This window comes from Echeneis naucrates, chromosome 4, assembly GCF_900963305.1.
Source record: "Echeneis naucrates chromosome 4, fEcheNa1.1, whole genome shotgun sequence".
Taxonomy (NCBI): Eukaryota; Metazoa; Chordata; class Actinopteri; order Carangiformes; family Echeneidae; genus Echeneis; species Echeneis naucrates.
This window is the reverse complement of record NC_042514.1, coordinates 19,996,956-20,268,705: the sequence shown is the minus strand read 5'-3', so window position 1 is coordinate 20,268,705 and position 271,750 is coordinate 19,996,956. Positions and strand designations below refer to the sequence as shown.

The window sequence follows — 271,750 nt, the reverse complement described above, 5'->3', positions numbered from 1 at the left end:
AACAATGGTAACACAATAACCCATTCTCCACCAGCTGAAAAACCACTAAGAACTGCAAATCCTGCTTTTGTTGGCAGTGGAAAAGGCTACAATTAGCTTTCGGATTCTTTATTGGCACCGGCTCCTGTCCAAACACAGCACCTCCCCAGCACAGAGCTGTTACACCAGAAACACAATGGCTACACTAAACAAAAGAGTTAGCAGTAGGCATACATTTTTAAAAACATACAATCACTTTGAAATGTGTCACACAGAGGAGCCGACACTTTTACAGGAGCACCAGATTGCATGGCAATCACAGCTAATTCTTCCTCCACTGAGTTTACCTGTTTTGTTAATATGTGTATGGACAATACTACTTGTCATTGTGTACATTAGTCCATGCAGAAAAACACTTTTTTTTTTTTTTTTGTGTTATCACCTGTGTTTAAAAGCTCCATGTGCACTCGCTAATTATTTAGTGGGTAATAACTGTATGTGTGAAATCGCATTCACAGCTTGGGTGCAGCAGTGAGTTAGATGACGTGTTCAGGGGTGGGGCTAGCCTGTATGGTGTAGGAAGGCTCCAGAAAAACGCAAACAGTGCTCTGTGCTCTAAATGTTATTCCTGCATATGTCGTGGAAAGACAAATGAAGGTCCTCAATAACACTGATGTGATCGTGCAGTAAATCAGACAGTTTTACAGGTGACCAGTCACACACACAGTTGGAGGGGATGACAACTTCTACACCCTTTCCAATGAGATGTAGGATGTTCCGTTTTTTTCAAGTCACTTCACTTAAGCTTTTTCAACCATAACATCTTCCAAGTATGGGAACAATTCAATCAAACCTCATTCAACGCAATTATACCACAGATGCAATTTTTTTTTCTGGTTGCTGTGACTTAGCCATGAGTGGAAAACATGTTGCACCCTTTCCACTGCAAAGAGGTGGTCGGTACGTTTATCCAGTCAAGACGTCAGCAAACTAGGCCAACTTTGCAACCCAGCTCTTTCCTTCCATATCCTCCCACCAGTGGGGAATTTATTTAGCTGAATAAAAGGAGAACTCCCTTCTGAAAATCACATAGGCAGGTGACGAACTTGCCTCAGGACAACCAGCTGATCTCTGAATGTAGCAGCAGCTGTTGAAATTGAGCGCCCATCACAGTGCCGAGACGAGTATCCATTAGATTTCATTAGGTTTACAATTTTCACATCCTCATCCAGGAACTCTCACAAGTCCTTTGGCATCTTCTTGGCCACCAAGGCCTAACAGTGGCAGTGGCAGCCACCTGCATCTGTTTCACAGAACCACTGTGGTGACTTATCATTGCTCTTGTGCCAGTAAAGCACAGTAAACTAAACATATCACAACAGCGCCCCCCTCCATATTTCTACCCCAAATTAAGTTATTCAGAGCCTTGGCAATTTCGCCTGCTGTAGTATGTCTGGCAGAGAATCACAAAACAAAAACCCCTCCTGGACTTTGAGTTCTTCAATACAGCACATATATGCCCGCTGAGCACAGTTAGTAATTCGACTGATCCAGCTGGATGGAGAAGAAACGGCTGTTTTGTACATCATCCAGTACCTGCTCCTTCACATCAGATGCCCTGAGTTGCGGTGCTGGATGGTATTGTCAGACATACAGATGGCACTTAGCTTGGCAGTGGCATTTTTTCGTATCATTGTCAGACATATCTTTAGCAGCAGGGAGGAACAAGGTCTCACCGATGTGGTGGGGTTTACTTGCCTTTGCAATTAGTAATGCCACGCGATGGGACGTTTTGGTCTGCCCATGTCACTTCAGGGGTGGCAGCTGCAGCTTGTGTCCTCATTAGAACACCAGGTTCCCATTTAGCTGCTGGGCATAAAGGTGGCAGCATGTTACAAATTGACCTCTCTTCTGCTGCTTTACCGTCGGTTTTCCTATCGCCTGTTGTACTGAAGGTATGTAGCAGTTAATATGCTATTTCTCATCCATGGAATTGTTTTAGCTTGTTTTCTTGTCTGTAAGTCTACTTCAGACGGTGCTGTCAGTTTCACCAAATCATAACAGAATTACGTTGAAGCACCTTAAATAGAGCAGGTCTAGACCAAACTCTTTATGGAGTTGTTACAGAGACCCAACAAATTCCTCCATGAGCAAACACACGGACTAAACTTCTCTCAACAGGTCGATACTTCAGACAGAACCAGGCTCAGGGAGGGCAGATATCTGCCTTGACTGGTTGGGTTGAGAGAAAAGTAGAGGGAGAGAGAGAAAAAAAGAAGTACAGAGAATCAAATACAAACGCAAGCATTAATGCCAAGTAACAATAAATGTACACTGGTAGATGTTAGCAGTAAGTAGCAGTAAGAAAAACTAGGGATTTACTCTGAGACTCTGGGAGCCACAGATAGACCTCCATCCAGAGAGGGAAGTGACCTCCTGGGACAGTAAGGAACTATGAGATATGATGGAGCTTGGTCATTAAGAGCTTTATATGTTAACAGAAGGATTTTAAAATCTATTCTGAATTTCACTGGGAGCCAGTGAAGAGAATTGAGCACAGGAGGAATGTGATCTGTTTTTCTAGTTCCTGTTAATACTCGTGCAGCAGCGTTTTGAATCAACTGAAGCCTTTTCAGAGACATAATAGCAATGATAGCAATGAATTACAGTATGTACTACTTTTTCTGCATCCTCTTGAGACAGGATGCTTCTGATTTTTTTCACTGTTGAGTAGGTGAAGGAAGGAAAGACTTGTTTCACGTGAGGACAAAGGAAAAGTCCTGATCAAAAATAACTCCAAGATTCCAAACAGTGGAACTGCAGGCCAAGGTAATGGTGTTCAGAGTGTTTAAATGATCGGATAATGCTTCTCTAAGGTGCTTAGAGCCAAAACCGAAGGTTTTGTCTTAGTTCATCAAGGCCTTTATCTCTGAAAGACAGTCGGAAGACAGACTAGCTGATTAGTTTCATTCAGCTTCATAGACAACCATAACTGAGTACCATCTATATAACAGTAAAAATGAATGCTGTGTTTCCTGATAATATTGCTTAAGGGAAGCATATATAGGGTGGGTCCAAATATAGAACCTTGAGGAACTAAAGTGTGTGAGGAAGAGCCATTCTTAACATGAACAAACTGATATCTGTCTGATAAATCTGATTTAAACCATATTAATGCTGTTCATTTAATCCCAATTAAATCTTCCAGTCTTTGTAATAAAATATTATGGTCTGTGGTGTCTGTGGGGGGGTTTACTTGTTTTCTGTTTAATTATCTGTCCAGAATTCCTCAACTGAGTTTGTATGAGTTGAATTGTGTGTGTGTATGAGATTCTGTTCAGACAAACACAGTAGAAAAAACAACAACAACAACAAAAAAAGTAAAATAAACTTTCTTTTTTTTTTTTTTTTCCCAAAACAGTGTTTCTGAGACTGTCCAAGTGCAGTATGGGGCCTGCACAAGGAACCACTCTGTCATCTTGTTTATTCTTGTAAGGTATGAATGGTTCAAACTGGAATGACAAGCTACCAGGAAAACATAAGCTGGCAATTGTTAGTTATATTGTTTATTGTTTATTTATTGCTGTAGTTTTATTGTTTGTCCAGTTTGAAGTTTGATGGCGTGTAATACCACAAACTTGTGGCAAACTCAAATAAGCACCGACAACCAGTCTGGAAAAGTGTTTGCAGACAAAGAAGAGAAATAAGGTGGGAGGAACGGGGGGGTGCTTAACACCTTCCTTCCTTCCTGTGACTAGGAAAACACCTGCAGTTTCTAAAAATGTCTTCGTAAGATAATATATTTACAACAATGCTTTGCAACAATGCTTTACACAGCAGACTTTCAATTAAACTCCAACACCTGCTTTCCTCAGAAATCCTCTAATGAGTGAGCTGTTGTGGGTTGCATTAGGGGAGGATGTAAAGGGAAATACAGGCGTGCAATCAGAGACTTTGTGGACTGGTGTCACCATGACTACCTGATGCTGAACGTCAACAAGATCAAAGAAATCATTATTGATTCCAGGAGGCACTAGGCACTAGGCACTGGCCGAGGAAACCCCAGCAGAGGCAAGTCGTCCATGCCCTAGAAATAGTCCCCACCCCTAAAAAGGAGTGAAGAAGGGGCCAACTATTGGACACCAACCAGCGTTGGACCCATGACAATGACCACCAGGGCACAGTGCCACAACGGACCATAAAACTCAAGGAAATGTAGCCGAGGCCCCAGTGCCGCCAGCCCCACAAGGGGGAGGGGAGGCCTCCTGAACCCACCCTGGTCTGTCCCCCAGGGAGTGGTGCATTAAAATCTTTCACATGATGTTTGTTATGTGCCTAAATGCACCCGTGAGTAACTATGCACAGCAAAGCATGTGGTGAGTGAAGGATGGAATGAGTGCAATTTAAGAGGCGAGGAAAATCAGGGCCTGGTCCCCCAGCCAGCACCACTCTTTTGGTTATGACCCATTACATATGACCAAAGGTGGGTTTAAGAATGAAGACTGACCGGTACGTAGACAGCCTTGCCTTCTGGCTCACCACGCTTTTCATAACAACAGTGCAATGCAGCATCGCACCAGCTCCTCGGATTCTCCGGTCAATCTAACATTGCGGTGTTGTTAACCATGGCCTCAGATTTAGTCAGAGGTGACAAGTGAAGAAGTACAAATACTTCATTACTTTATGTAAGTAGATTTTTCAGGTATCCCTTACTCCCTACATTTATACACAAAAATATGTACTTTCTACTCCTTACATTGTAAAAACAGGCTCGTTGCTTTTTTTTTTTTTTTAACCAGCACAGACGACGACACAATGTAAAAGGCACAAGTAAAAGACATGATGAACTAGAGAGGGAAAGAGGGAGGGAGAAGAAGTGGGGCTGCAGGTAACCGCAGGAAGAAGTCTAGTGAGTGAGGAGACGGTAGAGAGAGAACCGAGAAAAAATGTATTGCATTTCATTAAAATATTTATTTTTACTTTTTACTTTTACTTTGAAAGTACTATTTAGAGCCTGTACTTTCTTACTTTTATTTGAATAAAGGAGTTGAATCAGTACTTCTACTTTTAGCGGAGTATTTTTTTATATATGTATCTGTACTTCTACTTAAGTACAGAATATGAGTACTTTTACCACCTCTGGATTTAGAGGTGTTGATCCCCATCCCTGCCACTTCACACTCAGCTGTGAACAAATCCAGTGAGCGTTGTAGATTTTAGACCGATGGTGCCAACAGGTCCACATCATCCGCAAAAAGGAACAATGTGATTCTCTGGCTAGCAATCGGCAACTCTTCCTCAATACGGCTGCACCTAAAAATCCTGTTCATGAATATCACAACATAGTTGAGATCAAGGTACAGCCCTGGCACCCACAAGATTCAAGTCAGACTCACTGCAGAGTATCCAGACACAGCTCTCGCTGTGCTTCCGCTGAACTGTCTGGATTGGATGGCTGTCAAAAGTGACCCTCTCACTCTATACTCACACAGCACCTCCTACAGAACATCCCTGTGGACTCGGTTATACGCCTTCTCCATATCCACAACACATATACGGACTGGGATCCCTATAAGAGTAAAGAACTGGTCCGTTGTTCCATGCCCAGGATGGAATCCCCATGGTTCCTCTTCAATCTGGGGTTCAACAATTGGCCGTCTTTTCCATTACCTTAAAGTAAACTTTTCCTGGGAGGCTGAGTATGTGTTGGCATACTATGATATTCTTATCTCAGGTTCAAAATGCACCACCTTTTCAATGAATACATTTGAGAAGTTGAACTCATTTTGGGTCTTGGCTTGTCATTGAGGGGTGATGGTGGGTCCTGAAGCTCGACATGTTGAGAACCGCTGAAATAGATGATCCATTAATGTGCCTTTCTCAGTCATTGGTGGTTTTACATGCTGTAAATACCGTTAAAAATATGCAGAGTTGATGCTTTAAAAATGTCAGAATTTAATCGTGTTTCTTTCAGGGACAAGCCAATCAAGTAATTTACCTAGATTTTTTTTTTTTTTAAATGTCATGGGATACGATGCTGATAAATGACTATTAATATTATGTATTTAACCCAATTATAATCCAAGCATTCCAAATTGAAGGGTGGCACCAAATTGTTTACACTATACAAGTCAGCGCCACCATGTTGGAGTCCTTGCAGTGCACTGAACTATGTGGAGAGAGATGAGTGGTGCTGAACCAGGCTTCATCCGGAGACAACAGAGGGTTGCATGATTGCAGATGGCTGGCCCAGCTCCAGCCCGACACACGACTACGTAACATAGGTTGAGCTCCCATCTCTCTCAATGTCTGAAAGGATACAGCCAGCAAGACCACGCTAAAGTCTTACAAGCATCTTTTATTTACCTCGAGTGTAAGCGTGAGCCAAAACAACAAACAAAATCATCAAAAAACACAGGCACCTTACCTTAGAAAAACAGGACAAAACAAGAATAGAAATTTAAAAAGGTTTCTCAACCCTACCGCTGCTGTAACCAGTCAGACACAAGTTTCAACAATTTCACAAAGCAAGACAATAGCTACACACAGGAAGCCGGCTGTGCTGCAGTGAGAAGGGTGGAGAGGCCATGTAAAGGACCCAAGAGCACAACTCCAACAGAGGGATTTCCAAAAGTCAGGTTTAATAAACAGGTTACGTACACGGGAAAGCAGTCAGCGAAGGCAGAGGTACAAAAGGAGTACAGCAGGGGCAAAGTCCAAGGGTACGTCAGTAAACACTAGAGGGGAATCACGAGGAAAAAATGCTGGAACGCTTGCAAGAAAAATACAAAGACAAACTGGCAGAGAGGGTAGGGATCACAGAGACTAAATACACAAAGGGAGTATGGGTAATGAGGCACAGGTGGGGGGAAATCAGGGGATGATGAGGACAGGGCGGGGCAACACGTAACACCCACAACCAGAAATTCAAGTCTGACGTCTTGATTGTCACTAAATTCATGCAGTTGTGGGACATAGAGTAATGTTTGGCATGTTAAGAGACACTGAACACCCATATTCTCATTTAGATTGGATAATACTTGGACCCCATTGGGGACATTTGAATGCCACAGCAGCACAAGGCAAGAGAAAAGCTGGCAAATTAAATAGGACGCAGAGGACAGGCGACAAAAACCAGACACGACAATCAGATAAAAACAGCTACCAGAACAAAGTGATACATTTATTATTCATTGTTTGAGATTATTATTTTGTTTGCTAATAAGCTGATCATTTACAATCACAACAGTAACTTCTTAGTAAGTGAATGTATGGTTACCAGTGTTGGGCAAGTTACATCCAAAATATAATAAATTCTGTATTATTAATTACTGTCATTTGTCAAGTCAGTAGTTACATTACAATATTACTGTCTACAAATTATAATCGTAATTTGTATTTACTTTTTGGACTTTTGGATAAATAAATGTAAATTGTTATTATTCTTCTTATTATTATTAATAATAATAATACATTCAGTGGAGGGTGATGCAATATAATGACTTTGTAGGCCCCTGAAGCTACTAACAACTTAATATTGGCACAGTAAATGCTCTTGGGAATACAACAGGCAACAGTGACAGTCACAATATGAAAGCAGACAAAGGATCAAAGTCTGCAAGTTATGATAGAGATGCTGCAAATATTACAAAGTCTAGGCTTATTGACATGAAACCCACTATAATGTAGCCCATAGCCTGAACATGACAAGACAAGAACGGTCCGGGTGGTTCTTTAATGTATTTTACTGTCACATTATTGTCCTTCTCTCTGAGGAACTGGAAATAATGGGAATGTATGTCCATCGCGAAAACGTGGAATCGGTCGTGTCTGTTGTCATTTCTCTGCTTTAGCAGCAAAAATCAGCACCGGAAATAGCTCTTACTTGCGGCATTCTTCTCCGGTTGTCGGGACGTGTTGGTGAATTAAAAAAAATATATATATTACTGAATATTACTCTTCTATTACATCGCTTTGACAGCTCCCACTATCCCGGTTATTAAGATTAGATGGGCACGAGGCAGCAGCCAATCAGGTGCGAGTTCCAATTGTTTTCGACCAATCATAAGCGATTACTCCAGAGTCACAGTGACGTCCAACTCCCTCACCCCTTCGACGTCACCGTGACGTCTACCTGCCTCCCCCGGGGAGTATAAATAGCAGCTGTGAGCTGTCTCCTCTTCACAGACGTCCTGAGACTCTGGTGGAGCTCAGAGTCACTGACGGTGCCTTTCGGTAAGGGGCGCTGTCGGTGGGGGCCTCTGTGTCAACTTGGACATCTGAGGCTCGTCCTGAAAAGCCTCCCAGAAGAGGACAAGTACAGGAGGACTGCTGTTCTCCTGTATTTGGACGAATCTGGGAGGCTAACCGGACCAGGCGCCTGGCTGAGCTGTTGTTTTTTTATTTAGGGCTCAGTTTAGCAAAATTATTTAATTTAAATGTAATTACATTATTATTAAAATTTGTTTGTAATCTGCCTCTCTCTCTCTCTCTCTCTGTGTGTGTGTCTCTCCCCCCCCCCCCTCTCTTCTCCCCTTCTCCCCCCCCACCCTCTCTTCTCCCCTCCCCCCCCCCCCTTCCCCCTTTTTCCCTCTCCCTCTCTCTCTCTCCTCCCCCCCCCCCCCCCTTCTCCCCTTCTCCCCCCCCTTCCCCCTTTTCCCCCCCTCCCTCTCTCTCTCTCCTTCCCCCTTCCCCTCTTTCTCCCCCCCCACCTCTCCCTCTCTCCACCCCCCCCCTCTTATAGCTCAATCAATCAAAAAAAAAGGTAGAAGCATATTTAGATGAGTAAGGTTTTGTGAAAAACAAAAGATTTTACTCTTTCAATACAAAAAAAAGGGAATGAAGTACATTTGCAGGCTCCCAATCCACCACCAGACTTTTGAGTTACTCAAAATATAGCAAATGGTATTCGCAGGATAAAGTGCAATGAAATGGAGACGTGGCATTTTAGAAGAGCATCGCTCAGCAGGCTTTGAAGCCACACTGCAGGTTCTGGTAGTTTGTGGTATCCAGCACATGAAGCCTGCACTGTATCATCCAGCTACTAATGGGCTTGCTGAAAGATTTGTACGGACCATGAAGAATCTCTCACTTAGTCTCAAAGCAGTCACTCAACAGGCGGCTCAACGCTTTCTTGTTATCATACAGAAACACACCTTAATGCTTCCTCCCAGGTCTCTCCTGCCACGGCTAAGCTCCAGAAGAACTGAGGAAAATAATGCATTTGGAAAACACACAAAAAAAAAAAATTTTCAACATCATTTGCAGACATTTTGGCAAATAATGTTTATTTTCCAAAATAAAATGTTACAACTTCCATGTTTCACTTCCACTTTGAAACATTTTGAACCTGTCCAGAACAACAACATAAACATTTATTAACCAAACCATTGACAAGGTTAACAAAAAAAAAAAAAAAAAAAAAAAAAAAGAAAGTTTCTGACAAAACTGTTAGGAAAGTCCTTTAATTATAACGATATCAAATCAGTTGCATTCTGCACAACTGAAAAATAAAATTTACATGAAAATGTATTAATTACTAAAATTCTGTTACTGGATTTTCTAAAAGTATATCATATTATAAATATATTTTATCAGCTGTTTAGATCAATTTCTCCATTTGGTTTCGGCCTTCGGACTGGGCTGGATTGCAGGAGGCACAAACTACCATGCCACAAGGGAAAGAAACAGGACACCACTGTTTCACGGGTGGAATGGAGACACAGCTTGACCTGGACAATTGAATCAGACAGCATTAATATCAATATATATCTTACTATTGCACTGAATATTACAATGTTAACTGATAAATTATGCACATTTATCAATATAAATACTCCATGACCTCAGATATTTGTGGTTGAAAAAAAAAACAAAAAAACAAAAAAAAAACTGTTGATTTATCAGTTTTTTTGACCAGGACATGTCCTTTGTCCCTCACATAAAACAAGTCAGTAGGGCAGCTTTCTTACACCTGAGAAACATTAGGAAAATCAGAAACACCCTCTCTCAGGATGATGCAGAAAAACTAGTCCATGCATTAGTAACTTCTAGGCTGGATTACTGTAAGTCATTACTATCTAGATGTCCAAACAAATCAAAACAAACAAAGGCCTTCAGTTGATTCAGAACGCTGCTGCATGAATATTAACAGGAACTAGAAAAGGAGATCACATTCCTCCTGTTTTAGCTGTTCTTCATTGGCTGCCAGTAAAATACAGAGTGGAACTTAAAATCCTTCTGTTAACATATAAAGCTCTTAATGGCCAAGCTCCATCATATCTCATAGTTCCTTACTGTCCTAGTAGGTGACTCTGCTGTCTAGATGGAGGTTTACTTCTGGTTCCTAGAGTCGCCAAGAGTAAATCTGGAGGCAGATTTTTCAGTTATCAGGCTCCTCTTCTATGGAACCAACTTCCAGTATCGGTCCGGGGGGCGGAATCTTTAGCAATTTTCATGATCAGGCTTAAAACTTTTCTGTATGACAGAGCTTATAGTTAAAGAGTTAAAGTCCATCTACCGTTTAGCTGTGCTGCTGTAGGCCTAGGCTGCGGTGGTGGCAATAACCATGATTCTTAGAAATCCCCATTTCTCCCAGCTCTAAGCACGTGTACTGCATTCACTAACCATGTTTTCCCGAAGTCTGTCTTTCCCAGCTCCTAAGCTCAGGCGATTCTTTGTTTCTGCTAACATAACTTAGTGCTTACCAATGACCTCTCACTTTCCACCTCTCCTGCTCTGTGTTTCATGTTCAGGTTGCTTCTCTACTTCCTTTAGTGATATCGGTAAAGGACAAAAATGCAGTTGTTTAGAGATATGGAGGTGAGATTTAGTGAACTAGCCAGTCCCCAGTTGTTGGTGTGGGCTGACCTAGAGCAGCTCAGAGAGTTACTTCTCCCCCCGACATTCTCAAGCAGCCAGGATCTGGTCACAGCAGCAGCCCCCGGTTCATGTTTCTAACCAAGTCGCCCCACTCAGCGACACACCTGTTGAGAAGCTGACTGTAGTTATTGGCAATTCTAGTCAGTGTTGCTAGATAAGCCTGACAGTTTCCAGTCAAATCACAACTTCAAACCCACATGATTTCATAAAAACCAGCCTAAATCTTAACCTTGCCAGAAATGATGGAAATCCATAACATAACAGGAAACACGTCAGTGGCCTACAAACCTTTAATAGAGTCAGACCACCAAATCTACAGGGCAGCCACAAGAAATGAAATAAGAGCCACAGAAAACACCAATCAAGCCTGTTCATAAACTATTAGATTATGTACCATCGAAGGCTCAGAGAGGTGATGGCTGAGGTCGTTCATGTGGACCAGAGTTACTGTGTGCCCGGCGAGCTCATAAGTGATAATGTCACTTTAATCTGGCATGTTTTGGAGCGCTCCAGCTCATTGGATGTGGATCCTGGTCTTATTTCCATAGACCAGGAGAAGGCTTTTGAGTGGGTGGCAGACGCTCGGTGTTTTTGGGTTCAGCCCAGGTTTCATAGCCGGGATTCAGGTGCTGTACCATGTTGCAAGCATGCTGAAACCCGGTGGTCTGGCTGCACCTTTACCGGTCCAAAGGGGGTTGCAGCAGGGGTGTCCTCTGTCAGGGATGCTGTACTCCCTGGCCATAGAGCCCCTGCTACACAGGCTGAGGGAGGGGCTGGGGGGAGTGGTCTTCCCTGGATGTCCCGCAGCAGTAAAGCTGTCAGTGTACGCTGACGACGCAAGAGGGGTTTTAAACACACAGACAGAGGGACATTTGTGTTTTAGAGGAGAACGTGGCACTTTTTAAATAAACTGTCTTCAGCCAGAGTGAAGCTGTGACAGTAAAGAAAGACTCTAAATGAGTTGGTCTTACGGGGGGGGTGTTGGAGGACGGGAGGGTTAAAGCAGGTTAAAGTGCTGGTGTGGCTGTACCATGTCCCAACGACCCCCCCCCCCCCCCCCCATCCCCCAGTGTCTGTCCCTGGTGGGGGTCAAATTTCAGGCAGTCGGTTGGAGCTGAGCCTCAGTGAGGCCAGAGGTAAAGTCCTGTCAGTGCTGATGGTGGAGTGACTGAACAGGAAGAAGCTGCAGAGAGCTGACTCCCTCTGGAGAGCTCACCTGGGCCTAAATGAGGAGGTCCGGCCTGAGTGGAGGAGCCTCTACAAACCTCCACTCACCAAAAAGGTGGCCAACCTTCAGTGGCAGTGACTTCTGCATGGGATCCTGGCAGTCAACGCCTTCATCTCCAGCCTCAACCCGTCAGTGTCCCTTCTGTGGTACTGTAGAAACGGTCTTCCACTGTTTCTCCCAGTGTCCTCGGCTCGGCCCTCTGTTCTCACTGCTGGACAAACTGCTCAGGAAAGGAGAAAAGGTGTTCCCACTCCAGACCAAAAAACAAGAGCCAGATGATCAAATTTATCCTGAGACAGTCAAAAATGACTGTCTCCAGGAAGAAGAAGGTTGAGGACAAGGTGGACATTGACTTGGTCCTCCTGTTCAGCAGGATGGTGAAAGCTAGAGTGCTGATTGATTTTAAATATTACAGAGAAATGCAAGACCTGGACCAGTTCGACCCAACCGGTCGAGGCAGATGGCCTCCTCCTCCCCCGAGCCTGGTTCTGCCTCTTATAGGAAGTGCTCGCTCGTGGGGGCATCTTTAAATCATTTTATAATGAAATAACAAAACTCAATACTGTACATTGCCGTAGTGTAGGGCTGTTGCTATTGAATATTTTAGTAGGCAAGTATTCTACTGAAAATTCCATCGATTAATCAGCTAAAGCATTTGTTTCATTTTTCACAATTGCTAACTTTTTTGAAACTACCTTTTCCTCAAAACTGAACACAAAACCTTCTTTTCAAACTACATTCTCAAATCCCTTGAATCCAATTACAAAACTGAATAAGCACCTCAAAACACTTAACTGTGCTCAAAACTAACTAATGGTCCCATCATCATTCACAAAGCAGTTAAAAGTAAAAGCCTGCAGTAGTGATTTTCTTTTTCCAATTGCTTAAGCACAACTTTGAATAGAGGGCCCAGTTTGTCCCAGATGACAAGGTATTGCATCTATTGCATTTGGTTCACTGATGTTGTGCAATTGATCTAGAAATGTCACAATGTGAGGTGTGTTGTAAGGGCACATATGAGGGAGGAGGACCCAATTCTGTGTAATGGCAGTGCTAAGGGTGATGTTACCCCCACGCTGCCCCAGGACATCGATTATAGTCCTGATATTTCTGCCTCTCCCTGCTTTACTGAGGCTGAACCCTGCCTCGTCAATGTGGATGAACTCGTGGGATTTCATCAGCATTCATTTGTGAAACTCTAATACAGTGAAAGACAAGATTGCGTAGTTCAGCATGGCTCTAACACACAGTTAAGTTAGGTTAGTGAACAATACATACCTCCACATACTCATGCCGCAGCTGTTTGACCTTCTCTGAATTCCGTTCAAAAGGTGCTCCATAGAGTTGTTTTATTTGAAGTTGACTCTTTCTTTCCAGGAGTGCCAGTGTTGATAGAGACCCAATGAACACTTTTGAAACTGGCATTGTCACCAATGATGTGGACTTGAACTTCTGAGCCTTATTGTATTATTGGACAGAACCATGTTTGATTGCTCTGTCTTGCTCTGGTGTGAAGATAGGCCCCCTTCCTCCTTGTCGCTCTGACCCCTGAATCCTATGTGGAAAGAAATACATGTAACCTGTTGTAAAATGTCACAGGAACCAGCATCAACAGTGCTGATATGGTACATACTAAGTAGCTCATTAAGTTTGTAGTTGTAAAAGGTCCTGATCACAGATGTATATCTGCTGAGATTTGGCTGAACAGTCCAGCCTCCCTCAGTGTCAGTCCGTGGTTCACCACATGGTCAGCTAATGTTGCCTGAAGTTCATTTGACAAATTCAGTCCTCTCCTTCTTAGAGCCTGTATTCCTGCTTCAGGTCTTCGTCTTCCTCTTCCTCTTCCACTACCTCCTCCTCCTCCTCCTCCTCCTCCTCCTCCTCCTCCTCCTCCTCCTCTCAGTCTCACTCTTCTTCATCTTACTCATTACATTTTGGTTGATGACAGGTGAACTCACCTGCTGCCTTTTTATAATCCTCTAACCTGATTGGTCTGTCTACAATTAAGCAGTCATGTGTTTGCACACCTGATGATTGTGTTGAACCAATTGGCTAATGGGCGTGCTCATTTGAAAGTCAAAGCTTTGGAATTTGCAAGGAAGTGACATCATGATATACATCTTTGCAAAATGTGTGAACGAGATTAGTCTCCATGACAACTGCAGTTGCTCCAATGATCGTAGTTTGGACTACAATTTCAACTGGGTTCATTTTTGAGGTCAGAAAGCAGTAGCTATAACTACTGTGGTCAACACCGGCTCTTACCCACAATGCCCCTGACCCGTGACGTCACGGTCACACACGTCATATCTCCGAACTGTCAGTCCGGACAGTGCCGCTCTTTTCTGCAGCTCCCACTATCCCGGTTATTAAGATTAGATGGGCACGAGGCAGCAGCCAATCAGGTGCGAGTTCCAATTGTTTTCGACCAATCATAAGCGATTACTCCAGAGTCACAGTGACGTCCAACTCCCTCACCCCTTCGACGTCACCGTGACGTCTACCTGCCTCCCCCGGGGAGTATAAATAGCAGCTGTGAGCTGTCTCCTCTTCACAGACGTCCTGAGACTCTGGTGGAGCTCAGAGTCACTGACGGTGCCTTTCGGTAAGGGGCGCTGTCGGTGGGGGCCTCTGTGTCAACTTGGACATCTGAGGCTCGTCCTGAAAAGCCTCCCAGAAGAGGACAAGTACAGGAGGACTGCTGTTCTCCTGTATTTGGACGAATCTGGGAGGCGAACCGGACCAGGCGCCTGGCTGAGCTGTTGTTTTTTTATTTAGGGCTCAGTTTAGCAAAATTATTTAATTTAAATGTAATTACATTATTATTAAAATTTGTTTGTAATCTGCCTTTCTCTCTCTCTCTCTCTCTCTGTGTGTGTCTCTCCCCCCCCCCCTCTCCCTCTCTCCTCCCCCCCCCCCCTCTTCTCCCCTTTTCCCCCCCTCCCTCTCTCTCTCTCCTTCCCCCCTCCCCCCCCCCCTCTCTTCTCCCCTTCTCCCCCCCCCTTCCCCCTTTTTCCCTCTCCCTCTCTCCTTCCCCCCCCCCCCCCCCCTTCTCCCCTTCTCCCCCCCCCTTCCCCCTTTTCCCCCCCTCCCTCTTTCTCCCCCCCACCTCTCCCTCTCTCCACCCCCCCCCCCTCTTATAGCTCAATCAATCAAAAAAAAAGGTAGCATATTTAGATGAGTAAGGTTTTGTGAAAAACAAAAGATTTTACTCTTTCAATACAAAAAAAAAGGGAATGAAGTACATTTGCAGGCTCCCAATCCACCACCAGACTTTTGAGTTACTCAAAATATAGCAAATGGTATTCGCAGGATAAAGTGCAATGACATGGAGACGTGGCATTTTAGAAGAGCATCGCTCAGCAGGCTTTGAAGCCACACTGCAGGTTCTGGTAGTTTGTGGTATCCAGCACATGAAGCCTGCACTGTATCATCCAGCTACTAATGGGCTTGCTGAAAGATTTGTACGGACCATGAAGAAGCTCTCAGTCTCAAAGCAGTCACTCAACAGGAGGCTCAATGCTTTCTTGTTATCATACAGAAACACACCTTAATGCTTCCTCCCAGGTCTCTCCTGCCACGGCTACGCTCCAGAAGAACTGAGGAAAACATCATTTGCAGACATTTTGGCAAATAATGTTTATTTTCCAAAATAAAATGTTACAACTTCCATGTTTCACTTCCAATTTGAAACATTTTGAACCTGTCCAGAACAACAAACCATTTTACAAATCTCAGACATCTTGATGGCTGAGAAAATGATACATACACTGTTTTTTTATTAACCAAACCATTCACAAGTTTAACATAAAAAAAAACAAACAAACAATGAAAGTGTTTGACAAAACTGTTAGGAAAGTCCTTTAATTATAACAATATCAAATCAGTTGCATTCTGCACAACTGAAAAATAAAATTGACATGAAAATGTATTAATTACTAAAATGATAAACACTGACAGGCCTGTGTATAACTCCTGTATGTGTGTGTAACTCCTTGCAGAAAAATAATTCTGTTATTGGATTTTCTAAAAGTATATCATATTATAAATATATTTTATCAGCTGTTTAGATCAATTTCTCCATTTGGTTTCGGCCTTCGGACTGGGCTGGATTGCAGGAGGCACAAACTACCATGCCACAAGGGAAAGAAACAGGACACCACTGTTTCACGGGTGGAATGGAGACACAGCTTGACCTGGACAATTGAATCAGACAGCATTAATATCAATATAGATCTTACTATTGCACTGAATATTACAATGTTAACTGATAAATTATGCACATTTATCAATATAAATACTCCATGACCTCAGATATTTGTGGTTGAAAAAAAAAACAAAAAAACAAAAAAAAAACTGTTGATTTATCAGTTTATTTGACCAGGACATGTCCTTTGTCCCTCACATAAAACAAGTCAGTAGGGCAGCTTTCTTACACCTGAGAAACATTAGGAAAATCAGAAACACCCTCTCTCAGGATGATGCAGAAAAACTAGTCCATGCATTAGTAACTTCTAGGCTGGATTACTGTAACTCATTACTATCTAGATGTCCAAACAAATCAAAACAAACAAAGGCCTTCAGTTGATTCAGAACGCTGCTGCATGAATATTAACAGGAACTAGAAAAGGAGATCACATTCCTCCTGTTTTAGCTGCTCTTCATTGGCTGCCAGTAAAATTCAGAAAATAATTCAAAATCCTTCTCCTAATGTACAAAGAGCTTACTGTCCCAGGAGGTCAGCTCGCTCTCCGGTTCCGGTTACTCTATGTGTGAAGTGCCTTGATGTAACTGTAATGTTTTGGCGATATATGAATAAATTTAATTCAATATGTGGGCATGTGAGAGAGATTAACATACATATTGGTAATAATACCAACAACTGACTAGTGACAAGTTTGAGTAAATTTTTCTCCCCCCAAAAAAACCCAGAGAAAGAAAGTTATTTAAATATATATAAATAAAGAGTTATTTAAATATATATAAATAAATATGAACATATATTTATGTTCAGCCAATAGCCTGTATTTAACTCACATTAGGTTACAATAATACTAATATTAATGATGGGAAATATGGAAGAATGTCAAAATTTGCTACTAGTCGTACTTGAACATATCTGCTATCTAATCCTTGAGCTATTCTGTCTTGCTGTTTTCATTTACACTGGACAAATAGAAGCTACTGCAATGAGAGCAGTACATTAGGTCAAAAAGATCGGGAACAGGTCTGATTATGTGCTGGAGAAGACAAGCTTTTGTTTATGTTCATTACTTTTGTTCCACAATTTTAACTTGTGCTCATTAATTTACCCTGAAGAAAAAAAAAAAAAAAAAAAATCTGTATCTGTATATACCATGAGTACAGTTCTGCACTTGACCAAGGCCAGGGATGTGGAAGCTCAGGGTCCTCAGGATTGGAGGTGGCGTGGTCAACAAGGGGGCAGCAGCCTCTTCACAGGTTGGACAGCAGGAGCCAGAGTCAGCGTTGGATGGAGTTTGTGCAGGAGTTGTGCTCAATGGCTGAAAACAGAGTAACGTTTTTCATGATAAAAAATCTACCAACTCTTTTAACTGTTTTACAAAAACCATAAATATTAAGTTATTTTGCATTCAAATTCCAAAAGCTAAATACGAAAGAGGCCTAGTCACTTTAAGTTCACTTTTATCTTGATCTGGGTGGATGGAAGTGTGACTTTTAGCTTTGTTAGGAGACTAATTGGTCAGGGCACAGCTAAGTGAACTATATTTGAGTTTCCTCATTTAGCAGAGAACTGTAGGGGTTAACCTGCTTATCCTAAACAAGACAGCATTGTATAGTTTGTGCTTTTCTGATTTTGTCAAGGTAAGATTTTCGATGACAAAAAGCAATACGAATCAACAATATAAATTACCATAAGCTAAAGTGAATTCCACAAGTCAAAACAAACATTAATAATTCAGAATGAATCCTGTACAGGGAAATCTCCAATCAAGCATCAAAAACAGTTTAATTTGCTTATTGACATTGTGTAAACACTGACAGTAGGTGTTGAGTAAATCTGAAAACATTGTGGGTGTGTGAAGTTTTTGCAAATATGCCAAATTAATTAAAAAGTAATGATAGCATGTCTAAGGGTTGGAATCAGAGTTAGGTAGTTGTACCTGAATGCAGGAGCTGACCTCATAGTCCTCAATACTCTCCAGGGCAGGCAGCTCTATCTCTTCAGCCTAAAAGACCAAGAAACTCAGTGTGTCACATTTACATAACACAGATTTCACAAACCAATATGACTGTAAAGTGGGTGTAAGTTGAATGTAAATTAACACAACAATAAATTTACATTTAGTAAATCCTGCAATTAATAGTGCACCAGTTATTATTTTCCAGAGATGTTAATTCATTGCACTACAGAGTTATGACTGTGTTAACTGTGACTGGATGTGTATCATGAAATCGTATTAAGTTATTTTATATTGGAGTCAGGCTGCCTCCACCTAATTACCTACCATCAGATACAAATATCTTAGGAAAAGCAAGCACTTTTTAACACTACTAAATTGCCTTTTCAATTAAGGGACTGAATTTAATTTTTAATAAATTTTGAATATTAATAATTAGTATAATTATTAATATTCAAAATTTAATTGGCTTATTATGGGACACTGGCACAGAAATACCAATTAGATGTACACAAACTATGGCAAGCTACACATTAAAAGCTAAGATAACTGCTTGATATTTTTCTCCTCTCCAAAACTGCTGATTTGTGAGAGCAATGTTTAAATGTGCTGTCAAGTTTTCTCATTCTCAGTTTGACATGCACCAGATGTGGTTCCACCTTCAATTCAGCCTCTTGTTGACAAAGTAAATTCCTCTCACCAAAGCATTATTACAAAGAGGCATTAAAGAATGCACTTTACCACTCCATTCCATCTGGGATCTTTTGATCTGTAATCACAGAACGGCTTAATTATTATTATTATAATAAACATGAGATAATTCATTCATAGCAATAAAGTCAGGTCAGCTTCTTTCCGGGAAATTACAAATTTTCCTCCATTCACACAAACCGTAGCATACATATACACACACACACACACATACAAGGTGCACAACTCAGATTGCATGGAAAATCCTGCCACCAATGCTCTGACTGTTTATGTTGATGTTCTCGTTTCTGTACAACCGCATCTCCCCCATGTTGGTAGTGTTGCTGCTGGTGCTTTGTACCCCCCGTCTTCCCTATCCTATTTCTGTTCTCTCCATCCTCTCCTGAGCCTCAGCTCAGTAGCTTTACCATCAAACCAGTACCATTGCCAATAAAGTTAAAGGGTGACAGGAGGAGTGAAACAGTTTCAGCACAACAAGCCACCAGGAACATTCATACTGCCTGTCCCAGCTGATAAGCAGAACAGGTTACAAATAATAATAATAATAATAATAATAATAATAATAAATCTTGCATTCTCATGCACAAATGATGTCTGTGATCTGAAAATTGTGAATTTGTTTGGAAGTTTTCTGAAAAACTTCAAAACCCCTCACTACGCCCGCTCCTGTGACTCCAATCTATACATTGTGACAAACCAGGAAGAGCAGACCCAGCCCAGGACATTAATCACCAAATTGAGGGACGCAAAAAAGGGAGTGTTCTATCCAGTTCAGGTGCTGCAGCCACTTGGCACATGGCAGTAATCACACCTGCAGTCCGTCACATAATTAAGTGAGACACTTGCCCAGCTCCACAGCAGCATGGTCAGGTAGTTGTGAGAAGTGGTACAAGCCAGTACCAGTGCTGTCTCCAACCCAAAGGCTGGTCAGAGGATCCAGTGTTAAGTAAGGTTGAAGCCAACAGGCCAGATGGGATGAACCCTGTGTTGCAGTTTACCCCAAACCCCTTCCCCTGAACCTTTATTAAAGAAAAAACACAAAGTGGCATGCGTGGTGGTTGTTTATCTATGTCTGTTTCTGTGTGTTGGCCCTGTGATGGACTGGCGACCCCTGGCAAACCCCACCCTCAGCCAATGTGAGCTAGAATTGGCTGTAGCACCCCCCCGTAACCCAGAAATAGATATGCGGTAGAAAATGAATGAATGGATGTTTTGTTTGGCTGTTAAAAATTTGAACACGGTACAACAGCAGCTAGGAGAGAGAAAAGTGTGCGTGTTGAGCTTGTTAAGGATCGGACACTTTTTCATATCCACAATTGGCTACCATCAGACCACAAGTGAATCGCCATTTCATGCATTCACTATTCCCCAAGACACCAGATAATTGGTGGTGGTAAGGCACCACAAAGTATTTCCCAAGCCGTATCAAAATATGAATCAATTTTGTTATGTAGCGTATGTGTAGAGTATGTGCAGAGCTGTGCGCTTGCACTGCATAGTTTCACAGAGACATGGACTTGGCAAGTATGAATTGTTTTAAGGCTCTCTAGTGTGTTGCAGGACTACCTTCAATCTGGCTGACAACTGTTTTGGAGAGTTTTCTGGTTGAAGACAAGAGGCAATCTCCTTTCCTAATTTTGGCAGGTCAACCTTTCCCTCCCCAAGGTAGAGACTCACTGGATTAACCTGGACACACAGCTGAAGAAATTGTACAGTCTCAATAAATGGGGCTATGACACAAACTAAATGAAAAATATTAATGGACAGAAGTATTACTATTGATCTTTACAATGTGAATATGGAACATACACCTATCAGACATAACATTATGAAAAGTGAAGTGAAACACTGATTATCTCTTCATCATGGCACCTGTTAGTGGGTGGGATATATTAGCAGCAACAAAACATTTTGTCCTCAAAGCTGAGATGGAAGCAGGAGAAATGGGCAAGTGTAAGGACTTGAGCAAGTTTGAACAGAGCCAAACTGTGATGGCTAGATGACTGAGTGAGTGCAAAACTGCAAAATCTCCAAAGCTGCAGCTCTTGTTGGGTGTTCCCAGTATGCAGTGGTCAGTACCTGTCAAAAGTAGGTCTAAGGAAGAAACAGTGGGGAACCTGCAACAGGGTCAGGGGCGGCCATGGCTCATTGATGCTTGCACACATTTCTATAGATTTTAATCCAATTGAGCATATTTGGGATGTGCTGGACCAACAAGTCCAATCAATGGAGGCCCCACCTCACAACTAAGTGGACTTAAAGGATCTGATGCTAACGTCTATATACCAGAAACCACAGCACCCCTTCTGGGGTCTTGGGGAGTCCATGCCTTTTTACAGCCAAAGGGGGACCAACAGAATATTAGGCAGGTGGTCATAATGTTATGCCTGATTTGTGCATCTCTTTGTGTCTATAGTAGTACATTACTGAAACCCTGATGATTGATGCTGGCTGGAATATCAGAAGCAAATTTGAAAAAAGACAACAGTCAAACTAAGATTTATCAAGGTCACAATATAAAGAAAGCTAGCTTGTGTGTGGTGCTCACAGATGTATTGGCTTCAGGACTGTGGGGTACACCATGTCCCTGATTCAGCAGGACAGCATGGATGTAGATGTCATCATCAGTGTGTGTGTCGCACAGGTAGAGTTGCAGCACATCTCCAGTGTAACATTCCAGAGCTCCCACCAATGTGAAAGCTGAGCACAGTCTCTGGAAAGAAGCTGTGGCCACAGAGGTCCAGCTTCCCTGTGAGAGATGAATGGTCACAGCTCTGAGAATAAGCTTTTAATGATTCAAAGCTTTAAGAAAGACTAAAATTGCATGGAACTTTAAGTTGTTCAATCAACGCAAGAAGCACTTTCACATGCAACTAATTCGAAAAATATACCCCAATGACAATTGTTTATTACTTTTATCTATTTCTTAAGAAATATAATTGATCGTTAAGAGGCATGATTTGTCCATCTTCATTAAACCCCTAGCTCAAATCACACAATGTAATTGTTTGATTAGTTTTTAATTGTTGTATATTGAGCACTTACAAAAGCTGTGATGGCAAATTACTTTTCACTGACGCATATGCTGATGAACAAAAGTAAAATTACAAATGGCCATAACATAGAGGTTATTTATCGACATTAGAAACCTGAGGATTATAGGAAGAAAAAAAAAAGACTGTGGAAACAAAATGAAGAGTTAATGAAAGAGATAGATAAAGGTAAAAGAACATGAAGTGATGAATAATGTATGGGAGCTAGTGTGTGTCTTGCATAGCAGGCACCAGGAGGACTTAAAAATTTATACAATCATTTATATAAATAAAATGAAATAAAAATCATATTATAGTGTGTCCAATATTTTCTTTTTTGCCATATGCTCTAAAAGTTTTATAAAAGCAGTTCACTCAGTCTGTGATATACATGATATACTGTAATAAGCATATACCCGACTGCCAAGAGCAATTGTTTCATGTTTATATTAATAATCAAGCAATTGTTTGTTTCAAAAGGCAACATTAAAATGGTTTTAGTTCAACTCTGACCTGTCTGAAGTACTAAAACAATGTAGAAGGTGGATACAGCTGATTCATTTCAGTTTTATCAAGACACCAAATGGTTCACATGAAGGTTCACATTTGAATGCAAAATTATATCAGTTATCATACTCACAGTGTTTGGTTTAATTCCAGCAAGTGATGATGGAACAGCTTGTGCTGGAAGAACTGAATAACATGACCTGTGAAACAGAGAGATGTACAGTACGCAAAAAAAAAATATACACAATTATTGGTAGGACTTGAAAATAACAATGGTATTAATTGACTGTTTCAATGTTTGCAATTCCCCTACTTCAAGAACTTGAGGTTGGAGCTCTGCACAATAGTCATATCACCAAAGTCAACATAGTATACTTCAACTTCAGTGGGACTGATGATTTGATGGATCACCACTCGGTAGAACCACATTCCTTTAGGCGACACGCAGCAGACCTGCCCCCGTCGAACAAACTGCTCAGGAAGGCGGTAGCGTGCTGATACATCAGGACAGGTGTAACATCGTCTGTCGTGAAAAAGAAAAAGGGATGTGTGAAAAAATAAGTGAAATTAGATTTTTTTTTTTTTTTTTTTTTTACATTCAACAAGACCTGCTTTAATTTATCACATTCTATGAAATTGGTTTTGATATGTCATTTATTTTCTTTAAGACTAGTAAGAGTTCAATGTTGGGCATTTTACTCAGCTTGTTTAGTTACTGTTTATTTACTATCTTCACAAAAAGCTGTAAATCAGAAACTTGAGGAGGAACTATTTTGGGTAAATACATTTCAAAGATGCACGTGAATTAGGCTATCATTCTTTACCCAAGCTAAATGGTGCATTAAGGTTCACATATTGAGCAACCCTACTTTTGAAAATATAGAGGGATTTTAATGACAGTGACAGTGGGCTGTGCATTATAAGATGGCAAACACTGAAGGGGATTTTGCATTGTATTATTGATGAGACTGTCAAGTCTCAAAAAGGAGCCTCAGAAATACACCTGTTGCGACAAAAAAAGGGAAACTGCCGCAAACGTGTCCACCACCTCATTTCAATCATCATTTCATCCATAGCTTGTGCCTCCTTGCTCTCGCTGAAACGGATGTAGAAATGCCCTGGGGACACCACCTTTTCCACCATTACTTCTACCAGCTTGCGAGTACCATGGCGTGTTGGTGGTCTGAGATGCTCATTCTGCAGGGCATCCAGGGGCACAAGAGGGCTGTTATGCACTTGAATGGCTGGGTAAACGTCTGCCACCCCCTAGAGACATTTATAGAGGACACAGCAATTTTATATTTCATATTACACTACAGAACAAAGTAATATAAATTATAAATACTTGAGAAGTGCAATATGAGTTTTATAACCTGTATACACAGACAAAAGCCATGATGTACATTTTACACTGACCATTAATTTCCAGTGCACTTAAAATGCAGGGGGCCTGTTTCTTAAGTGCATTGTACTGTACATATTATGCATTGTATTATTGATTAGATTATTCAGTTACAAAACCACTATCCTTATCTACCACTTAATCTTAATCATTTCATCCATAGCTCGTATACAGACAGAGCACATTTAGGCCTTGCCCACGGCAGAGAGGAAAACAATCAATAGCTCTCCATTGACTTTGTATTGTGTGAAGGTGTGAAGGTGCCGTGTTAGTAGCCTGTTACAAAACCCTGAACAGAAAAACATTAGCCTTTAAGATGAGAGAAGGGGATTCAGGCAGTAAGACGTGAGAGGCACATATGACCACATCACTATTGTTTTAATATCAATGTACTGGCTGCTATCATATTAAGGTATTAAGATTGTACTGATTACTTTTAAAGTTCTCCAAGGCATCTTGCCCCATATTTTCAAGCTCCCAAATCTCTACAAATAACGTGCACACCTTTAGCTTGTTGGGCAAATGTTTTCCTGTTGTTAAGGCTCAGCTTAAACCTAAAAGGAAAAACTAAAATCAAAGGCAATCCAGCTGAGGAAATCAGTTTGACAGAATCTCTGATCTCCTCTGAGTTGCTTTTCAAGTTGCACTTTTATCAGTGTTTCCTGCTTATCCTGTCTGTACTTTGTGTTTTATTTCTCTTAAACTGAGCCTGTAAAACGATTGATGTTATTTTATTACTTCCTCTATTTATCATTTTGTCTTACCATTTCACAGGTTTTGAAGTTGGAAGTGTTCTTCTCAATCTTATCATCTGCTGTAATATCACTGTCTGCTCTACGTTTGCCTTCCCATGGAGACACTCCACAGCTTAAGTAGTAACTCCTAGATGGCAACTTCACCCCACTGCCAAAGCTACCAGTTTCCTTTGAGTCTACAAAATAAAAACAATAAATTCCATGGTTGATTATACATCACTGCTGTAACAAAATATAATATCTTTTGATATTAGAAACCACAACTCTAAGGTACGTATCAGCATAGAACATCATCATGCATTTCTGACGACAACTTAAGATAGGTCCATCAGAGCATGAAAATGTGGCTATATGAACTAAATATGTTGCATTACATCAATAACAGCTGACAAGCTTTCCAATGTGGTCATACACCCACCTAACTGTGCATTGCAACTACCTTGCATGTCCATGACAATTAAGTGCTGCCCATGGTCACCCTGTTCAGGTTTCAGGTGGAAGGTGTCACTCATGGCATCAACAAGTTCAGTGACACTAACAAAGCCACTCTGAGACAGTGGCAGGTCCTCACCAAAAAGCTTCTGAAGAGCAAAAAACATAGATGAGCTTCTCAATAATATCACCATTCATTTTTTCAAATCAGTACAGTGCTCTGCCTTTTACAATCATGGATCTGGATTTTAAACTCTGTCATACTATTAAGGTGAGCACTCCACTCAATCACTCTACATGTGTTTTTGTTTTTTTACCTTAAACTCAGCAGGTAGATCATGCACCAATAATTCACCACTGTTCTGAGCTACAACCTGCAGAATTATGAACATTGAAGTCCTTCATTATCAGACATTACACAATGAGTCACCAAAATGATTTTCATTTTCTTTGTTTTTCCATTCAGGAAGAAGACAAGTGCAAAACTTAGTTTGAATTCCAAAATATTGTCAAGTTCAAGTTCACACTTTCCTGTTTAAAAAAAACATCACTTCAATGTGAATTGATGAGAGAAATGTAGTTTGAACACGCCAAAATTAATCAGAGAGCCGCTGCAACACATCTTAAAATGACAATGATCACCCTTTGGTTTGGGAAAATAAGTCTTCCTTACAGTGAGCTACTACAATTTAGACATATGTGATGCAGTAAGCCAGATATTTCTGCTTAATTGTGGCAATTCATGTGATGAAAGCATTGCATGCTAGAGACTTTTCATTTGCAATTAATAACACCAGTTTGAACTGTGAGGAAGTCTGACCTCTCGCAATTTGTCCTTCAGCTCCTGACTAACTGTGCCAGCTACTCCATTCTCCAGGATTTTCTGCCGGAGGTCCTCTTTCAGCTGGTGTAGAATTTAAGTAGCAAAGAAAATCATACTTAAATTCAAGACTGAAGATAAATTCTTGACACTTCAACCAATAACTGAATCCATTCAGAATTTTTTGTTACCTTTCTGCTATTTTATCCGTCTTGTTTTTAGCAGTCTATTCACATCTGAAGTACTGTTACTGTGTTTCTTCATTTTAAAGGGCAAACCTTGGAGGACAAACCTTGTTGACCCGTGTCTGAAAGAGTTGACCTTCCTGGCAGACCTCACTGGTGGTTGCTGTTTCTTTTCTAATCGAGCCCGAGGTAGTCTCAGTAGAGGTCTGTTGCAGATGACTCTGCTTCACTGGGCCTTTAGCTGACAAGTAAATAAGCATTTGGTATTATGAGGAACTACTTCTGTAAACACATTAAAATGAAAAAAAAAACAACAAAAAACCGAAACACCATGGCCTGATAACCTTTTGTTGCCAGTGATACAAATGATGATCATCTAAGAGGGTTATCAGTGTTTTTTATTTTTTTGCTGTTGTAGCAGCTGTTTTATATATATTTATATATCCAAAACGATTTTGTCCCTTTTCCCAGTGTAAGGTTTCATATCTACGATTTCGAATGTGACCAAGTTTCTGCCCTGAAATAACATAAAATCACAGATCAATGCAGTTCTTTCTCCACTGCATGTGTGCTCTGCAAATGCGCATGTTGACATCATTCCTTGCAATGGTGGGAGGGAAAACAAGACCACACAACACATGGTAATTCTCTCAGCTCTGATGCTAGTGTATTAACCACAGGTGAGTGGTAAAGGAATCGGTGTCTAGAAGCATTAGCTCTGATAGGATGAACAAGCAATTTAGATAAAAAATGCCTGTTGATAGACAGTGACCTAATGTTTGGGTAACGCACCTGTAGCTAATGTGATCTGAGTTGTGATGTCTGGCACTTTGGAGGCTGTCTTGTCAGTTCTAGGCAATTCTGGTTTTATAGGTCCAGTCTTCCGAGATAAACCAGGTGATTGGAAGGGCAAGTGATCCCTCAGGACCAGAACTGAGCCGAGCCTTCCTTGGTGGACGTAGATCATGTCAGCCGCTGCCTCCAGCATCTCTATAGCAGAATAAAAGCCATAGTTGTGGACACGCAGAGGGTGGCCGAAGCAGCGCTGGAAACTGGTCTGTAGCTCAGATAACTTGAGAGGACCCTGAAACGGGAGACACATTATTACATATATAATAGAGCAACATCACTTTGGTAACAATTGGGGGGAAAAAAATTACATTGCCGACTCCCTGGCCTCCCAGCCTCTGTGTGGTTTCAATATGTTTGAATACTGCATAGCAAAACTGATAAACAATCTAAACACCACATGGGTTTAAAAAATAAAACTTCTTCAAGGGGTCTCTTATTTTGTCCAAGTCCGTCTTGTTTGAAGGAAAAAAAGGTTGGCTTTGACAAAGGTATTCTACTTTTTGATCAAAACACTCAAGCTTATTATGGAGAATGCTTGGATTTTGGTGAGAAACAACAAATGACGAGGTCATACCTTGGAGAGAAGGAGGCGGAGCTGTGTTCTGAGCTGGGCTGTGAGAGCTGGAGGAGCACATCCTCTTCTAGGAAGAACCACAGAGGGAGAAGGATGGTAGTATCGGGGAGAGAAGTATCTGACACCATCCCGTTTGAACCGCTTGTCAGCCTTTGGTGAGCGCTGCTTGGCTACCAGTTCCTCAATACTTCGGGTGGACTCATTGCTGACAGCTAGAAAGGAGGGAGCACAAAATATTAAAAGCTGTTCATATAAATGAAAGGCAAAATAATGAGGACCTATGAATCAAACACTACGAGGCTTTAGGCAAATTGAATGTAAGGCAATGAAAGCGTATTCAGCTATAAATACACACTGAAATGAATAACATGACTCTACCCTTAAAGAACGGACTACCATCTGCTCTGAAGTTGAGGGACATCACATCAGACATCTCCTTCACCATGTCCATGATGTTTCTGAAGCCTAGGGGTTTCAGGGGAATGGGATGTCCCAACATCGCAGCATAGTCTTTTCTTAGCTGATCAGGATCCAGCCCCATCTTGGCCGAAGTGAGCAAAGAGCGAATGTCTTTCTTCAGCTTCGACATAATCTCTTCCTGATTCATCTTGCCTGCTAACATGCGTAGAAAAAAGAAGGTGGGCGAAACGGATGGAAACATTTTGTACATCCTGAGCTCTGTCAGGTGGTGCTGTGGTGTGAGCACCAGAGAATCACACAATATGCCCAAAACAACATAACAAAATTGGACTGATTTGACTCTTGTTACTAGAATATATTGAATCGCACTATTATTTTTCAAATGGAGTCCTCCCTTAAAAATAGGTTCAAGATGTCCTCTTAGTTTTAAATATTAACTGCAATTTCACATATCATTTCAGCATTGGTCCGAGAGACCTCCTTAAATAAACACTACTGTGCCACAAACTGGTATAACAGATAGGAATAAAGCGTTAAAAGAAAAAATAACAAGGTAACAAGGTAGGACTAAAAAAAATGAAGGAACTTGTACTGCGCACAGGCCGTCAAATGCATATGGCGGACAGGTGACTGAGCAGTGGTTACCGTTAGCTTCCACATTTAGGACCCAAACCTGTGCGGGCTGGGCGCGCAGTCCAGGCCGGGAAGAGCCGGCTGTCACACGGCTCAGAGCCCCGTGAGCACCCGGTTACCGGGAGTCCTTGGTATCCGTCTGACCTGCTGTTAGCACACTGCTAAGACAAGCTACACATGGACGACAACTCAAAATGGCCTTGCTTAAAATCAATTAAAAAAAGAAGACGTTATTTCAGTTAGATGACTAGCTCGGTGAAAATAAAGACATGAACATATAATAAAACAATATATGAGTGACCTGTGTGTGCTGTGAAATAAAGCCCTACCGGACGGCGCCGTTGTACGACCCGAGCAGAGCCACGTCAGGGAGGAAGTGGTCCCTGCAGAGGGACGGAGCGTTTTATCTGCTGTCTGTTTAGAAAAGGCCGGCCATGACAGTTTACTCAGCGACTGGGTAAGTGGCCTTAGGCTCTTCATCCCCAGTGTATTTCTATTTTCTTAGATCTACATGGAAGCGCATAGCGGTTCTGAACATGTGTGAAGTATAGAGGTAATCTCTCTATACCCCAAATGAGCTAAACAACATTTAATTTAATAAATGAATCCGGTGAAATATATGCTGTATGGGCAGGTGCATAAAGCCACACATTCCTCATATCCTTTTTTAATTTGACTGTGCAAACTGCCCTCGCTAATCCCACTGTTCCTGAAGTGTAGCAGGCACTGGAAAAGGTAAACATGTAGAGACATGGATCTTTATGAAAACATATTCTCTTGACTAAGTGGCCATTCTCATGTTTACAGGATGAAAGGCATACACTGTAGGGAAATAGCAAAAGCTGAGAGAAAACCTTGTTGCATTTCATTACATTACCCATTAATAATGAATAAATGTCAGGAAAAACAGCCTCCACAAAACTGAGACCCAGGGCCGGCTCTCAGCTTAGACGGCTATGTTGCCGTTATTATTATCATTACCATCAACATTTTATTATTATCATTGTTAATGAATGTTGCAGTTCAACCTCATACTGATTAGAGCAAATGCAGGTCTTAGTCAGTGAAATGAAGTTTATTTTGACGGTCCCTGCATCTCTCACCCAGGACATTTTGGTGCCACCCACCATCCATCGTGCCTCCAACATGAGCTTAAAACTAGCTTTGTATGATTTTATTATTCAAAGAATTTGGTCGAAATTGAAATAAAGAAATGATTCTGAACTTAAGACTTTTGTCTAGCTGGTGTCTTCAAAGTGGGATATTTTGTTTTCAGTACCAGCTAAATGATGAACCTTTGTGGCATCAGTCCAAACACTGCAAAGGTCAAAGAATATGAGTTTAACTCTGTCCTAATTTAAAATTGCTCAGCAAGAGCCACATAGGTAGATGACTTCACTTTTCAGGGAATAAGGGTTAAATTGGCACATTTTTATTGTTAAACACTGGTGTTTTATGTTAGTAGGTTAACTGTGCTGGTTACTGCGGAAAGTAAGGCAGAGGGAGAAATGATGGCAGAATGAAGTGAGGGCTCAATGTGGCCATCAGCCTGAATTGTATGCTGCCGCCACATTGGATATAGCAAACCGGAGAGATCGGGGAAGATGCCTCATTCATGTGCTGCTTGGAGATGTTACAATTGTTTTACAGTCAAAACCGGATCCCATGGGATTACATTTGACAGGTATTACCTTTCACTGGTCTTTATAACATCATTTCAAGAAGAGAATTTGCCTACTTTGTTAATAACATTATGAATTCCTTTGCGTAATACTGTGAATTTCTAGAGTGAAACCAACCTCCAAACAGCAAAGCTATCAATCCTATTCAACTATTGCCACAAACTAACTACTCTGATTACTGTTGCTCACATAGCTAACTTTTCTCATACTACATAAGTTTCTGACAGATACTGCTGAAAAAGCAGTGAGACAAAGCTCTCAGAAGGGGTTTGAAGGGTTTTGGCCCGTAATCCATGCTCGGCAATGAGCATATCAGACTTTGGTGGGACAGGCCAGACAGTCAGGATCAGAGATGGAGCTATTCCTTCTGTCTTCTGTTTTCCAGCTCATTTCCCAAGGCTGGGTTTATCACTAAATTGGAAGCATTAGATACGTCTTTTCCACACTATGGAGCATTTTTTCTTTTTCGCTGTATGACGTAATCAATGATGTATTTTGTATTACACTGAGAGATAATTTCAATATTTTATCTTTCACGTTAGCCTGTTGCTGCCACGACATCTGAGACTTCAAAGAAGGCCCAAGAGAGTCTGTCACAGCTCGTCCAACAGCCCATACCCCCTGCCTGTGCCCAATGTTGTGAGTACTGAGTACTAGCTATATCCCATTAAATGGAAAAGTGTGTCCAAACTTTTGACCAGCATGTATATGTTCTTTAATGTGATTGTTTTTAAATGTTCTGCAATACCCACCTCCCCAAATCAGCCCAGGTAGAACACTGCCAACTGAGCGCACGGTTTTGCTTGAGGTTTCTTCGGTTAAAGGGGAGTACTACCTTGCCACTGTCACTGAGTGCTTGGTCATGTGGGAATGTTGTGTGTGTTTAAATCAAATGAAAGCGTATGGTCTAGACCTGCTCTGTGTGAATACCAGCCAGCAAATTGCGGTATCTTATTTTGATTTGCACACTTTGTTCAATTTTTGTCGTAGTAATTGCCACTGGTGGTTAAATTCACTGGACATAAAACCGATTCATCAAAATTAGTTAAATGTAAATGTTGGTGCTTTTTATTCCCACAGATGTCACATCAACATGTCATATATCATAGTAATGGTGTTTCATAAATTGGTAGCTGCAAACACTCATAAAAAACCCCACATATGTCGGCTTGATGATTATGTTTATACTAAACATATAAGGAGCAGTTAACATTTATAATCATGAGAGAAAATTGCATATGTTATCTCCCAAATATATTTGTGTGTGTGTGAATCGGAGGCATTCACTTGTAACAATTTGTACAAAGACGCTTTATAAAGTTCAGTCCATTTATTTGAATTAGTTCTCTGGGCGGATCTGCCACATCCAGTATGATGGATGTGCTGATGTATCGCAGCGCTGGGCCAACCTGCTCAGTGATGCTTCTATGTATGCATGTCTATGCTTTAGCCCAGTGGTTCTCAACCTTTTTTCAGTGAAGTGCCCCCATAAATAATTTTTTCAGCTCGGGTACTTAGGGGGTGATTTTCACTCTCATGAAACAACCCTGCAATTTCAACAGACAAGGACAACTTCCTGATATTGGAAATATCAAAGATTGCATGGCCATGTTGGTCAAAAACCATTTTAGTGTTTTGCTGTTTATATTCGTGTACAGTACACAATTTTACAACCGGCACCATAATATATGAGAGGATATTGTGGTTTTGTTAGACTTTTTTCCAAGAGAGAACACACAATAAATAAGACCTTCAAGGGATTTGAAAAACAGTTTACTCGAAATAATTTGGACAAGTCCCACACATATAGAGTCATAACACTGTGTAATTAGATGTCTCATCAGCATTTCTTGGTCCTTTTGATGCTGCTTCTTGCTTTGGCCTCAGCAGCAGGGGGTGTTACTGCTGGTGGGGGAGGTAGTGGTGTTTCCTTCCATCTGCAACACAGAGAGATGCTGCTGCTATAATTTAACACTGTGCCTTACTGTCTCTTCTTCCTAGTTAAGACATTAATGATTATTGATCATAACTATGATAGTTTAATCACTGACTTCACTCCTGTTGGGTTCCAAAATGGGCTGCCACTGCAATTGTCTCTGTAGGTCCTGAATTTTCTCCAAAGCTGCCTGCAGGGCCTCTTCGGCTTTCAGGGCTCGCTGCTCAGCACTCTGGACCCGCAGCTCAGAATCACTGTCAAGCACATGGAGAGAGATCTGGATGTCTTTTACAAATTCAAACATTAATAGAGATCCCTTCACTATTACTGAGCATTAAAAAGAAAATTGGCATATGTGGGAACATTCCACAAGGTTATTTCCATTGTGACTGATGGTGACAGATGAATTTTGCTCCTGCAGAAAAAGAAATGGGAAACATTTCTTTAAATAAAAAAAATATATAAATTCCTGGCAAAAAAACAAATACCATGTAAATGTACAAAGAAAATAATCTAAACACAGCACACTCATTGATATTGTCACCATCTTTTTTCCAGTCATAGTTTGCAAGTTTGTAAATATTTTATCTTGTACATCAAAAATTGACCTGGATAATCCAGTTGCACAATTTTTAAAATTTGAACTGTTCCATACAACAAATATAAAGCAACTTACTGCAGTTCCTGCTGTAGTATTTCTATGGTAGTCAGATCATTAAAAGCTTCCTGTGCTTTATCTGTTGCTGGAGACGCAACCAGTTCATTAGTCTGAGGGACAGACAGAGACATGCAGATGCTCACAGGGACAGACAGACTCATTGGTTCCACACAGAAAGAAGGGCGCGTGAATGAAGATGTGTGATTTAATTGTCTGACCCCATTAAAATGGAAACTGCTCTCATCTAGATTTCTTTGTGTAATGTTTCCATCATAGCAGATTAGTTTCATCACTGGCGTCTGGCAAAGCATTAGTTCCCCCTGCAGCAAAAATACAACAACATAGCTGATGCAAAGAAGAGGTGAGACCAGTTACATCACAGCATGAAATTTAAATGTCTAAGAACATTTCATTTGCTAATATCTCACAACTTCAGCTGTGTCCTGTGAACTCACAAGTCACAGAAACTCATTATTTGGTCAGCATGATGTTTATTCATAGGCTTGGACAATAGCTTACTGCATCATCATTACAAAATATTCATTCTAACTTGGAGTACAGCTTGCTTCACTTCTATAGCAAGGATGCAATTTCTCTTCCTTCAACCTTCCACTGACAAGAAAATGTTTGCTTTGATTTGTGTAGAAGAATGTATTCACATTGAACCATGTTCCAATAAAAGATATTATTAGTGTGCTGTTGAACTTTTCAACACCTTTGGTGTTAAAAATGACTCACATCTTTCAGTTCTTCCCGAGCCTCATATTTGACTTCTGTGACCCCACTGTCTGTAGTCTCTGTTGGAATCTCTTCACTAACCTAAACACACACACACACAAAGTCATTTCCACTCTGAAACTGCTGTGATAATTAAACAATTGCAGTCTGCCTCATCTGATGATCTTATTACTGTATCTCAACTTTTGAATGGTAGTGTAAATGTAAACACTAATTAAAATTAATGCAAGTTGAATTCTCACAAGAGTCTCAGTGCTGCCTGATTGAGAAACTGGCACATTACTCCTGCAAGTGGTGGCAGGCTGGCTGACAGGCAGTTTCACAGGACCACCTTTCAGCCCTGTGAGAAGGACTGTACAATTCTCCTTCCAATTAATGCATTCCCTCTGTGAACACACACATAAATAAACATGGAACTTAGCTTGGTATTTATATATCTTAACCCCAGAGAAATGTTGCAATTACTGTTCATGTATGAATAAAATAACTATTTTAATCTCTCACATAGAGGCACTGAAAAGCGCGTGAAAAGGCAAGTTTTTTTCATCTGTATAAACAAACCCTAACAGATCCTGATTTTCATACATTTATAAAGAGTTTGGTCGAGACCTGCTCTATATGTAAAGTGCCTTGATGTCACTTTGTTATGATTTGGCGCTATAGAAATAAATCTGATTTGATTTGGCATGTTTTTGTTTTATCGGGATTTCAGCCACAAGAAGATGGATCCCAAGTGGCAGCCTTTTGTGACAGGAATTTGTTAACTGTGGTAACCATGCCCCTGATTTGGAAAAAAAAAACAAAACAGCAACCAAACAAAACTCAATTATATATTTATAGAATTTATTTTTTATTAATCTTATTACATGATTTATTTCATTCAGGACTTATGTCATGGTTGTGTTTATTTGTTCATTTCTTTATGAACATATAAGAAAGGCATTACGTTTATAACGAATTAAAACCATGGCCCTAATGCATACCTTGCTTTATCAACATCATAATTTCAAAAGTTGTTTTGATGAAGGCATTATGGTATGCTTTCATGGCGGCTCAATGTCTCCTATAGGTCTGAGTTATTTCCAGTGTATGTGTTTCTGCGCTCATTCATTTGCTCTACCTCTGCTGTAACTGAAATGAGTCATCTAGCCCACTCACCTACCTGCCCTTCAACCAACCTTTTGTAATCTTTTGTAATTCTACCTGGGTCTAGGTGTTGATTCCAGCACAATAGCTAATATAGAAGAACCAGACTGATAAATAAAATCATCTAGGTAATGCTGTAAAAATGAACATTGTGGTAAAAGAGGTCAAAAAGAGGAGGAGCTGACATCACTGTTCAGGGGCCAGTCCAGTTTATGGTCTTGGTGTGCATCTGGGTATTTGTACATGTGCACTGCTTTTATGTCCTTTACTCATTGTGTGGTTTGAAGGATGGGCACAGGCCTCCAAAGGTTGATGACTATTCCTTTGCTCTTGGAGGTGTTCAGAAGGAAGCAGTTCTTGTAAAATCCCTGTACTACTCTGCTCTTTTCTCGTCCTTGGTCATCTTGTCAGATAATCCTCAATTTGCAGGGGTTCCACCACTATGGAAATCAGTAATGTGATCCTTTGCCCTTTTGATGATGGCCTTGTGCATGTATATTATGATAAATCTTTGATGCCTGAATCTATTTATAATTGTTTAAAAAGTTCTATTATTATTCTATTTGTGTTTTTTTTTTCAAGCAGATGCAAAATTAACTGTAGATTGTTAATTTGACTATAGCACATACAATAAATATAAATTTAGCTATGATGCAAATTAGCAAGAACAGACAATAATGGTAAAGAATAGTATGAAAATACATCTCAGGTATGTAGACTTGTTTTTAGACTGTTTTTATCGATGCCAACACTATAATAATCTAATCTCAAACAGAGCTTTTCACTTTTAACACTTTTAAACTTTAACTTTGGATGCATTCTGAATTTGAAGCAGTTGGTGGATTAATTCTAAAATGTATTTGGTTTATGAATTTTTTGTAGGTTGATGCCAGAAACAGAATCCACAACACACGATGCATATAACTTGTGAAGTCTATGTAAAGGCTTCCAAAGGTTTGAGTTTGAGACGATTTTGCGGTTTAAGGTGAGTTTGTGGTTTGAGGTAAATTTGCAACCATCAAACCATCAAAGAGATAAAAGGATGATGTTCGTACCTGGACAGCAAAACCTTTCTTGAAGCACCACTTCTGGTGCCTGGGGTTAGGGTCATTCTTCACCAATATTTTGCCCTCTAATTCAGCTCTCAGGATGAGATGTCCCTTTACAGCATTTTTGACAAGCTGGCCACTTGACTGCCTGAATTCCGGCCTGGTCTTTTACCAGCCTCCAAACAAGAGAGATGATCTTTGGTGGCAGCATCCAGGAAATCCAAGCTACTTTTTGAATGAATTAATGGCTTTCGGAAGCAGTTTCTTGACTGTGGTTTTGTTTTTCACACAAAGGCCAAGTTACCTATTCTTAAAGAGTGAATTGATAGCACCGCACTTTTTATTTATCAGGGAAGTGGCTTTGATCAAACCTCTTCATTCCCTCTTTCAGTTTGGTGACTGTGGCTACCATGCATTTGTCTCTTAAGTCAGCTGTATACTGTCTGTCCAGGCTTCTTATAGGTTATTCTGTGAGCAGTGGGTTTCTCTCTCCTGCTACTTGGAAAGAAACTGCGTCCGTTCATCTACTCTTACAAATTGCGGTGCCGCAGGACTTGGAAGGTTTTATTTTCATCCTGGCCTAGGAGAGAAGCTCTTATAGTCTCTCGAGCAGCCAGTATGTACATGCTGCTTTTTGCAGTAGACTTGTGATGACATCCCTGATGCATTGTAGGGGAAGTAACCTTTGTCTTGGGGTGACGCACTCTCCTCTAGCCATCGTCTTCATGCAAATCAAGATCACCTCTAAGGTGGCTGTGAACACGTTGGGTGAGGTGGAACATCATTTAGATATCTGTTTGCCTAACTGCTACCAGCTGGTAGTCTTGCAAAGAATGACACATCTTCACATTAGCATAGTATCTCTCAGTGATGTTTCTAACAAATGCCTGTTCATTGAAGAAGTCCAGGGCAAAGCTTATCAATTGATGTGGAACAGATACATAGGCCTTCTCCAAATCCAGCCATACCAGATGGTGGTCCTTCTTGTCTCTCCTGGCAGAGTGGAGCTGGTCCCAGATGAGTGTTGCATGTTCTGTGCAATCTGAAAACCCAGGGGGTCGTACCTTCTGGCCGCTGTTGTTAATGAAGTTATTTTGTAGAAGGTATCTTTCCCTCTACATTAAAGTAAGCATGCATGTACTCAGGAGTTAATTGAACTGACCTAGATAAACTGTTCTGGATCAACAAACTCAGTTTCACATCTCAGGGTTCAGCGCCAGATTCATAGTGCTCATAATCTTTGGGTGCACCTACCCCTGTTTATATAGGACTAAAAGTGTTTTCTATTTTCTCCATGCACTAAACATATAATACATATTATGTGAGTTTAAGTAAGATTGCTGTTCCGTCGCTTGACTGGAAATTACTTTTTAGATCAAAATCAAACAAAAAAAATACTCATAAAAAAAAAACTTGCCTTTTACAGCTTCAGTACTTCTAAATGAAAAAAAAAAACATTCAGTACTGGCTAGAGTTTTTTTTGTTATTCTTTGTGAGATCGTTTACCTGCAGTTTTCTCCACTCGTTCATCTCATTTTTATTCTCCACTTGATGTTGGTCCTTTATAATCTGGCCTTCCGGTATTAGCCTGTAAAAGCTAAGTCAAAGCAAACATTTCCTTATAAGTAAATCCTCCTATGTTGATCTCTTCCTACTCAGATATCTTGTGTCAACGCTGCCTCTAATCTTCAACTGAATATTTATTATAAGTCATTTAATTTCTGTCTAGATAGTAGACATTGTCGCTATAAAATATTCAAATCAGTGCTGGAGCAAGTTTACTTAAAATCTACTTATATAAGTTACTTTGGTTGACAGAATCTGCTTTGCTTTAATTTGTAATGTAGGTAACAACTTCAGGTACCTGACAATGTATCTGGAAAAGCAGTCTAGCTTCTCAGCAAGTATCTTGGCATCCTCATCTAGTGTCTGCCACGGGATGTTTGTTTCTGGTTCTTGGATATGGTCCTCACTGTGGTCAGGTACCATGAGGAGCAACAGGTCCAATATCCACTGGGTCTGAGCCATGTGAATAGAATTGACCTGGTAGGGTGAAAATTTTCAGCGTTTTGTGACAAAACATCAATAGTTTGATGTTGAAATACTGAAAAAAAAAAAAAAAAACTATCCAAAGACGTCTGAAATATCAGTCGCCTCTTGCTAGACAGACTTTGTAGATTTACGATAGGGAATGAAAGCACAGCTGCGTTATTTGAGCTGCTCAAACATAAGCAGTATGAAAACAACAGTAAAAATCATCACACTGCAAGATACTGTCGGCATTAGTAACTGAATTAATGTAAGGAAAGATGAACAACAGGTGAGTTAAACAAACAGAAGCATGAAAGAAGGCAGTGGTGGCTATGAGAGTTGCTGAAACAGCATCTTGTGAAGGCTTTTGGTCATACAGTGGAAATGACCATATGTCATTACAGCATCACATTTCATGGTTTAAATCTTCCAACTGTAAGCACTGACAGTTTGAATGAATGCGGTCGGTTCTCACCTCCTTGTTAAGTCTGTGATTCTCGCCATCAATTAAGTTGGACAGGCTTGTTATGAAATCCTGCACTTTGTCTAACACCTTCTCTGTTTCAGTGCTATTTAAATAAACACACAACAGAAAACTTTAGACCAATAATATCAAACAGCATTAATTTAAGTCGAACTGCCATTTTTTTTTTTTTTTCAATCTGCTCATTAATAGAAATGTATTTCAATCGCATTTTGCTTCAAGTAATTAATATATCTTGACAAACCCTTAGAGGGTGCCTCTAGAGCATACATGTCAAACAAAAGGCCTGTGGGCCACATCTAGCCTGGGATACAATTCATGGCCTGTAGAAGAATTTCATATGTTTAATGTTTATTGACATTGCCGCTAAACCTTTTTGTCTTTTTTTTGGAGCTGATGTGGCTGTAATCAAAGAATACAACAAGAATACACAGGCAAACCGGAGTTCCTCGTGGAAACTCACACAAGCGCAGGGATACAGCACTAGCTACTGTGCCATCGTGCTGCCAGAACAAAATATTTGTACATTTATTTTTTTTATTTAAAAAATATGGTATTATATTAATGTAAAAAAATTGCTAGTTTTAGTTTGTTCAGTAAATCTTCATCCCGTTTGGACTGCAACCTAAGGTGTGCTTTGAGGTTTTGGCCTTTTGTGGGATTGGGCTTGACACCTCTGCTCTAGAGGAACTATAAATAGGGGGGACCAGGTATGGTTGTGACACCACCATTTCCATAAATCAGGGAGGAGATTGGATTTATATGATCATTTCAGTGTTTACCCACTTCATCCCAGATCTCACATTGTGCTTTTCAAAGCTGGAAACAGGTGCACATAAATTTTATTGAGAAAAAAATGATTTTGAAGTAAGTATTTTTTTTTTTATAAAAAATATTTGTTTTTGTACTTACACAATTGCAGATGAAGTCTTGTGATTTACTGTAGATCAAACTGTTGCTTCTCAGTGCAATTGTGATGTATTTTCCCCCTGCTAATTTCAAAGCACTATGCTAATACAGTTAGCTAAACAACAGCTGATAGGGGTGTAATATACATTTTAAAGGTCTTACAACCATCCATTAACCTGAAAAGACTTTCTGGATTTTAATCATTTTACAGCGTTCCTAGACAGGGGAAAAGAAAGACTGAGGGAGGTGTGCCTGCTGATTTAAAAAAAAAAAAAAAAAAAAGCATCCTGGATTGTTCATTTTTTTTCAATACAGCCATTTCGAAGAATATTCGTATATTTGTAGTCTTTGTTTTTGATTCCTTTATCTAACGATTACAACCCTCCCCAGCATGTGTTACAACCCACCCCAGTTGTGGACTAGGTTGTAATAAAGGAGCACTATGTTTTTGACATTAACACATGAGGTCTCTGATATTCTTGCAGGGTTTTGAATTAGTGCCATTTGTAGTAAACAAATGCTGGTATTTTGTGTGAAAGTTTGAGAGCGGTAGCTCTCAGAATTCAGTAACAGGTTACAGGCGCCGAAGCAAAAAGTAGTGCAACCATACCCGGTCTCCCCTACTCTAAGGATATTATCAAATCCAAATGAAAAGGCATTTATCAACAAAAATGTTGATGAATGCAGTATTTGTCTTCAAATGAAATTAAACTTTTTAATTCATTTTGAGATAGATTACTGTATACATTTTTAAATGTATATATTATTGAGTTTTAACTTAATAATATAATTGTGTGTATTTAGGATAACTAGTAACGTTACTAAAGCTAAAACATACTATATTTTGAGCTTGGTTTTGTCCCTTTGGTTCTCTTTCTGAGTTGTGGAGATATTCTGTAAGGCTTCATTAGCCAAACTCTGCCAATTGTGAAGTCCCCTCTCTAGTTTCAGCCAGTCAGAGGCAGCCATCGTGTCTGGCTGGCAAATCACTGCATTGAGTTTGGAGATCCAGGACTCTATGAAGCCGAGCAGGGACCTGATCTGTCTGTGAACCTCTGAAACAGCAACATTTATATCCAGATATTACACAGTCTCCAACAATGGAAACAATTAAAAACATCAGGAAGACAAGAGATGGGTTGATGTATTAAGTTCTTCTTAATATACTATGAACACGTAATTTCTCAAATTATTATATCTCTCTTGGCCCTCACCACTCTCCTCACTGACTTGTGTCTCCAGCTGTTTGAGGAGCTCAGATAATAGCATCCTCAGGTGGCTTCCAGGGAACTCCCCTTCTGTACAAGAATGTCTTTTGAACAGCTGAAGGCTCTTATCCAGCCAGCTTTCCTGGACGAGCTCAAGCTCACCCAACGTCTGCTGCCAGCAAAACAGTGTCTCTCCTTGGTAGTGCTCACACTGGTGGGCCAACATCTGTTAAGAAATAGAAGCTGCTGGTGACTGATTGCACTTTAAATACTAGGAAAAAACAAACAAATGGCAATGACATTAAGTGGTGAGAAATACGTATAAGATAAAATCAATAACCACAATGAAACACATACACAAACACATACACACACAGAGGAAGTAAATGTAGTATCTTACATTTGACCACTGCTTTAAATCAGCATGAATGTTTTCCAATAACAGTTTTTCAATTTTGGGGTCAGGACACCTTCAAAGAAAAAGCATAATTGACTAAATATATACACAAGCCATCCCCTCTTCAACAAATTGCAAGTACTTTCTGGAATTTAGATTTGAATATATTATATTTTATTATTTATATATTATATTATAATATATTAAGATCTGAATCAAAATCTCCAAGTCCAAAATGAGGTTCTCACAACAATCAATATAACTGAATTACGGTTTTCTTTGACTCCTCATGCTTTTCATTTTTGAATACTTTTAGGAGTATTCTTAGATATCTCTGCTTGTCCTTACTTGCTCTGCGTGCAACAGGAGGGCAGCCACTTGGTGATACCTTGGTGGATGGTATCAAACACTTCATACTGTGTATACTCTGTTCTTTTCATCTGAGACATGAAAGCAGTCAGCTTCTCTTTCCAGCAGTCAGCAAGTTCCATAATCATATTCAAGTCTTCTGTGTCCTACATCAGAATGATCACTGTCATATTCAGGGTCTAATTGAACAAAGGAGAATACTTGTATTTTATAGGAACTGCATTGTTACCTTTGAAGTGAGATAGACAATGAAGTGCTCTGCAGTCTTGGACCAGCTCTGCTGATGTGCATGCAGCTGACCGACCAGCTGCAACTTCTTCACATGGATCACCTGGCCATTACAGAAAAACATACTGTTCTTTTTGGGATCAACAGTTATTGTTTTTATTAAAGTAGACATGTGATCCTTACACCCAAAAACTATAGCAATGACAAAATATTATCAGCCATTAGCAAGCTGTGAAATCTTATTGATAAATGTATTGGGATAGCTTTTGCAGAGCTGTGGTCTTCACCTTAAGGCTATATCTATTGATATTATTAGACTATTGGAAGGTTTTTATTATTTCTTTTTTTTATTCCTCCTAATTCCACATTCAAAGTCAATAAATCATCTATTTTTCTCTGAATAACTTTAAGTCACATTTTGTTTACACATTAAATGATTCCAACTAGAAACACAAATTACATCATGACTCACACCTTGAGGGCGAGGCAGAAAGTGAACTGGCTCCAGCAGTCTTTCTCCTCAATAAGCTGAACCAGCTGACCCTCAAGGCGACTTCTCTGGAGCTCATATAGCTCATGGTAACCCTGGACCACACTGAGACGAGCATGGATAATGTGAGAGGGAACACTTTGTTTTATAAAGCGGGCAGCTCAAATCAAATCAAAGCACTCACAACAGTTACCTGCAGTTTGTGCAGGTGGCCAGAAACACCTACTTTTTTTGTGGTTGTCTTTTGCCATACTTTGTTTTATAAAAGCTGTTGTTCACAGACCACCCCTTTTCTGTGATATAATAACCACATTCAAAAGCCTGTGTTAAGCAATTTTTTTATTACTTATTTACTAAATTGAGGCTAGGTTGCGTCAAAATATATTTTTAAAAATGGCTTTTTGCTTTTTGTCATTATATTTATTTGAATGTAAACTGTATTTCTCATTATCTGTACAAAAATCTGAAATTTCTTACACTTAAAGTGTATAAAATAAGTAGTTAGCTAGATGTATAATCTCAATTTGGCACTTTGATGAACTGAATGAGCTCTAGTTGCTCTTAATCTTAGGAGGAACTGACTCTGAGTTTGTATGTGCTTGATCAAGCGCCTCTGCCAGCTGCCAATGAGCATGTTGCGTGTGCTTTGAAGCAATCACATCATGCTCTCTGATCTTGGACAGTTCCCTAAAAAACAAAAGACAGGCATAAACACAAATACACATAAACCCAGAAATAAACACACATAGGTTTAACATACTTGCACATTGTAATAGTGCTATTATTTCCATTTCTTGTATTCATTATTTCTTCTTACAATAAAGGTCATTCCATTAACACCTTTCAGTGATTAACAGCAAACAGTAAATCCATTCTTCATGACCCAGCTGCCTGACCCTGAACTACATACATGCTAAATTTCTGGATGGATGTTTTGATGCGGTAGATTTCCTCAGTAAGCTGACGGTCAAGAGCCCGCTGTGCCACTGCCTCCGTGTGCAGGGCCTTCAGAAAGTGGGGTATTCGCTCTAGTAGTGACTGGTAGCGCTGTCTGGATAAACAAACATAAGAGTTGATGGGAAAGAGGATCTGTAGGTTGTTAAATGAAGATATTCTCTAAAAATGCTAAATTAGAACTGACTTGAAGTACAAAAATCTAATCAAGTTCCAAGTTCGTGCTGTATACAGATCCAAATCAGTTCTTATTTACATATTTTCATGATCTGTCTTTAAAGCTAATAAAGATCTTGAAACTTGTTGTACAAAAGGAGTTTGACTATTTAGGTCCTCTTATGTGATGATGGTAACCTGAGTTTGGCAAGCAGCTGTCCCCTCTCAGCACAGCCCACGCTGACTTGCCTGATGAGTTCATGGAAAACAATGTTGTAGATGTTCTGCTCAGCCTGCACCAGCTTCAGCAGACCCTCCATCTGAAAAACATTTCACTGCACTCTTTCTAAAATATACAAATGGCTATATTTTAAGAAAATTGACATATATAAAAATGCTATTGGAAGGGGAATGATACCAGCAAAAAGTACAAACATACACTCTATAGTATATACGGTACACTGTGCTTTTTAATGAGGGGAGAAGTAAGTCACACAAATATACAAATCTGTATAAACGTAACACAATAGCCTGATGATGCATGGAGGAAAACATTATTCCTGCTTGGTCAGGGACTACCACAAAGACCATTGTTTACTTTTTATGATTAGATGTTAATCTTTGATTTTGCAAGTGCCTGTAACCCTGTAGGACATTGTGGAAGATACTGTTAATCCATCCATCTTCTACCACTTTTCTGTTTCTGGGTCATGGGGGAATGCTGGAGCCAATCCCAGCCAACATTCTGGGTGAGGGCGGGATACACCCTGGACAGGTCACCAGTCCATCACAGTGCCAACACACAGAGACAGACAAAGATGAACAACCACTCACGCTCGCATTCACACCTACAGTCAATTTAGAGTCACCAGTTAACCTACAGTAGACATGTATGTCTTTGGATTGTGGGAGGAAACCGGAGTACCCAGAGGAAACCCACGCAGGCACGGGGAGAACATGCAAAGTCCACAAAGAAAGGCCCCAGACTGGGAACCATATCCACGACCTTCTTATAGTGAGGCGACAGCACTAACCACTACACCGCCATTCTGCCCAGATAATGTTAATCTTAATACAAAATATAAAATGTGCATTTAGAATATAAACATCTTGTTTACAGTTTGTCAAATTTGTTTCAGATTCAGATAATAATCCAAAATCCGTATCAGAAAATCTGAATCTGCATTAAAGAGATAAACAGATATTTCCAACATAGAAATTAGATCAGTCACGCAAAAAGTATATATATAAATTCAGTAATGCTTGAAAACAATAAATAAATACAGTTTTACACAAGAACGAAAGATGTGTAGTATTGTTTGGCCTTGCCAGTACAATGTGATCTGATCAGTGTCATTCTATTCTTCACGGTTTTCCCGCAATTTTAGATTTAAAAGTTCCTCAGTTTTCAGAAGCTTTTGCATTCTGCTTATCTGTCTGCCTACCTGGGAGAGCTGAGTCAGCTCCTCATTCCGCTGATCCACGCCGGCCTTTTCTAGCATGTCGTCCAACATTTTCATAAGATAGACCACTTCAAGTCTGCCACTGGGCCTCCTGAAAACACGACATACACATTGTTCTGTGTAACCATGTTTTTATGGGTTTGCATTGGCAATATTAATCCATTATCTTGCACAACACTTTACATATCCAAAAGTACCAGTTCCATTACTCCGTTGTAATAACTTGTACCATTACTAATTCAATCAAACAATCTTCTAGTGAAGACTACTCAGTTGAGGTTCATCTGTAAATTAGATGAATTCATTTACTTCCACTCACATTGAAGGAAAAACCCGCAACTTCTTTTCATCATCCTGTAGATAAACTGTGAATGCACTGAGGAAAAAAGCATGATATGTTGATAGACAAACTAAGATCCAATTTACCAATAAGATGAATGAGGGTGTACAATTAATGAAGTGAATGATCATAATAAAGGAAACTCACTCCTCATAGAGCTCAAGGTTCCGCAACCCTTTGTTTTTCACAATGTGATATTTTTCAGGGATCAAACTTTCTGAGATATTCAAGCTCTGAAAGACAAGGCAACTTGAACTATCACATTACACAGTGCAGCCTACGTTTATAGTGGGAAACATAGGCAATTAATACAAACAAAAACGCTGTACTATTAAGTAAACTGCCTTACTAAGATAACTGTAAATCCTATTATCACACGGAAAAAAATTTTCAACAGCCTTGAAATATATCCAATTTTTTTTACTCAATGAAAGTGCAAAAGCGACTGGTCAGTGCTAAAAGCACTATGTTCATAGTTAGACTGATTTCAAAGTAGAAGCATATTTTAACACCATCAGGTAATCATTTATATTTTTCTTTTGTGTTTTAGGGAGCCTGGCCAATGAAGAATCATGATTGTTGTGCTGAAATGTGTGACATTTAGTTGGTTTTGGTCTATTATAAAGTGCTGCTTTTGATATTGTGTTACAGCATGAAAAAAGAACACTATAAAGTTAATGAACTCAATACTTTCTCCGGCAATTGTGTCATAAAGGCATGAATGCTTGGTTGGAGCAGCTTACCTGTGTGCTGCATATTCCACTTCTGAGAGTCAGTGGTGGGAGGGGTGTTGTCTGCTGGGTTACCATAGCATCACAGAGGAATGAAATATCCCTGTGTAGACACCATTCCAACAAAAATCCACCAACCAAACAAGAGCACACCAACACACCACTATTTCCTTACTAACTCCACAATGAAAAATGTTCCTGAGTGCTTCAGTCTAGAATAACTACCAACTTAGTGTGACTTTACTAGATATTTAGTTATGAAAGCAAAAAATTTGACCCTAACAGATTTTTTATTAACCCTGGCCTACAATATTGTCCAGATTAAGTAATCTGTATTCTGTAATCACTGGTTGGGTTCCACACTAAAATATTAGGAGACACTGGAGTTGTAACAACGCTGTTTATGTTGTGTTTTTGTGTCTTGTTTTCCCAGCTGACCTGCCTGCTCCATTTAGAGACGTCGGCTGTTCCAAAAAGTATTTGTATTTCAGCCGTCCAAGTCGGTGACGCCACACTGCATCAGGGCGCCTGATCGCACAGCTCTTTGAAAAGATAGCCGTATTAGGAGCTGTGGTATGGAATGCTTTCATGGATGTAAAAGAGGGCTTTGAATGTACCTTGCAGTTCCGATGGTGTACAGTGTGCCCCAGGGTGCTCCTGTTGCAGACAGCCGAATTAAGGCCGGCCAGCTGTTCGTCTGGGATGGTCTGGTTGTTAACACCAGGGGGTCTGCCTGTGAGGAAAATAAAATCAACTTCACACACCAACTATTAAGAAGGATCAGCCCAGAACCGAAGAAGCCTTTTGGATCAGAGGCGAAACGTCTTCAAACAAGAAGTCCAGTTGCTTCCCTCTGAACAGTCCAAGACCAGGATCAGTATGTTTCAGTCTGTATTATACGGAATGGTGGAGGGAAAGTGAGACTTTACTCTTAATTTCCGTCAAGAATGTTTTGCTACACTCGCTACAAATGATTTCTATGAATATACCGATCTTCATTTATGAGTAACATAACAGTGCCGGTGTGAAAGTAACATCAGTGAGCTTTTTGTCCATTTTGCAGCCTCCCCGCTGACTGTAACTTCACCTCCATTGTCCGCTGCCTGCTCCGTCTTCGATGAACTTGGCGCTGAACCGGCTCTCATTGTCGCAGACATCCTGGGATTATGTTTGTAAGTATGTTACACTAAAAGTGAATTTTCAAATTTCCAAATGTCAAAGTGGTCATGAGAGGTTAAACTAACTGTATTTGGCTAAGGAGAAAAGAGTTTCCCTTTGCCTCAGGCTCCGACTTCCTGGTCGCGTTGCCACGGAAACGCCTTAACTATACCTGAGCAACCTATGTTGACCTTTTTGTGGCCGTAAGAATTAAACTCTTAATGTTTCATGCGAACAAAAAGCAACCGATCAAAGTAATAACAGGCCGTTATCTGCCTCTTCGTTTTTAAGCAAACATTTTCTGGCACACTCATTGTTACTCATTTGATTGCTTAACACCTGTCAGGGTTTGGAATTAATTCTGTCCTGTCCATGTAACTTCCTGTTTTATTTTGTAGTCCTGGTTCCTTCGTGTTCCCTATTACTTTACTTCCTGGTTGTGTCCCATGTTGATTGCCTTCTCTGCCCTAATGTGGATCACCTGTGTCTTGTCTAGCACTGTGTTTAAGTCCTGTTTTCAGTCTGATCCTTGTTGCTTGCCCATGCCCTGTTGTTTTGTGCATGTTTTCTCGTTCAGTTTATGTTGTAGATTTAGTTCAGATAAGTCTTTTTCGTCACCTACCTGGTTTCTTACTCCTGCAATTGGGTCCTCACCCTGCAACACGCTCGCACCGCGTTTTTGGCGTGACAACACCATTTTGGATTATTTGCCTGCACAATTTTCGTTTGTGATAGATGGTAAGTCAATGCTGATTCTATTCCGTGGCTTTTTCTACAAACAACTTAGAATCAAATCCTTCCACTGAAGTCTTTTCAAAGCATTTCCTTTGAATTGATAGCTACTCAAAGCAGTCTATAAATAATGACAACCAATTTTGAAAATAAAAAAAAGAAAACCATGTAACTTGAGTGAGGTTGATATGAAGAAATGTGTACATAATATATATCATTTTAAATAAAAAAACGTCTTGGACACAGAAGTCGTACACAGATGGAGAGTTGTTTGTTTTCTTGATTGTTATCTAATTAATATGGAGTGCATGTGTCAGTGCTGTTTTTATTCCATTTTCAATATTTAATTTAAAATCATTTTGCAAGCTTTTTTTTTGTTCAACATTGATAATATTCAGAGCAGCATATACGTATGAGTTTATATTGGCCACAATGTGCTGAAAGAGCTTACATTTCAACCAGCCCATGCTTGGTACTGAGTGAGTAGAGAAATAAGCGCCAATTGTTCCCACATGTGCCAATTTCAGGTATTCAAATATGACCAACCAAACAAAGACCCTTAAAAGTGATTTGCAAATGAAGGCCAGTGTGTGGCCTGCTGGAGCTAATTAATAACAGTCGTAGTTTTAAACTCTTAATCAATTGCAAATGCATGACATTCATATGCAAGTCAGCCTGATTAGGCTTGAATTATGATTACTGGAGTTATTAATGGAATATTTGTTTATATAATTGTGGGCATATCCTCCTGAGATCCAGGAGGGAAAGTTTCATTTTGACTTTTTGGTGATAAATTAAGTGGGGGGGGGGGTGGTAAAGAAGACTTGGGGGGGAAAATAAAGTAAACTTAACTTTATTAAAGTTTAAAACACATGCATTGCAGTGGACAGCAGGGCATCATTGATGTCACACATAAAACATTCAAACATGCAGAGAGGAAATGTCTGCACAACTGTGTTAGAGGAATCAAGCAAAAACTAGCATCCACTACAGAAATTAATTGCTGGGTCTGAAGAAAATACTTGTGGCCCCCATTTTCATATTAACGCTCTATTGCACCCATGGTGATGATTAAATGTTAGCTCTGTCCGGGATGTATATCTTCCAGTGTCAACTGGGAGTGGGACTAGTTTACTAGCTTGTTTTGCTGCTGGACTAAATCAATTTGACAAGTAGCAGCTTTTTAACAGGCAGACTGAAAATGCTGGGTACCAATATGCAGAATCCACAGGGATGGCTACTCATGCTTCTGTGTGCCAGGCCTCCTGGAGGAACACTGTCAGATTGATGTGAATGAGTTTGTTTCACAGCCCTGTTGGAACAGAACCAGCTGTGTGGACATCTCCTGTCTCTGTCCTCTTGGGTGTTCTGGTGAATGGGAAGAACTGTGTGTCTTCTAAGGAGCAAAACATTTCATATTCCAAAAAAGGAGATGACTTTGTTTCAAGATTCTTGGGGGATTTAAACTTAAGAAAACTGCATTGCTTTCATGTTTACATATATCATGTGATGCAGTTGTTGGATGATCTGTCCAAACGTCCATGTCAGTCTGTCCCCCTAACTTAATGGAAGGATGAATAATTTTTCATGCTACTTTAAAATCTTTATAGTACTTATTTAATTCTCTCTACTCCCTCACTCCGCTTTCTGGTGAATGGTAAACAGTACTATAGGACAGATGTCTCAAATTCAGATGATCTGGGGGACCCTGCTGCCTCTATTATCTCTTTTGCATTGTCTGCCTCAGAGTGGCAAACATCTGCATAACCTTACAATGAGATGAAACAGCAGTCAACACATGACCACAGGGAAAAAAAAAACTGCTTTTTTTTTTTGCCCTTTGTGCTCATTCTGCTCCCTGACAATGGCCAATTGGGAGGTGCAAATTGACAAGTGTCAATCACAGCCATATCTCACTGTTGGCCATAATTGCATTAGTGTCTTCACTTGTACCTGCCTGTTTGGTTTCCAAGGACACTGGTGTAAAATCCGCATTGATGAATGCAAAGAGGAACAATTCCAAAATGGGGCTCTGTATATAGAATCACGATAATAATCTTGTTGTGTGATTGTCAGCTACAGCTGTGATTGCTCCCACACAGCCTTAACAGGCATCCACTGTGATGACCCAGCCCCTCTGAAACCTGCTTCAACATCGCCATCTGTGAGGATGAGCTGGGTCACTACACCTGTGATTCTATGCCAGCAAGAAGCTTTGTTGCACTTTTATCAGGGGTGATTGTCTATTTCTAAGATACTTTATATTTTTATATTTATATATATATTTTATATATATATATTTTTATATTTTATATTTTTTTAAAGTCCATTTGAAATTCCTGTTTCCACCTTTCAGGTTTGAGTAATATTAGTGTGAGACAGACATTGGTGAGCACAGCAGCAGCCCCTGCATGTATGGAGGCTGCTGTATTGAGTCGTGGCAGGCTCTGTGTGGAAGTGAGCCTCTACTCCCTGAATACTAAGACCAACGTCATGCTGCATTCACAGTTCCCCTCAAAGAACACACGATAAACTATTCTGATTAACCACCCTGAATTAATTATTCACAGGTCTCTAATGGTGATTATATGCCAGCAGATAGTTTTTAGTACCTTTTTTTTAAAAAAAAAAAAAAAAAAAAAAAAATCAACAATCAAAGGTGTGTGTGTATATATGAATGTGACAGTATTAGTATTCAAAGGTCTGAGCAGTGGGGTGAGAGAGTTCTACCTGGAGTGGCAGCAGCATGAGAGAATGATTCTGGTGTAAATGTCTTGCTACTTAGAAATGAAGACCTTTTTGTTGACTTGAGAAAATCTGTTACACATTACATGCATGGTTCTTAACACAATCAACTCTGCCTCTTGATGACGTGAAAGCATCATCAAAAGATGCCCGCAAGCACCAGGAGAACATGCAAACACATAAGGGCCAAAAGGCCAAGGAATCAAACCCACAACCTTTTTGCTGTGAGGCAACAATGCTAACCAGTATACCGCCAGACCCAGGTACAGAGAACCAATCACAGGTAGCTGAAAACTGGCTATACTTGATGATGAAAATGATATCAGTTGCTGATTCCTACCAACATGGGTCAGATGAGTAGAGTTCCAAGAACATCACTGTAACTAAACAGTTACTGTCCAGAGCTGGTGTAGGCAGTGTAACCCCATAGTTTTAGTAAACTCACCAAGTCAGGTATGAGACTTTCAGAATTTATGGTGCAGATAACAAATATTGAACACTTGTATTCTCTTGGATTGCCCAACTGTTATTGACAAAAACAAACTTTCATCACACTATTAAAGTTTTTATGACGCAACTATACATAGCAGCTTTTATGTGACATCTGAATGAACTGTTGTCTTCATCTTGTCACGTAATGCTTGTGTGGGAAGGCTGCTGGACAATTGACTCAGTCAGTTGTAAATTGAGTAACTAGAGAAGATTATCTACAGGTAGTTTAATCAGTGTTACTTATAATGATGGTTATTAATTCAGTGTTCTGAATCCAACTGAAACATTATTGGTAATAATAATTAATGGCATATAAACAGAAGTAGTGAAAAATTATACTACTGGCATGAGACTTAATCTAGCTGAGAAGATAAGACTGTGAGCTGTTGTCTAAAAATTGATTCCCTACCAGTTACAGGGGCACTGACTCAGTAAGTTGGCCAAATAGCATTAGCCTAATCCCCAGGATCTAGCTTTGTTGGTCTTCTGATTGGAGCTATTCAGCCCTGCGTGGTTGTCGAGACAGTGACAAGGAGAGCAACTCCACTGGAATGGCTGTAATGGACACAGACTAATATGGTGCAGTTTAAAACATTTGAGGCTGCTCTGGGGGAAAAAGTGATGGCATGATGTGGACACCTGCATCATGGATTTGGGGGATTTTCTTGCTTGGAACAGGTAATATCAAAACATGTGTTTGAATAACAAGATACAATATTGGATAAGATGAATCTATTTGTTTTATTATGCCATACAACCAATGCTAAATGATCAATAATTTCTAGTTGAGCAAAGTGCAGCTGAGACAGCACCTAGATTTTTACATTGTACTTTATTCGTTGCTTAGTAGGAAAAAAGGTTATCTCAACATATTGCTTTAGGGTTTAAATACAATACAGTAAAAACAAAAATAATACATGGAAACTTAAAGTTGTATTCCTATTATGTAATACCAGCTGACCTGAAGTGAACGCAGCGGAACCTCACTAATTGTATTTGTCAGATGGTACTAACATGACATGTTTATCAGTAAATTAGTTCACACTATTTCAAAGACCCAAAAAAGTTAAGGATAAGTGGAATTGCTGGGTTGGCAAAATATAGATCCGATTATTTTGGATTAAAATGATCAAATCAAAATTAATAAAATCAGATTTTTGATTTTTTTAATTTGACCTTAATTTACCCGGGGGGGTCATTTGAGAACCAATTCTCATTGAGAAACAGCCAAATTGTGGTACAGATTTTTGGTTAAGTTAATATGATTATTCTCACTTTTATGGATATTGAGTCAAAACAAACCAACCCATATTACATAATTTACATCAGCAATCGTCTGTTTTCTTTTACTTTTTGTGTCTTCCTTTTGCCAGATGAAACACAAACTGAAGGGTATTAATGTCTTTTTTTTGTCCTGACAGGTTCCTTCTGTCAGCAGGTGATAAACCAGTGTAATTCCAGTCCCTGTCAGAATGGGGGAAGGTGTGAGAACCGTGTTGGAAGCTACATTTGCCACTGCCTCAAAGGGAATCAAGATGGCATTCTTTATGGAGGCCTAAACTGTGACGTCAGGCTTGAGGGCTGTGAGGGGCATGAATGCCAGAACCAAGGTTCCTGCTCTCCTTTCCTGTCGGATGGGACTCATGGTTACACCTGCTCCTGCACAGCTGGTTACACTGGACCCCTCTGCACAACCCCCACCACATTCTCCTTCGAACGCAGAGGCTACCTGATGCTTGAGAGTCCCTTGGTTAATGTTGAATTCTCTTGCAATATCATCCTTGGCTTTAAGACAGTCCTATCCAGAGCGTTATTGTTCCAGCGGAACAATAGGGGCTTGATATTGCGCCTGGAGTTAGAGGGAGGTCATCTTCGACTCATACTGAGGACAGAGGTTTTTACTGATGCTGAAACAGAGAGTCCTATTCAGGTGTTGGAGCTTCAACACAATGTCACAGATGGAGAGTGGCATACTGTAGAGGCTATGTTTGGAAACTGGGTGCTCAGTCTGAAACTCCTAGATGACACTTGCAGTAGTGGGAACCACTCATGCCACAAGATGGCCCCAGTCCAAGGAACCCTGAACAGGCTTGTGTCACATCCTCAAAACACATTTATCGGAGGAGTGCTTCAGGGATCAGATGGCCCCAGTGAGTCCCCTGCACTTCCAGCTTTTATTGGCTGCATGAGAGATGTGTTTGTAGACTGGGAACTCATTGTCCCTGAGGAATGGCTCAAAGACTCTGCTGTTAATGTGTCCCCTGGATGCAGCTACGGCGACCACTGTCAGGATTTGCCTTGCCAAAATGGAGGACAGTGTGTCAGCCTGTGGCAGAACTACCAGTGCTGGTGTCCAAGACCTTATGAGGGGCACCATTGTGAGGAAGGTATGTCTGCAGCAATGAAATAATGATGACAATGACGACAAGTCAATTTACATCAAATTTCTTAAGAGGATGGAAAAAAACCAAAATAAAACAATTCCCTTTCTAATGTGCGAGAGAAGACAAGGGAGAAAAAAATGAGGCCAATCAAAAGCCACTGTAAAGTACAGAGGCAGCGATCCTATTACCTGAGCCAGTGGATTAAGGATGCAAGGAATTCTATTTTGGAAAAAGCCGGAAGAACAAGAACAGAAATTTGCACCATTCAGTAAGCTCAGGAAAAACTTAATCAACATCTTAGAAAATGAATGATGAAATAAACAAGGTTTGCATTCCTAAATAGAATTTCCTCCCAAATGATTAATCAGTTCGAGTTTGTTAGTGAGGATATCAATAGACTCTTGAGTCTATCAAAGCAGATGGCTGAGCATCAGTGTATGATGTGTGTGCACATTAACCTACCAAATGCACACACTTGCAGCTATAGCTAAAAGATCAGTTGTGGCCTATTTAGGAATACAGAGCACCCATATACATCCATACATAAGAAAATAAATAAATGAAAAACGCAGAAGTGACTTACAACAAAGATCAGAGTATATGAGGGCTGGTTGACTAGTTAGATTTCTTTCTTCCTTGTCGGTTCTTGGCACCTCAGCGTAAACAGTTTAAATGTCTTCTTGCCCAGTGGATTATAATTTTGCAAAAAAACTAAATCCATAATAACATTGTTTTAAATGGTAATATTCAAATTTATATGCTTACCGGTTATGAGAAGAATCCCTCATTTTATAACAAAACAAAGTACGTAGTATTAAAAAGCAAGCAACATAAAAGCTCAAAAAAAACCAAACTGCAAGTAAATTATATATATTCTTGATAAACTGCTTAAACCAATTTAAATAAAACACATGGTGGACAAAATGCTAAGTTTTCCAACTCGCTTTTTTGCTGTCTGGTCTAAACCACCCTTTTCCCCTTTTGCAGAACCTGTGACTGCACGCTTTGGGAATGATGATTCTCATAGTTTTGCCACGTTCACAGTCACTGATGATCCGGGTCCCAACCTCTCCATCTCTCTATACCTGCGTACACGGAGGCACAATGGACTCCTCTTGGTGCTTGCCAGGAATAGCAGCCAGTATCTGCAAATGTGGCTAGAGGGTGGGAGGGTGACAGTTCAGCTCAATAGCTTTGAGAGTCTGAAGGCAGAGAGTCAAATTGATGATGGGGAAGTCCACTTTGTGAGCGTAGAGATGTTGGAGAATCATATGGCACTGTACATAGACGCTCAGAAAAAGGGTGACGTGGAGATCAGAACAGTCAGTGTCCATGCAGGAGATACTGTGTATGTGGGGGGTATGTTGGAGATGAGTTCAGCGGTTAGTGGATATTTTAAAGGCTGTATCCAGGACCTGAGGATCAATGATAATAGGCTGCAATTCTTTGGGTTGGACACCTCAGTGAGAACTTATCCTTTGGAGTTCATGGAAAACGTGACCACTGGGTGCTCAGGGGACAATGCCTGTAGTGTAAGTAAAACACTTGGTTACAAAGCCTTTCATTACTCTTTGTTGGTCTATTATTTTCAGCCTATCACTTCTGGTGGTGAATTTCTTGAGTGAAAAAGTAGTTCCATCTAAACAGTTAAAAATCATGCCATGGCCATATGACGTATGATTATATGTTACATTTTATGGAAGTAGTCCCTGTATTCTCATCCTCAGAGTAACCCATGTCTCAATGGGGGGATGTGTTACTCAAAGTGGGAAGACTTTACCTGCACCTGCCCCCCCAGCACAACAGGACAACACTGTGAAGAGGTCAGGTGGTGTGAGCTGTCCCCTTGTCCCACAGGTTCAGAGTGCAGGATGCTGAACAAAGGATATGAATGTAAGTTTTCTGCAAATGTAAATTTAAGTGAAGTATATTCACATATACATTTGGATATGTGGGTCTACGCATGTATGTAAATGTGTGTTTTTTCCTTGTTTATAGACTTGATCTTTCTGTCTTAGTTGGCACTTGATTATAAATTGAACTCAATGTGCCCACACAGTAAACTAAATGCGTTCCATAATCCAGGTCTGGCCTGAGGCCAGTTTATCCCTTTTTGCTGGGATTAGTGATGAGTTACCATGTCACTGATCTGGCCTGTAAACCACCTTATGTTCAGTGATTATCTCACTGAAAAGCAAATACGTGCTCCTTTTTGGTATTTCTAACAAATGACTTCGAGGAGTTTCCATAAGAACTCCAACGCTATCAAATAGGAAACTGTCATGCAGCAGAAATGTCTGCTAGCTTTTGAAATTTTTTAAAACTAAAGTCTTAATAATCTTGTTCTAAAATAAAATATGCAGCAACTGGATTTAGCTGTAGACTGTTCACCTCCCATCTCAGCAGTTTCTTCAGTTCTGACTGACTGATGGAGTAACCTAGGTATTTAGTCTTGTGGGACCGTTAACAAGGCATTTGATACCACATGGTTTGGTGGTGCAGTTATGACTACAGACTAAGTCACACCTGAACCCAAAAGCAAATTAAAAACCAGGAAGCAGATTGTGAACAAAAGAGTCTTTACTGAGATGCTGTGGTGCAGCGTTCGAGCAGGGGAATCCAGAAAGAGAATAGGGTTGTTCTGGTTCTGGTTGTTCTGCATCTGGCAGCAGCACCAGCACAGAAAAACCGGCAACTGCCAAAAAAGGCACATCCAGACCAAGTTTCAAGAAGCGGGAACATACCTCACTGACTGAATATAAGATGGGCACCCAGGTTATCAGCCAAATGTGAGCAGATAATCTGACAAAGAGGGCAGAAGAACCAGGATCTCCATACTGGAGTTGATGAGGTGGACGAGGAACAGAGGGATATTCCACCGAGCAGGATTAAGGAAGAGCTGCGTTTATTTTGATTTGTTTGGCTTTACGAAGGGAGAGTTCAATTCCATCAACGAGCTTTATGTGACCTGCCGTTGAGTAACCATGGTAACTCATGCTGGTCCGGGGCAGGCAAACTGTCAAGTTTAGTTTGGCCTTGTGTCAAATAATGTCTGACAGGCAGGAAAAAAGATTCTGCTGGGTGATTCTCCACACTTTAAAAGCTTTAAAATTCATGTTACACAATTCTGTTGTTTTTTTTTTGTAAATTAAATTAATTAATAAAACATATATAAATATCCCGACTTGGACATCAAATGGATCTCCAGGGGCTTAACATGAAACCAACCGCAAAGATCTATAGAAACAAAACGAAACCACCTGCCTTTCCAGATGAATATCTGTTCAGTAGGCCTAGCATACCTTAGCTCTGTATTCTCCCTGAACCAAACCTCAGTAAAACAACATGACGGAGCCCAGCTGCCCTCTGTGCAATCTGGGGCTCTTCTTCTGTGAGATATTTTTTCTTCGGTGTGGGAGATGCTGAGGTTCTTGCTAAGGCAACTGTATGCAGGGGGAAAAGGAGAGTTGGCTTTGTCCCCATCAAAAGCCCTTGATGTGATGGGGCCATGAAACTGCAAACAGAGGACAGAGTTTCAGCTTCGACTTCAAAGAGGCAATCTGGCTGTCAGGGAACAAGGCTCTGCAGTCTATAGTGGACAGAAGATATGTGCAAGTTGTGCAGTTTCACTGCATCTGTTTCATATTGTGTATTGTAGTTTTTTATATTACTCTATATTCCTCTATTATATTACTTTTCTTCTTCCATTAAGCTGTTTTACTAACTTAAAATTTTTCTATGAATGAACATTTACATTACAGACTGAGTGACTATATCATCAGCTGTCTGATCTATTTGTATCTATTTGTATGTGTGGAAGTGACTGGAGTCAGGAACCAGAAGGCACACAGAGAGGCAGCGGGAGACGTAAACGTAAAGTAAATGCAAGGGAAGGGGAAAAGGCTGGGAAAACCTGGGACAGTGACAGTGACAACCTGTCTTCCTGACCCAAAAACAAAACCAAGTGGTATCAACGGCCTTGTTAATCATGGTTCTAACCCAATACCCAGGGTCTGAAGAAGCCTCTTGGATGAGATATGAAACATCTTCAGTGGCCTTTTTCTGGGATGACTACAACCATTCCCTGATTTAGTAATCTTGTGCTAAACTGTAGAGTCAAAGGGTGCAACAAAATGTGCACACAACTATACATTGTCCATATTTTGTCTTCATCTCCTAGGCTACTCCAGTGCAACGTTCCTGAAGGAGAGCACTGTACTGTCATATCAGGGAAATGGCCACATATCCCGCAATCTAACTAACCTATCCTTTAACCTGCGCACAAGGCAGAACAATGCAGCTATTCTACAGGCACAAAAGGACTCAGCATTCATTACAGTCTCTATCCAGGATGGTGTTCTGTTCATAGAGCTACAGAGCCACACCTTACAGGACATTGAGGCGGAGAGAGAGGAGGGTGTGTCGACAGTAAGCCTCAGCAGCCAGAGGAGTGTTAATGATGGTGAGTGGCACAGTGTCCATGTCTTCATGGTGGCACCATGGTCACAAACCTCCCAGTGGATGTTGGTTGTGGATGAAGAGATAGAGGAAGCCAGCACCTCCAGGAGCCTGGGTGGCAACATGGACTTCCTCAGACACGGGGTGGACATCTTTTTAGGGGGCCTGGCCCCAGATGCCAGCAGCTCCCTGGCTGGATGTCTGGGCACCGTAGAGCTGGGTGGCATTGCCCTTCCTTACTTGAGGTCTTCTGATGTGAGCCTCCCACGTCTGCAGGACGAACAGTTCATCCAGATGACACTGGAGCCACCACTCCTTGGCTGCACTGGGGCGCCTGTATGTGAGCCCAAACCCTGCTTGAATGGAGGGGAGTGCCAGGATCTCTTCAACACCTACAACTGCAGCTGTGCTGAGGGATGGTCTGGGAGACATTGTGACTTCTACACCAACACCTGTGCTTCCAGTCCGTGTGTCCATGGCAACTGTAGTGTGAACGGGCTGACTTATGAGTGTACCTGTGAACTTGGCTATGCAGGTGTGGACTGTGAGGAGGAGGTAGATATGTGTGAAAACCACTTGTGTGCACATGGAGGCACCTGTCTGCATGGGCCAGACAGGTATGCCTGCCTCTGCCCTGAGAACTACACCGGACCCCTCTGCAAGTAAGTTCAAGTTGAAGTAAAAGACAGGACACAGGAATTAAATAAAAAGGCCGAGAATAGTAACTTTGCACTGAATACAACAGGCTTGTGGAAGCTATGAATGAGCAGCAGAAGAATACACGTTTTATGTTGTGGCTTTAGGGTTTTGTTTTTTGTTTTTTTTCAGTTTTCAAAGCCTAGTTAGTTAGTAAACACACAATTCTCATACAAATGCTCCAAAATTTCCCAGACAAGGGACCACAGCACAACACAAAGCATATCCTTTATTGTAAATGTATCTACATCCCAGCTTCTGTTCAGCATTTGAACCACACCTGCAGAGGCAGTCTCAGAAGTTGCATTTCTATTCTAGTGTCAGCCTGAAAAGGCATCAGTCTTCTGTGGTCTCTACACAAAGCTCTCTGGTTCAGCACCAGTTTCTTTCCCCTATCATCTACCATTTGCCTCGGAGAACCAGCTGGGGAATGCCTCCAACCATTTATCCTGTAAACACACAGCCCCTTCCACTTTGCACTTCTTGCACAAGGAAAACCTTTGCAAGTGTCACGCTCAGCAAGCCACCAGACAAGCTCCATGTTTTCCTTTACTGGGAGCATCTAAGCTGTAAAGTTTTTATCAAAATGACTTCTTTTTGTTTGTCTCTCTTGTTTGTGTCTCTTTCTACCCATATCTTGCCATCTATTGCTCTCCAGTGAACGCATTGAAGAAATTCCATGGTACATTGTTGTCAGAAAAGTGTAAGTTGTTTGTTCGCTATTTGCTTCCTGTTAGATATTGTCTCTCAAATGTCAAGTTGTCTCTTTTTTTTTTTTCTTTTTTTTTTGTTCAACAACATAGAACAAAATCCCAAGCAAAGTTAATTTTAACATCACCTGCAACAATGTTTGTTTTAGTATGTCAGTTTAGCTCAATTGATTCTTAGCACCTAAATTAAAACTTCACCCACTAAAATTGTACACATTTCAAAATGGAGTACAAGAAGCTTGTATTTTGTTACGTTTGAGGGATGAATTTTAAATTGTCTTCAGATGCATAAAACTTGGAGCAAAACCACTGTGCTTCAGGCAAGAACAAGGCTGAAGAGGCCAAAGATAAATGATTGGCTTTTTCATTCATGTAGATGTGATATGAATGGTTTCATGATGCTTTTAATACTATTATCCTGGACACCCCGAAAACTCGGGACGTGGGAAGGTGTACATTACAACTCCAGAGAGGCATTTTTTTTTTTTTATAGTTTTTTTGGGTTCTGTAAAGATGTCAAACTCTATTGCACAGGAATCCAGTAAAATCAACAACTCCAATAACTGTATACCCAGAAATAAACACAAAAATGTAACTTGCATTCCCACTCTCACAAATTTTTTTTTAGCAGACGGCCCAAACTGCCTGTTTCTGTATGTGGTGATCACACCAGAAACTACACCTGCTTCAACGGGGGCAACTGCACTGATAAAGAGCTATCCTGTGACTGTCCCCCCGGATTCATTGGACATCGGTAGGAATAAGAAACACATAATTATTATTATAAAGATAAGAGGCTCTAAAATAGACTGAGATATGAAGATACAATTTGCAACACATGTGATTTGCATATAAATCATTTGTTTTGTGAGCGTTCAGGCAAAGAACTGAAGCTGCTTCTGGTTTGGCATTAAAAGTCACACCTGTCGCATGTAGCATAAATAAATAATACAGATATTTCAGTGTGAATGCAGCATTTAGCACTCATTTGTCTTTTAAAACTATTTGTATTGTATCACTTTATCAAGATAATGTGATGTGTCAAAAGATTGTAGTGACTTCATAGAAAGTACAATTTTCACAATTCTACTTTCTAAATTACTTAATTAATTACTTATCTGTTGATATGTCGATGCATTGAACTCTTAATGGTGCTCCAGCTCTCTCCGCCCCAACCTCCTCCATTTCTGCTGTAAGTTTATGAATATTGACTGATCTATAATAAGATCAGTTTTTAATGTATGGCGTGTGTTTGAGGTTCAGGGTTAGGTTTTAATCATGTCTTTGCCGCCTAGGTAGTCACCATGTTTCCGACTGAACTGTGATTTGTGTCTGTAGGTGTGAACAGGAGGTGGATGAGTGCAAGTCCAACCCTTGTCTGAATGGAGGCTACTGCCACAACCTCATCAACAAGTTTGTCTGCGTGTGTGACATGAGCTATGCCGGAGACATATGCCAGACAGATGTAAGCGACATTTACTTTTATGTGGCAGTCCTCCTGTGGCAGAACCTCTTCCAGCTGCTTTCCTACCTTATCCTCAGGCTGGACGATGAGCCAGAGGTGGAGTGGGGAGGAAACGACTGAGTGTAAGTGTGTGTGTGTGTGTGTGTGTGTTTGTGTCGACAATATGGGTGCAGATGAGGATCTGAAGCTTTATCACTGCATTTGTATTGTGATTTATTTTTGGAAAAGCCCTGTAGATTTCCATAGAACATATTAGGGTTTTCTTTAGTTTTGTGTTGGGTTAACGGTACCACAGAGCTGTTTCTGTGCCTTAAAATGACATTTGGTAATCAGAAGCACCTTATCATATTCATTATTTAGGTTGTTTAATTTAAGCACTTATATAAATAGCTGTAAATTAATTTGGCATTCATGTCATCTAAAATCCACACAGACAACGCAACAGCTCTGACAAACAAAAAAATTATGTATTAATTAAACTTGTAGATGTTTATGTTCATGTATTTTGACAAATTGATTGATAAAATATTTCTGTCAGCACAAAACTGCAGGGTTTCATTTGTGGTCTCAATGGAAGGATAATCTACATTCAGCTATGCTCCTTTTTGATGAAATGGGTAACATAAAATATGCATTATTTATGTTTCTCATTGAGGACATCATGACAGTCTCATCCTGACTGAATTTTGGAAGCTCCATACAGATTAATATGTGAAGCATAACTGTTACAAAAGCCCCTTAAGGAGCTATGAAGCAACGAAACGTTGCTTTGTTTTTGATGTGCATTCAGAGCAGTGTGGTGTCTGAGTGAGTGAGTGAGTGACTGCTGTTCGTTGTTTTATACCAAATAAGACATTTCTGCCTTGAAACCTTCCCGTGTGAGGCAAAGATATTTTAAGCTCAAATTCTCTGCAGCTCTGCTTGAACAGTACTCCATGGTAGACTTTCATGTGTTCTTGTCTGTCTCTCTCAGTATTGTTGTGCTCACACTGCGCTGAATGATCCATGTATGATACATCTGACTTCTATCTTTGTCATTCCTCCGTCATATTCTGTCCCCATATCTTGTTTCATAAACCCCTAAAATCTGTCTCTGTTCTTGTCAAATAAAACAATGTATATGTTTCAACTTAGTTTTTTTTTTTTTCCCTAATTTTCTCTTCGATAACACTATATTAGTAATTCCTGTTGTTTTCAACTTGGTATAACGTTTGAAGTTTTTTTTTTTTTTCACCAATCGTTTGATTGATATTCTGACTTTGTATCAGCATATGTGTTTAATAAAGTACGCATGACGAAGTTGGTGGGCAAAAAATATAGACATGATCTCTCTTAACAAGGTGTGTTGTGAGTTTATCCCAGAATAGAATGCAACGCATTTATGAGGGTTCATCTGAAGAAAATACAAGCCGTCAACAGGCTGAAATATTGAAAAGAAGCTAAAATCTTCTTTTTGACATAAAATTCACAGATTGTATTCCCCAAATTTTCTGCTTTCCCTGTGGGCTGCAATGAAGTGGACAAGATTTGCAAAGTAGAAGCCTTTAACCTTGTTGAAACTTAACTACATTTTCTCAGAAGACTAAGACTATAGATTTTGACTCCCCATCATTTCCAGGTGAAGTTTGATTAGGAAGGAATCTTTCAATGACCAATATGAGCAAGATGTTCTTTCTCATCTGAGTTTAATATGGAGGCAGATCAGCTTGCACAGAGCCTTTGATGCCCAACGCTGCAAATGCTGTTGTGGCTGAATGGGATCAAATGCAAATATATATTCTGTTTAATGTACATATGTAACATTTTGGTACCAGGTATACATATTTTCAGTCACTTATTAAGTATGTGATGGCACTTCTCTCCTGTCTGAGCGTGTCCTTTACAGGTACAGTTGGCTGAAATGCTGAGGAGAGAAGGAGCAAAAAAGAGTGAGAGGGAGAAAGAGAAGTGCTCTGCCAGCAAACACGACAGTGTTTGCTGCTGAAGTGCAATTTCAGCAGCAGCGAACTGGTGACATTCACTGGAGTTCGGTCTGCTTCACAGAAAGATATGAGAGCAGCTTATCTGGCAGGCACACACATAGACATACACACTTGGTGTGTTGAAAGTGCTGACAGTATCTGTGAATGTGTGTGTGCGCGTGCGTGCATGTGTGTGTGTATTTAGCTGCTCTGTTGTGACTTCAAGGTGGCCTTGCCATGTACCTTAGAGACTGGTTAGTTAGACATCTCTGTATCTGTGTGTGTGTCTGTCAGTGACTGATGGTTGGTCCTGGCTGCAGGCTGCTCTGGCTCGCTTGTGTCACACTTGCTCTGACAGGCAAGTGTGCTGTGTTGACAGGTAAGCACTTTCCAGTATTTCCAGCAGTCAACAAAGAATCTGTAGCAAGGAAAATAAAGCATCCACCAAGTTATTTTTTGTCCGGAGATATGAGTGGTTGTTTTTTATTTGAATTATGTTTCCATGCAGTTTTCTCAGTATAAATTTGACAGATTTCTGAGATGATTGTAATTGTTTTGTATAATTTGGCAGGCTCTGTAAAAAACTTTAGTTATGACAATACAGTGAATCTGAATTTCAATTGCTATGAGGTAGTACAACAGTTGTGCTATTTGTGATCTTTTATGATGATCACACCAATATCGACTTCTGATGTAAGTCCATCTGCTGCTCAATCTCCTACTTCTAGTTAATGGATAACAAAAATCACATACGCTTTACAATTAAAGCTTTGATCAATCTTGATTTATTAGATTTGAATAGCAAGGGCATAACGTTTGTGTTTGAACATTTGTTTTCCTGCTTGCTGTTTGCCTGTTTATTTGTTTTGTTTTTTGGGGTTTTTTTTTGCCTGTGTGTCAAGACCAAAGGAGCAAAATTATTACTTACAAGTCACAAGAATACCTGCTGCTTTTCTTCCTGTCCCTCCTGCTTTAAATGAATTGTGTACATGTGTTCGTGTGTTTGTGTGTGAGCCTTCTATCACATTTTTTCTGGCAGTGTTTGTGTTGAGGGTTGGCAGCATCTTTCCTGCATGTATGGGTGGCTGCTGTTTTGATGCCGTGCCTCATTTGCTGGGTGATGGTGGCAGTGGCAGGCCTGGCGCTCACTGCAGCCAAATGGTGTAAGAGGCAGCAATCGGATGGAGGTTTCAGTCCACAGCAAGTTGAGTCTTGTGCGTGCAGCTAACCTACTGAGCTGGGAAACACAACCATCAGCACTTTGGCAGCACATTTTCCTGTTTTAGTGTAAAACAATCAGGTGAGGACAAGTATGTGTGAGTGATTAACAGAAAACGCGTGACACACAAAAAAACTAAACAATGTGTGTGTAAATCTTTAAACCAACGCATTCATTTGATATCTTGGAAGCATCTGTTTCTCTTTCCCACCTTCGTGCGGCTGACCTCTGAGAGTTTGAGCTCTGACCTCTCACTGTCCATCAGTCTGACAGCTGTTGTCCTGCAGCTCATTCTCTCCTGTCTTGTTAGAGCGATGGTGGCACAAAACCACTGGCCCCACCCAGCAGGAGGAGAGCCCCACCACACACCGCCTATGGAGAGGCTGACACTGTCTGTTGGAACCATTTATATGCAGGATTAAATTTCATTTTTTTGCCAATTAGAAGCTTATACCAGAACATCTGGTATCAGATATATAACCTGCTTGGAGTGGACTGAATATCTCTATGTGATGTGGTTTTTCATATGAGAGTACCAATATCCTAAATCCTTACATTATATTATATATAATATTGTAGTCAGCTGAAGTTAACCGACTGCTTCCAGTAATGACAATCCTCATCTTATAAAGGAAACCTACTGCTGTCTGTCTTGTCTGGGGTAGCAAATATGTCAAACCAAGAGACTGCAGGCCAAAAAAACAGATCAGTCTAAGCTACACTAACAATCAAACTACAATTGCTGTGAGAGGTAAGTCTGATTTTAAATAAGTTAAAAATGTCCTGAATGTTTTGTTACAAAAGAAATCCACCCTTAATTCAGCTACCTGGTGACTGTAACTGTAAATATGTGTAACATGCTATGTGTACTGCGTACACACAGCGGCCGGTAGGAGTGAAAAAGTGTTTGTCCCACCTTCATATAATGATAGCTATGCTCATTGGTCTGGAGTTTTGGGGCCCCCCAAGGCACATTTGCGCCTTGTCTTGTTGGTAATCTACTTTTGCAGCAAGTACACAGTAAACCACATCAAGTTTTTTGTCAATACATTCCTAAACAGTATCATTTATTTTTAGTTTCCAGTGCATACAATATGCGCAGTTGTACTACATTACTAATCAATACCAAACTGAACTGACCATAGTTGTTTAAGCAAATTGTTCTTTATGCAGTGAAAACATGCAAATATTCACTGAATCAGAAAATCTGTGGATGGTGTAAGGAGGAGTTAATCAACACGTTACCCAAGTTTAGTTTAGAAGCTGTTATTTTACTCCATTGTTTGTAGGTAAAAACACATCATCTATCATTCACCACTCACTCCAAATTTGCAATTTTAGGACACAATAGATTTTACTGAGAGCTTAGTTTACACAAGCTTGCAGACATTGAGATTCATATCCCCTGAAAATAATTTCTTTGTTGCTGTACAATATGAATGTCAACACAACCAGAACTATTGTTAGATTTACAGCAGCTCTCTTGTTAAAAAAAGAAAGACAAAAGCAAGGCAAATGACATTTAATTCTAAATTACCCAATGCAAGGCTGAAATGTGTTAACACTCAGAATTTTTCATTTGATAGAACTGCTAACAGATGGACTAATAATTAAAACCAAAAGAAGAGAGAAAAAAAATCTATAAAACTAAACAAAATCATATCACACAACACACACAGCTAAATACATGCAAATAGAATAGTAAGCATTGTATCGGGTTTAAGCAAGCAGCAGTCTGCTTATTAAAACGTATCAGATGCTTCTGAACATGAAGGGCTACATGAGATATTTTGTTAATATTTTCTCTGTACTTTATTTTCCCCAAAATCAAACCTAAAACATTAAAATATTAGGTATATTTTTTTTACAACATGCATTCATATATTATCCATGTAAAATATACTCAATCCAGAAAAAATACACATCTATTTAGTTGAAAATAATCTTTAATTAATATGAAATCAACTAGAGAAACTTCTCAGAAAAATGTATTTAAATAGTAGTAAATTTGTCATTTAAATACAGTTAGCTCAGAATAAGTGAAAATGGCTGCAGACTACACTAATCGTCCAACCAAATAAATTAACTGAAATTTACAAAAAGAAAGATAACCCAGAGAAATTCAGAGATCCTTTCTTAAATACAGACAGGAAGGTTCCCGGTGACCACCACAGCAATGGAAATCACCGAGCAATTCCTTTCTACGGCTTTATTTGTACCGTGCTGTGATTATACTGGATGGTACTCTTCCTGTATAAGGCACACCATACATTCTGTCTTTATCACAAAAAGATACACATTTGCTCACAGTTACAGAAACTCTTATTATTTTAACTAATTTCATTGTGATTCATTTCTAAGTAGAATTGTGCAATGTAATAGGGAAAAACTGACCTTTCTGATCGTTTTAAATATTTGCATAGGTGTTAGCAGTGAAAACTTTTTTTTTTTTTTTTTTTTCCTTTCGGGAGTATATTTGAATTGATTCTTAGGCTTTCAGAAACATGCCAAACACTTTATGAGGAAATCGTTAACGCAGAGCGGAACTCAAAAAGTGGAGAAATGGCAGCCATTAAACTGCCACACAGATAGGCGTCTGACATAAATCATGAGAACAACCAACCATAAATGTAATAATTCTGACACAAGCACATGAAAAAAAAGGTTTTCTTTCTTTTCATCTCTGGATTTGTGGTGACACAGAGAATGATGTGAACATACTCTGATACAATCCATAGTGTTTCTCTCCACAGGAGAGTCTGTAATAGAAATACTTTTGACTTTGTACACATTACATCCATGAAGCTACGCTCTCAGTTGAACGGTATTTCTTCATTACAGTACAAACACCAAGAAAGTACATTACAGTGTTAGACTCTAAACTAGAAGGGAGAGATTGGAGTTCTTCATGTGAGACAGACAGCAGATAAGAAGCTGATAAGTCTGGTGCAAGATAATATTCTCAAATCTAGTATTTACTCCTGTTTATTTTTATTGTGCTTCCTTTTTGAGACTCCAAATGGAAACTATAAACCCAGTATTAGTGAGCCATTAAAAAAAAAAAAGGGCTTGGGACTTACAACTGGGTAGGGAGGTCTGGTGGAAAAGAGACATAATTATGCATTCGTTGGTTCTGGTTTTTCCAGTGATTTGTAAATAACAGCTGAAATGTAGAGCTGAAGTGATATCTTAAACACATCACTCCAGCCCTCCAGCCCAGTGGATGTGCTGAAAATCAGGAGACACAGCATGAGGGGCAGAGTGATGACAAAGATGAAAAAGAGAAAGATGAGACGAGGGACACAGTGTTTCGTTTTGTTTTTTCAGATAATCTGTTAGAACTTTTGAGTGTGTTTGCATCTGGCCAGAGTGTCCTGAGGAACCCAGGGAGAGAGGAGAAAGTGAGGTTCTTATGTGCACATCAAGAATGCAATTCAATACAGCAGCTTAAAGCATGTCATATATTAACTGTTCTATTCATCCAGATAAATACTGTGCCGCTTACGTAATACTAACTGCTGCATTAAAAAGCTGACATTATTTGATTACAAAGTACCTATTGTGGTATCTGTAGATTAAGACAGCAGAGTTTCATAAACAAATCACGTGTCCGTTTAAGGCCTGGTGATAAAAACATGGCATCAAACAGGGTATAGTTAGTTTCAAAGCCCTGAGTGGACTTTTTCTCTTGAAAATCCTGCTTCTCTTTGTTGTTCTTGTTGAAATCATTCTAGTACCAGCTAGTAATAACTAAATATTATTTGTTAATCTACAAGTGCAAATTCATTCGATCATGTGAAATGTTTGGAGCACTGAGCAGATGACTGACTGATGTGTTCTTCACTCTGAAGAAGCACTGTCTAGATTTTCCAATCTACACTTGCTCCATTACCAGTTAGCCACTTCAATTTGCCCCAAAATATGTTTCAGTCACCGTTCTTTGTTGTGATAATGTTGCCAACTGTAAAATTAAAATAACACAAAAATATATAATTCAGAAACTCAAACATTGAAAAAGTCCTTCTTACTGCTGGGATAACAAAAAATTCACAAGGAATGCCACTGTCCTAGTTGACAGAAAGTTTCTCATATGTTTGGTTTCTCATCTCGTGTAGGATGTGTTAATTCTGTAGCGGAATTTTGCCTGATGTTCATCCACAAAACAAGTTGAATTTTTCCAGAATGTCACAGAGGAGACCTTGTGTTGGGAATATTTCACTTTGCTTCAAGAAAAAGATATTGGGGATTGTTGAAAATAAAATAAATAAAAATACTTCTGTTGGAAATTGGCTATAAGAGCACACTAAACAACACAAAACACAGAGAATACTGCAGCACATCTTATTTCTTGCCACAGTGTGACTTCCTGTATGACATCAGATTTGTTTGTGGCTTTTCTTGATGGCCTACTGCTGATGAAAAACGTCTGAACCAATTATGTTCTCCTAATCTGCAGCTACTTATGATTTGAAGAAATGAATGGCATATTTCATAAGAACCCTTTGGTATCCTTAGGACTCATCTGCAGCTTTGCCCTGGACCTGGTGGTGGCTGTTGCTGCTGGTGCTGTGGACCTGTGACATCTCCAGGCTGGTGTGGAGGACAGAACTGAGGCAACACATAGACTCAATCTCCTCAAGGAGGCCTTGAGTCTGCATCACAGCTGCCCCCGAGCCTTCAGCCTGACTGAGACACAAGCCCACCCCCAGCAACCCTTCTTTAGACACCTCTGACTGTCTGTGCTTCAACAGGCTTCCCTGGAACTCCTGCTGCTGCTTGCTACTCTGCCTTTGCAGGGCCTTTTCCTGGTACTGCCTCACTGTCTCCTTGGACAGCACTTTCCGTCTCAAGATGCCGGTGGAGGAAGTCTGGCTGTGGGTCTGGGGAGGCTCTGTGCTGGTTTGGGGATCTGAGATGGTCCGTGATCGACCAGCTGGGACAGGAGAACACCCTGGTTGGGCTCTTGTTACTGAAGAACTGTGGCTGGTAGAGAGAGTGGGAGATGGCAGCATTGATGCACGTTTGGGTGAGTGAGAAGAGCGGTGCCCTCGTCCTGAATGACAATGGACTGGGTCAACGTGGGGCTGAGCAGGACGCGGCAGAGACTTTGACACATCAGCAGCCTGGTCTGGAGGTGTAGCATTGATGACTGGCACAGGAGGAATTTCTGCAGGTTTCCTGGACACCTTCAGACTGCTTTTATTGGGCTGTCTGCGTGGGGACGGTGGGAGGTGTTTGCCGTGGACTGCACTGTCATCTTGGCCCATATTCCAGCTTCCCTGATCCCCACCTCCAGTCACACCCTTACTTCGACTAGCATTCTCATTTGCAGATTTAGGCTCAGTGGAAAGTGTTGGTTTGGGCTGCAACAGAAGAATCAAGGAAATAGATATAGAAAGAGACTCTTATGTAAAAAAAAAAACAAACAAACAAAAAAAAAACCTACTCTTTCGGGGTGAAAACACTATTTTTGGGAAGGTGGAATAGGAATAACAAACACTAACAAAATTATTTCAATAACAAAGGCTTTGGTATTCACATGTTTATTTCTCCTGCAGTATAGAGCCCACAGTCAGAAGGCTGGCTCTCCATTAGAGGTCACGGGTCTTAGAGTAGGACAATGACCCCAAACATACGTCAAAAAACACTAAGTGGTGGAGAGTCCTGAAATGGCAGCAGTTCAGCTCCAGCAAAACAGAAGTCGGAAGGAGGCACACTTAAAACCTGAAAGGAGCTTGAGACGTGAGAAAGTAATTCATGATTACAGGAACTCATTTTTAGAACTATAATTTTATCATTTTAGGATCAGCTACCGCATATTAGTTGAAGGCGCCAATAATTTGTCCAGTCCGTTTTTGGAGCTTTGTGTGGAATAAGATCAAATTTGACTTTTGTCACACTAATTTTTTTTTTTTGTGTTACTTCAATGCAAATAAAATGAATAAAAATGTGAATACCAGAGCATTTGTAATTGAATTTATTTCTAGGAGAAATGGTGCTTTAGCTGACAGCAGTGTAAGGGTGCCAGTATTTTTGTTTCATGAGAATTCTCTCTAAGTAATTATCTCCCCTTTCAATTCTTATGTGATCTTCCTGGCTTGCATACCGGGACTTTGTAGTCTAAATCATCCATGGACCTGAAGAAGTCCAGGCTCTTGGCAGCACTGAGTTTTCCTTGCTCCAGCGTCGTGGTGTTCAGGGAGTCCAGTATTTCCTCCAGCAGATTCATCTGGCCTGAGTGGGAAGAGTCTATTTCAAGCTCCAGCGAGTAGGAATCGTCACTGTCTTCAATGTAGGAATTAACATCCCCACTGTCCTCTGAGGAGATTCTGTGTTTAGAGGAGACATAACAGAAAAACAGCCGCAAATTATTTTACATTTAGAGAAAATCAACTCTTAATCTCTGATGGAAAATTGAATGTATACGAAAGTGTTGATTTTTTTTTTCAGGTTCATTGAGAATTAATTAGCCATTGCTCTGTGATATCCAGGATAACAGTAGTTGTAGTGCATAACTGGCATTTCTGTCAACTTTGACTCAATTCTATACGTCCACTTGGGGGCAGTGTTATCACAAGTAAAAAAGATTCAATGTGCCTGAAAAAGCTTTGACGTTTCTCTTGATAAATTAGTCTGTCAAGCACTTGGAGTTCACCTCTATGTACATCTGACATGCATTTTTTAATAATGGGAAATGGAATAAGTGACAAAATATAAACATAATAGATGGAAAACTCACTTGCTTGCACTGTCCAGCTCATCATCATCAAGTCCATAGCCAAGATCTTGAGGGCCCATGCTCATGGGAGATTTGCTGAAGTTATGCTGTAATGAGAATAAGACAGCAAGTGTATGGAGATAGACAAAAAGACAAATAAAATAATAAAAGTGAGCTGAGGGAGAGTCTCAGCTCAAAGATAAAAGATGAAGCCAAGCAGAAATTGGTGTTTTGCTAAAGTACTGGCTTTCTGGGACTGAAAAAAAAAAAAATATACAGGTCTGCGTTTGGAAGGTCCCAATAAGTCAGGAACACTTACTCATTTTAACGAGCATCAACCCTGAGGGCTGAGACAAAATTTGCCAGTTGAATCTAGGATTAAAAATCTTTAACACCCTTAAGTGTTTTATCAAACGCAACAGGAAATGTGAACTTCAATCTACTTACTTAGATGCAAACAACAGCATGGATGATTTGTGATTGTGTTTGTCACTGTTGTGTCTTGAATGATCTGTGTTTACTGGAGTTGTGTAAAACAGTTTAATAAGCCACCTGTGTACTGTGTTTAGTGGGTTAAAGAAAAGACAGAAGCTTTACAGAGCAGGGCAGGACTCTCCCCACGGGAGCCCAATTCTGCCTCAGGCCTCTTATTAACATGCCTTCCACTGCGACACACATGTTCCTCCCTCACTGCGTGTGCCTGTTTCCCTATGTTGATACTATCTTTCACTTTATAATGCAAACTCTTTACTCTTTCAGCCAATTTACTTTGTATGTGAAATTAATTTGCAGGTCACTGAAATCTGTGTGTGGGCTTTGTCATCTTGTCTTTTTTTTTTTTTTTTTTTAAACTCAACTCTGTGAGTTTCTCTGGAAGGTGCTTTACAATCTTGTGAGAATAACCAAGTGAGTGGACCGCAGGGGTGTTTAAGAGGAAGGGATAGTAGTGTTTGTGCTTGGATTCTGGTTTGGGTCACAGGAAAACCAGAGGAAGAAGAAAGAAAAAAGAGGCAAAAAATAACCAAAAGAATAAAAGAGGAAGGCAAGGAGTCAAAAAAGGAAGGAAGGAAATATAGAGGCAGGAAAAGAATCCTCAGAGTTTCACAGAATGATGGCAACGGTGGGTGTGGGCCTCAGTATTGGAACCGTGAACCAAGCTGGTCTTGATTAGTTGACACAGTGCCAGCCAGACAGGCGGAATGTAACGTGTGGCTGGCCTGGCCTCATTTAAGGCCTGCATTCGGCCAGGGAAGACACACACACACACACACACACACACTTTTTCTCGCATATGCACATACATTACCAAAAAAAAAAAAAGAGTGCCATTTTCTCCATAAAAGTCAGCAGAGGAGATGTGTGCAGTAGCCATTTAAACCTCTCAGCCATCAGGCTAAACATGAACACATGTGGTGGCACTGCTGATTGGCCAAGCTGCTCCCCTTCCATGGTAGCTTGGAGCTATAATGAAAGAGATTTCAGAGCGGCTCAGGCCTGGGATCCCTAAACAGCCTTAAATGGATTCCTGTGTTGGGGCAGTAAAAGCCCATATGCCAGACAACCGAAATGGGCTGGCAGCACAGAGATGCACCTGTGAGATACTTGGGGAGGTGGAGCTTTGGGCAGAAATACTTACAAACACACAAATTCACACTCTATTTCGTTATAGTTGTGTAGTATTTTAGTCTGTTCATTTGTGAAACAGGGCTGCGTGGTGGAAAGTGGAGTCTCTCTATGGATTTAAGAGTGTATTAAAGCAAGGTGAGCCTAAACATAAGCAGAAACAGGTCATGATGCCTGGTCCTCTGATCTCAGTCAGAGCTCTGGTGCCGTATCTGTGAGAGAAAGTTCCACAGGGAATAATAAATTGATGATACCTGACTTCACGGCTTTATTAATTTGTCATTTCCTCTCTTCATTGTGACTATTTAGTGCAGCAGTTCAGATTAAACTATTTATAACAGCTAAGTGTTTTATGATTCAAACTCCAACTTTAGCTCAGGATATTGTTTATATCCTTTTTGTTTCTCAAAATTTTGTGTTCATTTTCCTGGATATGTGAGTGAGAACACACTTTTGTCACTTAAACATTATATTGCTGCTCCTCAAGAGCTGTCAAAACCAAACAGTTCAACCTCAGATCTAAAATTAAATGCACTGGATGTGACTGTAAAAATCAACAATAACAAGTAAGAGACTTTCAAATGTAGACATTGATAATGAGATATCTGCAACTATAGCAAATGGGCTCTGTGTTAAAGTTTTGACAGCTCTGTACCTCCCAGGTCAGGTCAGGACAGTGGAAAGCATGAACAGGTTATCATACTTCACTTTCATTTGCTTTTCGGTGTTAGCTATAAGGTGAAAGTGAAAAAGTGATTCTTCTTCCATAGTTCTCCATCTCCCATTTACTCCCTCCATGACTCAGTTAGTCAAAGATGTCCCTTTCCACCATCAGTGAGACTGCACAGGACACAGAGAGTGCAAGAGTCAGAGGGAGATATACTGGCTGAACAGGTAGCATGAAAAACATGCCACGCCGCCTTTTGTTAGGATAACAAATCCACAAATGAGGACAGATTTGTTACTATGAAAAAATTAAGCTTTACTTTAACGCACTTATACCCTGAGCCTTCAATAAGCAAAGGCATTAAGGGGTTTTGAAACAAATCTAGTAACAAATGGCATTTAATTCCTATGCTTATGAGGGGAAAAGTAGTCATCATCATCATTTTTAGTAGCACTTGAAGAAACAAACTTTCCCTTCCTATTCCCTTCCTTCCCTGCATGACTGGTTATGTGGAACTACTATGTCTCTCATTGACAGGGCCAAGTGCTAGTGGACTTTAATCACCAGTCTTGCATTATACATTTCATATGGTATTTCTGACTGGGCACTGATCTCACAGCTTGGCAATGTACGTAAAGAAATGAGGGTAAAATGCAAACAAACCTTGGAGGAGGCAGGGGATTTGCAGAAGTATGGCCAAGTCTGTGTGTGCCTACTAAGAGTTGCTTTGGGCGGTGGTGGGGGGGCACTGGTTTTCTGCCCAACTGGCTGTTACTGAAGGCCCACATCCTTTGCATTTAAAATACGTATCAGAATGTGTATTATGCTCATTCTCCTTTCGAGTGTACTTCACTCCTCCAGTAAAATAGGTGGTGTCTTTCTGTGCCAGGGTCGACTGCAGTTCCTTAATCAGGCCAGCAGATGGCACTTTGGTTACAGGAAGAAATCTGCTTGGTCTCTGAAGGAGTAAACAGGCAAAAATGGAGACTGCATATAAACACCCTCCAAACAACCATGTAAACACATAGACACAAACGTGAATACAGACCCAGAACTTTAAGTTTACTGGGTCCATCCTAACTATTATTTTTATGCATGTTAACCCAACAATAGTTATCCAAGGAATATATGGACTATTATCCATTTTAGAATTACATTAAATTATAACAAATGAGCATTGTATGCATTACAATCTACAATACGTCAATATACTGTGAAATACTTAACAATTTGAAACAAAATACACAAGCAATATCTGCAAAGTAAATCAAGTTAAGAGTGTTTAAAAGTACGTATTAGTACGAGCACTTTTGAAGTATGTTATACATGATGGACCCTCGTGGGGAAATCTTCCCTGAAGAAATTTAGACACTATGTACACATGTGTATGGTGCACATATGTGTCCTCTGGTCTTCGCACATGAACTGCCTCCTACTGATGAAGAGCACAGATATTCATCCATGCATTCACAACCCCAAACCCACACATGCAGCATGTGCACACTAAAGTATCCATGTGACACTGAGCCTTTTAACTCGAACGCCGTAAGACATACACACACGCGCACACAAATATACAGAATCTTACATGCAGAATCTCATACAGACAATCGTTTCTGTTTGTTGTATCAGATAACAAGTAAGCAGTCCTCCTGAGTCTTGTTTTGTCAAACAAAAAGAATATTCCTCCATTCTTAAGCAACAAGCTCACCAAACACTACAAATCACCCTCAATGCCAGATATGGTGGCTGAAATATTCACGCATATGACAGCAGCATGCTCACTTTGTTACATGTGGTGATCAAATAGAATTTGAATTTCATGGCTGATTATTTTAGCTATGATTAATTAAAGGAGCATTTCCAGGATCATTCATTTAATTTCAAGGACAGAGGTCTTTCCTCAAAATGATCAATTAAAGCTTCTGATGAGAACATATTTGTGAATTTATCCGTCTATTGAGGGGCCATTTATTTGGTCAAAGTTATTAAGATGCAAAGCACAGGGAGGTGGTGTTACAAAAAACAATGCCGAGGAATAGGTCTTCTTTAGCCTGATGCATGTCATGCTTGAAATACTAGTACTACAAAAGATGTGAATTCACAGTTTCCTTTCAGTATGTTTCACATCATAGCAGGACTGCTGCTACAATGTGGTCTTTTTTTTCTGATTTTAGGAGATTAGGTTTTTGAGACTGAAAAATAAGAGCTGTTATATTCATGCAGAGATATTATTATATTAGTGGATTATATGGGTAGACACAGGACCTTGGTTTGTGTACAGAGGGGGACTGTGAGGGCAAAGACTAAAGGAGAAGACCATCTATGGGGTTACAAGGATGAAGGCATTTTTTCCCTGTTACTTAACTTTTATTTAAACAGGTTAGTCCCACTGAGATCAATTTATTGTGCAGGGAACACCTGGTCAAGACAGTTGTGTATAGAAAAACAGTATTAAGATTTCATAGATAGCAAGCTCAGGGAAAAAAAACAAACAAATAAAGGTAACAGAGGATACAAGTAAGAACAATATTTATTTGTTTTTTTGTACTATTTTTTGGACTGTAATTGAAATATAAATTTGGTGTGCTATTTAGTCATTTAAACACAGCGAGCAAAGTACAGCAATGTCAGATGGAAATGCACAAAAAAGTGCAGTTTTTTCGGTTGCTGTTTGTTCTTTGAAATAAACATTTCCCTGTTGGACCGAGCACACTCCTTTTTTTCTATGAGTTTCCTTGTCATGTCAGTTTTGACATTATAACTAATGTGCTTTAATTTGCGTAATAATGACAAAAAAACAAGCAAACGCAACTATCCTGAAGTACAACAAAACACCAAAAATTTCCGATCATTTGTTTTGGAACAAATGTTTTGAAGAGTTTCTATCTGTCAGGGGTTACTGCACACTGACAGGACATAAATTATCAAGGCATTCTTGGCTTCTCCATTTTCAGTCCTGTTGTAAGAAAAGAATCTGGGGTTGCTAAACTTAATAAAACAAAACAAGAGAGTTTGTGAGGGGTTTTACTCTATTCAGGTTGTGATAATATACTGAATTAACCTATTGTGGATTAAGAAGTATAACCAGTTGTGAAACATAAACAGGAAAAAAAGGGATGATTACTGTATTAGGCCAAGGATAATTTAATGGCATATATATCAACACAAACACACAATACCAGTGCTGCGGGACATACTATTCCATGTCCTGCATGTCCCTGCTCCATTGATCCCAGGGGACCCGTTACTGTGGCAATGAACAGACCTCAGTGGCATGGACAGGTGTGTCAGTGTGTGTATATCCTGAATATAGTCCACATGTGTTTGCGGGCGCGTGCACACATCAACTGCATGTTAACTTTCAATCTGCGCGTGTGCGTGAGTGCTCCCCCATCTTAGTGTGTGCACTAGCTGGGGGCAGGGTGTCCAAGGAGGCCTTTAGAAAAGCCCTAATTGCCGTTCCTCTCCACTCCCTGGCCGTCACACCTTCCTCTGCGCTAAGGCTTTCCAGCCTCATCACACACACAGGAAACACAACGCTAATTAGAGACAGCACAACCTCTCCTAATCACACTCTTACACAACTGTGACTAAAATGTCATTGTGTGTATGTAGGCATGTTTTTTTGTATTTTTTAGAAGAATTGGGAGCCCATTTGTCAGTTTCTTCATTCAGCGAAAAAAATACAGAGAAGCTCCAGCTGGGGTTATAGAGGTATAGCTATCCGAAGTCGTAACACTTCTGATAAATTTATTGATGAATGTGTATTTTGTAAGCATGCAAAAACTTGCTCATCATATGCCATCTCTGCAAACAACAAAGATGAAGAAAATATGCAGTTATCGTGCACAAGCCAATTCTTCAGAGGGATATACTGACCAGCAGATGGTTGCTTTTAATGTCTCTGTGCTGTTCAGAGGAAATACTGAATTGCATTATGTGTGCCTTGTTGCCCCACAACATGAAGGTCTTTGGTTCGATTCCTGGGCCTGGGTCCTTTCTGTGTGGAGTGTGCATGTTCTTCTGCCTGTGTGGGTTTCCGCCTCATCGTATTATGGTTAACTGGTGACTCTAAATTGTCTGTAGGTCTGAGTGTGAGTGTGATTGGTTGTTGGTCTCTGTCTGTCTCTGTGTGTTGGCCCTGTGATGGACTGGTGACCTGTCCAGGGTGACCCCACCTTCACCCAGAGTGAGCTGGGATTGGCTCCAGCACCCCCTGCGACCCGGAAATGAACAAACTACAGTACTTTGAACAGTTGGTAGAAAAGGCAGTGAGTGTGCAGAATATAAGCAAAAAAAAAAAAAAAAAAGAGTTGGAGAGCGATAAGTGAAGGACTGCATCCATTTGTGCTGAATGAAAAATGTAGCTTGATAGGTCAGTGTAAATGTAGTTAATGCATTTACTGTTGTGGGTCTCTGAATTGGTGCCTGTGTGTGTGAGTGTATATCATACCAGCCTCATCTTCTGCAGTCTCCTTGGAGACAGGCTCTTGGTGCTGGTGGGAGACCCTGCACAAATTGTCATCCCCTCTTCTTCTTCTTCCTGAGAGAAAGAAGATTGCAAATTTAAACAGAACAAAGGTAAAACCTCTGTTAGTGTGGGCAATCCAAAAAAGGGACATTAAGTGCACTATCCTGTAAGCATATTAGTGGATTATATATATGCAGAATACATTTGTGGTTTGATTTTTACTATTTATGTCTTTAGTGAGATCTGAGCTTGGGTCAGAGACAGCAGTGAAATATTGAGATGAGGAGAGCATTGTGAGTATTCATCTTTCAAGGATATTTTAACAATTTATGGAATATTGACACCTTTATAACAGGTTACGATAGCCACCTCTAATCAGTTTAATCGCCTACGTTTGTTCTTTGGGATCTTTGTGTAGGCATCTGCAGCTGAAAGAAACACAATTTGAACAATGTTCTGCAGATCATTTCTAATCCTAGAAAACATCTAGGAATGAATTTGTCTTGTGGCTCCACGGTGCATCTGCGTGTTTGTGTGTGCATGTGCATTGCAGAACACTCTGCACTCCACTTGTTCACCATCACTGCCCTCTCTCCTCCATTTCCCACTGACAAATCAAACTGCTATTGCCTTATCAAATCCATCAGGTTTATAGAAACATACACCTCGTTACATTAGCTTTGAGGAAATCACAGGCTCACTGATGAAATATGCACACAATAAAAAAGAAAGAGGGGCTGACACTAGGCTGACATGACAGGCCATAGCCAGAGGGGCTCTGGTTAAAAAAGTACAGCTTGAACAAAGCACCGAGCAGGATTCAACAGTCATTAAAGGTTCCTGCGTCAGAATCACACTTTCCATGCAAAACAGCATTCCTGTCTGCCTCCATGAGGAGGTTGTGTGTCTATCTGTGTGTGTGTCAGAACACAATTATGGGTATATGTGTGTATGCATGCATATGTGTCAGAAAGGTGTGAAGGTCTGTGCAGCTCACCTTTGCTTTAAGTCTACCCTTAATGTCCCGAATGCCCCTCTTGGCATGACGTTTGGCCTAAGCCGAAAAACAACACACAAATACACACGTCCATTAACTGAACAGAAAATATTTCTTTAACATTCTGTTCTGATTTCATGTAGTATCAAGTAATGTTTTGATCCTGTGGCGAAAGCATAGAGACAAACATTGGATAAGAAATCCTGACACTCAAGTATAAATATGTTTAATATTATATATAAGCAATAATGTGTCTCTTGTTCAGCATTGGCATGTTTATGCTTACCAGACACTGCGTAATTAACAATTCTCCTGCTCTTTGAAGAAGTCAAAATTTTTGTGAACTTGTGAATGACACATTTTACGTTAATTTTAGATATTCATACAGAAGGGTTCATTTTCCCTAAAGAGCCCACAAAATGACAAGAAAGGCCTATTACAAAGGATTTCTATGGACCTGAGAATTCAGTTGCATGTTCATACAGAATTGTACAAAACACTGATGTGGCTGCCTGTTGAGCATGTACCTTCGTCACAGCTGTGTTGAAAAATGCTCCTCCTCTCTGTAAGATGCACAGACAATTATTTGTCAAACACATGAAGAGACCGTGAATCACTTGCCACCTACTGTATATGCACACATTCTGATCGATTATAATAAGGTATTTAATATCTAACTTTAATGTATCAATACGTGCACACAGAAAGGCCTGAGTGACACCAACCAAATCTGTTAGTAAACTTTTGGCTTTTTTTTTAAGGAGTTTTTCCTCATTTATGAACATGGTTCCTCTGCATAACAATTAATTGTTCTCTGTCAGATTTTCTATTTGATTTTTGTAATAATGTGTACAGTAAATTTACCAATATCATGATTTACATTAATATAATCAGCTTGTCAATGGATGTTACTCAGAGCAATTTTCAATGTGAAGAAACCAAAACTCCCTTCACAGCTTTGAACAGTGATGTAATATTAGAAAAATGTGGTGGCATCAGGCAGAGCATCATATTGCTGAGCCGTGATTTTTATTATTATTTTTTCTTATGCTTTTATTTCGAAGAAGCATAAGATGGCAGTAGAAGGGGCTGTGCTTGATTGATTTCTGATTTGAGTTTTGCAGACTGACATGGGATCCATTTCTGTTTGCCTGTCCTCTTTTCTCCTAGTTGCTGCATGTCTCCTTTAGTGTCCGACTCTCTTTCTGTCGATTTGGTCTTTGGTGTAAGCACAAAGCATGGGCTAAACGGCTAAGTAGAGTAATTGGCAGACAGTGTTTCAGAAGTTGGTGGAAGTAGAGTAGGAGAGGGGCTGAGGGGCTAAGGTGAAGGCCCTTCTTACAGATCCCTGTCAGTCAGGAAATGTGAACTTTAACAAACCTTTCAAGAGCACTCTAGAGGACTAATTCAGCCTTAGCTGAAGGCATTGGGGGAGAGGGAGGGTGAGAGAGAGATACTCAGTCAGTAAGAGAATGAGAGGGAGAGATGGAAGGTGGGGTGGGGAGGTGTTGTGACAGATATGAAGAGAGAAATAAACAGGAAGGAGGGGAGGAAAGGGACAGAGACGGAGCAATCTATGTTCTTGGGTCGGTTCAGCAGAGTAACGCCAGTGTTTGCAGCCAGATCAACATGTCATGTTGGAGGACGTCTTGTCACATCAAATCACTTCTGTCTCCCTCTCCGTCTGTCCTGCTACACGCGCTGCTTCACACACCAAACCGTACTCAAGCTGAATCTGTACATTCAGACAGCCCCTTCATTCCAAAGCCATCACCAGGACTTCAAATGTAGTCGTGTCAATCACACTTTCAATTAAGTACAGCTCAGGAATAAAACGGGTGAAACATAAAAAAGCCAAAGATAAAAGCATTTAGGTGAGACATGCAAAACATTCTGCAAATACCTTTACTGTGTGCATCCATTGCTGATAAGATCTTGAATTACCTGAAGGGATGTACAAAATAAGAAATATGAATTACCATTTTGCACAGTATGAATGCTGTGAAGCAAAGATAACTAACTATGGCCATTACACTGTGACACATGACTGAATGGCATTTCTTTTTTATTGTTGTATAACTCAGATCTGCAGTCTTCGGATCAAAACCACCTAATTTGTCTTAGCACCCCTTGTTTCATACTCACAATTCAGATGGTTCATGAACAGTTTGCACACACAATAATGCACATCCCTGCCGCCTGAATTCTTTTGTCAATCTTTTTTTGCCGCAGAATTCCATCATCCAGTCAGTTTGATTAAAGATTTTTTTGAACAAAACAACCACATGAGTGAAGCAACACTGATAAACTACAAGAAACAAAACAACAAATCAAAGACAACCAAACAAATTTTGTTTTCCTTGAAGTAGGTGTGTGTGTGCGCGGGCGTGCAGGCGTGTGCAGTATAGTACGTGTCTGTGTATCAGGATGTGGCGAGGGCGGATCATAAGGCCAGAGGAGAGAGAGGAGAGAGATTAGAATCAAAGAGAACAGAAGGTAAGAGAGATGGAGAAAAAGAAGAAGCGAGGAAGCAAAAGGAGGTAAAGGGAAAAAAAGAACAGTGCAGTGGTGGTGGGGGCCATCTCCAGATGGAGCGCCAGGGTGAGACCAAGACTGGGCAGACAGTAGACCTTTAGAATGTTGCCAGGCCATTTCAGCACACAGTAACCTTTAGAAAAGACCCAAACTCCTACGAGCAGGGTCCATCCAATTCATAAGAGCATTATTGTGTTGGGTTGGGGGGATAACTGTTAAATAGGCCCCCAGAGATCAAGAAGAATCTGTCCCAGTCAGGGTCCCTGAGCCCCCGGAGTCACCTGAGCCCAACATAAGAGGGCCCCACCGTCCATAGGGTTCTTTATTAGTGACTTGGTAGGGATAAGTAAATTCTAAAATAAATAAAAATAAATAAAGTTGGTTTAACAAATATAAGGTAAGCAATGAGTGTCTTCATCTCTATGTTGTGTATGCTTACTGTTATTAAGTATAAATAAGTCTCAGATTCATATCAATAACAGTAACAATAGCAATGATAATAATGATAATCAGAAAATGTATAGGAGTAAGAATTATGATGATCAAGCTAAAGAAAATAAAACACAGAGAACTTAAATAAATAAATAAATAAAGAAAAAATGAATTAATATTCCCTAGTAGTAGCCAGTAAATTAAATTGAGGAAGATACAATAATGATGGTAACAATAGTAATAATAGTAGCAATTAAAATAACAAAGCTCAGCAAATTATTACCAAAAGAAAAAGGGGGGAAAAAAAAAAACAACAACAACTGACTTGAGTTAAACTGAAAATGTAATCAGTTTATTCTGGGAGGAGGAGTGCATTTGAGCTGAGAGCAGCTAAGTATAGTAATAATCACTTAATGCTGTTCTTCAAAGGTCAATAAAGTTCACTGGTGCATTTGTATTTAGACCACATGTGGTCACGTGTGCATAACACGTTTTAAGCCTTCAGTCATGATGGAAACAGCAAAGATTTAAAGACAAGAAAAGTTTTCTGTGTGACATTTTAAAGAAACGCACATAAGACGAGAGAATCATGTGTAATCATAATTTAGGATTTATAACTTCTAATTTAACTGATGTGAGAGAGAGAGTTTGATTTTATTTAGCGAGTGGGAGTATTTTCAAAGTTTGTTCTTTCGTGTGCAGTTTTATACCTTCTTCTAGTCAAAGATTTTTGTCTATCGCATAAAATATGGCAAATAAATATAATGTAACTAATTGAGAGACAGGTCCAGCAGTACTCACTCCCACAGAAGCCCCCTTCTGTGATCTCCTCTTCAAACACGTCGGTGAACCCGCGGCCTGTGTTCAATTTGGCCAGCCGTCCATCGATGAACTACAACCATAAATTACAAAGCACTTATTAAAGAAGGGAGGAGGGGGGAGAATGTGGACACACTTAAACAGACACACATCCGCATACACACAGATTCAAACACTCCAGCCGCAGTGGGGTGTTATTAATCCTAACTGACGGAAACTACATCCTAAGATTAGGTGGGTTGCAGGTAATAGGGATTTGGTAATGTGGAGCAGATGAGGGATTAGGGTAGCAGACTGCCTACTGCACGCTGTCTCAGACATGAGGAAGTTTAATTTCCTCCCTTTGTAATATGGAGGGCATAAAACCAGGACAGCTAGACATTTCATGAGAACAGTCACAAATGCTCATAAATATCTTATGCTGCTACAAGCAAACATGCACACAAACATTGCAAACATTTGTGATTAACGTAATTCACAACAATGTCAAAATACAATAAATAAAGAATAGAAGTAAAGTAAATGAGTTTTTAATGGCCGTGACCCAATAAAATCAACAAGCTGCAACAACAAAATGATATCAATATTACTCGCAAAAACATCAAAGGGTTTTTTTTTCTGACTTTTTGGCCCATTATAAGAGCTCTGAATTCTTTACAGGTTCTATGAGCTGTTATTTTTCTCCAAAAGATAATATCACATAACATTTGGCTTAATACAGATCATGAATACAATTTTTGAATTTCATCAAAACTATTAGAGTATGAAATGCCTGACTGTTTTATATTATTCATTTATTGATCTTGAACCAGTTCTACTGGGTCGTGGGAGTTGCTGGAGCCAATCCCAGCTCAGTCATTGGGTGGGGGTGGGGTACACCCTGGACAGGTGACCAGTCCATCACAGGGCCAACACGCACCACTCACACTTTGTGGTGGGAGGAAACTGGAGTCTCCGGAGCAAACCCACACATCCACGGGGGGAACATACGAGCTCCACACACAAAGGCCTCAGTCCCGGGAATCAAACCTATGACCTTCTTGTTGTGGGGCAACAGTGCTGACCACTATGCCGCTGTCATACTCCTGTTTTATATGAAATAAATTAAATTACTGTGACCCATAAGAAGGTGTTAGTTTACTGTTTCATCACATGATAATAACAATACCAGTCATAATAAATTTATTGAAATCCTTGCATCGATTTTCTACTGTAAAATACAAACAGCTGGAGTAAAAGGCACTCTACTATAACTTAATCTGTTAGTTCATTGTGCCTTTATTCTAAACTTTACTTAAAACTTAGATGTGTCCGATTAATCTGTTCAGGGCTTATTTGTGTAAAGGGTTACAACTAACAATCAGCGCGTGTGTCATTTGGATTTAAATCTGTAATATTTTTTGACTGAGGACTATGTTACTTAACTTAATTTTCACCACCTACCTTTCAAACATTCTTTTGTGCTCCAAAAAAGAAGAAGAAAGGAAAAATCTATTCTTTTGAATACAAATACTTGACAGCAAATATTACTTATTTTTAACAGTAGCATTCTCACATCCACCTCCATGTCAAACATGTTACAACAGCGCAGGGTGTTCTGTGTGTACGTCCCCAGAGACTGCCTGTTAACCACCACCAGCCACCAGCTCCTCTGGTCAGAAGAGCTGGAAACTCATTATTAGATCATTTTAATGAGAGGTGAGACTGCAGGTTCTGACCACTGCTCGACTACTTGTCTGGCCCAATTAGTGCAGATAATCAACCCAAATCATCAGCCGCCCCCCTCCTCCCCTTCTCCCCCCACGCACCCCAGCCAGAATACCTGCCTCACTGTGGGCCTTAATTAGGCATTACTCAACAATAGCAGACTGGAATCACCACACTCACACACAACCACACACAACCACAATTTTCTCATGCACAAATGCACATACAAGTATAAAATGTGAAGGGGCTCTAAATTTCTTTGTTTACAGGGTCATAAACCATAAAAAATGATGAACAGAAAGAACTTTCAGTAAAGGACCAAGTCAGGGCCTTCTTCATGCAAACAGCACAGTGGAAAACTGAATAAATCCTCATTGTTGATTTGAAAAAAAATTTTTTTCCATAAAACTCAATTACTTTTGCTTTTCTTAATTTACCAAAGAAACTCAAGTCACACTCAAGTCACACCAAAGCATGCTGTGCTTATTTAGGCATACCAAATTTCACACTTGGAGACAAATCCTTCTCCACACTCTGTCTACATGTCATCTTGTTTCCTGTTGCTGGTGTAGTTGAAAACAGCAAAGAGGGAGAGTTATCCCATCTGGCTACCAGAATGCTGACTCACTGACAGGTCACTCACAGTGATCTAGATTTATCTAAATTATGGAATTGTGGTGCCTGAAGTTTAGATAAAGACACTACAGGCATTAATTTAGAGAGATATACAGAGAGAACCTTCAGGAACAGTAATTCTTTGTAATCTTGGTCATGATTACTTGATTTAAGATCACAAACTGTAGGTGCATGCTTTTGAGGGAAAATCTTGATTCTTATAGTCTCTGCACATCACAGAGACAGAACAGATATTCTGGTATATCAGAGGTATTTGGTCCAAAGAAAGGAAGTCTAGAGAGCTACGGACCGTATTGGTGGTTGACATGCTGTGATACAGTACATGTAATGCAAGCATGAAAAAGATGATTCTCTGATTCTTTATAAAGAACATACAATCAGTTCCAAATAATCTTCTTAGGAGTCTATGATCATGCCGGTGTGATCACATCCCGTGATGTCTTCAAAGCAGTACCAAGAAAAAACTAGAGCACGACTGTCAACATGGGCATGTTAAACATTTTTATTAAGGCAAATCTGAAGTATTAAAAAAGGCCAAATAGGCTCAGAACTCTAAGGGTTAAAGAACAAACCTTCTCCCTTTCTTGAGAGAGAAAACTGTTGCTTCTACTGAGGAGGTTTTCTGGGGGACCGTGTATGTCAACAGTGATTTGTAGTATTACAGTACATCTACATTGATATGATTAACCTTGTTGTGATTGTTTCCAGCTCTCTTTAACTGCATGCATTCTTGTGAACTCGTGTACCAAATTATTTGGTGTTGCTCATTTCTGTCTTCCTGAGAGTGACTTGGCAATCGCATTCTTATTTACCAAGAACAAAATATGATTATTGAAATATATGAGGCCCTCTGCAGACTCAGGTTAAACAACGCAAAGTGTATTTCTGTGTTAGGCTTGTGTGTGTGTGTAGGAGCTGAGGATGGTTGAGAGGAAACAGCTTAATGTCAACAGCTTTCCCTCCACATTTTTGTGGCTGATCTGTCATGGGCTTGTGGAGCAAACAGAAAACACAACACCTGGCAGCAAAAATGTTTTAGAGCAACAAATTTTGACCATTGTGACCAACTATACATATGCATATACATTTATTTCAGGAATTTCATACCATAAATTAATTTGTGAATATTTTTTTTTTATTATATAGAGGGGGTGTTCCCCCCCAAAAAAGTAAGTCATTGGCTATCATAGTAAGAACTTTAATTTCATGTGACAGCACAGTGGTCTTTCAGTCCGAACCATTGAACTTATAGTGTTTCTCATCAGCACAATGAATTTTCAGCAACAGAGATATAGCATAAACGGTCTACTTTGTCAAACAACCATGTAAATAACTGACTAGTATAAAGACAAAGTTCATACCACCAGCTACCATTTTAACATTCGCAATCCAACATTACTGAATTTTTTCATGTAACAAATCACATACGTTCATTTCTTTCAGTATGCAGCACTAAAAGTATTATAACAACATTTATACCGGAGGCCAACAGGTGAAAAAGGAGGAGGTGTACTGTAATGTAAAACATCTCTAGTCCCAGAGCATACATTTTTTTTTACCAAAATGTATTTGTGCATGGTTTAGTTTTGTTTGTGTGTTTGTAAATGGATATGGGTCATGGCCAGAGCAGTGCTTGTGTGGACCGGTGGCTTCACTCACTTATATCAAAAAGAGGAGTGAAGGAGATAAGCTCAGCCCATCCCCCGTACCGGAGGAGGAGGACAGAGGAGCCAGTTTCCCAATGCTACTGCTGAGACAGGAGCCAACCGGGAGGAGGCTTTGAACTGATGCTTGCTATCTGCTCAGCCTGGAAAAATTATAGATGGGGCACAGAGGCTAGAGAAACAAACGGCTGATTGAGGCTCGCAGTACAGTAACTCTTAAGGGTAAATTACAGCACCACTGGGGTTGGAGAGCATAAAGAAAAATTCATGGGGCGAGAAACAGAGGTGTCTCTTCACTCAGCTGTGGCACAGCTGAAGTGAACATATTGAGTATGCATGATACATAACATCATTTTAAGGAAGAGTCATGCACGCACACATGCACGCACCAATTCATTCATTCATTCACTCACTCAATTATTAAAACCGTGATGCAGTTTTCCAAAGTAAAAACGCTTAAATAAATAAGAGCTTATCATATATCAGACTTATCACATATTTCTTTGCATATAAGAGAAGAAAGACCAACATTAAGAGACAAGACAGACATTAATATGAGTGTTGACAGATAACCACAGTGGCAACAGTAGCAGTAACAGTGATAGTTTCTTTGGGCCAATACATAATATATGCCATTAATAACGGAATATAATAGCAGACTTTTCTCTTCTCCTTTTCTCCTTGCTTTGAACAACGGAACTGTAGAGATGCTAAATACAAACTTGATCCATAGCGCTGTGAGGAACATTTCAGCCATAGAAATGGGGGCTTTTACTGAGCACAAATCATCCTTTTTGTATTTATGCTTGCCTATAGCTTTCAGAATAGAGCTGTGCATGTATGTCAATTTGAAACTGATAGCAGATGTTAATAGAATTATGATAACTAAATTATTACATGTAATGTAGTATATATCCTGAGAAGTCAAATTTCTAATGGCCGGATCAATTTTATTGGTTACAGGTGGAAAATAAGTGATTTATACGCACTGACTTACATGGGCAGACACACAGACAGATGTTTGTACCTGTTTGAAGAGCTGCAAGTTGACAGCCATGGACAGGAAGCTCCTCATGGTGCTGGAGCGATGGTTCACAAAGCTCTCCTCACAGAATGTGATTGGCTCCCCCTGAAGAGTACATGCAGACATTATCAGACACAGATTTAATAAACAATTATTTTTAATTAATTTAGCCTTGTCTTTGTATCACTCTGTTTTTCATCATGTTTACTTGGTTCAGAAACACACCACATGAAGGAAGGCAGATGTGTTTGCTGTCTTCAAAGACAAGCGTCTAAACTTAAAAATGGAGTTCAAAATTCTTTTTTATTTATCGCACTTATACACTCACGCCATGTCCTATTGCGCTACGTACCCCAAAAAGTCCTCTGTAACAAAGAACTATTTCAACTGATTTCTTCATTAGGAAGGCTAAGTGGGCCTGAAACAGAGAGTGAGTCTAAATAGGAGACAGGAAGGAAAGAGGAAGGAAGGGAAAGGAGGAAAAAGAGTCTTAGTTGAAGAAAAAAAACTAAAAACACTCCCTCATAAAACACTTCCTCCAGCAGAATGCACATAATCTCACGTAGACCAGAAGACTGTGTCCCAGTAAACTCCCCGGTACTCCACACATTATCACATTATTACTATTTCTTACATCATGTCTGCTGGCCTGTGAGCTATAGGCACAGTGGATGACAACAGAACCACTTCAGGCCAATCACATACAGCCCCACAGTCATTTCCAATTCATGTTTTCTCATTATTATCATAATTCTCACATATTTCAATTTTGCTTTAGTTCTTCGCCTGTGAAACAATGCACTTTGTCTGTTCCACACTTAAAGCACAGTGTGGTACATAAAAGCAACAATGGAGGCTAACCCATTTTCAGGCATACACTAGTGGCCTAAATTACATCACAGTAATACTGCTCCACTTACATCACTAAATGTTTTCAAGGCGTATTGTCGCGAAAAAAAAAAAAAAAAAAAAAAATAGGTTTAAGGTAGTTATAAATTTATAAACAGCTTAGCAGCTTCCATATTGCTACTACAGCTTCAGCCCATTCTTCATTCTGAGAATAGCAACAATCAAATGAAATGAAATTTATTTCAATCATGCCAAACTATAACAGAGTTACTTCACTTTACATACAGAGCAGGTGTTGACTGTAGAGAAAGAGAGCAGGAGGGATAGTGAGGAAACGGGAGCAGGAGGAGAGAGAATACAATAAAGTGCAAGCAAAAACATCCAGATCTAAAGAGGATTAATGACTGCTTCCCCTAAATGCACATTAGCAGTAAGTAAAAATTTAAAGGAGAAATGCTAATAGAAATCACTTAAAATGCCTGTTGACAGAAAGAGGAAGAGCGCGAGGGAGCTGCTCAGTGCATCCCCCTGCAGCCTAGGCCTATGGCTGCATAGAAAGTACAGGGAGAGTCCAGCCCCTGAACATTCCTGCCTACCATTTCCTGCTTACCATTACCATTTCAGAGAAACTGACACAGGAGAACTGTTATCTCTTTTTCTGGTTCCTGTTCTTATCTTGTATCTTCCTTGTCAATTTAAAGACTGGTTCTGTGTGCACATAAAAACAAAACTGCGGGTCCTACAGGCCTGCACCAAATCACTTGGGCTTAAGCATCGTCAATCATTTTATCTATTTTGACAGGGTTACTTGGGATGAGAGAGACTATGAAGAATCTATTTTCTCAACTATTTCTAACCCAAAAAATCTACTTCAAAATTTTTTACAGCAATAGCATGGAGCTGAGGGCGTAACTGCTTGTGAAGAGATTCATATACACCTGCGACTTGCCATAATTCTGAAACATTCAAAGATTTCAGGCCCTGTGATGGACTGGTGACCAGTCCAGGGCCCTGGCCTGGAACGTTGGCTGGGATTGGCTCCAGGCTCCGGAAATGGAAAAGCAGTAGAAGATGGATTGATGGATGAGGAGTTCATGTTTTGCATGTGCAAAATATTTACACATGAGCCTAACTTCTTAACTTTCCCCAAAGGCTACTGTCATCAGTGTTCATGTGCTCATGTGCGCATGTGATGAACTTCACCCATACATCCAGCTTTCAATTTAATTTTTTTCATGTCACACACTTGACCATCTCCTACCATGTTGCTGTAGCTAAGTACAGACCTGCATGTTTCCCTAATGTAGCAATCTGCTATCTGTTTTGGGAAAGATGTATATTTGAAATTGTCCATTTCATTATTAACACCCACTCTGATTGAGACTAAGCTCAGGTTTTCATACCTGGATGATACAGACTGGTTATTTACTAGTTAAGTAGAACTTCAGCTAATTTTCCCTTAAATAGGCAGTCAACACACAGCCATGAAATATACAAACCCATCTGTTTTACTAAGCTTCATCAATGGTGGTCAAAATGAATGTGAATTAATATTTCAGGTTCTCCTGCCAGACATGTGGTGTGCTGGTTAGGTAAAAAACAAATGGGGGAGCATCAAAGTGAACTGAAATTGATGACCTGAGAAATACAGTTGTAATCAGCTGATTGCTTTTTAACGCATTATCATTTTCCAGTATTATTTCATTTACAACTCAGCAAGACTCCCACGAAGCATCCCCACCCCTCCTTCTGTTGAGGCATATGGGCCTGTGAACCATAGCGCACGGCTCAGCTCAGAACAATCACCAGCAGAGTGAAATTTCACATATATGGGAACACAGGGAGAATCATCAGTGTCTTCATGAACACAGATGTGCAGTTTGTGCGTGTTTGTGTGCGCATGTATGTAAACCCCACATCTTTTAGATCCCATCTAAAGAAAATACTGTGTGAGCGTGAGTGAACTGAGAATTTACTGCATGTTGTGTTCACACAGAAATAAACACAACCTAAGACTCAGTACTTGTGTCAGATGGGAGGTGGTTTCTTCGTTTGCTGTCTGTATACTGAAAAAAGAGAGACAGCATCAATAATATAGCATCTTGACTCCGGTAGTCCACAAAGTCCAATTAATCTCAAAGTCAAAGGAACAAAGGGCCTGCTATTCGACAAACAGGACATGCTGTACTTTGCTTTGCCCTGACTTGATAAGCAGAAAAGAAATCTTGGAAGAAGGGGGGAGTAAAACACCAAAGGTGCCTACCTAAAAGGGATCATCAAAGGGAACGTCCCAACTCTTTTCAGTTCCTCTGTTTCGGAAAGGCCCACCTTTGCTCTGCTCTATTCCTAAAATCAAACCTTTTACCTTCAGCCTTAACTGACCCAGTCTAACTAGATTTAAGGGAAATTTGGCTCATTCTAGCCAAATTGAACTTGCGGCAATGTACTGTACATTCTGAAGTAAGGATTGATGTCTGTGAATGCTTGTTAGCAAACACATTGTAATTGTTAATGTTAACAGAAATTGTTGCTATTTAACGTAACACACTTCACATTTCGATTTGGTGCAATATTTCCTTTTTCTGGTGTACACAATTGCTGCTGTACTGCTGTCTAATTATATGTATATCTCTAATGCACAATATTTCCCTACTTTCCATCTTTAATGTACTGTACATATTTCACTTCTGTCCTGAATTTTCTGTCAGGGGCACCTGCGACACAAACAATTTCCCCCCAGGGATCAATAAAGTAGTTCTGATTCTGATTCAGTGCTCTAGGCATAAGTAAGAAAATGTATATTTTCACACTGGCATGGCAGTGGAAATCAAAGTAATGAGTGGGTAAAAAAATTGACATTCAAAACCAAATCCAACCACATTCATGCAGACTAATAGAGGAGAGCAAAAAAAAATTTTTTCGTTTGTAAACTGCCCCTTAAAATAAGGTTAGCCGAAACACTGTGCCTCAGTCTGGGTTTGATGGTGAACAAGTAAAATTCCCTAAATGAACGTATGGGCCTGAATATGACAAAGTGTTGCTATTACTCAAGATCATCACAGTAATTAATGGTGTAGAATCCTTACAGGTTTATATCTGAGGGCATCTCGGTAGGATCCAAACAGAGCAGCCTGTGCTCTCAAGAAGGCCCTTGCTACACCATCTCCTGTTGCTGTTGACTGCTTCTTCAGCTTGCTCTTCAGAGAGGACACCTGGTGAAAACATAAAGAGACATTGTGGGATTAAAAAAGAGAAAATAGGTATATGAAAGCAGGGGAGTGGGGGGTAAAAGTTAAATTATCACCTCTGAAATTGGTGGAGGAAACAGCGAGCCCATGTTGGGTGTGAAGTATCACATTTACAGGTCATCTCAAAAAATGAAGGCAAGAAAAGAAGGGGAAAGGCTTCAGCCTTTCCTTCGAGCATATCTCTTGAGCTGCTTGGAGCACCTGCTGCTTTGCTAATTGAGCAAAGGATGGGGAGCATTGAGAGGGAGGGGACAGTGGAGTGGAAATGGAAATCACCCTCTCTCTCCATGCTGCCAACCCCGCTTTTCTACCAAGCACCTCCTCACTTTCTCCCTCTATCTGTAACTCCCCACAGCTTTCTCTCCAGTCCTCTGGTTTTCCTCTGCACTGTAGACTCTCCTGGATTGTCTGTAGAAAGGGACACTTGACATAAAATGTCTTTAATTATGTCCCTCTCTTTCTCAGCTGTATGTCCTGAACTCCAGGCGAGAGTGGAGAAGCAATAGGCCCAAGCTTGTTTTAGGTTGGCAAAAGATTCACCCTGGCCACCGGGCTCTGGGGAGTCTGGGAAGGGAGTTGTCAAGAGGCTTTCCGCACCTGCTCAGCAGCAGTCTGACTGCTGTGGCAGTGTGAGGAAGAGGCAGAATTAGCGTGGGACTGACACACTCTGTGTGGGCCGTGCCAGTTTTGCACAAATGCATGACTGTGTTGCTCAGGAGGTTGAAATGACTATAATTCTGTTTGCTCTGGGTTGTTAGCAGTCGTACAGGTTTGAATGATGAATGTTACACGAAAAACCTCTGAGTGTAACCTGAAAAACTTACCTCTGTTTTGCTGTAAATTCTGTTCTGTAGAATATATAAATGATCTTATTGCGAAATCTCACTGCATAGTCATAAAGTAATTTTCAGGATTGCTCATGGGCATAACAACACTAAATTTTCCACACACCTATTTCACATTTTCACATGCAGCAAAAACCGATTGCAGAGGAGAAACTATCAAAATAACATGAACAGGTGGAATTACCAGTCTGCCTATTAGTTTTCACCCTGCACTGCACATTTCACCAGCTCAATCACATTTTAATAGTGTAACATTCAGTGTTGTGTCCTCTGATTATTCTGTGCACAGCTCTTCTGCTATTTTTTGTCATTTAAGTGTTCATTCTGCCTTCTCTGTCCACCTCTGTAAAGCCACATAGAACATTTATCACATTTATCAGTATTATTACTGTCCATCCCGTCATTGAGTCAAGGAATCAATGGAAAACAGAGGTTGAGTCTATGCATAAATGGGCCCAGTCCCTCTGCAATGTGATAGGATTTTTTGATCATGTGTATTTCAATCAGGAGGGGGGGGCAAATGCCATGCTGTGAAGTTGCAGCATTAGAAGGCTATCACACTCCGGCAACTGCAATTAGCAACTGCAATTATTTGGAAAACTTAAGGGAGGAGAGGCAGGGTGTTAGCACAGCTTATACAAAGGACAGGCAAAGAAAAACAGAGAGGCAGAGACTGAAAGAAAGTGACACAGAAAGAGTGGCAGTCTTAAACTGGGACAAAGACAAAATAATCAGAGTCAATTCCTCTCCCCTGAGCTTTCCCACTCTCCACAAGGTCCCCATGCTGCCATTGCAAATGCTCCTAGGCAACAAATAGAAAGTTTATCATGGTTAAATTAACAAGTGTCATATCCATATTCAGTCATTGGGCTAAATGCTTTTATGTTTATGTAAAGCCCTTTCTAGAATTAATATTTCATGTTTATGTGCATTTTCACAGATTTTTTTTTATCCTTGTAAATCATTAAACTGTCTTTTTCAAGGGGAGAATCAAAGTGAACACAATGTCAGTCTAAGAGGGGGAGGCATACCCCAAAGACTGTCAGACAGGATAGCGGAGTTTACTCTGCACACAGAGTTCTGTACAGCAGCTTTGAACGGGTGAGAGCTCTGCAGTGGCAAACACTTTTTAATGAGGTGGGGGACACAATTACTTGTGTTTTGCTTTCAAACGTTGGAGAAAAATGGGTGATAAAGTGATAGTTCGAAGTTTCACATGTACTCATGAGTAAAATTAAGTAGCATAAAGTGTATTCTTCTTTTCACATTTGGTAATCAATTAATTTGTCACGCATAGCAAATATAGTTGCAGTGCCGACAAGCATTTTGCTAGTAGAGAGGTAAAGCACACTCATCTCTGTTTAAAAAAAAAAAAAAAGGTTAATGTTAAGTGATTGGATTTTAAATATGGCGCCTACACCACGATCATCAGGTATGCCTCCACCGTAATAGCTCTGTCAAACTAATTAACTTGTACAGTTTGAGTGAAGCTAACGAGTTGCGTACAGGCATCAGAGGAAGGCCAAGCTCTACAGGTGATAACCCTATTTGGCAGTGACATTTTTTAGTGTAAAGTCACAGTGGCGGTGATGAGATCAAAGGCAGAAAGTCCCCCATTGGGTCCAATTAGAACTATAGCATTGTACAGAGAAAGGGTGGAAGGAGGAGAGGAGTGGGTGGTTGGGGGAGAGGGAGAGGAAAAATGTTGAGTTATGATATTCATAATCTATGCAGAGAGGCCTTTCCAGTACAGGTCTTCTCCCCATAGCTGTGATCTTTTCAATTTACATCAAGGGAAGATGGTCGAGGATGAAAGCAGGGCATCTAAGGCGCACAGCCCACAGAGGGCAGACATGGGGCCTCATTAAGGCCCCGTCCAGCCAGTCCCAAATAGGTTTTGAAGTGCGTCACATAAAGAGCATGGGGTCAAAGGTCAGACATAGAACAGATCTCCATTTAACTCTCCAGCTGGAGATGGTAATTAGCAGGTGCAATGATGATCCCTGCCTGACGCAAAGGGATGATGCCACTGTAGGTGACACCAGGCATCTGTGTGAATGTGTGAGTATCTGTGCATGTGTGTTCATGCACAGTGCCTTGATGCATTGGTACATTCTCTGACATCTGTCTGGGAACCCAGCGATTACTCATTTTGAGAATACAAAGGTACTGTATACATTTTACAGTTAATTTATACCAACACATGCTTTGGCAGAAAAAGAAAAGAAACCATTTTACATTGTGATGGTGAGGTTGGAAAAAAAACAAAAAAACTAAACATACACACTTCAAGTTTAACTGCTTCTACTTCGTCATAAAGCCCAGCCTGTTAAAATGTCATGCTGTACACGAGCAACATATTTCAATAAACAACAGACAGACCACACAACAAATAAAGCCAGGTCATTGATATTAGTTATAAGCTGAAAAAATTAAACATGCCAAAATAGATAGACTAATAGATTTTCTATTAAGGACAAAATGTACGCACAAGCTATGGGTGTATATTTAGAAATTTCCATTACATTTTTGAGCACAAGAGCATGAAAACCCCTCCCAAATAACAAACCTGACACTTGTCTGTTGTTAAAAAACAATAAAATAAAGAAATAAATAAAGAGTTGGGTTCACTCCCCCCCAAAAAAGAAGAATGTTTTGTTTAAGATTCTGTCCAGGGAAAGAACACCATGGGGACACAATTAAAGAACTACAAAGAAAAAAATAGTTATGAAAATCTCCCACTTTCTTTTGATCTGCTCCAGTCTGAACTGTACACACACACACACACACACACACACACACACACAAACACACACACACTGAACAAAGACAGTGAGCCAGTATATATTCTCACATGCACATACACTATCCACATGTAAATAATGAATATGTAATTTGGAAACTCAATTCATCCATTGAATTTAAAGTAAAAATCAAGATATTTTGTTATTTGTTTTTAAATAAACTTAAAAAAAAGTAATTATATGATGAAACTGTACAATTATAAACTATACTCAGTTTATTTAGCTTATGTAGTTGTGTCACCAATTTCTTGTAACTAACCACAACTAACTAACAAACTCGATAATATCACAATTTAAAGCATGAGGTAGGTTTTTAAAAACAACTTCACTGAATATTAAATTAACAAATTCATGGAATGAAATAAATATGTAAAAATAAAATAAAATAAAGTAAAATAAAAAAGCCCTACAGTTTATAGTGTAGTGTAGTGTCGTGTTCATTGTAATATACAATACATTTATTGGGCAAAGTGAAAAAAGAGCGAGAGAGCGAAGGGGAGAAATATAATACGTGTGTGTGCCTTAATAGGGCTATCTCATTGCCATGAGATTCTCCCCAGTGTGAGGTTACTTTGTCAAGCTGACCTCTTATAGCAGCTGAATTTTGCATACATAATTAACTACAGCTAAATGTCATCTCAAATTTCAATAACTAACACAGTGGGTGATGCTGCTCTCTCTTTTTATCTTCTAATCAGGAGTGAATTGCCAGCAGAACGACTATGTGAAAATGAAGTGCAGCTTTTAAACACCACATGAGTAAATGAAATGCTGCAGTGTGTGCACACATTTCAGCACCATTTTAAACCATTATAACTTCTCAAACAATATTTCACATAGACAGAGCTTGACATTTGCAGTTGGTAAACGGTTCGCTCAAAATAGTCACAAAATTTCCTTGGAGCATGTTCTTATAGGCTGCAGCACTGTGTCTGTTTCTGGTAAAGTATAGTATGTAACCGAGGTGGAGCAACACCATTCTCAGCACTGAGCTGCCATGTAGTTAGGCTTTGCTGTATGTGGCTCCGCTATACTTGGAAGACACCAGTGAAATGAAACACTCTTGGCTGCACTGAAACCAAAAAATGGGGGAATCTAGTGGACAAAACAAAACCTGTGAGTAGCAAAAGTTTACCCTTGTACTAGATCTGAGTTTTATTGGTGTACGTTCCTGGCCGAGAGCGTGTAGGTGTTTCAGTGTCTGTCTGTTCATCTTCGTATGTGAGTGTTGCTGCCGTCTACTGCACTCTGCTGTAGATGATGATGAAGATGTTGTTTTCTGGAAGTGTCAGAAACTCAACACCAAATTAAAGCCACGATGTTTGATTAAGTGTGCCAGGTGATCTCAGGAGAGGCACACAGACACAACCTCAACCCCCTCATTCATTTGTAAACCTCCAAATGCAGTCTTGAAATACAGGAAGTTGGAGTGTATGCTGTAAATTCCCACCTTGATTGGGAATACAAATGATCAAATGTGTGAAGGCTTGGAATGTATGGGTACGTAGTGTCAGCAAAGTAGCGAGAGGCAGAGAGGAGGAGAATAGAAGGAATTAGGCTGTGATCTGAAAGGGAGCATCTGAAAATAAAGATGTAAGCTGCATTGTAGCACCTCACCTTGAATATGGTGCACAGAAAGAATAATACATGAAAATCTTCTGTCATCTGATTCAGTCACACACTGTTTGTTTTTTAGAATTAACAGACTCCTAATTTGCTATTCTTGGATACTTTTAATGAATAGAACAGTAAACAGCTCCACCAACCAAAAGCCAATTATAACTTTATCAGCAGAATCTCTGTGCGGAGGAAACGTGGCTCTCGGAAAAAGAAACAAAAGGACCTTGATCTTCAAGGGAAAAACTACAGTCTTTTTTTTTTTTATTGACAATTTTTCTTCAGTGTTGTTGTCAACAAATTGATTTCACTGACACAAGTACTGTTTGAGATTAATGTGATTTATTAATGGGTAAAAAGTATTCAAACTTTTAAGCCAAACTTAAGCAATTTTAAAATATACTGTCACACTAAAAATGCACAAAATGCTTAAAAAAGATATTTCTCAGAAAATATTACAAAGTTATCTAAAATAAACTCGAAGCAGTAAAGTTACTTGATTGAGTTTATTGTCTATAAAAAGGTACCAAAATACAGGTTGAATTTTGAAAATGTTTGGCCTGATATTTAATAGTTACAACTACGTAACTACTAAAACACGATAAAGGATGGTGGGCAAGTATTAAAAAAACAAACTCAGACCAAAAGCACAATTAACAAATAGCTAGTGATTTACGTGACATTACAATTTGCAATGTAACAATTTAAACTATTTTGATCTGTTACCAATTATTCTCTTATTCAGACCTTTCCTTTTTTTTCTTTTTTCTTTTTTTGACTAAACGGAACCGCTACTGGCATGGTAGCATTTGTAATAGTCAATAAATCTGAAATATTATGTGTGAAATTGTGGGAAAAGACCATTAAGGGGCGGGCACTAGTGGAGCCGGTGTAGGGGTCCTGCCTGAAAGAGGGCGGTTAATTCAGGACAACTGTGAACTCTGAACCTGCTAAAAGCATGGCCACTGGTCAGCCAAGCAAGGTAATAGAGTCCACATGTGCTCACAGTCTGCACTGCCATAATTAGATGTATCTCTTCAGCTCTGCTTAAATCAACATTAGGGGAATTTCTTTTCCATCAAAGACTTGAAATGGACAAAAAAAAAATGCATGTCGCCTTTAAGATTTTAAACATTACATAAGGTACATATTCATACAAATTGATGCTGTGCTTTTAAAGTGAGAATATTCATTACTTCATAAGTCTCAGGGCCTCTGTTTCACTCTGAATACAGCTTGAGTGTTAAGTAGCCAGTGTTACAGTGAGAATGAGAGAAAAAAAGAGTGGTTTTAATAGCTCAGAATCAACACCCACCCTGCAGTTCAATATTAATCAAGATTTCAGGCCTTTCTCTGACAAACTGCACAATGCCTCAAACATGTCTGTGTGTGTAAACACAAACATCAAATGCCATGTGGCATGTCCTCATCACTAACAAGCAATCTAACAAGAGACCTGAAATTCCACTCAATTAGTACCTGCTCCCATCCTTGTTAATCTACTAGCCCCGGTGAAACATCAGAGGAGACGGGGGAAAATGAATAGGGAAAAAAGAGAAAAAAAAAAAAAAATACAATTTGTTACAATAAATGTATTAATGTCAGTGAAGCTTCCATTTCAGGTTGTTTAATTTGACATGATATACATGTTATGTTCTGTCATTAGTCAGGAAAAGGGTGAGTAGGGGATCAAAGCAAAAGGGCTCTGAGCCTGCCACTTCATTTATCATACGGTGAAGAGACAAAGGCTTTTCTCTCTGCTTCTGTCGCTTTTCAAAAGTCCTGAATTCTTTTTATCATAAACTCAGTCTGCAATTTCATTTAGTAGTTAGGTCCCTGAATGCAGAAAATCCTGCAGATAGGCAAAGAAGCCAGAAAAGCAAATATTGGGTGCAAGAGGCATCCAGGCAATAAGTACTCAGAGAGAAAGACGAGAATGCAGACAGGTGTCGTGAAACTTAAACAGCCAGACAGACGATTAAGGAGGCGCAGAAAGAGGATGAAATATAATCTCGTGATATAAAATGTATTAAAAAAAATAAAATAAGAAAAATCACATGATTGCAGGTAAGCATCCACACATACCAGTAGTTGTGGAAGATTGAGCAGTGTTAACTCAGCTCTGGAGTCTGCTGGGCAGTGGATTGAATTATTTACTGCTATTTAGGCAGGAGCTTGGTAGTTGGTTTATTAATACGGTTATCAGCGTGGGTAATCGTGTATCCACAGCCTCAGTGGGGCTTCAGTATCTCACAGAGGGGCTTTAATACACAAACTTCCAGGAAACAGCTAAACAAACAGATTCATTCTTTGACCAAAAAGCGAGGAGAGTAGGAAGTGCGTTGCTCTGAATGTTTGTGTGTTTATGTATATGAATGTGGGTAAATGTGGAAGTGACCCCGATGCCGTGGTGATGCTTTCTCTAGCACTGACCGGTGTCAGTGTTCCATTAATTAAAAAGATGATGCGCTGGCAGGTGGCTTCACGGCCCACACTGGTAATTGGCCCCCTTCTTACCACTCTCCCCCTAGAAAATCACCGATCTCTGCCTTTTCTTTTCTTTTCTCTGCCTAGATTCCTCCTCCTATGTCTTGTCCTCAGAAATGTGCCAGTGGGCAGGCTAAAATCTAAGACTTTGTGAAATAATGATTAGAATGGATGGAGATGAAGGGAAAGGAGCTGTATGTTTTCCCACAAGCCTCTGATGGTTGGGGGATGCTGGTCGCCTTCAAGCATCATGCAACGCAACGGGACTTTACTTTAGACAGCCATAATACAAGGAGCCAATACAGCAGTCATTAATGATGTGGGGAGCTGACAAAGCTGTACTTTGACAAGTTTTTGTACGCGCATGCATTTGTCTATGGTTTTTCTGCAGACATTAAAGTGCAGTTGCAAATGGGCATGATTGTGAGGATGTGAGTTTGAGAGACCTTGGAGGCCAAGAGAATCTTTCTCATGTGTGACGACAAAATAAAAATATAAAAGCTGACAAGCTCTGAAATTTAAGGTTGTGTGTGTGTGTCTGTATGTGTCTTACCACGTCACTGGGCAGGTTTTGTAGGTCATCAAAGGGACTCTCTATGGTATTATTATCCACATTCAGAATTATGACATCCTCCAGTGATCGACTACGTGCTCTCTAAAAAAAAAAAAAAAAAAAAAAAAAGTTATCCGCAACAGTATAAATATTAGACTGTAAATATTAGAAACTAACATATCAAATGATGCAGAAGTTTATATTCAATAAAAATTACATTTATGTTGCAGAATATATTAAATCCTAACACAACTTTTCTGCTTTGTTGCACTTCGCAATGAACTTTTTTCACTCAATTTTATCAGTTAATTGTTGTTGTTTATAAAATACTTGGGTAAATTTTATCAAGTGTACAATCGATTGAGGACATCAAGTCAGCATTTTAAACCATTTTAAACAACATGAAGGCACATGAAAACACAGTAGTTACATTTAAAATTACAATGTTTGCACAGTCCTTCATGACAATGCAAAATGGTGTGTCAGGCAAAAAAAAAAATAAATAAATAAATAAATTGATCATCTTTACTGTAACAGACAGACTCACACAATGACACAGAGAGATCATTTGGATCGCACAAACATTTTCTATTGCACCAAACTCTCATATATCAGCAGCATAGTGATGCTGTTCTGTACAATGTGCATCCTGATGGCGACAAATCCAACAATTATTTCAGTGGGGTGCAGAATGCAGGCAGGTGCCGGGGGGGTGGGATAGAAAGAGGGGGACCAGGGGGAGGAGGGAGGAGGGGCAGCATAGTGTGTGAATTTCTAGTTTGTCACTTTTGTGACAGCCTGTGCAGTGGAGGCTCACATGCTGATCTGGACTAATTATGTAGTGGTGGAAACAGGGTCTGTCACGGATGCAGAGTGTGATAAATACTGCCACTGCTGCAACTGTCAGACAAATATCACACACATACATACGCACACTCACATGCACACGCACACAAACACACACAAAAGCAACATATGCATTTGCACACGCACAAACACTTACTAACACTTACACACAAGTGCAAATATCTGCTTGCAACAGCACCAGTGGTGATCCCCCACCCAGCACACAGTTTAACAATGAAGTAGAAAAGCTCTTTGTTTGCAGGTACTTTTCCTGTCTTTCTCTTTGTCTTTTAATTTAAGATTACTTATGCTCATGAGAAGAAGATGGACATGCAGAAAAAACATGATATGAGGTTTTTTTTTATTTAATATGTTGGTGTCAAAAAGTGACCTAAGAAATTTCAAATATTTCACATTAAAATATTGGGGATGTTTCACCGTTCCAGGTCTAATCTTTCCTAAAGGTAAATAGAAATACAACAAGAACAACAACAAAATGGATCAGAAATACTATCTGAATAAAATTAAGAATGATCAATTTGATTATTTTTTAATAATTTTCACTCTTGATAGCTCAAACATAAACCAGTTGGAAGCAACACATAGAATATAATTATGCACTGTAAATATGTGATGATGTGCATATACACACACTCACATTTATATGCATATACATCACCACAGGTTAACTAACATACCTCTAGGAGACTGAGATGAACTCCGACAAAGTATGGCATGGGGGCACTGTGGATGGAGAGAGGAAAACAAAGCAGAAGCAATATTAATATCAGATGCTATCAGAAGCTACACTAGCACAGGCCATTTCACACACGAAGAGTCCTTCATCAACAGATAAGTCGGCATAAATGTAGCAAATTAATGTAGCCTTTCACATTTATTAAATTAAAGCTTCTTAAGTGTGACATTTCCCAACTTGACAACATGACCTGACTCTCCAAACATTTTGATTGTTCGAAGATGTTACAGACCAAAGTATTTATTTAATTAATTAATTAATTTAAGTTAAAGGACTCGAGATACATATATATATATATATATATATATATATATATATATATATATATATATATATATATATATATATATATAAACAATTTAAAAGTAGAGTATATTTTATCATTGCTGGATCTTAGTTGGGAATGTTTTTGCATAACAACAGATGCAAAGTTACAAAACCATATATTTTATTTCAGCTGCACATGTTGTAACTGAAAAACACACTTACAACATAACTGACTCCATATTCTACTTGAACCAAATTACAAGATTTGTAGGTCATGACATTAAAGAAAAAAGTACACTGAATAACGTGACAACTACTTATATTGTAATAAAAAGAGTATAATCAATGAGGGTTTTCCTATGATAAGATTGTAGATACAGAAAAAACAGCATTTTTATTTATCTTCACTCTGTGAGCTGGCGGTAAGGAAAGGCTTAATCAATGCAATAATAAAACCATTTAATGATGAGGTTTAAAGTGGCAGCGATAATCAAATAAAAGTCAATATATTCTTGGCCAGAATGACTCAGAAGCCAAAGGCTTGTAATCAACTTAAAGCAGCCGCAAACCAAACAGCAGCGTTGTAGCTCAACAGCGTAGTCACTGTCCTGTTCAACGAAGAGTTACAGATATACATTTATAGTATAGAATGGGCGGAAACATAAAGTCAGACATACATACACACGCACACACACACACACACACGCATGCATGCATGCACACAGAGCATGCAATATTATTTAGTTATCTGATCAGTGCTTGGAGAACACCCCTGTAGCTAAATAAAATAACGATGAGCCTGCACAGCGTTTGCAAATCACATTTTACTGTCAGTGATGAATCGTGTGCTCCTGGTGATGAGGCCCAGTACTGTACAAGTAGCACTGATTCAACAAAAAAAGGTCATTTTACATAAACTGAATTGCGTACTCTGCATTTTGTTTAAACATGTCTGAAGTTGACCTGAACACACATGGGTTGGTAGATGAACTGTTACTTCTGCTCTCCATTCACTCTCAATCAATTGAATTACATTTTAAAGGATTTGTGTTGGATAGGTGGTAATGAACCCCTCAGAGGGCTACGATGATGAGAGTGTGAATCTAGCTCTGACATGAAATATAGAGTTAGGTGCTCTGAGCTGTTCATTATGTTGAAGAGAAGGCACACCACGAGAGAAATCGTGAGAACTCCAACAACGGTTGATAGAATGTGTGAACATGTGCATCTGCAATTTTACATCAAAGTTTTTACAATAAGCCTTGGTGCATGACCAGCACGCATGGCGTGGCATGCGTTTAAGTGTTGGTACAAAGTGCCAGGAAAAAAGTGTCTTGATGTAATTTTGTTATGATTTGGCGCTGTATAAATAATTTGATTTGATTTAAAAAGGGAGGTGCACATGTTATGATTACACCATTGGTTTTGATCGTGGTATTGTGGTTGTGTGTTGGTTTATGGGTGCATGTCTGTATGTATGTGTATTTTTCAGTGGTGGTCAGTCCTACCAGCAATAGTCCAGAAGATGCGGGGGCAGAACAGGGATGAAGATGTGCTGCCAGTACATCGGGAAGAGCAAAGCAGCTGCACCGTGGACACATGCAGTCAACTACATAAAGAAAAGACAGAACGACAAAGTCAACACAACTTTCCAGATCACACAAACACTAAGACAAAAAGACCATTGTGTACGCAATGTTTGATTAATGTCTCACTTTAAGAACTGCACCAAAGAAATAAATACAGCCAACCTGTGCAAATAAAATAAACCGTTCAGATTTAATAGAATATCACTCTTTCTTGTTTCATTTGTATTTCCACAACATATTGAAAAAGGATTCTACTCTGCCAAGGTCCGTACACCTCCATTTTCCATGCATGCAATACCCTGTTAATAGCCAGTTTTTAATAAATGCATGCATCTGTGATACCTTTTACTCATGTATTGACATAGTTTGACTTCATTAGGTTATCACTGACATATTGCAAACCATTATTTCCTGTATGGTGTGTCACCGTCGCAATAATATTAATGCAGGTGCAATATGAAATAGAAAATCAGTGTAGATAATTACAGATTCGTGCCTCTTGCCGAACTGTGGTGCTGCCAGCACAAAACCAAGAAAGGGGACCCAAACAGTGAGCACAAAAATCAGAAGCACAACAATTAATATTAAAGGAAATAAGGAAAATTTGGAATAACTGACCTTTTTTCTAAACATATAATGAGACGCAATCATATGAAGATGATCAGATGGCATTCCCTTTCAGAGCACTCTTTTCACCAGCTTTAGACAGCATTATAAAGTTAAAGTCATTGTCTCACTGTGTCTGAAAGAAAGCATCCCATTCTTGACATCCCATATCATGAAAACCCAGCTATAGTAATGACCTGCAACACACACAAACACAAATGCCAGCGTGCACGCGTACGCACACACAAGCCAGGCTTTAGCTCATCCCCCAGATTAAAATAACATGATTAAATATGGAAAGAGAACAGAGGTCTGAGGGCCTCCTGCGGGACTTCATTAGGGCAAATTGCCAAAGAATGAAACATGAGTTAGGCAAGAGAGACTGCGGGCTAGGCCAATACCGCCGGGACCCCGGAGCAGCAGCCGCTGTTATACCGCTGCCGCTTCATAGTCATTGTGTGAAACAGACACACTATCTCACACACAAGCAGAACTACCGGGAGACCGCCTGCTCACTGACACACAGTGTCACAATTGACCAGCCAAAAAGGGGGCAGACTTGGCAGCTGAAGCCACTGCTGCCAGAGAATTAGAAAGAGGGCCCAGCCCTTTGCCATTCACCCAAACATCAAGCCTGGACATCTGAGGGGCTCACAGCAAAAAGTGTATTTGTGCTTGTCAGTGTCAATGTGCCTCCCTCCCTGCATGAAGAAATTAAGGTGTTTTTTTTTTTTTTTTGGTCTTCATGCAATCTCTCATACACCCAGTGCCACAATAGGTAGGACTTCAACATTTAATTGGTGTTTTGCTCTGCGTATCTGCATATGCATATTTAGAATGCCTGCCATCTTCAAATAAAACACAACAATGCCACGTTCCTGTCAGGATTAATTCCCTGGCAAACAGTTTGTGTGTATTGTTAATTCTGAAAATAAATCAATGCTATCAATGTGTGAAAGTGAAGCACTCTGTGCTACGATCAAAACCAACATACCCTTCTCCCTTATCCAAAGCAACCACAGTAACAGGCCATTAAATTTTGATAAAGACAGGTCAACAATCCAGCTATGGAGGACATACACAAATGCATCCACGTGTCACAAGTGTGTACGCACGCCAGTGTGCACACACATACACAGTGGAGAGCTGACAGGCGAGTGCATTCCCCCTCTGGGAGCACGAGATGAGCTCCAGCCATTCCCTGGTACCAGGAGGTAATGGTACAGAACACCTCGCTAACCAACTCCAATTATCTCCACCAGGCCTCAAGGTGAGTCCCCCAACTGGTATGATTTACTTTCAGGTTGAAAGGGAAAACGGGAGTCTCTCTCCTCTCTGCTTCTCCTCTCCTCAGGCTGGGTGGCTGGCTTTGGGGAGTTGGCTGAGAAGGGAGGGGGGATAGTGAAACTGAGATAATGATTTACGAAGCAAATCTAGATTCCTGTTTTCTTTTATTTCCTATTTCCAAAGCAATGATGGTAGCAGTGCACTGAGATAAGGTAACTTGGAAGGAACTGTAGAGGAATAGTTCACATATTTGCTTTTCTAATAAAGCTTTATACAAACCCCTATGCCCTTGTTAATGCTTTAGAATGAAAGAGGAAAAAGTTAAAGTAAAATAAATTGGAAAAAAGAAAAATTTTACTTCTATTTTTCCTTTTTTTCCCATTTAGAGGGGGGCTTCACATAAGACTGGGTCATGAGAGGCTAAGGCTGATAAAATATTTGCCAGGCTGATAAATAATAGATGAGTGGAGCCAAATGGCTTACACGCTCCACAAAAGACCTGGGTGCTTAATATTCCATTCAATGAAGAATCACAGATACAGTCCCCAAGAACAAATACAGGATTAGGTGCTGTGTCCAGTCCTCAGGGACCAGGCCTCTGCCTGGTAATGAGGGGCTGCCTGCCTCTCACACTGTGCGCGTGTGTGAGGGTGTGTGTTACCCCTTCCTGTGAGAGAAGGTAACCAATTATACAGCCACAGCTTGCTTCAAAAAACAGTCAAGGTCTTTGGTTCTGTGCTGTATCTGAGACAGAGTGTGTCCATACTAACACTGGTTTTCCCAGATCCATTCAATGTCACGAAAAAGAGATAGAAAGTAAAAAAAAAAAAAAAAAAAAAAAAAGGGGGGGGGGGGGGGGGGGAGAGATTTAAAGAGATGAAGAGAAGGTGACAGTGGGCAAAGGGGGAATAAAGTAAACAGACAAAAAATTGAATTTTAACTTTAGATTAGAAGGTCACACATAGATTTTCTCAGTAACATGCTCTGGGTGTGGCTCGCTTGCTTTATTTCACTTCCAGATTATATGTTAAAATTGTGAGTGCTAGATGTGCTTGACGTCAAAAAGGCATGCGTTAACAATTAGTATAAGGAAAAAATCTATCCATACGAAAAATGACAGCAAGTGTGTATTGTTGGGTCTCAAAGTGTACATTATCATTAAAGTTTGGTTTAACATTTTCAGCTTTGAGCATTGTATTGTATAAAAATAATTTCATGTTATCAAGTGTAAAAAAATTTTTAAGTATACACACTGTAGTATTTGCACTGGGAATATGTACCACACAATGAAAAGATGCAAAAAATATCCACTTTGAATTGTTGAGAACTTTTTTTTGTGTGTGTGTGTGTAATTACAATATATGGGCAGCTACCACATTCACAACAGTCTTCAAATTCAGACGGTGTTAAATCAGTGATGTTTCCTTAAAAATTTAGACCCAACAGAGATACTGCAACTCTAGGCTCTGTATACTGTTACTAAGCATTCATACTAAGAGTCCCATTCCCATCCACAGCTTTCCTCTTTACCTGAGCAACTGGACATTTTGAGGTGTAATAAACGGAAAAGCCAGAAACCACTTTCACATATCTTATGTGCACTTTACTTCTATGTTTATATTGTATATATTTCTCATATTCTGTATATTTTCCTAAACACATTCTTATTACAATGTCTTTTTTTTTTTTTTGTATTGATAGTGGTGATGGTCTAATCTCATTGTGTTGATGTATAATGACAATAAAGGCATTCTATTCTATTCTATGAAAAGCAAATGGTGGCCTTTCATCCAGTTTGAGAGTACCAACACATTATTTCTCTCTTTGGGTCTTCTTGGATGAGGAGATGAATCAATGAATGTTGAATCACTATATAAATATAGTGTGAGGTAAATATCTGCTGCTTCAGGCAACAGAATTGACTTTGACAAGAGAAATTGTATTAACATAGCTGCTCTTGACCTCCACACACCAGCCTTAAACACTCACTTCCTGTTCGCCAGAACCATCCTAACATTCTCTCCCTACAGAATCTCTCAATTCATGTTGTACCATCCCAGTTGCATGCCAAATCTTGATTTCTTATTCTGTTTTGTGATTTTCTCCTCTCCTCCTGCTGTCCTTCTGTCCATTGCCACCTCTCCCTTGTTTCTCCTGGTTGTTTATCTCTGTGTTGGCCTATCTCCCTCTACACCCCTCAACTGAGTAAGTCACCAATTACCTGTGCTCTGCTTTTCCCTCTGTTGACAAACGCTGATGTCAGGCTGGCACAACGCAGGTGTGCCATAAACAAGTAGGTGGCACAGTCAGAGAAAGAAAGGGGGCACGCAGGACAACGCAGGTAACAGCTAACACCAGGCCTCCCACACATGCACAGTCAGTGACTCTCAGAGAAAGACATACAACATAAGGTATAAACACCTGGGAGTGAGGAAAACACACAAACAGATGCATGCATGCAAAAAACACCCACACCATACACAGCCATGGTGGCACAAAACAAACATTAAGTCAGACACATGGCATGGTGCTAAGACAAGTCTATTGAGAGGAACGAAGGGGGAGAGGAGGGATACTGTCCCAATGTTCTGCTGATGCCCAACAACAGTAAGACCCATTAATACACCTACAGTGAGGCGGTAAAATCAGGGAGAAAGAGGTTCAGAGAAGTGTGAATGAGAGACACATGGACAGAAAATAATATGTCAGTGAGCAGGAATAACTAAGACAGAGAGAAATAGAGCGTCAGAGTCGGGGAAAGAGAGAAGAGCAACAACAGAGAAAAGGCAGGAAACAGAGAGACAGCTGGCACTCTGGGGCATGGTGGATGGATAGCTCCTTGTTAGCATAGGCCTGACAGGCTGATGAGAGGAGTGCTGTCAGCTGATGCTGGGGCCTAGCTGTGTGCGTCTGTGCAAAAGGCAGGGCCGAGACTGGGCTCGAGAGCTGGGAGGCCGCAGCAGATGAAAGACATGAAGAGTGGTGGGGGTCCTCCCAACTGACTAGTTAGAGGAAGGGCCGATGCAGCCCTATTATACGGCCCTGTGACAAGGATGCATGCTCGGCTGGCTCCCACCCCTGCGCCACCGCCAACTGGCCTTTTAAAACAGTGGTACTATTCACCTCTGGTCACGAAACAGAAATAAGTCAACTGACGTATTGTTGTAAGATCATGATTTATTCTTTTGCTGTTGGCTGCTTGCAAGACACGCTGGCCATGTACCGACAGACTGACACGGTGGGTTCAGTGGGGGCTTTAACTCAGGCAGTACCTTGAGCAAGCAGAATAAATGCAGTATATCTATGTGTGTGTGTGTGTGTGTGTTTTTTTGCTCATGCTCTCTCTGCTCTTTCCATTCCCTGTTTCTCTCTGCTTGGCTGAGAGGCTGGACAGGCGGAGGTGGTGAAAAGCAGCTGGATGGTACTAATGATGTTACTAACAATACCCTATCTCATAAGATCCTCTGTGGCAAGCAAACTATAGAAATACTACCTGTCTATCCAGTGACTTTTAACATTCGCACAAACATTCGGAAAAACTCTCACATTAATAATATAGTTCTCATGCTTTAAGATATTTGATCACAACACAGTGGGCCAGATAATGAGCTGTGCGTATTTGAGTTAAGTATTGATACAAAGCTGGCTTCAAGAATTATGGCATCCATTTCCACTTGAACTAAGGGGTCATATTAACCAACAGTGAAAATAACACATCACAGGAGCAGTAGTAGCAGTAGGTCTGCTAGTAATCCCAGGAGAGATTGTGAAAATTCCTTTGTACTAAAGCACCTAACATATGATGCTACCAAACCAAAACAACTCTCCCTGTGGAAGATAGGTGTACAGACAGATGAGTGGATGAAGGATTGAAGATAAAAGAGTTATAGAGGAAAAAGTCAGATGTGGAAGCTCTAAAAATTTCACATTAGCATATATATTTTTTTTAACTGAAAATGAGAAGCAAAACACCTTCACCCTGAGTCAGGCAGTTTACATGAAGTAACCCTTGTGTCATAGCACAGTGTACAGCTTTTACCTGACGTGGAGGGGCTGCTGCTTTGTGTTTAGGGGAGACGGGTGAGGCCATCTTTACAGTTCATGCTGATTATAGCTCCTATGGGATACCTTGGTACAGTGTCCCACAGAACCTATTACCACCACAAGCCCCTGACTTTACTGTCTTCTGCAGGCTTGTAGGCACAGAGGCAGGGCTGGCTACACTGCAGATACAGATAGTCCTTGAATGACATCACTTCACTCTTTCCTCTTATCTGTCATAAACATTTGGCTCTGCCCCATAAGTCTCATAGATAACAGGGAGGAGAATGGAAGGAGGGACAGACGAAGGAAAAGAGACGTCCTCCTTCCTACAGACAAAAAAGTTTTGTCTTTAAATTTGACTTTAAATTATTCGACACAAAATAACAGATAACTTATTGTTGTTGTTATTATTATGATTCTAAATATGGCAGTCAAACAACAAGAATATTTGATCTCATTGATCACGTTAGTTGTGCACTGTATCAATTACGATTACTGACCATTCCAAAATGTGAACAAAAAAAATTCACATTTTCTCAGTATACTGCTGGAATAGAAAGATAAATGACAAGAGGTGGATATTTCTATTTAACTTTTGTTTTTGATTTCTCAAACATCCTAATGTAGAGCCATTGCTTTGATTTTAGTATGTATAGGATGGATGGATTAACAAAATTTCTCAGTGGTTTTTAGGGCTGTATTAACAATCTGAAGCAGTTCTTCATAGGAATCACAGAGCATAACTTTATGAACTTGACTTTTAGTTTTATTTCAAAATAAAATAAGTATAATAATATAATAATAAGGTCTGATGGAACACAGCGTCTACTTCAGATATAACTTGCCCTAAATATGAAATATAAAATAAGCAACTGATTACTTTTGACTTGTCACATAATGCCTTAATTGCAGCCTTTTAATTGATTTAATTGATCGCGATTAACACGATAACGCTGACAGCCCTAACAATAAACTTCATGTAGAGAGCACTTTTCCAAGAACTACTGCAGAGTGTTTCACAAGAAATAAAAACAAAAATTTTAAACAAGAAGTAATTATAACTGATGACAAGCTATACAAGAGTGGGAAAAAAATAAATAGAACAGGTTTAAAGAGCCCTAAAAACTGTAAGTAACCTCAGCATGGTGAACACTTTTAGAAGCATGTGAAGATAGGGAGCAGCGCCACCCCCCTCAGCTAGACAGTTCCAAAGGATGGGGGCCCTGACAGAAAATGCTTGGTGTTCCTTGGTCCTGAGCCAAGACCATGGAAAGGTCAGCTGAACCAGGAGCATCAGGTGTCAGGAGTGGTAGATATATACTTGGGTGCCCAGAGTGGGCCTTTAAAGTTATCAATATAATCCAAAGATTAAGTTTAAAATTCACCAGCCAGTGAAGAGAAGCTAAAATTGGAGAAATGTGGTTGCTGGTTTTTTTTTTTGTGTGTGTGGTGCTAGTGGTTGTTTCAGGGGCAGCACAGCTGCGATGTTTCCCCACAATAAGAAGATCACGGTTCAGTTCCCAGGCCTGGGGCCTTTCTGTGCAGAGTTTGCATGTTCTCCCCGTGGCTGTGTGGGTTTCCTCCCACCATCCAAAGACATCATGTTTGGGTTAACTGGTGACTCTAAATTGTCTGTAGGTCTGAGTGTGAGTGTGAGTGGTTGTTGGTCTCTGTCTGTCTCTGTGTGTTGGCCCTGTGATGGACTGGTGACCTGTCCAGGGTGACCCCACCCTCACCCAGAGTGAGCTGGGAGTGGCTCCAGCACCCCCCACGAACCAAAAACAGATAAGCAGTAGAAGATGAATGAATGAATGGTTGGTTCAGACTGCTGCATTCTGCACAAGGAGTAATTCATGTAGACCTTGTTGGCTCAAACGTATATAAAAAGAGTTACAACAGTGCAAATGGATGGAGATAAAAGTATGTATGACAATCTCTAGATCGCCATAAATAAAATTGGACTAATCTTAGAGTCCAGTGAGCTGCAGCAAACACGGCTGGACAAATGTGTAACAAGCTGGTTCAGGCTAATGTGGCTGTCAGAAATGACATCAAGATGTAAAATTGTAAAATATTACCAAGCCTTAGTGCAGATTTAACAACTGTCCAATGCCTAAATAGGAGTTGAGTTCATTATTTTGTACCATAGCAATGCTGCTATGGATTTGATGCCAGGCCAGAATATGGAAAAGAATCAAGCTCACTCACTCTCAATAATTTATCTATACACTTTTTGTTGAAGTTCTATACCAAAAAATAATCAGTTATTTCGTGGCTGTAAATGAGTAAAAGTTTCTAGTTTTTTCAGATGCATTTAACATGGGAAACTAAAAAAAAAAAGCATTTTACTTTATGGTCGAAAGCTTCATCTTAACTTGAATGAAATCCTTCTGAAATTGGCAAACAAATTTACCTACAACATTCTGACATGACTCATCCTCCAAGCAACCGGGTTGTTTTAATAGTTTACTGACCAGTTTTTTTCTTGTATCTGCTGAACTTCTAACTGATTGTAGTGCAGGTAATGGGTTGGACAGAGTTGACTTACAGTGCTAAGCTTGCTTGAAGTAATGATGATGCGCCGTTCATGCAGCATACTGGCATAGAGCTGGAGCATGTTGTTGACGTCCACAGCCACAAAGTATTCTGTCAGGTTCCTCTAGACATGGAGACAGAAGGAGATATAGCATACTGCTTGCAGTAAAATGTCAATGCAACAGACGGTGAGAGTGCCACAGTGTGCCATAACAACAGACATGAAATACTAGCTAAAAATTGACTTGGACTTCCAATTCTGCACATATTGTTTTGTGGTTTTTAAAAATATTAATAATAATAAGCACAAAAAAATGTATAAAATGTTATGCTGAGTGATTTTCTGTTTTCATATGGTGTCACATGCTGCTAAACTTTGTATGAAGACTAAAGACATAATATGAGCTATGAAACCTTGGGAAGACTTGGGAGGACTGATATGAGTTACGATTTGAATACTCAACAAAGAACATGTGTTCATTTTGAATCCTCTAATACCCAAGGTGATCACTGAACTTTTACAAGATTTACAAGAACCAGAGGAGATAAAACTGAAACAAGAGAATGATGCAATAATTTCAAAAGATGAAAGTGTATCTGATTAAAAATGATTAGAGGCAGAGATTTTTAGAGGAGAGGGATCTCTCTTTGTCTCCTTCTGCCTCTTTTGCTTTCTTTTTCCATGAAAACTTACACTCTCAGGAATAGTTGGCAGTCCATTGATATCCGGGGCGATGAAGTAGGAGTGCTGCAAAAACACAAACATGTGGGTGAAAGAAGAAGGAAGGTCACAAGTGAAGTGTACCACTCTCACTGAAGAGAATGAGGGGAAGAGGGGCGGGGGGTTCGCTTTGTTCTATGATTTATAGTTCATCTTCAACTCTGTCTATATGAATTGCTGAGCTGGTGTCTGAACTGTGGCAATGCTTTTATCAGGCTTACAGAACAGAGAAAGCTCAATAGCAGCTCAGTTCCCCACAGACACAGACTGGGGTGATGTCTCAGGTGGAAAACTGGAGTCTTTATTGAAGCATTAAAAAGGCTTGTGGAGCACCAAGACACAGAAAAAAGCATACATGCCCATGTGCGCATGTGTATATCCACACAGACACACACCCATGCACGCACAGATTGTTTAAAGGATCACAGGGCTGCCTGTCTCACTTTGGGAGAGCAGGGCAGGTTCAGTGTTCAGATCAAAGAGGCCTGAGAGAGGTGCTGTTTGGAGACAGGTAGACAAACCACTAACTGAAACACACTATCATCTCTCTCTGTCTCTCTCTCTCTCTCTCTCTCTCTCTCTCACACACACACACCTTGAGTACACTTGTGTTTCTCTGCACCTTCAGTAAACCATCTGTTGCAGTCCTTCAGTTAAATCCACCAATCTCTCAAATTACATACATGATGTTTAAAATAAAACACTAAAATGATGATTGACGAGTGACTCCAACAATACTGACTGATTTGTCATAATTAGAATAATCTCAGGCTTACACATAGTCAGTGTTTGTTCTAATATGGAGAATGAAATTAATTTGTGGTCCCCCTGGAACAACATCCAACCCCTGAGAGTTGGTTGTTAAAAGAACATTGCACTGTATTTAAAATGCTAAATACCAAATTCTTTCTATCAACAGAAGACAACTTGACAGTCACAGATAATAACACAAACAACAGTGATTAAGACACAAATTTTAGGAGGGCATTCAAAACCACCAACCAACTGAAAGGATCACCACCAAGAAAAAATTAGGTCTCTGTTTAGAGAGACAAGCGACCAGAAGAGAAGAGAGAAAGCCAATAAATCAAAAATGGGAAAAAAAAACTATATCATTGTAATATCGTAAAATCTGGTTTTATGCAACATGATACAAACTCAGACAAATTGATTTTGTTCAATGTCATTTTGAACAGATGGTTTAACCTTAAGCTATGGCAGTATTTGGAGTCAACAATTTCTAGTAACTACAATATTAAAACGTGTATCACTAGATACAGTGCTGCTGATCTGATGGGTATTTTTTGGGTGTTTGACAGTGAATTGCCCTTAATTTTTTTTATTTATTCAATACAGACAAATTTCTAACTACCCACTAATCATTGCATTACTAACAGAATAATGCTAATTAGTCTTAAGTGAGATAAATACGTACGAGAGAAAAGCATAATAAACTAATAATAACAAAGAAATAAAAACAAGTACTTTCTGTCCGTTGTTGACTTCATAATCTTTAATGTAGGCCTACAACAAACTAACCTCCAATATCTGAATGCACGTGTGTTCTGTGTGAAAAATGTGAAAAGAAATCATATCCCCACACGAGGACCAATGTCTGTAAATGAATGAAGCTTGGGAGATTAACATTCAGCCGAAAAAAAAAGAAAAACTAAAATTGAACCAACCTTTAAATTTTGTTTTTCCAGCCATAAGATATCCATTCACGAGCAGATAATATGCCACCGCCTACACACCTTTTATGGTTGGTGAATTTAAGGAAATGTTTAATGATCTGTTGATCTGTATCACACTTTATGCATATTTTATACAAATGTGAAAGTCTGTCTCCTTTATTCCATCAGCCAACAAGTTGTTTTATAAAACCACCAGGTTTTTGTGCCCTAGTGTAATGTGCAGCTGGAAAAGTATTACTTAATATGAGTAATACTTAATGTCTTTAGTTTTCTTATTTTGATAATTTTTCAATTTCTGTACCATGGGTTAAGTGCTTTGCTATGAAATTTCCTTTATCGGGTATATTGCTGACTTTAGTTATATACTGGAGCGGAGAGAGTGAGGTAGATCAGTTAGTATTACAGCTCATTTTTTACTGTGAAACAACCCCTTCTACTGCACAAATAGTCAAAGAATTTATTACATATGTAAAACAACATGAAATACTAGACAGCTAGACAGCTAATGGATCCTTCAGGGACTCTGCATGGTTTTTATAGTACACAAATACAGAGTAAACAAATTGTGTGAACAGCACATGCTGAAAATCCTTTCTTAATAGTCGCCTTGGCCAAAATAATATTTGTAAACTCACTGAGAAAAAGACGATTAATTGGATAGTCTAAACTAAATAATCCACCAACAAATAAATTATTCTAAGAGACAAGGAGCTTTAGGAAATACACTGAGGATGAGGACAGTCCTCTAATTCCAATAGGACCACTAACTGTTTGAACCTCATCCTAACACCCCGGTAAAGTATACCACACCACATAAATCTCCCAGTATGTCTGTCTTTCTTCTTGCTAAATAATGTTTCCTTATCTGTTGGTCTTAATGTCATTGTGATAATTACAAGAACTGCTTCCATTGGCTGTTTGCTTGCTTATCTGCCTTTTTGTCCTCTTATCCTTCAATCACACGTTTATATAAAACAGTGAAAGTGGGTTAAGTGGAAAGACATCAAGGAGATTCTTTAAGTACAATAGTGCTTGCTTTAAACATAAAGAGAGCGGGGGAAAAAAACTTTTGATATTCAGAGAGAGAATATAGCACCACAGAATGGCATTAATCATTTACAAAGTTTGATTGTTTTCCAGAAGAGAAGAAACATACACCAAGGCCCAGGATAGTTTGTTTTTGTTATATTTAAAAAGATAGCACAGCTTATTTGGCCAAATTGGAGAGCCGTGTCTCCCATGCGATTAGTACAGCAGCAGTTTCATATTTCACAGCAGCCTCTTTCCCTCCTCCCAAATCCGCTGTTCATTCATTCCCCTCCACTCACCAGCTCCTTGCTTTGCCGATCTTGCAGTACTTGCCCAGTGGCAATATACAACTGCTCATTCTTGCACAATAAGAGAGGGAGAGAGAGCAAAACAGGGTTCACGCATGAAAGAGGACAATGATCCTTCTTCTTGGCTGCCATGATGAAACAAAAACCACTCTTTTAGGGAATAATTCTGCTTCATCAATTAAATATCAAACTAGTGGCTTCTACAGAAAAGACATGGAGCTATCACCTCTGTTCTCAGGGGCTTCTTTTCAAATGAACCTTAACGATTCAGATGGAAAGGTTTAAAGGTTTTGTTCACATAAAGAGCTGATTAAAAAAAAAAAAAAAACCTGACACAAAAAAGATCAATTACAAGGAATCTTAATTGGTCATGTTAACCTTCATACAGACATATTGATTACGTTTTATTAGTTTTGTTATGTTGTATATTCATCTGTACAGTGACAGAAAGCAATGTCAACCCAGAGCTGCTTGTTTAGGTGGTTCAAAAGAAGGAGCCCTGGCTCTTAATGACAGGGGGTAACACTGAAACTCTTTTGATCACAATACAGTGTGGAATCTGTTGACAACGCAACGTATTAGTGAACTACTACTATTTATATATTGGACAACTTTGCAATAACAAAAACTGTTGAAGAGTAGACTATGCTGTTTTCAGCTCATACATAAAAATGTCAGCTAGCATAAACATGGACTGACTTTGAGGGTCCTAGGATCATTAAGCCATCTCAGTTTTTGATAAGTAGGAGACAGGTGCTGTTGTGTTGTTGTGATAGGAACCTTCAAGTTTAAACATGTCCAGCTCAACACCAAAAAAAAAAAAAAAAAAAAAAAAAAAAAAACTGGTAGTGCCACTTGTAGTTTCCAAACAGAGTGTCAGTCGTGGGCCCTCTCTGTCTCTTTGTTCCTGAGTATATCTTCACCTCTTCCTGCTCAACACTTTCTGTCTGCTCTACTGCTCTCTCATTTATCTCTTCTGTCTCAACCTGATTCCTATGTTGATATCTTCCTGTTTTTCCCTGCATGCCCTATTTTCCTTTTTGTCTGTTTTCATGCCATCTTTGTCTCCTCCTCTCTTCTTTGTGTCAATTTCATTTTAGCTCCCCTTCAATTGTTATCGCCCCTTTTTTCTCTTTCAACTGTTTTTGGTTTAACTTTTAACTACAAAATGTCATCTTCTTCTCTACAATCTCTGTCTTGATTTAACACACTGCTGGAATAAATTCCATGGCTCTCTCGCCATCTTTCTGAGTCTACCCTAACTTGTCTTGTATTTGATAGTGGGGGAAATATAAGATATATACCTACCACACTCAAGCTGACCGGTGTGAAGGGCATTGGCACAGGCAGCTCATAGAGAGAATTCAGCATGTCATTCAAGTCATTTTCCTGGGAAAGAGAACCACATAACAAAAGAAGGAAAAACAAAAAAAAAACAAAAAAGCATTGAACACGTGAATTTCATTTACTTTTGCTGTTGATGCCATGAGTTATGTGTCAATCTTAGCAACAGTGGTGGGTCAGGCACTGCTTCAGACCAGAGGGCAATCCTGCAGCGAGGCCGAAGGGCTTCAAAACATCCGACTGACATATGTTTAACAAGCAATGCTGAGGTTAAAAGACGGCTGAGCATAGGGTTGCAGATGCTTATTATCCAGCAGTGTTGATTTACGGCCGAGAGCGGGCTGTCAGTAATTAAGCAGGGGGTCTGCGCTCTAAAGACAGGGGCTTTAAGAAGCCGTCAGAGAGTTAGCTTGACCACAGAACAGGCCCTGAGATTATTCTTCCAGTATTTATGAGCTCCATGACAAGAACGTTATTTACACACTCAGGCCACTAGCTGGAAAACGGAGAGGGTCAAAACTTTGTAACTGTATTTTAACGAAACTACTGAGAACACAGAGGTTGGGGCACTGTTTGCTTTAACTTATTCTTCAGTTGCCGTCTCAGAGAAGTTTGTTTTGGTTTTAGTTACGAGCTGTTGCTTGTTTGAGGAAATGTGCATGTTTGTGTGTGTGTGTGTGTGCGCATGTGTAAGTCAGAGACAAAAAGAAACTCAGGCGTAATGGGCAGCAATATACAGTAAACAGAAGGAGGAGGGTGGGAAAGAGGGGTGTAAGGGTGTGTGCAAACGAACAGTCTCCTGTCATGAGAGGCTCAATGCTCACACGCATGGTCAGCAACACGGCCTGGGGAAACAGTTCATTTACCCTTCGCCTTAAACCCTCATCGCTCTTCTGTCTTCCCTCGTCTGTCAACATCTCCCTCTCGCCTGGAACGGACAGCGGGGTAAATAGAAACCAAATCATGCACACTAACATTTCAGTCACCCAGGATTTCTAGCAATCTTTCTTTCTTTCTCCTCCTCACTTTTTCCCCACGCACAAACTGTCATCTTTTGATTTTCTTATCTTTTTATTCAAATATACTATTGAATTCCTCTCCATCACATGAGATGCATGCATGTTTATGTAATTGTCTGCTTTAGCAAGACTCTCAGTCCTGATCATGGCTTTCTAAGGTGTCTGAGGGAAGCAGTGACTACATGACAATTCAAAACAGTCCCAAAGCTCTCTGCTTCTCTCCCCTTGTTTTCTTCCCACCTCCTTCTTATTCTCTTTTCCCATAAATATGGGAACATCACCTACATCCTCTGCGCTGGATGCTGCACTTCTTCCCAGTTTGTTGCATATTTTACATTTCCCCTCCCTTTGCTTGTACAATGCAGCGAATAGTCAGGGGAAAAGACTTTTGTGAAATGTGAATATTTGTGTGTGTGTGTGTGTGTGTGTTTTTCCTTAACGATTTGTTTGCCAGTAAATCATCAGGAATAACTTCCAGTGTCAGATCAGTGTTTGGTCTGTGAAATGTCAACATTGCTTCTGCTAACAACAGAAACCAAGTCAAGCCCAAGACGGTGAACAAAACTTGCACACAAAAGACAACATGCAGCATGCAGAGGAAGAACAGAATAGAGGAAAATAATTTACACAGTACAGTTTCAAATATACAAAACTGTCTGCTTGTTTCTCAGTCAAGTCACACTATCATGTCTTACCATCACATTTCTGTACGAGTAAAGCACTTTGAAATGGGACATAAGGAATTATGGTCAAAAAATATGAGTACCTGTTGTTTTGTTAGGTAGTCTGCCAGGGTATTTAGCAGTTTGTAGTAGATCTCAAACCATGGCAGATAACTGGAGGAGAAAGAGGAAAAAGATATGCATTAAAACCACACAAGCAAAAATAAAATTATTGTATACAAACAACAAATAGGATGTGCTGAAGTTGTGTACATCAAAGAGGCTCCAGTCCCTCTGAATGGAGACTCAGTGAGGATAACAAATGCAAAACAGAAAAGATTTTCTGTCTCACAATTTTTTTGTCAAAATTAGCAATTTTTCTAAGCTGGACAGCACAAAAAGCATGGATGCATGTACTGACTAATGCTTCACACATCAAATGTATACAAAGCATCGAAAAATGTATTGTGCTCCCAGCTACAGCTGCTCGTAGCAAACTCAAAGCACACTCATTGTTACAATGTAACAAAAAGGAAATGCAATCTAGGCCTTATTCTGGCATTCTTCGTAACCAGGGTTCTCCCCATGCTATGAATGTTTTTCACATCTGCAGCCGATAGGAAGAAAGGAAAGAAGAAAAAGCTTACAATATGGGGAAAAAAAGACAACAAATGTACACATACACTTCCTTTATCCATAGATTTCTTGTGATGGGAAGGGATGCTACCATTTGCAAGCATGCTACTTCCAGATGAACAAGCTTAACAAAAATGCAGCCCAAGATGCCGACTGCCTCTCCCCTTTCTCCTCCTTCTCTTCATGTCCTTCCCTGTGCTTCTTTGTATGCCATTCACATCTTAAAAAAAATCTTTGTAATTAATGTAAAATAAATAAATTAATGAATTAAAAATAATTTATACTGCAGTGTTTATACTCAAGCTAATCACCAAGTACATACACCATAAGCTAAAAGCATCTGTAGCATGTTTGGGTTTTTTGTTTTGTTTTTTTTAATGAAGTTGACATATTCTTGGCCAAGTCAACTTGCTTTACTGGTGGAGGATGGCCAACATTTCCTTTTGGCATAAAAGCTGTGAGGGTTCATTTCACTTAATGTTATGTAATCAAATAATAAAAACATGGTGTCATATCAAGGTACTGAATTTTTGCTTTTTTACTTTCGTTTTGGTTTTAAAGATGCAGGTTTCAAAATTGAATGAATAATTATTCATTGAGATTTCTTAGCATTGCAATGAAATAAACAAGCTCCCATTCATTTTTCAACTTGACTTGAGGCATGGATTGAAAAATCAATCAATCAAAATTTGATTTACTCTTACTTACTGAATTTTGTGAATATTTGTTGATGTCAGTCAGTGAACAGTCTCATAAGTCATTTAATCAATAATTTCATGGAAATTAAAAACTCTGACAAGCAGCTACCGCTAAATCTGCATTTCCATGATTATATAATAACACATCTGTAAGAGCAAAGGCTTTGAATGCGCGAGTTTATGGGCCAAAGAAGTCCTGCTAGGGCAGTTAGCAGGAGACCGAGGAGTTTCCAGGGCATGGGTCACTGGCTGCTCTGTAGACTGGAATTAACAGACAACAAGAAAACAATAAAGTGAACCTAATGCAAATTTTCATATTGCTAAAGCCGCAAGGGGCCAAATACAGGGAGGGTTCCAGAGAAGTGCAGCCAAGCGCACCAACCGGAGAGGTTGAGTGACCATTAGTCTGAAACAATCAGCCTCTTAACATGCCAATATTTTGACAGCTACATGACGATTTGCCGCAATCAGGTCACACTCGCAGGAGAAACTAAGTCAATTCACATGCTGACTGGGTATCAACCTGAAGACCTATTTCTGCCACATAAAGAAAAATGCATCACAAACATGCACATGGGGTCAGTTTACATTTAACCATTATGCAAAATGTTCAGTCGGATAGACGGGTAGAACAACCTCCTGTGTGCCCCATATTTAAAAAGCTAGGCTTGTGGACATGAATCCTTCTTTTTTTCCTTTATAGTTGAAGGGGATATAAACTCTGGGTATCAGAGCAGTTGCCAGACCTCACAATTCTCACAGTCATTACACTGTACAGTAATTCTTTTTCTTTAGAGGAAAAAAACATCATCACTGGTAGAGGGAAGAAACCCAAAATTATCACTATTCCTCTGACAACTTCAATACTACAGTATACTGTGGGTTTGCATGGTTAAAAAATAAATAAATAAATAAAAAATGTAATGGAATTATTATCAGTTAAAGATGTATTGCTTTGTTATACTTATACCAGCCTTTGCACTGCTCTTTCTGTTGATGCAAAGTTAAAGTTTGGAAAGCTTAGAGAGATACTTCTACTCATCACAGTTCATTGCTCAGATCTGTTTGTGCTTTGCAAATCCTCTGATTGCGAGAGGCATCCATCACTGGAGTACTCAGTGCGTGGGGGCCCCGTAATCTCTCTTGCCATTTTAAACACACGTCTTCTCGAAGTGCCATGTATTCAAAGAATGAACCAGTTAATCTACGGCCCACTCACAGCCAGTCTTGCTCTCACCATCATTGGCTCAGACCACCTGCAACAGCAACACCAGAGTCGTATTTAACTAAAGACTACCTAAGACTAATTATGCCATTTCAAAATTTGCTTCTAAAATCTTTCTATATATCAACAATGAAAGTCTAGACTGAAATGATACAAACCATCCACATCATTTCCAAATGTTACAGACATACTAAAAAATGTTCAGCCATTTTTGTCACCAAAAAGTACCAGTGTTATGTTTATTTGTACTCCTGAGATAAGTCTTGACTTTAGTTTGAAGGCATAAGAATCTCTCTAATCTTACAGTTTATGGATGGCTTAGTGGAAGATTTCATGACGCCTTTACTTTTTTGGTCAAGGGTTAAGTACAAGGAAGGAAGTGTTCTCCAGCAACCTAATAAGTGACCACTCGCTAGAACTATTCAGCTATCAAATAAAAAAAAAAGGAGATAAATTTTTTACCTCTGAATTACCTAAACCCTTTCAAGTGCAAAAGACAAATAGAAAGGGAATGACTGTATAAAAAGAAAAAAGAAAAAGTTAGAATTTGTGCTCATGTTTGTCTGTGTGTGTGTGTGTGTGTGTGCGTGCTTTTAGCAATGAGATTTTAAAGGCTGCGCACATAAAACTGTCCTTCTCATTAAGACACTTCCTCCAATAAGGAGAGGTGAAAATTTTATGGTGCCAGCACTTTAAAAATCAGAAAAATGCAAACCGTTTTAATCACTTTTATCTTTCGTCCAGATAAAATTATTGTAAACTTGTGGGCCTGGGCCTTCGTTTTTTTAAACTTTAAAATGGAGAAGCTGTAACCAGTAATTCTTTAAGATAAACATGAATGTAATCAGTTTTTTTAAATGTTGCCTTTACTCTATGGTAACTATTTATGAAACAGAAGCAATCTGCTGTAATTTCTTTAATACTGGTCCTCATGAGTAATACAGTGTACTTAAGGCACATTAAATAATTATAAAGTATGAAAATAAACTTTTGCTCAAGAATTTGGAGCACACTTAATTTTACACATTTCTCACAGTTCTATAATGAGGTATCTAAAATGTTCACTCGCATTTCCCCTACATGGTTTTAATTTTTAAGGTAAGAAAAGAGCAAAAATCTAAAAAAAAAAAAACATAATCAATTTCAAATAAAAAAAATTCTATATGTATTTCATTATAAATGAAGTAAGCCATGCAAACTACTCTGAATGCATAATGAATTTTATACATCATATGTCAAATGAATTAGCATGTCTAACTCAGCAAGAGGGACAGGGGAGCCTCTGCTAATTGGCAGCAAAGCTTCATGCATAATTATGGGCCAAGCGTCTTTGCTGTCGCTCCATGGCAGTAGCCGAATAACGAGGAGAAAAGAGAGAGAGGGAGGGAGAGAGAGAGAGGGAAGGAGAGAGAAAGATAGAGAAAAGAAACACAAAGGCCACGGAAGCTGGCCGGGAATGGTGGGTGGTGGGAAGGAGGGACACTGTTCTTCGCAGCAGCTCATCAGGACAACGACAAACCCACCGCTGTCCATCAAAAGCTACACACACCTAACACACCCAACACACACACACACACACACACACGCGCGTGTGTGTGCACAAAGGGGCCACTTAAAAGAGTGCCACTTTACACTAAAAGGAAGAAAAGGCTTGGCGTTCCTTTTTCAGTTTTCTGTTTGTAAAACAGAAAGTACGATCTTTAAACATGATTTGATTTTGTACGTTTTACTCAGTTTAGTCTCAAGTACATTGCCGCTTTTTTGTAATGGTAAGGAAATTGCATCTGTAAAAACATTGTGTCAACATACATTACCTAGGAACTGAATGTTAATAGTTTTTGGTGGAGAGTAATTATGAGAAGAAAATGCAATTTTCCTTGGTTTTGGTATCCTCATTTATAAATCGTGTGATATGATAAATCCACCTATAAAATATCAAAAACAGCTAAACTTTTGGATAATTATAGGCACATCACTAACATATTTGTGTGGGCAGATGAGAATACAAACGTGTTATTCTGGCATAGTGCAGTTCAGTGTGAAGAGTGAGAATGAATGAAAATGTCTCAAAAACCTGTTTTCACTTTTAAGATCTGGTAAATTAATTTTCTTCAACACACTGGAGAAACAAATTCAGGTATAAAAAAAATAAAAACATCTTCACTCTCACAGACAATCGTACTTGATTTGAAAATGGCCATGACAGGCCAAGTCTGGCTATTTGAGTGACTAAATACAGACCTTTTGAAGTCCTGTTTCAAGTATTGCCTTGATTCTGATTCACAAAAAATTTTGACTTGACAAATGCTTGAATTTATATACAGTAGCTTTTAGGGCATCAAGTGCTCTCTGTTTAATAATTGCTGGATTTATGGACACAAAATATTTGTGTCTATGAATCTTGGATATTTGGAAGTAAAAAAAATATTATATACAAAAAGTGACAATCCCAAAAATTATGCAAAATAAATAAAATGCCCAAATATCAAAAATAATAAAAAGGATTAAGCATGTGTGTGTATGTGTTCTACCTGAGTAAACATATGCAGACCCGGCAGCCTTGAGTCAGTCGACAGAAACCAAACCTCTGTTTGCTTTCAATGTCTGTCAGCACAAAGGTGAAATTCTGTCCCACCTGACTCTGGGAAACACTGAAACAAGACACAAGGAACACACTTACAATTTATCAAATCACAGAAACGTTTACATGTAGGTAAGAGAGTTCAGTTAGAAAAACTTAAATACAATATCTCATAACACAGTTTAGGCTTACTTGATTACAAATTATTATTATTTTTTTCTTTTTTTCTTTTTTTTTTTTGAGTCAAGTCTCACCATCAGCTAAAATTCCAGACGAGGTCCAAATCTGATGTCACATATTTCCAGTATGGCTGCTTGAAAAACTATTAAAAAAAAGCTTTTCTAATCCTAAGGCAAATTTCAGAAGAGCTCAGTACCTGTCTATAACACTGGATGGCAGCAGCTCGGTTTCACTAGAACATCCTACACCTCTCCCTTTCCACCCTTCCACTCTGTCTTTAAAATGGGAATTTTAACATGTCATTTTCCATGCTGAAAAGAAGAGCCTGGTACTTTTCAGAGAGCGGGTGGCCAGACTAGACCTCCATAGCGTAGAAAGAAACTGACTTTTTTCCCTTAATTCTTTCAAACACATGACTTGATATGTCATGCTACTGTGCATCATATTACATGTGTGCTGGCCACTGATGACCTCATGATTATAAGTCGTGTTCTCATCATCACAGCTTTTCCATTTTGGGGGATTATTTTCTTAAAACAGCGTTGCATATTTTATATTAAAAAAAAGAAAGAACAAAAAAAAAAACAAAAAAAAAAAAAAACAAGAAGGAACAGGAAGATTGCAGGAATATTTTGTTAATATGTATTGGCTGACAGTCAGTAAATGGCCATGCAACACTATCAAAGAGAGATGGTATCTTCTTGCCATTTACTTTTTAAATGTATGCCTCTGTAAGTGGAAGGAAAGAGTACACGATGTATTCATACATGTGCATGTGTTCATGAATGTGTGTACTTTGTGAAGGATTTAAATTGAGCTGCAGTGCTAAAAAAACGCAAAATGGGAGAGTGGGAGAGGAATCATACCTTTCCACGTCAAAGGGGAAGCAGAACTTTGGTATCATCTGAAGGACCTCCTGAGAAACCAGAACAGACACACACATGGAGAAGAACGCATCACAAGTACAACAGTAACTGTGTCTTTCTCTTGAGAGTATGCTATCAACAGGCTGAACAAAATGAGGATGAATGTTAAACAGTGCTGATACCAATCTGAGTCTTCACATTCCGAACACTGCAGCCTTAATGCACTTAATACTAATGAATGGGCAATATAAACTACTGAATTTGTTGAAACACAATGGAAAGTGTCTTTTTCAAGGATGGGAAGGGATTCTCTAACCACCATTGAAATAATTAACAGTTAATAAGTTCCTCAATTATCTGGTGCCATAAGAAGACAAAAACATGAAGGGAAAAAGAAAGAAAGACAGAAAAAGAGAGGAGACAAGACCAAGGCTATGGTGGCAGATTGGAGTGACAATGGGCTAAGCAGCTCTGAGGGGTTAAGAGCTAGGAATGGGGGTTGGAGGGGTTGGGGGACAAGCCTTCAGGGCTTTACCTCCCAACACCTCCCTTGTGGGTTGGGGGGGGGTGTGGGGATTGTGAGGGTCTGCATGCTCTTGAAGTGAGGTGGGAGGGGAGGAGAGGGGAGGTGGGCACCTTTCCACCAGCGGCATATGGATTTAGACAGGGAGCAGGAACAGAGCGGAGCACCATATGGGTGAGCCACTCCAGACCAGCCACACAGCCATCGAACACCATATCCCTGCACTGTCTGTCGCTCTGTCTCCTCATCTCTCTGGCTGCTAACCTGCTCTGGAATAGGCGCCAGGCACCAGGTCTTTCTGCTACCTCTCTCTCAGTCATGGCCAGACTCTGCCAAACTCACAGCCTAATCCCAGTGACTGGGTGGCTGTGGCCTCTCTTGCTGTCTCTCTTTCTTCCTCTTTCATTTGACTGCCAGACTTGGCTTCTGACTATGTATGTCTATGTTGAGAGTGATGCTGCTGCTCAACTCTGCCTATCTCTCTCTCTCTCTCCTTTTCTCCCTCAGAGAATGATCTGGACGACAGGTTGGGTGTCTGTTTCTGTTGCTGCATACTGTTGCTGAAATCTTGCCATGGAGAGAAGTCAATGATTGTCCATGCACAACCCCCCCCCCCCCCCCCCCCCCCCACAGTCTCAAAACTTTCTGATACCCCAACACAACATAACCATTGCAACAGACAAGTAAGCAACTGCAACAATGAGGGGAAGCGAGTGTTTGTATGTATGGTTGGTGTGTGTGTGTGCCATATGAGTTTGTGCATTTCAGTGTATGATGTATGTGAGTGTCTGCCTGCTTCAAGTGATTTGTGAATTCAGTGTGAGAGTGGTTAAGCATGAACATTTCTATGCTTGTATGTGGGTGGCTGACTTGACTTGGCTATATGTGTACATGTTCCTACATATGGAGTGTATGGGAGGGGCCTGAGGAGAATTGGGGTAAGTGGAAAATAGTTTTTACGTAAGAGGATTGCTGATAAAACTGAGAATTCAACAAAGACGGAGGCTTCAGTGGCAGAGGTGGTCTCTGTCTCCGCTCCATGTGTGTATGCGGGTGTGACTGTGTCTTGGCATGTGCGTCAGTCAAGCTATCACACACACATCGGAGCTGGCATCACTGCATACATGCATTTGCTACTATTATTAACCACTATCTACATTCACCAATATGTTCCAGAGACCTCCCTGGTGCACAGCGTATGGCACACAAACCCAAACAGACACACACATGCACATACGCAGACATCTGCTTTCCCTACAAATAAAAACATTTTCACTGCCAGATTTGAAAGTTGTCACAGCCCCATCCACATCAGGTATCCGTATTTGAGGGACAATTGAGGGCTTCAGAGATTCTGGCACACAAGGCAGTAGTAACAAGGCAGTAATAAATAAATATTATGTGTACTATGTATATGTGTGTGTGTGTGTGTGTGTGTGTCTATATATATATATATATATATATATATATATATATATATATATATATATATATATATATAGACACACACACACACATATATATATATATAGAGATGTGTGTGTATCTCTATGTGTCTCTGTGACGTGTGTGTGTGTGTGTTTGTATACACACATTCTACATACTTTAAGTGCATGTGCTGGGGATTTACTGATGGTGTTCAATATATAGACATGTTAAATAAACTGTCTTTAGCTGTGAAAGAGACTGAGTTGAGGGCTGAACCTTGTCAGACAGATCCACAGGCTGAAATTTCCAGTTATTCCCTATCATCTCAATCTCTTTGTTTACTGTGCATTATTTTTCTATTGTATCGACAGGTTTTTAATCTACAGAATTCCAAAATGGAAATTCTTTGCTATCCTCAGTTTGTTTATCACACAGTATCTATATTACTGGCAACTGTTTCAATCTCTCCATGCCTGGGTCCTTTACCACGGCGGTGCCTAAACAGGAATGGCCCAGTGGAGGTGTTCTTCTACAGTTTCTTAATACAGCAAGGACCCCACCACCACTACCACACACACAACAGGGGGGATGTCTCACTCCCTAACACACACGCGCGTGCACACACACACACTCCAACACACACCCTGCTTGCCATTTTCCCAAGACAAAAGAAAAAGATGCAGTTAATATATTTTCAGCTTTGCACTGGGGTAGAGGGTGTAAAGAAATCTGCTGTGAGGTTGGGCTTGGCAGACAATGGCGTATGTGCTGTTTATCCTGAGTGGAGACAGGGGTATCACTCAGTGAGAAAGAATGCTCTGGGTTCTCCCAATGGACGACCCTGCTATCAGTGCACCACACCACTACAACAGCACACAGCAGCCCCATTCAGCTTTACACCGTGCCCGAGCAGAACAACACCATACAGCAGGGAGGAGCAACAACTCTGATGCAAAGAGTGACACCTAAACTTCACTTATATTCCCATTATACCCTAATTATTTTTCAGTTCATTTCATTTTCAACCACTTATCCATCAGTGCCAAATGGGGGGTGCAGTACCCAGTCCCAGGGGGCAACTCAGACGAGGACGAGGTACACCCCGGACAGGTTGCCAGTCCATCGCAGAGGCGACATACACAGCAAAAACCATTTACACTCACACTCACGCCTGTTTGCCTACTGACAATTTACAGTCACCAATCAGCCTAGACATGCACGTCTTTGGACCGAAAGCAGGAAACCAGAGTACCCAGAGGAAACCCACACAGGCACAGAGTGAGCATGAAAACGCCACACAGAAAAGCCCCAGGCCCAGAGCCGAGAGTTGTACCCATGACCTTTTTGCAGAGAGCAATAGCACTAACCCTCAATCAGCCATGCCGCCTTACCCTGATTATTTTAGATGTAACCGTAGTGGGTTGTTATTTATGACTGAGCCGCACAGCTAACACTGATGGGATATGTCATGTGACAGTACCATGTGGGCTCTGCTTAACCGTTTCTAACACAAGCTCTTTTCTTGGCCACTCACCATCACTAAAAATGGGAAAACCAGCTGGAAATACTATATAAAAATAGCAGAATGAACAATTCGAAAGGTAAGCATTATAAATGGATCAAAAACTGAAGTCAGCATTAGCCATGGTCTCTATAATTTTGTTTGGAAATGTCACGAGCGTAATTCGGTTCACCCATTCATGCAAACACGAGAAACAGAGGAGAGCGGTGGAAAAAACAGTGATGAAAGGTAGGAAGAAATGAGAATGAAGGGCAAAAAGGTGAAGATGATAAAATATAGGAGGAAAAAACCAAGAGAAATGGATTGGAAAAAAGGGACAGGGAAACTGGAAATAAACGAAAGATGGAGAAGTATGGACAGAACTGCAGAAGGAGGGGAGAGCGAGGGAGGGACCAGAGAGGAGAGAAGCAGCACAATTCGTGCCCCTCTCCCCATGCAGTGAGGACGCCTCCCTGGGGGGACTCAGACCTTAAGCCCCTGCCCTGCTTTATATTCCCCTGACTACTGCAGCCAGATCAATCTCACTAGCTACCCAGTGTAACTCAGCCTTGTTCTGTGAAGCCAGCCCCCCAAAGTCTTCTATATAGGATACAGTTTTAGAGAGCTGGAGGCTGGTCTCTGGTAAATTTGTAAATGCAGTAGTATAACATTATGAGAAGCAGACTTTGAAAGGATTATATCAGGGTTGTTGCGTGTGTTAGCCAATTACTAAAATTCATATGTATTTTACATTACTGTCAGCTGTCAAAGTGCGCTGAATGCCCTTTTCACTGTACAGTCCATCATAGAGACACAATCTCTGCTTTTATTTTTTATTTTGTTTGACAAAGTTAATTTATTATTTCCTGGTCATGCAATTATAATTGAAGACATATTTGAAAAGCCTGTGCTGCATTACCACACAAATAAAACATAATTCAAAATAACTCAGGCAAGATGTTCACTGCAATGAATTACCACACTCAAGTTGAGTCTGCAAGTCAATTTTTTATACCTAATGGAAATGAATAGAAATCAATTAAAGCTGTGAGGTAGTAAAATATGTTCACCTAAAATAGCACAGTATGCTGCACATCTGTCCATCTCTATGGAAATCCAACTGTGAACTACACTCAGCTCTAGAGTATGGAGACAGAATATTTTCTGGTGTCAAAACAATTTAATTACTAAGACTAAAATGAACCAACAATCACGTGGTAACTTGTTTTTACTTTTGCTGTGTAACTGGCAAAATTATTCAAATAAAAAAAAAAAAAGAGAGAATGTGTTATCAGGTAAGTCACCCTGCTAGATAAACAAACAAGGATAAAACAAGGATCATGCCACATGGTCTAAATAATTACTGTACTCATGAAGCAAGGACTCTACGGAAATCGTGATTCTCTACCCCTGAGTAACTATAGCACCCAGTTGGACACCAACAGATTTGGTTTTAAGAATGAAGAGTCATTCACCTACTTGTCACACAAACATGAAATAGCCCAGATGGTTCACACTCACAATTCCTAACCTCTTAGTTACATTAAATTATAATCAGGAGCCATAATGGCAACACCATGTTGCAATTTTATAGCTGTGCACTGAGTAGTTAACTTATATACTTCATCAATAAAACCACAATCTTAAGACATTTTCTGAGCATATTCCTTAAATGATGCCTCCTCTGTTTGATTCAAAGGAGTGCTATAACACAATGAGGTTCTACTTCTGTTTAATAACTGCAACCCCACATCATCCATAGTTGTCAACCACTATGAGCCTACAGTGGTTTGCACTGGGACCCTGGTTATCCAAGCAGTGCTTCAACAGTATAATGACATAGTCAGTGGGGCGACTAACACATCAGCGCTGGAAACCACAGTGTCTCCACTCACCCTTTTTCACCTCTTCCTTGCACACGTTCTTATGCACTCTTTATCATCTCCCCTCTTCCCTCCCTTCTCCCTCGCACCATCCATCCCCTATTGTCCGTTGACTTTCACGTTCCTTTTGAACCCCGCTGTCGTCATCTTAGATTCCCCCTTCCCGCATACTCCACCTTTTCCTCACCCTTAGCACCCCCCACCACATACCCCACACCCTCCCCACATCCTCCCCACACCCTTTTCCCAATTAGTCTGTCTGTGTGCAGCTACCCAGCAGATCTCTGCCCATCCTGCCGGTGCTGGTTCGCTCACCCAGCCCCTCTGGCAAACATGACAAAGAGAGATCCTCAGTATTCAAACAGACACACTGCTTTTAAATGCCGAATGGCAGGGTCAACCTGGGTGCAGCTTTAAGCTAAATATTCAAATTCTCAGTGTTTCTTTTTTAAGAATTTGCATGGATATGCATTCATTTGCAACGTGTAAAGGCACAAGGACAGCTGAGCCTTGGCTATGAGAGGGGAATAAAATAAATAATGCAGAATAAAAAACGCTCATCGAGTAGACTGCTAGATTAAAACTAAGCTTGAAATGGATAAAAATCCCAAAGTCAGAAACAAATGCCTCAGTTGCATCTTGGCATTAAGTTGATGGCTAAATAAATGGATGTACTTTTGCTGGGAGAAATGAGTGAAATAGTGTTTTATATGATATACTACAAACAACCAACTTGCTGCACAATTTCCCATTTCTCCAGTGGCCTGCAAGCAGTACCAGATAACAAAAGGTTGCCCGATGTGATTCTTGAGTGAGACAGGCAGACAGGCAGAGGGGCAGATACGAATATTGGCAAATCTATAAAGACGAGAGAGATGAGAAGGAAAAGAGGAGGTTTCCCTCCTCTTTTCCTTCACCATTGCTGGAAACTTAAACTCATGCTAATTTCAAAAATGTTTACTCAAACTTGAACTGACATAGCAAGTTGTATGTCTTAATAGGTATGAAATAAAATGCTGTGATCCCGAAATAAAGTTAGCATTGATTATCACATGATGTTCCACTAAGGGTAAACACTACGATAAATCATCAGTTAATCTACTTTCATACGACAATATGTAAAAAAGACAAGAGATTAATCTTGTGTCATGTTGTGGACTACACCAAGGATTAAATCTATATCAGCACAGCAAATGCACATGACTCTAGACAATGCAAATTTGTTTTCTGAGATTATTGCTGACACCTCCACTCCCGACTTCTTGACAAGGAGAAATAAATAAACACAAAGCTGTGGTGATCAATTCATTATTCAATCAATATCTGAGGGATTCTTGCATATATGATTATTAGATGGTCAACAGGAATCCCATGTTGAAAAAGAAGGTGATCATTGATTTTACTGTATTATGCTACAATATGTAATAATAGGAAGGGAAACCAATGCATTTTTTAAAAAGGACAAACAAAATCCATATTTATAAGACCCCACAGCTATATACATTCTGAGGGAAGCTCATTTAAAGAATGAAGAAATCATCAATTAAAACACACAATGCGGTGCAATAGCAGATAAATGTAACATAAGGATGAAGATTAAGTAAGAGATTAAGTGAGAGATCAAAAAAAAGCAAAAGACAGACAATGAGTGAGAGGGACAGGCAGAAGCAGGCGAGATATAAGAAGAGAAGCCACATTTAGGGATGGGATGGGGAAAAAAAAACTACAGAATAGTAAGGAGAGAAGCAGAAGAACAATAGGCATACACACAGCTTCTCTCTGGCCGCTGCAGACCTCAGACCCTGCAGAGATTCTTTTCATTAGGCTTTAATAGTATGCTGCCGGCTTGCCATTCTGACCTGCACTGTGCCGGTAATAAGAACGGCCTTCAGAGCCGGACCAAAGCAACAGAGCTGCTTGAGAGGGGGAAGATGAGGAGGGGGGTGGGGATGTGAGGTGGAGGGGCACATGAGCGGATGAGGTTCACTTTCAAATTGACACGAGGGCGTTACGTTTTCACATTCTTGCTCACTCTGCCCTGACTGATAAGAGAGGGACATGAGGAAGAGGGAGTTTTGTCTCTCTGGATTTCTTTTTTTGATTCCCCTCAACAAGTTTCTGTTCCCAATGGCCCGTGTGATGCAGAATGTCTCTGACGAGGAAGGTTCATTTAGTTAGCAGTCCTGTGTTACCAGAGCCCTTCTTTGAGATGTGGTGAAGGTGGCAGATTGATCTTCTAGTCTCTTCAAGTACATGACAACACCTGTCATGTATATACGTCCTTTATTCATATGTGTATTTGCCACCTATATAGCCAAAAAAAAAAAAAAAGACTGTTGCTTTAATGAATTACTACTGAAAATAGTTATCATCTTCAAGTCTGTACTTATGAACCTTTGACAACACGGATGCCAAGGACAAAGTGAAGGCCATAGTTTGGGTCTCCTGTGAACTACTCAACTACACTCACGTTTCAATGGCTTTAACACCCTATATCTATCCTCTTGAAGGGGACATGTCGGTGAAAGATCAGATGCTCTGAAACATTGTATTTACCAGCAATGTTGTCAACTTAAGGTAAAGAAAGAGGGGATAAAATGCTTTCATTCTTTTATCCCTCTTTAAGCCAAAATAAACTTCTATGATGATCATAATCAATGTTAAGCTCTCATGCCACTAAACTCATTCCCCTCCTATAAGCTGTTAATGAATGACATTCCACTTGAGAAGGATACATGTGATCAATGTATTGCTCACATTTATCCTCTGTTTTGCCACAATAGATATATTTATGTTTTGGGGTGAGGGGGCATATTGCATGGAAAATAAGTATGTGGCATCAACAATAACAGTCTGCATTATTCTAGAGTTAATACCCTGTCCTGCTGATGTCCTTTCTACATATCACAGATGGGCTCAGACAGGGGAGAACGGCAGTATTATGCCTCTGCCGAAATCTTCCACTGAATACATTATCATGTGATAAGGGGAGATGTCTCACTCCCTCATACACACATGCGCGCGCTTGCACACACACACTCACTCAAACACGCACTTGTAGTGTTGGGCCAAGAGAGCTGCATATGCCCCAAACATACAAGCATGGGCTTCATTAATGAAGTGCCAGGAGGAGAGGGATAGTGGGAGGGAGAGAGAGAGAGAGAGAGTGAGAGTGAGAGAGAGAGAGAGAGAGAGAGAGGAAGGGTGGAGTAGGGGGGGGTTACCCGAGTGTGTGTGTGTGTGTGTGTGTGTCTGCAGCAGCCGGGGGGGATTTCCTTCTTTAAGCTTTCAGCTCCCACTGGGCTTAGCTCGACTGTATGAACCCTGATATGGGCCTGCCTCTAACACATGGCGTCACACATTCACACACACATCAACTCTTACACACAGATGTACACACAAAGAGTGTATACATTGAAGCTCAGCATGGGAGTAGCAGTGCAACACTGGCTCCTAAACATTTGGCAATGGACATCTCATTGACAGATGTACATGTAATCTAGCAGAGAGTGTTAGGTCATCTCTGCACCCTCTTTCCCATCCCTCTCTCCAACTCTTTCTTCTTTTACCCAGCACCATATTTGTTCAGCCATTGCTTCTACCTCTGTCTCTGGCTGGTGGCTGATGGTGGCAAAGTAGTTAAAGAAAATGCATTACAATTACACCACATCATTATTTATGTGATATTGCTGTTTCTGGCAGCATAAGTATGCCTTTTGATTCTGTAACAGACAACCATTTTTCAGGTGTAAATGTGCTTTCTCTTCCTCTGTGACTGACATCATAAGAATAAGCTGGTTTGGCAGTGTTATCACATATATTATAGAACATTTTTGGACCATTCGGGCTGAAGAATTATACAAGTCTACCCTGCACATGTTAAACTGAAAAATTTGGTCTGTCAGATGGATCTTGAATTCAACTTCTCTTTATGAAATAGAACCAGGTGGAACAATGTTCAGCCACATGACTAATTTCCCTGTTCCTTCTTCTAAAATCTCTGTTCCCTTACTGTGGCTATGTACACAAAGACTGTTTCAACCAGGCTGCAATAGCAGATACATGCTGGCATTTTTAAGATTTCTCATGAACAAACAGTGCTTCGTTTAGCAAATAGGAACTAGCTCAAAATTCACACTGAATTTAAGGTGCACTTTCAAACCACTTCTTTTTGAAATGGTAGAAGAGCCAAAGCACAGTTAGCTTATATGATGAGTGACGTAAGATGGGGACATCTGCTGCTAATTCCACTACTGTCCACCTTCAGCTTGGGAAAGACAACCAGCCAACAGCTCTTTACTCCCCGGCTAAATCCAGTAACAGGGCAATGCTGTAGGGATGTGAGCAACGGGGCGAAAAAACACTTCCCCAGCTCTCATCTTCCAACACCATCCTCCTTCCAGGAAGTCAGCCCAGAGGTCAGTGCAATCAAGACCCTTGAGCAACAAAGGGCCCTAGTTAGGCATCCAGCTCAGTACCCGAGCAAAAGGCCAGCTTAGTGGGGCAGGACTGTCCATTAAGCAAGACCCTGGGACACCCGAGGGATCTGAGGTGAAAAAGGTTAGAAATAAGAATAAAAACACTCAGACCCAGACACATACACACAAATTCTCAAAGACATACACAGATCATGTGAGGCCTTGTTTGACACTGCTGTCAGTGCAGTGAAGGGGAAAGATGAGAACCTGAAACACACTGGGACATCACACACATACAAATACACAAAAACAGACAGGCACGCACATACACACACACTCACACACAAACACACACAGTTATGCCTAAACGGCTCTACACACGCAAACAAAATGAGGAATGAATTTCCATCTTTTTCATCTCTCAGTTTCCCACACCTTGTGCCTTGCTGTTACAGTTTCTTATAACTGGCTGCAGCAGCAAAACAGAGAGCTGAGGAAATAGTCACAGCTCATCAGACACATTGCTTTTTTTCATATTTCTGTTTGGAAGAGGAATAGGGATCATTCCATGCTGAAAACCATACTCAGCCTATATAAATTTTACAATGTTGTGAATTAGTATTTCCATGACAATTTCACCAACAACAGTATATTACTGTTATTATTTGTGACAAAGTCCAAAGACAAACTGATTATCTGTAATTCTGTGTTGGGTCTGTATACCTTAGGGCCAGCATTGTGAAATTGCTGTCCCTGAGGTAAAAAAAAAAAAAAATCAACAAATTTGGTAATCACTCTCACTTTCTCTTCATCCTTCTACCTCCGCATCTCCCCTTTCTGCAAAAACTTTCTTTTCTGACCCAACTATACCTAATACTCTAATCCCTAACCCTAACCCTAATACTTTTCTTTTTCTTAGGTCAACCTCCTCTTCCATATAATTTTTCTATATTGTTCCCATACATATTCAGGACAAATATCACTTTTACTACTGGTGCAACAACCCAAACTATACTACCACCCAGACTATAGCCAGGGTTAAAGAGGGCTACACTATTTTATACTCCAAGTATATTCTGGGTTAGCTCAGTTTATACCCCAGTGTATACTTTGGGCTAGGCCAAACTATGCCCCTTTGGGCCAAAGTACACCGGACAGCTATTGAACATTCAGCTATTTATCTGGTCTACAAATACTGTGGTGAAGCCTCATGCTAATTGGAGGTTTATGACCATTACTTGAATGCTGAGGAAGAAACTCAAAGTACTTCCTTCCAAAGCATAGTCAGGTATGCTTTGGCAGGGAGTTGACCTGGCCTGTTACGCTGGGTTGGCCAACCCTTAGCTTTCAAGCCGCATGAAGCTCATGGCCATGAGGTATGCTGCTCTTAGACTCACTCTAAACCACATGAAAACCACCAAACTTGACTTGAAATATATATTTATAGTAGCAGTCAAATGTTTGAAAGCAAGTTCCTATTCATATTAATGGGAAAGTGTGAAAAAACAAATGTAATTTAGTTACAGGGTGAGGGGGAACAACCCACACCGTTGTGAACTTGCGCTGCCAGATTAACTGTCATCAGATGGAAAAATGGCGAAAATGCAAAGCTAAGTATATGAAGACAAGCACAAGATGTTTATAGAAGACTGGCAGGATGCTTCCTTTTTTGTTGAACAAAGACAATCTGCCTGAAATGCAGATGTTAGCATTGAGTGGACTGAAAGGCTTCAAATCTTCAGCGCCATTTCAGTCCACTCAATGCTAACATCAACAAGGAATGCTCAGAAAGTACTGAATTAATGTGCAGGGGATTAGTGAAGGCAATGAATGACAGAAGTCCCACTATTCTCAAATATTTATTGGATGATATTATAAATTTTTCAATTTTCATGTGGACTTCATTGTAAATTATCAAGATTTCATTCATGTATGTATGTATAGGGCAGAGATAGGAAGATTGAAAGGGGGTGGTTGATGGCGCTTTTTGCAGCACCACAGTAAAGATACTACACACACTGATTTTCTCAATACCACTCCTTCTCCCTCTCTCTTCAGAGTCAGTACTCAGCTCCCCCTGGGCTTAAGCCACCAATCATGACCACCAGCTCTTCTCCTTGACCTCAATCCCTCAAACCATTGCTCCCCCACCTATCTACCATTCAACCACTCCTCCAAAAACCTTCCTGCCACACCTACCCAGGGCCAGTCCAAACATCTGTGGCTACCAATCACATAATGTCAGGCAAGTTGCTGTGATGGAACATTGTGTCATAGCAACACTGAGTCGGATGAACACTTCACCACTAGCCCAAAGTTGATGACCAGAAAGGGAAATAGGAGTTTAATTCAGTCTGAAGTTATGAATTCTCAGAAAATACACAGAGAAAGAAGGAAGATAATATAAAAATGTATATTTTTATGATATATTTTTAAAAAACAACAACAAACTCTACTTGGAAATAATTAAAATTGCTCGATAAAAATATTTAGAATAATAGAATAATTGGATTTGAAGCCTGTAATTATATTTGCACCTCTTGCATACCAAATTTGATGAGCCTGATGATGTAGCCTTTAGTATAGATGCTGACCTCCCTACTAAATGTGATTAAAGCAAATATTTGTACCATTTAAAGATACTTTTGGAAGATCATTAGTTCCAAATTTAATTTAAAATAAAAGACATGGTATGTCTTCTTAAGGGGTGGGAGTCAATTTCTTTCAAATGGGGACAATTTTATTTTGTTACAGTGATGGTTCATTTAGACACAACAGTGTACAAAGTCGCAAAAAATGTTCACAAATAGTCCTGGAATGTATTCAATGTGACTAATTAATATTAATAGTCATATGTGTGTTAAAATATAGATAATCCTGATTGAATCACAGCACCTGCAGCCTTAGAATGTATTAAAAACAAGTTAAGCTTCTGCAGTGAAATCTGTTCATAATGATTTTTTTTTTTCCCCTGGATATTGTTGGAAGAGAGCAAGATGGAAAGTGAAATGTGGAAGAGAAAATCAAGTACAATAAGAGTTTACAGCGAAAATAAACAACAACAACAGAGTGTGAGCAGAATCTGAACTTATCTGCGCATTTCATGGGAATCAAGGGAAAACTATAACATCAATTTTCATGGAACATAGGAAATGTCCAAGAAAAGGACCTTCATTACGTAGGGAACATTTCCACATTTATCTCAAAAATATACACTCACCACATCATTAGAAAATCTCTACTAACACACATTAATCTCGCTTTACTCTTAAATAGTCAGAACCCTTAATAGTTCCGATTCTACGCTTAAGATAATTTCAGTGCAACCATCAAGCTATTGTTATGTTCTGCAATATCCAAAAGATATTTAATCATATTCTGAACTAACTGTTCAGTTTGTGACACCAATTTGATTTGTGCCATCATCATACTGGAAGTAGCAATGGAACCACCAGTAGCCGAAGTGCGTTGAGCCCATGGATTCATGCTGTTGATGCTGAATGGCTGTCGATGACTCCAGTTTTCCTTAGCTTGTGCCCATTTCTAACTCAGATTATGTTTTTTGCTGATTCTTCACTGGCCCTCTGCTATTAAAACCCATCTGCCTCAAGGTTCAACTAGTTACTCTTTTTGAGACGCTGGTCTGGTCCCCCCAGTTACAAACCACTCTCACTGACATCAGATATCAGATATCAAAATTATGGTAAAACTCACGTTGAATTGAAAATTTTCCTAAATCTGGTGTTTGAGGTCAACTTTCTACAGGTGTGTGGCAGAGAGCACACTCACCTCCTCCATCGCCACCCGGCATGGGAACTACTCTTCTGCTGACAGAAAGGTGCTGCGGAGGACGGTAGAAGCTGAAACCTGCTGCAGCCTTCCTTCCATTGAGTACATGCATATCAGGAGCAGCCCTCAACACGGGGGGCCTTACCTACCCAGCAACTACTACAACAACTAGTCTTCTACCAACAGGCTGTTAGACTGGTGAACTCTATTTGACACTTAATATAGGACTAAGTATCTTAGATTATTTTAGAGATTATTTTTGAATTATTTTATTGTATGCTTCCACATACAACACATTAAATATCAGCAAAGCAAAAAAAAATATCCAATAAGGAGGGCAAAGACTGGAAGCCTTAAAAATATGTTTCTGTTTGTTGGGCTGAAAGGTGCTAATGGTTCCAAGACTGTTTCTCATATTATTCATTGTTCTACTGTGCTCCATAAAAATCATACAATGGTTAGTTAAAATTAACCACCAGAATCATTTCTATTTGAGTATGTCCATGTCAGTGTGCATGTGCACGCATGAGGGTGTGTGTGTGTGTGTGTGTGTGTGTGTGTGTGTGTCTGTTTTTTTCCACAACTTTGGGATGAGATCTGAGAGGAAATGGACAGATTTCCATCTGTCTGCTCCATTTGAAAAAAAAAAAAGCCCTTCTTGAGATTCAAATATATGCTTTAGCTACCTCTCTCATCCCCTCCCTCTCCTCCATCTTTCCATCTCTCCCTCTTCTCCCTCTCTATCCAAGTGGCATCAGCAGATGACCAGGGCATCAAGAGTCTCAAGGGCTGAGGCAAGAATATGGGGAGTAGGTATGCAAAAGAGAGGGAGAGGGAGAGAGAGAGTGAAAAAGAAAGGGGGAGAAAGAGAAAGAGAGAGAGAAAGAAAGAGGGAGCAAGCGCCTCTCACTTCGTATTTCCCCAGCACCACCCCGGTGTGCCAGCCAGCCTGCAGTCTGTTCTCCTTTGAGCTTTCTATTCTACCACAGAACAGAAAAAAATCAATTCATATTTCCATAATCCACACCCCTGTCTGTCTTCATGTCTTCGCCTCTCCCCCTCCTTCCATTCCACTCCTTCAATCTCACTCTCTCTGTCTCCTTTGCTCTCCTCTTCTCCCCTGGGGTAGACCTACCCCTCCACCCTGATCCTACGGCCTACAAATGTCATTACGTTGAGCAACAATAACAGCCTAAACAAAAGGAGGCCTTGCTCTGAGCTCTGAGCTCTCTCTGTGGAGACTGTTGGCTGCTGCTACCATATGCTGGCTAGCTCAGGCCACAGAAAGAGACAGAAATGTGGCTAAAGAGGACTCTAGACAACAGCCCCAAAAAGGAGGAAAGGAGGCCTGATCCTGATAATGAGGCCTGTGAATACACCCTTTATGTAAATGGGGAAAGGGCCAATCCCTCTGTACACAGCATGCTAACAAGCCATCTTAAAGGCCATCTTATGCACACAATCACAATCTGGCCAACAACCGAATGAAAGAAAAGAAAGGTTGTGGGGGGCTAAAAAGAAAAGACATGTTTGAGAAACGAAAGGATGAGGCATAAATACATGGATAAACACTCAGGCTCATATAATATACACACACACTCACGGTCCACTTTATAGGGTATACCTCTTCAACTGCTCATTAATGTAAATATCTCATCAGCCAATCACTTGGAAGCTACTCAATGCATTTAGGTATGTAGACATGGTCAAATTGATCTGTTTAAAGTTTAAACCGAGGGAAAATTTATTCAAATGACTGATTCATGGAATAGTTGTAAATGTCAGACAGGCTGGCCCAAGTAATTCAGAAACTGCTGGTCTGCTGAGATTTTCATGCACAGCCATTTCTAAGGTTTGCAGAAAATGGTCCAAAAAAGGCAAAATATCCAGTGAGCAGAAGTTCTTTGGTGGAAAACACCTTCCTGATGCCAGAAGTCGGGATAGAATTGTCAGACAGGAGGCATAATGAAGTGAGGGATATTTTCTTGACACACTTTTAGCGACTTGGTACCATTTGAGCATCATTTAACTGCAACTGTATTGTTCATTTCTTTATGACCTCAGTGTACCATCTTCTGGTGGCTACTATAAGTAGGAAACCTGGAATGTAACTCAAAGGACAAAAAACCACGGCCACCAGATAATAATCCAATACAGTATAGCTTTGGGGCGTGGTGGAACAGGATATTAAAATCATGGGTGTGAAGCCAACAAATCTGCATTAACTGTCAAACAAATATGGACCAAAATCTCAGAGTAATGTATACAGCACTTTCTAACAGTCCGTAGCAGAAGAAGGTCCAACCTGTACATATATATATACCAGTCAGAAAGTTTGGAAAAAGTTACCTGTATTGCTATTACCAGGTTGTATGCATGTATCCATACACACGTGTACTTATAAGTGTTTTTCCACCTCTCTCAGATGAAGTTGTTCTTTTCACTCACTCACTTTTCACTTTACTATCACTCATATCCACAGCCTACCTCTGTAAGTCTAATTTGTTGCTTTCTCTCTCATTCCCTTACTCCCTTAACCGCTTACTCTGATAGCATGCTCTGGTTCTTGTGGGGCAAGCCAACATTGCCTGAAGCATCTTTTCACAAGCCCGTTTATTGCTCAAAGTGGATCAGAGAGGCAGGAGAACTTAAACTGTCTGGCTTCGGTGCGGTGCTAAGAAATAGATATCCTAAAAAATATAGTCTTTCTCCCTATTTTTTCATTTTACCAGTACATTTCCTCCTTTCTTTCAGAAGTGGGCTGCTGCAGACGTCTGTCCAGTGATTTGCTCTAGGTCATGTTCTGTCCTGCGGCGGCTCTTGACACAGAAACAATATGCTGCATATGTTGTTTTCTTTTTCCTGTCATATCTAAGTGTCAGTGCAAAAATCACACACGCGCACACACACACATGCACGGTTGCACGCACGCACGCACACACACACACACACACACACAGAGCCTGGAAAGTCACAGTCACAGAGTAATGTTGTCATAGCATGCTGGGACAACAACAGGAGAATGTTATATTCTAATCTACTAGATTAAAATGCTCAAAATCAAAATGATTACTCATATTACTAGAGGATGTGTGAGTAATAAAGTTTGGTTGTGCTTTACTTGAACACCAGTGATTAAAAAAAAAAAAAGAAAAGATTTTAAAACCTTACCAGAACTGTACATTGTACAAATCAACTACAGGTAACAGGCTGATTTCTGGGTAGAATTTGATGTACCGTATAGACCATGGCGGTCTCCACACACGATAAAGGATTCGGATTACTATGGGAACTTTTGGGTAGACTTAGTTTGGTGCTGAGGTCCAAACTAAGTGTTGTTGATAAACTGACTTCTTGTACACTGTAAATTTATTTTCAGTTTATAATAATGTGACTGTTTTTATTCCTTCCAATGCTTCCAATACCATTGCAGCTAATTTACTTTGTTCCCAGAGCTCAGCTATTTTTTTGGTGAGCATCATTATAATCAATTGAAATTATATCCAAAAATATGAAAATAAAATGTCATCATCTGACTCTTCAGCTGTACAGACTAGTGAGAGATAAGATATAATCCTGTAACAGGCAGAACATTATTTGTACTCTCTTAGCTTAGAAAATTAACCTGATAATGCTATAAATGGAAGCAGGAAGAGTCGGACAATGAGACAGAAAGTCAGGGATAAAAAGGGAGAGACAGAGAGAGAAAAAGACGGAGAGGAAAACAGAGGTGTGCATTCCTGTCACGGCTGCATGATAATTACTGATTCGCTGGTTATTGAAGACCTGCTCACTGCTTTTCATTACCAGCAACAGACATGCAATGAGACAGAGAAGAGGAGGTGGAGAGAGAAAGAGAGTGAGAGGGAGAGAGAGAGAGAGGAGAGGAGAGGAGAGGAAACAAGGCACAGATTGGGAGGAGAGATATGGTGGTAGGTGTTGGGGGTGGTTACCACAGGATGGCAGGGTGAGTAAGGGCATTAGGAAAGGAAGGAAGATGGGAAAGGAGGAGAAGGTTGGCTGTAACAGTGAATAAGTGAGAAAACGAGGTTCAGAGAGAGAGGAAGACAGTGAGAGATGTATGAAAAAGCAGAGTGTGTTCCAACCTGGTCTGTGTGGTCCTGGGGGAAGTTCCACAGCACGGTTGGATCTAGAGGTAATTGACAGACAGCATTAATCAGCTGGTGAGAAACACGCCGTCTTCGCTAGCTGCCCCAGAACACATACATATTAATGAGAGGGGTGGGGGCAAGGGTGGCTGCGGCGAGGCTGTACGCACACACACACGCACACACACACGCAGACTTATACACACATACAGATACAGACTAGTGCACAGTGAAAGACAAGATACTGTCTAAGCTGCATGTGCTGCAAATATGCAAATCTATATTCTTGTATAGATATAATATCTTATATTATATGCCACATCATGAACATTTAAGAAAGTCATATCAGGACTAGTCTAGTTTAGTTTATTAATAAGTCCTACACATATATAAGCAAGGCATTTGCTGGCAAAGCTTTAGGTGATGCTCTATTATTATAAAACTTTTTTTGTTTGTTTGTTTCTTCAAGTACACAAAATTGGTGTTGTGATCTTAGCCAAGATGATTTATAAATAAAGAACTTACCCAATTTGGACATTTTCAATTAACTGTTGTGTGTAACTGTAACTAGCTTTAAAGATGTCATTATCAATGGATTATCTTTGGTGTTTATTTGAACATTTTTGCTAAATAAGGGATTAGCACCACAGCACAAAATCTTTCTTAAAATAAAAACCATATTTCCACTCTTACAGCATGTTCACGTTTCTCTTAAAGCTAGCTTCTAGCCAAAAAAGCAGAAACCTTGTTTTTGTCTGGCTTAAAAATGTGGTTGCAAGGAAGCAAACAACAAGGCACTGCCTAACACCCAGCCACTGACTAAACGCAGGGGTCTCTGGTAAAATGGTTTCCACAGCTCCAAGGTCACCCTGTGGCCTCAGCTGCAATGGAAAGGGTTTGAAGAGACAATTCTCACAGATCAAGCTTTGTTATTATTATTACTATAATTATTTTGCAAAACAAAGCCTGTCCTGTGGGTTTGAGTAAAAAAAGTAATTCAACAGGCATAAGTTATGGAGGTTGAACGTATATAAGTATATTTAACTATAACAGTTTAACAATATATCCAAAATTGAAAAAAGACAGTATTAAACCAGAAGGCTGTCTCAGAGAGGCAGTTACAATGGACTAACGGATGACAGGGCACAGCAGAATCCATGATGCCTCATAAAATCCAGTTGGATAATTTCATGTGCCCTCATCTTGAAACGAACCCCACCACCCCGTGATCTGCCACAGTTGAGGCTATTTTATGCTGATTTTATGCCACAGCTAGTGCTATTTTATGCTGATTTACTGGGTGAGAGGATGGAAGTGCTTCTGGAGAATTATGCAGGAAAAGGGGGCAGGAGGTACAGAGAAGGCGAGTGCCTGCTGAGTACGTTGTTGGGCTCCAACGATTAGTGGGCATAATTGATTATGCCGACTATAAAAATTTTGTCAACATGGAATTTTACAGTTATGGCATCATATTTAAAACCCTACTGTATGATAAAGTCACATCACAGCTTATTTGTAAATGCAATGTACTACAGGAAGTGCTGGTGGCAGGACTGCTTCCACTGTCTGCATTCTCCACAGTACCAAAAAAAGTATGAATTATGGCAGAAAGAGACAAACAGCCTAGAAAAGTATGACAAAAGGTAAAGTACAGGCATCATTAACCGAAAACAAATGAACAAAACTGGTTCTTGGCTGGATTTAAGCTGCAAAGGCAGACATGGGTCTGTCCTCCTAAGGGTCCACCATCTATAGGAGGAACTGCGGTGGTCTAGTGCAATGTGGACTGGGGAGCAGCCGAAGGCGGGGACCTTGGCGGTCCAATTATCCACTGACAAAACTGGCTTTTGGACGTGGAATATCACCTCTCTCGTGGGGAGGGTGCCTGAGCTGATATGAGAGGTCAAGAGGTACCAGCTAGAGAAAGTCAGGCTCACGTCAACACAGTGCCGTAGCTCTAGAACCAACCCGCTTAATATGGGCTGGGCTCCTCACTTGGGTGGAGTTGGACCAGAGAGGCAAAGGGCAGGTCTGGGCTTATTTGTAGCTCCTCGGCTCTCAGCCAGTGTGATTGAGTTTAACCCAGTGAATGCTCAAAATTCTGGATGCTGTAGGGTGGTCCTGGATGGCATGCCTCTCAGCATTGCTTGGACATTGAGGACAGTGCCTCTGAAATGGCAGACTGAGGTGATGGTCCCCCCTTTTCAAGAAATGGGACCAGAAAATGTGTTCCGTCTATAAGGAGATCACACCCCTCAGCAGCTCTGGGAAAGTCTATGCCAAATAGTTGCCCAAATAGGCTACATGCAGCCCGCTGCTACAGGCCATTCAATCCCTGTGCTATCAGAGTCAGTCTGGTTCACACTGCTGGCAGTACAGTAAATCCGGCCCATTTTGGTTTAGGGTTGGACTTCATCAGAGTTGCCCCTTGTCACTGGTTCTGTTCATAATTTTTAGATTTCATTTCTAGTAGCATATGAGGTCAGGTTCAGCAGTTTTAGGATTACATCTCTGCTTTTAGCACATGTGGTGTTACTGGCTTCATCAGGGAGTGGCCTCCACCTCACACTGGGAAGGTTTTGAGCCGAGTGTAAAGCAGCTGGGGTTAGAAACAGCACCTCCGGATCCAAGACCATGGTCCTCAGCTAGAAAAGGGTGGACTACCCAATCCAGGCTAGCAAGTAGTTCCTGCCATGAGGAGTTGAAGTAACTCAAGGTCTTGTTCACAGGTGATGGGAAAATAAAGTGAGAAATGGACAAATGAATTGGGACGGTGTCTGCAATGATAATGGGTGGGAGGTTTCATCATAGGTGAGGAGCTCAGACATCCATGAGGCCCTCAAAGTTGAGCCACTGCTAGGGCAAGGGGAGGTGTTCAGGAATGCCCATCTGGGAGGAGAGCTTGGGAAAGACCCTGATCATATCTCAGCTGGCTTAAGAACACCTTCGTATCCCCCAGAGGAGCTGGTTGAAGTAGCCGGAGAGAGCAGTGTCTGGACTACTGAGGCTGCGGCCCCCGTGACCCAGAACCAGATAAGTGGATGGATGAGGACAAAGAATTTGTAGTGAGAACAAGTTACCTTGAACAGGTGAGGAAAAACCAAAGCCCAAAATAGGTGCAACCTACAAGAACACTTCTTTCTACCCAGTCTCAACATTCCGTATGATGCTGGCTGTATTTTCACTGTTCACACCTTACCCAATCTGCTCTGTGTTATAAATGGAAGTGTGACTGAATTCAAAATGATGTTCTGACATCAAGTGCAACACATGAAGTTCCCACAAATGCTCGACAGAAAAGGGAGCATATAGTTTTACATTATTACCTGTAATAATAATGCCTCCCACAGTCATTTTGCTTTTCTTTTTTCTTTTCTTTTTCATCTCTAATTTTAATGTATTATTACTACTATATATACTGCTATATATATATATATATATATCTTCAATAGCCTTTCTTTTTCTTTAATACCCGTACTGCAGCACTCTGTCCTCTTCACTTTGTGTTGCACCCCACCCTTTATGTTTGTCATTCTCTTGCATTAGAACGCCCCTGCCTTCATTCATTTTGGTCATGTGGTGGACACGAGAGGGAGCTTCAAGAGGGTTAAAGCTGAAAGTGGAAGTCTATGGAGGTGTGGAGGATCCCTGCTACTCCACTAGGGGGGACAGATGTCTGAATGGCAGATCCTGCACTCTTAAATCCACACAAGACTCGCTGAGACTGACCAAGTATTAACAATAAACATTTTATAATACATTTTAGAATTCTGAACTGTGAAATATGCAAAATGGCTTGCTTCATTTTTTTGATTGTATAAAATCTCAGTTAAGTGTGATTTTCAACATGACTTGCAAAGCAGGCCAGTATCTGAGGATTTGGAGCTTTGGGGGCTGTGGCTTTAAAGTGTACTGTACACTTGTATTGGGCTGGTCCCCTACCATAGATGCATTTTACAGAAAGGGGCAGAGCTGCTTCTGTTCTTCAGAATGCTTAGATCTGCGGAAAGATATTGCAGAGGTTTTTCCAGTCTGTGGTGGCAAGTATACTGTTCTATGCTGCAGTCTGCTGGGGAGCCAGCACAAAACAACAAGAATAAGACAGCTAGACAAACTGTTGGAAAGAACTGCCTCTGTGATTTTTAAAGTTGGAGACACAGTGGTTCTGAGGTCAAACACAGCTAATGTTACACTTTTACTCTCAACTAGTTCAAGAGAACGACAGTGATATGGTCAAGGACAGTCACATTTCTGTCATTATTTGAAAACCAATAGACTGCCACTCATTAAACAGTTTTCCAACATGTGGGCCACCTGTGTTACGTTATGCTAACCATGCCATGTTCAGCCTGCTGGCAAAATAAGTATAAAAGAGGCTGATGTCTAACAAATCTATCTCCATCTATGTCAAAAATGCAGCAGTTGGTAAAATCTAGGCGCTAAATCAAACAGTTCCACTGAAATGAAACCAGTGACAGTAACTGGAGTGACAAGGGTAAAACAACTGATGGCATATTTTACCGCAATGGAGTGTAAACAGATCATGCGGGTGAGAATTGGATTGAAATCACCTATATCAGGAGTTAGATTCCTCCATTCACACCTGAGGAGATGAAAGTGGCTAAATGTGAGGGCATATTGCAGGAGAATACACTGCTCTCTGCCTGCAAAGTGCAAGTGGTTCCAACACTTTAACATATTGTGTCCATGTGCTTTATGTATAATGTGCACAATGTTTTGTACTATACATACAAAATGTGTGTTTAGAGACAGGTTTCAAGTTTAGGAGTGAATATTTCCTGTACAGAAGCCTGCCCACTGATCTGTGAGCATGGGTGACCTCCAATTGTAATGATGGGGGCAACATGAAAGCAGCTCTGAGCCGTGACACAAATTTTTCTCGCTGGTGGTGGTTGAGATGGTCAAAAATCAATGTTTTTGCTATTCCTAAGACACCTGTCATTAAAAGACAGAGTAGGAGAATGAGCGTGGAGAAGGGAAGGTTAATAGGTGAAGGGTGCTGGGAACTGAGAGCAGGACAACAGGGAATGAGTGGGAGGAGAAGGGATGAGATGAGGGAAGAAATGGATGTATGCCTAAAAGGAGGTAGACCTCTTCTCACTCAACTGAAGCTACTTATAAATTAGCGAGATGTGTGCGCACTGAATCATGAGGAAAAAAATGAATAAAGACTACCACTTAATCTTTCACTGCTCAAAATCTGTTTAGTGTCTACTACTAAAAATTTAAAATATTGTTATCGCCATCTAAGCATAAATCATTGTCTCTAGGGATTTCTGAATAGGCTGGAAAAGCTGCTGGTGGAGGATGTCCTTCCTAATGTTGACTTAATGCTGCTGGCTGAAAAGGATAAGTTCCCATATGGCTGTAGCGTATCAGATGGTGTATACGGCCTATCACTGCAATTTTAAGTTTTGTTACTGACCTAAAAAAGTACAACCTAACTTACTTGACTGACATAAAGTTAAACTGCTGGAAAACACCATCTACCTACAGTGAATTACAGCGTTTCTATACGATCCTCTTGGCATCAATACCAGTGGTCTGAATGCAGTGTGGCTGTAAAACCTAGAGAAAGTTCAGTAAAACACAAAAGGGCTAACCCTGAATCCAGTGTGAATACACATTTGGATGAAAGCCTCCACTTTATAATTCTCTATACTATGTGAATCAGATACAGACTTGGAGTCCTCATGGCCATCTAATGTTCTAAAGGCATAAAAAAAAAAAAAGCACATTATTTCATGAACAACTCAAAGCGTGTTGTAAGTGAATGGGGGGCCTGTTTGCTAAGAGAGGCCAAATCCCATATGGTGAACAGCAGCTTCTCTGGTGAGAAGAGAAACTGTGAAAGCCACCGGCAGCCCCTCTCCTCCATCCGTGCTCCTGAGATAAAGGGATGTAGCGTCTGCCTCTCCTTGTTCCTCCTTTCGCTCACTCCCTTTGCCTCCTCTCCTCCTTCTTTCTTGGCTAGGGGTTAAACTGCTGCACTCTAACCTCCTTGGCAATGATTTCATTCACTTTGCTTCTCTCACTCCTTCTCTCATCTCTGAGATAGATTTATTTCACAGTATGTAGTGGATTAGGCCCCCCTCATATGCCCCTGGACAAAAGCATTGTTTTAGCACTAGCCTATTCGCTGTAACAGGAGGAAACTACCGCCACTAACCATCTACAATACAGCCATTGTGAACACAAGGCTGGAGGGACCCTGCCTTGGAGGCCGTCTAGACTTTGAGCCCGAGCCGGTTGGAGAAACAGAGGGAGAAAATCCCATCAGGCAGTGGAGTGAAAGTTAACTAAGGTAACCTGCTGTGAACCTGATGAAGATGTCAAGCCAGCATATGGCAAAAAATATCTATTGTCAGAACAAGAGGCTTTCTTCCCTTTGAGGGAGGGTACGGTGGAAGAGAAGGAGACGAAGGGTGGCTAAAGAAGACTGGTGGGCTGTATAACCTAAAGGAAGGAATAACTGTGGTGGTCATCGTTTTACTTCTGGATCAGCGACTTTATTCTGGCTAGGAGAAGGACCAACCCCTCCACTAACAATTAAAGGACTAAGCAGATTAACCGGCATCTTTCAAAGGCCAGCAGAGAGAAAAACACACTCACAGACATTTAAAACATTTTTTCTCTATTGGCTACCAAGGCTCAGATTGCACACTGAAAATGGCATTACATTTCATGCTGATTTGGTGAGCCTAGGTTTTAAGAAAAGAGAAACTTCTCCAACGATGATATGGTCCTTAAGTTTACTAATACTGATTGGTCACACTATGTTGTTACAAATGAGGGAATGACAGAAACAGTGAAAACCTGATACAAATAATTAACTAACTGGATTAAATCTGAAAAGACTTATATTTGAAACTAAAATTATGCCAAATTGTCAATTTAAAATTATGTACTAATACAACACCCACAAAAGATATATTTCTCAAAAAATGCTTTATACATCACAGGACTGACTTTGGAAAGGGTCTGTAAATAAGTCTTGTTTGCAAAGGAGTGGTAGAATCAATTGCAGTGTTTGAAAATCTGAATAAACAAAAAGAAGGCACTCTCTACGGTAGAGCCTGTTTTAAAAGCCAAAAAAAGAAAAAAGAAAAAAAAAAGAAATCAACTTTCAGGCTTCACATGTGAGAGATGCTGGCCTTAGGGATTTGTAAGCCATTTCTACAGCTACATCTGAAGAAGATAAACAACAGCCTGAGCTTCACTGAAAGGAGAGGAAAGAAAGCTTTGCATCGTGATGATGTGACCCTATTAATGCCACATTAGTTGTTTTGTCCTACCAGTTTATGAGAGAATGCTCCAGTAAGATGGGCTGGGAGAGAGAAAGAGCAAGAGGGAAGAGGTGGCGAGAGAGAAAGTGAGGAGTGAAAGCAATACTGTCTCCAGGCTAGTTGGAATGCAACCCAATTTCACAGCTTCACGAGTGAGTGGCACAGCATATGGATACAACCTTTGTGACAGCCTCTGCGTATCACCACATATCAGCATTGATATTTTCAGTCAGATTCCATGCTGGTCCTACATTATGTCAAACACCAGCTCAACATGACTGAATCTTCAACACAATACAAAGACAGCATGTTTGTTGGATGGGTGTTAGCCTCCTAGGATTACAAAGGGAAACAGCAACAACAACAACAACAAAAATACACACACACACACACACACACTCTCTCTCTCTCTCTCTCTCTCTCTCTCCCAGTTGTCTCCAAAGACCCGACTCCTCTCCAACTTTCTCTATACTGAATGATACATAGTGACAACAGAGACCATGTGCGGCAATCTGCCATAAAATCTAAAATATAATTTGAAATCTGAAATCCAAGATATGATCTTGATGCTTACTTGTAAAACATGGTGAAATAATGGGGCAAGGCATCACAGATAATGATGAATCAATCACTGGAACCAATTCTTTTTATATATTTCTCTCCATATGGTCCAACCATCTGCCTCAGTTAAAAACAACAAGATCCATAATAGCATAGTCTGTTAATATATGTTTCATTCAGCTTATATTTATAAAAAAAAAAAAAAAAACATGGATGAAACTTTTATTGACGCTCTGCTGTCAACAATGAAATTCTGATTTTTGGGTAGGCCTTATGGCTTATGGCACCTGAGACTGATGAGACAAAACTTTTTTTTTTTTTCCCCCCCTTTTTCACTGAAGCAACTTTGTACATTTTAAAACCATAGATGGGGTCATTGTCAGTCAGCTACACATGCTAAAGGGAGAGTTCCTTTTCTATGCTCTGAGGTGGCGGCTGCAGAATCACAGAAAACACACGCTGTGTAGTGCAGCAGCTCCTTGAGGTGTAGAGAGGATCGATCTCAGTTAATGTCATATGGCATAGCACCCAGAGGCAGCTGTGTGGTGCTGATGACAGTGTAAAGCCTTGCCTTTGGCGGCTACATGCTCAGTGCTCCACAGCTGTGATTTGAAGTTCACATGCAAAGGGTGACAGACAGACAGCTCTCAGTCAGGCAGACAGATAGTCAGTGAGTCAGCCAATATTTCCACAGGGATGACAATACATCAGTATCTGTTAAAAGTGTGCAATAGTCCCTAATCCTGAACATATAAAGGGCTGTTGGTGCTCTGTAAGACTAGCCACTGAAACTCAGACATACTTTGACACATTGGCCAAAGTCAACACAATATTCAGCTGCCTAAAGTTGAGAGCATGAAGTTTTACAGAACTGTAACTTCTAAGGGGGTTTAACTGGGATGGCCATTGTAAGAGGTCATGAAATTCAACAAAGAAAAAGTATAGAAACCAAATTTGCTGAATGTGAGTACATTTTCATGTTCAAGACCATAACACAATATTTTACTTGATATGTGCATATAGCAAATAAATAATCAAATTTTTATTCTTTTTTTTTCAGTTAATTTAAAGTGATTGCTTCTATGTTTATATTCAGTACTGCACACTGGGTAGACTGGTTTCATTTTAGGGCATTTCTTTTCTTTATTTGATTGCTGTGTTATGAGTGGATGATTTAGATTTGGACTGTTCATGCTCCAATGTGTCTTATTAGATTTGCACTCTTTTTTTAGTAAAGTCAAGCAGCACCAGACCACCTCCACACATGTCAGGAGCAAAGTCTAAAACACAGATGGACAACACAAGCTAACCAGTTGATGAAGGAAAATTCTACTTCTAGGAGGGGGTAGATGAAGACAGATAAGTATAGGACAAGAAGAGGGAAAGATGAATGCATGTGTATCCATCCATAAAAAGACAAAGACTAGATAAATAATATTATTGTAATGACGATGATCTCAGGCATTCACATAGAAACCCAGACTGACCTATATTTTCTGTTTGGAAAAATAGGCCAGAACTCAAATTAAGGACCAATGGGACTATACACGCATGTAAACGCCATCATCTTCACAATAATTGGATGGTGTTAGGCAACGCAGGAGCAGCCTTGAGTGGAGAGACATAGCCTAAGGGCAAAGTTTTTGACATGTAAATAGTGAGGACAGAAGCTGAAATGACAGCACAGACAGGGTTGCATTACTAGTGCTGCTTGACTTGGGTCTGGCTTTCGCGACAGAATTAAGGTCTAAAGGACAACCGTCTACATGTCAAGATACCAGGACTCATATCATATCAATAAGTAGAGCGAGTCCCTTGTTTGTTAAAGGATTAATTTTTTTTAAAAAGTACATAAATAAATGCAAAAAAAAAAAAGGTACAAGTAAATCAATACTCAACTTTATTTGTATTCAGCCTTTATATCCAAACAAAAACATCAATTTGCCATCAAATAAACATACATCTAGGTTTTGTCATTAATATACAATAAAGAAGATGAAAAGTATTCTGAATTGCTACAGAACACAGAAAAAAAGAACACCAAAAAAAAAAAAAAAACATGAAGGCTAGTGATGTTAATTTAGGGGCAAGGTGGCGATGGAGCCTCATCTTCAGGTTCAGAATATTCTACAGGAGTGAACTGCTTCACATTTGATGTGTTCTCGCTCCTTGTCAGCTCCTCTCTGGCACATTTTGCAGAACACTGAAAGCTGAATGATGGCTGCATGCCTGTGGTGTACATTATGACGCACCGACATAACATATCGTGTTGTGCTCTTTTTGTTTGGTCAGTCAGTGACAGATGCCATAAACACTGTTCATCAAAATATCACAATATCAAAATCATATCACTGTTATTGAAACACTTCTATTGTATCATATATTGATCTTGATTTATTGTTCAGCTCTAGCTGGAGATATTTGTAATTGGTTAACAATACAACAATACAACACAGGGGTCTTGAAGAAAATGTTCTTCTGTAACCACTAACCAGCCTCTCGCATCTGCTTGTGGGGATTTTTGCCTACTGCTCCTTTTAGAACTCAGCCAGTTGATTGAGGTTGGAGCGGCATCTGGTATGTACCAACTTCTTCAGGTCTCACCACAACATTTCAATTGGATTTAGGTCCGGATTTTGACTGGGCCAATCCTCTTCGTCTGAAGCCATTCTTTCGTAGTTTTGCTGGAATGCTTTGGGTCATTGTCTTGTTGCGCAATCCGTTTTCGTCCCAGCTTCAACTCCCTGACTGATGGCAGAGGATTCTGGTCAAGAATTTGTTGATATGCCGGAGTATTCATGGTTCTTCAGATAATAGTTGTCCAGGTCCAGAAACAGAAAAGCAGCCCCAGACCTTCACAGTTCCACCACCATGCATCACTGTTGGGAGGAGGTTCTTTTCTTTATATTCAGTGTTGCCTTTTCTCCAAACATGTTGTTTTTGGTTGTGAGCAAATAATTCTATTTATAGAATCATCTGTCCAGAGAGTGGACCTCCAGAAGACCTCTGGTTTGTCCAAGTGCTCTCTGGCAAAATTGAAACGGGCAGCTTTGTTCTTTTTGAGAGCAGAGGCATCCTTTTAGCAACCCTCCCATGAATGAAAATCAATTGAATAAAAAAAAAAAACGTAGATGCATGCACATTTGTCCCAGATGCTACCAGAGAGGTCTGCAAATCTCTACAGGTGATGTGTGGGTTGGCCTTTACCTGATTTATTCTTTTTCTGCTGCTTCTGGGTGATAGTTTTGTTGGGCGTCCACTTCTAGGCAGAGTTGCTGTCATGTTGACGGTCCTCCATTTGTAAATTATTTGTCTTACAGTGGATGGGTGGAGCTGAAATCTTTTGGAGATGGTCTTATGGCCCTCCCCAGGCTGACCCTCTTCTTCGTGTCCTCAGATATCTCCTCTGCTCTCTGCATTGTTGATTTTTATGGGACAACATGGGTTTGGTTGGTTTCCTCTCTCTTTTATTTAGTGCAGGCCAAATACTCTTCCCAGTGATGTCTCATTTCATTGGTCTGCTTAAATGATTAATTAAGCACCCAAATGTGTTTCGCCTGAGACTGTTACCTGCTTGACTTAACCAATGCAGTCGGAGGTTCACTATCTTTTGCACATACAGTAATTCAATGTTTCATCAGCCAATCATTGTTGTTTGACTCAGAAGAAATATTTTGTGTATTTGGTTTGATTGTAAATGTTGCCATCTACTGTGATGAACATTGTATATTCCTGGCCATCAATCGGCTCAATACATGAGCAGCAGGGCTTAACTTGAAGGTAACACGAGAGTTAAGATTCAGATGGACATTAAGTGAGCCTCTGCTTCATGTATTTATTTTTAAACCCATCCCACCCACCCATATTTCTGCAGCTCTCTAGAAAATAGTTTCACAGCAGTCACAAGGAAAAAAAATCCCCCATCAGACAAAGATTCATAGGTCATGCATGCAGACAAATAAAAACAAACATACAAAAAAACTAAAGAAAAAAAATATCAATGAGAGTGACTTGATGCCATTTTTCTGCATTCATCAAAATTATTTCATTTTAAATTATTGATTGGGTTCCTCCTTTTCCCCATTTACTTGCTGTAGAAAGGGTAAGTCTAAAAATAGACTGTAAGCATCAGTGTCTAGAAGTCTTTGCATGTTCTCACAGTCTGGCAGCATTCGGGAATTCAGATGAGGCTCCTGCATCTTTCACAACTTCTGTCGCTTTCTCATGCACAGTCACACACATTTAGGGATGGTACTATTAACCATGATTTAAAATGTCCAGCCATAGCAGTTAAGTTATACCAAGATTAACTACACTATAACACTGTGTGGTTTACGACATATGTGTGTATGTATGTCTGTGCTAAATTGATTGTTAAAAACTAATTCATTCAGCGTGAATGACAGTTAATCATCCTATCATCACAATCCATAATAATAATGAAACTTTTATTCCTCTCCCTATAGTTTCACCATCAAAATACATAATCATCCCATCCCTACTGTGTACAACCATACACAGCCACAGTCAGACATGTACCTGTTAGCACATACTCACACAAAAAAACATTTACCCTGGAGTTTCAGCACTGTGTCAGTGAGTGGGAAAAGCTCAGCCAGCATTCTCCACAGTATCTCACCTCTCCGTTTATATCCACCACCTCCTTTATTCCCCTCATCTCCTTCCCTTCCTCCCTACCCAACTTCATTCTCTGTTCCTAATTCAATGGTCAATAACGTCTCTGTACAGAAAAGTATACTTGCAGCTCCTCATTGGTGGTGGATGTATGTGCCAAAACATGGTGAAGCAGGGCCACATGGCACCACCTGAACATTCCCAGCGACCAACTCCCTCCATTGTAGCTGCAGGGCCTGTCTGTCCCTATCAGAACGAGTAATAATCACTAAGGGGGGTGAGAAGAATTGCGCCTTGTTTGTGACTGTGCAAACAATGTGTGATCACAAAAAAAGGTTCATATGCAAAAAGGAAAAACGGGTAGAGACAAGAGATGTGTGTGATATACGTAAAGTCGTAAAGCTGTTACTGATAGAGTGACTTAACAGAACAGAAGCATGGGTGAATCTGGTGTCCACACAAAGACCGCCCTGTCCTTCAATCCCTGGTACTAGACCAGCAAAGCCATATTAACCGTTTAATTTCCTTTATTGTGCAGGCAATGTTGAATTCATGAAAATACTTTGAATGTTCATGCATTACTGTTTCAAAGATGAGATGAAAACCATTACTCATGGTTAAGAATTTGCATATCAGAACTGACCAATAACTCAAACTGAAAAGGTGCTAAATTTAGGGTTGTAAAAAGTATCAGTGCTCAAAAAGTATCAACACAAAAACACTGTATCTGGAGGATAGGGAAGGAATAAAAGGTTAGTAAAGCCTGTTTATTAATAAAGGTGGCTGTCCAAAGTGTGAACTGTGAAGGTCGAAGTGAACTTCCCACCCATCGGTTGATCGATGAGAGTGCATGTGAATCGACTATACATGCCTTTCTCCACACAGGTGGCACATAGCCTTCTAGAGAAGTGACATTTTTCACAATACTACTATTGTTCTGTCAAGATTTTTTTAGGCAAGAACTGATTTGTTTAAACTCGATTTATCAATATAAGGCCAAATCTAAAATTTGCTCCATATTTTCAGAGATGCGAGGTCCCACTAGTGGGATAGTCAGCATGTCCATCGGCTATTTAAATGACTGGGCAGTCAGCAATCATCATATCCTGTTGAGAACAGCCTTATCTCGACAGGTCCCTTTAACATTTGCCCCTGGGTCCTGTGTCTCTGTAGAATCAGAATCAGAATCATCTTTAATGGCAAGTTTGTGCCCACAAAGAAGGAATTTGACTCTGGTTCACTTCAGTCTGCATGCAGGCGTCTTATATAGAAAATATATACACAAAGTAGAGGTTAAACCTGAGATATCATTTATTTTGGGTAGCATCTAACGGGTAATATTTAATCATTTAATTTTGTATTTTTTGCCCCACCAATCGTTCAGCTGAGGGCAATGTTCTGTTACAATTGATAACTTTATATTTTAATTTTAATTTAATTTGTTATAATGGCTATTGTTTTGCATCAAAACTAACATAATAATTAGTGCAAAATACCCACAGACAGCAATACAACCACAATATTCTAAGTAGCAGGTCAACTTTTCTCCGCTTCACTCTGGGACTTTTGAAGAGAAAATAACACTTATTAGTCACAATCTGTAACACAAACTTATTAAATTGGCATTGTTAATGTTATCAATGGGCACTAATGTTGCAAAGGGCAGTGTCAGTCTTTTTTTTTTTTTTTTTTTAAATCAACTAGCGGCTTGCAGTTCTGTTGATTACAGAAAGTGTTATTTTTGCCTTACTAAAAATATTTCTCTATGCCTTTTCAATTTTTGTTATTTTCTATCTGTATTTTCCTGGGTATTGGTTTCAAGGTTAAAATTTTAGTATCATGAAAACACTAGCTAAATATTGATCATATATATATATATATATATATATATACACAGTGTGGCCTTCATATTATGTGAAACTTAACAGGCAGGGGGAAATTGAAGGATACTGCTTGCTTGTATCTCTTGTCAATAAGAAAAGATCTGGAAGCAGCAGACCACCACACAGTTAGTCACTAAATGACTGCCTGTGAGTACAGAACTAAAAATGAGTACTAATAATGGTAGCATTATTGAGCAATGTATTCAGATTAAACTAAACTAGGACAAGAACATTGTGAAAAATGCAACCAAAGAAAGGGAACTGACATTGATGGTGCTACTCGAATCCACAGTGCTGGCTTGATGTATTAACAAATTAATATCATAAATCTTTCTGTTTATATGTTATTTGAACAAAATGCCTTAGACCACAGATTTTTACTATGCATGCAGACAGAAAAAAAACGCTGATCAGAACTTCATGATATGACAGTCACTTATGAAAAATACTGGGCTTGGTATTAAAGGGGGCATCTCAAATATCCTCTGCACTAGACACCACATCATGGGATGAAAACCAAGACATTTCCTCAATTAGTTTCAGACGAAATGATGAAGAAACAGTAAATACTTGGTTGATGTCTGAATTGCGTCAGGGAGCCAATTTTCCAAAGTCACATGGCAAAACAAGAGAGAAATGCAGACAGGTTAAAGTGGAAGACCCCAGGGTCCTCTCAAGAGTATGGGTAGAGTTGTGTGGCTTCTCCAAAGACCAATCAACACCTTCCTTGTTGCCATGGCATCTGTTAGTACTGCAATGGCCTCCCACCTGAGGGTGAGCCATCAACTCAATGCACGGAATCCAATCAGATTGCAGAACTGGCTAACACTTTGGCCAAGGAGCAAGTCTGACAATTTGCAGAATATTAATGTTCTACTTTTTCCAAAAGTTCTAGTACAGAGGCATCTTGGTCTACAAATACAAAGGGTGGAAATAAGATGCAATGAGAACCTCAGGGAGAAAAAAATGGATCATCATCGCTCTCCTGCAGCGGGACTACAGCAGAGAAGCGGGCAGACTGGTAATAACTAGATGAGACACTGCACCCTCTGGGTCACTGCAAAAATATTCTTAGGAACATAATTAGCTTTTCTTAATTGCACAAAGCGCAATGATAAGGCCATGTAATCCCAGGTTTCAATGCATCTACTCTAATGCATATACTTTTGCTCTTCCTTTGCAAATATGTCTAAGAGGAGTGTTCTTATCTTTTGACAGTTAAACCTCCTGCAGCATATTCAATACACTGACAATATATTAGGCTTCCCCTGTAGTTGAACTTTTTTTTTTTTTGGGACAGCGTGCATTACATGACAGGATTAAATACATATAAGATTACAAAAGCATTTCAATTAGGATGATAAATAATGAGAATCAATAGTACATTTTTATAGTTTAACAGGGTTAGCTAGCATACCTACTAAATAAAAAAAAAATTTAAATACACATGACATCATGAGGTGGTAATGTTGGGAATTTTATTTTAACTGTTTCAGGTGTTTATTCATTTAAACATTTTTATGTATTAAGTGAAATAAAAATAGGCTATAAAAGCTTGATTTAAACAGAAATATGTGTATGCTACCTGTCTCATTATTCTGACAAATCCATAGTACAACATTATATGTTGGCAATTCAAATAAGCCCCAATTAAAATGTTGCATCATATGCAACTGTCTTTTACCTATTTTTAAATGCTAAAAAATATATATGCAACTAATGCCTAGATTTTCTGATTGCCAAGTAGTCTATATGAATAAAAAGGAATGATTAGTTGAATCTTCATATTTAACAGCCAAGTCCAATTCAACTGATTAAATTATGAATCAGGGCCTATAAAAGCATGCCACAGCCTGGGCAGAATGTCAGTTTATCCCAAAGTAGAAAAATATTTATCATCACTCATGCATTAGGACACAAGAGAGCTCCTAATTCATCAGACCTGCATGTCTTAACTGTGGATCAAACGCAAAAGAAGAGTCAAGCTGGAGAAAAAGCATGCAAGGAAAGCCAAAAAACAAACTAAGGCTTGGTTTAAAGCAGTAAATCATATGCCTAATTGCAGTGTGAATGTAGCTGTGAAATTGATATGCTCATCTATTATGTTTATTGCTTTGTTACTGGGAACAATCTGGCTGGAGGGAGCATGCAAGGACAGGTAGCATCTGTCCCATCCTATTGTCTTGGCAGTGTTAGCTTCATCTGCTAGCTATGGCAGCATCTTGGAAGCGCATCAATATAGCTTTATGTAGCCAGCGTTGCTAGTGGCTAGCATGCCAGTCACGCTCGCAGGCATTTCGAACTCACAGTCTGAGCATCTACAGAGGAGTGAGCCAACAGAGCTAAACGGAGCTGAGCTTGAGCTGATCAGGGAGGCCAGGTCTCCATGGACATGCATGAGGAAAAGGGGCTAGTGTCTGTCATCGATCCATGAAGTCCAGCTATGAAAACTGCCACCATTGTGCTGTGAACTTTATTTTGAATTTTTTTCCCCCAGCAAAACTTCAGTTGTGGAATAATGATGCAATAATGATGCAAAACCCGATTACTGATAAATCTTTATCAAATAATCAGTGGTCAAGGCCAACAGTACTCTAAGAACGAGAAGGAAATGAACAGCTATTAAACCAATTCTGTTATACCAATATTCTATTATACTTTATTGTTCAAATCAAACCAATTACTTAAGTGTTCTTATCTTTGGCATGGAAGGCTGAATGTCATTTATCTTGGATAGAGTAGATCCCAAATATGATCTTTTTATTGTCAAGAATAAAATGACCATTGTTGATAAAGAAAACTTATGGATCATGAGAGCCTTATAAAACACAATATTGTATGCCGTTATGTTTTTTGCAATAGAACTTTGCAATGTACTTCAATGAAAACAAGTTTAAAAAAAAAAAAAGAGCAATGTTTTCACTCAAAACTGTCAAAACAGCAAATTGGTTCTTATTTTACAACATGCACATGCTAAGGGATGAGTTGTATAGAGCCAAAACAGCTGTGCACGAACTGACACTGTCGAGGAGGGAGCCACATTCAACTGCTGAAAGCTGTGTGTATGAGTTTGTCCAAAGTACGCCAAATATTTCACAGTGCAATCTATGCAGTCACATCCCCAAGTATCCCCCATGGATGGACACTGTGTCCCAGGCACCCACAGTTACTATGCAACCAGTTTATCTTAATATAAACATTAATAACTTCAGTGAGAAATATTCAATTGTGTATCTCATAATGAGTGTGCAATCTATTCTGAGACTGTTGGTCAAACCACCTAATAAAAAACAAGCTTTGCAGCCCCGTCTGCAAACATGTTGGTGTTATCTTGCACACTGCACTGACAGAGGGTGTGAAACTCAGACACAGGAAGTTGAGTGAAAGGCTTACTGACCATCTGTAAAAGAGCTTGGCTATTTTAATCTGGCTATAGCTCAAGTTTTTGTTAAACTCAATTTGAACATGCCAACTATTAAAAAGGGAAAGTGCACAACAGCACTGCATGTAATTTTGTTGCTCATTGATCTTGTTTCAGACCTACAGGACCAGGATGTGGTGAGACTGGTAAAACATAGGTGCAGCATCAGAAAAACTGTGCATACACCAAGCTTTCCAGTGACTCAAAGAAGACACCCTTTCACTGCCTTTGCAGTTATGCACAAACTGAATTGCTGGTAGAGGGAGTGCTCAGAAACTGACAATCAGCCAAAACCAATCTAAAATTAAACTTGTGTTCCCTAAAGGAGAAATGAGAAATGTGAGCAAGCTCCAACCGTTTCTCCAAATGCTGAAATATTCTTCATTATGTTGCTATGGCAATTTAACTACAGTCTATCATGGCTGCACTATTGTTTGTCCACTTCTAAAAGGTAAGGGACAGTTGTGTGTGAATGTGAAGTTGCGCTTTTTTGGCAAGTGCCCTTTGTTTGGCTGTAGAATAAACAGCTCTCAGTTGTGGTGCAAAGTTTTCAATGTAGGTGATTTGAGTAGGCACCTGGGAAATTCAATGGGTCCTAATTAATGGTTACATTAATGTATATTCAAAACATGTCTGAAATTTAACAAATTAATTTCTAAAACTGAATTGTTTATTGGAAAACAAATGTCACAGCCGCTTCACTGAGCTCATACATCATAGCAACTTTCTCAAAAGGAATGTTTTATATCATATCAGGGCTCAGCATGTAGAAAAGAGACATTTAGTAAAATGACTGAGCAAAATGCTCAAGTTACTTTTGACCTGAGGGGTGTGCAAACATTGCTCTGTTGCTCTAAAGAGCAGGAGTCCGGATATGAGTCGGACCCAGGATCATACATGGAGGAAGTCAGTTATTAAAGCACAAGCTGGTGGTTTGTGAGTTTAGTTTAAAATCCAATATCAGAACCACATCCAAGAGAGCTAGTGTAATATGTTGTGAAAATGTTTTACATGATATTTGAGTTATGTGTGACACTAGATACTGAGCTGAAATATAGAAAACTTTATTTCCTCAGTGGCCACAGTCATTTCCCACTTTAGTCTGAACTCTTTTGTGACGATTTCCACTGCGAGGATGTTTGACCACTGCAGCAATAAGTGCATCTTGCTGACCCAAGCATAGTCTCTCCATAACAATATTTATGGGGTCACAGTCAAAGGGGGAAAGCCTTAAATCTTAAACTTATAGCCAGGGTTCATAAGAAAGTAGTACAAACTGGAAAATCCAGCACCTCCCGGTACCCAGAAATAGATAAGCAGTTGAAGATGACTGAATGAAAGAACAATAACATCTCTTCCCATGTAATATTTTCCATACAAGGCATGGAAATGTCATCCCTGCTTGATAAATGCATAGAAAATGATGGTCCTTGGAATTACTGGTCAATGAATTTGCATTGGCTGATCATTCAGCAATTCATAAATTCTGTGTAGGAGCGCAACAAACAAATATATTAATTATCAGATCATCTCCCAATTACTGTTTTGATTTTCAAATAATCCTTTGGTCATCGAACTTCAGAAAAATAGGATAGAAGTCAAGAGAAATTTTCCCAGAACCTGAGGTAACAGAACAATAATTATAAAACCAGAGACGTTCTATGTACATTAAATACCATAGCAAAATGCATCATACACAACACACCATGAGCCTGAACCAGTGAATTTTGGGCATTAAATATTTTTTTAATTCTTCCATTATCAAACTGATTACTAAAAATGTTTCAATGTAATATAATATTGACAAATAATACTTTTGTTCTGTATAAATATATATTCAATGGTTCAGAACCTTTTGTTTTAACTTTCTCCACCAAGATTACGAACACATATCATGTTATTCTTGAAGATAATGCGATCACCTACCCTCATTTTCAGATGCCGGACATGCCACCTGCACGACAAGATCGAATGTTCGTTCAGGATTCTCCCTGCACAAACAAACAAACAAACAAAAACTGTTCATTTGTGAGAAATAAGGAAGTGCTGTCAACAAGTGTCTAACATTTTAGCCCCAGGGACACGTCATGTGTTGCCCATATGCTGCATTCACTGAGTGGTCCTGCGTTGTTTCCAGAGTTTCCAGTCAGCAGCTGACTGACAGTGACACCGCCGGGGTCTGCGTGAGAGCACCAGCTTTCCGTGGCTGGTCTCTGGACGTCGCGTCCACATGAACCCGGTTTAAAGCCGTCTGCCTGGCTAGCGGAGCTGCTAATTGGTAGCCGGCTAGTCGGCGGACTGGCTGACCCAAATGCTTGCCGGGCCAGCTGGCCTTGGCAGTTAAATCCACTGTTGGAGAAGCTCAAAGCTCAAAATACGCCAAATACTCCTTGCTGATTTTCCCACTGTGCCCCGATTAAAAAGTAACGCTGCGCTCCTCGGCCACACTTTAGCCGTTAGCTAGACATATAGACCGATGAGGCGCCGGAGGAAGGTGGGGGCACGTTAAATCTCTTACTTTATTCTGCTGTCCATGGTTAGGCTACAGCATCGCGACGGCTCTGCTCTGCTGGCTGTCCGCTAATATCCCCGCCGTCCTTCCTACGTCTTCACCGTCATTTCCACTTCATCTGTTCCTCTTCCCAAGCCGTGGCGACCACATGCTTGTAGGTGGGATGGTGTGGTGGCGGATGCCGTCCTTCTCGCCCTGAATGCGGCCTGGATCCCGGTCCCCCTGCCCGAGGTCTGACACAGCCGTGGTTATTTCCCACAACAAACACCACTCCAGGAAGTGCTGTCAAAGGTTTGGTGACGTCAGCTCCTCTGCCGGTCTGCAGCCTCTGCCCGGCTCCGGTGAGTAACAGGTAAGATGCACGCCTCACAGACTGTTACGACGGATTAAAGCAGACATTCAGAAGCCGTGTTGATGAGTGGCTGTCTGCGGCCCTTCTCTCATAGGAGGAACTTTTGGTTCACTGTGTAAGTGTGTGGAGGGAAAATACAGTGAACAAAAACAGAGAAGATCACTCATGCACTGTTTGCAGAGGGCAGGCTATTGGGGTCCAAAATCACATCTAGTAAATCCAATAGGTCATTCTGGTCTTATTGCATGTGATCATTGTTTTGTGTCACAGAGCTCATGTAAAGAGTAATTTCAAGGCACTCGTCTGTTCAATTATTGTTATTATTATTAATATTTTTTACATGGTAGGTTTGGATTGTCTCACATTCACTTAGGCAAAACACTTCACCCAAAAGGTCAGCTTCTCAAACCTTATCAGTGGTGGCATCAAAAGTTTGAAAGGCGAATTTGTGACAAGAAGATTGTCAGCTTGGTTTGAGTGTTGAATTAGAACAAATTACCACCCATGAAGTGCCTTTTAGCAGGGCCTAGAACCCTCAACAGAGGAACTACTTCATCACCATCAATTCTAGCCGTGGAGCTGTGGTGTACAGCAGAATTGGTGAAGGCTGGCATAATTACTTGACTTTCCCTGCATAATTACAGTGTGTTATGAGCATATGCTACTTATTGTTCCTAGAGGACTGACTGCTGTACTTAGAGTAACCATGTTAGACCACAGTTGTCCATGCATGAAATAAATGCTGAAGCTGCGATGGATGCACTGTCTGTGTCGTCCTGTGTGCATAATGTGTAGAGTCATCCCACTGTGGTGAAATTTGCTCCAGGACACCATATTACACACACTGATCATGAATCAGCTGTGACACCGATCTTGTTAAGGGGAAATCCACCGTAAAAACAAAAATTTAAGACATCCTATTGCTTTCTACGACAGACTTAAACATTTTATTATGGACATTTGCAGTGTATGGACAATCCACGTGTTGTAATTCAAAGTTGTAACCTGTACCACCAATCACTTTAATCTTACTACATAATTAATGTTTACAGACTCTTAGTTACTGTTGATTTTCCTTCCTGCAATGACAATCAAGTTAATTGGCGCAATGAAAAATCAGTTTAAGGGTGAACGGTCCTTTTAATGTTTGCATCGAATGTCAAGTTTTAAGCAATATTTGTGTCATGTTAAATTGAAACCAATAGCTCAAATGAATTTCACTCTCCTCTCCAGAGACCCTATCTGGATCAGAGCCAGATGTCTTCAGACTGACTGGAAGGTAATTAAGTGGCAGCAGACTGGGTCTTTTTTTGTTCCAGGCATTCACATGAAATTATAATGACAGGACTTTTGCCACAATCCAATAAAACACAATATAGGCATATATACACATTAAAAGACATGCATACAACTCCTTAGAGTCTTTGATGGTGTAAATCAGTTTGATCTTCACATTTCAAGGTACAGCTACGTATTGTATTTGCTGAAAAAAAGGCCAATCCAGTTATCCATAGCACTTCTCTGGCCTTGAAAATATTTTTTGGAGGGGCTTCAAACAATTGACAAATGGCTTGGTTGGTAGATATACATCTACAGCTTTTTAATTTCTGCTGTGCTTCCCATAGTAGGTTTGCACAAATATTTTTACCAGTGATGTACAATTTGTCTGAGGGCAAATTGACCCCACAATGTCAGTCAACAGCCACTTGTCAAGTTTCATTACCCAGAACCTTCAGATGTCGCTTACAGCAGTGGATAACCTTGAACAAATGCATTAATGTCCATTCATCAACCTTGCAGTGCTTAGTCCAAGTCTTAATATTATATTATTATCATGGGATGATGTCTTTGTATGCATCAACTGCAGTAGAGAAAAGCCAGATATTATACAGGAGGGACAGGGTAGTAGTCTGCACAGTGTCACACAGCACTGTTTCTATAGTAGTTTGGGTTTAAACCATACATAGCTTCACCCACTGAGTTTTCTGTACATTCAAAAAAAGATCATGTTGCTCTTTTTGTATTTATTCAATGGTGCGAGCAGCACTAAGGCAGTCCTATTGACCTCTATAGCTCTCCAGGATTGGCAGAAGTCACAGACATCTCAAGACTAAAAAAAATACTTTGGAAAGTAACTATGGACTGTTGTATTTATTTGTTTTTGTTTTTTTATTTTTCATTTTAAGTTAAGGGTACTTAAATTATAATTCCATTACCATGCTGGTCTAGCATTTCCTCTTTGGAAAATAAAATGCATGAATTAATTAATGGTGTCTTTCAATTTGGATTTCTGCTATGGCTGTGACACTAGTTAGTTAATTCACCGTGTAGGTCGTGTAGGTTTGTAATTCTTAACGGGAGTGTGAAGTAGCTGCTTTGAAACAGCAGGGGCGCTGTGTGGACCAGGGAGACGGTCACGTGTCACCAACGTGACCAGAGCCGACGAGGAAGTGAAACAGTTGTGTGAAAGCGCAGGAAGGAGGGGCAACCGGGAACATGAGCGGCACACGCTCTTTAAATACTTATTAGTTTCTAATGACGCGATGCTATGTTTTCATCATCAGTCATTCATCGATGCCTCTCTCGTGTTTGCGAAACGAGCAGAAGATCTTTGAAGTGTGCCTGTTGTTTGACAGCATTCGCAGAGAAGTTTGAGTTGGAAAGTTTGCAGCAGCATGAGTAAAGCGTTTGTCGGCGGATTGGTTCAGCACCACGCTCTTCTCAACGCGCGACACGTAACGATGTCAGTACGGAAACCCTCAGAAGGAAGCTCCAAGCGGCCGAGCGGCATGTTACACATCAATGTAGACGGGCGAGGGGGGGCAAGTTACACAGAGGAAGAGCTGGCCATCCATAGGGTCCATACAGTGGCCTGTGAGGTACGATGCATCACTTTACACACTTCAGTGAAGTCGTGTTGTTCGATAGGACCTCGATCAGGCTTGGTGAATTAGAAGCAGGCACAGCCAAGCGTTTTGTTTTGTTTTTGCTTTTTGTTGTTGTCGTTGGTTGGGATTTTCTCCTGAACTGCATTAATGGTGAGGGTGCTCAGATCAGTGCCATGATGCATGTTTTATTTGAAACTTTGGGTATATTATAGTGCTGGTTTACTAAAGTTGAATATTTTCCCATTCTTTGTAAGATTCACTGTAACATCACCTGTTGTGGTTAGATTTTTTGGCTCACTGGAAAATATGAGCTGCAAAAATTAAATGACAAAATCTTTGGCGAATGGCTAACATTTCATTATTTGTCAGAGATGAGTTATTTTTACACTCTTAAACAATAGTTACCAGTGGCTGCGCTGGACAACTCTGTTTTGTCTATAAAGCTTTAAAGTTTTACTTGAAGGCATATCCTCTCATTGCCTCACAGACTGTACATGCCATCTACCTAATGATCAGATCCATTATATTTACCCAATCCCTCTTGCTTCTCATCAAACAGAAGCAACAGTGAGCTCTCAAATATGCGATGAGTCGTGAATAGGTATCATCTACATGCCTTTAGGTTTATTTGTTGTAAATATTGTTCTTCTGAGTGAGGATGAAGTTGAGGCAAGTTGGCCGTGCCCTGAGGAGAGTGGTAGGGTCTGGGTGGGAAAAGCACAATACAGAGGGGGCCCAGCAATGCCAGTTTCACTATCTGGCCCTGCGATGCCATGTGAAATGACAGCTCGTGTCACCAAAAGCCTGAGGCTTTTTTCCCTTTGTAGCCTGTCAGAGCTCACCAACTAGTGGGCCCTCAGTTTGAAACAGACTGAGAGATGACATTTTCTAACTTCCTACGGGATGGCAAAGGAGTTCAGTGCTTTTCTTTTGCAGAAGGTCTTTGTTTGGCTATACATGATGAATAATTAGTCCAAATAAAAGAATGATTGTGTCATGATTTTTATTTTGCATCCTGCAAATCTGCAGAGAATAAAACAAACTTGTTCCAGATCATTTTGCATCTGTTTCTATGTTTAGAGGTCATCCATTCTCTATTCTAGCTGACCCCAAGCAAGCTGTCTATATGTTTATATCCAGTCTTTGGTTGTGTATGCTGTATATGGTTAAGCACACAGAGGTCACACGTCCCCATATGTAGTTGTACGTCATATTAATTAAATACTAATATCCTTATTATATCCAGGCAAAGAAGCAGATGTACGTCGACCCTTCCAGTGGGTACAAGGTGTTCACAGAGTATGCCCACCTTCAGAGAGGGAAATGCTGTGGGAGTGCATGCAGACATGTGAGTTTTGGTATTTTATTTTTTTTAGGTTGTTTATCAACCTCACCCCATTTTGTGCTTTGCTGGGTTTTCCTTATAATTTTGGCAACAGCTCTATTGTTTTTATGCACTCAGTCCTGTCCCATCAACTTTGGTCATTTTTGTTTTAAGCTCTGGGATGCTAACTTTCATGCATGAGCATTTCCACTAATGTTCTCAATTACTTACATCCAAATCATAAAATAAAATTAAGCTTTATTTGAGTGGCTGATAAGGGTTCCTTAACATGGGGCTGAAAAGGATTAATTGGTTTAATCAGTAAGAAAATATTCCCTGTGTATTTCAATCTTGGACTACACAAGACATTTGATTTTGTATGGCCATGCACCTAAATGTTACTATACTCTTCAGTTAAGTCTTCTGTTTCCAAGTTGCTCCATAATACATGTGACTCACTGTACTATGACTGATTTGCTGGCTGCTACAGACAGGTGTTGCCCACAAGCACATTTCAGGAATACTTTCATTTCTAGAAGTGATGACTCTTAAATTTCCTGAATCTGAGCACTTTCACCCCTTCCTGCAGGTGTTTAATTTCCTCTGCCAAGTGAACCCTCCTGTATTATAGAGAAAAAAAAAACACACGTGCACTGCTGTCTCTAATAAGGCAGCACAACAAGACGAGGTGCACCAACATGGATGGATGAAAAAAGAAGAACTTAAGACTACATAATATAGAATGGCCAATATTAGGTTTTATGTCCAGTTTACAGTAAGAAGATGAAATCCAGTGATCAGATCATGTCTGCTGTAAAACCCACTGGAAAAATGATGCTGTACCATTTCTGCCTTGGCAATTACGCCTTCATGTGACTGAGAGATGTACGACAGACTGTTGCTGAACAAGTTGCCTGCTTAGTGTGTGTCAACAAGTTTTGAAAATAAGCAATTTTATCTGGTGACTGAACCTTTGCAAATAATACCAACATAACCTGTGAAGCACCAGTAATTTAATTGGCTTATTGTTTTGGTGAGGCGGGCCTCTTTTAAATTCAATGCAAAATATATTCACAGTGAAATAGTGCCTTAAAGTTTAAGTTGGACTTAATTAGTGCTGAAAATGTTGTTTTAAATGAACGCATAATAATATAATTGTTCCTGTCAACTCTCAGTCCTGTAGGTGTTCCTGTCAACTTGTGAAAGTTGAGAGCAACTTTTTTTTTTTTTAAGTATAGCTGTTAACAGTGTAGATTGAGTAGAGGGGTTTCATGATCACATTAGCCTCAGAATTTTACTGGTTCCTAGTAAGTCTTGCTTGAGTCTATTTCACATCTTGTCCCATCCTTCCCTCAGCGATACCATCCAGTCTTGTTTTAGACTGTCCGTCCTTGCCCAATCCCGTCCAACTCTGTCTTCTCCAGTTTTTATACTAATGATCTGTGTTTTTCTATCATAATTTGCCTTAAATTCACTCATCCCACGCTCCTGTTTGCATTTTGCTCTTCTTCAATATGTTACTTTTAACATGTTTGTGTCTTGTTCTCTGTCACTCAAGCTCTGCTCCACATGTGATTAAACAAAATTTATGTTTGTCCCCTAGTGTCCATATGGCCAAGTCAACGTGAAGGACCCTGCAATGAAGAAACAGTTTAATTCTTTATTTTATGTATAGGCCTAACAAAGTCAGTAAAATGTATAATTTTGTTTAAAATGGAACACACCACATGTTGCTTATCTTCTGGCTGTCATTATTTTGACTACTTGAGTCATTTTTAGCAGTGTGCTAAATGATGAAATATGAGTAGTGTGTATGCAATACTTACCTCCTATGAATCACAACTATTCATGGGATTATTTTCATTCTCAAAACAAGCAAGGATGAGGAATAAGATTTTGTTCATTACAACCTGATGTAAAATGTCCTTTTATCGCACTTTTGTTATATTTTTCAGATTTTTCTTGAATGTCCATTGCAAGGCCTTGAGTCAAATTTTTCTCATATTTCTTTCAGAGTATTGAATATTTCGTGGTATTCTGCTCCTGTGATGCCTTTACAAGGGTTGTGGGAGTATTGAGATAAAAACTGAAAGAGCATTTTAGATATTCACCCTCAAGATAAAGGGCATATAAGTGAAAGTAACTGTAGTCAGATGGCTTGTGCTTGTTTGCTTTGCATTTCTTCCTGTTTCTTTCTCCCAAATGCACAACTGCATGAATATTAGCATCATTTACACTCCACAAGTGCTTAACTGAACTGTCTACCTTTGACTGAAATATACTGTGTTGTTAAAAATAGGCTGGGGCCAAGGGTAAGCCCTTACACTTTGCTGTGCAGCTTTTACACCACTTGGAATCAGGCTGTTAACAAACATGCCACGGACATCAACAGCAGCCCTCCCCACCGGACCTGCAGCTCAGCCTAATAGCAACACTTGGCTACAGCACAGCTCCCTGCAGCTGTTCTCCTGATCTGCAGCCGAATGAACTCCTGGGCCCTCTTATTCCAGCACTGCACTGGATCAGCTCATGTTAAGGAGCATATTTAGACCCCGGCTTCCTCCATTAGCATACCCGTTGGCTGCTAATAGGCCAATATAGAGTAAAGGCTGCGCTAAACGCCGCACTTTGTAGCCTACAGTAGCTAATAGTACAAGGCAGGGTCAAGTGCGCAAACAGCTCTACCTGTGCATGCAAGTGATGTTGAGGAAAGATGTGGCAATTGATTTGTAAGTGCATGTGGGTAGGCAGCGCGATTGCCTTCCGGCGCTGTCTCTGAACCTGCCACACACACTCCGTCTCCGCCTGATTGGCCAAACAGCGTCGGGGATGAGAGGATGTGTATGCCGGCCCTTTTTTTTTTTCTTTCTCTCCTCCTCGGCAGGTGGGTCCCACAGGCAAGTCCTTCGTTTTCGAAGCAAAGCCCTGTGAGCGGCTACAAGGAGAATCATGATCCCAACAGTGCTGGGGAGGACAGGTTCTTGGGGACGCGTCGTCAGGCGGGATGAGAGGCGGATTCATTTGGTGCTACTCTAAAGCGAGGCAGCGGAGCGTGCGGCAGCAACATTTCTGCAGCGGGATGGTGAAGGTGTCACACTCATCAAGTACCTGGGCCCGCTTGCCTGCCGCGGGTTTTGCCTAGGGACTTGTCTGTCACATTAAAGTAGATGCATTGCCATTGAGGGCCTCGGCAGTCCCGCAGCCTGACCATGAAATAGGCCAACTTTCATGTCCGCTTCATCCCTCCATGTCTTCTCAATCCAGTGATGGCACAGTTTGAAATGTTTGTGTGTGTGTGGTGGGGGGGGGGTCGATTATTTTCTAGCTGAGCAGTTGGTGACATAAACAGCACAGCAATCCTTGCGACAGATTTGTGGAGAAACTTGTAAATCTACTTGCTCACCAGAAAGATCTGTCATGATATTTAGAGACAGTTTGGTTTGTTCGGCATTTTCTTGGATTCGAATGGAGCCATTATTGATATGTATCCTGAAGCCTGTAGTATCCTATGCAATCAGCAATGAATGGGTCACATCACCACTTTTTCACATTTCGTGTTCTGCAGATTTGTTTATGATGCCAAGCAGCACACTTCATCTTATCGAACAGGTTTATCATGTTGACCCTCCTAATCCTTGCCCTTATGTATTGTTTAACTTAGTTTATTTTCCCTTCTGCATAAACACTTGTGCATGCACACAGCCCACTTAAGCAGGACTGTTCCCACATTGCAGACATGCTCCCACATTATAACAGCCAACTCGGCACTCAGTGCTTATTTCAGGCATTTTGGACTGAACATTTCTGACCTTCAGCTGGAGCGTATGCTGTGTTGGAGAGTGGCAGCTATATACCGTGTGCCTTTACAGGACCATGGCGGTAGCCGCAGAGAAAGAGGGAGCTTTCCACTTTGGAACTGTGACCAGACAGGCTCTAGTCAAAACCAGTTGACAGGCCAAGAAGACCCCTGCCACCTCCATCTCAAACAGGCACAGCAACCCTGCAGCTACTGGCCGCAATAACAGTCAGTTACAGTGTCTCCATCACCATCAGCCAGACCAGCCAGGAACTGACAAAGGGGGGGGGGGCTTGAGTGTCAGCCATATGATGGCTGAAAGGAACAGCACTCTCCACAACTGGCCAGGCACTGTTTGTGTATGTGTGCGCACACATGTGCTCACGCTCATGAGTCTTGATATTCAAGCAGCATTTGAGCATCAACGTTCTACACAGACGATGTCAGCTTGCCTCAGGGCAGCAGCCTCCACAGTGGTCATATGGACAACCAAATCCCTGTGGTTGAATTAGTGATAAAAAAAAAAAAAAACCCACACATGGCCACTGAGTGACAGTCAGTGCACCAGATTCCTTTGGACGGAGCGGGCTGCAAATAGCACTGAGGAGCAATTTCTCCCTCAAACCGCAACTGGTGGTCAGGCTCATGCCAGGACAAGTCGTGGCTGCCAGATGAGCCCAGATAAAAGGAGAGTCACAGGCAGTTGCAGTCACTGAAATGCCGAAAGGCCCAAGGAGCGCTTTGGCCCCTTTATCTCCCTCTAGGATCTGCAGTGAGGATCTCTGATTCTGTGTCTACACTTACAAAATAAGTGATTCCATTGCTTTTATTTTAAGCTGTTTATTATTGTGCTTCCCCCTGACTTCATTCATTCAACTGCTTATCCGTTTCCGGGTCACAGGGTGCTGGAGCCAATCCCACCTCACACTGAGTGAGGGTGGGGTCACCCTGAACAGGTCCATCACAGGGCCAACAACCACTCACACTCAGAACTACGGACAATTTAGAGTCACCAGTTAACCCAAACATGATGTCTGGATGGTGGGAGGAAACCCACGCAGACACAGGGAGAACAAACTCTGCAGAGAAAGGCCCCAGGCCCGGGAGCTGAACCCACGACCTTCTTATTGTGGGGCAACAGTGCTAACCACTATGTCGCCGTTATGCTCCCCCTGACTTGCTCTTCTAAATCAAAGTAAAAGGAAGCATCCTGCCTGACAATGAAACACAAAATAAGTGTATTCATCACCTAAACAGGACTGTGTCCCTCAAATAGGCGCTTTGTCACAATTAGTTTATAGTGATAAAGAACATCCATCTTGTTTGCATGTCCTTTCTAGTGCGGCCAGATATGGAGAAATATGTGCACCATTTCCCAGAAGGATAATCTGTCCTCAGAGGATTTTTATTTATTTATTTAATTGTTGGTTGGGGGTGGGGTTGAGGGGTGGGGGTGGGGGGGTAGAGGTGGTAGTGTGAAGTTGAAACTGTTATGAAGGCAAGGAGGGGAGGAAGGCAGCAGTTGGTGTGCAGAGAACTGAGGCTCAGGCTGGCTAGTTAAGAGCTTCTCTTCCCTATCCTCCATCTGCCAGGGACTGGGGTTGTGATTTGAGCTCCAGCAGAGCAGAGCAGGGAGGCGAACGAAGGGGGGGGGGGTTGAAGGGAGGGTATGAGGTGGAGGTGGGGGGAGCAAAGGAGCCAGTAAGCGTTGGTTGTAAGAAACAGAAAAGAGAAAATGGGAGAAGCAGAGAGGGGAAAAGTGAGGGGAAAAAATATAAGGCTGTATAGAAAATATAAGACCAGAAAAGGAAAAACAATAATCGCACTGGGGAGGTGGGGGTTTTATGGCTGTTTTTGTTTAGCATTAGTTTTCTAAATCACTGTAAATCACAAGGAATTAACAGTAAAGAACAGTCCAGTGACTATATTTCATCTCTGCTTGTGGCCCTTCCTCATGAAGCCAGGTTTACTGTGTGTTTGTAAATATTTCCAGGATGTCTCACAAGCCTCTCACCCACCCAACCACCCAAACTCATGTGACTGGGTTACATGTGACTAGGATACAGCTTTACAGTGCTTCACTCCTCCCTCTGTTCCTCCTCTTCAAGCCCCCCCCTTCTCCCTCCTCTCACTCCTCTCCTTCATTCTGTCAGTGTTTAGCCTGTGGTTCCCTGCACCACAGTTGATCCTGGGAGAGCCTTCCCACCTCCTCCTCCTCCATCTCCCCTCTTCAGCTCCTCGCGTCCACCTCTCCTTTTTCTGGAAATGCTTTGGGAGAAACTGAGAGCTCCCTCTGTGAGATTGAGTGTCACTTGAGGTGACCCAGAAATGATAACTCCAGATGAACCCTGGATGTGTGGTAATCTAACCATCATGCCCTACAGCAGAGAGGACCCAGGCAGCCAGGGCCACAAGCAGGCAGGCATCCCGGTTGGTGCTGTATCTGTGATTTCACTGTTGAACCAAGAGCGCTGCGGAGCCTGTTTGGGTATCATGCTTGCAGAACACTGCATGCGCAGTAAGCGTTGTAGCAGACATTGAAATGGATCTCAGTGCTGTTGCATTATTGATGAGATGCATTGTGATGTCAACCCAGGCGGAAGGAGCAGAGCAAAATGACTGTTAGCAGCATGGCACATGTTTATTTATGCAAACCTTTCATAGGTGTTATTAATTTCCAACCTTTGCTCCGAGCCCAGTGTTAACTCACACAACCTTCTATTCACGTGCCTATTGAAACCAGTCCATCTATATCTCAGTGTGCTTTTCACCAAGCAGCCAGTTTGAATATGTTTAGGACATCCTGTGTTGCAGGTGACCTTTCTTTGTCATGTTAATGATAAATATACAAATCAAGGTGGAGCCATCGTGCTCCTTTAAATTGTTTTACATTGCATTATCAACATTATTATAATTTAATGGCTTGTTGCCATATTTTTCAGTCTCTCAGGTGAATAATGAACCAGCAATACACAATGGAATTACAGCACCAGCACCAACACCATCAACTGGTAGCTATATACACTGGAGTGTGTAGCCTATATTATGGAAATTAGAAATTTGTCAGCTAAATCCTTCAGGTGAGAAGAAGGCGAAACGGATGTCAAATTCAGGGTCAACGAAATACGAAGGCAAGAATTGAAATATCTTTTAGGAGGATTAATTAAGTAGGTTATACCCAGTGAAAAACTAGTGAAATGAGAGAGGCAGTGATGAACATTAGCTGTCTGGATTTCTTTTATTTAGGTTACATTCGCGCCGCTTTCATTCCGTAAATTACAATTATATACATTTAAAAAAAAAAAAAGTTTTAAGTAATTATCAGCCCACCGCTGTTATTTTCCCGATTTGGATTCAGTCTCGCTTGATTGATATACAGTTAGAAATGAATGATAACTTGTTTCTGGAAAATTAGTTCGATTCCATATTATTATTCAACACCAAATCCCCTTCCCTCCGAACCGGCTGAGAGTGTGTTGTTGTTTTCCGTGTCTGTGTCAGACTGATTGATCTAATTTGGCTTCACACAAACCTCTGCTCTCCAGCCAGTGAAATTAGAGCTAAAACCACAGCTACTCATTTGACACCAATCGCACCCAGTATAGACTCATCTGTAAACGATAAGCAATACTTTTTCTAGATATTTTTTTCTATGCGTCATTATCTATGCAGAAACTCGCCTCGGATGTAATTTTGATTGTGTCTGTCAAGGCCAAAATAAAACTTCAGAAGATGAATTCATATTAGTTGAAAATATCACCGTGTATGCCTAAATGTAGTCGAAACTTTTATAATGATAGTTATACGGGCTATGGCATTAGGCAACGACCGACCCCGGGACTTGTAAATGATCCTTTATTGTTCGAGGTCATCACACATAATAACGCAAACGCGCAGTAGGCCACTGGCTCACGATTTCCGATTTTATGTGCCTGAGTGTGATGTGGCGTCTTTGGGGCTGCCGGCATAAGGGAGACGACCATTTAAATGTCTTGTGTTTTAATTGACGCTCCAACTAAATGTGGAAGCTCAGGAGCGAGGAACAGCCCCCATCCAGTGCCAGCGTCTCCCCCGCTCCGCGCACTGCGCACAGTCCGGAGCTGCTCAGCCTGCAAGCTGCACAGGGATCTCACACAGCACAGCCCCAGGTAAGACTTCTTCTGGGTTTCTTCTTGGGAAAATAATCATACGGAGTAAGGCTTTTTCTTTTCTTTCTTTCTTTTTTTTTTTTTTTTTTTAACAAAAGACAAGTGAACCCCCACACAGCTAAACGTCTAAAGTAATGCGCGACAGATCTGGTTCACGATATATACACTGGCATGGATAATGATCATCCGAACAGACATGGATGTGGTGGAAGGTAACCCCACCTAAACTCATTCTACACCCATGTCTGTTTGTGTAATATTGAAAATGATTTCAGACCGACATCAATCTCCTAATTGTTTAAATGGTAAATGGTCTGGTATCAAATCGTGCCAATTGGCCGGTCAGGGACAAAGGTAAAAACACGGCTTTTAGACCAATTAACTGTGGATGTAGTGGTGTCTGCAAAGTTCGATGTTATTCTCTTAATTTATACGAATAAATTCAGCGGCCATACGACATACTGGCTTCTCTTACTATTTCTAACATGGCTGTTAACAGTGCTTTTATTTTCCATTTTACCTTTAAAAAATTGAAAGCGTCGAGGTATAGAGTCAGCATGAAAAAGGAGTGGTTAGCCGTTATTTAATGCTTTAACACTTTTTATTTGCTCAAACGAGATCATGAATCTTAAATTAGGACAAATCATTCTGAGAAGCTCAACGAAAAATGACACAAAATCCCCGCGTGAATTTAAGTATCTTAAGTATATAAGTATGCATAAGTATATATATAATACTATATATATTTGATAATACGCCTGATTTAGAAAAAGTTTTAAATGCAAATTTGATAATTTGAGAATCAGAATTTTAATAACTATGTCTACTAAATCGTGTCGACTCTGGTTGAAACTCTGGAGATTTAACTCAAATGTAATTGCAAAAATAAATAAATAAAACATAACAAAACTAGGCATTCGTATTTAGCTATTTATTTGTATGCAAAATCCTAATTAGATACAAAAAGGGAAACGAAACACAGCAAAAACAACACAAAAGACTTTATTCCCTCAGCTCTTTGGTGTTCACTGACACACTGTTAAACCCAGTCAAATGAAATGTCATTGCTGGAGGCAAAGGCTCAAAACAGTATTCTTCCTCGACACTAACGGCGTGATGCTTATCGTCATAAAAAGTAGGATCATGCACGTATTATAATCACAATCTAATTTCAAATAAATTCAAGTCCATTTTTTTACATCACAGGTCGCCTCTATTTAATTTCCGGGAGGAAGCAGTTGGAGGTTAAAACAGCAGCCAGTGCCTAGATTAAATATCACACTGAGTTGAGCTGATCATTCTTCTCGGGGTGTCTTTGTCCAGGTAAAATGAGATCCTCGTGTCCCCTTTTGGAGTCTCTTTCACTGCCGAGACACTGACGGAGCGTAAATGACCGTTCTGCCTTTCAGAACAGCTGCAGGTCCACCTCGTCCAGGAGGGTGCAAACCTTTTCTTACAGCTCTGTTATCCGGGGGCCTGCAATTAAAGACAACACAACTTCATGCTGGGGGTGTGTGGGGAATGGAGAAAAGGGTGGGGGGCAGAGAGGAGGAGTGCACATGTTAATGTAACACGTCTTGAGATGAAGTATCCACACCTGCAACCCCCCCCCCCTCCACACACACACACACACCCCACCCTCAGCCCAACTAAATCTATTAATGGGACCAAAAGTCAGAGGCAGATTCAAACAGTAGCTGTTGGCTAGTTGCTCCATCCTCAGTCATCGGCCTCGCATCTTCAGACTACAGCGCGTCATTCGGATCACTAAATAAAAAGAAATAGGCTGTATAAAGAAAAGTAAGTTAATTCATTTGAGTTGGTTTGCTTGTCGTGATTCCTTTTCTCTGTCCTCTATCCAGCAAACGCTGGAGAGAAAATTGATTTTGCACAAATAGGCCAGCCCATATTTGGAAAAGGTTGGTCCGCTTTGTCGCCTTAACAAATTAAATCTGCTCCCCACATATTATCACGAGAACATCAGTGTTGTGGAATTATTGTCGAGTTGTGCCATGAAATATTGTTTATATATATCATTTAAATACAAGTAAATATTATTATTTAAATAAAATTATTTGCGTACTAATTGTTTAACACAAACTTCCCCGCCCTCTAACTTATTGCTGATTACTGCCCCGCCCTGAACAAGTAACAATGCATTTATGCACACAGTCACACACACGCACACACACACACACACACACACAGTTGTTAACAATCACAGCCAAACACTCGTTTAAACATATATTAATCCTGGAACTCTAATAATGTAATTTCACAATAATATTGTGCAAATTCAAAGTTAGACTCTTTATGCAACAGTGATATATTTTCATCGCCCACTCTAAATTATTTCTCTAAGATGTGTTGGATAATTTCAACTTTTAAACTTGAATCATTCAGTTTATTTCAGTTTTTGAAACGGCTGAATACCTTCCAGCATCCTCTCCACTAAATGGGGGAATAAAAGTAATGAAAATGTCAATACCAAAAAGTAGTGGTCCTTCGCGCAGCCAGGATCGGGGATTTTGAAGGCAGAGTGACAGCTCTTTGTTGGTGAATAGAAATCATCGGTGAATGAGAGAGACACACACAGAGTGAGTGGAGAGAGAGGACGAGAGAGAGAGGGAGAGAGAAAGAGGGGGGAAGTCCTCCTACCAAATTATTCAGACTGGGCAGGCTCTGCTCCCTTCACAAATAGGACACGGTTCTCAGTTCCAGGCAGTCCCAACCTGACCTCCAAGCACCAAGGAACCCCTAACTGGGAATCCGGGAGAGAGAAATAACCAGAAAGAAACAACAAAACCGTGTCATTATTTTGGCGACTATTCACATTTCAGCCCCCCTCCCCTCCTCCGACACCATCACCACCACTTCCACACCGCATCATTTGGACTATATTTTTTTTTTCTGGAGGAGAGACATTAAAAGCAGAAGGGAAAGGTTGGTGCACCACCACCACCCCTTCTGTCCCACCCGTGTTTTAGTTTCTTCTTTATTTTTTCTTTTCTTCTAGTTGCCTTTGCACTGTGGCGAGGAGGCGATCTGAATCTCTGGGCTTTTGCTGTTTGTTTGTGTGCCTCGATCAGAGCCTCAGAGCCCGGTCGGATGTGCTGAGATAGCGGGGCGCAGCGCTGTAATACAGTATATGGAAGTTGTGGGCTGCAAAACAGAGGCAGGCAGTTGCACGTTGCGTCCAGGATCAGGAGCCATGCTTTTCCACGGGATCTCCGGGGATCACATCCAAGGGATCATGGAGGAGATGGAGAGAAGGTCGAAAACGGAGTCGCGCCTGGCAAAGAGCATGCAACTCAACGGGAGAGAGTCGGTAAGAGCCAGGGCCACCTGTGTCTGAATTCCTGTGAAAAGTCAGCAGTGACTGTGGCGTGAGTACAGCTTTGGGCAGTATGGCAGTAAGGCTATGGCCTGTCTTCCTGCTCAGCAGTGGTCAAATGTTGTATTGTTGATCATCGGGCTCGAAATCCTTCTTGTTTTTGTAAGTGTTTAAATTATTCATTATTAAATCGCTGCTCAGTTATATGCACAACAATTAGCTACAAAAACACGAATTGGTTGTTAAATGTACACTGACTTTTCTAAACATATTTTAACTACAAATAACACTACAATGAGAGCATAATTTACAAAACGGCGACATTAATTATATATATATATATATATATTTAATAAAAAAAACAGGTGAATTTATTTAATTTGTATTATTACTACTACACTCTCATTCGTCATTTGTGGCTTTCACTATATATTTTATTTCATGTAATTTCAAAAACACACCGTTTTCATTGTTCCTTCAGCAGAGGCTGAGAACATATTGCTTGCAACTGCTCTTCAAAACCGAAGCTCCTTTATAAAGTAAAAACAAGATTAATGTCATGTCGACAAAAGCTTCATACTACCTGTTGTGTTTCCGCATAATGTAGACTGTATATTTTTCAGTCAGAAAGTAGTTGCCATGAGTTTTCTCCTCTCTTTGAACTCAGGCCATGCCTTCCATGAGCCCGGAGAAGCCTGCTCTGTGTGCCGGCTGTGGAGGCAAGATTTCGGATAGATACTACCTCCTGGCCGTGGACAAACAGTGGCACCTGCGGTGTCTCAAATGCTGTGAATGTAAACTAGCGCTGGAGTCGGAGCTTACGTGTTTTGCCAAGGATGGGAGTATCTATTGCAAAGAGGATTACTACAGGTAAGAAAAATTAAGGTTCACTATTTTAGACTCTAATCTCTGCCACGCAAAAAAAGCGCACCAATTCAGGCCGTGGTTCAAGTGTGGCTTTGTAGAAAATGGTCTTGAAACTATTGAATAAAGAAACGGTGATTTTTATTGCCGAGCCAGTTAGCCCTGACCCAACAGGCTGTGGCTGTTTGCCTGCAATTATGTCCAAGCTAAATACATAAAATAAAATAAAATCAGTCTCAGCACCCTGGCAGGGTTGGTTTTCAGGGAACAAGTTGTGATATGAAATTGCAATTTTATTTGTTTTTGATCAGATGTCACAACTTCTGTATTCTGCAGTATCTCTCACAGAAACAGACAGGCGTCCGTGTATAGCTGCTATTACTGCAAATTATGTATTTATTCCGTTTAAAAAAAATAACTGAACAACATATTTTGTGGGTCACGTTATCGCATGTAAAACGCGCTGCTGCCATTCATAGGCCAGAATACAGTTTGTAGGGCTAGTAGCACAATAAACAAAGGCAAAAGTGTGTTACAAATGTTTGTTGGGACAGGGAACGTGTTTCATTCGGCAGTTACCGTCCAACCTACAGCCGAGGCCCATTGTGTTCAGCGTTAAGTGAAGCTGTGGCATTTGGACTGATTAAAGTTACCTAAGAGTTATTGGAAATAAATGGCGTTGCCAGTAGACTTTAATGTCGGTGTGCTGGCTCGTTCTGGCAGGCACATAGGGCCGCAGCGTCAGATATGGCCTAGGGGCTACATATCCTACACGTAGAAACAGGTCCTATATGTGTAACCCAGTTAGCCTGCTTTGATCCGGAGACATTTTGGCCACCTCGTCCGGTTCCCGCCGCCATGCTCCTCCCGGCCGGTGTTGACGGTTTGTCTGTTCCAGAAGGTTCTCCGTGCAGAGGTGCGCGCGCTGCCACCTCGGGATTTCCGCCTCGGAGATGGTGATGCGGGCGCGCGACTCGGTGTACCACCTGAGCTGCTTCACGTGCACCACCTGCAACAAGACGCTGACCACAGGCGACCACTTCGGCATGAAGGACAGCCTGGTTTACTGCCGCCTCCACTTCGAAACGCTGGTGCAGGGGCCGGAATATCACCCCCAACTCAATTTTGCCGACCTTGCAGCAAAGGGCGGCGGCCTCACCCTGCCATACTTCAACGGCACCGGCACGGCACAGAAGGGGAGGCCGCGCAAGAGGAAGAGCCCGGCCATTGGGATAGACATACCCAGCTACAGCACAGGTGAGCCGGCGTGCTGCCCGGAGCAGGGCTCGCTTTAAGCCTACAAACAACAGCACACACGTCGGCGTCATTTTACACACAGAATACACAATGCAATGCAAAGTTTCATCTTAAGCAATATAAGTAGATTTTAGGACCATGGCAGCCTGCAGCCTTTAAATGAATGTCGTAGTCTACACTATGTGGACAGGCCCAGCAGCGGAGGACACTGAACCCTGCTCATGTCCAGAAAGTGGCATGAAATGGGCCTGATCGGTCTGCATTAAGCTAATTTCTGTGCTGGTCGAATCCCCCTGGAGCTCAAAGGAGGACCCCCAGTCGTCCTTGGATCTATTAGGGAGTAAAGTTTATTATTATGTATTATTGTTATTATTCTCAGATTTAGCATTTAACGCCACGGCAGAAACAATTGAGGCTAAATCCAATCAATGAAAAAAAACAAAAAACAAACAAACAAACAAACATCGTTAGTTGTTTTGCTCTTGTTGGCATTAATATTATTATTATTATTATTCAATCTAGGCCCAGATAAACCCTTATCCAGACGGTTCCTCAACAGCCCAGCTGTGGCGGCCGTAGGTCACCCTTACATGTCTGATATTAAAAACCACATCTGTCCGCTATCATGGTATGGTTGAAACATGCGGCTAATTGAGCTGCAGCCTTCTGGAGCCTACATGTGTTTTCTATGTACCCCTTCTATACTTGCAAAGTGTAACATTGGTAACCCTGAAATCAGGCCACGCCGCCAACAGCCGACTTATGCAATTTATACTAATTTGGGGCAAAATTAATTTAGGTGTTTATTCTAAGCATGTAAAGAGTGTTAATAACTATTGTGTAAAAACCGTGATAAAACAAACATCTTTTCAAAATAAAATCTTATTTTGCTCCCAGCCTATTAACCTGCCATTGATGGAATAATAATAATAATTAACAAAAGGACAACCCTCATACAAACCCACTGTTAAATCAAACTTTAATCCAGATCCTCGCATTGAATCGCTGAATGTTAAACCCGACCCCCCCGCAGCGGCCCCAATTTGTTGTCGCTCTGCGAATTAGTGCGTGGTCGACAAAGTTTGTCATTGTGCGCCAGGTTTCTCCTGTTCCTGGTGAATAGAGAGGAATAAGGGTAATCTGTGCGTTAATTGTTCTTGGATAATTGGAGGTGACGTTGGAATCCCAGGCCTCCTGTACGGCGCTCAGCGCAGATCTCAGGGGCCTGCTGCAGGGGGGAGGCCATGCCGCACTGTACACTCGCCTCCCCGGTTGAAAGAATTTGGGATTATTATCTGTAAACACAATTCGAAAAGTTTGTGCGGATCTCAAATTTCACATGGACTCTTGGCTGGGAAAATAATCACTGTGGTTCGCAAAGTTTTCTTAAATGGAACAAGACGGCCACCTCAACAAAGAATAAACATGTACTAATGCATCCACAAGTTTAACGTCAGTGAAAATAAGATGCTGCTTTAACGGAACAGCACATAGCCTGTAGCACAGGGAGGTTATCTCCATGAGCTCATTGTCGGGCACCACGGTCACAAGAAAGGCCCGAATGGGAATGTTAGAGTTTTAATAATCTGTTTTAGAAAAGAAAAACACATCATTTTAATTTTTAAGAAGAGCCTTACAGGCCTTTGACGCTTTAAGGGCATTCATTTTTGAAATGCTGAATGCTCAAGTTAAATAACACATTTTTGCTTACCGCTTACAATATTCAAAATGGCAGAGAAATTAACATTAAACAACAAAAATCACATAGAAAAAATGATTATTTAATTTACAATGGAAATATAGTTTATATATTTTTACTTATGTAATTCTATATGTATTTGATATTTTATATTTATGGCTGCTTCTTTCTTTGTTCTATAATATCATATATACAGCTGATACACCTTCATTTCTTCATGTGAGTATCATTGAGCAGATCTAAACAGTTGCATTCGTTACAAAAGGGATGAGGTTTTGTTCAAGGTTTCTCATGCATGTTTGTTTTCTCTGGGAAAAAGTGTAGGTCTAGTGAGTATTCCGCAATAGACTGTCAAGTTAAGTCTCGTTTGTATATAGAGACCCCTAGTGGGTAATATCCATTGACACATGATCCTGTGATGGCTTGAACATAAGACCATAGATGTCCGTTGCTGTCATGTTCATAGTTCTAATAAGTACCGCAAGAGGAAGTTTCTTATGACAAAAACATAGTTTCCATCATCACATAATGCCACATATAAATAAAACTGTCTTATTCAAAATTATTTAAATTAAATTAATACATTTGTGGAAAATAGTGTCCTCATTGTGAAATGTTGAGATAATTGATATCATATTTGAACGTCCACAGAGAAAATGTGATCAGCATTTTGATTAAAAGGAGACACAGCATTCTATATTATTCACAAATCCTGGTTCTCATCTGCATCTGCATTAAAATAACTGTTGAGCTCGCGCAAAATTGGTGGGAAAAAAAAAAATCCAAACCAATTCAAGGTTACCAATTGGGACTAATTGTATTTTCATCCTATCTTAAATGTTAAATCCACATGAGCATTTCAGTCAGGCATATGCAAGAATTTATTTGGAAAAGGCAATTTATTTCTTGCACATAATCATGCAACAAAACACCAACAAATTACTGAAATGGTGTAGATGGCATTTAAAAAAAGTAATTTTACACACAAAGGTATTGAGGCTCATTAGGCCTTTTGTGGTCTTTGCAAACGCAAGCAGACGTCTCATTCTGCAGTTAAAAATTCCTAATTTTTAAAAATATATTTGATCATATTTGACATTACAAACAACACAATAATCAACTATTCCAAGGAATTCTAAATATATGGAGATAACATTTATTTCTGTTATGTTCTGTTACGATCACAATCAGTTCCTTGAATGTTACTGATTTGAATTATGTATACAACTGTTTTATGAGTTACCATGAGGACAAAATAATACAGTATGCTAAGGTCGTAAAGAGACAGAAATTTATTTGATTAAGTTCATAAACTCTGTGACACAGAATTTCTTTTTCTTGACAAATCCGGAACATGGTACAAAATATTTAGTTTAATACTGGGCTCTTGGGTTTTTCGACAGATTATCCTTTTAGCAGTAAAACAAAAATTAAACAGTTATTCCTTCAAATTTCAAGCCACCCCTGTATTCTGGTTTCTGTCCTGTCAGGTTGTAACGAGAATGATGCAGATCACTTGGACCGGGACCAGCAAGCCTACCCTCCAACACAGAAGACAAAACGCATGCGGACCTCGTTCAAACACCATCAGCTGCGGACAATGAAATCCTACTTTGCTATCAACCACAACCCAGATGCCAAGGACTTAAAGCAGTTGGCCCAGAAGACAGGCCTCACTAAGAGAGTTCTACAGGTAAGCATAGCCATTTTTCTTTTTAAATCTGATCACCCTCTATCTGTGTCTGCACCCCACTTCTCTACCATGTCCCTCACATTTCACACCAAAATTATCACTGGAGTCATCCTTTTTGTTTTTGCTTGTTTGGTTGGTCCACTAAGTGCTTAGATGTATATCCAGAGATCCTTTTTTATTTATCTGAAATTATGTAGATTTGTAAATTATTTATTTTATAAAAGTAGTTTCTAAGCGCAGAAAGATTAGATTAAACAGTAGCTAACATTATTATTGAGAGTGCACATATCCTCTTTTTTGTGGAACAAAAAAAGGTGTACCTCACCTTTCACAGATAAAAGTGTTAAAAGGATAGGACTTGTTTTAATTTGCAATTAAAATCCACTGTTTATTACTAAGCATTCAGGAATTAACTTTTCCTTGCTATGTAACCCTTGAGCGCAAACCGTGTGTGTGTGTATATATATGTATATATATATATATATATATATATATATATATATATATATATATATTTATTTATATTTATATATGTCTATATTTATAAACTATATCTTATAAGGAAAGAGCAACTTCAAAAACAGTGTTACTAGATATGAAACTTGACATAACAACTGTACACATATGATTCTTTTTAAAAATGAATCCTACTTAAACACAAAAAGTAAAAGCCACATTGGGATTGGTTTGCAGGTTTGGTTCCAAAACGCGAGAGCCAAATTCAGAAGGAACGTTTTGCGACAGGAGAATGGAGGTGTTGATAAGGCTGATGGCACCTCACTCCCTCCACCCTCATCCGACAGTGGGGCCCTGACCCCCCCTTCCAGCGCAGCCACATTAACAGACCTGACAAACCCCTCTATCACTGTAGTGACCTCCGTCACCTCTAGTTTGGACAGCCATGATTCGGGGAGCCCTTCGCAAACTACCTTGACAAACCTTTTCTAACAAACTATCTCTAGTAGACTGATTTTTATTTTGTCTGATTTTTATTTGTTTGTTTGTTTGTTGTTTTATTCCCTCAACTTACATTTTATTTTTTAAGTGACACCTTTAAATCAAGCAGAGACAGCTCCTTGGAACAGAAAGCGCTGTACTGTGTACACCAGAACAAGAGCAAGAACAGCAACCACATTAAAACACAAGGAAATCATTTTAATGTGTAGCATTTGATACTGCATGGCAGCCATGTCTGTTGTTGACTTACAGTATGCAGAAACTCATATTAGACAGGACATTTGAATTTGAAGGCGTTAGAAAATTGTCATGTGTTTCACATTTTGGAAAAAACATCCAAAGTGAAACTTGTCTGGAAAAATAGTTTTACTTGATTTGAATTGATTTGGACATTTGTTATGCTAAAATTCCTAATTTATGGTTAATTGGCCAATTTTAAAATGTGACTTTTGCCCTCTACAGAAACCTGTATATGTATGCACTGTGTTCGCACTATCCAATTTAAAGATCTTTTTTGTCTTGGAATAATTTGGGAAATAGAATACTAGAATGTTCCTTTTAAGGGTAACTCCAGAAAAACAGGCTTTAATTATTTTCGAATGTTTCACTCTTGAAGACTGAGTTGAATGAAATCAGACATTGGGATATCTTACACAGCTAGATCTAGAACATCTAAATTGCAATTTAAGCAGCTAGATGCTTAAATCATACACATTTCTTTTGCTCGATTCAAAACTCGACTGTGATTTAAAAAGAAAAACACAGGACAAAATCAAACCCCACATTCTGTGCAGTGGTAACTTAACGAAATGTAATGCGATTAAATTGGTTAAAAAAAAGCAAAAAGCAAAAAAAGAAACTCTAATTAAAATCAGCAAGAGAAATTAAAATTGGGGAGCAGTTTATGGGCACTTGTAATCGACTGTTTCCATGACATAGCACTTTCTCAGATTTGTTGGCCTCATAGATTACCCGTAGTCAAATGGATAATCCAAACAAACATATCCATAGATTCACAGCGAAACTCAATTGCACAATGACAATATACTGCCCAGTGAAAAGTGCATTATTGCTTTTATCATGTTGCTCAGGGTAACAATGTGATTTTTAAAAAGGGAATATGAAGGGAAGGGTTGAGTAAATGAGTAGTTGTGGTTGAAGAATAGATTTGTCGAGCTGACATGAACATTCTAATAACCTCAGATAGGTGGAGTCTTAAGAGGCAGCCAGTGGGAAATCATTGTCCATATGTTCTCTTTTTTGGCCATATTTATTCTTTATTCAATGACACTTGCCACTGAACAGACCAAAAACATGTTTCTTCTGGCTGAAAGACTGAGAGGAAAGAAAGAAAGAAAGAAAGAAAGAATCTTCAAAGGAGTTGATCCATTTCATTGCAAGTGTCACAGTTTGTTCTATTGTTCTATTGTAGAACAAAGTGGTACTCTTGATCTACTTAATGAAGTAGATGCCTAACTCAGTTCTACTATGTGCCTTATGCTATAACTTGGGAGAAAGTTTGTGAAATTCAGGATATGTGTTCTTTGTTAACTGATTCACATCCTTTTGACGCCTCACTAGTTTTGTACTGTTTTGCATCTTATTTCCGAAGATCTTTTTATGATGTATCCTATTAAAAAGGGGGCAGCGATGTCATAGAAAGCATTTGTGCACTCTTTCAGATATAGTTGGGTAATCCAAGAACCTTATATATTGATCTTCGTGTTAATAGTTGAGTACAGTAAGTGTTCTATCAAGATTGTCCATGTTTCCCTGTTTCTTGATAAAGATGGTGTATAGAAACTATTTCCCCTTAAATATTTATGGACCAAACGGTTGTTATATATCTTATTAAATTTGTGTGAATAAAAATACTTTGCTTTAAATGGGTTTTATTTTTCATTACACTTACCATTTTTTCCGTTCTTTCTTGAATACAGTTTTTGTTTATCACATCAACAAAAGAGAAAGCATTCAGTTTTTAATGACCTGTTAAATGTCCTCATTTTTGTTTCCATTTTTTATTTCTATTGCCTATTTTATGATGTTTATGGTTTTTAACGTAATGCCCCATGGATTTGCATCTAAGCCCTGCAGTCAGAAATATGAAATTGCTTTTTAATGCATGAACATGGCTTTAAAATTTAGATCAAAGGAATGCTGGAAAGCATATATTGATATATCTTTACATACATTTATAGTATATATCTATGCATAACATTGGTAAAACTAAAATGAAGTAAGAGTAAATGCAGACCGCGTAAAGACAGGTTGCTCTGTAGTTAATATATTCTTACTCTATCATTTCTTTCAGGGAGAACAAATCTTGGGGCATTACAGCCATACATCCCGACGTTTGAAAATTCCCTAAAGTATTAACTGAAGGGGAAAACTTTGATGGGAATTCCTCACCATTGAAGACAAAGACAATATTAGGATAAGACAATAGAAAACTATGAACAAATAAACAACTACAATAAAACATGTTTCGGTTGCAAATGTACAACAGATGATTTTTTTTTTTTTTTTTTTAAACAAAAGTTTGTCCTGATTGTTTGAATCCGTCAATGGCCGAGGCCCCACAATGTACTAAATTTAAATGTGGGGGGAAAAAAACACCTTCAAATGAATGAAAAATGCACAAAAAAGATTACAAATTTTAATTGTATTGTAACATAGTGAAAACACTCACAAAAACTACAGGATTTGCTAAAAACACAGCAGGTATCCACCATGAAAATGGTATGGATGTTATCGATACAAACACATACGCGCACACACACTGCACATGCTTTCCCACTGCCTTGTTCCTATGTAAACTCAATATATACATTTTTGCAATCTCCCCCATGCACACTGAACACACCGAAACACACACACACACACACAGACTGCTACCCCTATGTATCCCACCCAAGAGTCAGCTTGCTAAATAGAGATTTTCTTTTGTCACAAGTGTCGTTTCATAATCACATGCCCTCCTTGAAACTCGGCAGCAGGATGCCCATCAAAAACGAGTGTATGAAGGGGACTGCGGTGCTGGAACTTTGCCATCTGGCTGTACTGAGAGAAGGACGCGAAAAAACAAAGCAGATAAAGATGAGAATCTCATTTTGCATGCACCTCATCATCTTGTTAGCATTTTCCTTGAGATGTATATTATTTCCTTTTATTCACTGTGTGATTCATTGTCAGCTGCAAAATAAAGCATATGAAAATGGTGTCCCCGATGCCCATATAATACCTCACAGTGTAACGAAAGAGAAAGTAAAAATATGTTATTGTGAGTTCATGCCAGCACTGCTTCATGCTTATTTGTTCTTGGTATTCAGTTTATTGTAGAGGGTAAAACATTATTGGGTTCTTACATCTTTATTGTGGATAATTACAAGAGCAGTATCTCTCCGCTGCATGTCATACCATTGCTAAACACTTAGTCTCTGCTGCTCTTACAGCCTATAAGACATCTGGCATTTACAGTCTTTAGTTCTATTTTAAACTTAGAGTGATTTCAAAGGTTAGCACACATTTGCACACATAAATGTTTTTATGAAAAAAGTAAAAAAAATTCAAGCAACATTTCGTTTGAGTCTTAATTGACATAGCAGCATATAAAATGTTAAATGGGCAAAGAAGAAGTGCAATTTCTCCGTAGTTTGGCTGTCTGCTGTCATTACTTAGCAGGAAATGTATGTTCAGTAAAGGAGGTGTGTTATGGTCACAGAAAAAAAGAAAAAAAGGAGGGGGGCCAAAGAGAGAGAAAGCCACATGGGGACCAGTAAACGAGCTTATGTTGAATTCCAACAATGTGGGAAACAGCAAACACTTCAGTCAGTCCAAGAGGAAACATCAGTCGCTGGGATGCCTGCATGCTGTGGCAGCAGGACTGTGTTCTCTGGGCCTGACTGAGGATAGTGGGCGGGCCGACATGGCAGAGCTACAGGAAACAGGGCTGGAGAAGAAACACAAACAAATACAGCCTGGCTGCTCTGCTCACTTTTGGGGCTGTGTGATGAAAATGCTGGACAACGTCATGGCCCCGTGCTGACACAAAATTTCAGCAGTTCGTTGTGGGGCTGTTGGTGGAACGCATCCTGTTGCAACATTCATTTGTCCATGTGTGTGTGATGGTTAAAGCAATGCCTGGTCAACCACCTTCTTGCCAAGAGGATTACTTCATCCTCTTCCAGACATTTCCTATTAGGCCTGATTACGATGAACGATAAAGTACAGGACGACAGAAACACAGCTATACGATGATCCCTTGTAACTATAGTGAATCTTTGGTTCATTAGTTTACTATAAAAACCATAAAATCAGACTGCGTGATAAAAACTAAAAAAGAAAACATTAAAAGAATACATTTAATATTGCCTCTGTGAAAAAACGATATATACAAAGGGAGGCCTCTGGAAACTGTTATCCCTCTCCCCTTTATCACCTTTCTGTTAATTAATAGTCTGTGTACGATGACTGTGCAAAAACAATACAGACAATGTTGCATGTTTGCTGTCACACAGGCCGTTTATTTGGAAAAGCCTGGATGATTCTCAGCATGATGAATGATGAGTTCTTGCTCAACTCTCAAATTAAAAGTTGGACAGTAACATATCCCTCTGCATTCACATATGACACGCAACTTCTCGGCAAAATGCAAACACAAATGTTTTCCATACTTCAAGTGTACAAAGCAAAATATATTCGACTAATAAGTGTTTGATATGGCTTGAGATTTTAAAAGGATTCATGATATTTGCTGCAAAGACCTGCAGCCACATATTGGTGCACTGTTACAAATTACCACTGCTTAGGCCTTTGCTGGAGACCCATGTGATCAAATAAGTCTGTAATGCAGAACATATCAGATTAATGGGTTTGGTTTCACAAGCCTGTTCAAGAATTTGCGCCTGATGAAGAATCATTATTGTCTGTCAGACATATTGACATTAGCTTCTACTGCATGAGAACTGCTTGTCTTAACAATTATAAGCATCAAGTTACACTCAATATGCTGGAGGCTTTAGATGGTGAACTGAAACTTGGTCAATAGCAACAAGTGTGTGGTTATTTTAGACATATCACGTAACAGGTTTGTTAACCGTGGAGAATGAGTTTCCCTCATAGTCTGTATGTTTCAGGAAATGTGCCACTGCAAAGCAGACGTGTGCTTTCGTTTAAACTGTTATTTCTATTGTCACTGCTTGTGTGTGTGTCTGTGTGTGACATTCTACCAGTTCCTCTTCACTTCCATCCTCTCATTGCTAGGCGCCTATTTAACCTCACCATGCACATGGGAACACAAATACGCACTGACACCAGGACACAAAGGTAAGCAGGGGTGATGATGTGAATGGGACGCCGCTCACCAGCTCAGCTGCTCTTCCTGTGCGTGTGCATTATCACTGTACTGTACATATGTGACACAGTGTACATGTGAGATTGAGGCCGGGTCTTTGAGTTGATGCAAGGAAGTTGGATAAATCCATTGTCCTGGGCGTATGCCAAGAAAAGAATTACACCATAAGATATGTGCTGGTCCGTATGCAAACATGCAAACATGCACCAAAACACAAACACAGACAAACAAAAGCAGCCACTAATAATGATTTTACAGAGTGATCTAGGCAGAAATAGCTAGTTTCGCCCTTCACATCATCATAAACTATCTCTCCTGTGCATCATTTGCACATTGTTCTCCACATGCCATAAATCCTTTATTTCTCTGTTGTGCTGTTATTCTATATTTACACGTATTTGTTATGTGACGGCTCACATGTATACAACCTTGAAAATGCTGTGATCAAGGCTGATAACTATGGGTTACAATTGTGCTTTGAAGACAAAACAACATTAATTAGTGAATAAAATGGAAATGTAGGCATCACATGCTTGTTTCCTCTACGTTTGCCTGGCTTTATAAAGAGAGAGAAACAACATTTCATACATATTTCCATCTGTAATTCCTTTCTCATTTCCTCTGATAGGTGTGCTGTATGAGGTACATAAACAGGAAGCTTGTCTGCATTGATACAGCTTGTTTCACAGTGTGACAGGTCATCTTTGTACTGGTAGAGTGTAACCTTTCAGTTCTTGCTAAACCTTCAGGATGCACGCAGCGCCTCTCCTCTCCATCTGCTGGTCTCTATGAAGTCTGCACCCGATCACAGGAGCTTTGACTGTAGCTTCTGTCTCTACCACATTGCAGTCATACCTAACCCCTGAGCCAGATCAACAACACAGAGGAAAACATAAAAGACATGTGTGAAAACGTCAACATTTTTTTCTTTTCTTTTTTAAGTGTGTAAAATGTGCTTTCAGCCTCTGGGTGCAAATATTCTGCATATTTAGAAATGAAAAACCTTGGCAAAATTGCAATGAATAGTGTATGTTGAATAAAACACAGAGTGCAATTGTGTACCTGTGTAAGACTGCCATAGTACTAAACTTTGCTGTTTGGCAATGGATCTAAAATTAACCTATTTCTCTGTACTGAAGCACTCCAGGCCATAAGTTTAGGTCTGATGTGCTTCTACTTATTCTCTAGACTTCTACAGCCAAGTCATTAGATTGCATTTGTGGACAATTTTTTTAACAGAAGGCCAAAAACATGAGCTAAATTTTGTCCTAACACATCAAATGTCATGTTTACATTAAAATGTCCAAAATATCTCAAATATCTAGCAATTCAACTGCCCTCAGTTCACCTGGGGGAAGAAGGCTGAGTTTTGGTCACGTCTGAGTGACATCCGAAAGTTTTAAGAGGAAGAGGTTGAAAAAGATCAAGATTATTCTCCTCATGCTGAACAACGATATCCCTGAATCAAAAGGAAAACCTCTTTGTCAATAAACAATAACAGCAAAAAGAACACAAAGTTTTGGTTTAAAACACCAGATCAGTGCAGAGAGCCACTTTTAGAACAATGGATATTCAACACAACACGATTATTAAACAGTTTTCTACCAAACAGACAAGGAGGCATGCATGTTGAACTAGAGGATCTCTGGGTGCAGCTTCCCTCACAGACTGATGCATTACTTTTCTTCCATCCATCTAATTATTCCCTCAGAAACCTGAAATTTGAAGATACAAAAGACCGTCCCTATCTGTCACTGAGAGCCATTGATCTTATTGAAAGAAAATGTGGGTGTAGAGGAAACCTAATATAACTCATGCCATTAAATTCCACACAGCATTATTCATATACAGAATTGACAGATTTCTGTGAGACGTTTCTTTTAATCTTCAACTGTTGTTGAAGGAAAAAGGGGGAGAAATCCTACACTCCAGGCATCTTTCCCTTTTCCATATTTGCAGTGAGGTTAACAAAAAAGGCTATTGAAGTAGGGAGAAAAAAACACAAACCTACCTAACTTGTTGATTATTAACAATGGGGATGGGAAGAAGCTGGGTGTGTATCAGCATTGTTTGAATTGTCGGTTGGAAATCAGTGCTCAAGCTTTTATCAAAGCAAGTAAGCTGATCAATTCCAAATGCTCTCATTGTCCATGCAAGTCGATCTGCAATACCATTTTTGTCAATAAATCCTCATGATATGATATTCCCGATTACAGACTGTGTATGTGCCTTGGGATGTGTGGGGATTCTCCATGGATATGTGAATGATAACAGCAAGAAAGACTTTGTGCTGATCGGTGTGCACATGACTCAGGAGGTTCTGTACTATTTGTAAACTGTGAGGTGTCCAGGAGGATCTTAAGCCTTAAGCCATGCCTGCCTTTGTCTTTCGCTTTGCATTTACACACACCTTCAATGACTCATCATGTGTACTTCCATAAAAAGTTAGAAGGCTTGTCCTCTTCTTCTGAAGCAACCTCAGTATGTGTAGCACAGAGTGAGTACTTCCTTTTACTGCATTTATCCGACAGCTGTTGCACCTCGCCACCGAGAAAGCTAGCAAGGTATTTCAGCTTTTAAAATATAAGAATGGATTGCCAGTCAAGTTAAACAAACATTTTTCCCAGGGTAACTCGACCTAATGTTCCCCAAAACAGAGGAGATGGACTCTGGAGATGTAATATAGAGCAGGTCCAGGCCTTACTCTTTCCAAAATGTGAGCGCTTTCTCTTGTGGCCTCAAACTGTAGACAGTACTGTCTTAGGATCTATGTTTAATCCCCTAAATTCTGTTTGGATTGTCATCAAATGTGTAACATGTTAAACATTTCAAAATAAACGGGTTAATTACGCAAACAGGACATCAGTGTGCAGAAGGAAACGAGTCAGAGTAATATCGGAGAATGGGGGTGCAGCCTGATTTCTGTCTGTGCTCGCCTTGTGTAGCCGATGCACCACAACGTCAGGCTGAGTGAATCTTGGGTCATTTTGCCAGCTGCTTCCTGGGCCAAGAGGGAACTCGCACACTCCCGAACATGCACTTTCTCTCAGTGAACACCACAGCGCGTTTTCATACGCGATCAGTGGGAATGGAAAAGATCAGGAATCAGGGTGGAGTGGCGGGTAGTGTTGGGGGGGTTCTCTTTTGAATCTCGCGGTATTTGACAGCTTGCCTCCACTCTGTGACACGTGCCCCTCCTCCGCGCGCCGGGAATGCTGAGTTGTTTACATTTCTGGCGTACGGGTCAGGAGTGTGGCGGTGGTGGGGGGCGGTCGGGGAGGCCCAGTGGAAAGACTGTCTGAAAACACGTACACATCTCGACTGGCTCCACGGCACAGCCTTGGTCTCCCCTGAAAAGTTCTGAACGCTCACGCTCGGCAGTGCCACGCAGGAACAGAGGCCCACCGCGACCTTGGGAAGAAAGGGAAAGTCAAAACAAAGAAGCGCCATAACCATCAGGAGAGGCTTTCAGCGTCAAGAAGGAATAGCTTAGCAACAGGGTTCCACTTCCTGGTAAGAACTGACGCAGTGTTAGCCGACACTGAATTTATGAGGCTGATGTGTATTAAATGGCCCTCCTGTAAACTGCAAACTGCTCCAATTTAATTCGGTTACTTCACGACTCATGTTTGTCGCCAGCTGACTGCGAACAGGAGGCTGGTAACCACTTGGAAAAGTTTCTCCGGAGTTTACCAGCTAGCTTAGCCCATTAGCCTGCTAGCGTACCACATTGCTAATTTTTACTATCCACAAGTTGGATTGGCAATTCTAAGATGTCATTGTGAGTTCATGATGGCAATGTATCATGGTTACAATGTGCCAAAGAACATGTTTGTACTCACACAGCCTTATACTCACCACAGTAACACAACAAAACAAAACCTATGATGCAGTTAGGGCGACAGTTAAAATAGCCACACTGAGGGCATAGTATAATATTATAGTAGAATATGTAGAACACACACACAACACAATTATTATTTGAATTTTATTGTTTCCCCTTTGAAGATAAAATTGCAGAACTCTGTTTTTGAATAGCTACTCTCATGTTGATTTATAGGCTTCTGTTAGTTTGTGTGCGTGGTTTGTACTTTTCTTATGCAGAAGAAAGGAAATTCAACATCGTATCAAAAGTGTAAAACGCAACATTCAGCTTACACGGCTAATTTAAATCTTTTACAAATTTGTACAATAATATCAAAAATTGCTGATGTGTAGTAACTCAAAGTAATGCTTAATAGCAAAATACTAATAATAATAATAATAATAATAATATGTTTAATATGATACACTCCTGTGGTAATGAAGACAACATCGGGTTGTGCCATCTTAATCAACAAACATTTAAAGTAGTTGGTCACATTTAGTTGCGTGTATTTGATTATTTATGGAAAATGAGAGTTGCTAAGCCTGTGGTGACTTTCACGGGCCTCTTTATCCTAAGATGTAATTCTTGTATTGTGGGTATATATATTTTTTTCACCTTTACTGTCCACAAGATAGCGTGAATATACACACAGGCGCAGTAAATAAGAGCGGGGGATGACATGCAATTCAGGTCCCTTGACAATACTGAATGGACATTGTAATAAAAGTGGCATGCACTCTAACCATTCGTTTACCAAGGCACACCTACATGTGCCTTCTTTTTAGACCTAAATTCTACATTTGCAGTTAACTCATTCACCACAGAAGTAGCAAACTACCAGCTCATCATGCCTTCTCTTAAGCAGAGAGCATTTGAATTACTAGCAGCACAGATATCCACACTGAACTGCTTGAGGAAAGCTTAATTATTGACTTCAGCGTCATCTTAGCAATCTTCCCTCTCACAAATCATATTAAAACCCTGTTTTTGTGTATGAAAGGTTAAACAATAATTCAATTCTAAATACAGAGCATGTAAAACTTAAAATTGATAATGAATACTTTTCAAATCATAATTTAAATTGACTAATGTAATTTGATAAAGGCAGAGTATAGCATATAATTAAATGATTGATACACAAACTAATTTTGTAATTGTTATATAAAATGTAAGAATTTAAAATGTAAATATCAAATATATTAATTATGTGTCTCTCAGTTTGCTTTTTATCATTTTAGTTCCAACCAGCATAGATCTGGGAAAGGTGAACACAGCCACTTGTGTATTTCTTCTTAACCATAAGACTGTCTTTGTAAATCTTAAAACCAAACAAACTTGTAACTCCCTAAATGATTTTCACCAGAAATTTTGTCAGTATACCTTCCTAAGATATGCGCTTTAGATCTGCACGGTATCTTGATGAATCTCTCTCGTGAAAAAACAGTTGGTCCAACAATTTGTAGTTGTAAATGTATGATTTATTTGAATTAAAAATACGTTTAGATATTATGGTGGAAGTTCCCCTTGTATGACTCACTGTTTTTTGTCAGTTAGAATGGTTACTCCAACCTGGTCAAACTGTTAGCAGTCACAGTTCTGTTGAGACTTGAGTGCACCATTTCAAATTGTCTTATTATAATGAATATAATTGACAAGCTAAGGAGAAAATAAAACTTAAAGGCACAGCAAACAAAAAAGAAAAGTAAATACAATAAAAGGTATTTAGTACCCTCACTCTCCCTGGCCTAAACATGTTGTGAGTCATAAAAAGGGTTGAAAACAGTTTCTCATGCCGTGTTGCTGTTGCTGCCTATCACAGCCAAATATTTTAGGTGTCGTACCATCAAACTTGGCTGCGTTGTAGAGAGATGATTTAGAGAAGAGATAGTGGTAACTGACATACCTTGTTGACCCAGTTATTACTCACGTCTCTGTTGCCATATTTAATCATTGTCAAAGACAACAGACTCTAGTGTGCCAGTGTCATCAGGTGATGGAGATGAACACTGGCTGGCTCTGTGAAGTTGACTATCAAGGAATGTGTCACAAATCAGATGATCAGGAAATTGCTGCCAAATGTCCATGTCAGTCTTTGTGGAAAGGGATTTCTGCCAGCTAATTCCACTTTGAATTAGAGATGATGAGAGGTGGATTACTTTTGACGGGCTTTGGCAAAAGTTAATGATTTAGCCTTGTTCTAGTTTTTGCATTTAATAAGAGCAGCCAGAGTAAAAAGTTTTAATGGCAGTTGTGATCAGTAGTGTTTAGTCTTATTGAATGACAACTGATGGCTTTAAAATAGTCATGCACAGAAAGAGAAATGTTGTCATCAGATTGAATCTCACTGGAGTCAATTTATTCAACTATGGAAGAGGCATTGGTGATACATTTATATACTTGTAAGTTGGCCTTCTCAATAGCACAACAAGGACAGGCACAAAGACACACACACACATAGACATGCAAGGCTTGGTAATGCTCTAATTTTGCCTGACCTCTGATACAAAACTATTGGCAAACACTGCATAGTTCATATGTTCTTAGTGAATATTTTAGCAGTAAAGATTAGAACTTCACTGACAGACAAACCTAAAATGTGCACATAAGTGTGAAGAAATTTGCTTTACCCACAGCAGTGACTTTTGCTTAGTGGAATTTACTAAATCACTATCCTGTGAGAGTTTCCTGTTTGAACCCTGGAGCTGGCCCCCTCCATTGGATTAAAGATCAGAGACAATTTTCATCTGACCACTGTCATCTAGCCTTTGGGTTTTATCCAAGAACAAAAAAATGCCATCTCTTTTTTTTTTTCTTTCACAAAGCATATTTGAAGGAAGATGCTTCCTTAGGCAATTTTTGAGCTACATTTAACGCTGCCTTTTGCATGATGTCAAAGACCTTGGCTAAGCCTGTACAAAAATTATGTTGGCAAAGGTAACAGATCACTGCTCAGAATATAAGCTCCTAGTGTGTTTGTAATTATTCCTACATGGCTAGATGATAAAATGTAAAAGAAAGAAATTCTCCGGAAGAATTTAGAATAGTGTTTCGTTTCCTGGCTCTGTGTGGTTAAGGTTTAGAGTGAGGTCTTTGGCAGTAAGAGTGGGCTGTCTGAGGAGCTTTTTACTCTCTCCACAAATAGCTAACTTGTGAATATACTTCATATCCATCTTCCTTCCAACTTATGAGGGGTCAGTGATCTTTTAACTATTCAAAAATACTTGGAGGATGCCTTACAGCTCCCGTGTCATGTGAAAATTCTCACTTTCGCTGTGGCATTGATGCTTTTCTCATCGGGTTCAGTAGTGCTCTGGGGAGAAACAGACTACAGAGACATACAAACACAGAAATTATTGAACAAAGACCCCATGTAAAGTTTATGAAGCACTTTCAGTGACCTTTGGTCAGCTTATGCCATGACCACACAATATCAATGATTTATTTCCTTGTGAAGGGTGACTGAAAAGGTTTTATTCATGCTAATTTTTTCACGTCTTCTCTATCACTCTGAATTCCCTTCTATGTGAAACAAATAAATGCTATGTTATTAGGTTATGAACTTATAGAAATAATGAATTAAAATTCAATGTGTAACATTAAAGGCATTTTCCTGTGCCTTCCAGGAAATGTGTAGACCCTGCATATTCATGATTTTCCTCTAAACATATCTACCGTTGCTCAAGCCATGATGGCATATTGTGAACTGCACTGGAAAGATGGTGCTCAAGCAGACATCGTTTTTTATTGGAGATAACTCCAATCGTCCCTCTCTTGCTCTATCTCTTTTGATTATTCACATGCAAAAATACAAGTCCCTCAGGATACAAATTCACTTTCATAGAATAATTACAAGATGCTATATGCCACTGTAAACACAACATCAGTGACAGTGACAGAATGCATTTGTCATGAGATAAGACAAAAGCAGAATGAATTTGCACTGATGAACACAATGAGAGCAAGGGAGAATTTTTTTGTTTTGCTTGCTGACGATGCTATGGGCGTTTGTTCCAGCCTCACCACAAATGAGCGCTAATGTTTCACACGGGATTTGCTCCAGAAGAGAGCAAATTTGTTTGAGAGCATCTTGTTTTGACAGACTGTCTGTTTTACCCTCCCCCTTTTCAGTGTGATAAGCCAGGGACATTTCGCTATTTCTCTTGCACTTTGCTTTCACATTGTGTATTTTTTTTGCTCTCCTAGTGATGCCAGGAGCGAAGCATAATGATAGGACTCAGAGTTGTTTTTAATTGATTTGTATCAGGTTGAAGGAAGCAGATTCTTTGTTTATTGGAGCCCATATTACTTAAAGTATACCAGCTGTGATAAATGCCTTGGTGTGCTCTGTTTAAAACACTGTTGCATGTGACTGCAGTCGTAAACTGCGCAAGTATTTTTAATGGTCTTCACTTTTGTCATTGTTCATTCCGGAGTGAAGAGAGTTAAATCCACATGGAGATCAAACTAAATGTTTTAGTTGGACCAAATTTTTTTTTTATTCGCCTGGAATTTCAAGTGCTGCTTTTACTTAAAATCTGCATTAGAACACTATACAAAATATAATATAAAACTATTTAAGAAACGGTACAAGCTTCTGTTGAGCTTTTTGAATATATATCGTACATAAATTGGTTTGACAAATTTTTATATACCTATTTATGATTTTTTTTTTTTTTTTTTTTTTCGGGTGGGGGGTGATCTCTGCAATGATTTGAATTACAGGATAATGTATCTTTGTTTAATGCTGCCTCATTTGGACACTGGGGACTTCTTTCTTTTCCTTCCCTCCCCTCTTCTCTCTCCGTTCCCTGACTCACAGCAGTTGTCCATGGTCCCTCTGGTCCTTTGGTTTCGCCTTGAGCTCTGAGGTTGAGGTCAAGTCCTTGGGGCATGAAGAGGGGAGAAGAGTCATAATGAGAAGCTCCCCTTAAGTCCTGCTGCCTGAATTGTCCTATAGCCTCTTTTGTCTTGCTCCCTTTTGGCTGCCATGCTACTCATCACTGCTCCTCTTCTTGTTTTACAGCTTCATGTCTTGTGCCTTTTATTTGTTGATAACAGCCATCATCTTTCCTATTTTGTTATCACCACTTCTTTTTGAACTCTCAGTAAGTCTGTGTCTCTACCCCCCATTCTTGCCTCTGCTTTCCTCTCCTGGAGGTTGTCTCTTCCTAGGGCTTCCTGGTCCAATGTCGATGGGAGACAGTCAGCCTGACTCCCTCAAAGCAGCAGGAAGTCGAGCAGCAGGGGTTAGGCCTGTATGACACTGCTGGCTGACTGACAGAAGTCCTGCCAAACCATGAATGAGAAACCTTTGTCAGTGTGGTATTGGGATATTGAATAAAAACATTTTACAGATGTCTGAAGGAAGTCATCAGGAGTCAGCACAGGATTACTTATGCCTAGGGCAGAAGTGAGAATGCCTGTATGGGTTCCCCACCAGCTCTGGTTTGACAGTTTAACAGTGAATATTTAATGCCGCACCACACTGCAGGGCTTGGATGTAAACAGCAGTAAGCAATCGGCATAGAAGCAAAAGCCTGCATGATGCTGAGCCTTCGTTGTGAAGCCCACAAAGAAACAACACATAGGTAGAAGGGACACCTTGAAGTACTGATTTTAGAAAAAGGCAGATGGCATGGGCTGGTGGTGTCACACCATTTAAAAAAAAAAAGAAAAAGAAAAAGCACACACACACACACACAAAAAAAAACAAACCCAAAACAACAGGATCTCCTGATGAAAGCTGCTTCTGCTTGCTTTGAACAGTGAATCTGTCATAGTTAGTGTCTGCTGTGTGGCTTCAGGTCAAACTGTGATATGCAACTACTGGAATTTGGGCTTTTTAAGTTTTGCATGTTCAAATCATCAGTGGTGGGGTTGGGGACAGGAAGTCTCGCTAATATTAATATTGTAATATATGAAGTAAGTGGGGTAGACCTCCTTGGTTTAGTTGCTTTCAACCTTTCCATTGCTCTCTTTCATTCCTTCAGTCTTTCTCCATAATTTCAGGGACCACTGTTTTCATTTTCTGGTTATTGTTAAGTCCATTCTGATACAAATGAGCCAATACTTAGATTCCTGAGTTATACATGAGGATTGTAACGTTAAGTAAAATTGGGACTGCTTCAATCCAATGTTGGTAGCGGGTGGCGATACTGACGAAGTTTGCTTAAGAGTGACGTTTCCAATCCATGTACTGATAACAGATTCCATAGTCTTGTGTTTTTATGAATGATAAAGTCGTGATAAGGCAATTGTAAGCCCATAGCAGAAATGCTGTGGCACAAATGAATTAACTGATTAATTAGAAATTAATAAGGCTGCCCCCTGGAAGTTGAGTAATCATCTGTCAAGGCTCAACTGACTTTCTTCAAGTCAAACAGGCTTTGATTTATTTTTTTGAAATATAAACCGAGAAAACCGAAGAAACTTACTTAAATGCGCATGGATAACATTTCAAAAAACATTGCTTAAAGACTGAGTGAAGTCATGGATACATATATTCTAGGTGAGAAGTGGGTGGGAGCAAACATAATTCTGTGTCCAGGCACGTTACATCTTTTCCACCGAAGAGTCCTACTATCCACCTGGACTTTTTGCTTATTTCAACCAAAACAGGCCAGAAAATGTCATAAGTGCTTTTCCCCATTTTTCCAGAAAATCTAGAACCTTCCGTATCTGGAATTTTACTCTATATTGCAAGAATGCAAGAACGGTTAACAACAAAGGAATGGATTTGCTGACTTCTGGCAACAGCGCGAGTGGAATTACCATAATGACACTATATTGGCTGTGAAGTGTGACTTCACAGCTTTCAGAAACTGCTGGCATGTCTCCGATAGAACAAACATTCACAAACTTATGATAATGTGAAGCGTGGTGGCTGCTGGCGACCATGCTCAGATTAGAAGGGTTAACTGGTGATCCGTCCAGCCCTCGCACAGTCCAACTGAACTGTGTGAGGGCTTTGTTGTGCTGGACACACTACAATTCTGCATTAATGCAGCCCTAAAAGAGGAGCTGGTCTGTCACACCATAACTGCTGCGAAGCGGTCAGTTACTTCAGAAAAAGTTTGGAACAGTGGATTTTCCAATTGTCAGATAGTCTATGGAAAAAAGAAGGAAGAATGAATAGTCAATCTTTGCACTGAATAGCCTAATCTGACTGGACTGACAAAATTCTTTTTGAATGTTTGTATAGGAATCTAGTTACTAGTATTTGATAATACATTGCTGTGCACTTGATTTGTTAATTTTTTTCAAAACATTGGAGCTGTTATTGTAATTTGCACTTCTACACCTGTTTATGCGCACAGCCTGCTATGGTTAGATTTCAAATGGGATATTTGGAGACTGTGAAGTTGTGTTAACATGTTTAAATAGGAATGTAAATAAATGTAAATAAAATTCAAAACTTTGGAATGCATTTAAATTTTATGCATTAAATGCATATATGTATATTTTTTAGTCTTTTAATAAGAACTACTTTGTGATTTACTACAGCCTTGTGTAACTTGCATATTAAGTCAGCTATAACAACACTAATAATCATAACAATAAAAAGCAAGAAAATAACGTCATCTGTATCAATATCGACAGATATCCAAATTCAGGTATAAGAATCAGAATGGACATTGGGATTGGATCAGTGCATCTCTAATTTGACACAAAACCCTCTTAAATTTTACATTTATCCTCTGATATTGGCTGGGGAATTTTATTTACTTAACTGCATAGGGTACTGGGCTTTTATTAGACGAGAGGTTCTTATTGGAGAGAAGGCCTTTATTCAATTCACTGCTGCAATTTGTTGGAAATGTTTTATATATTACCTGAATCTTCAATGAAACATTTTTATTTAAACATGCTAACACAACTTCACACACTCCAAATTGATGTCTTTGCGTGCCTTGTTTTCACTAACCAACCAATAAAATTTTTAGTTTTATTGCATTTCCTTCCTCACCCATGTAAATTTGAAGTTGGTGGTGATGGAGTTCAGCTATGGGGTAAACGGGAGGATTTTGACAGAGAAAGGAAGTAAGTCAACGGGGGGACATCCCATGTCCCAAGGGTTTGGGATTAAAACGACCAGATGTTTATTTTTAATGCAAGCAGATTGCAATTACTATGTGTACTACAGCTGAATAATTAATCACATTTTAATCAAAATTGTGGCTTCAGACAGACCAAGAGCAAAGTCATGGCTTTCCTCCTTGTAAGCAATGGAGTGAGCGCTCCTCCATGCTCAGAGCATGTATATGCCTGGTGGGCGATGTGAGATAGATCACATGTATTCATGTCACCCATCATGAAGATGGGTTGATCTAAACAGAGAGAAAGTGCAGAATCAAAGCTGTCAGTTAGAATTTTAGTAGCTTCCCTTTTATTGGGGCTTGTAACAGAGACAATTATTAAGGTGAAGTCCCACAGGAGATAAAATGGTCTGAAAGATAAATTCAGCAGCTCATACTCTCATGCACACCTTTTCATGCACTTTGAATTGAGTGGCCTGTGTTTTGTTTAACTGGGTGTACAGTAGTCCACAAATGGATTTATGAGATGTTGTTTTATCTTGGGTTAGAATTACACTGTGGTTTACAGGAGAAAACCCATTTCCTACTGTGGTGGAGCTTTCACTGTGACCAGTACGTGGCTAGCTGTCACCACTGGACTGTTAGTGTCACTCGCTGTTTTTGTTTGGTAAGTCCAAATTGTCTCAGGCTTGGCTGTTTTGCCCATGCAATGAGGGGTTCAGGTGACTATGTAAATGCAGGAACACACCTTTTCAAACACTTTGAATTCCCCATGTAGTGTCAGATAGATGGATTTGGGAGACATTGTATTGTGGTCTGTCCATCAAACAAAATGCTCCTGCTTTCCTCATGGAGACCTGTGTCAGGAAAACAGATCAGGTTACTTTTCGGAAAATCCCTCTCATGTCCAGGACAAACTGGAATTTCGTCAACTTTAATTTTCAATGACCTCACGTTTGACAGAGTAATATATAGCTGGAGTCATATCAGAGGAAAAATACAGTTTTTCCTCTGATATGACTCCAGCTATAAATGTAAAATTTAAGAGGCTTTTGTGTCGACTACTACAGTATAAAGTATTTGGTTGAATCCTGTTGACTAAAAATTAATATACAATTTAAATTGTATGTTAATTATATGTCAATGTATTCCTGAATTGGTACCATCAGACCTCTGCAAAACCGTGTTCTTCAACATTCAACCTGATATTTTCATTGGATAAACATAAGATAATCTATTGTGTGAAATGTGTTTATTCTGGCTAAGATAAGACTTAAATGCTCAGACCTTTAGTTGACCAAAAATGTAATCGAAAAAGGATGACAAAATTTGATTAAAAATTCTAAAATGAGCATTTTTCACGAAACAAAGACTAAAACTAAAATTAAAAATAGCTGCCAAAGGCTACCACTACTTTGAATTCGTTCTAGCTGATGCAGCATTAATGAAACAGTGAATTAGGTTAAAAATGAACAAATAGCGTGTTTAATGTTAGGTTGAAAACATTTTTATTTAGCTGTGCTTGTGTGAGCCATATGAGGCAAACAAGGTTCAATGGGTGAGCTTTACAGATGCTGGATGAATGACGGTCCAGCTTCTGTGTGAGGGATGGTGGAACAGGTTTGACATCTCTCCTGAACTGCAAAGGGAAATCCCTGTAGGCACAGAGTAGAGAGGTGGGATAAGGGAGGAGGGTTAGAAAGGAGAGAGGTGCGACCCCTAAGGGGCAAAGTTATTCTCCGATCCTCAGCTTTATACACATTCGCTCCCATACTGGGATGCTCTGGCGGTGTGTTGGCTGATGCACTTATGCAAAAAGGATGAGCGCCTGAGGAATAAAAATAAATGTTTGTCTCATGTTCATTCATATGTTTGCCTGTATTTGCTATGCCCAAATGCATGTTCGTTTATATGCTTCTGTAATAGTTTGTTGCCAAGTATAAAAGGACTTAATTTAGGCTTGCTTTTACATTTTAGTACAGTTTTTTGGTGTTTGGCATTTACTCTTGGCCTAAATTATCAGGAGCATGTTACAGTGAAGCAGTAGTTTCATTTCTGACTTTCTTTTCCATTACTTTGCACAGAAAACAGACTAAGCAAATATTTTTGTCCAAGAATATTAATGTTTAGTAGAGAAATGGTAAGCAAAGAAATAGAAACCCACAGATTTTATTTTATAAAGTACCCGCCCAAAAAATGACTACTGGAATTTATAGTTGCATTATTCCTGATTTATTTCCAGTCCTAAGTGTTTCCTCAAAGATACATGTACTCTTCAAGACAGAGCTATATGTCTAGAAATGAACAACATTTTCCTGCCTGCACCTCTTGTATTAATCATCCCACAGTTTCTGTTCTTCAAATACCAAACTCAAAAGTGTAAAAACAAAACCTTGAAAACATCCTACTTTGAACTGTAGCTTTAGCTTTGCCTTGTAGTTTAAAAATATATGGTCAAGCTAAATTCTGTTGGACATGATCATAAGACAGGATAAATTATACTATTGGAATCAACAGAAAAAGTAATATTACTGTTGATTTCATACTTAAGTGTCATCCTCTTTGGCAGTAAATAACATAAAGCATGTATATTCACATCAATACTGTATCTGACCTCTGATTGCATAGTAGGGCTCTGGATCTGGTTAGAATATTGTGTGCGTGTGCGCGGCTGCCAACATGGCCCACCACAGAAGCCACAGCAGGCTGAAACAGAACCAGACCCAGACCTAAGATAGATTTTTGTGGAGCTATGTTCCCATGGCCCGCTATCAGTCTGTTCTGTTTCTTCATTCAGTGTTGGATTCATTTCTGCGTGAGTTTGTGTGTAATGTTTTAATGTGTGGGCCACACTTTGTGTTTTTGTGTCTCTTTCTCTGTAAGTGCTCGGGTTGTGCTAAGCTTATCTTGGGTTCAGGGCCTTCTATGTTTCCATTACTGACCATAGGGGATGCTGAGGGTTATGGTCCTCTTTTCATGTCCCAGTGAAAATATATGAGAAGGTTTAGGCTCAGTATACATAAGCTGTAACCCCCTCACGTTAGCACTCAACTATGTAACCAGACATGCCTGGGAACTGCTCCTCTCAGATTACTAATGATTTGGACATCTTGCTCTGTCATTTCCTTTTAGACAAACTTCCATGATGACACAGGGTAACCGCTTGAAACTATCTGGTGCGGGGTGGGGGTCGGGGTAGGGGGAATATACTACATTGACCAGATGTTTCTTAATGGTTGTTTTATAGATGAGAAACTCAAATGACAGGCCTCATTGTTTGCAAACAACACAGACGGGTCAGCAATTGCAGCTTTGACATATCTTTGCTAGAATCCAGTCACAGCTTGAACTGCATGCAGGGTAGCTGCATAATCTCCCTGGATGCTCCTATTTTTCTGTAATATTGAGTGTAAATGACAAATCAACTATGAGGCCTTGAATTTTTAACGCTTTACCTATAATGCCAAATTGTGTGTTTTCAGGATTTAAGTTGGTTTTCTGCTTTAGTTACATTTTCTAGTCATGATCTATGTCTTGTTGCCTCCTTCTTTAGTGGATTATGCCCTCCATTACAGATTTTGCAAGAGGACAATGCAATTTCAGAATCAGAATTGTGCTTGAATGATGATGCTTTAATAGGTTGACTCCTGTTAGCATCTTTACAAGGTTAGGCTTCAGGAAACAGTGCTGAAGAGCGCAATATGGACCAGACTCTTATTTGAAATGATGTGTAAAAAATTCTTTTATTTAGAATGAAGCAAAAATTGAATGTTGCATTCTATTATTTAATTTCTTTGTGAAATTCCCTCATTTGTCCCCATTTAGTCCCCCCCCCACCCCCACACATACAAGCCTCTGGCCTTGCAAAAAAACAAAGCTTCAGCTCTGCAGAACAGAATGTCACATCTAATATCACGGTGCCAGAGGTGATAAAGCTAATTTAGTGGTTGGTCAGTGACATGGCGAACAAACAAGCCCTTATTGGTCCTCGAGCATTGGGAACTTTGCTTTGCTCTGCAGTGCCTTGATTTGAATTGCGAAAGACCATGGGTTGTTGCCACAGGGCACTGTTGCAACCTAAAGCCATGGGAATTTCATCATGCTGTGGAGTAAATCTGGATGTAGATCAGGGTAGGAAATTAGGACCCATCACTGGCCAAATGTAGGTAAAAAATATGAAGTGGCAAGTGAAATTGATCAGCCTACAAGTGGCAGTGGCAGATTAAAATTTGGTTAGGAGATTCCAGGATGGAGAGCATCAACTGAGTTACACAGCTGACCTGTCAGAGGCAGTAATTCACCTCTACCGCCTCTAGTCTGCCACAGATGAGACTCTGTACAAGGTGAAATAGAAGAAGAAAGCCACAGAACATATCCTCAGTGGTGGTCAGTATAAGCAATGTGGTGTTACGTTTCCAGTGTAAAGCCTATGGCAGATGTCAGCAAGCTTTCTCAAGAGGAGCTCACAGATGAACCTGATTAAGCATTATCAAGAAGTACCACAAGAGGGATGCTGTTAGCGTGAATGGTTGTTCATCTCTGTTTGTCTCTGTGTGCTGGCCCTGTGATGGATTGGGGACCTGTCCAGGGTGTACCCTGCCCTTGCCTGGAACGTTGGCTAGGATTGGCTCCAGCACTCCCCGTGACACGGAAACGGAAAAGCGGTAGCAGATGGATGGATGGATGCTGTTAGGCCTAATATCACCAGGACTTTGATTTGTACCTATGATTGAAGCGCAACAACATGAACTGTAGTGTGATTTTACTTTTATACAGCAGTTTGACAAATGCCATTTGTCAGTATCCTTTGCTTGTTTATTCAATTATTTAATGGGCTCTGCCAAAACAAATGATACCACCTCTGGACCAGAAATTGACTGTTGCTAAGCAACCTTAACAATTAACATATTACTGCACACTATAACTTTATGTGTCACAAGCAGAATCAGCTATATTAAATTGTGTTTATCTGTCAATTTCCATTTCCACATGAAACAAGAGAAAAAGTGGCAGCATGGCGGCGTAGTGGTTAGCGCAGGATGCAAGTTTGGTTCCTCGCCTGGGGCCTTTCTGTTTGCATGTTCTCCCCGTGTCTGCGTGGGTTTCCTTCAGGTACTCCGGTTTCCTTCCACCGCCCAAAGACATGCATGTCTAGGTTAAATGGTGACTCTAAATTGACCATAGGTGTGAATGTGAGCATGAGTGGTTGTTGGTCTCTGTCTGTCTCTGTGTTGGCCCTGTGATGGACTGGTGACCTGTCCAGGGTGTACCCCACCCCTCGCCCGGAACGTTGGCTGGGATTGGCTCCAGCAGCCCTGTGACTAAACAGAAAAGCGGTAGAAGATGCATGGATGGACAAGAGAAAAAAAAAGCATCTGATGAGAGCCAATTGGGTGGCACGTGTGATTCAATGCTTGATCTGACAGTTGGCTTCTCCATTGCTTCCTTTTTAATGAGGTTTCAGATCTGCAACATGAACATGCTTTTTTTGGCTGTTTGTTTAGTGCTCCGTGACTCAACATCACTCATATTTAACATCAACTCAATGGCTATTTTTGAAATTGTTCACATTTCGGTGCCGCTTGTCATGATGTTATGAGCTAGCAACCAACAGTAAGATGTTAGTCTTGTCATTAACAATTGCTGAAACACCTGTGTGGAGTGCACTGTGAAACGTCGTAGTGGGGTTTTGCTCTATATCAGCACTCGTGGAACTTCCCTTGTCCAGTCAAAATTAGTCAATGTTTTGCTCCTACTAACCGCCAGCAGCCAGCAGCAGCACTAATAGCCTTATTGTAGGCAGTTTGATGGTAAATATTAAGTTATGACTAAAAAATGATTCCAGAGTAGTGCACTGCTCTTTAAGTGGAGGTGAGCAAGTTTGCACATTTATTGAGAAAGATTAAACCTGGTGAGAAAAAACATTTAAATGTTCCAGTAGAGAACTAAAAATGGATGTCCAATAAATTAAGTCCTAGGAAGAATTTTAAATGAAATTTTTCATGTGATAGTACTGCTATCCCCCCTCCACCCCTTAAAAGTACATTTGCAAAATAGTGGCTGGAAAAAAAATCCAACATTAACGTGTTTATTAGGTAAAACTTTTAAATGAAGTGAGATATTCTCTAAGAAACATTAAAAACACGGCTTTATTGATCAAATAGAAATAATAACAACAGATTAGCAGTCTTTCCTCTAGGATTTTTTTCAGCAGTGGCGACAGGCTCTCCGGGAGGCCGTGGTGGTGTAAACACACTTGACTGCAGATTTTACAACCTATTTATTGGCTGGCCAGTTGAAAATGGCCTTTTCCCTTACAACCACTACAGCCTGTATGTCTCAGTCATATACAAAGTCAGATAAAGGCTGAATGTAAAAAGTAAAAAAAATAAAATAAAAAAAAGTCCATAAAACAATAAAATGAATTCGGTAAAAGGCTAATGATACTGGGCGAGCGTCATCTTCATCATTTGTCTTTCTCATCTTTGAGAATAATTTGAACAAGTTCATCTGAAAATGCACTCAGCAGTTAATACATCAGGGAGTGTAGATATTAGCTTAATGCTATCAGTTGGTTTATCCACATCACTGTCACTGAGTTGGCATCAGGCCCAATTAACTTAAATTACCAGCATGTTTCGTAACGTTAGCTGGCCATCAATACTTTGCAAATGTCTATTTAACTTGTAAAATCTATGATGAGTTATCTTAACCTTAGAAGTCTCCCTTTTCTCCGGTAAGTCGCTGCCCTATTTTCCAGGACGACACGCCTCTGACTCTGTGACCTGGTGCCTGGGTGCCTGACGTGATGTCACTTTCAAGGGCGTGCTCTCGCAAGTAATTCTGTGCTGTGAAGGTGAAAAAAAATAAAATAATAAATGACATTTGAAGGAGTGGCAGCTAGGATTTAGGAGTGATGCCACTCCTAAATGAATGTAGAGAAAACACGGGATTAGAGTGTTTTGTTTTTAGAGTGTGATACACTGTAAAGGTATTCCATTATGAACTAGACCGTACACTGTCAGTCCACAGTCCATTTACAGCAATTGCTCAATGTGAACATATTTAACTATACTTTTAGGAAGCAACACTGATACTCAATTAATTGATGGTTTGCCAAACATTTAATGTTTGTCATGATTCACTTTCTTCCTGGTTTAATAATTTGGTTAGTACTGCCAACACACAGCAAAAAGTTTGAGTTTTAACTCTTGTCCTTTCTATGTGGGGTTTGCTTGGTCTCCCTGTGCTTTCCTGGATTCTGCAGTCTTCTTTTAATTGCCCTTAGAGGTGAGTGACTGAGTGTGGATGTATATCTCTTTGGGTCACCCTGCCTTTGTACAAAGTTGCCTGTGATTGGCTCCATCCCCTTGCAACGTTTTGGAGATGGATGGTTTTACAGTAAGGGTTTAGGATTGTTTGATGGACAAAAAAAGTCATTTACATTAGTTTGTCACATTCCCAGCATAATGTAATGGGCATTTACACAGTTTTCTTATCAAATACACAAATGAATTATCAGTTAATTAAAAAAATATGATTAATCTATCATAAAAGAGTCATTAGTTGCAGACATTAATATTAATTCCTCTGTCTGTTACCTTGACCTTAAGCTTATATCAGTAGTGTCAAAGCTTTTTATCTATAATGGTGCAACTCACTTAATATGACTCCCTAAATGTTGTAATCCTGCTCTCAAAGTAATTACAACCAGGAGCTGGAATTACATCCATTTATTGTTAAATTACTTAACTTTACTAAAATCATGCTCATTCAGTCCACCAAGACTGAAGTCAGCCAGCCTAAATTAAGAGTTCTAGATTTTCTTTCACGTTATGCCTTCAATTTTTACTTTAATTCAGGTGTGATGGTGATATGGCATTTTGAAGGCCTTTGCATTTACTGTGGATCTGCATGCGTAGGCCAATTCCCTCCTGCTTCTTTCCTTCACACACCCTGCTCTGTTACTCTCTAAGGTGGTATCTGAGGCATCACGTAGCTGTCTAAAATTCAGCTCTTTTTTGCATACTTTTCCCATACAGTTTTGTATTTCCTTACCTATTTAGCAATGTCAGTGTACACTGTTTATTCTAAGCGATTGACAGTATGAATTAGTGTATTGGTGGAAAAGGGGGGTAGTAACTAAAAAAGAGATGGGGTGGTGTGGCTGGTGGTCTTTTTCAGCTGTTACCATGGCTGTCTCACACTTCTTTTATCATTGAAATTGGAGTTTATCCTTTACAAGCTAGAGTGGAATGTTTTTGTTTCTCAAGTGATTATTAGCATCTTCTTGGTGGCAGTCTCTGGAGGATGAAATGAGCACATCAAATGATGCTCTGCACTAACGAAGCGGTATGGGCTGGCTGGCTGGGTGGCTCCTGCCTTTTGTTGTAAGGCACCTGCTGGAGTGACATGCCAGCAACAAAGAGTTCTTGTTATGAGAGAGCCGTAAGCGGCAGGCAGGACAATAGAGCAGAGAAGAGGCCTGGGCTTGAACCACGTGCCAGCTCATACTGGCAACACACAGGAGTAACAGAGCACACAGAAGCATGAAGGGGAGGAGGTTTCTAGACAAGAGTTAGGAAGGAAATGAGATTGAGGAACACCTGCATGTGCTTGAGTTCTATTTGCAGTGGTGGACGTCTTTACATGGTAGCTGAAAATGCAAAATGAAAACTGAGATGTAAAGGGAGACAATTGTGCAGGTGTACATGAACCCTTTTTGGTGCCCATTTTGTTGTTTGGGCCTCCATCTGACTTTTTGAGATTCTCTAATATTCTCATGATAACATGCTCCCTGACTAACTTGTGTTTTATAGCCAGATGTGTGTAAACCAAAAAGTGACAATGGTTTGACTCTGTAGCATATTTGGCGGGTTTTGCAAAGCCTATTTTCAAAGCTGTTTCCTTCATCTTCATGTTGTGTTTATTTTCTTTTAGGTTGAGAGACAATTAAGTTTCCTCTCTTCATTTTCTATTCCATCAAGACTTGTACCGTCTTCCTCAAAGTCCTTAAAGACTGGCTCCCATGCTGAGGTGTAATTGGTCCTCTCCCACTCTCTGCCTCTCTCTCTGTTCTTGGTCCAACAAACACAAGTGCTTGCACATTTGGGCTAATGATTTTGAATAGTGATTAGAATGAATTGTAAATTGCACTGCTACTGCAGTATCTGGACCTCTCCATCATTAGTGGCTCCCTTGCTCTCTGTTCTGCTTTTTCTGTTTCTGCATCATCAGTGTAAGTCAAGCAGGGGTTTCATTCGAGGCCTGGGGTGGGCTTTCATGAGCAGAGACTCAAAAGATTTCTCCACTTCTTGTAATCATGGACACCACTCTTCTAGCTCTTTTACTGTCATCATCTCACTTCTCAAAGGTATCTTTGATTCCCTCATGTGACACTATTTCCCCAGATAGTGTCACATAACATTTTTCCTTTCTCCTTTTTAACTACCCCCATCCCACCCAACTATTCACCTCTTTTCCTACCCATCTCTTTTCTCTCCTCCTGAGACCCAGGCTAATCAATGTGTTTATATTTGTTGTCCCCAATCTGGTGCTGATTTAGCACTCTTCTTTTTGAGACCAGTTACTTCCAGGATCCTTTACATTTACTTTCCCATTCATCCCTCCATCTTCCCATTTTGCCTTGATCCACCTTTTTTAATAGCCTGCTGCTCCTTGTTTTTCCTCTTCTCTCGCTTTAAATGATTAATACAGAAGAGAGGAAATTGGGATTAAAGAAGAGCTAAAGCAGTGCCAACTTATGTGGTGCCTAGCTCTACACGGGTTCTAACATGACCAGGAGCAAATCAGGGCTAACAAGCTCCTTTCTTCTCTCTCCTGGCATTTCTTTCAGTTTTGCATCTGTCTCACTCGTCCTACCTCATCTCTTCTGTGCCCTCCTCCAACTCAGTTTTGCCCCAGTTGACTTAAGATACACTCTCAAGTTGACCTAGCTGTTCACTATGACTGTGAAAAGGCAACTTACTTATACTTTTCTGAATTGTCCTTAAATGGCAAGAGCAAAGTTTATCAGCAAGGTGACACTGATCATTGTAGACCAAAAAAGCCGATTTGACAGGTTTAATTTTGCTTGTAGAATGAATTGTTTCCATAGATCAATACTCTGGTTCTGACCATATCAGGTGAGTCAAGTAACTTTGAATTTCATTGCCATAGTCTTCCACAGTGTAATGATTCGTTGAACATTTATCATAGGACATAAAACAGGATTTGAGATGATAGGAAGTGAGGAATTGAGATATTTCTCAATCAAAAAATCAACTTAAATGGTTTTGGAATATTAGAAAGAAAAGCACTCACTGAAAATTGCTTAATTGTCTTATTTTTATTTTCTCTTCCCACCTGACTTTCTTTCTTTTCTTGTTTATCATATAATTACTTATGTGTGATTGGACCTACTGTGAGAATATTTGGCTGGTGTCTTAGTGTAGATGGAACACGTTGAGAAAATATTGTTTAACACTGAGTCGCTGGTGGTCTAGATAGGAGAATGGGTTTTAACAAGCGTCAGTTTTCCTAGAAGATAAAAAAGGTTCTTGGTGTCTTGGTGCTCTTGGCTGCCAATACACTGATTTCCCTGAATTTGTATCAAATGTAGCAAATAAAAATCATCCATAGCGTCATGTTTGTATGAGATATGTCCTGGCACGTTGAAAGCTTTGGGCATTGTTGGATTGAGGATGAGCAATGTGAGTTCCGTCCTGTCCCAGGATAAGAACTGGGGGGATCATGGAGTTGGATCAATCAGTCTACACATGCTATGTAGACTTGGAGGTGGTGCAAGACTGTGCTAAACAAGGTGCTTTCTGGGATGCACCGCTCATCACTATGAGTAATTCAGTTATTGTACTTTCTAGAGGGTCTGTCAACCCCATCCCTGATCCAGTTCATGATATTCATTGTCAGGATTTTAAGGTGAAAGTCTGCTTTGGGAACCTCAGATTTGCATCTCTTATCTGATGATGTTATTCTTTCGGCTTAATCGGTCTGTGGTCATCAGTCAGTGGCCGAATGTGAAACGTTGGGATGAGAGTTAGCACCCCAGACTCTGAGGTCTAATTCTCAGCCATGAAAAGGTGGAGTGCTCCCCCCTGAGTGAGGGCCAAGCTACTGTCATGATGAGAGACGATGAAATGAGGAGTGGTGAATGAAGAGAGTGATTCTGGAAGATTTAAAATTTACATTGTTGAAATTTTAGGCTTCATCAGAGTGCTGAATTGCTCTAATCATTATGAAAAGTTTTGCTTTTGATTTTTTTGTACATCACATGAATCCCTTGTAAATGGGACATCAAGAGTGTGACTTTACCTCCTACTTCACTCAACTGCATTACTTCGATAGCTCTACCGTCCGTTGCCGTGCTTATTTAAATGGCAGTCTTAATTGATCTTATTAATGTGGAAGAAGAAACAGCAGGAATATCAGCTGCCTCCTGGTTATTTTGACATGTAGACAGCCAAAAACAAAGGAGTATTATGATTATAAAAGATCGCCAGACCCAGTCTAACAAAACACATGGCTGTAGTGAAAAGACAGAGACAGGAAGACTCACTGGTTGTGTGGATAAGTCCCCTGTGACACCAGATTCAAAATACCACAAACCACCATAGTCCGCCATCCAGTCAGCCCCTGACCTATAAATGCCATTTTGTCTGCTATTAAGTTTCCAATACATGTCCATCATATGTCCAGATTGTGCTAACAGGTCCTATAACCAAATGAAAATGCAGGAACAAAAACAGTTTTTTGGAAATATGTTTATTTATTCATTTATCACTTGTCAAAGTGCTTACTATATTCAAAAAGTATATATTTTTTTAAATTTGTCTTAATTAGTCTTTAAAAATGAATCCATCACTTTTTTTTTTTTTTTTTTTTTTTTTTGGTCTGCATTTGTCCTTGTAGTTAAACGCTACAAAGAATGCCAACTTAAGAGGTTGATACATGATACACTTTCAGTCTAGCCCCTTCAGTCTAGTCCCAATCACAGGGCATGCCTCGGGTCCAGAGATCCAGAGGAGCAACTGCCAGCACCTGCAAAACGCTAAAGCCAGCCCACGGGAGAGGGACATGAATTATGTTCAGTTAAGGTCACAGAGGGTGCTGGGGCCAACTCCAGCTTACAATGGGCAAAGGTGGGACACAGTTGACTACCATTTCACAGTGCCCACCTCCGCCCTCATTAATTACAGTGTTCTTTCCCAAGTTACAGTCCATGAAAATATTTTTGATCTGTTGAAATTCTTTTATTGCTGCTCAATTTAAAATATATATTGAATTTGCTCACACTGGATTGAACACTAGGTAGTCCAAAATTCCATTGTAGCTATATCATTGAACCGATTAAAAACTAATCAACATGGGTGTTGTCAGTGGTTAGGCAATCGAACAAGATGAGGGCTGTTCTTCAAGTTATGACAATCGTTATCTGTCTCTCGTGGGTTTATAAAGTTAAAAATAGTTAAAACATGCAGTATTTAACAATGTTTTTCTAGTTTGCCTGTGTTGCCTGCAGTGGTGGATGATTAAAAACCTTACTATTGTAAATTCCAAGATGTGAATTGATTTAAACTTGTTTGAAAAAAGGCGTTTAATTAATATTTCAGGAAAAAATACCGCAATATAATCAGTGTAATCCCAGGAGAAATTGTGTTGCAAAACCCCTATTATAATTATCTTTACAGCTCACATGAAGGCCAGTGAACCCCCTCAAAGAAAACCTGAATTTATTTAAAATAAACACATATACTATGGATATTATACTCTTATGCATTACTTACATATATTAAATCCTGAAAACACACACACACACACACACACGCAAACAAACATGCACTCACAGTGGCATTTATTTGTTTATGGTTTGTGTCTAATTAGCATTTTTAACCTTTACTGATTGGGACTGGTGACATCAATTTTCTCCCCTTCATTGAACCAGGGTCTTTTGTTAGGCAGGTAACTAATATGCACATTACAGCTTTGCAGACTTTGCTCTAGTGGAAAAACAAATGGAATGTGTATTCTTTCTCTTTACATTTGTGTGCACCTTTAATAAATGCTCTGTTCGTGTTTTCATGCATGTATAGTATTTATGTAAATAAAACAGTGCAAACAGACAGTAAAACCAATGTTGCTGTCCACACAAGAATCTAGATTGGTAAACTAACCACATACTAAAGTAGTACTCAGTCATTTCTTTTCTCTTATTTACTGATGTTGAGTAAGCTTGGTCCAGATTATTTTCTCTTTCTCTTTTCAAGGCTTCCACTTGTTATTACTTCACAGCGTTAGCTATTTCTATTCTCTCTGCAGGCACCCCAATGTACGTACACAGACGCACACACACACACACACATTCCTTAATTTTGATTGCAAAGTACATGAAAGCACCACACCTCACCTGTGTGTTCTTATGTGTGTCACAGTTCTTGCAATCCATTCATTGTGTCATGCATAAATGGGGCTTAAATAGGTTGCAATTGCTAGACTATATAATCATATTATGCATATTACAGTGTGCATTGGAAATGACTCTGGAGCATCTGCCAGAGTTCTTCCCACATGCATGGGCTGAGAATTGGGTTGAGAGAAGACTCAAAGAATGGATTCATGAGCTAATTGCATGTGTGGACATAATTTTTGCATCTTAATTTTTTTTTTCAAAGTTTTTGTGAATTATTAATTTAGGTAACAATTCATATTATGGCGCTGTCTGTGTTAAGTGTGGTGATAAGCCAAGCGACTACTGTTGGCGGCGCATCTTATGCAATTAGCTTGCTTCTAGGCTACATGCCAGAACATGCAATTATACAGTTCCATGGCATAAACTCACACCCAACACACTCGCCTCTGTGTGGCCCATATTTTCTAAGCAAACAGAAAATGAAGAAGAGCGGCCTAAATGCCAGTATAACCAATAATTCCCAGGAAATGTTCATTGGACAAATGCCAAGGAAATACAAAGCATTTGTTCAGATTAATGTAGCTGCGAGAGCTAAGAGGCACTCGGCACTGTGTCAAGTCCACAGGCATGACATGGATCCACTTCAGCTGAAACTGGACTCTTAACAGCAATGACCACTCAGTATCTAGGTGCTGAAGAAAACCATACATTGATCCACTTGACTGAGGTTAATTTCTATGTTAAATGTTATTGGGAAAGGTAGTTGCATTTTTATTTTTATTTTTACATTTTTGAAGTTTTAGTGCAATGATTAAATTTGAGTTGACAAACCAGAAGTTTCTGTGTGTTTTTCCAGAGGTGTCAAGGATCAGACTCCTAACACCATGGATATGGAGACGCAGCCACAAGGACAGCAAGCAGCTGTGCCAGTATTCCAACCCCAGGTAAACACACACACATACACAAAAAGCATTGTAATGTAATGTGACATATATTCTTTCATTCATTCATCTTCTACCTCTTATCTGTTTCTGGGTCATGGGGGTTGCTGGAGCCAATACCAGCTCACTCTGGGTGAGGGTGGGGTCACCCTGGACAGGTCACCAGTCCATCACAGGGCCAACACACAGAGACAGACAGAGACCAACAACCACTCACACTCACACTCAGTCCTACGGACAATTTAGAGTCATCAACCAAACATGATGTCTTTGGATCAACTCCACACAGAAAGGTCCCAGGTCCAGGAACTGAACCTGCAACCTTCTTATTGTGGGGCAATACCACTAACTACCATTCCATCATGCTGCAATATGACATATAATGTAAGATAAAGAAAACTGTCCGATAGTGGATATTTTTGTCATATTTGAAAGAGATGGTATCCTTGTGGTCTGCCTCTGCAGTTAAGGTTTCTGCCAGCAAATACTGCCATCAAAAACTTTAGCATTTCCTAATGTGTTGTGTGATATCTATTTATTTATTTATTGGAGATTATGGCATTTCAGATTCTTTCCCTATAGTTTAATTGATAAGGGAAAGAATTTAATCATTTTTGTATCCCTTGATACACATATTGTATGTAAACATATAACATAAGGTGGATCTTATGTTGTATGTCCATCCACCTCATGTGGTAGGTGGATCTGTTTAGATCTGATCTGTTTAGATCCACCTACCACCTTTATGATTTGAACTGCAAATATTCTTCATTGCACTTTTCCCCCTGCATCAGTCAAGATGTGCATTTTAATCCACCCATATTTCATAAAACTAGGCCTTGTGTGAGAAGGACAGAGAGCAGTGGATGAATGTTGAGTTATTTCTGTTCCTTTCTACCGGACCTCTGGAGGCTGGTTTAGCCTGGCCTCTCTGCATTCAATACAACTCAGGTTTTCTCCGTGCAGATCTGGTCATTGTTAGATTTTAATACCATCCTCCAACATCAGGCCCATTGATTTATTTCCAGAAGGATGTTTTTGCCTCCATAACTATTGAATAAACTTTGAAAAAAAGAGGATCATCCATATGCCCCAGAGTATTTTTTTCTTCTTTTTTTTTAGAGAAAGAAACAACACTAAGAATAGGTCTACACGCTCAGTTGTTTTTCTTGCGTTTGCAAGGGCACTGCAACATTAACACTGGAATTGCCATGGGGGTGAATTTATTCTAAGATTTGTAATTGCAAAATTAAAGATAATTGGGTTGCACACAGAAGAAAGTCAGATAAAAGCCCTAATGATTAATTTGACTTAGGCAACTCACCCCACACACACTCAGACACTAGATCTGCTGCTGAGCTCCCAGCAGTTGATTAAGTGTTGTTTTTCAGGCTTAATGATCTCTTTCTGTTTTTCAATCTATTTTTAGCAGCTTATATCAATATTAATTCAAAAGCTTACTGTTTGTGCTTAGGTTATTGGAAACAGTGAACTTTCTATGTGGCATCATGTTTTTTTCCCACTTTGATAGAGCATGTCTGAACTGATTTCACATCTAGAGATATGGAGACAGAGACTCGCTTAGTATATGTAGATGGCTGTCTAGCCAGCATCCAGATGGGTGTCTTTCAACAAGTCCTCTATCTGTTTCACACTTTCCTAAGGTTCAGTCTGCCAGGCAGAAAAAAGGGAAAAAAATCCTCTAGCCTCCTCATGAAGAAATCTGAATTGTATATGCGATGAAGGATATTCTGTATCGCTTGCAATACCATTTCTCTTGGTCCCGAAGGTATGATGCATATGCATTAGCTAAACAAGATGAGCTGGTAAGATGTGCATTTTTAATGGCACATTTGCTTTTTGAGTGAGTGGGAGGGTTGGTGAGGAGCCCCCCTCAGATCAGATCACTGCAAAGTCTGACAGACATGGATCTGTCTGTAAGTGCTGAGACAAGGTACTGTGCTTGTGGAGCAGATTGAGAGGAGAGAATTGAGAACACCTTTGGGGTGAATCCTGCTGGTTTGACTGCCTGGCTGGCTTAGTGGTTGACTGGCTGAGGATGAATATTGCATGGTGCTGCGCTCATGGGGTGCTGGTGACTGTTGAGGTTGGGAGTGAGTGCCCCTGCTTGCCAGTTGCTGTTTCTGCCTCTCCTTGTATCTCTTCCTGTCTCTTTTGGAGGATACAGCCTTCATAATCTGAATAATTTTGTTAACATTGTTTACATATATAACATTTTTGCCCACATTAGACATCTGAGATTGTATTGGTGCAGATCATTGTCCATACCTAGCTTATGTTATGTCAGACTGACTTGTTTTGTTAATTGGCTATGGAAAAACTGTGAGTTTTTTATTTGTGTCAATCAACTGAAAAGGTCTAGCATGACATATTTAAGTCAGTCTGCCTTATTTGGCATTTCCGTTGCTTTTTCATTGAACACGTTTTCCACATGTTAGGTTAAACGGTGAACGAAGAATATTAGTTTGAAATGAATTAAGGTGATGCCGACCTGGGGAATGTTACTGTTTGAGTAAAACAAAGCTGTTACACCAAAACAAGGCTGTGAATCTGTACGATTGAACTTTGAACTTCCACGAAATTGCAGGGACCTGGGGATGTAGTGGATAGAGCATGTGCCCCATAAACAGGAGGCCACAGGGTCCTTGTTGGTCGCTGGTTCTGCCAGTGTAATTTGCCTCATATCATTCCCATCTCTCTCTCCCTTTTCCTATCAAATCATGCCAGGAAAAAAAAAAAAAAAGAATAATACTAAGAATTTTTTTTTACAAACATTGAACAATCAGTGTTCATTTTAATATAATCCGTGAATTCCACTTTGAGCTAGCTCATGTGCAGAGTGAATGCGGAAACCTATATTGGATGGCCCAGAAGGGTATAAAGAAATTTTAAATCAGTGACTACAGGTAATCGCTCGTGACCTTAGAGTTAATGCAACTACATACCACAAAATGTCTAATTTCTACCTTCAGCATATGCACATACCTTTCACAGTGTTCCATTTTTTCTCCACCTGCAAGTCATTTTTTCTAAACTCAGTTTTTGGGTTCTGGCTCAGTGGAGAGATGTGGTTTCATATTTTGCTGGTTTTGTGTGGACATGCCCTGAGTTTCTGTTTCTTCATCCCTCTCGGTCTCTCCATGGGAGACAGCACCTCTCTGCTGCTGCTGGCCTTTCCGTTGGCACTGCTGGGCTGTCACATCATACCCTCTTCCCTCTGCTGCCTGTCTCCCCCCCACCCCTTTCCCCTCTCGCTATCTTCTGCATTCCCTCTTCCACTCACCATGTGTCTTGTCAGTTGTGCTTGGCAATGGTGTCATTATCGGGCAGCTCATATCACACTTCCTACGATGAGTTGTCTTTCTGCTTTTTCTCTCTCTCTCTTTTTTTTCTCCGTCTCTCTCTCTCTCTTTCTTTTTCTCTTACTCTCTCTCCCTCACTCCCCCTGTCTGTGGCACCCATGGCAATTGTGAGTCACCTTTATGCCCAAGACCTAGATCTTGCTTTACATGGCCGCCGCTTAATCTCAATTTTATAGCTTGTCTCACTGACCAAAATGATGTTAATGAAGAGAGAAGAGTAAGAAGATCAGAATCTAAAAAGAGACAACAATATTTGTTAATTTCCTTGTCTCAACCTTTAGTCACTATAGGCCTGAAGTAGTCATGCAATAATTTTTCAAAAATAAAAATTTTGACCTTTAATTGTGGACTTTGGATCCTCATACGAGTTGTATTGTAATGAATAAAAGAAAGTTCTTCATATTTTAGCTCCAACTCCTTTTTTACATGAATTATCAGGTATACCTTTGTACTTTTTCCACGTAACCCTCCCAGTTTTTTCAGATATGGACCCTGTCTCACTTAGGGTCACTCATCTGTGACTTTCTTGTGTATGTGCATTTTTGTCAGGGCTTTGTGTTTTTATGGGGAGATTCTGATTGTGTGACACCCGTGTGTGGCAGATGAGACGGCCTGTCAGTCAACTGTGGCCTTGCTGTCCTTTGAAGGCCAGGCCAGGGGGTGAAGAGGTGTCGCAAATGGCCTGTGAAGTTCACATACACTGCCCACTGCTAAACAGATTAGCTCTAATGAAGTGTCTAATGCCGGGGCCGCTGGCTGACATAATCCTGTCTGGCAGCCGGGCCCCTTGGCTGCCAAAAAAGCCGCCCTCCCTCCAGCCCTCTCTTCCGCCCTCACACGGCCTCTGCTGCCACCCAGGGCGACTCAACATGGGGAGGTGCCCACTGTTAATGATGCTGGACAGTGCGCGATCTGACATGCAAATGTAGGTCATTGCATATGTAAATGTGTGATTACGGGGCTTGCATGCCAGGACACATTAGCAAGACTGTGCTCTCAGCAGGCGGTTGTCACAGCGCTTTAGAGGCTCATGCTAACATTTGTCAAGCTACCACGCAGCGAATGAAAGCAATGCCCTCTTGTCTCCTCGCTCTTGCTCCCACTCTCACTCTTATCTAGGGGATTATTACAAAAACATGACAGAATATGTCCACTCTTTAAATATGACACTCCTTGTTGATATAGGCTTGCACTGACCATCTCTTTAGGTAATAGTATTTTAAATCAGTTTATCATCTTTTGTGGAACAATTTGTTATGTTTTGAAAGTAGTGTTACAGGAGTTATTATTGCTCCTATTGGAATGAGACTGTCAAACAAAACTTTGTTGTATTTTATTTGCAGTGACAATAAACTATAAATGAAACTTAACTATATAAGTGTTTAGTGGTCATTGCTACCAAAGTGCTACTGCATTTCCTCAGAGCTCTGAATGATGATGTCATAATGATATGCGCAGTGTTAAATGGACAGGGTATTTCACTGGCTCACATTCCTTCATTTTGCTGCCAACTAAGACATTTTTTTTTTAATTTTTAAAATGGTTCATTATCACATTTTTTCCAAGGTTTTTTTTTTTCATTTAGTAATGAATCAGTGTTCTTTAATTGAAAATCGATCATTGCTACTACAACAAATCCACCTAACAAACATTGAACATCGTTGAATTTTTATTTTACAAATTAAAGTTTAGGTTGATTAAAATAATCCTAAAAATAATAATGAAATTAAAGTTTCTTTGTCGTCCTTATTATAGGGTAGACAGCTGAGAAAATCCTGTATAGCCTCGGGCCTGCTCATGGTAACTCTGTCAATCTGTGAAACACAAGTGAAGCACAGAAGTGTTATGACACTCCCTTCTTGTGTGTTTTAGTCCTTTGGAAATTAATTTTTGACCTTCTTTCTCTTGTTGTATTCTTACTATTTGTCCTAAGTTGCTAGCCCCTGAGCTACTCCCACAGCTACACTGGCAGAAGCCCTTGTGACATGGGGCATTCTGATATCTGTCACCTTCTATTCGCTCCTGCCAAGTCTTTGTACAAGTCAACCAAAAGGCTGGAAAGGTCATGCAGCCTGCTCTGTGCTGTTTTTCACACATCATATCCAAGGGGCTCATTCTGGCTTTTTTGTAGTGTTTTTTTGGTGTGTGTGTCTGAAAAGTGGATGATGCTCCTGCGATCATATGACAAGGAAGCTTGTTTCCTGTGATCCAGTGTCAGACTATCAGTTATATAATTTAGCAAATCTGCAGCAAGACTAATTTGGATTCCTGTGAAACTACAGTCAACTTACTGTTCTTCGTATACTTAAAGGATGTCAGTGCGCCATATAACCCGCAGAACAATACCCAAGGCTCGGCTGCCTTACTAGCAGATTTAAGATAAAGTACAAAATTGTTTATCCACATATGAAGTGAGTAAAAAAGAAAAAAAAAACCCTATATTTTTAGAAATCAAAAGTTGGTGGTCTATCTTTAGGCTATGCAGTAGCACAGCAGTGGTGTATTGCAGCAGTTAAATGTTAAATGACATTAATCTAGACCTTTCTCAGCATTACACATCAGCCTAATGGCAGTCAGAAGCTTCTCAGCAAAACAAATTCCAGAAGCTAGGCCTGACCACAGATTCATCCACACCCTTCATCCCTTGGCTCTTTCAATAGTTGCACTTCACTGGAGCAGTTGCACTTTATTTGCACACTGCATGGTAACCACAAAATGTCAGTTAATCATTATATTTTTTTCTTCTGCATGTGCATATGTGTGGATATGCTTGAATGTGCATACATATGTTTGTCATTGTAAATGGATGTTTTTTTTTTCCTTTCAGAAACCTCTTCAGCCAGATATGGGCCATAATTCACTGGCTAATTTCCAGATTGAGAAGAAGATTGGTCGTGGGCAGTTCAGTGAGGTGTACAGGGCGAGGTACTTGCTAGACAACACGTCAGTGGCCCTGAAGAAAGTTCAAGTAAGGCACAATCCTGTGGAAAGCAATTGAAGCCAGTAGTTACAGTACAAGTGAAGTTTCAAAATGTTGCACTCAAGCCCTCCATCTCACCTGTATATAGGTTATTGGGCTGTAAAGTGGCAGAACACAAAGTTCAAGATCAGAGTTGATGAGTGCTGAGTCTCTTTGCGTGTAAACGTTGCCAATACTGCTTACCCAATAACCGCTGAAGCTCCTCCTCTGGCATTCACGTCACCACAAAAACTTTGCATCACAAGCTTCATGGCATGAGTTTCCAGGGCTGAGCAGCTGCATGCAGAGCTTACATCACCAAGCACAATGCCAAGTGTTGGATGGAATGGTGTAAAGCGCGATGGTGTCAAGTGTGGTGAAGGATGGATAATGCTATGAGGTGTTTTTTTTTTTTTTTGGCGTTGGCCTTAGTTCCAATTGAGGGAAATCTTAATTATTCATCTTACCAAGACCATTGGATGCAGGTGGCCCAATAGTTGTCCATGTAGTAACCTTTGCATTATTACTACATATATTAATTATTTTCTTTTTCTTTTTCCCCAGGAGGATGTAGAAATGCAAAGTAATATTTTTTCTTTTGTTTTTTGTCATTGCATCCTCCAATCAGTAAGATTCAAAAATGGGGGAATTGCAAGAGGCGGTGGTCTTAACAATGCATCTTTTATGGTGTTGAAGTTGAGGACCTTAAAAGAAAAAAACCCATCCAAAGTCCAATTTAAAGCCATTACAGACATAAAACCTCCCAATGTAAAAAAGTTAATGATGAGTATCATTAATCAACATTCGCTCATAGCTCTAATGTAAGATGACATACTTCTAAATTATTACAGTGTTATTGTTTCCGTTCTGAGAATTTGATTTATTGTTTATTGTTTATTGATTGAGTGTACAAATTTCCTCATTGTACTCATTGCTCAGAGAAGGCTATAATTTATTAGAATTTTTATTTTTTTATTGAGTGTACCATACAAAGTTAATTGACTGCACTCTAGCTTACTGTATTTGATCAGCTATTGAGTAGATAAGTGCAATGATTAGTCTTATTTAGTATTAGTATTATTTTTTTATTTTAAATTCAATAAATCCACCCTGTATTGTGCGTCGTTGGTAAAACTTGTCACAGTAGTTGGTTTTAGATCTTCATTCATTCATTTTGAGATATATATATATATATTTAATTTATGCAGTTAAACTGAGGAAGCAGCCCTCTATTTCTCAGTTGTTGGCATTTTCAAGAAGCGACACCAGTGTTAGCTCTTGTCCTGTTTTCTTCCCTCTTTGAGTGCATGCTGCAGGTGAAGCCAGAGCGTGTAGAGTTTCTTTGCCATTTCTGTGCATCCTCTGCTTCCTTAGCCATGAGGAAGTTGAATTTCCCACAGGATAAATAAAGTATCTATCTATCTATCTATCTATCTATCTATCTGACAAGGTCAGGGTCAGTACTGTAAGTGTGAATCATCCATTCCAAAATGAACTAAAATCCAATCAATATAAGATCCTTTACAATGTTCTTTATGCCCAATAGACTGTGGTGATGTACATTAACTTTGTTTAACGTCAAGCTACGACAAATTGTTATGGAGCTCTAGCATATTCTGCACGAGTGAATATATTCACAAATATTGAGCAGAACTAATTTGGCTTTAATCTTACATTGCCCTTGTCTTTTTTACATATTAAATCTTGATGTGGCATCTGTGGTAACATTACAGAAAGATTTAGGAAAGCCAGTCCGTCTTGGCTAGATCGTCTTCTGAAAAGATGGTGAAGATGAAAATGCAATGGTTCTAACGAGTAAAATGAACAAAGTCACTGAATGTTAGTTATAACTATAGGCATGTGTATGTTAAGGAAGCACAGAATACAGCTTTGGAAATGGCGACAGGTAGGCCAGCTAATTATTGTATCCAGCTCAAACTGAATGATTGGACATACTGTCAGCATTTAATTTATTCAATGCCACTGAGATTTTGCAAGAATATAAAGAAATATAACAAAAATGGTTCTCAAACTGATGACTTACTCCATTTTAATAACATACATGTAATTAATAATTGCAATTAAGTGCAATATGCCTATCTAGTCTACTCTGTTGTCACAGGGTGCCTGCACTGCTCATGGTGAATGTGCATACACATTTACTGACTTCTGACATACATAAATAAAATTAGGCAGGTATGCTGCCCTTGAGCATGTAAACGCATATACACACCTGAAGCACCCACTGATACTTGCAATGTGAAACACCTGTTGTTACTTCAATGCCACCCGCAACCTTGTTTTTTTGTTAAGTGTTTTTCTTTTTCAGTCTGTGTTTTTTACATCCATCCATCTTAGCAATCCTTGAATATGTCATAACTCTCCTCTCTGCCCTCTCTTGCTTTTTCTCTCTCTCCCCCCTTTTGATCTCTTGATAGATATTCGACTTGATGGATGCCAAAGCTCGGCAAGATTGCATCAAAGAGATAGATCTCCTTAAGGTAAAGAACCAGAGAAGACTGAGACGGTGTCATGTCCTGTGCTCTGTTCTCTTAAGGTGCCTCAGCTGAGACCTTCCACTACAGGAAAACAATTGATCTGCACCAGACAGCTTAGATTTGCTGTTTGTGTGAAGGCACATGCACATGTATGCACACTCCCTTGCATGGTTATGAATGCAGAAGGGTGTTTGTGTATTTGTGCACACAAGTAAAAACCTGAATGGATATGTGTGTGTGACTGTGCAGTATGTGTGTACTGTGCAGTACAAAGTGCTACATCCCTCCAGGCTCACATTGACTTTTTTATGCCAAAAATATTGTTTTATATCTGTTTGTAATGTTTAAAAGTGGGCAACTGAGCATCAGTCTGAAAATTTTGCAGTCTTCCTTCCTTAAGTGTCCTTAATTTTTTTTTTATCTTGCTTTAATCTTTCTTTATTTCACTTTTCAGTAAATAAATTACATCTTAATATGCATCAATTTGCTCTTTAACACTAATAACCAACTAATGATAGTTTCAATGTTTCCCCCTGCCTGCAAAATTGCACATATATGTCAAAAGTTGTGTGAGTTGTGTGCGTTTTGAATGTATACATTTGTATTAATGCATCTCTCTAGGTGTTTCCCTCCGTATATGCAGCCTTTCTATATATGTGTGTGTGTGTGTGTGTGTGTGTGTGTGCATGCACGCACGCACACTGTGCTGTTTGTACACAGATCCACCCTCACATGTACACATTACAAGAAAACAAAACTAATTAGTTTGTGTCACTCAAACACTTCAGTGATGCTCATACTTGAATCCAACGACTGGGATACAGGTGACACCCTGTAGAGAACTGTAAACTGATTTTCAGATTACAGTAGCCCCCCCCCCCCCCCCCCCCCCCCCACAAAATACCACACACACACACACACACACACACACCTTATTTTTCTCCCTCAGGTTTTTGTTCCCTACTTTTCATCCTGTAAGATTATTGCCAGTGAACATGGAAGTTATGCCTGATGCTGTGCTACCAAGGCAGCCTAATAAAGGACTGTGTAGGAGAGAGAGACAGTCCTTCTGCCTTATTCCTACTAGACAGGCCAACGGGAGACAAAGCCAAATCAGAATAATGAGAAGCGCACTGGCATGGGCCAACTAAAATGACACACATACATTTGCATTGACACAAACACACATGTCCGTGTATAGTCACACGGGCTCAGTCATGGCCTTTCAACAATTGGCCTATTTGTTTGTTTGTCTGTCTGCCTGTGTTTGTCTGCTCATTCATCTGTATTTTCCTGTTCTGGCATGATGATTTCAACTTGAGAATCTCACTTCTCTCTGTCCTTTTGTCTAAATCCATGCTGCTAGGAATGTTGGCTGCTCCCTGCCAATCTGCTTGTTTCACCATTCTTTAAACCCCACAGCTATGTATTCCTCTTGCTTGTGGTTACTATCAAGACTGGATTGTGTTCTGTAGACCAATTATCTGCCCTAATTAGCAGTGAAGAACTGGAATGATGTGTGTATGCTTGCTTTTCTGTGTTTTGTGTCTTATAGTATTAGTGTAAAACTGTGTGGTGTGTGTGTCTGTGTCTCTCTGTCTGGGTTCTGTATCTGATTAGATTATACAAGTGGTTTATTGACAAGACAAAGGAAGGGCAGCGACCAGCTTTATTAAAACCTGATACACACTATAAATTCTCTTTAATATTTAGGTCTGTTCATGAGCAATATAATTCTTTTGCAAGTTTAGCTTTTTTTTTTTTTTTGCCATCATCCCAATTTCTACCAGCTTCTTCAAAAAATGTCATCAGCTATTATTAAAATGAAATTAGATAGTTAATTTTGTTTAAACAGATTGAATTAGTCAGCAGCTTGCTCGATGTAACACATCACCCGCTTACCAAATACACCATATGGTTTTGCATGTTTGCGTGATTACACACCCTAGAGGGTTTCAAACAGCATGTGTATTTACAAATTATCACCAAGAATCTATATGATATTTCCCAATGAATAATCATTCCATTGTGGTAGGCTCCTTTCCACCACTTACATAACCATCTGCTGTGAACATGACTCTTAATTTCTTACTATCATCCACCTGAGATTCAAGTTGTGGAAGGGAAGTTGGTTTGGATGGATGGAGGAGGGGACTTGTTTTCACTCCCTGCTACAGTGTGGAGTAATGCCATACTGCAGTTCAACCAAGAATACATCTGGCAAGAGAGAGCAAAAGCAGGGTGAAGGAAAGATGCAAACGAGAAAGGGAAGGAGACAAAGGGAAAAAAAGAGGGGATAGTGTATGCACAGATAAAGTGAAAGTGTTGTGTACTGTACTGTGCTCTCCTCATCATCCATGAACATGCACGAAAATGTCTTTAATCACAGCAGAAAAAGCCGAGCACAGCTGAACAGAGGATGCCTATCACACATCTCTGTCTGCTTGCATCACAGCTCCCACCCCAACCCCCCAACATTGCCACACCATACAGCTCCATGTCTCCAGCTCTTCACATATCGCTTTTTTACACCTTATCCCTCTACCGCGCTTTTTTTTTTTTTTTTTATATTCTCACCTTTGTTCTCTTTCCGTACTTATTCACCCTGCCCTGGCGCCATCATTCCTTTAGCTTGTCTGTGTCACTGTGTCATTTGTCTCTTTCCTGTCATTGCGCCTCCTTCCCTCCCCCTTTTCTTTGTTGCTCTGGATGGATAGAGACCTTTTGCTTACTACAGGGAATGCTGTTCTCTGCCTTATTGACCAACTAACAGGAAGGAATCTCAGCCAGAGATGAGAACAGGGTGCTTGTTTTTCTGACTGCCAGTCATGTCAAACTGTCAAGCGTATATCCGTGTGTCTGTGTCTCACACATAGATTGTTGTCATCCCAGACAGACGAGTTGTTTGTCACACTTGGGGACAAAACCATCTCATTAGGTCCTCACTTGCCAAATATGGATTCAACAGTTTTATTTGAATTGATTGTGAAAGTATAGTTGAATTCTTTTTGGGTGGCTGTTTTTGCCTTGATTCTCAAAAGAGACAGGAAGTACAAGAGATGTTAGGACAGACCCTTTGTGGTATATTCTCTACCAGGTGAGCCACTGGGTCATCCAATATGAACTTCTCTTATTTGTCAGCTGGTGGGCTGTTTAGATCTAAATTGTCTATTCTATTGTGCATAGTTTTCACAGGAAGGAATTTTCACTTTTCAGAGAGGCACTGTGACACTTATGTATATGTCAAGAGCCACTAGCATCTTGTGTTTGTATCTTTATTCTTGCATTTCTTTATGTTTCTATGAAATGTGTTTTTCTCCCACAGCAATTGAACCATCCCAATGTGATAAAGTATCATGCATCTTTTATTGAGGACAATGAACTAAACATAGTGTTGGAGTTAGCAGATGCTGGGGATCTCTCTCGCATGATCAAGGTAAGGAAATCAACAGAACAGCTGCCCTCCTAGCACACACTCCTTTGTCAGGCGGGAAATGCGCAGTTGATTAATTTGTATGGCTGTAAAAACAATGATTTGACTTGACTCAGATTTTATTAGGATTGAAATTTTGGTGCCAACTTTTGTACTTTTTAATTTCATAGTAGAGATGTGCAATTTGAGTAAAATTTTAGAACATGGATCATTCATCAATATGTGCAATTATTAAGACTCTGCTTTTTACTGTGGAAATTAACTTGGTTTTATTCCTTATTTACTCGGACACAATTTCACTTTAGTATTCAACATTCTCATGCCCAATTAACCAGAGATGTAGTCATCACAAAAGAATTCCTATCTCACACTTGGTATGAGACAGTAATGTAGGGAAGCAACAAACTGCTGGCTGACATGGCTGAAGGATTCGTGACAAGGGGTCAGTACTGTAAGTGTGAATCATCCATTCCAAAATGAACTAAAATCCAATCAATATAAGATCCTTTACAATGTTCTTTATGCCCAATAGACTGTGGTGATGTACCTTAACTTTGTTTAACGTCAAGCTACGACAAATTGTTATGGAGCTCTAGCATATTCTGCACGAGTGAATATGTTCACAAATATTGAGCAGAACTAATTTGGCTTTAATCTTACATTGCCCTTGTCTTTTTTACATATTAAATCTTGATGTGGCATCTGTGGTAACATTACAGAAAGATTTAGGAAAGCCAGTCCGTCTTGGCTAGATCGTCTTCTGAAAAGATGGTGAAGATGAAAATGCAATGGTTCTAACGAGTAAAATGAAAAAAGTCACTGATTGGTAGTCATAACTATAGGCATGTGTATGTTAAGGAAGCACAGAATGTGTAGATGTGTGTCAAGTTGCCCTCAGTCTATTCATATTCATTCATATCATAGGAGCAGGGTCGGCAGTGATAACATCCCAGGCTTGCCCGGTTATTCGTCTTTTAGTTAGACCAAATCCTGAGTTATTATAAAAACCTGCCAGTATGGCAAATTAGTAGTGTGCGTATATAAAAAGCCTCGTCTTCTCCAATGCATAAATGATGGTGCAGCATTGGCACTGCTCGACAAGCTGTTTGCAGTCATTCTGAGCAGTTCCACAGTCACATAGTTCAACACAGCAAATTAGAAGCGACAAGGATTAGAGGTACAAGAGAGTGAACATGGCAGGCTTGGCACACACACACATATGCACACTGATGTACATTCTGTGCGGACAGACACTTGCAGTGAATGCATACATGGACTGTTTACGCAAAGAATGTGCAGACACAACCATGGAAACAGACTCAATGCAAAGGCTGCCCTGGTAAACTGCTATTTTAGTTAAGCTATCGCGGAGCATTCAGACTGTACCCTCTCCTTATGGCTGCTGACAGCACACAATCACACATACATGTATGTACAAATCTCTGCTCTACACCATTTGTCTCCTGCACAGTCCTAAATGATTTGTTTTCCTAATGTAACAGTGGCAGTCCAGAGGTGCATGCCAGGGCTTGGCTCCTACTTCTTTGACTGTAATATGAAGTAAACACATTCATACAGTGTTCCATATGTAAAACAGAACCCCCACCCCATGATGCATGAATTTAAAATTTTTTATTCTTTTTGATTTTTTCTCTTCCATGCAGCCCTCTCTCCTTTCTCTCTTCCTCCCTCATTCTCTATTATGCTCTCTCTGACCATCTCAGAATTCAAATGAAATCAAATGGTCCTTGATTTGCATGCACTTACAGAATATTGCATGTGCAGTGTGTGCTGTTAAAGGCATGGAGCAGAGGGTGGTAGTGCTGTTGGTGGGGGCCTATGCGCTCCCCCATTGACATCAAACAGTCCTCTGATATGGAAATGGGAGGGCAAGGAAAGAATGGCTCCTCACTGATGCTTTGTTTGGATGTAGGCCAAGGTCTGTCCCTCCCTCTCTCCACCTAAATCTATCGCTTGCTTTCTCTCACACCTTTCCTCATTTTATCTCCTTCCTTCATTCCATTTCTCCATCCAGCTCTTTCTATGTTTTCTTTCTCTCTTACATTGTTTACTAGACTCATGGGTTAGAATTAGTTACAGTCCTGTCCTTTCTCCTTGTTGAACTCTGACCTCAGTTGGGTTAGTCTGTTTTTATGACAGATAAACCTACTGCTCCAACTACAATATACTTAACCTTAATATAGCCCACTGAATATTGTAGCCTCATTATGAGAACACCCTGGAGAGAGGAAGGTTATGCAGGAACAATTACATTTACATTTTCTTGTCTCACACACATTTTTTTTAAATAAAGTGACTCACAAGTGAGGGACATCAGTACACCTTCAGTGTAGTAGATTGGTGGTGCATGTATTAGATACTACATACTACATGAATACTATTAAATTACAGGAGATCGTAGAGAAATGCATAGTGCTAGTTTTTTTTAGATTGGGGTTCTGCTTTTTTTAAATGAGTTATTAAGAACTTCTTGAACAGAGCGGGATGGTGTTATTATGTGGTAATATTTCTTAGACCAGCTTAAAAACCTTCTTTCTTACATATGCATAGAAATAGAAGTGCTGTTACAAGGCGATGATTCTCTTTATGAGCATGGTCAAGTGAGGGCTTTTTGAACATTACCTGAAGCAGTTGGAAATGTTCCTCAAGCCAGTGAAGTATGTATCACATGTGGCTGCTGGCACAGTGGTGGGAGACAAAGCTTTAAGGAGGTTTTGGAGGAATGGGGTCCAGTGTACATGTCACATGTAACTATTATTGGTCATCAATTTTGAGATTGTTCTCAGTCAGAGGGATGATGAGGTGATTCGGCTAGAGGGCTCAGTGAGGAGGGTAGGGAAGTACTAAGAAGTACTGGAGGAGGTGGAGAAAGACAAGGGTTGTGTAGTGAATGGTGTGCCTATCTCCAGAGACCAGTTATCGCTGTTGGGTTTTGATAATTGGTAGCTGATGGCCACTACCTCCTTGGTAGAGGTACAAAAGAGATTCCAGGCAAGGACTCTACATCTCTTACAGCACACACATGCTTTCAAAATGATAGATGAAGCAAATAGTTGTAGTGTCACAATGTTATAAATACTTACAATACTTACCATCTATAATATTTATTTGTTAAGTATTGGAAATGTATTAAGGTTATTTTTATCAATTTTAGTTTATTAGTATTAGTATTAATATTCCAGGATTTGTTCATTTTAATGGGCTGACTTACATAGCTACCTCTACGTTGATCCCATAAAATATTTCTCTTGCTGTACTGTTGGCTAAGTCTTTCTACCGTGGGGCCCTGGCTCAAGCCTTTTGCAGAATTCTCTTTGTAGCCACATTTCTAACATCTTTACACACCTCTGTTTTGAGGAAGTTCTTATCATCGTTGATTTTAGTCATTGTGGATCAATAGGTTACTATGCATAAGCTGAAGCTTTGTCATCACTGTGGCTATTCTGGAGAGGGACCAGAGTCTTGGTGACCCAGAACAACTAATTCAGCCCTCCAAAATAAATAAATAAATACATAAACTGAAAAACAACTGGAACCACTGTGCCACTAAAAGCTGTATTTAACAAAGGAGCTGTGTGCCAGATGGCAGAGGTTTAGAAGGTACCACAAATTTTTTCTCTCTGTTCCTGAGAGTGCATGTGCTTTTCATTGTAGGCCATAGGGAAAATTAGATGGAGCTTGGTTAGGCAAGGGACCGACTAAGAGGAGCGTGGTCTGGGTTGCATTAAGAATGGAGTCACAGAGCTAAGGACTGAAGCCAGGGATGGATGCTGTATAAACACATGCAGACATAAACACTTTGCTACCATCTTAAAATTGTATTCCGTACCACACAAGACTTTTTCCCATCACTCTTAAAATATTTTGTTTTCCTGCTTTAAGGTATGCTCACATACTTTGATTTTCTAAGTGTGCTCTTGTGTTCTTGTGTGCATGTGTGCGTGCTTGCATTAACTTTACAGCATTTTAAGAAGCAGAAAAGGCTTATCCCCGAGAGAACGGTGTGGAAATACTTTGTCCAACTCTGCAGCGCCCTCGAACATATGCACTCCCGGAGAGTCATGCACAGAGGTAGTGTTAATGCGCACACACTGTACTTAAGCATACACCTAGTATATGTATAGGTGGAATTGACTCTTTTATTGGAAGTACAAGAAAATGTGTATATAAAACTGACAGAATTTATATAGTATTTTTAATCAGGACTATTTCTCAATTGAGAGAAATTGAGGTACCCTTCATGTTTTAAAAACACACTGAACAACCATCCCACATGTGACAGGCTTAAGTGTAGAGGCTAAACAACACATTGACCAGAGAACACAGTGTTTATAGACCCAGATGCTTTCAATAGGGCCTAATCAATTTAAGTCATGTACATATGCATATAGGCTACTTCACTTCACACGTGTCTACATGTCCATTGGACTGACTAAGGGCAGAGGGACACTAATGAACCCTAAGCTCTGAGTTTTAATGGTCACTTGGAGAGACAACCAATTCAAAAGCCACTTACAATTATGTGAGAACAGTAAATTTTAAAGTCACGTGTAGGTCAGATTGACTTAGCTTACTTACCAGAAAAGGCAACAGAAATAGTTTTCTAATGGCCACATTTATTTAAATATTTTTTTTTCAGTAATATGTTTGCTGTGTTAATGTATTTTATGGTTTTCTTTTTGTTCATCATCATACCACAGGAGCTCTGAAATTCAGTCACTTATATAGCATTCATATTAGCTGTTTAAACAAGTGAGTTAGAGCAAGTACATCAAAACCCTCTCCTGTGTTTTTCCCTTTATCTGACTCATCACCACTTTTTTGTCTCCAGATATCAAGCCAGCCAATGTATTCATTACAGCCACAGGAGTAGTGAAACTAGGAGACTTGGGATTGGGAAGATTCTTCAGCTCCAAAACAACCGCCGCTCATTCGCTAGGTAGTTTATAAGCACACACACACCCCTACACACACACTAACATGCATGCACGTCCATAGAGGCCCCCCAGTAATTACCCAATGTTGGATGTGTTTCATAGGTATGCTGAACCTAGAGCTATGTATCGCATAGTCATGCTGCCTCTTCATGGCTGTGCCCAACTTCTTCATAGGCTACTTAGCCATTTCCTGTTGCCTTGACCTTTAACCCTAACACAAATGAACACTGGTCAGAGGCGGTTGAACCACAGCTCTGATTGTGACTGTGTACCATTTAAAAAAAAAAAAAAAAAAAAAAAAAAAAAAAAAAGATGACCAACTTTACAATCAAGGTTATAAGTGAGTGTGTTTAAGGAATTTAAGTAACTTAAAATTTTTCTTTCAAAATAGGTAACATTGTTATTGCTAAAGCTTAACTATTTAGGATTCAAGCCTGTACATGATACACTTAAAGTAATTATTGATTTTCATAAGGAACAGATGTTTCTGCCACTTCAAATTTCTTATCAGGGAAAACCTGTAACATGTCAATTTATTGAAGGCATTCAGTTTAACACATATACATAAATTTAAAGACACATATCTAAGTCATTGTTAAAGGTGTCAGTGCATAAAACATAATCTAATTTCTTAACAATTTCAGTCTGTTCCTTACCTACCTGTTTTCTGCATCGTTCTATTGATTAACATATCATTGCATTAGCGACAGAGTCAGAGCATGATGGATATATTGTTATGAGCCTGGATTGACACATTGTTCAATTTTTCTATACTAATTAGGGCGTACATCATTGCTCAAGCAATCAATAATAATAATAATACTTCAAACAAAAAAAGGATTGAAGCATTGTACGTGCTTTGCTACAGTAATTACTGATGCACAATGTATCTATATTCAGTGGCATGATCATAGATAAGATAGAGCAAAGCCAAGAAATGACAGGAAAGAAGTAAAGAGAAGATGTTTAAAAACAAGAACACTGCAGTGCATCTGCTAAAAAATGGAACTTGTAAAACCATAGCAGCACCTTTTCAATGATGCAGCACATGAACTGAAATCACTCAAGTCCACAGAGTGGAGCCGATATAAGGTGACACAATGTAACATAATGCACACGTTATAATTTAATGTGATTGCTAATCAAGGTGAATGCTTGTAAGAACTTCGAGTAATTGTAGTTATTTGTAAAGGTTAGTTCCGAAAGAGATTAGTTATTGATGGCTAGTGATGAGATTATTAAATGTAGTTAAAAGAAACAAAAATAAAATGCTGCTATAATTGCATTAGTATTATTTTTATTTGTTTGCTTCAGAAGACACTGAAGTTGAATGCAATGAATGGGTTTAGTGTTGGTTTCAAAAAGGATGTCCAGGAACAAAAGCTGATTGAAAAACTGATTGTTCAATTTTAGATACATCTCATTTTTGTTAATTTACAAATTAAATTTGTTACATAATAAGACAAAATAATTTGTTCGATTAACTGATGAAATAAAGGATGAATAGATTGTAAAATAAATAACAATAATTACAATTAGGGGTGCAGCCCCCTATTATTTTGCAAACTATTCTATCATCACATCAATCTTAATTATGTCATACAGTACAGAACAGTCATACAGTGTTAATTTGCGTAATGTTCATTGGTTAAAAAAAATTAATCTGTTATCAAGTTATTTCGCTAATTTGTGTTTTGGTTGAACTCCTTCAGTAGCAGTCCACAGAATCACAGAAATATTTCTTGATGCATGCTGTATATAATTAATTTTGCTTTAATAACATAGTAAAATGAAACAATGATACAATTATCATAGTTTAAATTTGTATTTTAATTTCTCTACTAACATATTAAGATGTTGAATATTGCACATAAAAGAAGTCTGTACAGATCATTGTGATGCAAGAGGTTACACTGGTTTCAGTTTGGCCTATTGAGGTACACAAAGGTGCTATTCCATATCCCATCTGCAATTAAGCTGCTTCATCGATTGGAAAATGTAGTAAAAGAAATTATTCCATAGATGAATACAAATGCTGTGATTTACACTTCCCTCTGTCAAGCTGTTAGTACCACAAACTGCACGCTATTCTCCGCCCCTGTGCGGCAGCTGCCCAGCCCTTAAGAAAGTGTGAATCACATGATCAGGTCAACAGAATCAACTATACAGCCTGCAGTGCAAGCAGAGCAGGGTGAGAGCATCTGTGATTGCTCATTAAATGTTGAGTCCACAGCACCCTCTTAAGGCTGACAGAGGATAGGCCACTCTGCAAGGAGAGGGGTCAAAAGGAATACTGTAATCATTGGCCCACAGCAATCAAAACGTATTTGTTCATCTAGACAGATCACAGTGTAATATTTCTTCCAACACTTATGTACTAATAATATAACTTCTTATGTTATTTTTTTCTTTTATATATATATTTATTTAATTTATAACTGTTACATTGTCCATGAGATTAGAAATACAAATGCTGAGGTATTTTAACTTGATGTCATACCACAGAAACTGATGATAGCGTTGCTGGCAGAACAGAGTGTGTCATTCCACCCTCTATCTCTGGCTTATTCTTTATGACTTCCTGCTATTTATTATTTTCTTTGTCACCTTCTTTTTTGTTCCTGTTTTTTTTTTTTTTTTTTTTAATCTTGCTTGTCTTCACATCACCTTCCCTCTGTCCCTCCCTCTGGTACCTTGACTTTTAGCCAGACAGAAAGACAAAGGTGAGAGAGAGAGAGAGAGAGAAAGAAGGTGTGAGAAAAAGTACAGTTGCACAATGCAAGGGAGCTCACACAGTGTGTGAGAGTGAAGAGAGGGAGGAGACAGCAATATGTCAGAAAAAGAAAGGAGCATAAGAAATAGAAGAATGCGTGACAAAGAAGCAGAAAAAGAAAGGCAGAGTGTCAGGTGCAAGAAAAGAGAATGTGACAGAGTGGCAGAAAAAAAGAGGAGAAAAAAGAAAGCGAAAAGAAAGGAAAAAAGTTTGGTGAAGCAGAGTAAGAGGAAAGAAAATGACAATGAGAGAAAAATTGAAGAAAAAAGGGAAGCAAGAGTGAAAGAGAGGGATAGAAAGAAAGAATGTGAGGAAGAGCTGTGTGTGTATATGTGGAAGTGTGTGTGTGCTTGCATGTCCAATCGTGTGCCAGCGTGGTTCTGTAATGAGCCGAGCCACCCAGCTGAACAGAGGAGCACGGTGGTGGAGCTGAGATGGAGGTCCAGGCTTACTGGCTGTCAGCAAGGCTTTCAAGTCAGCTGCCTGCAGTTACACACATACACACACATAGACACACAGTTTTTTATTTCATACACTTTTGCACACACTGAGAGACAAAGACTCTTTGTTCCCTATGAAGATATAAGTTGAGCTACATATATACATTAATATAGGCGTGAATGCCTATATAAAAACACACACATGCAAAACCAAATAATCATTCAATTAGATTTGTAAAATGCAGGCACACCAACAGACGGACACAATCATTGTCACATATCTGAGAAATAAGAAAAAAAATACACAGGCATGCTAAAAACAGCCACTGCACTGTCTGCTTTCCAGTGCTGAGGATGGGTGCAGTTACAGCAAGAATTTGATGAAAGAGAAAAAGGGCAAAAAATAAAAGCATAGTAAAAGAAAAGCTGATACAGTCATTAAAGGACATAGATACTTGCCAAATGGCAATGAGTAGTACAATATACCTGCAATTAACACTTATAATGAGAAAGGTGTGAACAATGAGTATCTGGGGAAAGGAAGGATAAGAAAAACGGAGTGGGAGAGCAACCAATATGGAAGTAGAATGACCTTGTAGAAGCTGATGCTGGAAAAAATATGCATCTTTCAACATGCTAATATAAAGACTTGGTCATCATATAACAGAAGCAAGGGAGTTGTGAAACAGAGAGGAAAAGGCAGAGAGCCAAATGGGGGATGAGGGCTCAGCATGTAGAAAACCAAACAAATTATTGGGAGAATATTAGGGAATACAAAGAATACCATTCTGGCTGTGCTGATACCTGTATATTTTGTCTTTTGATTTTTTTTTAAATAAATTTTAAAAAAGCCCCATGTATCTGGATGAGAAATTAACCTTTCAGATTCCATGACAACACAGCAAGGTAAAGTGTTAATAGAACACATAAAAACAGATTACACCGTTAAGCAATACTAATAGAAATTGTGCCAAGTCTGTGCAATGAAATCAATAAATGCATTGTATAAGACATTGACATAAGACAATACGTTCAGCAGGGCTTGTGAGAGTGGGGTTCCTAATGCTGGATAGCTTCTCACCTCCCATACAACAACACTTAGCCTGTTACACAGAGAATAAAGTATTGTCATGGCCTCTTATAATAATGGAAATCAATCCCAACATGACTTTCAATTTATTTGCTTGAATAAGTAATGTGCCCTTAATTTAGCATGCTGAATGAGCCTGAGCCCAGAGCTGCTGCCTTTTTATATGCAACCATTAGCATAAGAGAGGCTGATTCTTTTTAATCAACTAATAATGAATGTTAGGGGAGCTTGTTCAGACCGCACCATGAGACCTCATCTCACACACACAAACAGAAACACACTCACACTCACACTTCCATACAAAAAACAAAACAAAGCAAAACACAGTCCCGACCTGATGACCAATTAAAACAGCAACCTCTAGTGCCCTATTTTTTCTTCTGCATGCTCTCTCTTGCTTTTACCTGTGCAGATGCTGATTATTTTTGGAATGACAGGTAACACTTCATTATTTTAAATCCACGCATTTAAATTAAAAGTGTGTTTTCTTAACCCAATTAGATGTGCGCCAAAATTCAGAAGTGCTTTCATTACATTTCCTGTTTAGAGCAGATCTATGTAAAGGCTGCCTTAGTTTTCCCTTTCATACTGTGTTTCTAGTACTGTCTAACATCTAAATGTACTAATTACTTTAAAAGCCTGTTTCATAAATATTTCCACACTCAAATCTAGAATAACAGAGCAAGTCAGCTATGATTTTTGACTGGACTGAACATCTCTATGATATAGGAATGGACACCATTGACTATCCCAGGCAGTTGTCTAAATGGCAGATTTAAGACTTGGAATTCAGATAAAATTACTTCAATAGCAACAACACAAGTTAATATTGATCCAAAGGGGAGTGCAAGAAGATCTTAATTATTTTGGCATTTAAAACACAAAGTCCACACAGTCATTTGCAGTGATGCTACTGATGAGGGGGGTGTAGTATCTCAGCGTGTAGTCAAATTCTAGTAAGCATCTTTTTCAACACATTAGCAAAGTTTGAGAGTTGCTCAGTAGAGCTCAAATGGCTGGTAATTTCCATCTTTTACCCAAATGTGACTAATGAAACATATGTGTTATGTGCTTGATCGACTTCTACTTGGGAAATCACAGTAAATAGAAAGCAAATGAATAATTGAATGAATAACTGCCAGTCATTTTCAGCTAAGACAGGAGCAAATCTCCAAAGCTTCATGCAGATGTGTAATGGATTTAATAGTGAGTGTGAAGGGTGAAGTTCTGATTCTTTGGAGGTCTTCCAGTCCCCACGGCAGTTTGGGATTCTTGAGTTTCAAAACCAGAAACCGGCCAACTTTTAAGGCTGCACCACTGCTCCCTGAGCATATTCATGGACTACTGTTTATGATCATTTCCAATCCCCACTAATCAAAACTGATTCATGTATTTTTGTGTGCAGGAATATGTCTGCTGAGCACATGTGTGCATCTTTGTGGTGCTGATACGATTTTATGTACTCTCTAGGTGTACATGATCTCTAACTTTAGTAGATATCTTACTGAAAATTAAGAGGCAGTCCATTTTTTAGTCTCCCTTTAGTTTTCTTTTCAGGGATTTTGCTAAAATAAGTTGAATATTGAAACCTTTAAATATGTTACAGTTACATGCTACAGCTCAAGTCCTTACCTATTTTGTGAGCAGTGTCAATGCGGTTGATGAAGTGGGGAAGCATGGGTTTACAATGCAAAATGCTGGCACTCACTCTCTTTTTGTCCTCGACTCATTTCCTGCCTATTCCTATCTCTTTCTGTCCTCTTCTCTCTCTCTACCCCCGTTATCCACCTTCCCTGTCTCCTTGTTCCAGTGGGTACTCCTTACTACATGTCACCAGAGAGGATACATGAAAACGGATACAACTTCAAATCTGACATCTGGTCGCTAGGATGCCTGCTCTACGAGGTAAACTATGGGAATATGTGCACACACTGTCACCCTGTAGTTGACTGTAGGAGTGACATCAGAACACAATGGCTGAGACATACACATAAACAAACGTCCTTTTCCCCCACATCTAATAAAGTATTGTAAGAATATGTACAAATAATTATACTTGCCTACATTGTGTTTGCTGCATTTATGAGAGTCACTCCATAATGTCAAACTGACACTAAAACAATATGCACATTTCTTACAGTAAAGAAATAATAATAAATACAAATGTTATGTCATGTTTCTTTTGGAACTCTTATCCCTTGTGGACCTCACTTCTTTCCCTGTGGCTTGGCTGAGTCAATGCCGTAGGACTTTGACTTAATGTTCTTTAGCCAAGAAACCTGCTAAATGTTGAAAAGCTGGTGAGTGAAGGGAACTGACAAGGCCATGTGTTTTAGATAAAGCTGCCCAGTGACACTGACTAGTTTGATTAGTCAGGAGCAAAACACCAGAGGGCTGTAGACCACACTGAGCGCAGACAAGCCTGGGAAGAGCTCACAGCAGAGGGAACAAAGAGGAGAGAGTGCAGAGCAGAACAGTGATAAACATGAATTACGGCAGTCAATCTGATTTTTCACCTTGCCAACCTTCATGTGGACAGAATACAAACAGACAGCCATAAATTCAGAGACATACTGTTTGCCAAGGAAACACATTTTCCTCTATTCCTCTACTCTCCTGAGTTGCTGATCACTTGGGCTGCATTTCAACTCACCAGTGGCTGCACCTTCTACCAGTGCCTCAGGCATAGAGGTAGAAATCATATGTGGAAGAAGTTTGAACTTAGCTTAAAGGTCATGGTTGCTCAGAGACCACAGTCCTACCTACATGTGAATTAATTTATTTATTTTTACTCTATTGTGGTAATATGTGGGTGCTGTAGGTAGCATTCTGTTTTCAGTGGTTTTTTGTTCCCCATTCATCTATTCATTCTACCACTTATCCATTCCTGCGTCGTGGGGGTGCTGGAGCCAATTTCATCTCACGTTGGCTAAGGGTGGTACAGGTCACCAGTCCATCACAGGGCCAACACACAGAGACAAACAACCACTCACACTCAGACCTATGGACAGTTTAGAGTCACCAATTAACCCAAACATGATCTCTATGGACAGTGGGAGGAAACCCACACAGGCACTGGGAGAACATGCAAACTCCACACAGATTGGACCCAGGCCGGGAGCTGAACCGGTGACCTGCTTGTTGTGGGGAAACAGCACTAACCATTAAGCCTGCTGTGCTGCCAACTTTTTCAGTTTTTTTACATTGGAAATGCTACTTTTATAGTTAAATAATAATGCGATTGTTTGGTTTTATTGCTCCTGTTGCATAGTTTCTGTATGCATCATAATTTCATAACCTCACAAACACTGAACAGATTTGTTTGACGAAGGTATTGACGCTGTTAATTTGTGAGGATGAGTTCTGTTGTCACTGAGTTAGAGACGCAATGTCAAAACATTATGACTGCTGATAGATGAAATTAATTACATTGATTGTTTATATATTAGGCAGCAAGTGAACATTTTGTCCTCAAAGTTGATGTGTTAGAAGCAGGAAAAGGAGTGTAAGGATTTGAGGGAGTTTGAACAGAACCAAACTGTGATGGTTAGAAACTGCAAAATCTCTAAAGCTGCTGCTCTTATGGGGTGTTCCCGGTCTGCAGTGGTCTTGGGCGGCCATGGCTCATTGATGCACATGGGGAACGAGGGCTGTGTGGTCCAATCCAACAAACAAGCTACTGTTTCTGAAATAGCTAAAGAATTGAATGCTTCTTCTGATAGAAAGGTGTATCATAGTTTGTTGCATATGTGGTTGGATAGCTGCAGGCTAGTCAGGATGCCCATGCTGATCCCTGTGCAGCGCAGAAAGCACCACCAATGGGAAAGAGAGCATCACAACTGAACCATGGAGCAAGAAGGTGGCCCAAGAAGGCCCGGTCAAATTGTGTGTGTGTGTGTAACACAATGCACTAAGGGAAGAAGCGGTGAGAGCAGTGTGATGTGTGTGGAATGTTCTGCTATGGAACCTCAGGTCATGCTATCCATGTGGATGTTACTTTTACACACGCCACATACCAACCTGGCAACTTATGAGATGCTGGTAACATCTTAGTACCAGATACCACAGCACACCTTCAGAGGTCTAATGGAGTCTGGAGCCTGGATGGGTCAGGACTGTTTAGGCAGCAATATTAGGCTGCTCTCTAGTTCTGTGTGTGTCTGTTTGTCTGCAGTTTCAGTTGGGTGAAATGCAATGATCTTTTATAACTTTCAACCTGCTATGAGTGCTCTGATGAACACCAAGATGGGGACAAGAAATAAGAAAAGGGAAGGAAAGTACTAGAGAGCATAAGTGAAAGAATCAATGTGACCCATTCCTGCTCTGGGTTTCGGCTTTGAAATCTGTATAGGAGCAACATTGGTAGCTAGAGAAGGGAAAAAGCACAGGCACTGCAAGTTTTAGGAAGTAGAAGGTTAGAGAGAAAGATAGAACAGAGGTGGGGGGGAATAGTGAGAAAAAATAACATTTAATAGAGCCAGATTTTTCATTCTCGAGATTACACGTTGGTGTCATGTCTGAAGGGTACACCTGGCAATATCTGCTTAGTATATCTGTCTTCATTTTCCATTCTCTGTCATAACAAATTGTATATGAATATTTCTTTTACGCATGCTCATTGTGCACAAAAGATCAATTTAAGACACACACTCTTGGTCTCCAAAATGTACAGATGTGGTGTGGTTTTATAAACGTTACCACAGGAATAGAATACACTGGAAAAACTTAGGAATGTGTGTCCTTCCTGTATGGAGCTCAGCCATCCAGGCCTCTGACTGTGCCCATGTCTCTCATACTTCCTGCCTCATTCCTGTCCCTCCCTTCTTGTTTTGCTTTAGGTTTTATGAGGACCAAAATGCTGGGTAACTGTGTTATACTTTGTCCAATATGTTCCAAACTCTGTGTGAAGAAGCTTAACCCCACTGTAAGGCTTCACTCAATGCTGCGGTGATAAAGCCAGTCCATGAAACAGAACATTAGTGTGTCTCGAATATACATTGTTGAACCTACCTTATTTTTCCTAGGTTTAATTACAGTTTTACTTTGTAGGCATTTACATGGGAATAGGATGTATCTCTGACAATCATCTTGTTAATTTCATGGCATTTCCATTGTGTGGAATTTACCTGACATACAGACTTATCAGGCTCATCTTGTTCTTGTTTTGAGGTCTCAGTGGTTTTAATTGTGTCCAAACAGTGGGCAATTAGTGGTACGGTGAAAATGGTCCATCTTGTCTGCGCTGCGTTTAACAGTTGCTAAGATACACGGCTGGTTTAAATGGCTAGCTGAAAGCCCCGTACACAGGAGATTGAGGGCCTGTTCAGCGCTGCTTCTGGAACATGCTCTGCTATCTTCCCTGCTTTAAAGAAACTGTTTAGTTTCAGTTTGAAACAATTACAAGTGAATAGTCAACTGAGTCAAATGAGAGTAGAATTCATTGACATCCAAAGAATTAATCAAATATAAAGCTAACCATGTGTAAGAAAAAAAAAAAAAAAAAGCAGAACACCTCCAATCTTTATGGACACATTAAACAAACTAAAATAATAAGTTTGTAACCAGGGTCAGGTGGATGGCTCTGTGTGGAGCTAAGGTAGCAGGTGACAGATAGCTAGACCAGTATCAATCTTGAAATGATTTTACTCCTCTTTTTAATCCTCTTTCCCAGCATATTATATATTATGTCATCAAACCCCCCCCCCCCCTTTTTTTTTTTTTTTTAGATTACACTATTCAAATAGCAAAATTCAGTCATAGCGCTGTTGCCCCACAATAAGAAGGTCGTGGGTTCAGCTCGGCCTGGGGCCTTTCTGTGCAAAGTTTGCATGTTCTCCTGCCTGCATGGGTTTCATCCGGGTACTCCGGTTTCCTCTCACCGTCCAAACACATCATGTTTGGGTTAATTGTTGACTCTAAATTGTCCGTAGGTCAATTGTGAGTTTGAATGCTTGTTGGTGTCTGTCTCTGTGTGCTGGCCCTGTGATAGACAGCTGGGAGTGGCTCCAACACCCGTGCAACCCGGAAATGGGAATCAAAATAGCAAAATTCAGTTTAGGTGGAGACATTAATAGACACTTAGTCATTGATTTTCCTCATAAGTTCATTTTCCTGGAGCAATCAAGCTTGCATCTGTTTCTATGCTTTTTGTCGTCTTTCCTTCCTCCCTTCCCTTTTAGTGTGTTGCAGTAGAGCAATGATGGCCTCACTATGTATTGGTATATTTTTAATGACTGTTCCTGCACTGTGACTCGTTGCCTTGATTAATATATCATCATAAATCCACATGAATGACCAGTGAAAACATCAAAAGTCATGCTTTTCTCTCTTTTACTGCAATGTGTGCGAGAGAAAGAGATAACAAGAGAAAAAATATACAAAACATACATGTGTTTTGCATGTGTGTATTAACATTTAGGTGTTTACTTTGATGTGGCATATGCCTATAAATGTATGTGAGCTGATAAATTAGTAAGTGAGAACTTGTGAAGCCCTTTGGTCCCAGGCTGCAGGGCTCTGGGGGTAGGGGGGTGGGGGGCTTTCACAGCTCTTTTTAATTGGTGTACAGGGAGAGAGACTTAAGAGAGAGGGAGCTGGATCAGTGTTAATTAAACTAGAAAACCCTATCTAGACATTTTACATGGATAGAGATGCTGGCTTTACATGCCTGGGCTGAGGAGGCCACAACCTGTCCAGTGTTGATGAGCCAAAGAACAAAAGAAGGTGTGTGTGTGTGTGTGTGAGAGAGTGAGAGTGTGAGATTTGCGTGTGTCCTGCCACCAGCAGCTCACACCCGTCAAACAGACAGCAGGCACGCGCGTGCATTGTATGTCTTTCGAATATCAATGAAGCATACACATACAGACACAGACACAACCTCACATTCACACACCAGGGACTAGGAGGTCAGAGAGTGAGTCAATCATGTAACCCACTGCGGCGACAAGGTCTAAAAATAAGGAGTGTGTGTGTGTTTATGTCTATGTATGTGCGTGTGTTTGTGTGCATTGTGGGTGTTTTAGTGTGCGTGTGTGTATGAGAGCAGGGGGGTCGTCAGCTGTCACAGGCTAGGAGCAGCAGGCACTAATGAAGCAGATGAATAGTGCAAAAACTCCCAAATACAAACAGGACAGTTGACATTTTTCATCTGTCAAAAGCAAAGGATGCATGAAAATACGATGGGATCTTGTTTAACCCTTTGCCTCCTGGTGTCTGTAACTGGCTGGTTTTCTTCTTGCTCCGTCCATTTCTTCCCCTTTATTTTGTTTACATTCTGACAAATGTATATTTTTCCAAAGCACTATGCAGGCCTAACAGACTAGCAGCAAGTGTACACACTACTTAAGATATTGAAGCAAAACTCAGTGGTCAGCTTTTTTTCCTCCCTTTTCCGCAGACTTGGCCACTGTAAACCTACTCTTGAAAGAAAGCCACTTGGCACTTGGATTTTTGCATTTTCAGTTCTAAGTGTAGAAAGTAATAAGTCTCTAAATTAAGTGCAAGATGTCTGCTGACCATAAATGTGAGAAATTCTAGTCTGACTGCACAAATGATATGTTGAAAGGATAGCCAAATAGATGATGATGTCTTTGGTGGAAGTTGAGACAGTTTCTTTGTTATTTTAATTTTGCTGCAGCTGTTGTTATCTTCAATTGCTGAAGGTCAACCATTAACTGATTAAAAGTCCAGTTGTTTACGCCACATTATCAGTTTGCCATTTATCAGCAGTATATAACAGCTGTGGATTTATCTAAAGTTCATTTTAGTTTTTTTTTTTTTTGGGGGGGGGTGGGGCTGTTCTTCTCTGGTCTCAAAGCCACAAAGCCATGTCATATTTCTTTCTCTTTTAAGTATTTGACACCGACACTGTTTGTCTAAAAATACCAGCTATGTTAATTTTGATTTTTCTCTGAATTAACCCTTTCCCAATGGAAGTGGGTTAGGGTTAGGGCAGTGCATCTGAAAAGAAAAAGGGAGAGAGAGACAGAGCTTCTTTACTTAGGTTTTGTAAACGTGTGTAAACCAACTTAAAGGCTAATGGAACCCTTTTATTCTGCAATTCAAGTTTGTCCTTGTGTTTGGACTCCACACAACTTTGAGGGGCGACATCATTACTTGAAGTGACAGCATATACAAACAAACACAGACACGGCAGTGTGAGATGCTAGCAGGCACACAAACTGATAAATAGCTGTTCAGGACAGCAGTGTATTGCTTGCTTAGTATAGCTGCAAGTTTCTGGAGCACAGCACAGCACTGTGCTGATCTGCATCTGGGTGTGTTTGTTCTAAACGATGTGACTATAAAAGGGATGAAATTTGGCAGCTTCACCTAAGTGTTGTGTTTACATCAATGCTGATGGAACTGGAGCTGAAAATATGTGTCAATGAGAGTGAGTGACTTGGAGACTAAATGAGTGAGAAATACTGAGTCCAAGCGAGAGAGAGAGAGCCCACAGAGATTTTCCGGTTGTCGTTCTGTTGTGACAGAGCCCGTTGGGTCTCTGCTGCTTTTGTTAAGGAAAAATCTGCCCAAAAAACTTTCAAAGCAAAAAGCTTTCTGTCTCACCACCATCAGTGTTTTTTACTGACAACATTTTTCAGGACTAAAATGAAGAAGCGGGACATTGGTGATATGCTTGGTACTTCTTGGGCAGCGTTAATGTATTACTCTTATTTGATGTAAAATCATTCATGATTTTACAGGTGAGTGATTGAGGAGACATAAAATCTGTTTGGTTTTTCTGCAAGCAAAGTCCATAAGTAAGGCAAGGCAACTTTATTTGTAGTCCAATTTTGTTTCTGTAGCTTATAGACTTGAAAGCTAATAAAAGCAACTGATGTTATTTATCCTAGGTTGCTATTAATTAACTTCACTATTGCATCACTATTGCATCAAGAAAACATCTCCTCTTCTGCACCTTTTCCCCCTGTGTTACAATTTATTTTTTACATAGAAATGTTAACTGTATGATGTCTGATTTTGTAGAAGGTGGAACCATCACCCTTACCAGGGCGAAATGGTATTTTGTTTATCTATGTATGTATATCTATGAGACAGCATATATATATATATATATATATATATATATATATATATATATATATATAGAGTGAGCAGGCCCCCAAAACCAAAACCTGGGGCACCCCGCAGGAAAGGGCGACAGAGTCAGATGTATTGGGGCCAACAGCTACAGAGAAACTTATACCTGACAGATAAGAGGCAAATCAATCAAAGGTGCTCCCTGAGAATCCAACACATTCCCTGAGGCTGTCTAACAGGATGCCGTGATTCACAATGTCTAAAGCTGCGTTCAGCTCAAGCACCACAAGGACAGTGCATTTACCAGCATCAGAGGCATCATCATGTCATTAGAGACTTTCAGAAGCGTAGTCTCTATAGAATGTTTCTGAAGGTAAATGGTGGAATTTATCAAAAATGTTATGCAAAGACTAAGCAATGACTAGCTGGGTAGCAATGACTTTTTCTAAAATCTGCAGAAATAAAAGGCAGCTTGGAAATAGTCTAATAACAGCTAAAAATAAAAGGTTCAAGATCGGGCTTTTAAAGGAGAGGCTGAACAACTCCCTGCTTGAAATGAGAAACCAGGGAGCAATTAATGATAGAGAGCAAGGATGAGCCAGTAGAGCTGAAAACTTTTAGGCAAGGTATCTACAGTAACAGGCTGCAGGAGGAGATGCCTGTCCCAAACCAAACCCAGGGCATGAAACAGAATTAAGGATTTCACATATGGTATTCAAACATTCTGCAGCAGGGACCAACTGTGTGAGTCCACTCTTCCTATTAAATTTTTGGCAGGAAATACTTAATGAAACCTTGTTTTGTTACTTATTCAGTCAATACAACCTGCCTCTTCCAATGTAATATTCTTATGTTTAAAAAAAAAAAAAAAAAATCAATTTAGCAAGCTGGTATGTCTCAAGAATGTATCAGCGGTTAACAACGAAGGAACGGATTCGCTGACTTCCAGCAACAGCATGAGTAGAATTACTATAATGACCCTATATTGGCTGTGAAGCGCAACTTCTCAGCTTCCAGAAACCGCTGGGATTTTTCCGATTATTGAATATTGTGAAAAAGGTCAATATTGGAGACTCATGATGTGACACTAATCAGCTATTTAACTCAACACAACCTGCAAAGGTTTCCTTAGCCTTTAAATGGTCTCCCAGTCTGGTTCAGTAGACTGTATAATCATGGGGAAAACTGCTGACTTGGCAGTTCTCCTGAAGTCAATCATTGACACCCTGTACAAGGAGGGTAAGACATAAAGGTTCATTGGCTGTTATCAGAGTACTGGATCCAAACACTTGAATGGAAGGAAAAAAATGCAGTAGAAAAAAGCACACCACCAAGAAGAGTAACAGCAGCCTTGAGAGATTTTTGAAACGAAGCCCATTCAAGAATTTGGGGGGAGACTGAGAAGGAGAGGACAGTGCTTCAAGAGCCACCACACACAGACACATCCAGAACGTGTGCTTCAACTGTTGCAGTCCTCTCCTTTTGAACCAGAGACAATGTCAGAGGTGTCTTACTTGGGCTAAGGGCAAAGAGGACTGGGCTGATCTAAAGTCCTCTTTTCAGATGAAGGTGAATTTTGCATTTCATTTGGAAATCAAGGTCACAGAGTCTGGAGGAAGGCAGCGTGAAGTCTCCACAATCAGTGTTGGTTTGGGGAGCCGTGTCATCTGCTGGTGTTGGTCCGCTGTGTCCTATCAGGTCTGGGGTCAGCACAGCCATCTACCAGGAAGTTTTACAGCACTTCATGCTTCCCTCTGCTGACCAGCTTTATGGAGATGCTGATTTCATTTTCCAGCAGGACTTGGCACCTGCCCACATTGCCAAAAGTACCAATACCTGGTGCTTGTGCTTGATTGGCCGTTAAACTGGCCTGACTAAACCCATAGAGAATATTGCAAAGTGAAGATGTGACACACCAGACCCAACAACACTGAAGAGCTGAAGGCTGCTAAACAAGCTGACTAATCATTAGGGAACCATGAAAGTTTTTCACCTCACTGGTGGGTCCTCTGATGAAAACTCACACTCCCATCACAAAGGTCATAAGCGCAGACTGACCAAATAAAAATGTTTGGATGAATTCTCCAGGAGCACTTTGTTTAAACAAATGAACTTTAAATTGTTGATTCAAAGTTCACTCTTGATTGGTGCAAGAAGATTTTATGTATGTCTGGATATGTTCCAGGTGCCTACAGATTTTGGTGCCCGGTGAAACAGCTGATCTTTAAGATTTTCTACCTGGCGTTATTGAAAGATTTTAGCACACCTGTGTGTTACACCCATAGAATATGTCCATTTTGCCCGGGCAAAATGTGAGCAAAGATTCTCACTCTGTTCAGGAGATTTCCTCTATGGTAACACACACAAATAGACAATTCATGAAACAATTATTATGAAACAGAAACACAAATATCTTAATAAACATAAGTGTGCGTGGGAGAGCCTGGGTCTCTGACCTGACTCTGGGCCCTGGTGAGGTTCTCACTCATATTTAGGGAATGCCACATCATGAAGAAATGATGAATCCTGCCTAAAATGGGCTGAGCTGCTCTTTCATTCCATCACAATGTAGCCAATCTTTGACTCGGCTCCTCTTTTGGGACAGCTTCACCTATCTGGACACCCCTCTCTGCAGAGATCTACACAGAAACCTTCTCTTAATCCTGAGTGAGGTGACAGGAAAAGCACAGCATCCTTCACTCCACCAGTTCCTACCAGCACCACCTGCTTCCCCTCCCCTGTCCATCCTTCCACACCTTTATTCACTGAGGTGTAGCACTGCCCTCCCTGCCACACAAAGATCATTCCACTCAATAAAGAGCCACAAACTAACTTCCAGCTGGTGATAGTCTCTCTCTCTCTCACACACACACACTGAAATAATAAAATATTTAGCTGCAAGACTAAAAGTGCATCAGTCTCAAAAAAAGTTGACACCCTGTGGTTTTAAACTGTCTTAGTATGTTCTGGTATTGAATTGAATTGATTTGCTCACTTGTAATGTTTTAATGCTTACCATACTGTATAGTGTTTGATTTCCCTTCTAATAACTTGTCCTCTTGTCCCCCCCTGACTCTTTCTCCTTTTTCTTCCCCCTCTTTCATTTTGTCTTTGTATTTAGATGGCTGCCCTGCAGAGCCCTTTCTATGGGGATAAGATGAACCTTTACTCCCTTTGTAAGAAGATAGAACAGTGTGACTACCCCCCTCTCCCCTCAGATCACTACTCGGAGGAGGTGAGTACTGCCTCAGATGACTCTTACCCCTATGGTTCACAGCAGGTCTGGACCTACTCTTAAAAAGGGCTGATGATATTCTCCACTCCTTCTTTAACAAAAACTGTATAGGTTTTAAGTAGCGGCGGCTGGTTCCTCTTTCTCCTCACCAGTGCATTGATTTTTACTTTTCTGAATATTAAAGTCGTTTTTTTAATCGATGTGTAATCCATCCAACTGTCTGAGCGGTGATACTACATGGGATGGAGTGTCTAGTTCCTATAAATGAATGTTTAATCATCTGTAATTCTGCATAGACTTATTCATGCACAAAAATGTAATGTAGTTGGGATGTGGTCAAAATTTTGTTATGGCTGATTGCTGCTGACATGTATGGATGTGTGTGGCTTAGTCTCTTTTTATGGGCGGCAGTCTCCTGGACACTTTTTTTTTTCTTAAATAGATGAAGTGTACACACAAAATAAAAAGTCAAGCACTAACTTATGGACATTCACACACGTAAACTGCTGGGTTTCCCTGTATAGTTGTGTTGCATTTGGGTTATAGCAGGAATCATCTCCCATCTCATCTGTTTTAAGAACTCCAGTTTTGCAAGTATTTTATTTTTACAAATTGAGAGGCAACTAACAAACATTTTAAATGCTGATTAATCTACTTGCTGCTTCTTTGATTAACTGGTTCTGTCAAATTTCAGATACAATTTGAAATTAAGAGACCTAAAGAAATACAGTAATGCCCATAAAGCATGAAAGCACTCACCCCATTGTGTTCTCTGTGTCTGTGCCTTCCACTCTAGAATTAGTGTCTCTGCATACACAAGCCCACCATGGCTAATTTGAAATGGCTGTAATTATTCATATCTACAGATACTTAACTCTGCAGAGCCAGGTTTTTATTATAGTGTAGTATTAGGCAGTATTACTTGGTTGGGCTGATAAAGGCTAATTTCAAGCTGTTCTGTTATGCATCTGTCTTGTCTCTGCATGTATTTACGTATTTGCAAGAACAATTGTCCATGTATATTTGTTACAAGAGCTCCCTCTCCACTAATATATACACACACCAAGCTGAGCTTCTGCATTGCCCCACATGTCACCCCCATCCAGGAGAAAGGGAGACAAAGCAAAAGAGAGAGGGAATGATAGAGTGAGAGACAGGGTGACGGAGAGATGGAGATGAGGGGGGGTGCCTGCAGCGCCTGTCTGGATGTAAACAATGCTCCTGAAGGATCGGCAGCATACTGTCAGCTGCTCATCTTTGTTGTGTCATTTAACCATCTCCGTCTTTGCTTCCCCCCATGCCTCCTTTCACCAACATCCCCCCTCCACCTGACACTACCCCACCCTACTCGCCATGCAAAGTAGCACATGAATATTTTACATATCTGCTACCCCCCAATCTCCACTCTGTGGGACTAATTCTCAGACTGTCTGAATTTGCATCTTTTTCTCACTTTCTCACTCACAAACTCACTCGCTCGCTCATATACACACACACACACACACACACACACACACACACACACACACACAGCATTTGATGAGAACCCATCCAAACTGGTGCCATGCAACAACAGTCATTGGTAGATGGTTACCATAGCGACATTGTAGATGTTATGCTTCCTCCCCATCTTTTATTCTCTTCTTTTTTTTTAATGATGGTAGTGGCTGTTCCTCCTGCAAAGCTGTCTCTCTATCTGCTCCAATCAGCCACTTTGCTAGGCTTTAATTGTATGTGCTGTCTCCGTGTGGCAATAGAGTGGCAGCAGTGTGTGTGTGTGTGTGCTTGCAGAATGATGTGCAAGTGTGGTCTCAGGTAAGAACGGATTCAGGAACTGTGAAGTGATAAGCACACTAACCCAGCCTCACATCTCTGTCTAAACTTAGAGGACAATAAAAGACGAGCAAGTCTGTGTTTACTGGGTTTGTTCATTTATTCAGCTGCTCATTCACACCAGTGTCATTAACTATTATTTCTCTCTTTGCCTTCCAACCAACATGCCTCCTGTCCCACTCACCAGTTGAGGAACTTGGTAGACATGTGCATCAACCCTGACCCAGAGAAGAGGCCGGACATCACCTATGTGTACGACATTGCCAAACACATGCAAAACCTCACACAGGGCAGTTAAGCCATGAGTTACACACAACAAATAGCTTGCAGAACTCCTCCCAATCTCCCACTTGCTTTCAATGCTGGACTTGTACACATTAATCAGCTTTCATACAATAACTTACTGCAGAGTTCAGCTCATTGTGGTAAACAGTAATTGTAACAGATTTTTTTCCCTACAGGGATGGCAAAGTCGATTACATGACTGATAACCAAACCTTTTCTTCCCTTGGTTAAGATCAGAAAGACTGTCATTTTTGTCGGATGGTCCTCTCATTCCTTATGACAATGTGTTGCAGCAAAGAGAATTTATGTGTTGTAACTCACTGATACTTGTTTCTATTGTTTTAAAATGGATGTTCCCCTTTATTTTCATGGAGGCATCTAAAGCCATTCTTTAGCAGCTGCTACTAGATGATGCTTTTTAAAGCAAATATACTGGAAAACAGTAAAATCAACAAAAGATTTTAATTGCAGTGCGGCCCTCTTGCCTCAAAACAGTACACTGGGTTGCATTTGTTATTGAAAATGACCTTGGGAGCTTTTGATATGTTTCATGTGCAAGTGGCGTGACCATGAAAACTTTAAAGAAACCGTTAACATTGGAGGGAAGAGATTTTCACTCAATTACAGCAAACCTGAGAGAAATAATAGAGTATTATTGATGTTTGAAGTGTTCTTGTGTTGCACTTTTTATCCTTACAACGGAAGGCTGGCAGAGTAACGATTTTGTATTGAATGTATAAGGAAAGGAAGGGTCATCTGGCAGTAGAACACGGGCAAATTTTTCCACAACTCTTTGAATGTATGTCATTTTGACATGTGTGTATGTAATATAAGCAGTTTTCCATCTGCGGTTTACCTTAACCATTGACAACAAAATATATCCTCCTTGATTTAATTCAAGTGAGATGTATGAATTTTATAAAGTATGAGGCTTTAAGGGTTGGAAATATCACAATGAAATTCTGAAAAAAATAAATGCTCAAACACCGAGTTCTACATGGTCCAGTTTGTCCATTTGACCCAACAGAGTGGTAGTTGGTTGACAGAAGTTTGTGATTTTTGCTGTGTAAGTCTGCAATGTATGTCTATTTGAATAACAAACATGTTCAAAAGACAGTAAAATGAATGCCTTGTGTACGTCCATGTCACAGACGTGGAACTTTAATATTAAAGAGAAAAGAAAAACAGAAGCACCAATGGGACTCATTTTATCTTTGTGTGTGTGTGTGTGTGTGTGTGTGTAGGGCATTATGCAAAATTATATGAAAAAAATCATGGAAATCATAATTACGCAATATTGCAATTGTGATTGCAGTTGAGATGATCATTTATTGTTGTACCTTTTACATCTGGAGAATATAGTGTATATGTTTGATTTTTAGTTTGGCAGAAAAAAGAAATCATGCATGTAAATACACACATGCATTTAATATACATATAAAATACATCCATATACACACTACCAGTCAAAAGTTTGGACACACTTTGTCAGTGAAAGGAATAGCAAAGTGGGTCCAAACTTTTGACTGGTAGTGTGTACATATAATGACAGTGAAAACATGTGAGAGGTATAAAACGTTGTGATGTTCACATCGATAGCCTGATATTAAATGACCTGTTCAGTTTTCAACAGAATGATTGTACGTGTATATGGTCTACATGCTGTTTGTTTTTATGAGCATTTACAACTATCGACGTGTTTTAAACATAAAACCAAAGCTACCTAAGTTACCTAAAAGAAGCTAATACAGAGTTAACAATTTTTGTTTGCAATTGTTCTGCTTTATTTTGCTTCTCTCTGGCAGCGCAGTAAAGGAGTTTAAAAATTGAATAATTATCTGTATTTCTCATAATCCTCACACAGTGCTGCAGAGTCTTCAGCTCTCCAAACAAGCACGTCTCAAACCATGCCAACACCTTGGTATTTTAATTGCTTTATGGTCTAGCCCCTATATTTTACTAAACAGAATCCCTTCAAGAAATTTGTTGTAACAAAAGCAAAGTATCAAAAATAAATTCTTTAGTGGTTTGACGGGTTTACGTGAAACTGATGCTTTGTGTTAGCTTGAAAGATAAAGGCACCATAGTCATCTGTGAGGAAGAATGGCTGTGTCTTCAGAGGGTGTTACCTTTGGAGCTTTTCTTTTTTTTTTTTTTTTTGGCTCACTTTTCTCAGTATTCAAGTGTCCAGATATTTGCATGTTAATCGTTTTTGACATTTTATGTCAATTTAAAGGCCACAAATGTCTCAAATGGCCTGTATGCTAACTAAGTGCAATCAAGCGCCTCAAGCCGTGCGTTTAATGCGTTTCACAACAACAACAGTTTTGAGTCACACCAGGTTTTGATTGCACTCCTATCTTTCAGGGTGTCAAAAATCAAGAAGCACTAACTCCCAGAAACCCAGCAAGCACTGTCCACTCATAAGGAATCAGCAAACTTTTTCCTTAAAGGGGGACACGCTGGGGGATACTTCAGTTTCTGTAGATGTTGGGATGTTTCACTCTGATGGACCACTGTTGAGTAAGTATATCGATATTAATTCCTTTCTGCTGCCGCACTAAATGACAGACAACATAATCAATTCTGGTGTCAGGACAATGTTGTTGTTTTTTTCATCACCTTACTTCTGTACATTGTTTTGACAGTGATTTTTCTGTGCTAAAGAAGTCGATGATAACCTTATAATAAGCATCACCTTGACTGCACATTGGATTATATATACATATATATCAGTTGCTGTGTAAACTAAAACAGCATTGTCCTGATTTGATTAAAAGAACATTTTTTTTTTTTTTTTTTTTAAACCTGGGCTCACATACCATTAATGTCCTGCAAGTAGCCTAAGTGTCAAGCGTGAGGAATAGGTTTTCGTTGTGTTCCAGCTACTGTATGCATCACAGGTGACTTTTTAATCCTTTTAGAAATAGATGGTAAAATACATTTTTATATTCAGGCAATCTAACTATGGCAGCTAATAAGATCATATGTAAGTTACTGTGCATTTTATTAATAAAGCAGAAAACTGCAGTGTTTCTTTTCAGACATGGAGGCAATTTGGTGCTGACCCTGGATCTGTGATTTCCTCGCTTCCATTGGAAATAGCAATGAAAGGTTGATATGTTGCATAAGTGCAATCCATCATCCATAATTATTTCTATAGCGACAGATCATAACAGAGTTACATGAAGGCTCTTGACAGAGACCCAACAGATCCCTCCATGAGTCAGCATTATTAGTTCACTCCTGTTTCTGTCAAATTCTGGGAATGTTAGCAGTTTATTTTAGAATCACAGAATCTACACAGTGTTTTTGGCCTCTCTATCAAATCAGTCCCTCGTAAATTTCAAGGATTTATGGATTCCATCATAGATTAGATAATTGTGCCCAGAGTCCGACTGATGGCTAAGGGCTGTCATGCTTTTACAGGCAGAGACTCTTACCTCTTCAATGACCTGCCTGCTGAGATTAGTTTCCTCTCTTAAAGAGATTATTTGGCCCGGTGGCAACCCACCGTGACATCACAGTGCTGACCCCGGCAGGTGGCTGTGTGGTGTAGTCTAACAATGACGCGGTCTTTCCCTCTACATGGCACTGTCAGTTAAAAAATATCATGGAAGAAGACCGACTGATCTAGTAAATCAGGTGAGAAATGGGGCCAGTTCTTCAGAGACGTCTTTCTGAAACTCACGAAGTTGCCCTCTGATGGTCATTAGATAAAATGCAGGTTTAAAACACGCACTTTACAGCCACCATCTCCACATTCTTTTTTCCATTTGGCCTGATTTTTCCTTCGTCTTAAGCTGGTGCACTGTGCATGGCTTTACAGCAATGAAAACTCTTGGTCTGCTTTTGACTTAGAAATATTTGAATACAATGTCGTTATAAACTGTACCTTAAGCGTGGCCAAGATCTTTATCTCATGTTGTTCATTTGTTAAATGAAATCATCAAAGCCTTTGATCTTATTCCATCCATACAGTTAATGCTTTTTGTCCAGGGCCAGATTACATTATTCAATGAATCATGCACCTAACCCTAACCCTAACCAACTATGACAAAGAATGACTGAAAATAATCTATGACTGTTTAAAACCAAGATTTAAATTCAACATAATTTATCTTCTGGGTTTTACATCAGATTAGCATTTGGGCGAAGACATGAAATGTACTTTTTTCTTTCACTTAAGAATGGAAATATATAGTCGTCCTCCACCCTGTCCTGTAATCTGACTTTGTTTACGGCCTCAGTGATGGTGATTATGATCAGGTCCCTGCTGTTACTAAGGAGATGGTTGTGTCTCGCTGTTTTTTTAAAATTGGTAAATAAAATTACTTTTATTCACTAAACCTTAGTGACTTAGTTCTTGAATGTTTTTTTTGTTTTTTTTACCCGACTAGCTTTTTTCAAGGTTCCTCAATAAGATAAATGTTACCTTTAACACACTAAGTTTATAACATTGTTGTTTTGACTGTTATGGACAAATATTTTTATAAAAAAACATGAACACAAATCTGTTCTCATATTTGCATTTTTCAGGCGAAAAGAAATCACCCTTAAATGCGATGCAAATATCTTCTGTTGTTGTCTAAATGATTCATTTTCAAAATCTGACTTTTCCAGGCAACACATTAATTCTGAACAGTATCTGACCACAACCATCAAAATACATTTTGTTATTTCCATTTTAGAGTTCTTAACTTCCCTTAGATGAAAATGGTCTCTCTTGTATGATGTTTACATAAATAAAAAAATAATAATTACATAAATTCCAAATACAAGCATGTTTTTGCTTGCATTTCTACATTTAATTGTCTAACTATTGTTTTCTCATATCTATGCATTTCAAGATGTATATTTATATTTCAATGTTATTGCCGTATCATATTATTTAAATTACATTTTATTTGTCACGCCTACATGTTATTTCAGTATCTTGTGTTATTTCGGTAGCCAGTTGTACCTCAGACTCAAGTCTGGTTGGTTTCAGGTGTTCTGGATGGACGTGCTGTTGCTGTCAATCCATCAACCTTGACATTTGAAGTTAAACCTCTGCAGTCGCACTTTTTTTTTTTTTTCATAAAACACTTTCTGTTGTAATGTTTAAAAATTTACAGTTGCAAGTGGATTCTGATTGGAGGTTGACCAGACTGCTATTGAGTGAATGCTTTCAAACATTTTACAAAAAACGTTCAATAAGAATCATCATATACTATTTATAATATCATCTTCTCTCTTATTTACCAAAAAAACAAAAAAATGTAAAAGGCAGTGTGTTGGCCCTGTGATGGACTGCTGACCCCGCCCTCACCCAGTGTGAGCTGGGACTGGCTCCAGAACCCCAGTGACCGAGAAACGGAAAAGCAGTATAAGATGGATGGATGGATGTTAAAGAACCAACTGAAACACCAGAAAATTAAAATTTTGACTGTAACTTACTGCTTTACACACCAATTTCTAAATGCACATATAATCAACCACAAACAACAGCTGTAACCAGACAAATCCTTTCTCGGTATACAAAAAGGGAGTTCATCACTCACAGCTGGCTCCTCATGTTTCATGTTATCTTAAAAATCAGCTTTTGGATGACAGGTCAGATACACATTCTGCTCCCCAAAACAAAGGGAGGACATTAAATTAACTTTAAAGATGGATGTCTACAGCTGGCAGCAGCAGCAGGAACTTCAGACCCATGAACAGGAGTTAAGTCGTGTTTAGCATCACACACACACACCATATAATATAGTTGCATTGGCAGAAAACGTCGGTTTTATTTTTATTGATTGCTGAAACAAAATGTCTCATTTTGCCAGCACAGACTTTAGATTTGTTGCCTGTGCCACAATGGAATATACTTTTTTTCTTCGACAGGAGGCCTCACATCTGATTTCCATTTTTTAATCTTGGCTGATGCTCCTCTCAGCTTGATGAAATATGGTATATACTCTTGAAATTGGACTGTAAAATTGGAGGTTTTTAGACACATGATTAGTGGAATGTTGGTTTCAAGCAGTGTTTACAAACTAACACGTGCATTTGAAATAAAAGTGTCAGAGAATGTGATCTGACAGCGGTAGGCACGGTGACATACGCCATCTACAAACAATTAAAGTAATAACAGGGCCATTTGGACACTGGTGCCACCTTCAGGAAGTGAAGCATCACCAAAGATTTGACTCAGAGGTTTAAAAGTTTCATTGAGGCAACACATACTTTGCCATATTGACCAGATTTCACATCTTAAGTTATAATTTCACTTGAATACATAAAATTCTCTCTCATAAATGGTTATACTGACATCGGACTCCAGTCATGCTCCATTAGTGTGATGAATAATAATAATAAAAAAAAAACTGCTGCTGGTTAGAAGTATGACACAGAAAGACTCAAATTTTTCGAAAAGTCAAGAGTTGGCATTTAACAAAAAAAATGGGGGGGGGGGGGGGGGGGGGGGGGGGGGATATGGAAATTGTGAAATTTTGCCGAATTGTAATTAAAATGAATTAAGAAGAAATTCTATGAATCTGCAGTTGAAGGCAATTCCTTGATGACCACTTCACTCAATTAACATTTTTGGGGATTCAGTTCCAAATTAATATGCAATTTGAATTTTTGCAATTGATTTTCAGATTTTAAATGTGAAACAAAAGGAATTCCAATTACGTAAAATTTCTTTCTTTTTTTTTTTTTTGCAATTATTCAAGTAATTCAGTTCCCACTGAGGTCAACATATGGCACAGTTGATGGCTTATTTTGAATGAATCATGAATAATTATTTCTTTTTTAATGTGCTCCTTTGTACAGGTAAATAGGTTTTGACTAGGAATTGCAACAGACTCGTGTTCAGTTTGGGGCTCACATTTGCAGGATGTCAAACCCAAAGCAAATCTTTCTACGCTGAAAAAAAGAAGACACATTTCCTCCCTTCAAAGCTGTTCAGAGGTACACTAAGTTATTTAAGATGACGTGTTTTAACTTTTGCTTCACATAACAGGAAGTCATTCAGCCTGATGTTTTTTCTAGTTTACAGTCATGAAAAGATCACAATCAGTAATGCTTTAGTCATATGATGAAGCATTTTGTTAACTTGCTTTTTCTTATCTTCAGCCGTGTTTAAGAGGCTTTTACATGCATGTTACATGTGCTGTGCACAGTTGGACGCTTTGAGTTCACATTAACACGCCCAGTAAAGAGATGTTATGCTGACCTTTACACACTTCTAGGACAGACTTTATATAGACTGGAATAAAATGGACATTTGAGCTAAGACATTAAACACAACCGGTTAATATTTTACTACTCTCTCCTTATCACGGACTCCTTCCTGTTCTTATAATCTGACAGCATAGAGAAAGCTGGTAGAAGAGCAGAACAGAACAGAAGTAGCTGCAGGATCATCAGCTGATACACGAGAATCTCACAGCATATATCACAGCTTATCTGTCTTTTTTTCCTTTTCCATGCAAAGAAAACAGTTACTTCAGGAGTGAATATCTTCATTTTGGTTTCGTCTCTGTTTTATTGTTTGTGTTTTTGAGGTCATTAGTTTAGTGTTTATGGTCTCTTTCCTTCCTGTGTCTCCAGAGTACCCCTCTCCTGCTATGCCCTCACTTCATTTTGTAGCATCCCTCCATTCCACCCACCAAACCAAACTGTCTCTCGGGGTCCACCGATTCCCTTTTGGCTGGGCAGAAGTGGGGATGGGCAATGGCTCTCTCCCTGTAATGAACTCCACAGGGACGGCTGTTCATCAGCAAAAATTGCTCCCATGGAGCCCTGAACGTAGTGAAAACAAACAAAAGTAAATAACTGGAATTAATACATAAGTTTTTTGCCATTTCCCAGCATGTATGGCCTCCCCCTGAAACACACCTCAGCTTAACAGTGTATATATGTTAATAAAACTGGTGCTCATAATAATAACAATAATAATAAAACAATAAGCAATCAAACAAACGAAAAAAGACATGCACTTTTTTCCCTTTATGATTTGCTATACATTCCGAATCCATAAGTCCATCTTGTGGAGAGAAGTCCTCACTGCACGAAACAGCACGTCTTTAAAAAGGCTCAATTTTATAGTGGAGCTTTGTCAAATGTGTACTTGCTCTAAATCTTTTTGACTCTCTCATGCATTCTTTATCAATAACAAAATGAAAAAAACCAAAGAGCTTTTTAAAACTGATCAGGCGTTATTTCTCCCCCAAAGTATAGACATGAATACGTCTACACTTTGCTGCTAAAGTCAGTTCTGTTCTGATGCACAGTGCCTCTCTGTATATCTGTGGGTGCACACACTTGGACCTCTTGAAGAATGAGGACACAGATAGAGGAAGGCACACCATCATTCTTTGAATGGGGTTGGAGCTGAAAGTTAATTATTATTAAGCACTTCATAAACAGAGTGCTTATGTGTGTTTATATGTTGTTCATTTATATGGAAGAAAACGTGTGAAAGAAACAGCAGGAAATTCTCTCAGCTCATCATTTGTCCCTGATGATTTGGGCATTCAGAGGCATAAAGATGGGGCCATCGTGAGGGCACTTAATTTTTTTGATTGTTGCGTTTTTAGAAGCCTGGAATATCAATAACTTTGTGCACATTTGAAATAGCTTGTGGTGCGACATAAGCATTGCAGTCCTGTCCATCACATGAAAGCTGCTGTTGTTTGAACAGGTTAAATTCATACTTCCAGTGAAACAGCTATTTTGTAGACCTGCTTAGTTTTCAGATTAGAAAATTTGTCAGTGGCTGCTCTCCAGGGAAAACACTCTGAGGTTTAGGGAGAGAAAGATGGCTCCTGCAGTCATTTATCAGTTTGAAGCAGCACCCAGCAGGCAGCACGGGTCGTCACTCACTGACATACTAACACATGTGAAGTTTGGCGCACACACACACACACACACAGTCCACACTGCACATACTAATCATATATACATACACACAAAAAACTGGTGTATTCTTCCTCTGCACGCCCGTACCTGCAACCACTGGGCCAGCACACAGGGGGCACAGTAAAGTACAAGCAGCCTGCAGTGAGCACAGCCAAAATAAAAAGCCAAGTGGCTGACTAAACCATTAGAGGCTCTTAAAAGGCGCACACTGTTTCACCTTTGTCTCTCCAGCAGCCCTACAGGAGGTTTATAAAATGCTGCCCCGCAAAAAAAAGAAGCTAGGAAGCATCGACACAGCCTTCCGGAACAGGCGTTTCACAAACTGTAAACTATTGAAAACAAATGCCGTCTTAAACGTGATCAAAAGAAATGTGATCCTCAGAGAAAGGCTTTACAGGTGACTGGGGGTGTGACAGATGTAGACAGCCTTCCCCAACACACACTGCTGATGACACTCCTTCCCCCTCTGGGTCCACCAGACTTCAGCCTTTAAACAGAGAAAGATGTGAGGTCTGGTCTGAGTGTGTGTGTGTGTGTGTGAGGGAGAGACTCTACACAGTATTTAAATATGTATTTGTATGTGTTTAAAGAACCAATGGTCCCAAAGACACCTCACAGCTTCATTACTTTATAGATGCAGAATGGGATACTCACCACATGAAGATTAGAACTTTTGCCTTCAGACTTACAATTTTATGTTGCTTCATATCAATTTATTTGCTTTAGTTTTCTAAAAATTAGCACTGCGTTGATAGAAGTACTGAAATAGCTGGACACTGAAACAGCTCCGGTGAAATCCATCGAATTGGCTTGAAAATATGAATTTATTATTGTTGAAACTCACATGTTTGATTCTCATTTAATCATCTAGACATTTAAGTTCAAATCAAACCCTAAGACCTGTTGACATTCTGCTGAATTAGCAAGGCTTTATTTTTAGATGAGTTCTCCATCAAACTTTATCATCATGTGTTTTTAGATGAAACACGGCGATTTCTTTTTTCCTCCTTTCTTTTTTTTTTTGGTGATAAACATCAGGCAGGTTTTAAGCCCTCATAAGTCTTCTTTATTTCAACCGTATGCCAGACTTCCGAAAGGATTTCCCTTACTGTCACAAGCACATGTGGTTCGCTCTAGTAAAATAAGCACTCTGGCAATAAACTTGCCAATAAGCTGTCCCCAAATAACCACATCTGTCAGCTCAACTTAAAGAGGCCCTAAAGAGTCACTGTTAAAGACGAGGGGACCACATTGGCTACACAGAAACGCACTGGAGGAAGTTCTCACCTCTGCTATGAAATTAACAAAAGCAGACATAAGAAGCATCTCCTGAAGATTAGAGAAACGTTCTTATATCCTTCAACTTAACGTCAAAACCCCTTCCTTTGGTTTTTTGATGAAAAGACTGATATCTAAATTCACCTCAGACATATTAAAGTTGTTTTCACACCATGCAACGATAGACCTATCAGGCAAAGCATTATGACCACGGATAGATGAAATGAATAACGCTGTCTCTTTATATATTAGGCAGCAAGTGAACACTTTGTCCTTAAAGCCGATGTGTCAGAAGCAGGAAAAATGGCCAAGCCTAAGGATCACAGCATCACAGCATCACAACTGGAGCGCAGAGCAACAGAAGAAGGTGGCCAAGGTGGCAAGCCAGCAAAGGCAGTGTGATGCTTTGGGCAATGTTCTGCTGGGAAACCTGCACTCCTGAAACCCATTTGATGTTACTTGAACACGTATCGCCTACCACGTCGGCTGTGGGCTCTTTCAGCAGGATAATGGGCTGTACCACCAATCGAAAATAATTCATGAGTGGTTCAGATACCACCGCACACCTTTGCGTAGTCCATACCTCAACTGGTCAGCAAAAGGTGGACCAACACAATATTAGGTAGGTGGTCATAATGTTATGCCTGATCGGTGTATGAACTGTTTCATAATACTGTGGTAGGAGAACTAACCTCTTTTTTTTTTTTTCTTTCTTTTTTTTTTTTTTAAACCAGGCAAGTTATGTTAAAACCAGCATGTACTTATACACAACTTCAGCTCAAAGGCATTTGCTGCATCTCACCTCATAATAGTAAAATGAGGAACAGTAAACTGATCGCTGGTTTCACATTTAGGCCATGCATTTCAGCTGTCTGGAGTGACTGAAGCACAGCTGCTGCGGGGCGAGCCGAGGCCCCGAGGAGAGGAGAGAGGAGCTCTGTATGAGTGTGTACCTGTGTTTGCTGCTTCCGGGGGTCTTTTCTGTGCTCCACCTCTGGCGTACGCTCTCTTTGCGTTGTGACTACACGGCCTCTACCTCCGCTGAAAATGTCCAAAAACTCAGGTTTAAAGGATGATAAGGAGGGAGGACAGGATGGATAAAAGAGCACACAGGGAGCGAGCGATGCTGTCAGCGTATTCTGGATAAGAATAGGATGTCAACATGGATGTCAAATGGAGCATCTAAACAATTAGGTTAGGACATGGGATTTTCTGGTAAAATAACGGCAGTCAGTGTGTTACTCGCTGCGCCTGAAAGACAGGCAAAGACCCAGACACACTTTTTCACAGTTCAAAAAAGGAGATAAAATAAAAACTTGGATCATTGTGAAATGCCGTCTGTTCTGGATATAATCAATAGCTAAAGAAGAATCCAGTTCAGGGTTGTCTCTCATATTTCAATCCCGTCTCTTCTGTGATCAATAAAAGTGAGCTGAAATCAAAGCAGAGCCTCTTTGCTATTGTCTATTCAACGTTAGCAGACAAAGACTGAGGAGCCTTTGATCGCCCTGTCTGTAGGGCCCACAGCTAAACACAGACCCCATCCTCCCACTCCCACCCACTACCTCCAGGTGAGCCGTGTGTATGTGTGGAAGACAACCACTTTTTTTTTTTTTTTTCCAAACACATACACGAGCGCACACACAAAAAATGAAAGCGCTTTTCTTTTTTTTTTTTTTAAAGAGGAAACAGAAAGAGAGAGAGATGCTAAAAGGTTCTGTTGTTGGATGGCAGGCCATCACACAAGTTGCCGGCCACTGTCTTACTGTGTGTGTTGTACACATCTGACTTTTCTGAGCGTAGTTGTGTTGTGCGCTGCACTTCAGGGCTGTAATTGTTGTGGCTCTTCATTTTGTCATCAGTGAATTTATTTGTTTTGGTACATTAGTTCCTCCTCTAATTGTCCCCGTCATGTATTCTTCATTTTTATCCTCCTCTGTCCTTTTTAGGGTTGTTTTCTTACTTCTGATAACCATTTATTTTGTCTACTTGTTGCTTATTTTTCCCTCTCCATCTCTTTGTTCTGTTATTTTCCTTCTTGTTGTGTTCTTTTCTCCTTATTTTTTTTTTGTATTCAGATCTTCTCCATCTTTTTTTGTTGAATAGTTGAATTTATTTCTTTAGTCCACTCCCATGCTGCTTTGTCCTCTTTCCTTGAGTTGTGTTGTGTCCTTTCAGGCCTTTTTTTCTGCTTTGTGCATTGTGTCTTTCATTCTGCCCCTGTAGTTGTGGATGTTGTTTCTGTTCTTTTGTCGTAGGCTAATTGTGCTCTATCCTGTCCTCAACTCTATTCTAACTAATTCTGTCCTTTTCTGCGTTTTCCTGCGATCCCCTCTTATTGTTTTTGTCCATTCTGCTTCCATCTTGATGTGTGTTCTCTGATAGTTCAGAGAAGCTCTCGACTCGCACCTTGTGTATGAGTCCTAAATGACAGGCAGCCCCACTGGAGTCTCTTGTGTCAGAGCAGGGGGATGAAGGATCTGCTTGGGTTGAACACAAACACTATTTTGGGATGACAGCTCAGATGGAGACACGCACGATGAGCTGGTCATATCAGGTCCAGTTAAACAATTAGTGGAAGAGAGGAAAATTCAAATGTAATTTCTGCAACATAAACTTAAAACACAAAACTTTTCTCATTTTGAAGTTTTCTAATTGTTACCCATTTGTGAAATATTCTATGCTTCCTTGGACCATAAAAAGGAATTTAAAAGCTTACAAAATTAAAAGTTAGAATCTCTGAGAAGCCCTGATCAGACATTCCTTTATTTGAGACATTTCTCTTTTACAAGAGGCTGTAAAACAAAAACACTGGAAAGCGTTACTGGTGGGAATTTTTTAAATGTCTGGTAACTACAGCAAATATCAGCAATAAAACTTGTTCTACGTCTGGACTGAGCAATCCATTTGCATTCTGCCAAGTGTCAGCTACTTTTAGCCCTTTTTACTCCTATCTGTCTCTCTTATCCTCAAATATAAAACAATTCAACACAGCCAAATTCCCAATAATGCTGTTATTTACATATTTTTATGCTCCTATTGTCAGATAATGGAGAAAATGTAATTCAACACTGCGCGACAGCATGTTAACTTCCAGCAATTTCCAAGCTGCTGCTTTGCATTTCTAAAAATCTCACTCTATAATCACTCCGCTGACTAAAACAGCACGATGACTCTACTCCTCCAAGTCCAAAAAGTTGCAGGATTAGTGCTATAAGCATCTGAAACGTCGGCTTACCATGCAACAGACCGGGACCCTTATCACTCAGTCCTGTGGCATTCAGCTGACCAGGGGAGTATCTTGATCACTCACTCAGTCGGCCAGCCGATCCATCTGTCCATCTGTATTTTTTTACACAGGTGCTTGTGTACTATCACGCTGCGGATTACATACCAAAAGTCTTAATCAACACCCCTGTCTCCACCACTGCCACCACCACTAGTAAATTTAAGTCTCCTTCCTCTTGCCAGCTGTTCTTCCCCAGTTTGCCTTCTTGTTTGCAACTTCTTGCCTAACTTTCTCATCAACATTTGTGTGTGAGTCTGTGTTTTTTAGGATATGGGTGTTGATGTTTACAACTGGAATGGACAGAAAGCCAGATTAAAACTGTGTGCATTTTACTTTCACAACCTGACGTTCTATCAAAGAATATCAATAAACAGGGATGTTTAGGGAGCCCCGTCCAGAAAGCAGGAGGATACTGTTTCACTCATTATTTATGAAGCATGTCACCAGGTCTATGTTATTCAGATGCCTCAAAATTAATAGACATTGTGAACTTTATAAAATTCCTCTGTCGCGTTGTTGTGGAAGTCAGAAGAGATGTTTGTCACAGCATAAGAATTATCTGCATTTATGCAAGTGAACAAACATGAGGCTAGAAATGTGTTGGGGGAATTTGTTTAAAGGCCAATATTAGCATACAGCGACAGACAGGCAGAGTCCTGTCTACCACTCAAAGCGCCTGGTCCACGTTGATTTCTCCATTGCAAGTCAATCACCCCACACCTCTGAAATGAACCAAGGCAGACATGAAGTGAACCTTTATAACTTTGGTGGAAGGTGGAAGGGTCTTGACAAACAAAGTCGGGAGTGAGAGCATGCAAAAGCTATGAACTCAGAGGCAAACTTTTCCCCTCTCTCTGTACGCCTAACCTTTAAGCCAAGTGCCCCCTTGAGACTTCTGGATTTCTGATTAATTTACAGTATACTCCCAAATCAGCAGAATAAAATGTGTGATGAGGCTGATGAGATCTATCAGTCTGCTCTTGTTTACCCCGCCACAGCAACAGCTCCTTCTCTGCATGTGTGTGTGTCTGACCCCGAGGCATCAAGTCACTTGATGTGTCTTGCATCTCTTGCAACACACATATACATCCACCCCCCCCCTCCCCCCCACCCCCGTCCACCCACCCCTCCACCCCCCCTGCTGGGTAAAATCCTAGGTGTGCTGCCGGATCTCAGTGGAGGCCAGGAATCCACATCCCCTTTAGGCTAGTCCTGGGGTGCATCTACCCCACACACAAACACACACATGCAGAGAAAAAGAGAGAGAAACAAACATAAACCCATAAATACATGCATGTGCACATTAACGCACAGCAACAGATACACACGCTGTATCTTAATGAGAGAAGGAGATGGTGCTGTGAAGGCGACAGCAAAAGGAAACCTACTCACCAAGGACTGACCTGTGGTTCAGGGGCGGCAGCAGCTCGGCAGGGAGCTCCTCTCCCAGCGCTGATCAGAGGGCTACACCACTGAGGCTGCTCACGCTGACGGAGCTGGAAAAACCGACTGATTAAACGCCACTGTCGCCTCAGCTCAGCTGCTTTATGGAAAGAAAGCTTCCTCGCTTTCATATTTTTTTTTTCACTCACTGTTTGTTTGTCAGTCTTCTTTGTTTTCTTTGTCCTCTATGGAGACAGCGGTGCCAGTGGATTGGAGCTGTGAGCATGAGGGATTTGTGCGTAATTAGCTGAAAAGCTCAACCAAGCAAGCGCAAAAAGTTAAATTTTAAACTTTTTGAACTATACTCCTTTTTTTTAACAGTATTTCTCTGACACTGTGCTTCACGTCCAAGATCAAAACCTTCTTCATGGAAGAAATATATTCTATTTGAGTCTTTGGAGTACATGGACAGCAAAATTGTGCTGCTAACTTGCAAATCATATGACAAGTTGTGCAAGTTGTGAAAACTTAACATTGTGCAAAGAGTGTCTACGGAAGAAGTCATAACTGTGAGAATACATGAACATATTGTTAAAATGCCAACAGAGTAATTGGCTCCATTGACCACTTCTGTAAAACTGCACAATCCCTCCCTTTCCATAATGCGTGGCTATTGAGGCGGTTTTCCCTTTTAACAGATAGGCTCATTGACTCAAAATGTTGAAATGTGTTGAATTCACATTTTTTCATGTCACATAAAGCGTTGGAGATATTTGTTTAGCCTCATATGTACATTTTTTTAAGAAATACTTTCGAAATATGTTTCTATTCTTTGAAAATGATCAGATAAAGGTTCCAATAGAGGGGTAATAGGATTAAGAGGGACGATGGGAGAGGAAACACATGGGAGGCATAAGATGATAATGCTCAGGGGTCAGACATTTAAGGTGGTCTGATCTGGTCTGTCTACCACACCTCTCCATTAATAGAATAAGGATTACATATAAACACATATAACGTGTGGATGTCACATTGTTGAATGTGGAAGCATCCTCACACAAATAAAGAGTTAGCACACTGCCCTCTGGCCCAGCTCAGTGAGTCATGGGCAACAATTCTGCCAACCCAGCGCCAGACTTCACTGACTGACAGCCCCCTCATGCCACGTGTGCAATGCCAGCAAGCTTCTTGTTGTTTGGCCCCAACAAAGATGTGTGTTGGAGTGAAAAATCATGAACCTTTTTGTGCTGTAGAGCATTATTACTATCAACTATTTTGTAGTTTAGAATATGAAACAGAATGCAGCAGAACTGTGCGCTGAGTGCCTCAGTTACCTGCTCTCCGGCCGACTGCACCTCTGGCCCTTGACTACCACGGTTTGGCTGGAACTTCCCTTCGCTAGAACTGACAGATCATTTGTAGGGTTGGAAGAAGGACAAGATGTGATAAAAAAGGAGGGAGTTCACTGCTCTGCCCTTGATGACAGAGAGCTGGTCAAACAGACAATAGATGCCTTGCATATCAAGCCAAGTCAACCAAGTTTATTTATCTTCCCCAGGTTTATCTGTTTTTTTTAAGTTATATTCCACCCTTCCTGACAGCCAGGAAAGAACTGAATACCTCGAGGAAAGCAGGTAAGAGAAACTGAACAGTATCTTATCTGGGCCCACTGGCAACATAAGGTAGGACGAATAAGAAAGCAGTGGCGACTGGGCATGAGCAGGAAGGGAGACAATCGCTGGCAGCACAAAGGATGGTTCTCCCTCTGTTTTTCAGCTCTATTAATATCTGAGACGTAGCCTGCATATATCCTCATTCATTATTCATGAACCGACCAGGAAAGAACGCAAGCGGGCAGCAAGGTGGGACAGCAAAGGCCAGAGATAGTTCCAATCAGTCCTGGTTTAAATGACACTGAGTGACAGAGCCTGGGGTTTTATAGCTTTGTCTTTCATTGAAAGACTGAAAAGTCCACACTGGCCTACCATTAATGACCAGCAGGACGTATTAGAGACTGCACTCATAAAGTTACCTACCACACTGGATAGCAAATTTGCTGAATATAACTCATCGTGGTTCTACACAGAGTCACTGTGTGAATAGCACCACATACTGTAAGGACCTGCACCTGACCTGAACTAAAAAGAAACTGGATGCGGCTTTTAGCCCTGCTGAAGCCCAAAGAGCTTACAATTCAAGTTTAAAAATCAAATCGCATATGTTTGCCACGCTTAACCAAAACACAAACTGTGTTTGACTGCTGTACATGAAAAATAATAAGGTCTATTCTATAAAAGCCAGAACGTAAAGAAGGTGTCATTACACTGTGTAGGAAGTGTAATTACTGTCTGGATTTTATTACATTTCTTCAATGACTGAAGTTCTGTATTCATTGACAGAGGTAGAGCTGCCAGCAAGCGCTTGCACTGGATGGTGAGAATATGAAAGCGCCTGACTAGGTTTGTGTCCAGGTCCTGATTTTAGGTGAATGTAATCGAACATGCTACGTTTACTGTGAACTTGTCCTGTATGATGCCAAACGACTACGCTACTCATTAGGCAGGTGTTTTTCTCCAAATCCAACATGATGTCCACTCAACATTCTGCCAATAAATTTAGAATTTGAGTACTATCCTGCCAGGTTTGTAAATTAAGCATATATCCTCATTATATTTAGAACAAACCGAACCCAGCAACAATTTTCTTTCCTAGAGAATGGATTTGCTGATAAAATTTGGCTGTGTAGGAAATGTTGATGGGCTCAGGGCTGAGACTAAGAAAAAAGAAATGAGAGACATACCAAATGATGGTTAAAACATTTTCTTTTTTTTTTTGTTGGGGGGGGAGGGCAACAGCACATTAATGTTACTCCCTTCTTCTTCAAACTGTTATAGCCTGCATTATTAACACTACCTGTACTTTAAGAAAATCTAACATTTATTTCCTCTTTTAGATGAGCTCCAACCTACAGTAGTGGAATATTCAGCTCGACTCTTAAACTCAAACACTTGTTTGTATTTAGGCCTTAATGTAGTTCATAGTGATACAATTCTTTTTTTCCTCCGTGTTTAAACCTTCTTGAGTTTAACAGAATATGATGCATAGTTAGATCAGTGAAGCTGCGGTCCCCAAGGTACTGATGTCACTTTAACAATGCCTAGCAGGACCATTGTTCAGAGATTAGTGAACAAATATGAAAACAAGCCTTTGATGAATGTGTTACAGTAAACGGAATTTTTAACCAGAATGTATAGTAGGCATTTTGTAAAAGAATCAAAAATATTTCATCATCTCATGGGGCATCTGGCGAGTATGTCTTCACTGTGTGTGTGTGTGTGTGTGTGTGTTTTCCTAAAGTCTCAGAAATGGTAATGCCCTTAACCCCAATGCAGGGGAGATTTAACAGTTGGTATTGACTTTATGAACACTTACCATTGAGGATTCAGACTATTCAATTCTATTTCAACTGAGGGCTGCAAACGGAGAGGGAGGAAGTCCCTAGGCTCCGTGTTGCTCACACAAACACACATGCAGTCACATACACAAGTGCTGAGCTGCACACTCACTCACACTGTGTGTTGAATGTGTTATTCTCTAGTGATATCGACTCAATCGGATTTTAACCCCTCTCTGCTGGAGTTGTACAGAGAAAAATGCTCTCAACACAACAAAGGCTTTTTGTGTGCATGTTTGTGTGTATGTGTGCATTTCCGTGTATGTGTGTATAGGTGCACATCTATTTGTGTGTGCACATTTTGGATTGCTCTTTCAGATGTGTAGTTTTTCAATAGCCACTGCACATGGGAGTACAAATCTGCCATTTCAATCGGCACAAATCAAAATAAAACTACAATTTACATTTTTATGTACCTCTATTGCACTTTACCTTGTCTTCAAATGAATAGTGGAGATTGATACAGCTTTTTACATGCAGTCAGGAGCTGGTTAAGTTAGCAGGGACTGAAAACTATGGGGAAACAATGAGCATGGCTCCATCCAGTGGTAACACAATCAGCTTACTGGCTTACTTTGAGAGACCAGTTATGAACATGTTGTATTTTTAATGGGTCTAAAAGTGAGGTGTAGGAATGCTGGAGGGTTCTGCCTCTTAAAGGATGCTTTCCTCGCCAGTGTCACCAAGTGCTTGCTCACGGAGGGATATCTAAATAACTCTATATGTGAAGTGCCTTGAAGTGACTGTTATGATTTGACACCATGAAAACGTGATTGGATTTGGTTTGGTTTTATTTATGAAGCCTTCATTGAGTGCCTGGAAACCAATCCTTACCAAGTAGAAAGGTAGCCCCCATAAATGACAACAGATTGGCATTTTTACTCCTCTGATAAATATGAAAATGGGAATTCATTCGGATAACTCTGCCAGAAGTGAATAAATATATTTCCCAAAAAGTTGACTGTTGTTTTCTGGTTAATTTCATTAGCTAACTCTGTGTTGTTCTGTCCTTGGCAGTCTCTAGCCTGTTCTTAAACACCACCCATTCTTTGAGGAATTGAGTCTACAAAACAACATCACCAGGACACCCCCTCCACCCGCCCACATCATTTATACATTTGAGCATTAGGACTTGTCATGGCTCCTCAGTCAGGTCCTTTATCAGTCCAGGCCATACATTCTCATTAATCGGGTGAATCCTCAGTCCCTGACATTTTGGCCATCACATGTCCTCTCTGCCATCTCTCCACCACTGATCATTTCTCCAATCTGAATGGACATATACTCGTGGAGCCTGTGCTTTTGTATGCCTCTCAGGTTGCTGGTGTGGTGTTTCTATACATCTATCATATCATACTGGCAGGCACACATAAAAAGATACCTCACATTCCATAGTTGCAGCCCGAAATGGATTTCATTCTCTGCTTACTGTAACTGGAACAGAGACTTTACTGGA

At 40.0% G+C, this 271,750-nt stretch overlaps 7 protein-coding genes across 10 annotated transcripts; 4 read left to right on the top strand and 3 right to left on the bottom strand.

Annotated features, from left to right (window-relative positions):
- Positions 1 to 8,160: 8,160 nt before the first annotated feature.
- On the bottom strand, positions 8,161 to 28,126 carry tdrd5 (tudor domain containing 5). Its single transcript, XM_029500216.1, has 17 exons — positions 27,898 to 28,126; positions 27,520 to 27,731; positions 26,886 to 27,177; positions 26,201 to 26,334; positions 25,909 to 25,992; positions 25,406 to 25,462; positions 25,075 to 25,237; positions 24,666 to 24,832; positions 23,548 to 23,765; positions 22,813 to 23,022; positions 22,633 to 22,699; positions 21,509 to 21,709; positions 20,527 to 20,658; positions 18,232 to 18,297; positions 17,445 to 17,610; positions 11,542 to 11,688; positions 8,161 to 8,270 (listed from the first exon to the last, which is right to left on the bottom strand). The coding sequence occupies exons 1-17, from the start codon at positions 28,124 to 28,126 to the stop codon at positions 8,161 to 8,163; spliced, it is 2,655 nt and encodes an 884-aa protein (XP_029356076.1).
- A 3,895-nt stretch (positions 28,127 to 32,021) lies between these two features.
- On the bottom strand, positions 32,022 to 46,751 carry axdnd1 (axonemal dynein light chain domain containing 1). The gene is made up of 25 exons (XM_029500373.1): positions 46,629 to 46,751; positions 46,159 to 46,274; positions 45,980 to 46,083; positions 45,554 to 45,644; positions 44,958 to 45,043; positions 44,790 to 44,846; positions 44,453 to 44,561; positions 43,206 to 43,327; positions 42,808 to 42,948; positions 42,480 to 42,584; positions 41,882 to 42,002; positions 41,409 to 41,510; positions 41,159 to 41,325; positions 40,814 to 40,883; positions 40,420 to 40,639; positions 40,044 to 40,260; positions 38,288 to 38,381; positions 37,646 to 37,824; positions 37,288 to 37,378; positions 33,829 to 33,972; positions 33,587 to 33,667; positions 33,067 to 33,168; positions 32,867 to 32,958; positions 32,306 to 32,444; positions 32,022 to 32,191 (listed from the first exon to the last, which is right to left on the bottom strand). The coding sequence occupies exons 1-25, from the start codon at positions 46,696 to 46,698 to the stop codon at positions 32,138 to 32,140; spliced, it is 2,874 nt and encodes a 957-aa protein (XP_029356233.1). The 5' UTR covers positions 46,699 to 46,751; the 3' UTR covers positions 32,022 to 32,137.
- A 3,660-nt stretch (positions 46,752 to 50,411) lies between these two features.
- On the top strand, positions 50,412 to 63,983 carry crb1 (crumbs cell polarity complex component 1). The gene is made up of 9 exons (XM_029500213.1): positions 50,412 to 50,439; positions 52,090 to 53,055; positions 54,040 to 54,584; positions 54,780 to 54,945; positions 57,233 to 58,172; positions 58,865 to 58,909; positions 59,548 to 59,670; positions 60,255 to 60,381; positions 63,783 to 63,983. The coding sequence occupies exons 1-9, from the start codon at positions 50,412 to 50,414 to the stop codon at positions 63,981 to 63,983; spliced, it is 3,141 nt and encodes a 1,046-aa protein (XP_029356073.1).
- A 1,992-nt stretch (positions 63,984 to 65,975) lies between these two features.
- On the bottom strand, positions 65,976 to 162,386 carry dennd1b (DENN/MADD domain containing 1B). 2 transcript variants are annotated; one of them, XM_029500264.1, is made up of 23 exons: positions 162,131 to 162,386; positions 161,539 to 161,603; positions 141,803 to 141,846; positions 124,155 to 124,204; positions 123,059 to 123,178; positions 118,073 to 118,142; positions 116,252 to 116,332; positions 114,935 to 114,994; positions 111,886 to 111,939; positions 111,205 to 111,315; positions 102,639 to 102,739; positions 100,805 to 100,850; positions 99,261 to 99,362; positions 90,793 to 90,918; positions 86,861 to 86,962; positions 81,809 to 81,899; positions 79,944 to 79,984; positions 78,568 to 78,603; positions 78,041 to 78,097; positions 77,026 to 77,115; positions 70,301 to 70,386; positions 69,668 to 69,890; positions 65,976 to 68,924 (listed from the first exon to the last, which is right to left on the bottom strand). In XM_029500264.1, the coding sequence occupies exons 1-23, from the start codon at positions 162,145 to 162,147 to the stop codon at positions 68,073 to 68,075; spliced, it is 2,625 nt and encodes an 874-aa protein (XP_029356124.1). In that variant the 5' UTR covers positions 162,148 to 162,386; the 3' UTR covers positions 65,976 to 68,072. The 2 variants fall into 2 exon arrangements, with proteins under 2 accessions (XP_029356124.1, XP_029356125.1); XM_029500265.1 differs by lacking the exon at positions 114,935 to 114,994.
- Positions 162,387 to 164,949: 2,563 nt separating this feature from the next.
- On the top strand, positions 164,950 to 169,105 carry c4h1orf53 (chromosome 4 C1orf53 homolog). Its single transcript, XM_029500787.1, has 3 exons — positions 164,950 to 165,355; positions 166,611 to 166,712; positions 168,292 to 169,105. Exons 1-3 carry the CDS (start codon positions 165,152 to 165,154, stop codon positions 168,361 to 168,363), a joined length of 378 nt encoding a protein of 125 aa, XP_029356647.1. The 5' UTR covers positions 164,950 to 165,151; the 3' UTR covers positions 168,364 to 169,105.
- An 8,550-nt stretch (positions 169,106 to 177,655) lies between these two features.
- Positions 177,656 to 186,807, top strand: lhx9 (LIM homeobox 9). Of its 2 annotated transcripts, none has more exons than XM_029500064.1 (5): positions 177,656 to 177,960; positions 178,634 to 178,836; positions 179,729 to 180,087; positions 183,277 to 183,479; positions 186,751 to 186,807. In XM_029500064.1, the coding sequence occupies exons 1-5, from the start codon at positions 177,781 to 177,783 to the stop codon at positions 186,805 to 186,807; spliced, it is 1,002 nt and encodes a 333-aa protein (XP_029355924.1). In that variant the 5' UTR covers positions 177,656 to 177,780. The 2 variants fall into 2 exon arrangements, with proteins under 2 accessions (XP_029355924.1, XP_029355923.1); XM_029500063.1 differs by lacking the exon at positions 186,751 to 186,807 and adding an exon at positions 184,173 to 186,256.
- A 6,160-nt stretch (positions 186,808 to 192,967) lies between these two features.
- On the top strand, positions 192,968 to 253,182 carry nek7 (NIMA-related kinase 7). Of its 2 annotated transcripts, none has more exons than XM_029499273.1 (10): positions 192,968 to 193,305; positions 215,979 to 216,066; positions 222,274 to 222,414; positions 224,844 to 224,906; positions 228,229 to 228,339; positions 232,320 to 232,428; positions 233,189 to 233,296; positions 239,408 to 239,502; positions 249,761 to 249,874; positions 251,895 to 253,182. In XM_029499273.1, exons 2-10 carry the CDS (start codon positions 216,007 to 216,009, stop codon positions 252,003 to 252,005), a joined length of 912 nt encoding a protein of 303 aa, XP_029355133.1. In that variant the 5' UTR covers positions 192,968 to 193,305; positions 215,979 to 216,006; the 3' UTR covers positions 252,006 to 253,182. The 2 variants fall into 2 exon arrangements, with proteins under 2 accessions (XP_029355133.1, XP_029355134.1); XM_029499274.1 differs by lacking the exon at positions 192,968 to 193,305 and adding an exon at positions 207,658 to 208,552.
- The last annotated feature ends 18,568 nt before the right edge of the window (positions 253,183 to 271,750 follow it).

Coding starts and splice junctions, on each gene's coding strand:
- tdrd5 (XM_029500216.1), bottom strand. CDS start 28,126: ATGAATCAGGAAGAGATTATGTCGAAGCTGAAGAAAGACATTCGCTCT. Junction 27,732..27,897: donor TGGTAGTCCGTTCTTTAAGG/GTAGAGTCATGT, acceptor CCTCCTTTCTAG/CTGTCAGCAATGAGTCCACC. Junction 21,710..22,632: donor CTGGAATTAAACCAAACACT/GTGAGTATGATA, acceptor CATCTCTCACAG/GGAAGCTGGACCTCTGTGGC.
- axdnd1 (XM_029500373.1), bottom strand. CDS start 46,698: ATGTCTGCGACAATGAGAGCCGGTTCAGCGCCAAGTTCATCGAAGACG. Junction 46,275..46,628: donor GCAGGCAGCGGACAATGGAG/GTGAAGTTACAG, acceptor TTTTCCTCACAG/GCAGACCCCCTGGTGTTAAC. Junction 32,959..33,066: donor GCAGTTTCCATTTTAATGGG/GTCAGACAATTA, acceptor TCTGTCCCTCAG/ACTAATGAACTGGTTGCGTC.
- crb1 (XM_029500213.1), top strand. CDS start 50,412: ATGCTAACCAGTATACCGCCAGACCCAG. Junction 50,440..52,089: donor CAGTATACCGCCAGACCCAG/GTACAGAGAACC, acceptor TTGTCCTGACAG/GTTCCTTCTGTCAGCAGGTG. Junction 58,173..58,864: donor TACACCGGACCCCTCTGCAA/GTAAGTTCAAGT, acceptor ATTGCTCTCCAG/TGAACGCATTGAAGAAATTC.
- dennd1b (XM_029500264.1), bottom strand. Junction 86,963..90,792: donor ATGCCCTCAGATATAAACCT/GTAAGGATTCTA, acceptor TGTACTCTTCAG/GGGGAGCCAATCACATTCTG. Junction 78,604..79,943: donor AATGGATGCACACAGTAAAG/GTATTTGCAGAA, acceptor TGCATCTTACAG/AGAGGAGGAGCATTTTTCAA.
- c4h1orf53 (XM_029500787.1), top strand. CDS start 165,152: ATGAGTAAAGCGTTTGTCGGCGGATTGGTTCAGCACCACGCTCTTCTC. Junction 165,356..166,610: donor TCCATACAGTGGCCTGTGAG/GTACGATGCATC, acceptor TATTATATCCAG/GCAAAGAAGCAGATGTACGT. Junction 166,713..168,291: donor GTGGGAGTGCATGCAGACAT/GTGAGTTTTGGT, acceptor TTTGTCCCCTAG/TGTCCATATGGCCAAGTCAA.
- lhx9 (XM_029500063.1), top strand. CDS start 177,781: ATGGAAGTTGTGGGCTGCAAAACAGAGGCAGGCAGTTGCACGTTGCGT. Junction 177,961..178,633: donor AACTCAACGGGAGAGAGTCG/GTAAGAGCCAGG, acceptor CTTTGAACTCAG/GCCATGCCTTCCATGAGCCC. Junction 183,480..184,172: donor TCACTAAGAGAGTTCTACAG/GTAAGCATAGCC, acceptor ATTGGTTTGCAG/GTTTGGTTCCAAAACGCGAG.
- nek7 (XM_029499273.1), top strand. CDS start 216,007: ATGGATATGGAGACGCAGCCACAAGGACAGCAAGCAGCTGTGCCAGTA. Junction 239,503..249,760: donor TAGGATGCCTGCTCTACGAG/GTAAACTATGGG, acceptor CTTTGTATTTAG/ATGGCTGCCCTGCAGAGCCC. Junction 249,875..251,894: donor CAGATCACTACTCGGAGGAG/GTGAGTACTGCC, acceptor CCCACTCACCAG/TTGAGGAACTTGGTAGACAT.